Below are 288,358 nucleotides of genomic sequence, written 5' to 3' on the forward strand. Positions count from 1 at the left end.
CTTGTGTCGTCCCTAGAGCTCCAAGAAGCAATTACCATTTCTTCAGGCTTTGGCTCCAGACATTATGGATAGACTAAGCCTCAAATCCATGATTATCCATTTCAGTAAATGTCTTCATAACAATTCAAATATATCAGAGGCCAATTTCAGCTTTCTAACTGGAAGGTAATCAACTCTGGGAGACATGGTCAAATAAGCACAAAAGGAAATATCTTAATTTGTGAGCACATTAAAAAAAATCTCTAGGATAGTTCATTTAAAAAGAAAAGTTGTCTGTCTCAGCACACACCCTTGACAATAAAAAGGACTATGACTGCCATTTTTTTAACAATTTAAATTTCTTGATAGTCAACCTTAAAGTTGTGTAATTTCCCAGTAGTCATTATCTTTGTCTTCTTGATGTTCAGCTGTAATCCTACTTTGACACTTTCTGCTTTACCCTTCATCAGTAGTCATTACTTTAACAAACAATTCAATAAAAACATACAAACAGCTGAGCACACATAACACAATAAGGAATTTTAGCTGCGGGTGAAGACAAAAATAGAGGCAGACAGAGAAATCTCCATAGGGAAGAAGTTTTGGTCCCATGACTTAGAAGGCCCTTTCTCAAGTTGCCTCCCATCTAGCCTTGGGGAGGGTGAGGCAACCAGTTCAAGGCTGCCAAAGATGACTAGAGTGGATAGGTAGGTTCATATGAGTAGGTTCATAAGAAGGTGGTTCTTAAGGTATGCTGGCCCCAAGCCATTAGGGCTTGAATTGGGCCTCAAAGCAAAATGAGAGCCAGTATAGATGGACTGGAGTGATATGATCTGCTCCAGCCAATTTTCTGGTTACAGAATTCTGTACCAACTATAGCTTGCATACAGTCTTCAAGGACAGCCCCATGAAGGGCACACTGCAGTAATCTAATCTAGATGTTACCAGGGCATGCACCACAGTGGCAACATCTTTCCCACCTAGGAAAGACTTCAGCTGGTCCAGCAACCAAAACTGGGGAAAGGCACCCTGGCCACCACTGCCACCTGTTTATCCAACAGGAGGTCTGGGTCCAGCAGCAACCTCAACCTACAAACCTGCTCTTTAGGGGACTGCAACCCCATCCAGAACTGTAGATATCCCAGTTTCTGGATGAAACCTTCCCCTCCCCACACACATACACACCCCACCACCACCACAACCACCATTAACAACTCTACTTTGTAGGGACTAAGTTTCAGTTTGTTTGTCCTTGTCCATCCCAAAACTGCCACGAGGCACCTGTTCAGTTTCCATAGCACCCCCACCAGGAATCCGCTGGAGGTGTGAAACAGAGCTGTCATCCACATATTGGTGGCAACTCAGCCCAAATCTCCAGACGAACTCTACCAGCAACATTACATTTTTAAAAAACATTGGGGAGGAGGACAAGATAGAGTCTTGCAGAGCCCCACAGATCAGAGGCTAAGGGGTGGGACAGCACACCTCATTACCACACTCTGAAATCTACCTTCAAGGCAGAACCAGAACCACTGCAGAACACTGCCTCCCAGTCCCAACTCTGAAAGGGGGTCCAGAAGGATAACATGATTGATGGTATCAAAAGTCTCCAAGAGCTTCAGAAGAATTTACAGGGTTGCACTCCCCCTATCCATCTCCTGGCGCAGGTCATCAACCAAGGCGATCAAGGCTATTTCAGTGCCATAACCAGGTCTGAAAGCAAATTGGAAGGGATCCAGACATTCTGCTTCCATTCACCCTGCAAGGTCATAATTATACAACTAAGAACATAAGAAGAGCTCTGCTTGATCAGATTAGTCCAGCAGCCTGTTTTACTCAGTGGCCAGCCAGCAGCCTTGGGAGGCAAACAAACAGGGCAGAGAGGCCAAGCTCCTCTTCTGGTTTTGCCTCCTAGCACTGGTTTTCAGAGGTTTACTGTCTCTGAACATGAACATTCTCTTTTTTCACCATGGCTAGTAGCCGTTGATCCTCCATGAATCTGTCAAATCCTCTGTTACAACCATCTATGCTTGAGACCATCACTCTGTTTACTGACAGCGAGTACCACAATGCTCATTGCTGCATACAGAGGCATTACAATATTGGCTGTTTTATTCTCAGTCCCTTTCCTAATAATCCTCAGCATGGAGTTGCCCAATCCATACTGCTTTTTTCTTTATTTAATTCACAGACCAACAAGTAAACCTGAAATAATCGTGCAGACTTTGGCTGTCACTCCAGGTCCAGAGACCAAGGCCCAGACTGCAATAAGAAGGAAGTGATTGTTCATGTGGCATATGATGATTGGTAGGGTTGCCAGTGTCAAGCGTCCATAATAGCTGGAGATCTCCTGCTATTATGATCACCAGCCAATAGAGATCAGTTCACCTGGAGAAAATGGCCACTTTGGAAATTGGATTCTATGGCATTGAAGTCCCTCCCCTCCCCAAACCTCGCCCTCCTCAGGCCTTGCCCCAAAAATCTCCAGGTATTTCCCAATCCAGAGCTGGCAACCCTAATGATTGGCCCTGCCAGATATCTTGAAAAGTTTTTGATTTTTTAAAAAATTCCCGATATTCATCCATTGTACCTTGAATCATAGGAGAAAGACAGGCTATATTTGTAATAAAAATAATGCCCACACCTTCTGCATGGCTGTGACTTGGGTTTTTAAAGTTGTTAATACGGCAGCATAAAGAACCAGACAGGGTCTTCAATAACTCATTTTCACTCGCTCTCTACAGTCACTAAGGATTAACACTCATTAGATTTTAAAATGAAGAAGGCTGCAGGGAGTGCTGAAACAGGACTGTACAGAAATAGGATTATGTAGAAACGTTATTTTAAACCATCATTTGAGTTCCAAATTGTTGCTGACAGAGCTTTCAAAGGTGTTTAAGCAGTACCAACAGACATATTGCTTTACCTTTAAACCTTTAATGAATTAATTAAACCCCTTTACCTTTGTGTCCTTTATGATCAGTTGGTTGGGGGGGGGGATCTGTTAAAATCATTTTTCTCTATGCTTTCACAACCCCTTTTCCCCAGCAACTGAAAATTGTTCCCTTCTACACAATCCTCTGGGACTGTATGCAAGAATCCAGTAAATGATTACTCCAAAGGGCAACTACAGTTTTTTTTTTTTAAAGAACATATAGCCTTGCTACTGTTTGGCAATTTATATGGCAGATATTGCCATATAAGGGTTCCAGTAATAAAGTGGAACTGAAAAAGGCACTACCTGCAATGATAAAAAACAGTAAAATAAAATAAAATGATCCTGTCCCCATCCCTTAATGGTTCACAAAAGCCTGTACCCCTCACTGATGACATCAAATATCTCCAGGAAGTCCCTGTGACATTCACACCAGCACATTCCACGCAGCAAGCATAACAGCAATGAACAAGCCGAAGGAGCAATCACATTTGCCAAAGATTACTTTTTTGTATTTTTAAAATGTTATGTGACACAACTGTGGAATTTTGAAGGAAGGCATCTAGACTGCACACAACTAGTGAGGAACAAAAAGTGGAGATGATTGTAGTAGGCAGACTGACTGTGTGGAGCAAGTCCAAAGTCAGGTTCTGACTTTTACCCTCAACAAATGGTCTTAGGCAATTGTTTGGTCTAGTCTGGTTAAATCTAAATGGCTGTGAATCTGATCAGTGCCTGAATGGGAAACTACTAAGAATCACCTAAGGTGATTTGATCTCCCCAAAGAAGGTTATAGGTAAGTAGTAAAACTAACACTGGTGTCAATAAGGGAATGACTGCAGAATGAGTGTGACATGCATGTTCTACCTAGCGCCCAATTGTAACTGGGCGGCGACATTCTGTCAGCAGGTGAAAGCAGACTGGCCAGATTTTGGAGGGGGGGTTGTCATCACTGGGTGCTGTATCTGGTGGGACCTGGAATGCTGGGGCAATGCTCTAGCATTCACCCAAAAACTATAGAGTCTAGCCTCAAAGTAATCATAGCATGGGTCCAAGTGGTCAGATATGGCATGTCAAAGATATTTAATTTGAAGCCAAATAAGGCTAATATAGAACATTAAAAACCTTTATATACTGCTCATACCATTTGTATCACTGCTACTAAAACCTTTATCTTTAATTATATCCATTGCTATCTGTTGGGGGTGGATCAGAATATTTCACTTTGAAAATGCAAAGGAAAGAAAGAACAGAATAATATATATTATTATATATTATATTGTTATATTACCTGTACAATCCATCTAAATGGTTTTGGACATTATTGGGTAATTAAGAGAAAATGTCTGGTTTGGAATAATGTTGCTGTATCTAAATTATGCTAGGTATTTGTAATCTGCTCAGCATTCCAAGAAGGGAGGCAGCCTTTGGGCAAAAAGACATGCCTGACAGATGCGACCTGAACATTATTACTTCTCCTTTCCCTTCAGGGCAGGTCACCTTTTCAGTTCAACACCATAATATGCCACTAATTCCCAGGGCCTCATAACTCCTTCAGATTTAAGCATTTCATTGTTGCTGAAAAGCTACTATGTTCTCCTACTATGATGTGAAGTTAATTACTTTTCATCAGAGCTGAACCTGCTGAATAGAAGTCTGGCTTAGATAAGATTTACAGTTGTGTACACATGATTCCCTACAATTTTAATGAGACATCAATATTAAGTTTCCAATATTTTTCCTCTTAATATTTCTAGTTTGCCATAATTTCAGTCTTGGTCTCAAGGGCTTGAGATTTAAGCTCACTTTTAAACTGTGTAAAAAAATTCTAGTATACTTTTTAAATCATGGTACTTTTTAGATGGATCCCTGCCAGATCTCATGGGGGAGATCATAAAGGGATTACAGACCTTTTGGAATCACCCTGTCAAATATGGGAAAACATGAGATTGGTTTCACAAGATTATTAGAATCGCTTCCTGACAGTAATACTGTTGAAAGATCTAGTAGGATCAAAAGGCTGTAATTATAAGTATAGAATATCATCTATAACCACATAGATTTCCAGGTCTGTACCTCTAAATAGTTTATAACCCCATCAAGAGAATATGAGGGCAGAGATGCAATCAAATAAACAGCAGCATTTTTAGCATCTGCAATAATCACAACACTGGTTTTCATGCTAATGCAGAACTAACCCATAAAATGCCCTGTCATCTGTTTGATCAGTTAAGCCATACCTGACAATTTCTTTATAAAAGTGAACAAAGGAGAGGGAGGGGATTTGGTAAAAACAACAAACAAAAAACCTACAGAAAATGTTTCCCCCACCTAAGTTAGGGTTACCAAGTCTTCGCAACCGGCAGGAGATTTTGGGGGCGGAGCCTGAAGAGGGTGGGGTTTGGGGAGGGGAGGGACTTCAATGCCATAGAGTTCAGTTGCCAAAGCAGCCATTTTTCTCCAGGTGATCAGATCTCTATCGGCTGGAGATCAGTTGAATTAGCAGGAGATCTCCTGCTACTACCTGGCAGTTGGTAACCCTAACCTAAGTCCACTAACACATGGATAGCGCTTTCATGTGGCCTTGTGTTTACATGCAACAAATATAACTTTGTGCAATCTTTTGTTGACATGTAAGGATCTAAGCTTTCAGTCTGAAGAATTTCTACATTTAATGGTTTCAGACATAGCATGGAAATAGCATGATTAAAAAAAAATTAAAATGGCTCCTGCGGATATCTAAGTCCCCCAGCTGTCAGCACTTCTAAATATTAAGATACAAAGTTGTAGAATGGACAAAGCTGGCTAACACAATGTGTGCCAGCTTGAGCATTCTGGAGGAACTTATCACTGAACTACCAAAATATTTTTTGTGTGTGGAAAAAAAACCAAAATTTTATAACAATTGAAATATATGCTATATTTACTGTCCCATTAAACCTAAGCCAATTCTACTGCATAAAATGTATCATAACTTAGTATATACAACTGAAATATTTGACATACTTACAGAGGTTAACAGTTATAAGTGCCTTAGTTTTCTACAAGCAAAGTTGCAAATATAGCCAGTACTTGAAAAAAAACCCTGCAGAATGACGCATACTGTGCTACATTAGCTTGTTTGTCAAAGGCTTTCACAATCAGAGTTCATTGGTTCTTGTAGGTTATCCGGGCTGTGTAACCGTGGTCTTGGAATTTTCTTTCCTGACGTTTCGCCAGCAACTGTGGCAGGCATCTTCAGAGGATTAACACTGAAGGACAGTGTCTCTCAGTGTCAAGTGTGTAGGAAGAGTAATATATAGTCAGAAAGGGGTTGGGTTTGAGCTGAGTACTGTCCTGCAAAAGTAATGTGCTAATCATTGTCCTGTAAGTATCAAGATAATGTGCTAATGAGGGTATGGTATGTTAATATGGAACCATTGTATCCTGAAGTGATCTGTTAATGTGTGTAATCCAAGGCTAATCTGCATGGCTATTGTTGACTGTTGCCTTTGTTAGTCTGCAGGTTTTCAGAACAGGAAGCCAAGCCTTATTCATTCTTAAACTCTCCTCTTTTCTGTTAAAGTTGTGCTGATGTTTATGAATTTCAATGGCTTCTCTGTGCAATCTGACAAAATAGTTGGTAGAATTGTCCAGTCTTTCAGTGTCTTGGAATAAGACCCTGTTTGTGTCAGTCCATGTTCAGCCACTGTTGATTTCTCAGGTTGGCCAAGTCTTCAGTATCTTTCATGTTCTTTTATCCTTGTTTGTATGCTGCGTTTTGTGGTCCCGATGTAAACTTCTCCACAGCTGCAAGGTATACGATATACTCCTGCAGAGGTGAGGGGGTCTCTTTTGTCTTTTGCTGATCGTAGCATTTGTTGTATTTTCTTGGTGGGTTTAAACACTGTTTGTAGGTTATATTTTTTCAAAAGTTTCTCCATCCTATCAGTGACTCCTTTAATAAATGCCAGGAATACCTTTCCTATGGGAGACTGTTTTTCCTGAGTTTTCTGATTTTTGTTTGGTTTAATGGCCCTTCTGATTTCATTCTTGGAGTAGCCGTTTGCTAGCAGTGCGTGATTTAGATGATTAGTTTCTTCCTTGAGAAACTGTGGTTCACAGATCCGTCTTGCACGGTCCATTAATGTTTTGATTATTCCTCTTTTCTGTCGGGGGTGGTGGTTGGAGTTTTTGTGTAAGTAACGATCTGTGTGAGTTGGTTTCCGGTAGACCTTGCGACCTAACTGAAAGTTTGTTTTACGGATGACAAGGGTATCAAGGAATGGGAGTTTACCCTCAATTTCCTTTTCCATGGTAAACTGAATGTTTGGATGGATATTATTAAGATGGCTTAGAAAGTCCATTAATTTTTCTTCACCATGGCTCCAAATAGTAAATGTATCATCTACGAACCTGAACCAGACTGTAGGTTTGTCAGGTGCTGATTCTAATGCTGTCTTTTCAAAATATTCCATGTAAAAGTTTGCTATTACTGGACTGAGTGGACTTCCCATAGCTACTCCATCAATCTGTTCATAAAATTCTTGATCCCATAGGAAATAACTTGTTGTCAAACAATGGTGAAATAAGGCTGTTATATCTTCTGGAAACTTGAATAAATATCTTCCGGAAAAATCTGGTTAATCAATGAGATTGTGTCTTTTACTGGAACCTTGGTAAAGAGGGATACAACATCAAAACTGATTAATATATCCTGTGGATTGAGTCTCAACGGACTGATTTTGTTGATGAAGTGAGTTGAATCTTCCGTTCCACTCCGACCCATCGTGAGTGCCATTGGTTCCCCAACATATGAATTAGCTAGATATTTGACCACCCTCCTACAGGACCACATTGGAAAAACCACTTCTTACATCAAAGATTCAACTGAGGAGAGCAGAGTTTGGGGAGGGGAGGGACTTGATTGCCATAGAGTGCAATTGCCAAAGCAGCCATTTTCTCCAGGTGAACAGATCTCTATCAGCTGGAGATCAGTTGTAATAGCAGGAGATCATCCGCTACACTTATGGCGTAATCTACCTTTTAGCCAACTTCTTAGGCTTAAAAGAAATTCAATGCATTAATCAGATTTTCATCCAGCAGCATGAGAATTGTGTTATAAATTAAAACAAAGGGGATATGAAGATTCTGTTATTTCTTCGGCGCTCTCTAGAGTGGCTCTTAGAGACAGAAAGTCACTTTTGAATCCATCCTACAATCAGGATGAGAAATCTACTGGTATTTTTGCTTCCCTACAGTTTAACCATCTAACTCATGAAATTCAATGCATCATTCGACGCCATTGGCACATTCTGTACGATATTCCAGGCTGCTCAAAACCTCCTACATTTGGTCTGAGGAAAACCAAATCTCTTCGCAATTTCTTGGTTCGAACTGACAGCCTTGTGAGTAAACCGAGGATTAACAACTGGGGACATCACAAGTGTGGCACATGCGCAATGTGCCCATATAGTCTTCCTATTGAGAAGGTCAATTCATCTAGCTTTAATTTCAAATATACTTTACAACAATTTACTAATTGCTTATCTGAAAATGTTATGTACGCGGTCCTCTGCCCCGTTTAAAAAAATTATGTTGGCTCTACATCTCGCCAATTAAAAATACGTATTAGTGAGCATAGAGCCAGGATTCGCTCCAGGACATTGGAGGCGCCACTCACGGAACACTATCTTCAACATGGCCATTCGGAAAATATTTTGTTTTTTGCCCTTTGGCAGTATAGACCTCGTCCATATCAACAGGAAGACATAATTAAAATATTGCATCAGCAGGAGTTAAGATATATCCATTTATTTAAATCATTATCCCCTGCAGGACTCAATAATGAATTTTATCTGTCAAGTTTCCTTTAAGGCTCTGATTCCCTTCAGCTGTGCAGGCAGAACATTTTGCTTTTAACTAGGTATGAGAGTTATACTAATTACCAGATATCAGAGATAGTAAGAAGCCCTTCGGGTCGCTGGTCAGAAATCGGTAAGCTGCATTATATTGTTATATGGTTATACTAGTATTTGTGTAAATATAATGTTATAAAAGATGATTATCGGGCTTTTCATTTAATTTTTTATAGAGGTCTTTTGTACCGTATATAAACCACTACATGAATCAAATATGTGTGAATGAATTAATTTACAACTGAAGAAGCCATTGTGAAACGATCACAAGATCCGGAAGTGTCGTTTTGTCTTCTGTTCATTTTTTTGAAGCATCGGTGGAGTAACCGTATTGTGGAACTTACCTCACTTGGATTTTCACTTTTGTTTTCCTTGAAATGACGGTGTATTAACCACATTATGAGACTTACCTTATCTGGACTACCACGGTGAAGGAATCGGTATTTTTTTTCCTTTCAGCACAGACTTTATTACATTGGCTTGTGTTATGTTTGTCATATTTGCGTTATCACTTTAAGGCTATGTTTAGTGCTTGACATATACCTTGTTGATTTATGTTTGATTATTACTAAATAGTTTTCTATTTCTATTTATATTGAGCTGTGGTGCTGTTTATTATTCTCAACTAACGTTATTCAGCATAAGTACCTGGAGGTTGGCAACCCCAATGGTTGCCCATAGCAGCTGGGGTCTGATAAAAGACAATGAAGGAATGACTTTTTGTTTATGTAAATGACAGGCCAGTAAACAAGTCACAGCACAATTTATGTTTGGGTTAGGGTTGCCACAGTTGGTATCATCACCATAGATCTAGCTTATGGTGTCATTTTGTATAGTCAACTTCAAAAATGATTTGATCAAAGATGGCTGAGTTCACTTCTTCTAGATTTAGTATAAATGAGTAGTGTTGAGATACATATCATGCTTACATAAAAATTTTCATTTTCCATGATACATTGTTCATTTAGATAAGGAAGACTTGTGGGTTTATCTGCATTTCACGTTAATTCATTACAAGAAAGAGAATAGTGGGTAGTCAGGCTTCACACGAGCAAATTATATAGTACTTCACTTTTGTATCCTTACAGTTCTATCCTAAGCAGGCCTACTCAGAATGCTACTCAGGTCTATTTGAATAAGGCTTACTCTGAGTCCAAAGAAAGTATTCTTAGGATCATACTGTTGAAAATTCTTAAAATGACCACTGACTAAAAATATATGCAAACTCTCAATAAGAGATAATAATAAAATCAAAGGTATAAAGATTAAAGACGAGGAATTTAAATTAAGCCTATATGCGGATGATATAGCGCTTTTCCTAACTGAAGCAGATAAATCTGGATTAGTGATTAGAAAAGTGATCGCAGAATTCAGTAATATATTTGAATACAAGTTAAATGCAAATAAATCTGAAGCTCTTTTTTTAAATATCGATAACAAAAAAGAGAAACAATTATGGGCAGAAGATCTAAGAGAAGCTGATAATGTTAAATATTTAGGAATATGGTTAAGTAAAGATAGAACTAAATATTGTTGAAGGCTTTCACGGTCAGAGTTCATTGGTTCTTGTAGGTTATCCGGGCTGTGTGACCGTGGTACCGAGACCACGGTCACACAGCCCGGATAACCTACAAGAACCAATAGAACTAAATGTTTAAATTTAAACTGCGGAAAATAGCGAAAGAACTGAAGGATTATTTTCAGAAATGGCTGCCTTTGAATTTTTCTCTCTTAGGCCGAGTCAACCTAATTAAAATGATAATCTTGCCAAAATTGAATTTTATTTTTAATAACTTATTTGTAGACATACCGAAAAAAATGATTGAAGAATGGCAAAAGATCTGTAATAGATTCATCTGGCAAAATAAAAAGAATAGATTTAGAAACAATAACCTATATGAGATTAAAAGCAAAGGAGGGATAGGTATGCCAAATTTATTAACGTATTATCAGGTGGCTAGGATAAAGTGGTTAAAATCATGGGTAGTAAATGATGAAAAGGAACCATATATCATAACTGAGCAGGACTTTGTTAAATTCCTGCTAAATCGATGGCTTTGGTTAAAAAAACGTATAGGAAAAATTTCTACAACAAAGATAATAATTGCATTAATACCATTCTAAAGCAATGGGATGTGCTAAGAGAGAAACTAGCTCCAGATATTTCGCCGTCTTCCTTTTTATGGAATATCTTAGCTGAGAACCCAGAATTCCAATTACCACCTAGAATAAAGATAGATAAACAGAATGAATGTAATTATTGTATTAGAAATAATAATTTAGAACCTTTATGTAAAATTATGGTTAAAAAAAGAAATTAATATTACATTTTTAGAATATTTACAAATAAAAAACATTGGAATAACCTAAATGAAAATCGGAAATTAGAGATAAATCAGAGTTTGAGAAGCTGATGTTACAAGACAAAACTCCAACTTCAAAAATATATACAATTATACTTAAAGATAAATTAAATCAAACAACGGGATATGGGGATAAATGGAACACTTACTTAGACAGAACGTTAAGTGACCAAGAATGGGAACACATTTTCACAAAGGGATTAGATTTTACAGTCAGTATGCAAATGAGAGAAAATTTAATAAAGATGGTATATATGAGGTATATAACCACACTTAGACTAAGTAAAATCCATAAATCAGAAAACGACAGCTGTTGGTACTGTGATAGAAAACAAGCAAATTTTATACACGTGATGGAAATGTGAGAGAGCTATGTCATTTTGGTCTGAAATAGTGAAATGTCTAACGGTTGGAATGGAGGTTGATATTCCATGTAAACCCGAGATATTCTTGTTAAATCTGGTACCGAATCTAGCTAAAGATCAACTTTATATGGTGTTACATATGATAACTGTGGCTAGAACAACCTTTGCCAGTCACTGGAAACAAAAATCAACTCCAAAGATAGAGGAATGGCTGGTTAAAGTTAAAGAAATATATGTTTTAATTAAACTAACAGCATATCAGAAAAACAGAAATACAATAAGATTGGATGCGGTATGATCACATACAATAAGTAAAATAGGGAATTTCATAAATAAGGGCGGGAAAGAGGAATGCGTGGCGCTCAGTCAGGATGTAATGATGATATGAAGACATAGAAATAAGCTGTAGCATGGGAGACTTGATCTTATTTTATTGTGTGTGTGTGTGTGTGTGTGTGTATGTATATATAATATATATATATATATATACATATATACATATATGTATGTATGTATGTATGTAGTGTTTTAAATTACGAAGACTGTCAGTAATTCTGCTTTTAGTTGTTATTGTCATTGGGTTTTTTCTAATAAAATTTATTTATACACACACACACACACAAGCATTAGGAGATTATACACTGCACATATATTAATAGATTACATGTCACAGATCTTAAAGAAGAAACAGTACAGGATGAACTAAAAGGTTAATATAAAAAAAAAGTCTAATCATTTTCTCCATAGCAGCTGGCTCATAAACTGAAAATAATTGCACTAAAAAAAGTCTAAGTTCCCAAGTTTCTGCAGTAAACGATCTTCTGCTGGAATAGTATATTCATGGAACCAAACTATAAAATAAGGGTATAGCATCTTTAATAGGTTGCAGATATCATGCTCTGCTCAAATACAGGGACTTTGCTAGAGGCTATAATGACAGAATGAAATAACTTAGATACTATTGGGACCAATTTGCTGGCATGGTACATAGGACTCAGTGTTTTCCTCTTGCAATTAGTGAAAGGGGCATGCTTGCCATTTGCTTTACTTATTATAGTAATTCCAGATGCAGCCATCTCTCTGTTGACTAGTAAGATATATATCAAGTACCCTTGGCAAATTAGCCATTGCTTAGCATAAATTTATTTCTGAGTTGTAACAAAATAGTCAGTGTCAGTTACTTTAATATATATATATTTTAATCACAGCCTGTTCTTTGTTTGTTCCCCCCACCCCACCCCGGTTAAATATTACCTCCTAGTCTTTGCCCCAGAATGGATGGCTGCAGTATAGGCACACAACAACCAGGGTTTAACCAAATTAGAAAATGGAGGGGGGCATTGCTTTGGTTCTGCATTAATTTTTCATAGGTTAAACATGCCTTATCCTTGAAGAATACACTCTCTTGAAGTGAGCTACATTTGAAAAATAATTTATGTCCCATTTGGAATACTGTCAGGAAACAAGCTGTAGAAACATTGATTTTACTAGAGTAGTCTCTTTGTTCATTCCTGACCTTTAACTTCTATCCCAAGCGTGGTATAGTGGTTAAGAGCAGTGGTCTGGAGCGGTGGACTCTGATCTGGAAAATCGGGTTTGATTCCCCACTCCTCCACATGAGCATCGGATGCTAATCTGGTGAATTAGGTTGGTTTCCCCACTCCTACACTTGAAGCCAGCGGGGTGACCTTGAGCTAGTCACAGCTCTTTCGGCCTCACCTACCTTGCAGGTGTCTGTTGTGGGGAAGGGAAGGTGATTGTAAGCCGGTTTGAGTTTTCCTTAAGTGGTAGAGAAAGTCGGCATATAAACACCAACTCTTCTTCTGAATATACTTTGTATCACAATTGAAAAATAAAACCACTCAGGCTTTGGCAAACTATTGGCAGGGGCTTCAGGACTAGGAAATATCCATGAAGAATAGAGGTCAAGGACCCACGGTTTGTTCTTGACACATAAGAGGTTGCCTCCATTGTGTTAAGAGACTGCACTGCAACCTTCCTGGTTACTTCAGCTTTAGAGCTTCCACTTGTTCTATCACAGCACATAGACATTTTGCACCAAAATGGGCACTTACGTTGTTTGAGGACATGAAAGCAAACCATCGCATTTTAAATTACCTTGTAAAAGAGACGGGACCAATTGTTCGATCCTTAACAATGTCAGATTTTTTTCCTACCCTTTCTCTAAGAAAATTAGGGCTGCGTGCACGAGTCTAATTTATTTTCACATTTTCTGAAGGTTGGCCAAGTCAGTCTTTCAGCCCAAGGCCATACAATAAACTTCACAGCCAAGCAGTGAGTTCAATTTTCATATCCTAACATCTAACCTAAAAGGGATGCTGTTTATAATATCCTGATACAGTTTTTTGCTACTGTTATTCGAAGAGTCTCGTGTACTCCTTTTATTTATATTGTATGCCTACAGGCATACAATCTGCCTAACAGATTTCAGTTTTATTATAAAAATAAATAAATACGCTTCCTCTGCAATGTAGGAAGTTCTATGAGAAAAGCAATTTCCTATACAATTGGCCAATTTTGCTTATATGATCTCAGTTCAGAGGAGTGGTTTGTTCCTAAGGGATACAAAGGACTAGGAGGAAAACAGTCTTGTAAAGAATTCTCTTCCCATAGAAGGTTCCCTCTCTGGAATAACAGAAGAACTTACTTGATATACAAGTGGGGACTCGCAAGAAACTTGAGGGTAGGGGGCATTACCCCACTTTTATTTCACTTCTCCCATTTTTCTCTGCTTGTCACTCTCCATCCTGCCACCCCTTCTCTTATTCTTCTCTCTTTCTGCCACCCTACCCCAACTCTCTCTGCCTCCCAACCCCAGCTCTCTCCTCTCTTTCTGCTCCACTACTCCAGCAGTCTTTCTCTTTCTGCCCCCCATCCAATTACTCCTTTTCACACACCCTGCCCCAACACTCTCTTTCTCTTTCTGCCCCTACCCCAACTCTCTTTCTCTCTTCCACCCTCAGCCCCGCTCTCAGTGGCTTGCCCAGACTGCTTCGGGTGGGCACACTGAGGGTCCCCCTGAGACAGCCCCACTTGGATCGCCTCACCCAGCGCCGTGGCAGGTGCAGCGACGCTTGAGGCCTCCCCTGCCCTCTTACCAGGTGACTACCAGCAACAGCTGCCTCTGCAGCTGGGCCTGCAGTGTCTCCCGGGCTCCCCCATGCCTGTGGCCAGGCCCAGAGCAGCTCCCAATGACCATCCCTGCCTGTCTCCAGGGCTCTGCCACAGCAGCCACTGCCACTGGGACCCTCTCCAGTTGCCCAACGGTTAACAAAAAACAGTTTTTTAACTCCCCCATTTTTGTCTGTTTTCAGATTTTTCTGTGAACTTGGGGAGTACCCAAGTCTGAAGAAACATCTGCTTGGTGTGAGTGTGCCCCCTATCTGCGGAATTAAGTATCCGCAGGCAGGGATCTGCACAGGTGGGAATTACACATATAGATACTGTTCTCTGGCTTTTGATAGGAGCATACCATAGTCTCAGTTTCAAAGTCAGATTTTCATCTCTAATGTGGATATGATCTATACCTCTAGTTGCAGTAGTCTCCTTCTCTACTATTGTGTTTAAATGTGATTCCATAAAACCTTGGGCTAGCTCCAGCCATAAATAATACTTACAGCTCTTTATGCAACACATATTTGCTTTTCATTCCCCTATAGCTGTTACATAATGAACATTGGGGAGATTCAAGTTCCAAACACACATAAGATAAAATTACAAAGCAATTGTAACATATTACAGAGCTGTTCTGAACTCAGCCGCTTTCACCCCCAGTATCAAGAATAATGAGGCTGTAAGAGCCAGCAGTACACACATTTAATTGTCAGCAGCATAATGATTTAAATCTCATTCCCTTGGGACACTCCATCTTTTCTCAGCTGAAAGGGCAAGCATAGCCCATTACAACATTAAGCAGCTGATGAATGACCTTGTTGTTCTACTTGTGATTCACAAGTAGATCATGCCCAATTAAAGCCTAAGAGAAATCAATTGTTCATTCCTAGGCCATTAATAAGAAATTAATGCATTTACTAACATATATGAAATGCACACATAAGTATGTGTAGCATACCACTCCTCACCTCACTACATTTTACTGGAAGTACTGGCAACATTCCTCAGGCTATTATTACAGCAAATGGCTAAACGTGTGTTCAATGGAGTTTTACATATTTTATGGGAAGGAAATCAGAATTTTAGAGTATTTTATTGTAAACTTTATGTTGTGGGGGTTTAAGGTCCTTGTATTCTTCTTTTAATCCTGCATCTTGTAGCATAGCAAGGCTGACATGGTCTTTGGCTATTAGCAATACATAACTTGATGTAAGTCAGTCTTTCAGTTTAGTCCATAGTGGGCAGAGAGGAATGAAATAAGTGACGGCTGTATGAGGACAGGGATCCTGTTTTAACCTCAGTTCAGCACCTACAAGCACTGATGCAGGACATGGGCTATATGTTCAGTATCAGGCACAGTGCTGGTTATAATAGGAAGAAACTGTGTGTGTGTACCACAGTATCTATAATAAAGCAATGTGAATGCTTGTCTGTCTGTGGCAGGTAGAAAATACAGCTAAGAGTTTCAAAGCCAAGGAATAGAGAATAAGACTGCTTTTGTCATACTGCCCTTATACAAATCTATGGTGAGACCACACTTGGAATACTCTATACAGTTCTGGTCACCACACCTAAAAAAGGATATTGCAGAGCTTGAGAAGGTACAGAAAAACCAAAATGATCAGAGAGCTAGTTACTGTGTTATGAGCAGTTAAAATGCTTAAGGCTGTTTGTGTGTGTGTGTGTAAAGTGCCTTCAAGTCGCAGCCGACTTATGGCGACCCCTTTTGGGGTTTTCATGGCAAGAGACTAACAGAGGTGGTTTGCCAGTGCCTTCCTCTGCACAGCAACACTGGTATTCCTTGGTGGTCTCCCATCCAAATATTAACCAGGGCTGACCCTGCTTAGCTTCTGAGATCTGACAAGATCAGGCTAGCCTGGGCCATAGCTTAGAAAAAAGGTGTGTTAAGGGGAGACATGATAGAGGTCTATAAAATTATGTATGGTGTGGAACGGACAGGGAGCTTTTCTCCCTCTCATACTAGAATGTGGGGTGATATTCTGAAGCTGAAGGATGACAGATTCAAAATGGACAAACTGAAGTCTTTATTCACACAACGCATAAATTGTGGCTCTCCCTGCCCCAGGATGTGGTGATGGCTGCCAACTGGGAAGGCTTTAAGCGGGGAGTGGACATGTTCATGGAGGATAGGGCTATCTATGGCTGCTAGTCAAAATGAATACTAGTCATGATGCATACCTATTTACACAATATCAGAGGAACATGCCTATTGTATTAGGTGATAATTAGGCAGCATAATGCTGCTGCGGTCATCTTGTTTGTGGGCTTCCTAGAGGCACCTGGTTGGCCTTTGAACAAGACTGCTGGATTTAATGGTCCTTGGTCTGATCCAGCAGGGCTTTTCTTATGTTCTTATGTAAAACTGGCCACTAGCTTCAAGATGATTGTTGGAGTTGCAGTGTCAAAAATGAAGGAAATCAGAACATCCCTGGAGTATTTGCCATGGAACAGTTTACTCACTAGAAGGCAGGAAGGTGGAGGAAGCACAGTCAGGGAAGGTGGACAATATTTCCTCTTTACAAAAAAAAGGGGGTGTTAACAAGTTCTCTACCACTTCCTTTGTAACTGCATACACCCTTAATCATGGCCATCCTAGCAACCATTGAAACTTCTAGATGTTTACCTTTACAGACTTTTACCAAGTTCGAAGTCTTCCTGCAAGATAAAGTGAAGCCTCAGTCACAGCTACACAGAGAAAAACGTGTGCTCCTTAAATTCGGATGTTCTATCTGATTTCTTTTACAGAATAGTTATTTTTTGGCAAACAAAATGTACTGAAAATTCTTACCAATATCAGAGAATAACATGGCTAAATGCCGTTTTGGGGGTTAGCCTATGAAGTGCACAGAAACAGAGCCCCATAAAATAATATTGGAAGCACAGTGAACTATATGTTTGGTGAGCAGAGCCTGGCCAATAAATGGAACATATTCTTAATGCTTGTAGTATCCACCCACAGAATTGTGGCTAGTCAGAAGAGGTTTATTTAACCATCAGTATTGTTACTAAATATAACACTTTGAAAGCAAAGAAGGCAGGTAAAAAACATCCAGCAAGTTTGACATGTACTAAAATCAGATTATTCGTGCAGCCTAGTCCTATGCAGGTTTACTCAGAAGTTCCACAATGCTCAGTGCAAGCATGGATGGCAGCCTTAGGCGGTTACCGCACTTTGTATTCCCAGCGATGTATTAAGAGTTTGAAAATGTTATATAAAAAAAGGGTTTTTGGATACCACGGCTTATAAATGATTGGAAGACGTCTTCACAGCTATAGGGGCCAAAGTGCGAACAGTATTTTTTATAACGTTTTCAAACTCTTAATACATCGCTGGGAATACATAGAAAGTGCGAACAGTATTTTTTATAACATTTTCAAACTCTTAATACATCGCTGGGAATACAAGCGCAGTAACCCCCTTAAACTCATGTCACAATACTGCACAGCTTGCAATGAGCAGCTGCCTAAAATGACAAGAAAGCAAATAACAAATGTTTAGTTTCCTGGTGAGCTGGGAACTATCTCCTTAATATGAAATGCCACATCATGTACAGAGCAGAAGACTCACACTCATCACCTGAAGTTTTATAGACATCAGTTCTATACAGATTATGAATACAATGCATACACATATACAAGCTAGTGAAAATCCTTTGTCTTGCACCATATGTAAAGTTGGTCCTTTGTACTGGGGAAAAAACTCATCTCAATTTACTTTTTCTTTGTGACCATTTTCAGTAGCCAGCAACTTCATTTCTCTTTTAAGTTCTGAGTGAAATGAAGATAACAAATCATTAGGCCACCAGTAATCACAAATGCTACCATAATAGACAAGTAAGCTTATCTTCTGTGTCAGTTGGGTCATCTGCTTCCTTTCCCAAAGCCATATTTGTAAAAGGCTATAATTTTATGCTTACACAACATCATAGAGATAAAGCTATCATCCTATACATACAATACTCCTCAGGATGACTAGTACACAAGGCAAAGCAACGGAAGGATCTTGTTTCTCCCAATTCCATTGACTCCCAGAATCATTATAAATGCTACAGGCTTTGAACCACTCTATGAAGACGCTGCTGTGCATGTGACATGTGTACACAGGGCCACTGCTTCTCAAGATGCCAGTAAGGACCTGATTTGAGTGATAGGCTTTAAACTGAGGAAATATATGAAGAATGCAAACTTTTAAAGGTAGCTCTTTTTTGTTATTACTTATGGCCTGAAATAAAAAAGGGAAAACTGTCCATACAAAATGAGAAACGTTAAGACACTTGTATTATCCTTTTATTGGTAGAGATAACCTACAAGAACCAATCATATCTTATAGTTTTATAACTAATGAATTTATGGTATCATTCTTATGCTTAGATAATTCCTTTGTTCTTTTCATTAGTCAACCATGACAATGACAGGGAATTGATAAGTCAGCAGTGAATGGAAATATGAAGAGTGAAAGATACACTATCAGAATGAAAGATTGATACACATAAGGCACTTCCACATAGAAAAAGATCCCCCCACCAGAAAATTGCATGTAAATGAATTGTCAAATTTTACATTCTCTTTCTCTCTCACACACACCGCCACTCCTATTTTACTGCTGAAGCCATTGGCCATGGGTTCCCAGTATATAGTATGCTATTTAAATATCACTTGAATAAACAATAGACATACATGGTATGAATACTTTCTTTAAAATTATACAAAAATGTTTATGTAGGAAAGTTGTTCAAGATTAACTTGTAACAGATGTTTTAAATATACTGTATATTTTTATAAACAGGAGATTCCTCATTGATCTCACTAAAGAAAATGTAACTAAGATGCTGGTAACTTAGTGAGAAATACAAGCACTTATAGGGGAAAAACAACAACCACCTTTATCAACACCCAAATGTTGTAGCAAGAGATTTTTGGGGGATGCAGTTTAGTACCTAACTCCAAATGAAAACAAATAAACTAGGCCCAAATCTAGAAGGCAACTCTTGGTTCTTGAAAACTTAGCCATACGAACTCATATTCAGACATACTAATGGAATAGCTGGATCAAATCACTCCCTTCACTAACTTGTCCTCCACGAGATAAAAAGAAAAAGTCTCAGCAAAAGGAAATTAGATGTGCAGCAGAAGGGATTCATTTGTTCCATTGAATTGCACCCATTTGAATGCTGTTTCCAACACAGAATTTTTTAACAGTGGAAAGGCGCAAACAGATTTAATTACAAAGTTGCAGCTTTGCTTTTAACACTCTCGTTTGGGAAGGTGGACAACTGAAGGGACCTCGAGTGTAGAGCAAGCTAAGAAGCAACGCCGCTAGTGAAAAATTGGATTGACAATATGGCGCTTGTTCAACTTTTTACAAAAGTCCCTTGGATTATTAAAGTGGACGCTGTCACTGAACGCCCTGCAGTTCTGGAGTGGTGCCATTCGCTTTTAGGACCACAAAACCCCGAGTTGGCAAGGTACTTAGAAGGTTGCCGCTTTGCTTTTAACACTAGTTTGGGAAGGTGGACAACTGAAGGGACCTCGAGTGTTAAGCAAGCTAAAAAACAACGCCGCTAGTGAAAAATTGGATTGACAACATGGCGCTTGTTCAACTTTTTACACAAGTCCCTCGGATTATTAAAGAAATGGACGCTGTCACTGAACGCCCTGCAGTTCTGGAGTGGTGCCATTCGCTTTTAGGACCACAAAACCCCGAGTTGGTAAAAGAGTGGTAGGTTTTAATCTCTGGGCGTTTTTTCTTCTTCATCTTCTTTTTTTTAGTGTATTTGTTTTTTTTATTTTTATAATATAAAACAAAACAAACAAACACAGTAATAACAAAAAGAAAAAGTACAAGAGAGTATCAGTTCTCACGAGGCCCTCACAACAGACCACCTGCCACCCGAGGCCTCCGTCCCCACGTCCAGCAGGAGGTCTGTCCACACGCTCAAGCCCCGGACTTCGAAGTCCCCATCTCGGGCTTTCAGGCGCTTCAGCTGGGCCGCGGTGTCGCCGCGGAGAGGCTCCGGTCCCCGGAGGAGGCCGCCGACCAGCTCCCGCAACTCCCGCCAGGTGACCCGGTCCTCCCCCTCCCCCAGGCCGCCGTCCGTCCATCCGCCTCGGCGCCAGTCGTAACTCAAGCGGCTCCCCCAGGCGTCCAAGAGGCCGAAGCAGCGGGCGCGCAGCTCGGGGTGGCGGCCGCACAACGCGGCCACCCACGGGGCGGGCAGAAGGCGGCAGAAGGCCGGGAGGCGGGCCGGGTCCCCCCGCAGCAGCCAACGGAGCAGCAGCGGCGCCGCGGCCTGGGCCTCCCCGGACGGCTCCAGCAAGGCCGCCGCCGCCGCCCTGTACAGCACGGGGCCGCGGGGGAGGCGGTCCAGGAGGGCCGCGGGAGCCCCGCCGCCGCCGCCGCCTTCCTCTTCTTCTTCCTCCCGCAGCCGCGACAGCAGCAGCTGGGCCTGGGCGCGGAGCTGCGGCGTCCCCCGGTCCCCCGCCGAGGCCTCCTCGGTTGGAGGCGCCCAAGGCAGGCTGAGGAGCTGGGCGGCGGCCCTGCGCCGGGCCAGGAGCGGGACGAAGGGGTCGGCGTCCCGGCCCCCCGGGGACAGGAGGCCGCGCAGCAGGCGCTGGTAGGCGGCGGGGGGCAAGGCCCGGTTGCCCAGCAACGCCAGGCCCAGCAGCTCCGGGCAGCGCCTCAGGCTGAAGCGCCGGCCCAGGCGCCTCTCCAGGGCGGCCCTGAGGGCCGGCTGGCCGTGGAGCTGCTGGGAGAAGCGGCCCCAGGCCAGGGCCCGCTGCAGCGTCGCCGCGTCCCAGCCTCGCACCAGGCCCGAGCGGGACGCCGCTAAGAGGCCCGGCAGCTGCTCGGCTTGGGAGAGCAGCGTCTCCATGGCGACGGCCCTCGGAGCGCGCGGGCCTCTCCCGCCTGCCGTTGGCGCCGCCGGTTTGAACGGCGGCGAAGCCCGCCTTTCCTGGGGGCGACGCTCACCAATCGCGAGGGCGCTTCCTCTGGGACGCTATTGGGCAGAGGAAGTGCCACTCTTTATGCGATCGAGTAAAAAACAAAAACCCTCTTCTGATGGCAAAGGAAGACGGTCTTGCCACTGACGTCTGTCACGTTGCTGGTCGACGTTGCCTTTTTAGCAAGGATTGCGTAGCAGGTTTAGATTATCTGATTACCGGTTGCTTTTGTATAATGTCTGTAGTTAGCAGCCAGTGATCCTTTATTTATTTATTTATTTATTTATTTATTTATTTATTTATTTATTTATTTATTTATATAACATGACATAACACATAAATCAAAACACTTTTGCATAATGTCTGTAGTTAGCAGCCAGTGATCCTTTTTTTTATTTATTTATTTATTTATTTATTTATTTATTTTTATAACATAACATAACACATAAATCAAAACAAACAAATACTATAAAAATAAAAATAACAAAGAAAGTACAAAAGAGTATAGATTATATAATCTGGCTAATACATACAAAATGCAAAAATACCCTTTTGACCACCCACCTTTAAAATTTACTTTATTAACAATAAAATTAAATAATAAAAATAAAACTAGTTTCTATAACTCACTAACTCTTCTGATGGCAAAGGAAGACAGTCTTTCCACTGACATCTGTCACGTGGCTGGTCAACGTTGCCTTTTTAGCAAGGTTTGCGTAGCAGATTCAGATTATCTGGTTACCGGTTGCTTTTGTATGTCTGTAGTTAGCAGCCAGTGATCCTTTTTTAAAATTATATATATATATATATATATATATATATATATATATATATATATATATATATAAAAACAAATCAAAGCAAAAATACTATAAAAATAAAAAAGAAAGTACAAAACAGTATAGATTATATAATCTGGTTAATACATTCAAAATTGCAAAGTTACAAAATGCAAAAATACCCTTTTGACCCTCCACCCACCTTAAAAAGTGACCTATCACCAGACTTCCGAAGAAGTGTCTAAAAAGTTTAAAAATTACTTTATTAACAATAAAATTAAAGAATAAAAATAAAACGTTTCTATAACTCACTAACTCTTCTGATGGCAAAGGAAGACAGTCTTTCCACTGACATCTGTCACGTGGCTGGTCGACGTTGCCTTTTTAGCAAGGCTTGCGTAGCAGATTTAGATTATTTGATTACCGGTTGCTTTTGTATAATGTCGGTAGTTAGCAGCCAGTGATCCTGACACACTGGCATGCAGGTTGTTGGGTAGGTCGATAGGCAGGAGGCTAGGAGGGAAACTGAGGTTTTCCTCTCTGTATCTGCTCTATGAAGTTCTGATTTGCTGCTCTCTGGTCACTGCGAAATATTGTACTTTGAGTTTTGCTGGACTTGCATGATTCACTGGATGCAACAGCTGGATTAATAATAACAACAGCAGTACCTCTGGAGAGCAAAATCTCTACTTTAGGCAAGATGCCGCAGACCACTGTTCGTGTGTGGGGGGCCTTTTAACTATCCTGTTGTTCACATTTATCTATTAGTTTCTGATGAATTTAATATGTAGGACATACATGTTACATGTAGGATATGTGCTGTTACAATTAAGAATAACCAGCAATGAAGAGCAGCTACAGTTAAGAGTAACCAGTATCACCGCGTTGATGCCAATGTGGTGTAGTACAGTTTCCCAAACTTTTTTGAGTCATGGAGCACTTTTCAGGAGAGAAATTTGTCACCCAGCACTAATTTGCATCTTTCGCCTATGTACTAAACCAAATGACAGTAGTATTTTTCTTTCCAATCTTTTTGTGGGCAACTAGGAGATGTTTCGCGGAGCACCAAGTGCTCCTTGGAGCACAGTTTGGGAAGCTCTGGTGTAGTTGGTTCTTGTAGGTTATCCGAGCTGTGTAACCATGGTCTTGGTATTTTCTTTCCTGACGTTTCGCCAGCAGCTGTGGCAGGCATCTTCAGAGGAGTAACACTGAAGGACAGGGTCTCTCAGTGTCAAGTGTGTAGGAAGAGTAATATATAGTCAGAAAGGGGTTGGGTTGAGCTGAATCATTGTCCTGCAAAAAGTATCAAAGGTAATGTGCTAATCATTGTCCTGTATGTATCAGTATTAGCACATTGCCTTTGATACTTTTTGCAGGACAATGATTCAGCTCAACCCAACCCCTTTCTGACTATATATTACTCTTCCTACACACTTGACACTGAGAGACACTGTCCTTCAGTGTTACTCCTCTGAAGATGCCTGCCACAGCTGCTGGCGAAACGTCAGGAAAGAAAATACCAAGACCACGGTCACACAGCCCGGATAACCTACAAGAACCAATGAACTCTGACCGTGAAAGCCTTCGACAATACTCTGGTGTAGTGTTTACAATGTTGGACTAGAATCAGGGAACCAAGGTTCAGATCCCCACTCTGTCATGGAAGCTTTCTGTCTAACCTTGGCCAGTCCCATGCTTTCAGGCTAATATCCCTCACAGGGTTGTGAGGATAAAATGGCAGAGAGGAAAATGGTATAAGCTGTGTTGGGTCCCCATAGTGGAGAAAGTGAAGTCAATAAATAAGCTTTGGCCATTTCACATGTCCACCTAGTGCTCAAGCAGTCTGGCACAGAGAACCTGCAGTGCATCCCTTGTACAGCCCTAATTATGGCACAGTGATTAGGACAGCAACTAATACCTGCAGGCACAAGCTCCAGGGCTCCTCTCAGACATAGATCCACAGCCTTTGGCAGCCCAAATAAAACTAGCAGCAGCCTGCAAACAACCACCCCATTGCTTGGGGGAAAGCTAGGGCCACACAGCAAAGGAAGGAGTGCCATTAATAACATTAGAACAGTCCTGCTGAATTAGACCAGTGGTTGATCTAGTCCAGCATCCTCTCTCAAAACCAGTTACTCTAAAGGACCAACAATAGGACATAAAGGCCAAGGTCTTTCCCTGATATTGCCTTCTACAACTGATATTCAAAGGATAACTGCCTCTGAATGTGGAGGTTACCTTTAGTCACCATGGCTAGTAGCCACTGATAGATCTATCCTCCACGGATCTATCCAATCCCCCATTAAAGCCATCTATGCCCATGTCATCCCCCAGCAGTGAATTCCACATTTTAAGCACTCATTGAGTAAAGAAGTATTCCTTTTTGTTCATAATTAATCCACTTCCTGTCTACTGCTATTCCAATCTCAACATTCAGCCAGTTGTGTAGCATATGGGTAACTCTTCTGTGACCCCAATTCACAGATACTACTGCCCACCACAACCTCTGTCATACAGGTTCAGGGATACAGGTAGGTCAGGCCGTCACAGTTCACCAACTTTCTTGTCTCATTTTAATATACAGAGAGCCCTGTGCTTTCACAAACCAGGTCTCCTCTCTCATTCCCAGAGACACTGCCAGATAAGGCGGCCCAGTCCGCTTATCACTCAGCCATTTCATAGAGCTGTTGGGATTGGGACCCAAACATTGGTGCAATCTCATGCTGCCACCATTTATTCATGTGTGTGTGTGTGTGCGTGCGCGTTTGTATACACATATACATACAGAGAGGCAGAGACTGGCAGGTTTATGTATGTGTGTGTTTCCCTGAGACAGCATACATTCAGTCAGCAGGATTAACCAGAAAAGAGTTAACTTTTATTAAAAGCTTTAAACAATATTGGGGTGATTTATGTAAATAGATGTTTCTTAACACTTGAACTTTTGATCCCTAACTCAATTTACGCTTCCAAATCTATTTGTTAAGTATGCTTTCCAAGTCTAGCTTCCGTTTACTATTTTCTCACTTACTGGCTCAAGCTGTCATCTCCCTTCTACATAGCTCTCTTCAACTGCATTAATGACTCTAACTACCAGCTCTCCTCCCAATACTCCATCAGTTCCCACTGGCTGTTTGCAGTGTCGGAACTGGACCTGGGGAGGAAAAGCAGGTATGGTCTCCCTGCAGTTGGCAACGCCTGGTGAGGACTGAGAATGACTGGTCATTGCCATTCAAACAAGGTTTGATTGCTTCTCAAGTGTTGGAATATTATAGAAAGAAATGACAGGAGCTAAGGCAATACAGGAGGAATACAGGTTAGATGGCCAGTTGATATCAGCCATTAATTAGCTGCATGTAAGTAAGGGGTGGAGAGGACCTACAAAATGGGATTAGCAAACTTTCAGGCTATCCTGGAAAGGAATTCAGGGTGTGACAGGGAGCAGTCATTGTTCTGACTCCGGTCTTGGTCTTCAGGCAGATCTTGATAGAGAGGCCGAGTTTATGGCTATGCAAAACGTAGCAAAGTCCTTCCATTGTTCGAGGAGGCCTCATCCTTTCACAGCTCTGGGGGTGGCAAGGTGAAGAGAAGAGGTTCTTTTCTCCAGTGGCATGAAACTTCTAAGATGGAGTCCAAGTCACTTCCTGTCCTTGGCATCCAGCACTTGGCATCCAGCACCTTGGAAAAGTTCTGCTCCAGTCCTGCACACTTCCCTCTGTCCAGTTCTGTATGCCAGGAACTCTGGGTCCTTTTCCAGTGCAGTGTGCCTTATGGATGGTGCTGCTCCAGTCCGGCACAATGGTTCATGAGTGGCAGGAAAGCTGGGTATGCAGGGGTCATGCCGCACAAGTAGTTTGCAAGAAAGAGGCAGAGGCGCTTGGACAAAGACAGATACATCCTATGACAACAAGGTGGCATATTCCCTGCGAAAGAATTCTGTAACAGAGAGGTGGGCTTTGATTCTACTCTAGGGAAATCTGAATGCAAGTTTTACGAACCAAAGCATTTTGGGTGTCCCTCTGCCAATAATAATTTTGGATGAAAGTGAAGTCCATGAGTAGGGGTCACTGGGGGTGTGGGTGGGAGGTAGTTGTGAATTTCCTGCATTGTACAGGGGTTTGGACTAGATGACCCTGGTGGTCCCTTCCAACACTATGATTCTATGATGTGGTCTTTGTGGCTTCCCATGACATGTGCTCTTTTCTTCTCTCCCCCTCCTGTGTATGCAACAAGCCACATAACCCAGCATTGAAGAAGAAGACGAAGAGTTGGTTTTTATATGCTGACTTTCTCTACCACTTAAGGCAGAATCTAACTGGCTTACAATTAACTTCCCTCCCCCTCCCCACAACAGACACCTTGTGAGGTAGGTGGGGCTGAGAGAGCTCTATCAGAGCTGTGACTAGCCCAAGGTCGCCCAGCTGGCTTCATGTGTAGGAGTGGGAAAATAAATCCAGTTCACCAGATTAGCCTCCACCGCTCATGTGGAGGAGTGGGGAATCAAACCCGGTTCTCCAGATCAGAGTCCACCGCTCCAAACGGTGGAGGAGGAGGCCTAATTGGAACTGTAGGTAAATGTCGTACGTAGCACATAAAATTTGACTCCTGGGTACTACAGGGGGTATATGGGAACTGTCAGATTAACACCAGCGACTCCATGACTTTTAAACAGTATCTGTTTATTGTAGACATTAAACAAAAAAAACTTTCAACTTTAAGTTCCTTTCCTATTTGTTTTTTCTGTTTCCTTCTATGTTAGGGATACTGGCTCCTCCCCTCTACCTTGGGCCTAGTAGAGGATCACATTTCACTGTTTTTCCTCTCCTTTGAGTTTTGCTTGCTAATAGTCAGGGATGACCAGCTGATGATCTTTTAGTGGGAGCTAGGTTAAAAGATGTCTACCTGCAGTTTTTTGTTTGGAAAAGGCAAAGGAAGAAAGCGAAAAATGTTGAGTTGCAAGTGAAATGTAAATGGTCTGAAAGCAGCTTGAGTGGAGGAAGGGGCTACAGGGGTCCATACTGTTATGGAAATTTAATGCAAAATCAGAAATTTTGCTGCCTGCTGTAGGAATCATGTTGTTTCTCTTGTGCTCTACTTTGATATTTGTAAATTATGAACAATGTAGGCATCGTTTTTTGTTTCTATTGTAATACTATGTTCACTAGATTATTATCAGTTATCTGGGTAGTCCATCTCAACATATTTTCTTATACTTTCCTCACCTCAGTCCTACATTTTACCAGACTTTGTTTGACATGATTTATTGAAGTGCGTTTGTAGTACAACATAACATGGAATATTGTAGAGCTGTGTTTTTCTCCAGCCAGGAGGCGGGGGTTTCTTTCCATCATTACCTGATCTTTCACCTGGCTATACCTTTCCATCATTCGCTAACCAATATCTGACCACTCCACCATGGCTTCTGTCCCAGCTGTACTTATGTGAAATTCCTGCAATACCTTTTTTGCCATTATCTGGCCTTTTCCTATGGGTTTCAAAAAAAAATTTTTTTTTTGTAAAAATAAAATAGAAATTGTTGTTGTGCACCTCCAATAAAATGAAGAATTCCTGGTGTTATCTATTATTTTTTTTGCATCTTAGGTATATAAGTGGGCATGCAGTGCTTGTTTCCCTCACAAAATGAAAAGATGAAGGGTTAGTGTCACCCACTGTGACATCAGATACAGGTGATTCATAATGCACTTCCACTTTGTGTGTGTTAAGTGCTGTCAAGTCGCTTCCGACTCATGGCGAACCTATGAATCAAAGTCCTCCAAAATGTCCTACCTTTGACAGCTTTGCTGAGATCTTGCAAATTGAGGGCTGTGGCTTCCTTTCTTGAGTCAATCCATCTTTTCCTGCTGCCCTCAACTTTTCCTAGCATGACTGTCTTTTCCAGTGACTCTTGTCTTCTCATAATGTGACCAAAATATGATAGCCTTAGTTTACTCATGTTAGCTTCTAGGGTCAGTTCAGGCTTGATTTGATCTATAACCCACTGATTTGTTTTTTGTTTTTTTTGGCAGTCGAGGGTATCCGTAACACTCTCCTCCAACACCACATTTCAAAGGAATCTACTTTCTTCCTATCAGCTTTCTTCAAAGTCCAGCTTTCACACCCATACATAGTAATAGGCAATACAATGGCGTGAATTAATCTTGGTGGCCAGTGACACATCCTTACACTTCAGAATCTTTTCTAGCTTCTTCATGGCTGCCCTTCCCAGTCTCAATCTCCTTCTGATTTCTTGTCTGCAGTCTCCCGTTTGGTTGATGATGGAGCCAAGGAATAGAAAATCTTCAACAATTTCAATTTCCTCATTGTCAACCTTAAAGTTGAGTAATTCTCCTGTAGTCATTGTCTTCTTGATGTTCAGCTGTAGTCCTGCTTTGGCACATTCTCTTCACTTCCACTTTAGTGTGACAGAAATTGTCTGGTGTCAATGGGGATATAATCCAGTATCAGATGTGGTGTAGGATTATGGCAATATGCCCATTGTCACATGAAGGGGGGGAGACTAAACCCTCAGAAGCCCAAAGAGGTGCTTGCATCGATTGTTCCTAAATTATGAAGACATCATACATCTACAGTGCTGCTTCATCCCAAACTAAGCTCTGCTGCACTGCCGTTGAACTTCTTATTCCCCAGGAGAGTCAGCAGCACATGGCACAATTTGCAGGGTGTCCGGAGATTCTTATGGGATAAGTGACTCAGATTCTCAGGTTACTCATACCCTCTGAACATCTCGTAGGCTTCATGTCCTGATACCTCATGACTACCTTAATAACCTCAACAGCGTGTCTGTGCCAATGCGCTCCGACATACCACATCTACAGACACAAAAGACAGATTTTTACATTAATGTGTAATAAGTTTGTAAGTGTCTGTTGTTTCCATTTTCATTTCTCCGAAGCTTTTTATATGCATTCTTCCAGCACATTTCTCATTATTCCCTCAGTCTTTCCTCGGCTGGATAGCTAAGCTTTCCAGACATATAACCTGAAATGTCCTGGGAGAATTTACATAAAAACAATAAAACCAAGGAAATGGAAACCGCAGAATATATACATCAGGTTTTTTTCCCCAGTCTTTGCTACGGAGCTCATTGGTTCTTATTTGCTGGGGAATTCAACTTTCCATATTAACATCCATTTACTGTGGGGCAAATGTACAGAGCAAGGGATGGTAGAAATCATTTCAGTTGGCGTGTGTTTCATGACTTAAGCGAAAATTCTGAATTTGGTGGCAGGGTATGTATGTTAATCTCATTAACCATAAAAAGGGTATTATGTGCACAAATCCTTACACATCAAGAGGAGTGCTCTGTGCAAAATCATCCACAGGACTGGATCCAGCTAATACACCATTTGAAAAGGCTCCCCCCCCCCTTGAGGAAAGTTTAGACAAGTTTTTTATATGATTTGCAAGATCTTATGGCATATTTCATCACTCCAAACACCATATAATTGGAAGCAAACTAGACTATGTGAATCAATACGACACTATGGGGACAGGGAATGGCACAGAGAACCCCAGGCCCAAACAATATGTTTCAGAGGCAGACCTGTATGTTCAAATGCAAATCTGCTCTAATTACATCCAAACTGGGAGGGGTACTATTTAAATTGCCAAAAGGGTAGGAGGAGATGCTCATACTAATTTCCCACTCAGTCAAACTTCTGGCATTAAAGCCAGGGTGGGGTGGTAAACAGGCTCTGCAGCCCCACCTACAGGCCACATTGGAATTTTAACGCACTCCCACTTTGTCAGTGGGATTAGACTGAAGTACCTATCCATAGGATTGCATTGCACTGCCAGCCTCTAGAGAAAGTTGGGACAGACCCATATTCGATCATGCAAAGCTGCTTTATATTGCCTATGATCCATCAAGGTCAGTATTGTCTGCTCTGACTGGCAGTGCTTCTCCAGGATCTCAGGCAGAGGTCTGTCCCATCACCTCTGCACTCATCCTTTTTACTGGAGATTCCAGTGAGTGAACCTGGGACCTTCTGCATGCCAAGCAGATGCTCTTCTATCGGGCACAGCCCCCCCTCCCCTTAAGACACCAGTATGTAGCTATCACAAGTGATTTGGACTTTAATTGCTGGTCATACATGAACACATGAAGCTGCTTTATACTGAATCAGACCCTTGGTCCATCAAAGTCAGTATTGTCTACTCAGACTGGCAGAGGCTCTCCAGGGTCACAGACAGAGGGTCTTTCACATCACTTACTTGCCTAGTCCCTTTAATTGGAGATGCCGAAGACTGAACCTGAGACCTTCTGCATGCCAAGCAGATGCTCTACTACTGAGCCACAGCCCCTCATACTGGGGGATGTGGACTGGTATAGTATAGTTGGATCTCATCATTTCTTGGAAGATAAGCAGTCCTGGTACTTGGACGGGAGACCACCATGAAAACCCTATGTGGTTGCTATAAATCAGCTGTGACTTCACGACACTTCACACACACCACACACACACACACACACACACACACACGATTACTGGCTGTTACAAATAATGATAACTCTACTTCTGTTTCCATTCAGCCTCCTTCTGCTTCACCCTCTGAATAGCTGTTGTATCTTAACTGCCACGCATCCATTGTATACTCCATTCTATTCTAAGTCTTTATTAACAGTTCTTCCTTGTACCTGAAAATCTGTGCATATGAACATTTTGGCTTCTCATCCTCAAGGGGCGCTGCATAAATGTGCCTGATGTATACTTCTCTTCCACAAAGTGGAAGACATTGAGATCGTGATATGATGTCCTTGTGTCATTGAATTGTCACCTTCACCATCACAATTATGCATCTTTTGCTGACTCCAAAAATGGTCGACCTTTCCAGAGACCATTGTCTCTTAAAATAATAATGTTATTAATGTTATTTCAGTAATATTACTCTCATCCATGTTGTTCCTGTGTAGAGCTGATCAGAACAGATGATCAGGTTTGGTGTTCAGACTTCAGTAGTGATAGTTATCGGTGTCTGACGAAGGGAGCTTTGACTCATGCAAACTTATTCCCTGAAACTCTTGTTGGTCTTCACACCACACATAGTTCTTCACACAACACATAGTTAAATAGGTGAACTCCCTGTCCCAGGATGTGGTAATAGCTGCTAACTTGGAAGGCTTTAAGAGGGAAGTGGACATGTTCATGGAGGATAGGGCTATCTGTGGCTACTAGTCAAAATGAATACTAGTCATGATGCATACCTATTCTCTCTAGTATCAGAGGAGCATGCCTATTATATTAGGGGCTGTGGAACACAGGCAGGATAATGCTGCTGCTGTCGTCTTATTTGTGGGCTTCCTAGAGGCACTTGTGTGAACAGACTGCTGGACTTGATGGACCTTGTTCTGATCCAGCATGGTTCTTCTTATTTTCTTATGTCTCTAAGGTGCAACTAGACTCACAACTAACTGGTCTACTGCAGACCAACAAGGCTACCCTCTCAAATTATCTTTTCTTGTTTCATTATGTAAGGGCTGAAGAGAGGTTGGTGGTGACAGTCAAAAGCTAAAGTAATCTCCACTGTTCTAACTTATATCTGGAAGCATCCGAGGGAGGTGGGGAGAGAAACATCTGGAGAGCTTATTTGTAGCAGGACAATGGCTGGGAGAAGGGTTAATACCCTACCTGTACTTCTCTGCTCTAAATTCCCTTTTCCCAAAACTTGTTTTCATTTAAAAAAAATGTCAACCCATCTGAAGCTTACAATGAAATAATGACAAGTTTTAGTATTGGTTTATGGTAAATGTTAAGTTGATACTTAGTCCTGGCATTTGAGATTGGTTCTAGGCTTGATTGCTTGGAACATTGCATCAAATTAAGTTCTGGCTTCCCGTTAACTGTGATCTAATGAACAAAGCCTATCATGTGAACTTTTCTCTCTCTCTGTGATGAACAATGTTCACGTTGGGGGGGGGATCTTGAGTATTGTCATCAATCAAGTAAAAAGATTCATGCAGGACACAACCTAAAAAGAGATAAGAATTTTTCTGGGTTTTTTTTTTTGGGGGGGGGGGTGTAGAACATTATTTAACTTAATTAAGGTTACATAATAAATTAACAAAAATATAGTAAAATAACAGAAATATCTGAAATAACATTTGACTGCAATCTTTCTAATACACTTCATTATGTCAATTGAGCAACTCTTGGGGAAAAATTGTTGGAGGTAAGCATTTTCAAGCCCCAATGATTTAATTTGGAAAAAATTCTGCATAGGCTCAAATCTCACATTATAATCATGGGATTTTGGCTGGATCAGGCTCATAACATTTTGTTTGTCTGTTTATACTTAAAACACTTAGCCAAACTTTCAGTCATACAAATGGCATACAAGCTGACACAAAACAGGAAATTAAAACATTTATAAAACAGATTTTTAAAATTCCTACAGATGCAAAAGTAGCTAATAGCAGAATTATTATTTTTTTTAAAAACAGTCATCAAGACAGCAAGCAAAAAGAAGAGATAAAAAGCTAGAAATTATCAGTCTACCATACCGAATTAAGCAGCTTCCTGAAATTAAACCACAAGTGTTCTGTGAAATGAAAGTATCATTTTATGTTTCTGGAATGCCGAAAGGGAGGGGGCCTGAGAGACTTCCTGGGACAGGGAATTCCACAGCCTGGGGGTGGGGAGACTGAAAAAGCCTTTTCCTTCATACCTGTCAGTATCATCTCTGTTACTCAGGCACTCAGAACAGGGCACCAGATTTATATTACAAAACAATGGTGAAACATACTTGCATGGATGGAAGGAGACTTTCTAGTGTTCTGGTCCTAAGCTGTTTGCTGGAATCTGCATGGCTGTTTCTTGTTCTGATAATATTACAAGTTTTAGAACACAATTAATTCATAATGACTTTAAAAAGCAAACAGCCGTTTCATTTAGGGAGTTTAACCTAATGTTTCCTAAAATGACAACTTGCTTTCTCATCTTATGTTCAAATCCTCCCATGACATTGAAAATTTAAAGCAATAATTTGTTTTCTGGTTTGTTCTCATTAATGGATTGGCCATCTGTTTTGGGGGTAGGTCTGAAATCTGAACCTGCTACACTCAACAGCATATGGTATTAATGAACTACATTGGGTAACCAGTCTCTCTCCTTGTTTAAAAATCAGCATATGATTCAAAGGAAGACACAGTGAAGTCTCAGCCAGCTGCGAAAACATGCTTAAAGCGCAGGCCATAAAGATTTAGATAAGTAGCTCCATTCCACAGAATAGAGAGAGGATGAGAGAGAGTGTGTATTTGGCAAAGACGTTTTGCACTCGTGCCCGATAAGGGTCCAGCTGGAAAGAAATCTCAGCAGTTCCCATATCATCAGAATATCTCAGAGATGATTCACATGATTGTCAGAATCTGCTGTTCAAGGTACATTCTAATAGCCCACTTAAACTTTTGGAAGAAACACACAGTATTGTTCTCCCACATCAGTATGCTATAGAAATATAGTATGCTATATATGTATTGTATATAGAAAGCTAACAAGTCAGGGAGAAACTAGGTTGATGTGCGGTCTTTCACATTCTGGGAAATTTTGACATGTGGGCTCCTGCAGCTGGCCTTGCTAGTGGATAAGCAGGTTGGTGCTGTTGGCAAGAGCACCTTCTTTCACTCGTAAGCTACACTTCTAGAGATGCCAGGCCTCCCACTATAGTAGGGTTGCCAGGTCTCTCTTCGCCACGGGTGGAAGTTTTTTGGGCAGAGCCTGAGGAGGGCGGGGTTTGGGGAGGGGAGGGACTTCAATGCCATAGAGTCCAATCGCCAAAGTGATCATTTTCTACAGGTGAACTGATCTCTATCGGCTGGAGAACAGTTGTAACAGCAGGAGATCTCCAGCTAGTACCTGAAGGTTGGCAACACTATACTATAGTGGGAAAGGGAGGGGGAGGCCTTAAGAGAAAGGGAGGGGGAAGGCCTGGCTGGTTTTACCATAGAGTTTTTGCAAAATGCTAGAGCACCCGCCATGTCACTTGTGGTTTTTACTGGAAGTGAGGTAAGCATGCTGGCATGATGACAGCACATCAGGCCCTGCCCTGCATTTCCTCCTGAGGGTTGCTGTCTGAAGCTCGGCAACCCCTAGTCCAGTGATGGCGAACCTTTTAGAGACCGAGTGCCCAAACTGCAACCGAAAACCCACTTATTTATTGCCGATGTGGCAATTTAACCTGAATACCACCCCCAGAGGGGGCCAAGAGGGAGAGGCTAGGGTTGCCAAGTTCCTCTTCGCCATGAGTGGGAGGTTTTTGGGGTGGCGCCTGAGGAGGGCGGGGTTTGGGGAAGGACTTCAGTGCCATAGAGTCCAATTGCCAAAGTGGCAATTTTTTCCAGGGGAACGGATCTCTATTGGTTGGAGATCACCCGGGGCGGGGCAGAGCCAGAAAGGCCAGCGGCTTGGAGGAACCGCGCGTGCCGGCAGAGAGGGCTACGCGTGCCGGAAGTGGCACGCGTGCCATAGGTTCGCCAACACGGCCCTAGTCCCTTCTCTAGATACTGCTAGCCTGACTACACTGATCCATGCTACCATATGGGAGTACTGCTACACACTCCATACAAAATACAGTAGCAAGGCTCCTCTCTGGGGTCAGCCACTTGTAACATATTGCTGCATCTACTGCACTGGTTACCTGTTTATTTCCACCTGGACCCTTTCCAATTCAAAGTGCTGGTTATTACCTTCAAACCCCATCATGGCCTATTGCCCTCATAAGTACCAAGCCATAGGGAGCAAAATCTCCACAAGCCCTAGCATGAAGTAAAACTAGGGTTGCCAACCTCCAGGTACTAGCTGGCAATCTCCTGCTATTACAACTGATCTCCAGCCAATAGAGATCAGTTCTCCTGGAGAAAATGGCTGCTTTGGCAATTGGACTCCCTGGCATTGAAGTCCCTCCCCTCCCCAAACCCCACCCTCCTCAGACTCTGCCCCCAAAACCTCCCGCCGGTGGCAAAGAGGGACCTGACAACCCTAAACAAAACATTACATGAGTTGGGCCCTTCAAGGGGTGAGTTTGCATACCACTAGCATGGATCAAGGACAGAGAAAATGACTATGTGATGGCTTCAGCTTATACCGTGAATTCTGTTTTCATGATAAACCAAGAGGGGAATGGGCAGGGATGGAATTCAGGGTGCAAGGAATATACAGATATGCTCAGTGGGTTCATACAGAAAGAGGGGCACATGATAATTCATTTCAAAGAGACGGAGCAGAGCCCATGACATCTGACTGACTCCTGATGCTGCAAGTGGAGGAAATGCCTCTCAGTGATATTCAGTGTTACAGATGTTACATTGTTATATGTGAGACCTTAGTTGCCCTTTTATAGGAGCTGGAATTTCTCTGGGAGGCCACGGATGACTGGACACCCCACAAAGACTACAGTGAGAAGTGCTGGGGCCAGAGGAGAAAGACCTGCTAACACTTCTTTGAGCTCTGTAGTGTTTATATGGACAGCTACTCCATCTGGTAATAGAAATGGGATTCATACTTGGAATGGGGTCAAAAAGTTGGCTCACACAAGTGCAAGGCCAAAAAAACAAAAAGGAACGGCCTAAAATTGGAACCTGATGCTATCTCCAGTTGAAATTAATACATTTTTTCCCCACAGACTTCATTAGAAGCAGATTTTAAAGAAGCAACAACAGAACTTCAGATTACCGCAAGTGCAAGGTCAGTTTCACACAAGAGTTAGCAAACATTCAGAGTAACTATAGGGGAAGGAAATGGGCTTATGAGAAATTTAGATTTGTTTCCTACAAGGAAGAGTATGAGTAGTAAAACAAGAAGGCAGCGGTGTTGGATTGCGGCCAAGGGCAATGCCAGTGGACGGTCAAACTGGGCACTAGATTGGTTTCTAAACTGCCACATTGTACTTTCTTGACAAGCAATTTTTTCAAGCTTTCTTTTCGTTGTATCCTTTATATCTTTTTAAAGGAGGATTTCTTACTGTTAAGAAAAGCAACCGATCAGTGTTTGTGACTTTTTAAAAATCAAACGTTCAAGGCTATTTAAATAGAAACAATTCTTGCAGGAGGCCCATAAGGTAAGCCAGTACTGGTCCTGAGATATAGTTGGAACGCACACTCTGCCATAAGCTTGCTGAAGCTAAGCAGGTCTTGGACTGGTCAGTTCCTCGATGGGAAGCTCTGGGAAGCTCGCTTATGCTACCTGGAGCTCCATGATGGAAAACAGGGGTGTTATGCATGGAATAATTAATATGGGAAGGGGGAGGTTGAAAAAAAATGGATTGCCTAGGGTCACCTTTGGTTTAAGCTAAGATTCCATGGATCACACTCACATTTCTGAGCACCTTCCACGAAGCTTTATGTGTATAAGATTGGTTTTAAAGTTAACTTTATAATGAAAGGTTAGAAAAATAGGTGAAAAGAGTTTCTCATGAAAAAGGTGTGGAGCTTTGAGTGGACACCTAGAAAAACACCATTAAAATAAATGAACTGCTTTTAAAAGAGAGGCAGGCAAATTCGCCTTTGGGTTGCTCTCTGCATTTACAGATGTTTCCAAATGCATTTATTAATTTGTTCTTAACATTTGCATGTTACCTCTCCACCCAAATTGGGCCCCCAAGGTGCAAAACTGAACTATATAAAATGGAACTACTCCAGAGGCAGGTAATAGGGCGGCACTGTACAACATGGTTCACAGACTTACTTGGATAAGTGATTGGGACTGGGATCTATAGTGCTGTGTATAGCTTATTGTAAGTAGGATCCTATTATGTAATTTCTGTACTGCTTAATATGTCATGTTAATACTTATGCTATGCTTCAGTTGTTTCTGGTAGTTCCAGACTTCTAAAATCTTAATTCATTGCTAACTGAATGTCTCACTTTGTTGAGTGTACTAACTCACTATGTGTAATCTGTCTGGAGCCTCTGGGAGAAAGGCGGACTATAAATAATGTCAATAAAAACAACTAGTTTTGACACCTGCCATTTCAGTTTCTTTCCTAGAGGCAGGTACCTGAGTTTTGCCTTATAAATCTTTAGGTTAAGTGAAAATGTTTGTTGTCTGTCTGTTCTTGGCTTGTGGCTGCAAATTCATTTTCTTCTCTGAGATATTTTGATAGCACTGTTTTATTATTTATTGTCTTGTATTATTACTTGATTTTGTTTTCATTGTTGGTCAGCTAGTGACATGGGTGATGGATGCAGTGGATGTTGCATCAGAACCAGAAACCATGCTAATGTAGATAGATCATGATGGGTAGCTGTGTTAGTCTGTCTGTAGCAGTAGAAAAGAGCAAGGATCTTAAAGACTAACACAATTTCTGGCAAGGTATGAGCTTTTATGAGTCACAGCTCAATTCTTCAGATACGCTAATGTATTCCCAGGGTAAACAAGTCCACGTGCACAAAATATTTAAGATAGAAATTCCACACAGAAAAAAAGATGCAATCCAGTGCTACACTAAGAGCCCATTCCTAAAGGGGGGGACTCCTCTGCAGCTCGTGTGACCTTGCGCCGGCATAGGTGCCACCTAATCATGGAAGGGAAAGCCCGCACCAGTATGTGGGGAGGTGTTCTCAGGGGTGGAGCTGCCTTTAGGCAGCTTCCATAGCCCTTTTGCCCCAGGAACACCCCTTTGAGCAGTGGCGGGGCTGTGCCACCTTGTTCGGCGGCGCAGCCCCATTGTTGGCAATGGAGGATTTCCCCCCGTTTAAATTTTAAAAAAGAATTAGGTCTCTTTTTTACACTGCAGTCGCCAGAAGCCTTAGAGGAGGTTGCAGCGGAACTGCCCCCCCTTTCAGGATTGGGCTGCTTGGATGCATCCATATGGATATGGTTTGATAAAGAGCACCTGAAGCACTAAGTACTTCTGACCCCCTCAGTACACACAGGCAATGCACTTTTGCCTTCCACTCAGTTCAAATGGCTAAAAAATGGGGAAGAAATAATCTGAACCATACAGCCTCCATGGCTGGATTCTACCAGGTGTAGTTTGAAGAAATGGTACCTGACTTTTGCTAAGATATCATCTGTTCTCCCAGTTGTATTCTACAGAATTGAACTAGGCTTGTAACACCTTTCAGCCTTAATATCCTCAATATCCTCTTAATGTGGGACAGTGTATACTCTGACCCCCCCCCCTCATTTTAAAAAAATCTGTTGAAAAAATTAGAAGAAAACATGGCTGAAGAGCTTTGCAGTGCTAGGCCAAATGTTATCAGGTTCCTAGATCAATCCAGTAACATAATCTCTTGAAACCGTAAAGAATATAAAATGATGGAGTTGATCTTGAGGGACCCTGAAAACCTGAAGCACAATGTGAAAAAGCATTTTAACTAACATTTTTATGTTTCTTCTGCAAACCTTATTAAATGCTGTGCTTTGAAGAATCAGCCAAACTTGGAGACAAAATTCAATCACAAGTGTGAAATGTAAAAAAAAAAACAAAAAAACACCCAAACCCAGGACTTGTTTGAAGTGCAAATCCATCCATTATTTGTAGCTTCTAATGTAGATTTCAGCTGTATCTTTGGCAAATCAGGCCTAACCAGGCCTTCTTCCATAGAGTTTGCTGTAAATTGTATAGATTTACTAGCCTTTGATTATTGGTCTATAGTTTGCAGACTGCATTAGCACTTGATGGCTGTTAGCAAAAGCAAGAATAAAAGCTTGGTAAATGTATCACATGAAAAAAAGTGCAGAAGAACTATATATAGACAAACTGGCATGCTTCCTCCTAGCCATATGTCTTGGACTATTGTTTAAGGCACGCATTATCCTCCATTTGAAGGGGGAGAGTGCATGTGGCTGAATAGCCTTTCCAAAAGCTTTTATTTTTTAAATCCTCTGCCGAGAAAGGCACATATACATAACTGGCTACTTTTGCAATCTGGAATGAGTTCAAAGATTCCTTCCAAAGGCAGAATTTATTTTGAATAAAGTATGAAGTCATGTGTTTTCTGGAAAACTCAGGATGTTACTGATTCTGTGGATCAGCACTTCATCTCTGAAGTACACGGAATCTACTCTTAAGAGGCTTTCTTAACACAATTTCAAAGGAACAGTGCTGATATAACCCATCGTTTTGTCCCTTTAAGGGTCAGAATAGCTGAGATACTATCAATTTAGTTTTCCATAGAGCATTGGGGAATGGCTCCAGCCATTCTGGATATAGGAGCAGGTAGGTTATGGAGCACATGAAGGGAAAAAGCTGGTTCCCAATTATTCATTGCAAAGAGCAAACTTCTCAGTTGACCTAGCCATGAGCAGTGGAATGGAAATAACTTCATAGAAGGTTATTTATTTGTTAAACTATTTATTAAACTTAGTATAGAGGTTATTTATTTATTAAACTGCTAAGCACTGTCCAAAGAGCCCTTGCCAAAATAAACAGCTACTAGTAGGGTTGCCAACCTCCAGGTAGTAGCTGGAGATCTTCAGCTGTTGCAACTGATCTCCAGCCGATAGAGATCAGTTCACCTGGAGAAAATGGCCGCTTTGGCAATTGGTAGGGTTGCCAGGTCCCTCTTGGCAACCGGCGGGAGATTTTAGGGGTGGAGCCTGAGGAAGGTGGGGTTTGGGGAGGGGAGAGACTTCAGTGCCATAGAGTCCAATTGCCAAAGTGGCCATTTTCTCCAGGTGAACTGATCTCTATCGGCTGGAGATCAGTGGTAATAGCAGGAGATCTCCAGCTACTACCTGGAGGTTGGCAACCCTAGCAATTGGACTCTATGGCATTGAAGCCCCTCCCCTCTTCAAAGCCCACCCTCCTCAGGCTCCGCCCCAAAATCTCCAGGAATTTCCCAACCCGGAGCTGCCAACCCTATCTACTAGCCATGTCGCAGAGGGTGAGGGGGAATACAGAGGGAAGAGGAGAACAAGCATATTGCTGTGAATAGCAATTACATAATAGATGCGTAATGACTAGGTAGAATAATTGCTACTTAGGGAGGCTGTGCCAAGAGGGGAGGAGCTACATGCAGTTGTTCTAGTCAGGTAGGCAGAGGAGGCTTCTCTGTCTCACCTGAACTGCAATGCAGCCAGGTGAATCTGGTCTGGATTTTTCATTGGTACCAGGCTAGTATTCATTTGTTTCCAGGCCAAGGAAAGTGCGGCCTTAGCCTTAAAGCACTGCCTGGGGGAGCCAGATCTAGAAGTGAAACCACAATGAACACATACTCCAGGCCGAGTGTTTGTTCTGACCTTTGCATATGGTTGCCATAGTGTTATAGGTTTCTGTGTGACGTGCATACTCCTAGGGGATGCTGAAGAATTTCTATATTACTACATTGCACTGTATATAATATATACACAAGTAGGTAACTTGCAAGAAATCACAGGGGGGACTTTCCTCCCCCCCTTTTCTCCATCTCCCCCTTCTTTTGTCTCCTTCTCCCTTCCCCCTCCATTTTCCATCCCTCCATTTACCATCGTCATCCTCAGACCTCAGCATCAGGCAATGGCAACCCCAAATGGCTCCCGGAGTTTCACAAGACAACTTTGGGCATCATTTTGGGTTGGTCGACAGACACAAAGATGTGTGTCTCCCATAGTGCCTTAGGGTCTGTCTGCAGAGTATAGTGCCCTCAGTCAAAAATCAGGCATCCTACCAGACATCCAGTGCTTGGCCAAGGGCCCTGGAGTGTGCTGGGAAACTCCACAGTACAAAGGGAGCTGCGGGGGGTGGGGAGCACCCAAAGATTGTTTCATGTCCAAAACAGCTTTTCTGCTTACTGAAAGAAAACCGTAGGTGGTGAGTAACTGTGTGTGTGTTAAGTGCCGTCAAGTCACTTCCGACTCATGGCGATCCTCCAAAATGTCCTATCTTTGACAGCCTTGCTCAGGTCTTGCAAATTGAGGGCTGTGGCTTCCTTTATTGAGTCAATCTATCTCTTGTTGGGTCTTCCTCTTTTCCTGCTGCCATCAACTTTTCCTAGCATGACTGTCTTTTGAGTAACTGTACTCCCGGAAAATTGTTTACTAATATGCAGGTGACAATGTCCTAAAACAGGGGTGGGGAACCTTTTTTCTGCCAAGGGCCATTTGGATATTTATAACATCATTTGCGGGCCATACAAAATTATCAACTTAAAAATTAGCCTGCTATATTTGGTCAAACATTTAGCCAAGAGACGGAGACGGCTCTGAGTGTCTGCCACGTAGTTTCTCCACAGCCCGGGTGGGAAAGGGTTAACACAGTTTCTTGGGCGGTCCTAGCAGCTCCATAGCTAACAACTCTTCTGCAAGGGGGAAAAAAGGTTCCTTTTCTTGGCAAAACAAACTCACATCCACCTTGAATAGAGGGTATTCCTGTCTGCGGGAGGGGGCGGATCACCAGTCTTAGATCCTTCTGAGCTAGAGATCTGCCAGGACCCATGAAGGGCCAGAACAAATGATTTTGCGGGCCTTATATGGCCCCCGGGCCTGACGTTCCCCACCCCTGTCCTAAAAAGACAACATTATCGAGCCATTTCTTTGTATGCTTTGCTATAAAAAAAAAAGGAACAGGAGTGAATTTTTACCTTGAATTTCTTCCTGAGTTGTGGATTGTATTGTATGGCTACAACTGTTACTGCTTGTTTTTTGTTTTGTTTTTTTTAATTTAGAGACCCTGTGTGGTGTACTGGTTAGAGTACTGGTCTATGATCTGGGAGATCCAGTTTCAAATCATGGAAGCTGACTCAATAACCTTGGGCCAATCATATGCTGTCAGCATAACCTACTTCAAAGGGTTGCTATGAAGAAGAAGCAGCAGCAGCAGAAGACGATGATGAAGAAGAAAAAAAATGAAGAAGAGGCTTACAATCATCTTCCTTTCCCCTTCCCACAACAGACACCCTGTGAGGTAGGTGGGCTGAGAGAGCTCTAAGAGAACTGTGAGTAACCCAAGGTCACCCAGCTGGCTTCATGTGTAGGAGTGGGGAAACAAACCCAGTTCTCCAGATCAGAGTCCACCGCGCCAAACCAAAGATAAAATAGGGGAAAGGGCAACAATGTAAGCCACTTTAGGCCCCATTGAGGAGAAAGTATAAATGAAGAGAAGAAACAAATAGATGTCTTTTAAAGTTGTATGTGCTGCATTTCTGCCAAACCAGGGCATTTGGGTGGAAAGCTATGGAGACACACACTTAAAGGTCAAAGGCTCAGGTAAAAAAGAGAGATTTAACCTGGAACATGAATGATGATAAAGATGGTACCAACTGAAATTTTCAAAGGGCAATGCCACAGTTAGGGTGCAGTCACAGAAAAGACCATTAATCCAGCAGACACCTTCATAACTTCTGATGGTGGGGACATCTAAGGAAGGACCTTTGGTGACAATCTCAACAGATGAGCAGGCTCAAATGGGAGAATGTGATCTTTCAGACAACAACTCGTCGTCATCATCATCATTACCTTTATTGGGCATTGACAGCAACTCTGTAATCTTTGCGGCTTGAATTTGAAGCAAGCAGACACTTGAAGAGAGTGGTGGGCAGTCAATCAGAACCAGAACTTCTTTCTTTCTTTAAAAATAAAATAAAATCTATAGCCTGGCCTATCTGGAGCCCAAGAATTTGCTGGCTGAGAATGTTTATTTATTTATAAAATGCACATGCCTCCTCTCCAGAGACCTGCTGTAGGCAATTTACAACTCAAACAATAAAACAAAACTATTAAAACACAACATTAAGAACTAAATAAATCCAGTAAGTATAAGGTTGCCATCCATTGGCAGACAACAGTGGGAGAGGGAGGGGAAAGGGACAGAGGGAATGATATCACACTGATGGCACGACCCGCTTTGGGTGAATACCCAGAAGTTAAGTCACACTGCCAATGTGACACTTCAGGATTCAGACAAAACTCCATGGTATTTTGTTTGAAACCTAGAGCATCATGTTGGCATCACATCAGCGATGTGTTGTCACTTCCTGGTATTTTCTGGAAGTGACATTGGGCCATTGGCACAACACTGCCTTTGCAGGATTTTTTTTTCCTCCACTGACCCTCAGCAGGCAATGAAGAGGGAGGCCAGGAGGTGGGAGACTTGGGACTCTCTCTAATTAAGGACAAGCCATTAAAAACAAGCCTAAGCCATTAAAACAAGCTGCTGAAACACAAGCAAGGGCATAAAAACAACACGACACATCGAACAGCATAAAAGCATATAGATAAAACAGTCCTCCGGCCAGAAACAAACGATAAAACAGGAAAAATGGATAAAACCAATTAACGAAAAGTCTTTAGCCTGACATCGAAAGGAAAGGAAGGGGGTTACCGCACTTGTATTCCCAGCGATGTATTAAGAGTTTGAAAACGTTATAAAAAATACTGTTCGCACTTTGTTTGGCCCCTTTAGCTGTGAAGACGTCTTCCAACCATTTATAAGCCGTGGTATCCAAAAACCCTTTTAAAGCAATGTTTTTTTATAACATTTTCAAACTCTTAATACATCGCTGGGAATACAAAGTGCACGTCCCAGGTAAGTCTCACAAGGGAAGGCATTCTGAAGGCAAGGCACCACCACTGAAAAGGACCTGTCTCCAGTTATTACCCACCTCACCTCTATAGGCTGGGCCAAAGAGAGCAGCGCTTTAGAAGAGGATCTTAATTGGCAGGTTGAACAATCGGGGGTGGAGGTGGAATGATCATGTTATAGAATTGTATTTGTCATGGTTGTGATCTTTAACCAGTTATTACAGAGGATTCCAGTTAGATAGATTTAGGACTAATCAGCATGAACCACATTCCACTTTTAATAATTTCACGCCCATGATATTGTTCAGACTGCATTGGCTCCAGCTGGGAGAAAAAAACGCCTAGGCATTTCCAGTCTGATTTTTTTTGGGGGGGGGGGGCTGGAAGGGAAGTGACAGGATGATAATATTAGGAAACCCAAGCAGGCAATAATGTACATCCATGCAGCAGTTGAAACAGAGGCTGTAACATCTGTTTCCCCCTATTGAATAAGGAAAGGACTTCTTTGAACAATGACAAGCTGACTGTGTTAATAAGCCCTGATATTTAACCTTACCACTGGTATAGTAATCAGTTTATGTATGTGATAACAGACATGTGGATATATGGATTTTATTGGTTTCCAATGGATTATCCTCTTTGATACACATATCTGTCAAATGTGTAATTTTTACAAGGCCTGGGTAGCACATGCAGCAAACAGGCAGTAGAACGTGGGAAGTAAATAAAAACCGTAACGTTGAACTGATTTGTACCATTTCAAACTGAAAATGGGGAGTGTAATATTTAAATACTTCCGTGTGTGTGTGTGTGTGTGTGTGTGTGAAGTCCCGTCAAGTCGCAGCCGACTTATGGCGACCCCTTTTGGGGGGTTTTCATGGCAAGAGACTAACAGAGGTGGTTTAGCAGGGCCTTCCTCTGCACAGCAACCCTGGTATTCCTTGGTGGTCTCCCATCCAAATACTAACCAGGGCCGACCCTGCTTAGCTTCTGAGATATGACAAGATCAGGCTAGCCTGGGCCACCCAGGTCAGGGCAAATACTTCCCTATATAGAATGAAATTCATTTCAAAAAGAAGCCACCACACCATGAAGAAAACTGTAGCCCGGCCCATTCCTTGCTGTGCTGCTTTTCCACATACAAGTGCTCCCTCACAGCAGTAGCAACAACTTTTACACTCTGACGTCTCATTCTCACCTCAATTTGCTACAGTTGCATAACTGGAAATCAGTATGCGAGTAACATGGCGAAACGAGTGTAGAACCTCTTCACTAGTCACCAACAGCATCCCCCATTGCATTGACTCAGCCTTATTAGCTAAAAGTTGTTACCCCCATCCATTATTTGCTCTTGACTTCAATGTCTAGTGTTCTTTGGTATAAACTGTAACAACTAGAGCAAGGGATTTTCCACATGGTCCCCCCCCCATTGGATTCTGGTTCCAATCTGCTTTGGTTTATCCCCTGATTTCCACACATTTTTTTGCCTATTTTTCACATCAGAGTTTTTTGTTGTCTCCCCCCCACCATTTTCCCCCAGCCCTTTCGAGATTTACTGCTCTACCCACCATCTTTGCATGATGAAGGAGAAGTCCCCTTCTTGTGGGCAGGGGGGGTGCGCTGTGGGGTTGTATTACCAGCCCAATGCCTGCAAGCCAATAAGCCCTTCCAGTTTGGGGTGAAGGGAGGGGTGGGGGAAATAAAAAAGGTGGTGGGGGGGGGAGAGGAGATCCCACCAGTAGCAGTTTTCAGAGCCTTTCCACACCCATGACCTCTTTTGCACCCATGCCCGTCTTGTCAGTTTTGTTTTAGGAATTGAACCGCAGGGGCTTTTATTTTTTTAATAGGGCAGCCGGTGCCTCCAACTCTCTTCCTTTTGCTGGTGGGGCTTCTGAGAGAGTCTCTGAGAGGATTTTCAAACACCACCGGTATAGGAGGGCTGTTCATGAGAAACACGTTCCAGGAGCACAGTGCATTCCGACTTGCTGTACAGTTATACAACACAAACCAAAATTTCGCAGAAAAACCTTTCCGCTTGAACTATTTGTTGACTACCTGGATTCCTCCAACAGCTTGTCGGTCACCAACACATGCATTCAGTCCAGTCGCTTGGACAGAATCCTGCTCACGACCCACCTAAATGGACACATTTCTCAACTCAACCTTGACGTTGCCTGCTCCAGTTAGACTCGGGTGACTTTCAGGTCTTGTCTCTGCTGTCAACATCAGCTTCATCCGCAGCTCTAAGCCAGGCCAGGCCTCTCTCTTTGTACTGAGCTGAGTCTTGGTCCTAGGACCATTGTTATGGACCATAATCGCATACGATGTTGTGATTTTTGGAATTTGTAAATCGTGAATGCGATTATTGTTGGAAGCTGCCCTGGGCCCAACTTTTTGTTGAGGGAGTGTGGCGTATAAATTGAATAAAATTAAAAAATACAAAATAAATAAAACGGCCTGACTGCCTCCCTCCCAGTTGTGCGTGTATGCAAAAGGCAGACACGTAAGTGTATTAAATTAAATAAATTATGGCTGTGTGGAAAGGTGGGCTTTCGATGGCATTTTTGTTACTTTTGTTTCAACTTTCCTGTGTGTCAGTCCTTTGGAAACAGAAGAATTCTGTCTGAAGCTTAATCCTTTACTCTCGTTTCTTCATACTGTCAAGGTTTGGGGTTTTTTGCCTACACTTTACTCCCTTTCCCTACATAAGAAATATGTGAGCCCACAGCAGGCTTGCCAGCTCAGGCAGCGTCCCCCGCCCCAGTCCTGATCTGAGCTGGCAAGCCTGCTGTGGGCTCACCAGCCCAGGCCGCAACCGGCAATGCAAACTTTATAGAGAAGACACAGACAAAGCAATTAATTATATTGGTGGCTTATGTTGTTTCCCTCTCCTTTCCATGGCTATTTCCTGGGGAAAGTCTGCAAGAGGAAGAGAATGGGGAAAAGCTGAAGACCAGCAGAGAGCAGATAAAGGTAGCTGGGAAGGAGAGAGAGAAGGACACAGGAAAAGAGGAGAGGCTTAGGGGGCTGCCAGGGAAGGGAAAAAGGAAATAGTGCATGTCCCTGCTGCTTATATTAATTAATTTTTTTTATTTACTGCATTTACAATCTGCCTTTCTTCCCAGTGGGGCTCCAAGGCAGTGGGGCTCATTTCTCTTTCCTCCATTTTTATCATCACAACTGCCCTGTGAGTTTGGTTAGGCTGAGAATTTGTGACTGTTAAAAAGGTCACCGTCCTAGTGAGCTTCTGTGGAATACTGGGGATTTAAACCTGGGTCTCCTAGATCCAGTGTGGTGGAGTGAGAGCCAGCGTGGTGTAGTGGTTAAAAGCAGTGGTTTGGAGCGGTGGACTCTGATCTGGAGAACCGGGTTTGAGTCCCCACTCCTCCACATGAGCGGCGGACGCTAATCTGGTGAGCTGGATTTGTTTCCCCACTCCTCCACACGAAGCCAGCTAGGTGACCCTGGGCTAGTCACAGTTCTCTTAGCGCTCTCTCAGCCCCACCTACCTCACAGGGGGTCTGTTGTAGGGAGGGGAAGGGAAGGTGATTGTAAGCCAGTTTGACTCTTCCTTAAGTGGTAGAGAAAGTTGACATATAAAAACCAACTCTTCTTCTTCATCCTGATCCAGCCATCTTACCACACTGGTCACTTATTGCCCTATGTTGGTGCTACAGGTCTCGGACAATGGCAGCAAGTCTCCCTTGAAATCAAAAGGAGGCTTACTTGAAGGAACTGTAGAGGCAGCCCAATTTATAAGTTAAGGTAAAAATCTTAGGAAATGGTAAAAATCTTAGGAAATCTTAGGAAAAATCTTAGGAAATGCCATTAAAGGATCCCGGATGCCAAGTGGTATGATCCTCCATGGCATCATCTAGGAGACACAGCGGCACAAGGAGCTGTTATATATTGAGTAAGACCATTGGGCTATCAAGGTTGATATTGTCAACTCTGACTGGCAGCAGCTATCCATAGTTTTAAGCAGAGGCCTTTCCCATCAAGGACCATGTGAACCTTTTTTCCTGGAGATTAAACCTGAACCTTCTGCATGCAAAGCAGGCACTCTACTATTGAGACACAAGTATTATGTGTTTTTATTTACTTTACTTATATCCTGCCTCTCTTCCCAGTAGGGACCCAAAGCAGCTTATGTTCTTTTCCTCTCCTCTGTTGGTTAAAGTGTTGGACTAGGATCTGGAAAAACCAGGTTTGAATTCCTGCTGTCATTAACACTTGCTGGGTGACCTTGGGCCAGTCACACACTGTCAGTCTAAACTACCTCACAGGGTTGTTGTCAGGTTAAAACAACCCTGTGAGGTAGTTTAGGCTGACAGTGCGTCACTGGCCCAATGTCACCCAGCAAGTGTCAATGACAGCAGGAATTCGAACCTGGATTTTCCAGATCCTAGTCTGACACTTTAACCACTGCACCACATTGGCTCTATTAGAATATTCCGCTGTGTATACCAAAATGTCTTGGGCCGACTTGAAATGCTATATTTAGAAGGCTAACAGTGCAATCCAATGATGAGTTGCTCCATTGTGAGCCCACTGAGTGGATTTAGGCTGCAGTAGCTCTTCATAGGATTGTGCTGTTCGTGATTTACTTTGGCACGAATTTCCCAAGGCATTTGATCACTCCGGCATTTGCTTATGAAACACAACGCCACAATAAACCAGCACAACATTTTTCCTGCTTTAAAATCAATGGGGACTTGGCCGTGGACTTCAATGGGATATGAAGTGCACCCAATTATCTTTAAAGGGATGAAGCTAAAATCAGACGAGCGGAGTCCAAAAAACGAACCATTTAACAGCGGTATCATTAAACGCCCCAAATAAATCTCAGCCAGTGTTTTTAGGTCATCTTTCCCCCTCCCTGATCGGAGTATTGGAAACAGCATAAATATTATAAGAGCTGGATGGTTCTCAGCCCCAAGTCCTCGCCAATAGTTTGTAATTCAATATCTCTTGCGTTTCGAGGGGAAGCCGGTGTCAACGGTGCCTCTCCCCCACCCTTTTCGGAGGAAAAAAAAAAAAAGCCAGCCTTTAACTTCCGTTCAGTCTATGCGGACTGATGAAATGTAGGAAATCTGTTTCTGACGGGGGAGAGGGGAAAAAAAAAAAGGTTTCCCAAAGAGAGCACCGAGCACAGAGAGATCCGAAGTATGAAGAGTGGCAGTGGCGCGGCTGGACTGCTCAGAAGGGGAGAACCGGACGGGCTGCAGGCGGAGGAGAGCGCCAGGGCGTTGCGCGGCGAAAGTGAGTGGGGATCTCCGCGGAGAGGGAGGCGGGCGCGAAACGCCGGCTGGCTGCTAATAAAGAGCCCACGCTGGGGGGGAAGGAGGACTCTGGTGGCCGCATCGGAGAGCTATTAGCAAACATCCGACGGGCTTTTTTTTATTTTTTTATTTTGCAAGTGATCTAAACAAGAGGAGGGCGCGCCCGCCCGCTGTTGTTTGTTTCCCAGGAGTAAAGGGCGCGGAGGCCAAGGGGGCGACGTGTCCCCTCCCGCTCAGTCCCGTGGAGTTGATATCACCGGGCGCTTTCACACATGCTGAACGATGCCCTTTCGGTCCCCTTTGCAGCTGGATTTGACCGTGGCCCTTTACGCGCCGGAGGGTTCCCCTCGCCTTTGCTGCGCTCTGGATGCGCGCTTGCGAACGACCGTGAAACTGCATGGAAAGCGGATTGAAAGTGCGTTGTTCGGCACGGGTGAAAGGGCTGACATTGTCGTCCGCCTCTCCTTTGGCTAGGGCAAGCGAACCGCCCTCGCCTTGCAAAGAGTTTGCAAAGGGGAACGAGCGCGCGGCTGGCTGGGAGAGGGAGGACTGGGGCTTGCAAAGTTTGCAAACCAGCGTGCGGCTAGGGTCTGGGTTTCGGAATGCATTTTTAAATTTTTTTTTTTTTTTTTTTTTTTTGAGCAAACCAAGTTCGAAAGTGCAGGATAAGAAACGGGGGAGGAAGGTTTGGGTCTTGAAAAAGAACTTTCCACTTTCAGAAGCTTGATGGGACTGCGCGGCGAAGCCTTTGCGCATGACTGTGGGGTTGGAATACAGACCAAAAAAATCCACCTCCAGTCCTATACTGCACATTTGCCTTTGTCTTTCTGGAAATAGAGAACGGGGGTTAGCACGCGTATGCCAAAGTTGTCGGTGCAACCGGGCGAGCAACGTGCATGTGTGAGAGAGAGAGGGAAAGAGAGAGATGCCGATTGTATCTTTACTACTTGGATCACTATATATGCAGTCCGTGTTGTTTTGGGAGGTCAATTCAGAGCGCCCATTCATGAGAATGGCTACGTTACGCACCTAGGGATCTAGGTTCCATCCGAAGAGTTTCATCCTGGTTAGGACGGACTCTGTCGTTATCAGGATTTCAAGGTGCAGCGTGTGTGTTTGTTTTGTTTTTGCATGCACCTAAACAACCAAGCACCCCTTACCACAACCTAGATATGTGTGTGTGTATAGGGGTGCACTTCTCCGGAAACGCTTGGTGGCGTCTACCTAGAAATTGGGAGTGGGTGTTAGGAGGAGGGTGCTTCCCCCCTCCCACTCTTCAATCTGTCTATTAGAAGCGCATATTCTCAGATTCGAGTCCAGTAGCGCCCTTATTAGAGACGGACAGGTGCTACTGGACGCGAGCTACCCTCTGAAACTCATTTTATGCATGGGAGGTTTTGCCTTGGATTGGCCACTCTTTAGATGCACATTTTCCCATCCAAATTCTCAAAACTCATCAATGGCCATTTATGCATGGGAGGTTTTGCCTAGGATTTGCCATTCTCTAGAGGCACACTTTCCCCATCCAAATTCTCTAAAACTCAACAATAAGCCCCCGTGCAGAGTTTTGAGAATTCGGATGGGGGAAATGTGCATCTAGAGAGCGGCAAATACAAGGCAAAACCTCCCATGCAGAAATGGCCTCAGTAAGTCATCACCCTGATGATTCAAGGTGCAATGCTAAAACAGATTTAATTTTTTTTAAATTACAATCATAATAGTCGTAAATAATAAAGCAGCGTAGAATAAGGCTCCCTCCATAGCAGCTTAATTAACTCTTTGTTAATTATGCTCCAATAAGAAGGTCTGTAGTGGGGGTCTTTTAAAAATATCCACAACAGTATTCTCCCTCTAGAAACATCTGCAGCAAACACTGAAACAAGCATGGCCAGGAAAGGGGGTGGTAGTCTTAAATAATAGAGTGTTTTCCCTCGCTCAACTGCAGATCATTTAGATCAGTCCACCGACCCCAAGGGAAGGGTTTAATGCACAATTCTCCTTGCCTTTCTCCCTATAAGGTGGAGATGGATGCAGACAAGAGCGACAGACAGGCTTTCTATTATTATTTGCAGGGATCATGTAACTGCCTTGCTTTCTCCAGGCTGCTTCCCCCCCCCCTTCCAAGTGATCGAAGTGCACTCTCTTTTCTGGATTGGAGCCTAGTCTCTGGTCTGGGCTTGGATGGCTTTGTATTTGGAAGAGGAATGTGAGACGCAGAGATATTTTCCCCCTTTCTCCTTCGTCGCATTGCAGGTTTTCTCCACCACCCTGCCTTCTACTGAAAGAAAGTGTAGCTTTGTCATAACCACCACAAATTTAAAGGAGGAAGACTTAGGGGGGGGGCATACTTTGCTTGCAGTCTCTCCAAACCCATTAAATCTTGGATCAGGTCTTCATTGCCGAGCAGATGCCCTACCAATTATAATAGCTTTGTGAGGCGGACTTTGATTTAATAGGAGATTTGTAACTGAGATTCTGCAATGTGTTTGGTAGGGTGCAATAGGCCAGGGAACAGAATTAGAATTATAGAATCATAAGAGTTGGATGGGACTGCCAGGGTCATCTAGTCCAACCCCCTGCACAATGCAGGAGATTCACAACTACCTCCCCTACACACACCCAGTGACCCCTGCTACATGCCCAGAAGATGGCCAAGATGCCCTCCCTCTCATAAACTGCCTAAGGTCATAGAAGCAGCATTGCTGACAGATGGTCATCTGGGTGTGTAAAGTGCCTTCAAGTCGCAGCCGACTTATGGCGACCCCTTTTGAGGTTTTCATGGCAAGAGACTAACAGAGGTGGTTTGCCAGTGCCTTCCTCTGCATAGCAACCCTGGTATTCCTTGGTGGTCTCCCATCCAAATACTAACCAGGGCTGACCCTGCTTAGCTTCTGAGATCTGACGAGATCAGGTCATCTAGTCTCTGCTTAAAAACCTCCAGGGACGGCACACTTACCACCTCCCGAGGAAGCCTGTTCCACTGAGGAACCACTCTAACTGTTAGAAAATTCTTTCTAATGTCTAGATGGAAACCCTTTTGATTTAATTTCGACCTGTTGATTCTGGTCTGACCTTCTGGGCCAACAGAAAACAACTCGGCACCATCCTCTATATGACAGCCCTTCAAGTACTTGAAGATGGTTATCATGTCCCCTCTCAGTCTTCCCCTCTTCGGACTAAACATACCCAGCTCCTTCAACCTTTCCTCATAGGACTTGGTCTCCCAACCCCTCTCCATCTTTCTGTGCTCTTCTGGTAACATTAGAGATCTGAGGTTCATGGGAGGAACCCATGTTGCAGATCTCGTCTGTGCCAGCGTCACTCCTATCAATGGTTTTTCCTGGTCATGTTTTTGGCCATGTTGCTGATCTTCTCTCAAGTGGCCCTAGGCCAGCCACCTAATCGGAGCAGCACAGAAAGAAGACGTCCTGAAGCAGCTCTCTGCAAATAACACGAGAAAGGGCTCTCTCTCTTTTTTTTTTTTTATATATAAATTTTATTGGATTTTATACTAAAAAATTTCCATTGCATTAAACAACATCTATGACAATATAAAATTTCAATTCTAACCTAAAGTTGTTATAGTTCCATAACATATAATAAAGAAAAAAAAGAAAAAAAAAAGAAATGGAAAATTTTGACTTCCCCTTCACCTCTATCTTCCTCTTAATAAAAAGTTCATCTCGTCGTAGTTAATCTAATCTTAATAAACTATCAATATCCTGTATAAAAAAAACCATAATCTGTTAGTAAATATAATTATGCTTATTCATTATGAAAAAAACCAGAAATAATCCTCTGGATCAGATTAGAAAATATTCTTCCATTCTTCCCAATTTTAACTCATATTCACAATAATGCATCCACGCCCCCCATTCCCCCAGAAACCGAACGTCATTTTCTTCATTTAGAATAGCTGTGAGTTTTGCCATTTCTGCCACTTCAAACATTTTAACAATCCAGTCTTTTTTCTCAAGAATTTCTAGCCCTTTATTCCCAAAATGATGTCTTAATCTTAATTCCACTACATCATTAATAGCCATGCCACCCGTCCACACTATCAAAGCCTTTGGATCCAGCAATCATGTTTAAATCAATCCTTTAACCATGGTCTAATACTTCCTTCTGTAACTGAAATAGGCCAGTCAGGTATGGGAACAGGATTTCTTTGTTCTCTCTCATTTCCTCAGACAGGATACGTATCCAAAAATAACTCTTTCTGGGCTTCATCTCCATCGTGGCTTCAATCTGTATTCCGTGACCTGCTCTCTTCTTCCTTATATCCACACGTCGTTCCATGACTTTTTTAAATGAAAAGTCTATTTCTTGTATGTCTGATCTCTTTATCGCCGGCTGGTTGCTTTCTTGAACTTCTGTCTTCTTCTTTGTATCCTTGTATTCTTCCATGACTTTTTGGGCAGAAGAGTCCATTGCTTGTATGTCTGTATTTGTGGTCATCGTATGAATTTTCAAGACTTTTATGTCTTCTATAACCAGATCCAACTTCTGATTGCCTACCTGTGATGATTGGTCAAGAGTCGTCATCATTGAAATCAGTTGAGCCATCTGTGTTGAAATCTGTTTTAATTGTTTAATTGTCACCTCAGAATGTTTAGCAAGCATGTCCTGTATTTTTTTTCCATGTTTGAATTCTGTAAAATTCCCTTTGATTTCATAGGAGCGGGGCTATGTATTAAGTCAAAAAAAGCTGGTAAAATACATGTCCACAGACAGGGCCTTTAAAGTTCTAATTAAAAGATAATAATTCAAACATCAGCCTTATAATTTTTTCGGATTGAAAAGAGTCGAAATTGGCTCTAGAATTGCGTTTTAAAGTTTTGAAATACCAGTGAGTTTTTTTCGGTCGCTCTAGGTCGGGCTGATCAGGAAGTATACAGGAAGTTGCTAGTGCCGTGGACCTTCTACCGCCTCTTCTCGATGGTTGTTCCTTCAGGAATGATTTCCAAGTAACTAGAGTGCGACGCGTAATCGGTCCTACAACTACTTCCTGTTATTTTAGTTCCGATGATAGATAGGTTGTTATAGAGGGTCTTCCGTTCCAGGCGCTCCCTTACTGCAAACGTGGCAGGATATGCTTCGCCGGAAAATCAGGAAGAAAAATCACCCTCCCCTTCCCTTGGACCCATTGGTGATAGTTCTTGTCAATCAAAAGGTATCCTTCCGACTCTTTATTATGGTTTAGGCTGATCGGATTGATAAGGCTCCTGTCGCTAATCCCGATGGCTAACTCAGATCAAACTTTTTCAGTTCGGATTAAGGAGGAATGGGGGTCCCAGAAATATTCTTATCAGCCCCCCGTCTGTTCAAGTTTCCAGTAAGTAGACGAAAAGTTCTTTTGTACTCACTTGGGTGTCAAGAGGTGAGGTTCTTTTCTTTATGTAGTCCTTATGTTGGTATTAAGGTGGTGGAGGGTGGAGCTTGATGCCTAAGTTGCGTTTTGGCGATGTCCTTCCCTAGTGCCCTCGCAGGACCGGCGTCCAGGACTCCGAGGGGCTTAAAAAGCCCCCTCAGAGTACCTAGGAGGTCAAACCGCGTTTGCGGGCTGCAGGGAGTTCCTGCTTTCCAACCCACTTGCAAGGGTCGGATTGGGGTATCTATGTACCCCAGAAATAACGCAAACTTGGATTTCTCCCAGGACAGCCTGGGGAAATGGAGTGCTCTCCCCAGCAGCACCACCGGAAGTCAACACGAGAAAGGGCTCTCAAAGGACTCCCAACTAATTAGCAAGAGATGGCAATAAGATTGCCTTATGATTGGTCTGGGTATGCGATCAGATTGCTTCAGATATTATTGTAACATATAAATACTAACACCACATTACCACATGTAATGGCAGCGAAGGTTTTGGGTCAAATCACATAGCCTCTAGGTTGACTTAAGCCCCAAACTCCATTAAAAAAATAAATAAATTAAACCCTGAATCATGTTGTGTGTGTTAAATGCTGTCAAGTTGCTTCCGACTCATGGCGACCCTATGAATCAATGTCCTCCAAAATGTCCTATCTTTGACAGCCTTTCTCAGATCTTGCTAATTGAGGGCTGTGGCTTCCTTTATTGAGTCAATCCATCTCTTGTTGGGTCTTCCTCTTTTCCTGCTGCCCTCAACTTTTCCTAACATGATTGTCTTTTCCAGTGACTCTTGTTTTCTCATAATGTGACCAAAATACGATCACCTCAGTTTAGTCATTTTAGCTTCTAGGGTCAGTTCAGGCTTGATTTGATCTTTAACCCACTGATTTGTTTTTTTGGCAGTCCATGGTATCCGTAACACTCTCCTCCAACACCACATTTCAAAGGAATCTACTTTCTTCCTATCATGTTGTTTCCTTTTAAATAAACATTTCACTGAATATTTGAATCAGAGAAAATCTATGGCTCAGTTGCATGGTATGTGCCAATTTGTAAAATGACATGTGTGGTATGCACAAATTTGCAGGATCCAAACTGCAGACTAGTATGCTTATTGATGTGATTACTTTTCTAGTGCCTGGGTAGTGTTGGCAGATTATCTTTCACAACATTATTCCTGGACAATGTCAAAACATCCTTTCAGAGTTCATTAGCTTCACCATTGACTATCCTTTCAGAGCATGTAACACTCTTGAACCTGCCTTACACTGGGGAAAGAGGAGAGAATAATTTGCTGTGGCAGACGGAAATAACAGGGTTAAAAATGTGATGGTTCTCCCATCACAAACATTTGCAGCCCTTGGACTGGAGAGAGGTGATTTCCTATCGCAGCCGTGAATATATCTATGCTTGCAGAATACAAACTTATTTCCTGCCAGGTTGTAATAATCCCTACAGCAGCAAGATAACCCCCACACTAAGACCCAACAGGCTTTATTAGTCCAGGTCATTTATACAGTAGAAGTTTGTTTAAGAATCTTGTCTAGCAGAACAGGCTCTGAAAAGTCCCAATCCACATCGAGTCACCTACTCTCAAACCATCTTGTATTCTAATGGCGAAGTCGGCAAATCTTTGGACACTTAAATCTGATGACTGGAGCTGTGAATGAACAAAACAGATCTTTCTACAAATCTTAAAAGGGCCCCAGGTTCGCAGAAAAATCTGAAATCTAAAAAAGAAAAAAATACATTGAGGAGTTTAAAAAAGCCAAAAATGATAAAAGGAGTTCTTATAGCTTTAAGCAAGGGAGTCTCCCAGTGGCTGTTGCTAGGCAACCACAACATTCAGGCTTCAGTTTCTGCAAGTAAAAGGTAGGGGAAGGGGACAGAGCCCTTTCCAGGCCTATTGTGACTTTTGAAGGAGGACTGATTGGGGCCCTGCCTGGCTAGGGTTGCCAGCTCCAGGTTGGGAAATTTCTGGAGATTTTGTGGTGGAGTCTTAAGGAGGGAAGGGTTTGGGAAGGGGAGAGGCCCCAGCCGAATGTAATGCTATAGAGTCTACCTTCCAAAGCAGCCATTTTCTCCAGGGGAACCGATCTCTGTCATCTGGAGTTTGGCTGTAATTCTAGGAGATCTCCAGGTCCTACCTGGACATTGGCAACCCTAGGCCTGAGAGCAACATGGATGACTTGATACCACCCAACTTGCATGACTCAACTAGGCCTGGCTGCTTGCCAGCAGACCCTTTATGAAAGCCAGTGTGGTATAGCAGTTGGAGCTTCAAAGTAGGGTTGGGAGACCCAGGTTTGAATCCCCATCTTGCTGTGGAAGCTTACTGGCTTATTTTGGACCAATCACATCCTTTCAGCCTAACCTTCCTCACAGGGTTGTTGTGTAGATAAAAAAGAGGAAAGGAGACTTATGTAAACTGCTTTGGTCCCCACTGTGGAGAAAGACTATTTTTCCAAGGTAGAGGCTGAAAAGTGGGAGATGGAAAACTTAAGACAGAGGGGCAGATAACAGTAGGTTGGCTGTTGGGTGAGAAGGAGACAGGGCTACCAACTCTAGGCTGGGAAATTCCTGGAGATTTGAGGGATGGAGCCTGGGGAGGGTGGGATTTTCGGAGTGGAGAGACCTCAGATGGGTATGATGCCGTGGACTCCATCCTCCAAAGCAGCCATTTCCTCCACAGGAACTGGAGATCACTCAGAATTAGAACTGACCTCCAGATGACAAAGATCTGTCCCCCTGGAGAAAATGGCTGCTTTGGAAGGTGGACTCTGTGGCATTATACCCTGCTGAGATTGCTTCCCTCCCCAAACCTCAACCTCCCAAGGCATCACTCCCAAATCTCTAGGAATTTCCCAACCTGGAGCTGGCAATCCTAAGGGGAACTGATCTCTGTAGTTGGCAGATATGTTGTGACTTTGGAAGAGCCTCTGTTGCCACTGCTGCTGGGGGGTGGGGGGAGAGGAAGCTGGTGGGAGGCTGGGAGGGTGATGGGGGGCAGAAAGAGAGAGAAAGAGTGATGGGGTTGGGGGAAGAAATAGAAAGTGACAAGCATGGGGGGAGACTAAGAAAAGGGGTGGCAGGAGGGAGAAAGAGTGAGAGACTGGGAGAAGTAGTGGGAGAGGGGAGGGAGGAAAGGGAGGTGAATGGGACAGCTGCTCCGACAAGTTTCTTGTGGGTCCCCACTTGTTCTGTTCTAGTTTACTGATTGCAGTGTGACTGCTGAGGGAACCCTGATCTAGAAATCCTTGTGCTTTTAGTGCCCAGCTGCAAAAAGATAAATACATTTGCTAATTTTGTTTTGTGCTGGCTGCCAACCCACAAGGCTTACATAAGTATTAAGCATCAGTGTGCAGCCATGCGCCAGGTTCCTGTCCCGCTGCATTTTAAGCACACCATCCACTTTGTATCAGATGTATTCATAATACAAAGGCTGCTTGTGAATTAGAGTTTACTTTATCGGTATAGATCACATTTTGATGTAAGCTCTTAAAAATTCTAATTGATTAATGCGTTTCAGATGGTGGTTCCCCTCTCCCCATCCACTCCTCCTTTCTTTTAACATGTACAGTATGCTCCAAGCTAATCTGGGAGAGTTCCAGAAACTCTGGGCTAAATTGGTTGTGGTATGGTTTATATGGATAATAAAATAACTAAAAAAAAGAAGATTGAATTTCCTTACAAAAATATAACTGTTCTTGCTGCATATGAGTGAGCTTATGTTTTATCCAGTTATTTGTTGTTGTTAGAGGGAAAAATAACCATTAAGATTATAGATATGGTTACTTATAATGTAGTTAGTGATAATATATATTTTCTTATATTTTATTCTCTTAGCCTCAGATCTAAGAATATTAGTAAGTTAATAAGGACCACATTTATACCAGTGCTACAATGTATGCACTAGCTCCTTATCGCCTTCCAAACTCAAACTCAATTCAAGGTGATGATCTATAAAGACCTGAGAAGCCGGGGTCACATATACCTAAGATACTGCGTCCGTGACCTTTATATTTGATCCTCTCTTAAAAACACTATCTATGCACCAAATAAAAGTGTATGTAGAGGGGTCTCTTAGTGGCTGTCTATTATCTTTGGAAATCTGCTCCCCTAGAGGGTTACCAAAACCTGAGCTTGTACGTCTTCTGGAAGCTGCCAGATTGTTTTATTTGGATAGCTAAGTGAGATATGAGAAAATAATTAACATGCTGTTATCCATTACTAGTTCAGAGAATAAAGTATGCTAGAATTCAGATAAATAAATGGTCCAGGTGCATGTTTTAGTTAAACATGTTCAGGGAAGAAATAACACTCTTGACTGCCTTCTACTTAATCCCATATTACCATGTTTCAGGGAAACACATACCTTAGATGTACTAGGAGCTCACTTTTCAGTTCAACACCAAATCACAGTACGATAGCCTGAGAGTTAGAAAGAAAACCTTTTTTTACCCATCTGTCAGTCCTAGGAACTGTAACAATAATGGGATGGTTTGACAAAATAACAAGTCCTAACACAATTTTGAAAAGAAAAAAAGTATTGACATTGTTTGATAGAAGGGAAATATTAGCACATTGACTGTTCCCTTAAATAAAACCGAGTACTCTTTCAGGCAGTCCTGATGATACCAGAAGATGGATGTCCATGTTGAGATTGGAATATTCCAAATGTACACACATCCCATGCAACATGTATCAAGCAAGTGGAGGCAGGAGACCAAGGGTGATTTCACACACACTAAATAATGCACTTTCAAGCCATTTTCAGTGCATTTCAGCGATCATTGGCAAGTGGATTTTGCCATATGGCAGGCATGGTAAAATCCACTTGCAAAGTACATTGAAAGTAGATTAAAAGGGGGAGAAGGGGAAGCAGGTGCTTATAGCTCCCTGTCCAAGCAGGTTCCAGGCAATGGTCCAAGACCTGGGCAGGGGTCCCTAGTGGGCGGCCAATAATCCACAAAGGGAAAGCAGCAGAGCTATTCAAGTGCAGCAGGATGGGTACCCCAAAGCTTTTGAAACCCAGATGGTTTGAGGCCAGATGGAGCATACTTATAGGGCATAGAGACACATCCAAGGAAAGCACAGTAGAAGACAGGAATTGGAGGGCTGAGTATGCAAGATACTGCTCCTAAGTTACACATTAGGAGAAGCGCAGACAAATATCTGACTTCTGTTACAGGACCAAAAGATTGAGTTAATATTCCTCTCTTTTTGGGGGAAAGGGTTTGGAGGATGGTAAAGGGAATCCAGGGAGGTGAACAGGTATGCTCCTTGATTGACTGAAGCTAAGTGGGAGGGTGCTCCCAGGGTCCTGGAACACTGAAAATGAGAACCAGAAGCGATGGGGACGAGGTTTGTCAGTATGATTGCCAACCTCCAGTTACTAGCTGGAGATCTCCAGCTACTACAACTGATCTCCAGCTGATAGAGAGCAGTTCACCTGGAGAAAATGGCCACTTTGGCAATTGGACTCAATGGCATTGAAGTCCCTCCCCAAACCCCGCCCTCCTCAGGCTCTGCCCCTAAAACCTCCCACCAGTGGCGAAGAGAGACCTGGCAACCCTATTTGTTAGAGGAAATTTTTGTGGTGACCAATTCCATAGTCCAAATTAGATCACTGGACTAGAGACCCCTTCATGGGAAATACTAATGTAGGCTTTAGTTCTTTCTAAGGTTTGAGTGCCAAACCCACCAGGTCTTTTGTATGAAAGTACTCTTGATTAAGTACTGAGAGGTCCAGATTCATGGTCTGAAGGCTAGCAGAAGAGAGGGGATTATTTCTTTCTGAGGCTGCCATCATTACCAGTGAGCATGATGAGATTATGTGGAGTTACACTTCAGCCTGCCCTTTCCCTGCTGGATGTAAACCTTTGTATTGTAGATGGCCCGAAGCTCATTTTTGAGCCTCCTGCGACTGGCAAAGAAAAGATGACCTTGGAGCCAAGATGGAGGGGGAGAGACAAATTACAATAAAATAGAGGCTTGCTGGAACACCAGAATGCTCATCTATGTTATAAATACTAGGCAAATGCAACTTATTATTTTTATTTTTATTTTGGATCTCAGAGCACGTTCTCTCCTAGGACCCATCCTTCTCTACTGATTACTGTCCTCAAAGGAGAACTTTTTCTCTGCATGCTTTTTTGGAAAGAGCCATTGGAAGGAGCAAAAAAGGAGCCATAGGAAGAATCCATAACAGATTACTTTTCTCTCTGGTTTAGAAAATTAAAAGCCAAGTATCTATTTTATCAGGCTTTCAATGACTGATAGTTACATCTGATATTTTGTACATCTAGTATTAGTTTACTGGCATTTCTAGAATTATTTGTACTGTTTGTAGCTCTGTTCGTATGTACCGGTACATTCTTATGCAGCGTATTGTCTACTCTGCTCTTCCACCAAACATCAGCTCAAATATAATCTTTTGCTGTGCTTTAGATGTCTTTTTCTTAGAAAATTACTGTAACTGTTGAGATTAAATGAATGCATGATTCTCATTCTGATTGTTGCCTTAGTGGTCCAGTGGGAACATTAATAAAGGGTACCATCTTGAGAGTCTGTCCATTTCTTGCTCCCTGCCCCTCAGGGACTGGGACAACAGAACATAACATCAGGGACCTGGATGGCCCAGGCTAGCCTGATCTCGTCAGATCTCAGAAGCTAAGCAGGGTCACCCCTGGTTAGTATTTGGATGGGAGACCACCAAGGAATACCAGGGTTGCTGTGCGGAGGAAGGCAATGGCAAACCACCTCTGCTAGTCTCTTGCCATGAACCCCCCGCACTTTACACACACACACAAACTCTCATCAGGTAAACATTACCCATCTAGGCTAAAACTCTCTGTTCTGACAGGCAGGGCCTCAGGTAGTAGTCTTTATTATTTAAAATAGTTTCACCCCAACTTTGTTTTTAATTTCTGCCTGTTTTGTCCTCTAGCATGCCATCTTCCCTATCTGCCCTGCAGCCTTTCCGCATCCCTGCTCCCTTTCACTGAATTTCTAAGGTTAGGCTGACTGATCTGCAATTGACTCAGCTATGAGCTCTGTGAATAGGCCCCAGCATTCTACCCGAAGGACAGGAAAATTCCAGACTTAATAGATTTATTTTTGGCCACACCTTCAGGTTCCACCAGCTGGAGCTAGATACAAACAGGTATTCCTTGAGGGTACAATCAGTTCCAGAATGGCTTCCCGTAGAATATGTTACAATTACCACATAAACCTTACATGGGGGGAATCCACTTGTGCCAGTTCATATCCGAGTTAGTACCCATCAGGGATTCCAGTGTCAAATCCTAAAAGTGCTACACAAGACATGGCGACAGCCAATTTATCCTGTCTACGGTTGAGGAGCAGTGAGGCTGGTTGACCATCTTATTTGTACTTCTTAAACAACAGCGACTGATGCCAGTATTTTTATTTCTGAGAGGAGTGGCTACAGTGATACCAAGTAGACCTGTTGCTATGGCAATAGGTGTCAGTTATCACAGGGATGTCAGTTTTCTGGATATCAGCTGTGGGGCAAAGACCAGTCTCACCCTGTTAACCTTGGGAGCATATGACAATGAGGACTTCCTGTAGCTTCCAAGGCAGGAAGTGTAGGAGATGTTACAGTCACAAATGTGCACCCACTCTTAATGGAGATATGAATGTCCAGCTATATCACCATTTTTCGCATGGCAGTAGTAGGGTTGCCAACCTCCAAGTGGGAGGTTGGATCTTTCCTGGAATTAACACTACAGACTACAGACTACAGAGACCATGAATGGACTCTATGGCAGGACATACTGAGCTCCTTCCCCAAACCCCACTCTCTCCAGGCTCTACACCAAAATGTTCAGGAATTTCCCAGTCTGGAGTTGTCAACCCTAAGTAGTGGCTACATGCAGAGCCCTTTCTCAGAAGGGAATCTTGGACTGAGTCCAGGATTTATACATAGTTTAGAAGCAAAGTGCTTGTAAAAGTGAACTTCTAAAAAAAAAAAAAAAATTAGGAGCAGTTGGCAGTGTTAACCTGCACACATAAACCTCCACTTGGGTGTAGATCCACATCTGCTTACAATAATTACATTAGCTCAACTGTATATTTTGTGGGCACACTGTAAATCCTAATTTCTGAATATTTAAGCCCCCAAGTTTCTGTGATTTCCAGCAACCTACTTGGCAAGTTTTGGCATTCCTACTTAAAAATAAATCAGTGTTCTGAACAAAACCATGGGGGATGGAGAGAGAATGAGAGAAGAAGGAGAAGAGCCAGAGAAGTTCTGTTATTTTAAATGGCTTTTTATCCTAATGTGGAACAATGGGGATATCAGAAACTTATGTTAGCCTTTGTTAAATGCAACTTCAGCTTCTGATCCTTTACTAGTAATTTATTTCCCAAATGACTGATGTTCCTGTATCATTGTCTTGTCGCCGTGAAAACAGATGATTATCTGCAGCTGATGTCCTCTCTGCTTGCTTAGCTGTGTTGCTGCTTTTCTGCACTTTTTAGTCACACCATAAAAGCAATGTTCACTTGTTTCTAATCTGTCCCCCCAGTAGTATAATAAGGGCAGTAGATATGGGCATACAATATGATTAGGGTTGCCAACCTCCAGGTGGTTGGAGCAACCCAAAACAGCACTATAACACTATAAAGCAAATAAGTGAATTTTATAAAGTGCAAAGTGAATAAATATATACAGCATATACAAAGGGAGTACAAACAGATACAAAATTTACAATAACAATCCAATAAACATGACTTATCAAGAGGATGCCAAAGATCCTGATTCAACAGGTAAGTTCAAGTAATCAACCAATTAAGGTATCATTTGATATTAATTTTTTTTGAATCTTTCAAATTCTCTTTAGGTTGCAGTTATTGGAACAAAGCCACAGGAAAAAAGATGTCAGACGTGTTGTCTAGATCGGGACCACGTTTCGCATATGGCTTCTTCGGTGACCTGTATCAATAATAAATAATATATAAGTGCCTTAGTAGGTGTTGTCTCATAGGGACCGCAAAGATTTGTATCCAGGTCTCCAAAAGGACAGAATAGTCAAGGAAAGATAAGGATGGTATTTAAAAGTAAAAGGATTTGGCTCTTAAATGATCGCAGCTGTAGCAGACAGGCTCAGAAAAAACTCAGAAAAAAAGTTTAGTCTTCTAGAATTCGCTCCAGAAACCTTGAAGCCCCGCTCACGGCCCATTCCCTGGAAAAAGGACATGGAGATAGGGATAAAGGAGAAATCCCTATCTCCATGTCCTTTTTCCAGGGAATGGGCCGTGAGCGGGGCTTCAAGGTTTCTGGAGCGAATTCTTGAGCTTCTCTATCTAAGCAAATGATTCATAGATGGAGAAAGTTTGACAGATGCAACACTACTATACTGTGATGTGTGTTAAGTGCTGTCAAGTTGCCGATAGACACAAGCAGTTATGATTCATAGAAGGAGAAATTTTGACAGATCCAACACTACTACAGGGTGTGCCTTGTGTACCCTGATTGGGTGGGAAAGTAGCATTAAATGTTTTAGATACATAAAAAAATAGATACTATAATGGGTGTGGCAGGCTTACCAGCTACAAACTGCCTGGCAGGGCAGGACAAGCCTCTGGGCCCTTGGGCCCAGCATAGGGTTTGCCAGGTCCCTCTTTGCCACCAGTGGAAGGTTTGGGGGCGGAGCCTGAGGATGGTGGGGTTTGGGGAGGGACTTCAATGCCATAGAGTCCAATTGCCAAAGCAGCCATTTTCTCCAGGTGAACTGATCTTTATCGGCTGGAGATCAGTTGTAATAGCAAGAAACTCCATGCTCAGAGTTAGTATTAGCCATTGTGGCTAATAGCCCTTGATGGATTTCTCTACCAGGAATTTGTCAACTCCCCTATCAAAGCTTTCATCCATCCTTACATCTTGATCCATTCAGATATGCTTTCATAGCTTGTACATTCTGGATGGCCCAGGCTAGCCTGATCTTGTCAGCTCTCAGAAGCTAAGCAGGGCCGGTCCTGACTAGTACTTGTATGGGAGACCACCAAGGAATACCAGGGTTGCTATGCAGAGGAAGGCAGTGGCAAACCACCCCTGTTAGTCTCTTGCCTTGAAAACCCTACCAGGGGTTGCCATAAGTTGGCTGTGACTTAACAGCACTTTATGCACACACATTCTGAATAGTTTTGCAAACTTGGCCTGCCTTTGGTAGCACAAAAAAAGTTTGAGCAAGAGGTATTTACATAGCATTTGGGGGTGATTAAAACACCAAACCTCAGTCATTGCATACCTCACACTCAATTCTAAAAGCAGTTTGGAAAGTATTACTTGCTTTTACTTGGGGCAAATGAATCCCTTCCAACCATATGTGGCTTTAATCCACAGTTGATATTGTTTTTATTAATTAGTGCCAACCCAAAAAAAATCACAGATGAATGATAGAAAATGGTCATCTGACCTTCTTTGCTTACCCCTGGTGATCACTGACAAACATCAGCAGACAGTTTGAATTACTGGACTGGCAAACTACTGGGCGAAGCTACAATACACAGAAAACTAAATGCACTACTGTCTAGTAGCATAAAAACCTCACTGTTTGGTGGGAGTGAATGGGAAGGAATGTAACCTTCCAACTTGTTGAAAGTGTTACATGCCATTAGGTGTACTGTAAACTATCCTGCAATGGATTCTTTATGTAGACAATAAGGCTAAGAATCAGAGATGCCTCATTACTATCCTAGAGATGGGCGGGGGGAAGAGGCTGTGCTGCATAAATAAGAGGTGCAGTTTAACAGAGTGTAAACAAATTCCTGCCCCTAGTAAAGGTCCTTGGGAGGAACTGGTGGAGACAGTCTGTGGCTGAAGTGTAAGACATAGCGGTAAGTGCTCGAAGCATTTATAGCCATTTGCCAGACTCAGGGTTCATAGCACATGTAATTTATCTTGAAACTGATCCGTTTTAACTCAATATCTACCTGTGTATTTAAGCGTATGACAATGGTATTCATGATAAAATCCAAATGCAGAATCAAACGAAGGTACGGTGAAGTTTGATTTTGAAATTCTTCAGGTGAGAATTGAGTTCACAGGGAGTCCCGTCAGATGAAATACAAAAAGACTGAGCTTTGATAGTTAAAAATGAAGTGTTAGTAGATTTGGAGAGAGGCAGTGGATAGCGTGTGGGAGAGGAACTGGGAAGGGTAGAGTTCGAATCCCTAGTTATTGTGAATCTGATGACCTCTGGCTATTTGTCAGTCTTTTCAACTTCTTGGGAATATTGTGAGGGCAAATGTGGGGAAAGCCACTTGGACATGCCTTGAACTCTGTACATGATAGTAACATACACATATATAATAGTAAATTATAGAAATGATAGTAACTTACACATGTATGTACTTCAGTAAAATTAAACAGAATTCAATTTTGGAATTAGTCAAAAGGATGTAAGCCGAGCACAGCTGAGTGAGAGTCCTGTCAATTCAAGTATTGCCATGCTCAACTTTGGGTTATCGAGATGGTTGCTAGGACTGGGAATGGTTGATAATCTTTAATTTTTTAAAACTATCTATAAAGATTATCAACCATTCCCAGTCCTAGCAACAATCTCGTTCTGTCCAGTTCTGTCCAGTAAAAGTAGAACATTTGTTATTAAATCAGTTTGTCAATATTGTCCAAGTTGGTCCTGCTTCTCTTACTTCCATCTCATGTTGTTGGTTCTTTTTTTAATGTATCAGGGTGGGGGATAGTGTTTTTGGCGTTAAAGATAAAACTTTCCAAAGAAAGAAAAAGAATAAAGGGAACTTGCTTGGTATAAATAAAAGAATAGCAATTCTGTAACAGTATTCTGCAACATGATATGTCTTGGCGGATAACAAGGGGCTTTATTAACCATTCAGCATTAGTAATCACTTTTCCAACTCTGTATTGAATGATTAAAGCAGTGTGAGTGAACATCTGTGGTTATATGGCCTTATAATGTCCTGCTTTAGATCCACAGCTATTGTAAATGGTTGAAAATCTTATAATTTGCCAGGTGAAAAGGAAATGCTTAATGCTCCGTATTTTCAAAATGATGTGTGCACTGAGTATTTCTGCTGATGAGTGTCTGATGTATAGAAAATATTCCTCAGACAAAACAGTTACAGAAACTCAGCTTTGTACTAGTTCCCCCCAGAGAAGCGGGCTTACATCAACATTGTCGGGAGATCCATAGTTCTGGGAGGGCCAATAATAAAGTGCAATCCTAAGTAGAGTTATATCTGTCTAAGCACACTGATTTAGAATGGTGTAACTCAGTTTAGCATTGCACTGTAGCAGTGCAGTGTTACATGGAGTTACTCTAAGTTACTCTAAATCAATGGGTTTAGACTGGAGTAACTTAGCATAGGATTGCATGGTGCATATCCTAATTGTGCCGCTAGGTACTTAGTACTGTTAAAGTGATCCACTGGATTAATCTTAAAGAGCAAATGAAACATGGTAGGGGGAAAGCTGATTTTTCAGATATTGCTTGGCTAAAGTAGCATCACACTTTTTAGACAAAAATCAGTATGCTGTTGTCAGTGGGGTACAACAGCCCAGTGAAGGTTTAGTAACATTCATTATAAATAATTGTCAGTCAAATATGTGAAAATTTGTAGGTTTACATTTTTTGTCATTTTACAGCATGCAGCCCTATTTATGCTCTTCCTCTTTGCAAATTCAGCAACACCTCATTCACATAGGACTTTTTTTTTTTACTCGGGTCTACTATGATTATTCTGCTATTGAACTACTACTATTCTCTGCCTCTTTCCTCTACTGCTGCAGTTTCTGGATGCTCCTGTATTGTGGATGAAGTACAGTAAAAAAATTCTGATTCACTAATGTAACAGACATCATTCTAAGCAAGGAGTGCATAGACTGTGAATTAAATCTGGCCCCCTCCCAAAAACAACCATTCCCCTTGAATGACTGGTGTGAGAGAGAACTCAGACAACAACATAGACTTGAAGAGGGAACGGAGAGATCTTTGTAGGGTAAGCTATGACTTCAAGGCCTTCTGCTGCCCGGTCCTGCTATAAGCAGTTTTAAGAGTTGGTGTGAGTCATAATTATGTGTGTCATAATTATGTGCATTATTCAGTAGATTCAGGTTTGCAGATATGTCATTTTTAAAAAAGTTGTACCTTCTCTGTTCTTTCCAAGCATCACACTAGCACAGAAATAAAAAAGATGTTCTATATTTTACATGTTCTTGGACCGTAGAGGATGCTTCTTTCATGCTCTTCAATGTGCTCTGTTTTGAGACATTCGATCAAGCAACTGTATTTCTTTAAATAGGCTGCAATTAGCCTTACCAAGGATAAACACCATCTCAAGGATTGTAATCTTATACTGACCTTTGGGGGAGGGCATGCCAGGATTCAGTGGGGCTTTCTTATGAGTAAAATAGCTAGGATGTGGCTACACATATCACTGTAGTGGTTTCCTAGTGAGTATGGCAAGCAGCTTGCATTCAGATTGCTGGTGGAACAGAATGAATGGTTCAGCACAGAGCTATCTTTAAAAAAATTGATTTTTAAAACTTTGCTTTAAAATCTATAATTAAATCTTAAATCCTCCAAAACAGGTGCAGAACATTAGCATCCGTTTCTTTGCTGCGCTGAAACCACTCTGCTGTTCACATTTGCATTATCTACCAGGTTGGTGGGGGGAGGGAGCTTCAACTGAGTGGTGCTCTTGGCTCCCTGTTATCATTTGGCAGGCACACAGGCCATGCTGTTGCCTACAAAGAAGCCTGGAGAAATAGGCAGCTCCACCTCTTACTGGTCCTTTGAGAAAGGCTGTCAGCTGCCTGTGTAATGCCACTTGCTCCGAGTCATGTAACATGCTAGATTATCAGAATCTGATCATGATTCAAGCCGACAGATCATGGACCCTGCACACCAATTGGGAGAACATCCATGTCCTGGCTTGACCAATACTTTTGAATCCATCTCAACATTCTCATTTAATTCCATTCTCACCAGCCGGTGTGGTGTGGTGGTTAAGAGCAGTGGACTGGAGTGGTGATCTGGAGAACCGGGTTTGATTCCCCACTCCTCCACAGGAGCGGCGGGCACTAATCTGGTGAACTCGATTTGTTTTCCCACTTCTACACATAAAGCCAGCTGGATGATAGGTTTACTAGGTCCCTTCTCTCCTCCAGCGGGAGGTTTTTGGGGTGGACGGGAGGTGCGATCACGGCACTTCCGGTTTATACCCAGAAGTGCTGCATCGCAACAGAGCCTTTACCACTCAAACTGGGAATTTGAGTGGTAAAAGGCCCATTGCGATGCGTCACTTCCGGGTGTAAAACGCATCGCAAGGGGCTGTCTACTACTCAAACTCCCGGTTTGAGTGGTAAAAGGCCCCTTGCAATGCATTTACACCTGGAAGTGTCGCATCTCAATGGTTTTTTTACCACTCATACTGGGAGTTTGAGTGATAAACAGCCCCTTGTGATGCGGCGCTTCCAGTGTAAACCGGAAGTGACGTGGCACCTCGGGCAGGCGCGCATGCATGCGTTGCCCGCCGACCCTCAGCTTTATTTGTAGGTTGCGGTTGCCAATAATTGGTATGCCATTGTAGGCTAGTGGCAATCTCCAGCTCTGACTCTGGTTTCAGAGTTATGAGATTATAGGTGAGTTAAGCAGTGTAAGCACATTCTAGCCATATGCAGGTATACTTCACAAAGCAGGGCACTCACCGAGCCGGGAGAGGGGACATGAGCTCACTGGCTCTGCCCCCTGTCTCCATGCAGTTGCTGAGTGGTCTGCATGGGACAGACACGCAGAAGATGTACCTGCACAAACACCCTTTCCCCATGATCAGCAGTGTTCCAAAGCCAGCGTTGCTGATTGTGGGGACAGGAGACTTCCTATGCATCAGATTTTTGGAAACCCCAATCAGACAGAGAGTCTGCCCACATGGAAAGGCAAAGACAGAAACGCTTACCCATTTTTAAAATTCAGTTGTGATTTATATTCTTCTATGAGATCTTTGATTAATCCATTGATTTCACACTTTCCTGTATGTTCTCATCACTACCACTTAATCTATCTGCTATCTGGTAATGATAAGGCTGTTCCTCTATCAGTACTTTACTACTTAACAGCCGCTTTGAAGATATGCAGAAAGTTATAAGCAAGTTATGCCTAAATGCTCATTTGCATACAGGTGCTCTTTTTGCTCTGGAATTTCCTCTGCATGTTTGCCTTATGCAGACTCCTTGCGATTGCGTGGAGGCAGGGGGTAGGGCCATCACCTTCTTATCTGCTCTCCTGCTCCACACAGTGAGTGCCCACATGGTCAGGATGTCTGCAATGGGCTTATTTCTCCATAGGGAGGGAAAGCAGTAGACGGTGGCTTTCCAAAAGGGCTGTGATGTCAGACAACAGGTTGCCAGTGCAGCTTCAGGGGCTACCCAAAGAGCTGCTTGCCTCAATTTGACAAGGGCCAAGGAGGAAAAAGGCATACTGTGTGTCTACCACAGCCCAAGTTCTAGCAATGCTACTTGGACTCATCTTCTCCCAGTCAGTGCTCATGTGTGGGTAGAGTTGCCAGGTCCCACTTCACCACCGGTGAGAGATTTTGGGGCAGAGCCTGTGGAGGAAGGGGTTTGGGGAGGGAGGGACTTCAATGCCATAAAGTCCAATTGCCAAAGCAGCCATTTTCTTCAGGTAAACTGATCTCTATTGGCTGGAGATCAGTTGTAATAGCAGGAGATCTCTAGCTAGTACCTGGAGGTTAAGACAAAGATAATTAACAGCATGTAGGCTCCATGGAATCAGGGATGGAAAGGGCTAGAATAGCAGTCAGCTGGTAACTATTGGTGCAGTAAAATAATCAGTAAATGAAAAATCAAGGGTCAAGAAAGCCACCCTGCGTGCTATTAAGCACACCAAAGAATCAAATTAAATGGTATATTAGTTTTCATATACAATATTCCAAACAGTATAAAGATTGCCACACTGGACACAATAGACACAGAAACTGTTAATATGTATTTTAATAATCATATACAAAAAATCATGTACAAAGTAGATGTTCAAATGATATACAATATGCAAAAAAGGCACAAGCGAGGAAAAAACTGTTAGATTCACAGTTTAGCTTAATAATAAATGAGAACTGTTAGCTTCACAAACCAGTGATAAACAAGCTTACAACAAAATGTATAATTTTTCAAGATTTAACTACCAAAATGTTTTCAAATAATTTTTCAAGATTTAACCACCAAAAAGTTTTCAAAAATAAGTGATTGCCAAAAGGTTTTCAAGTTAGGGCATTGATATGAGTCTTAACTTCATAACACCGTCCAAGTGAAAAACCACGAGGACTGCGCAGTGTGGAGCGACCACTGAAGACCTGAAGAATAAGGAGGTTCTTGCGGAGGCCACAGAGCCGTCTCTACAGAATCGGATCAGTGGATCGGGGGTAGGAGAACATGGACCGGTCTGGACATGTTTCGATAACTTCGTCAGCTCCTAGAGTTAAGTCAACGGGGTGCCGGCTGATATGGTTTTATTTGCTTTTGCCAGCTATGGTTTCTAAAATAAAATTTAAAAAATATTTTTTGTAAGTCTATGTGTCATTATTGTTGGCCATGATGGTGCTCATGTTAAAATTATAATCAAGTATAAGGTGTGAAGCATCACTTACCCAGTCCGGGAATCGTGACTGGTCAATTTTGGCGAATTGCCTAACGACTGTGGGGCAGGCTGCCTCTCCGCAACAGTGAAGTCATGTTGCGGCTACAGTAACTTAAACCTAAGGGGATGTAGAGATTACGAACACCTGGCTGAGTTACAGCCAAGGAGAAACATGGAATTAAAGGGTTTGGTTCTTGGACATATACATGTACAGATCCTCCAATAATACTCTGGCCGTACGCCCCTATAAGAAACCCACAGACCGAGGAGGTGGGCTACATTTTAATTCCTTTCATCCCCTCCACCTCAAGAGAAATTTGCCCTACAGCCAGTTTCTACGGCTGAAACGAAATGCCACTACGCACTCAGACTTTCTCACAGCAGCTGACCAGCTTTCTCATTCTTTTCTCAACAGAGGTTATCCCACAGAAACTATCACACAAGCCTACATCAAAACACAGGAACGGGACCAGGGATCCCTCATCACAGGTTGATCTCATCCCCCCCACTCCACCTCACCACAGACACTAGTCAGTTCATTGCAACATTCACACCTTTCATTTGACATTAAAAGAATTCTTAGACGCCACTGGCATCTAGTCAAACACATCCCAGGCTGTCAGGACTATCCACTCCTGGGTCTTAGAAACCCAAAGACGCTTAGAAATTACCTGATCAAAACTGACCTTTGCACAACAAAAACACACACTAGCATCTCCGGCCATCATAAATGTGGCACATGTTCAATGTGCCCCTACAGTTTGCCCATTAAAAAGGTCAGTTCCACTTCCACAAAATTTACATACACCCTACAACAATTCATAAACTGTGCATCGGAAATGGTTATCTACTCTGTAATTTGCCCATGCAAATTAATGTACATTGGTTGTACATCAAAAGCATTGCGCCTCCGCACAGTCGAGCATCGCGCGCGCATACGCGCAAAAATAATAGACACGCCGCTAGTCTAACATTTCCACACACTTGGCCATTCTGACACTGATCTCCTCTTCTTCGCTTTATGGAAATACAAAGCCCACCCTTTCCAGATTCAAAATGCAAAGAAAACCATGCTACAACAGGAGGCACGCTTAATCTTCGCCTTCCAGACTTTGATGCCACACGGCTTGAATAATGAAATAGATCTCTCCTGTTTCTTGTAAGTTTCATACTTGTATAATTTCTACAATCGGAACCATACCCCTTTAATTCCATGTTTCTCCTTGGCTGTAACTCAGCCAGGTGTTTGTAAATCTCTACATCCCCTTAGGTTTAAGTTACTGTAGCCGCAACACGACTTCACTGTTGCGGAGAGGCAGCCTGCCCCACAGTCGTTAGGCAATTCGCCAAAATTGACCAGTCACGATTCCCGGACTGAGTAAGTGATGCTTCGCACCTTATACTTGATTATCATTTTAACATGAGCGCCATCATGGCCAACAATAATGACACATAGACTTACAAAAAATATTTTTTTATATTTTATTTTAGAAACCATAGCTGGCAAAAGCAAATAAAACCATATCAGCCGGCACCCCGTTGAATTAACTCTAGGAGCTGACGAAGTTATCGAAATGTGTCCAGACCGGCACCATGTTCTCCTACCCCCGATCCACTGATCCGATACTGTAGAGACGGCTCTGTGGCCTCCGCAAGAACCTCCTTATTCTTCAGGTCTTCAGTGGTCGCTCCACGCCGCACAGTCCTCGTGGTTTTTCACTTGGACGGTGTTATGAAGTTAAGACTCATATCAATGCCCTAACTTGAAAACTTTTTGGCAATCACTTATTTTTGAAAACTTTTTGGTGGTTAAATCTTGAAAAATTATTTGAAAACATTTTGGTAGTTAAATCTTGAAAAATTATACATTTTGTTGTAAGCTTGTTTATCACTGGTTTGTGAAGCTAACAGTTCTCGTTTATTATTAAGCTATACTGTAAATCTAACAATATAGTATCCTCGGTTGTGCCTTTTTTGCATATTGTATATCATTTGAACATCTACTTTGTACATGATTTTTTGTATATGATTATTAATATACATATTAACAGTTTCTGTGTCTAGTGTGTCCAGTGTGGCAATCTATACTGTTTGGAATATTGTATATGAAAACTAATATACCATTTAATTTGATTCTTTGGTGTGCTTAATAGCACGCAGGGTGGCTTCCTTGACCCTTGATTTTTCATTTACTGATTCTTTTACTGCACCAATAGTTACCAGCTGATTGCTATTCTAGCCCTTTCCATCCGTGATTCCATGAAGCCTACGTGCTGTTAATTATCTTAGTCTTCTACTTGATTCAGTACCTGGAGGATGGCAACCCTACGTGTGGGGGAAGTGATGCTCCTTGCCTTGCAGAGCTAACCTATTACGGTCCTCCCAAGGCCAACTTGAAGAACACTGGTAGCACCACTGGGGCGCATCTCCCAGCTGCTGGTGGAACAGGAGGAGGTGGGGAGTTTCCCAGTATTGTCCCACCACCAGTACATTGCAGGTTCTAGAGTTGCAGGCAGCACTGAAGAGGCTTACCCCAACCACCAGTGGCATGAAAGGAGTCTGTGGCAATGGCTAGCATCTTTCATTGCCTCCTTGACCTGCACCATAGTCACCCTGCTTGAGGCAGTGAAACTAGGGTTGCCAGCTCTGGAGACTTTTGGGGCGGAGCCTGAGGAGGGCGAGGTTTGGGGAGGGGAGGGACTTCAATGCCATAGAGTCCAATTGCCAAAGCGGCCATTTTCTCCAGGTGAACTGATCTCTATCAACTGGAGATTATTTGTAATAGCGGGAGATCTCCAGCAACTACCTGGAGGTTGGCAACCCTAAGTGAAATACCTTGAGCTGGTCCTATAGGTGGCTTTCTGATCAATGTATTTGTGCTGCCCTTGGGCTATGTTGGTTTTCTGTTTTCCTACAGAGAACCTTAACACAGCCATTCGGTCCTTCCTCTTAACCTCTTCAAAAGAAAGGTAATTAATACCTTTGTGGTGATTGGTAACCATTAGCATCTGTGCTATTAGAAGAATATTGGTAGTCTTGTCATTGTACTGTACCTGGAAGAAGAGGGGCTTCTTGTGCCTGAAGGGTACTAAGAAAATGACATGCTGGGTTTAGCAGAAGGAAAAAAAATGAGAAGGCATCAGCTTGGTTATTTTTTTTTCTTTTACAAAGGGTGATCGACAGAGCTCTCTACCCTTTCCCAGCTGCTGCCCCTTCCTATTGTTAGCCAGTGGATGCATCAGGCTCTCTGGAGGAGTGCTTCTGTCTGCTTCTTCCTTTCATTTCCTACCTGCAGGTCTTTGTTCCCTTACAAGTGATTATGGCCCTTGAGTTCAAGCACTTTTGAGGTCAATTTGGGTAAAGTTATTGAATGTGAAAAGAAACCCCATTTATAACCCAGTTGCTGAAGTTTTGGCAAATATCTGTGTGTATATGTACACACATACACACACATATAAATACATACATGCATACAACTGGTGGTTGCTTTCAGCGTGGCCCCAATGAGTCCTGTGTCAAAGGCCAAAACAGCCCTGGAAAAGCCCCCGCCCCTTCCCCCTGCCATTTACTAACAGAAACCAAGACTTGAAGGCTGTGTGGTTGTCTAGCAACAGCGGGCATATGTTTCTTAAATTTACAGGTGCTGCTTCTATTATTTTGGGGAGTTCTAACCATCTAATGTTTTTTTTTTTTCCTTTTTAAGATTTCAGTGTTTTCTGCAAACCTGGGACATTTTTTATGTTTGTAGAAAGATCTGTCTTGTCTATTCATGGCTTCAGTCTCTGAATTTAAGTATCCCAGATTTGGCCACATCGAGAATTAGATACATTGTAACCATCAGAACTCCAGCAGCAACTCAAGGAGTTATTTAAATATGCTACAACTGCTGCGAGGTTGGTCTTAACAAGGAAATGGAAGCAATCGCTCCTCCCAGATATAGAAGAATGGAAAGACAAACTAATAGAATATGCTATCTTGGCAAGAGTGACCAATATGATAAACGCAATCATGATATGATCTATGAGCAACATCATGAGAAATGGGAATTATTCTATAACAATGTTGAGGCTCATGATTAATAAACTCTAACTGAGAAATTAGACAGTACTTAGTGGTATAACATTGCAGTTTCAACTTTACATTTAGATTATGTGGTGGGAGGAGATACTAAATAGCTATCGATGATGATTACTTACTGATTATGTTAATCATATATCTTGGCCAACAATATAAATGCAAAGTAATGTTGATTGCTTGGTCTGCATTGTAACTGCTACTTTTTAGTTTGTTAATGGTATGACAGATATTTTCATTTTTCCCTTTCCCGTTTTCCTTCTGTACCCTTTTATTAAAATAAAATTAAAAAAAAAAGAAAAAGAAAATTGGAAACATTGTAGATACCTTGAGGTATAGGTATACACATCCGTCTGTCTGTGTATCCGTACATCTTTGTATGTATTATGTATGCATATATAGATACCTAGAAGACAAATCTTGAACTGACCATGCAGTGGGATGGCAAGTGGGTGGAAAGTGGTTTACCACTGTTTTATAAAGACTGTTGAAGAAGCAAGTGCCAACTTAATGGAGGGAAGGTATAGAGTTAACGCTCTAATGAACCAGGAAGATCTACTCTGCTCAATTCGATAATACTGAATTGTTTCAATAGTGGCCTGGGGTCATTTTTAAATATGACAATATCATGTCTCAAGATGTCAGTGAGCAACTATGTTAAGAGGACATCTGTCCCAGGTATCTCAATTTCAGTTCAATAACCCCTTAACCTAATCACTTTTTTTTGTATTTGTATTTTTAACCCCTGCTTGCAAAGATATTTGACAACATGTCCATCAGGGTGAGTACAAATACATTCACCAATTCCAGATCACCACTATCCAAATGCTCTATTGGAGAAATAAACTTGTGGAAACCATCATGAATGTTATTTTCATGAAACAGACATCTGTTTGTCTGGCATCTTGCATCCTATCCTTGTATGGAATTTGAACCATTTGCACCGAAAATCATACTATAAATGCCAACATTCATGCAGGATACTAACATGTTTTTTTCTTCTTCCACAAAACAGGAAGCACCAGTGGATAAAGGATGTGCACTGCCCTTAGCCCAAAGGCCCGAGGCCCGGGCCTCTCAGATATGCATCAGTATAGTCAGTGGCTGGCCAGCAGACACGAGGCAAATTTATTGCCAATGAAGGAGGATTTGGCATTGTGGCTGACAAACCTGCTGGGTAAGGTTATTTTTGTACACTGTTATTATTTCCAGAACTTCCTGGGTAACAGTAAAGAATTCAGGTTTTGTTTCCAAAACCAGAAACATAAAGGCGTGCTTCACATAAACAATTAATCTGCTGGGTTCTATCTTGTCTCCTTTCCTATTCAATATGTCTGCTAGATGAGATCATTGCAACGGCCTGCACATCTGTGTATTCATAGCAAAAGTAACAGGTGTTTTGGTGTGGTGGGATTGTGCATTCCCCCCCCCCTGGCTTTTTGTTGCAAGTTATTAAATGTTAATATTCTGTGAGCTGTGTGTCTATTCTGTGGTGGTGATAATGATCCAGTGGGCTCAATTCTCTGTCACCATTGTGCTCATGAGATTAGGGCTATTGAAAAAAATTCGGTAAAGTTTGGCTTCGGCAAAATTCGGCCCTTTTAAATTTGGGATGTGCTGAAGTCCGAACTCCCCCGCTTCAGATCCGCGAAATTCGGCACGAGATCCGGAGTTTAGGGGAAAATTCGGGGGGGGGGGAGGAAAGAGCCCCCCGCGCGCCTTCAGGGAAGCCCCGTGAAGGCGCACGGGGGGCTTTTTAAACAGATCTGTGCCTAACAGCTGTTAGGCACAGATCTGTTTTCCCCCCGCGCGCCTTCACAGGGCTTCCCTGAAGTTGCACGGGGGGCTCTTTAAACAGATCTGCGCCTAATGTTAGGCGCAGATCTGTTTAAAGGGCCCCCCGTGCGCCTTCAGGGAAGCCCTGTGAAGGCGCGCGGGGGGGTTATGCTGCTGCGCCGAACCCCGAATTTGACCAATTTATTTGCCGAACACCCCGAAGTCGGGGAATTCAGCTCCCCCATTTCCCACCTTTTTTAAAATTTGGTTTGTCCCGAACCGGAAACCGCCGAATCGGGGGAAATTCAGCAGTTTTTTAGTTCAGGACGAACCGAATCGACAGCTCTACATGAGATGCTATCTGGCGGAGTTTTCCTAGATTGTGAGGAGGTTTCCTGAGAATTTAGACCCAGATATACAGTTAATTATTCAAGTATATGTTGATAGCGGCAAGAGTAATATATGCAGCAAAATGAAAGGCTGAGAACTACCTAGACTTAACTGAATGGAAGAATAAGCTAAATGAATATGCTACCATGGCCAAATTAACTTCTTTGATACATAATAGACCAATATTAGAATTTCAAGAAAAACGGAATATTTTCTTTAATTATGTAGCTAATAATTAAGAATAGACCTAAAGCAAAAGTAGAATAAAAATGGCTAAAATTATGTATGGATTCACAATAAAAACATTACCGGGTATGGAAACACATGAGAAGATAGAGCGTTGCAATTTAAAGAGGCTGAATATTAAGATGTAATTTTAAAAGAAAAAAAGAAAGTAAGCTCCACGTAAACTATAGTATGATGATTGTGTATTTTGTTATGTAATGTTTGTTTGTAAAAGAAATCGCTTTTATAAAAGAAATGTGTGCACAAATCGCTTCCCCTGTCACTACAAGGAAGCTCCAGCTGGTGGTTAAGTGGGGACCTGGCAACCCTATGCATATGCATAACTTCAGACTACATGAAACTTATGTAGCACCAGCATGAGGTGCTGGCAGAAATGGATCTTTCTGCCTTTCCACAGCAGCTACCCACAATACCAAAGAAACAAGGTGAAAGATCAGGGCATCTGTGTGGCCTTAAGCCATGAAAAATGAGTGGCTGCAGTGAGGAGAAGGAAGCGGTTGAGACTGCCCATTCTGCATCTTGCATCAGTGAAGCCTCTAATGCCAGCAACAAAGCTTTATGCAAGTAGAAAGGAGGCACAGGATCAAACTCGGCACGTTTTATATTTTTTGCTGAAATACAAATATTTAAAATCTCTTTTAGTTTTCCATTTGATGTCATTGTCAAGGTCTGTGTATTTCACAATCTCCAAAATGGCATGTAATCCGGCAGACTTTAAGAGTGCAGCATGGTAAAGGTTTTTACTGTCTCAAGGTCAGATAGCGTTTTAAATGTGTGATGATGGCAATAGTGTTGTAAGTGCTGCTCTGCCACCTACAGTCTCTTGCTGCTCTGCTATCTGTAAGGAGACCAGGATATTATCAGCATTTCCTGCTTTTCTTCCTGGGCCATTTTTGGTAACCATCCACCTTATTTCAAATGCCGGGGGCACACAGGGAAGGGCCTCTCTTGAATATCTTGATTGAGAGGTGGGTATATATAAGGACAGAAAGTCTTTTACACCTGGTGGGATGTGATTCATTCTAATTTACTCCACCTTCAACAGAGATGTGAAAGCCCAGAACAAAACCCAGAAAAATTCAGCGGGGAAATCCATTCCCTCCCTTTCCCCCAAGAATCCCCCCCCACACAGTTTTTTCAAGTAAGTTTCAATTCTTCCAACTAAGTTTAGAATGGTGTATTTTATGATGATAGATAAGTAAAAGGGAAGCAAGTATTGTATATATTTTATATCCCTCTCTTCCATTTTTTTCTGGGGGAAATGGAGGAAATTTTGTTTTTTTTTCGTGGCTGCAAGATTTCTAGGAATAAACTTTCAGCAATTGAGATGCTTCATTTTGCACTTACTGAAACTTCCAAAACAGTCTTTCAGGGCTGGCCACCACATAAATCACACTGTAATAGTTAGATAAATGTGCTAAATGCCAACCTTCAGGTACTAGCTGAAGATCTCCCATTATTACAACTGATCTCCAGACAACAGAGATCAATTCGCCAGGAGAAAATGGCTGCTTTGGCAATTAGACTCTATGGCATTGAAGTCCCTCCCCTACCCAAACCCCGCCCTCCTCAGGCTCTGCCCCTAAAACCTCCCGCCAGTTGCCAAGAGGGACCTGGCAACCCTAGTAATAGTCTAGTCTGGATAGGTATGGGTAATCATGGCTATATTGCAAGGTTCATCCTCAACAGACAGTTGCTTTCAGCTGAAGCTATATTATCCTGAGATGGATAAGACATATGAAATTCCTACGAATTGAAACATAGGGTGAAATCCTGACCATTAATTTACTTTTTAAACTTCCTCCCTTTAAGGCACTCTTTAAGGCACCCTTTAAGGCGTGGTGTAGAGAGCCAGTGTGGTGTAGTGGTTAAGAGCGGTGGTTTGGAACAGTGGACTCTGATCTGGAGAACCAGGTTTGATTCCCCACTTCTCCACATGAGCAGCAGAGGCTAATCTGGTGAACTGGATTTGTTTCCCCCCCTCCTACACATGAAGCCAGCTGGGTGACCTTGGGCAAGTTACAGTTCTATTAAGAGTAGGGCTGTTGAAATTTTTTCTGGTAAAATTCGGATTCGGCAAAATTCGGTCTGTTTTGATTCGGGAAATGCTGAAGTCCGAACTCCCCCGATTCGGATCCATGGAATTTGACGCCAAATTCCGAGTTCGGGGAAAAATTCGGCCGAATAAAGCCATTAAAAACACATTTGCGCCTTTCCGCGGCTCCAGGGGGGCATGTTTGGAGGGCCCCATCACTTGGGACCCCCTGCCCCAATCGTCACCAAACCTGGGGGTTCTTGCAAGAATGGACACCTCAAGCTGCACTGAAAGTTTGGGGCCTCTACCTCCAAAAATGCCCCCCCCCCCGGAGCCGCAGAAAGTTGTGAATGTGTTTTAATGCCTTTATTCCTGTGGGCGATTTTGGGGGGAACCCCTTCCAGGCCCCATAACTCAGGACCCCCTGCCCCAATCATCACAAAATGTGGGGGTTCTTGCAAGAAGGGTCACCTCAAGCTACACTGAAAGTTTGGGACCTCTACCTCCAAACATGCCCCCCAGAGCCATGGAAAGGTGTGAATGTGTTTTTAATGCCTTTATGGTTATGCTGCTGATTCGAAGCCCCCGAATTTGCTGAATTTATTCGGCGATCACCCCAAACTTGCTGAATTCGGCTTGTTGTTTTCCCGCCTTTTTTTAATTCAGTTCCATCCGAACTAGAAACCGCCGAATTGGAGAAAATTTGGCTGTTTTTCGGTTCGGGATGAACCGAATCAACAACCCTAATTAAGAGCTCTCTCAGCCTCACCTACCTCAATGGGTGTCTGTTGTGGGGAGGGGAAGGGAAGGTGATTGTAAGCCGGTTTGAGTATCCCTTAAGTGGTAGGGAAAGTCACCATATAAAAACCAACTCCAACTCCTCCTCTTCTTCTCCTTCTTCTTCTCCTTCTCCTCCTCACATTGATTTGCTGTCTGAGAAAATCTCATGTCTTTGCCATGGAGCCTCTGCATGTTGCAGAGCACCTGGGACACTTTCTAGGTCTGAGTTTCAGTTGATGTGTGCTCTCAGCTGCTTTTCCTTGGCGACTGAGAGTGGCCTAGAAAACAGCCAACATTTCCCTGTGATTGCATTGCTGGGAACCAACGCTATGGGTGGACAAGTTATCTGTTGGTGAAGCTTCCATAGATTTCTCACCCCCCCCTTTGTGTCTGCACATGTGGAGTAGGGCATCTGCTTTTAGGCAATCTGGGATGGCGTGGGGAGGTTGCACCATCTGGGAAGGATCCATAGTGTCTGCTGGTTGGGGAAACATTTGTATCAAAGGCCTTTCCCTAAGTTTTGACTGAAAATTATCTAAATAGTGCTGCTAATAAAACATGTTCCCCATTAAATATAGGGGTTTACCAACCCTCCCCATACCTATCTCACCTGTGTGATCCCTCACAACGTAGAGTTATTTCTCTGGCTAGATTTAATGTTTTGCCATCTGCGCTACTTGAAGGCAGATTTCGGAAAATCCCTCTGTCTGCCAGGCTTTGCCCCTGAGATAACAATTGTATTGAAACAGTTGCTCATGTCTTATTTTATTGTAGTTTCTATATAGAATCTCGCAATGATCTATTAAGCCCCCTGTTGATTGATAGACAGAATGTCCCAGATTCTTGTAATGTTTATTGAATAACCATTCACCTCAAATATTGGAGACGGTGGCAGTTTTTTAAGTTTGTTTTAAAAGTCCGCCAAACAATTAATTAGATGGTATTATCAACAAACAATGTTATTTGATGTAACTGTCTACTATTTTTTTAAAGGGCACCTTTTAATATTTCCATTCCTTTCGTATCCTTTTGTATTGTGTCTTTTTATGCCAATAAAGGAATGATTGATTGATTGACTGAAAATTATTTCCTGAATTTGATCATGCTTGTGAGGAACCACAGGATATGTGGGAACATGAAAACTATTGTGTTACTGGGAGAAAACAATGGTTTTGCTTCCAGCTGGTAATAATGTGCTAAATGTGCAAGACACTGTTTTTTTTGTAAGTAGTTTTTATTCTCACTCTTCTACCTAATCCTTCTTCAAAATAAACACTCCCTTGTCAAGGCCCAAAAAATATCACTTTATGGGTGAGAAACTGAGACAAAGTAAGGCAACAATTTATTTGATACAACCAGGAACTCATATTAAATTCCAGGGTGGGTCCTCCAATTGTACAGAAAATTAAATTATAAGCCAAATATCCTCTTTCATAGGATATCCTCTTTCATAGCTCTTTCACATTATAGTTTAATGTAGAGGATGACTTATGGGGATGTGGACTGAAAAGAAGTGCAGATGTTTTGTTAGAAGAAGTAATGCGCACTGCTAGCAGTTCAAAGCCCTGGGACTATTTTAGGAGGTTTGTGAGACTAACTCTGTGTAGCGATTCATTGTGACACATTAGCTGGGCCTGGATCGTGACAAGGGAAAAAAAAGCACCCATGACTCTCAAAAGCCTTGACTGAGTCATAAACTAGTAATGTTTAAAGAAGCCCTTGTTTTCTCCCTTTTCTTTAGAATATAATGAACATTAGTTTCAGGAGTAACATCAGAGTTTTGTAGACTGAACATTGAATATGCAGTTTTAATATTAAATGAGGAACTTGTACTGATCACTGAGAGAGCAAGGCAAAGTCCCATTTGCCCTTTTGAAAGGTTTTGCCCTTTCGTATCTGAAGAAGTGAGCTGTGGCTCACGAAAGCTCATACCCTACCAGAAAATATTTTTGTTAGTCTTTAAGGTGCTACTGGACTCTTGCCCTTTTCTACTACTGCAGAGCTAAGGTGCTCACTCTTTTCTGAAAAAAGGGAGGGAGTCTGTTTCTGGTAACCTGCATGTTCAGTAGCTGTTTTTGACTCTGGGAACCTGAGGGTTCAGAGATGCCTGATCGCTTGTGAAACAACTCTTGTGGAGTGACAGGAAGAGATTGGGAGGAAAAGGACCCTTTCTCAGGTCACTGAAAGGGAATAGGCTCTGGGAAGGAGATATTCCAGATATGGGGTTTTGTTAAGGGATTACTGTCACAGAAGTGGGGTAGATCTATAGAGAAAACTGGGAGAGAGATTTGAGGAACAATCTCCATATTTCTTTGTTCCCTGTGGGCAGAGAGATTGTATAATCTCCATACTTCCCTGTTAGCTGGGCAGCAGGGTCTGAATAGGAACATCTATAGGAAGTTCTGTGAACTGAATTTGAGAACTTAATTTAAGAACTGTAATTCTGTACTAACTAAGCCATCTAAGATCTATGCCTTCTCTGTAGTAAAACCTTTAAACTAGCTTTGTTTCTATGCCTTCCCTACCTACCGTTTCCCCTCTGTTACTTGGTTGTTAACTTGAAAAAGCCTCTGGTGTCTCATTTCTACTGAGGTAAAATAAGTAAAGGGACCAAGAAGAAAAATTAAAACTCCAATCAAACATTTTGAAAAGCAAAATATTGTCGAAGGCTTTCATGGTCAGAGTTCATCGGCTCTTGTAGGCTATCCGGGCTGTGTGACCATGGTCTTGGTATTTTCTTTCCTGATGTTTCGCCAGCAGCTGTGGCAGGCATCTTCAGAGGAGTAACACTGAAGGACAGTGTCTCTCACTGTCTGCTTTTTGGAAAGCAGTCTCTCTCTCTCTCTCTCTCTCTCTCTCTCTCTCTCTCTCTCTCTCTCTCTCTCTCTCTCTCTCTCTCTCTCTCTCTCGGTGCGCACAGATCTTAATACCAGTGTTGTGCAGTGGTTAGAGTTTCAGCCTAGGATGTGACAGATCCAGGTTCAAATACCCAGTCTGCTGTGCAGGATCATGAATGACCTTGGCCAGTCCTATATCCTCAGCCTAATCTACCTCATAGCGTTGTTGTAAGGATACAGCGGAGGAGGGAGAATGATAGAAGCTTCTTTGAGGCCTCATTGTGGAGAAAGGTGGAGTATAAATGAAGTAAGTAAATAATAAATATAGCTGAAGATGGAGGGCAGATAAAAGGTAGGTTGGTCGGGGGTGTTAAGGACAAAAGGAAGCAGGTAAAGGGTGAGGATCTAGTGGTTGTCAGGAAGAGGAAAAGAGAAAATATGGGGAGTGAGTTGTCCTAGAATAGTCCTTGTGGGTTTCTCATGATGCAACTAGGCCTGGCTGGGCTGGCCCAGTGGCTGACAGTACACAACTTGACCAGGGAGAGGTTGCCAGGAATGGGGAAGGAACTGAAGATCTGGGAGAAATAAAGGTAGGTTGGCTGATTGGTAGGAAGGAGGCAGGAAAAAGGGAGAGATATGGGGGCTTTCAGCAAAGGGAAAAAGAAATTAGTGTGGGAAGGGAAAATAGGATACCTTGTGGGTTCCTTGCTTGTCAATATAGCTAATTCTTAACATAGCCAAATCTGTGGACACTTAATCTAGAGACTGGAGCCATATAAAGACAAGACAGATCTTTCTTCAAAACTGAAAAAGAAAGCCCCAGGTTTGCTGAAAAATCTGAAATCTAAAAAACAACAACCACAAACCTGGGGAGACTAACTCCCCTGCTCCCCCAAAATAAGCAGCACCTGTAGCTTTAAGAAACAAATGTCCTCTGTAGCTGCTACTAGGCCATTTTGTGACTTGAAAAGGTACCAGTGAGGGAAATGAGTGCCTCAGGCCACTATATTGTGGCCCTGATCAGGATTGTAACCTGCTGTATTTTAAATCACTTTAAAATAACAGGGCTATCCACAGGTCTGATCTGTGGATGTTATCATGTCTGGTTTGGCCTTTAGTTACTTCTCAGTGGCAGGAGCCAGTTAGTACCTGCTATATTACCTCCCTAGCTGCTGCCACTTTAAAAAGAAACATTAGTTCTGCTGTTCTCTGTGTGCATTCATGAGTGTGCTAGGTGTCCATTCTCGGATTTTCTAACAGAGGAATCTCAGCAGAGGAAGCCAATTTACAGTTCCTAGGATTCTAGGAAGCAATGACAGTTCAACTGGCATAAGACTCATACAAGGTTGTTGGGTAAGTATGTCCATAGATACCTGATCAAAAATGTAGGCAGATCTGTCGACAATACTTTTCTTCCTGTTCTTGTGTCCTAGAGCTAAATCAGATAGTTGCCTGGGGACTACAGAGGTAGAGAACACTTTGGATTCTGCTAGCTGCCAGAGGTCCAGGGAAGACACCACATGCAGGGAAGGCCATGGAAGGAGCAACTTTGCTTCCCTTTTCCCTGACAGAAAGCACACTGTGCTCAACTGCCAGTTGCTCTGAGACTGCAGAAGTGTGGTAAGGTTGTTCTAGTTTCTGCCGCCCACCTAGGTTTGCCAGCCTCCAGGTACTAGCTGGAGATCTCCTGCCATTACAACTGATCTCCAGCGACAGAGATCAGTTCACCTGGAGAAAATGGCTGCTTTGGCAATTGGACTCTATGGCACTGAAGTCCCTCCCTTCCCCAAACCCCGTCCTCAGGCTTCACCCCAAAAATCTCCAGGTATTTCCCAATCCAGAGCTGGCAACCCTACGCCCACCAGACATCCAAGTGATGCTGAGAAGGGGTTTGTTCCCATGCTTGAGCTGTATTGAATCTGTTTATTGTAAGCTGCCATGAAGACCATTTCAGCACATGCTGTGGTTCTCTAAATTTCAGACAAGTTTGCTTTCAAGTGACTGTGTTTGGGATTGCAGCCTAAAGTATTTCAAGGTGCTGTTTTAAGGGCAAAAAGAAATGCTGTTTTTTACAGCTAAAACCTGCATAATGAAGGATGATGTACATAACGGATGATGTACATAACATATTTTTCATTGGATACAGATGTTGAGTGAAAAATTCATTCACTCTGCATTAAGCACTTTGTCTTGATCTACAAAATGCAATTAGCAACTTGTTAATGTTTGTCAGCTTTGAAAATAATATAAGTGGTTCTTTGACGCTGTTGATAGAAGGATTTCTCTCTGCATCAAATTAAGTTGTTTTTTAAACATATTGCTCTGACGGTTAATACAAATCAGCCAATAAAGTCGAATAGGACCATAAATCATGAAACAGGATATTAATTTAAAATAATGACTACCTCACTCATGCTTGAAAGTGTTAAAAAAATGTGTGCTAAATTAAATTTCATTTGTGACTACTACACCAGAAAATGTTGCAATGTTATTTATGCATATTTAAAGCTGTGAGCAGATCTAGATTCAGTTAAAATATTAACGTCTGTTGGAAAAAAGAAACAACTCTTATAAAGGACACTTTTTAAAAAAAAACTGAGGAATGTTGAAAAGGCTCTTCCTGTGCTCTTAGTTTCGTGCTTGCACATCAAGTCTGAGAAACTGGCAAAGTGACTACCTTCAAAATGCACACACATTATCCCAATGCAATTCCTGCTATGCAGACCTTGTCCTGGTCAGAATCTGTGCTGTCATACATGAGCTGTATCACACAATCTCTGTTCTATAAATCCATATGTTCAGCCAATCATCGATTGTGCATGGACATTGTAACATGTGATACAGAAAGCAGGTGTCTACAGAACCAGATCTCATAACCTGTAGGCACATAACCTGATCTAATTATCCTTCTGTCTTAAAAAACAGATGGGAGGTGTTGTGTGTGTGTGTGTGTGTAAAGTGCCTTCAAGTCGCAGCCAACCTATGGCGACCCCTTTTGGGGTTTTCATGGCAAGAGACTAACAGAGGTGGTTTGCCAGTGCCTTCCTCTGCACAGCAACCCTGGTATTCCTTGGTGGTCTCCCATCCAAATACTAACCAGGGCTGACCCTGTTTAGCTTCTGAGATCTGATGAGATCAGGCTAGCCTCTCAGAACAGCACTGGACACAATGGGGGGGGGGCTACAATGGGAGGGAGTATTGGTGAAAATGATATAAAAATCAGTCTCCTGGCTGCCTCCACCCACACAAGGAACAAGTGCTTTTCTGTGATGTTGGATCCAGTCCCATGTCTATGAGCAGTGTGTTAAGCTCTATGGTGCAGTTGAGCAGTCATAGTTGGTGGTGGAGACCAATGTGTGAAAATGTTGCGGGGATTTGCGCACTACATGGAAGATGTACAATGGATGCAATATAGATGTTCCTTCAGAATTTCTGTCTGAGCCTGAACATATTAACCCCTTCTCATTATGAATAATTGTTTTTGATATGTGTGTGTGTGTGTGTGTGTGTGTGTGTGTGTGTGTGAAGTGCCGTCTAGTCGCAGCTGTCTTATAGTGACCCCTGGTGGGGTTTTCAAGGCAAGTGATTAAGCAGAGGTGGTTTGCCATTGCCTTCATCTGCAGAGTCTTCCCTGGAGGTCTCCCTTCCCTGCTTAGCTTCCGCGATGTGACAAGATCATGGCTATACCATGCTTCCTTCCCTCCCTTTTTTTATATAGTACCATGTCACTTCTTCGCAGAATGTAGTTAAAGACAAATTGCGACTGCTGTATGGAAAGTTTTTGTCTTATTTGGATAGCAAGCAGAGGCATTGCTATGTCCTGTGTAGACCTTGGCAGTAGAAGGTGTTTCAAGAAGGGGCCATTAGGATAGGTGGAACAAAGCAGCAATCTAAGTGTTAAATCTGAGGAGGCTGAAGCAAGCTATAAAATTTATTTAGGGAGGATCTCTGGAAAAAAAAATTATGCCTGATCTGCATTCTGTATGAATCCAAATTTATATTTATTGTGCAAGCAAGCACATATCTTTTCTGTCATGTTTCTTTATTTATGATGTTCACCATTCAACTGGTAAAAAACAAGCAGAACTTGTTTGGGTGGAAATGAAATGTCAAGTCTGTTACTTTTGGTAAATCTATTTTTGATCTGGAACAGCTCTGAAATGTTGGATGGCAGGTTAAAAGAATGTCTGCAATGTTATAGCACTCATTTACTTTTTGGGTATAGGCTTGGGGCAAGTTGCACTTTAGAAAGACACAAAATCACATCATAAAAATATTGTTGTCAAAATTAAAATAAAGAAAATACACAGGGAAATCATCATTCTTCATTGAAATGCGAATCTGGACCACTGGAACCCAGTACCAGTAGATCAAGAGGTACTGAAAACTTCCAAAAGTTGCCTAGGCACATGTTTGGGAGAATGATTAAGTAAAGGGGCTGTGGCTCAGTGGTAGAGCCTCTGCTTGACATGCAGAAGGTCCCAGGTTCAATCTCCGGCCTCTCCAGTTAAAGGGACTAGGCAAGTAGGTGATGTGAAAGACCTCTGCCTGGAGAGCTGCTGCTGGTCTGAGTAGACAATACTGACTTTGATGGACCTTGATGGTCTGATTCAGAATAAGGCAGCTTCATGTGTTCATGTGTTCATTGGCTATGAAGCACTCTTGAAAAATCTTTGATAACTGAACTTTATTCAGAGATTTATAGCTTGCTTTTCTTTCCAATGGGGATCCAAAGCAGCTTACAACCTCCCCCATCCATTTTATCTTCACAACAGCACTCAGAGAGCAACTGGCCAAGCTTCCACTGCAGAGTGGGGATATTAATCCCAGTCTCCCAGATTCTAGTCTGCCCACCACACCACACTGGCACCTTTTCCCACAGAGATTTCAATCTCACGCTTTCTGCATCCAGAAAGCAGATGAGAACCTCCTATGACTTATTGTAGCTAGGTTTGCCAGCTCTGAGTTGGGAAATACTTGGAGTTTTTGGGAGTGGAGCCTGAGGAGGCTGGGGTTTGGGGAGGGGAGGGCCCTCAGCAGGGTATAATGCCTTAGAGTCCACCCTCCAAAGCAGCTGTTTTATCCAAGGGAACTGATCTTGGCAATCTGGAGATCAATTGTAATAGCAGGAGATGTCCAGGTGCCACCTGGAGATTGGCAAGCCTAATTGGAGTCCTCTCTTCCCTCTCTATGTGAGCTTTTCTTGAGACCACCACAGCTACATGCCTGGCTGATCCTGACAAGCTGAAGTCCTCCACCCCTATCAGTTTGCCACTCTCTTTGTGTTTGCCACATGGCAAGAATAGGAATTGTCCTGCCAGTTGATGACTGGGAAGCCATAAGCTGCTGGGTATGTATAAATGAGGCGCAGGAAGAAGATCGATAGGCTACGGTATGTTGTGTGAGAATCCCATCTCCACGCTCTGCTCAAAGCATGTAGGCAGGGTTAGATCATTTTGATCTGGAAGGATTTAGAAGGCATTTGTAAAAATAAGGTACCATACTTAAATACAACTATATGTGAGACAGCAGCTAATGTGTGTTAGAAAAAATAGAGAGAGAGGTGAAAGTCACGACAAATTCATGGTTCCCTACTTTACCCACCACTGCCAAATACTATTTCAGTGCAGGCTATATATTGTTTGAACTTACGGTTGCCAACCTCTAGGTACTAGCTGGAGATCTCCTGCCATTACGACTGATCTCCAGCCAATAGAGATCAGTTCACCTGGAGAAAATGGCCACTTCGGCAATTGGACTCTATGGCATTGAAGTCCGTCCCCTCCCCCAAATCCCGCCCTCCCCAGGCTCTGCCCCAAAAACCTCCCACCGATGGCGAAGAGGGACCTGGCAACCCTATTTGAACTGCCTGCAGGTCTATGCTGTGGCTTTATATCACAACCCTATGCGCCATTTAGAAATGCAATTTTAATCTGTTAGGGCTGTTTTAACTATTGTTTTATGTCATGTTATAGTTTTATTGTAATTTTGTGGTTTATGTGAGCTGCTCTGAGCCCTCTGTACTGGGGTAGAGTGGGTTATAAGAATGCTAAATAAATAAATAAAAGAAAGAAAGAAAGCAGAATCACGCTCACATATGCTTTTTTGTTGTTGTTCCAAAAGTAATGGACTCAAGCAAAACGCTTGCCTCAGTTTATCCTTTTTGGCATATATGGCATTAGTTAGCTTAATCGCCGTGGCAACGTGCCATATAGTCGAAAGCATGCATCAGCGGAGGGAGCTGTGGTTTTTCTCCATTTTCAAGCAATCGATATATTTGGAGTAAAATGTTTAGAAGGCATGCTTGACAGATGTAAATGATCACAATGGGACGTCTGAGAAGCAGCAGGCCCTAAATAGTCGGTGCTGGCTCATTTTCATACTGTCTGCCATTGAAAATAATGAAGGGAACTGAGGCACCCTGCAAAGTGCTGAACTGGGAGCCACTTCTTGTCCCCAGTTAGCACTCCATTGCTTCACAGGAACACCAGTCCTTCAGTGAAGAGGCAATCACTTTTCTGCGATTAGACTGGAGGGAAGTCTTATAATCTCTTCTGGGCCATTGTCCTGTTCTTCCTTGTTAATTATGGGAAAGATTTTTTTCATGTTTACTTCAAAGCATATTCTGTGTTTAGCCTAGGGTTGCCAACCTCCAGGTACTAGCTGGAGATCTCCTGCTATTACAACTGATCTCCAGCCAATATAGTTCAGTTCACCTGGAGAAAATGGCCGCTTTAGCAATTGGACTCTATGGCATTGAAGTCCCTCCCCTCCCCAAACCCCACCCTCCTCAGGCTCCGCCCCCCAAACCTCCCGCCGATGGCAAAGAGGGACCTGGCAACCCTAGCTTAGCCGCTCATTTAATAAAAATTAACCTTCATAGGAATATTTTAATGGCTTTGCCATATTAATAAATCTGAATATTCTCCAACCATCTTAAGTTTCTTCTGCAAATGTTTATTTCTAGGCTTGCACAATCCTTCTTTTCAGTCCTATCAAAATGCTACTGGATATTGATGCTCCTGTTAAATTGTGTAGGTCAGGGGTTCTCAACAAGGGGGGGAATTCCCCCCCCGGGGGAATTTTAGGGTTCCAGGGAGGGAATTGGGACCACTATTCAGCAAAGTTTGTTGTCCTGTAGATTATATACAATCTGTAAAATTGTAGTTTGTTTTTTTAAATCTTGGGAATGGGGAAAATTATATTCTGAACGATGGTGAAAGGAGGAATGGAGCAAAAAAGGTTGAGAACCACTGGTGTAGGTTCTATTTCAAACTTTTATATTATGAAGGGTGTGAGCTTCATTTCTTTTCATTTATTGCAGTTGTGCTTCACTCTTCATCTGAAAAACTCAGGGTGGTTTTATTGCATGGTTTTAGTTGTGTAATGTGCTTTAAGTCTTGGGGAGAAAGGCAGACTATAAATGAAGGAAATAACTAACTCAATAGCACGATGTTGTCTTCCCAGACAGTTTAAAATGCTCTAGTGGAGACTTTACAAGATAAAACTTTAAAACACGATTGCAATGTCAGTTACTGATTTTTTTAAAAGCCTCAACACAAAGCTGCCTGCACTTGAGCTGTCTCTGATGTTCCTCCCACTTTGTGGATAGGGTTGTCAACCTCCAGGTGGTGGCTGAAGATCTCCCGCTATTACAACTGATCTCCAGGTGACAAAGATCAGATCCCCAGGAGAAAATGGCCACTTGGAAAGGTGGACTCTATGGCATTAAACTCCACTGAAGTCCCTCTCCTCCCCAAACCCCACCCTCCTCAGACTCTACCCCAAAAATCTTCAGATATTTACCAACTTGGAGTTGGCAACCCTATTTGGGGAATGGTCTACTTGAAGAGGCCAGGATCTGGTTACACTGCATAATTTGTTGCTTGTAGTACATTGTTCTTATTGACACTGTTTTTAATTATATTATAATGTACTTAAAATGCTCTAGTGGAGACTTGGCAAGATAAAATGTTAAAATGCTATACTGATATGTAGGGTTGCCAACTTCCTTTTCCTTTTATCCCTTAGAAGCTCCTTGATCAATTGATCTTGAGCAGCATATATCTAGTGTTGGAGGGATATAAGGACTGAAACAAATCTTGCCACTGACAATGTAGCCTTGGGGTCCCTATCACTTAGTAAAAAAGGCATTATGTCAGTCACAGAGGCATTGGATTTGTATATTAAAAGGGGGGAAATATAGTGCGATCGAAGTTCCTCGTAAAAGCGGCATTCCAAAAGGGCATGGGCTAATGAGTCAATAGAGCCAGAAGAGCAAGGACAGATCCTGTCTGAGTATGGTATATTCAGAATTCTGCCCTGCATTACCATAGAAGGGTTAGCATTCAATCTAGCCAAACAAAAAGCTCTACAGAGATGAGGAGTTGTTAGATAATATGTATAGGCAGGCAGACCACGTGGAGGGGGTATTCCGAAGAACTGGGATTAACAGCACGAAAAGTAGAGCTGTTAATTGCCAACTTCCAGGTACAAGCTGGAGATCTCCTTCTATTACAACTGATCTCCAGCCTACAGAGATCAGTTCATCTGGAGAAAATAGCCACTTTGGGAATTGGACTCTATGACATTGAAGTCCCTCCCCTCCCCAAATCCCGCCCTCCTTAGGCTCCACCCCAAAAAACTCCCACAGATGGCAAAGAGCGACCTGGCAACCCTACCGATATGTCATTTTTAAAAAGTACCCCCCCCCCCAAGAGCCCTCTGGTTATGCCAGGGGCAGGGGAGAATGGAATCTGTGGAGACTGAGGCAAAGAAAAGGCAGGGGGAAACTCAGACACTCCATTGCTTCTGTGACTGCCTCTGTAGCCCTACCTAGTAAAAGTTCAACTGTTTATTTTTAAGAATTGGCAGGTGAGTGCATTTGCAATGCAACACCAAATCAATATAACTAATTCTCAACGTGGCCAAATCTGTGCATATTTAAGTCCAGAGGCTAAAGCGATGAGCAATCAGGATAGCCCATTCTACAAACTTCACAAAGGCTCCAGGTTTGCAGAAAAATCTGAAATCTAAAACAAATAAACAAACCATGGGGAGTTTAAACTCCTCCAAATAATAGCAGCAGCGCCTGTAGCTTTAAGAAACAAATGTCCTGTGCGACTGTTGCTAGGCAACCATATAGTATTCAAGCCTTGAAGGCTTGGTTTCTTTCAGGAAAAGGCAAGCCTGTTTCTAGGGCTGTTTTGGCTTTTGAAGGAGATTTACGGGGCCAGGCCAGGCAACAACCACTGGATAATTTGCTACCACCCGACTTGCATTACTCACCCAGGCCTGCCTGCTCACAACTGTTCAACTACAGCCATCACATGAAAGCCAGTGTGGTATAGTAGTTGGAGTTTGAGTCTAGGATCAGGGAGACCCAGGTTCAAATCCCCATTCTACCATAGTGCACACTGAGTGGCCTTAGATCAGTCACGCAATCTCAGCCTAACCTACCTCCCAGGTAGGGTTGCCAGGTCACAATTGCCCACCAATCCAGTGCCAGGCTTGGAAGAGGGGATCGCATGCACACGCCGATGCGATTACATCACTTCCAGTTTACACCCGGGAGTGCCGCGTCGCAACAGGCACTTCTGGATGTAAACCAGAAGTGACGCGATTGCGTTGGTGTGGCTGCGCGCACACGATCCCTGCCTCAGCTCTGCCCCAAAAACCTCCCTCTGGAGCCGAGGGGGGACCTGGCAACCCTACTCCCAGGGTTGTTGTGAGGGTAAAATGGAGGAAAGAAGAACGATGTAAGCTGTTTTCAGTCCCCATTGTGGAGAAAAGTGGGTATGAATGAAGTAAATAAATAATATAGTGAAGATGAGGGGCGATAAAGGTAAGTTGGTGGGTGGCAAGAAGAGAAGGAAACGGGGAAAGGTGAATAAATGGGAGTTGCCAGGAGGAAGGAAGTAGGAAATTGTGTGGTGAGGTAGATACAGTGGTAAGTGAGGTACCCTCCACAAGTCCTTGCAACTGGGCCCATCCTAGCAGTGGGTGCTGCTCAACTGAGCCTGGCCTAGGGCCAGCACAACGCAGTGGCTGAAATCACTCAGAGTTTGCCCAGGGAGAGGTTGCCACTGCCAGGGAAAGGGAAGGAGGGAATGCTGAAGATGAGACAGATAATGATAAGTAGGCTAGTGGGTGGAAAGGTGAGCAAGAAGCAGGATAAGTGGAGAGAGTATGGTGGCCTTCATGGAAAGAGGAAAGAATAGTGAAGGGGGAAATGAGATGCCCCCCACAAGTCTTTTTGGGGGCCCCACTTGTCTATTAGTGTACAACTGCAGTTCTGCACAGACAACATTTCCAACAGAAATGCCCCTTTTGAGATAATGAGTATTAGTCAAAGCTGCTGCTGATTGCTATTCTTCTCATTGCATTTCAGGAAAGGAAATAACAGCTGAAACCTTTATGGAGAAGTTGGATAATGGTGCTTTGCTATGTAGGCTAGCAGAGACTTTACAAGATAAATTTAAAGAAAACTGCATTGAGGCCAACAAGCTTGGAAAGGTAAGTTTGGATAAACTGTGAGGCAACATGAATGATCAGCAGTCTGTTTCATAGAGTGGTATACTTCTGTTTCTTCAGGGTCAATGATTCACTTACAGTGTCATCCTAAGCATAGTTACCCCTTCTAAGTCCACTGAAGTCATTGGGTTTAAAAGGGTGTAGTTCTGTTTAGGATTGCAGCGTTAACACGTCACGTATGTGTGTCTGTGCATGTTTTACCGTTCCTCTCATTTCTCTTCTATTTGCCTTTCTCCTCCTTTTTCTTTTCTCCTCCTTTCTCTGTAGACAAATGTGTTTCTTTATACATTCCCAACAGGTGAAATAGTATTTCATGTCAGGACTCTTTCTAATCAGGAAAATCAGGGTATGGGGGAAGCTGAAGTTTCCTATCCACAAGTCCCACCATCACAATCTGAATTCAGCACCACATGCATGGGAAGTAAGGAGAGCCTACAACTAGGGTTGCCAACCTCCAGGTGGTGGCAGGAGATCTCCTTCTCTTACAACTGATCTCCAGCCGATAGAGATAAGTTCACTTGGAGAAAATGGCTGCTTTGGGAATTGGACTCTATGGCATTTAAGTCCTTCCCCTCCCCAAACCCCGCCCTCCTCAGGCTCCAATCCAAAAACCTCCTGCCGGTAATGAAGAGGAACCTGGCAACCCTACCTACAACTCACATGTGACTGTGACTTAGGACATGGGGGAGGGACCCCAGACCCTATCTTACGTGAAGATAGTTGAGGTATCATTGGAGTAATTAAGCGTAATTTAGATTACAACACAGTAAACTGTGTTGGACTGGTTAATAGAATCAGGCCTATTGTTCCTCCTAGTGTGAGACATCTTTTTTATTATATACCAGAGATAATGATAATAGCTGAGCAGAAACCCCTATCAATTTTTTCACATGCATATTCAGCAGCATCAAAACCTGACTCCCCTTTCTGGCGATATTTTGCTTCGTTTTGCAAAAAATGTTTGCCAAATCTGATTGGTTACGTAATCTTGGGACATTCCCCCATTTTCTGCACAGTCCGTAACCGGATGAGAGGTAAAGAGGCAGCTGTTAAGAAGGAAAAAGCAGTAGTGGTGTGGTGGTGGTGTTGAAATAACTTGAATCAACTATATAAGATAATGTGTCAGATGTGGTGAACATTCAAAAACCTAGACTATTTTTCATGAATAAACTTCTACCACACAGAAATTGCTAATATTTACTCCAAGATTAAAACTAGAAAATATTCAGTACACAGCTTAAATACAGACGACAAGGTCAGTTTGCTTTTGTGACAATATAATAAACCCTTTGATGATAGAAATTTGAAAATGAAGTGAGCTGATGTGTGATTCCGGGGTTAAACAGTGAAGTAGCCAAGTTTGCAGATGACACCAAATTATTTTGGGTGGTTAAAACAAAATCGGACTGTGAAGAGCTCCAGAAGGATCTCTGCATACTGGAAGAATGGGCATTAAAATGGCAAATGTGATTCAATGCGAGTACCGTATTTTTCGCTCCATAACACACACTTTTTTTCTCCTCAAAATGAGGGGAAATGTCTGTGCGTGTTATGGAGCGAATGTGCGCACAGAGCCGGCTGGGCGCAAGGGAACGACGCGAGCCGGCTCTGTGCGCCCCGTTCCAGTGCGCCCAGCCGGCTCTGTGCGCCCCGGGACGCAAAGAGCCGGCTGGGCATGCTGGAATGACGTGAGCTGCTTTACCCGCCCGCCTCCCAGCTGGGAGGCGGGCAGGACGCACAGAGAGGGCTCACGTCATTCCAGCGCGAGCCGGCTTTCCCCGCCCCGACGGCCAGCTGGGGGTGTGTGTGTTATGGTCAGGTGCGTGCTATGGAGCGAAAAATACGGTAAGTGTAAAGTTATGCATATTGGGGCAAAAAATCCCAACTTCACATATACACGGATGGGATCTGTGCTGGCAGCGACAGACCAAGAAAGGGATCTCGGGGGGTAGTGGATAGCTCAATGAAGATGTCAACCCAGTGTGCAGCTGCTGTAAAAAAGGCAAATTCCATGCTGGCCATCATTAGACGAGGAATAGAGAATAAAACTGCTGATATCATACTGCCCTTGTACAAATCTATGGTGAGACCACACTTGGAATACTGTGTACAGTTCTGGTCACCACACCTAAAAAAGGATATTACAGAGCTTGAGAAGGTGCAGAAAAGAGCAACCAGAATGATTAGGGGACTAGAGCAACTGTCCTATGGGGAGCGGTTAAGACGCTTAGGGCTGTTTAGCTTGGAAAGAAGGCGGCTGAGGGGAGACATGATAGAGGTCTATAAAATTATGCATGATTTGGAAAGAGTGGACAGAGAGAAGTTTTTCTCCCTCTCCCATAGTACTAGAACACGGGGTCATCTGCTAAAGCTGGAGGGTGAGAGATTCAAAACAGATACAAGAAAGTATTTTTTCACACAACGCATGGTTAAATTGTGGAACTCCCTGCCCCAGGATGTGGTGATGGCTGCCAGCTTGGAGGGCTTTAAGAGGGGAGTGGACATATTCATGGAGGAGAGGGGTATTCATGGCTATTAGTTAGAATGGATACTAGTCATGCTGCATACCTATTCTCTCTCGTATCAGAGGAGCATGCCTATTATTTTGGGTGCGGTGGAACACAGGCAGGATGGTGCTGCTGCAGTCGTCTTGTTTGTGGCTTCCTAGAGGCACCTGGTTGGCCACTGTGTGAACAGACTGCTGGACTAAATGGGCCTTGGTCTGATCCAGCAGGGCCTTTATGTTCTTATGGTATGCTTTGTGGCTTCATTTGTTTTCTTGAGCCTACCTATGTTACAATGTTACAAAAAACTTGAAGCTTTCCTGAATGAGGTGAATTGGTTATATCAGGGGTGTCGAACTCTACTGTTATGAGGGCCAGATATGACATAAATGTCACTTGGTAGGGCCGAGTCATGCCTTGCCAGTCCAGATTTAGAGTGTGGGGGGTGGCTGCCTCACGGGCCGGATGAGAGTCTCAGCGGGCCTGACCCGGCCCTTGGGCCTTATGTTTGACACCCCTGGGTTAGATCCTTTCCAATCTGGTTTTAGGCCTGGTTATGGGACAGAAACAGCCTTGGTCGCCCTGGTGGATGACCTGCACCAGGAGATGAACTGGGGAATGGGATTCTGTTGATTCTTCCAGCCTTCTCAGCAGTTTTTGATATCATTGATCATTGTATCTGAATGGACAAACTTTCTGGGCTGGGATTGGGAGGCACTATTCTGCAGTGGTTCTGGTCCTACCTGGAAGGTTGGCTTTGGAAGGTGGTCTGGGGAACTGCTGCTCACCCCTTTGGCCTGGGGACTGAGGGGTCCCACAAGGTACCTCCTTGTCCCCTATGTTCTTTAACATGGAAACTCTGGGTGAGATATCCTAATATTTGGGTTGGGTGGACTCCAATATGCACAAGACCCTCTGGCCACTGTTGGTGCATGGCCTGATTACATCTAGATTAGATTACTGCAATGCATTCTATGTGGGGCTGCCCTTGAGAAGTGTTTGGAAATTTCAATTGGTGCAGAATGCTGCAACCGGTTTGTTGATTGGAGTGGATTGTAGGGACCATATCACTCCAGTCTTGGCCTGTCTACTAGTTCCCAATCTGTTTCTGGGCATAGTTCAAGGTGCTGGTGCTGAACTTTAAAGCCCTATATGGTTTTGCACTAACATACCTGAAGGGCAGCCTGCTTGACCACTTCTGAGATTATGTGGGTGGCAAACCAGCAGAGGGCCTTCTCAACGTGGCACCAAAACTCTGGAACTCTCTCCCGAGGGAATCTGTACAGCCTGTGCAGGCATGGCAAGGGTGAAACAGGAGCTGGGAACAGGAATATCTACATAAACACAGCACTAGAGTAACTGAATAAGACAATTATTTTCTCCACAGCACCCTTTTGTTGTTATCTTCCACCAGAGGGTAAAGACTTTTTTTTTTTGTTTCATTTGGCATTCACTCTGTGATCCGTGCTTCCTGCCCAGTGTTGTTTGAAGCATTGTTTTTATGTATTTTATACATTTTAGCTCTGGTTTTAAATGCTTTAACGATGCATTTTTGTTGGTTTTAAAGGTTTGTAAGATGTCGTTTTGTTATGTATGGTATATTTTGTTAGCTGCTTTGGTGGCTCTTGTGAGGGCAGAAAGGTGGGGTACAGATTTTGTGAGGTAAACAATGTGCTGTATAGCACTGCATTTCCCTTTTAGTGGATTTACTTGGATTTCAAAAAGTCATTTTCATTTTTTCCCCCAGAGTACTGTGGGAGTCATGTGAATGAAATTAGAAAACCTCATTCAAAAGCTATGCGATGTGAATATATATTATTTCACATCCTGTAGCATCAGAATGCAAAGAAATGGCAGCATAATGACTGTCCGTTGCCAACTGTCATGGAGGCATTTTTCCTTTCCCGTTTTTAATTCCCTACATAGCAGTCTCGAGCAGTAGGCTCCCCAACTGGAAAATCAGGACGTTGGTGCCAAGGCAAATTATGAGAATTCTAGTGCATGAAATTTAGCCTAGTAAGAATTCCACAGTGCTTTCCCGAACCATTCCCGTCTAGCACATTCGTGAGATGTGTGCTATTCAGAAGCCGTGCCACTACGTCGGAATCGAAAAGCATAGTGTGGGTCTCTCCCAGCTGTTACCTTGAAGATGGCTTTTGGGGCGAGCGGCCGGGTCTCTCCGACACTTCAGCTGCTGTTTGCATAGATAAAGTATTCTCCGTTCGTGTATATATATGAGCTGGCCGATAAAAAAGCGAAACGGCTGCCAGAAGAGCTGTGTTACAGACAGTGGCCAGCCTGCAGTGAAATGAGAGGGAGGCAGACACTGTCGGAGGCCAGAGAGAAAGAAACAGAGAGACAGGGTGGGAGGGGGAGACCTATTAAAAACCTCTTCACAAAGTGATGGAGTATGGGCCGCTTCTGCATGCCTCCCCCCCCCCTGAGTTTCACACATATTGAATGTATATTACAAATGTATTTCACACACAATGAATCTCCAAAAGAATCTCCGCTTTACTGAAGACTGGGTTAAAGACCGAATCCACAGAGTGGTATCTTTAATTATAAAGTGTAAAACATACAGATTTAATATGGCAGTTGCATGGACTGAGCTTTAGGTTGAGAGTGTGGGAAGTAGAACCTGGAAAAGGTGGTACAAAATTGCCACTAGGGATTTTTCTTTTCTTTTCTTTTCTTTTTTCTTTTCTTTTCTTTTCTTCAACCACTCCTAACTCTCAGTGAACACACTGGTTCTTTTAATTTGCCTTTTCAGCTAGTTAGGATTAGCATATGATCAGCATAGTTTTCATGGGGCTAGAGATGTCCATTATGGTGAATCAGCATAGTTTTCATGGGGCTAGAGATGTCCATTATGGTGAATCAGGCAACAGTCCTAAAGGCACTTTTCTGAGGAGGAGAATATATGCCGACTTTCTCTACCACTTAAGGAAGAATCAATCAAGCTTACAATCACCTTCCCTTCCCCTCCCCACAACAGACACCCTGTGAGGTAGGTGGGGCTGCAAGAGCTCTAAGAGAACTGCAACTAGCCCTGGGTCACCCAGCTGGCTTCATGTGCAGGAGTGGGGAAACCAACCCAGTTCACCAGATTAGCATCCGCCGCTCATATGGAGGAGTGGGGAATCAAACCCGGTTCTCCAGTTTAGAGTGCACTGCTCCAAACCGCCACTCTAAACCACTACACCATGCTAACATGGGACTTTTCTCTTAGTAAGCTTGCTTAGTTACTCTCACGGGATACCTGAAACCCCCCAAAAATTCCATTGGAAAGCAATTCGGTTCCAATTAAAATGTTACCTAAGCAATACAACACATACCTCAATGACTCTTAAAAAAATCTTCAGTTGGTGCCACCTCAAGGCAGAGTGATATGGCTAAAGCCAGGTATCAGTTTTGTATGACTGGGGCACCAGACAGCTGTAGTACCACTTACACTTCCCTCCTACATAGATTGGTTGGATCATGTTGCAGGCACTTCTCTGGAGAGCTGACCACTGTTGCTGGTATGGGTATACTTACTATGCAAACTGGACAACTATTGGGAAGTTGATTCAATGGTTACCACACAAATAGATATCCATGACAACTAGGGGTGCCATGAATTACACAAAGAAAGAGTTTGACAGTTGAATATAATGTTTTTGACCGTATCACTCAGGCATGAACCCCTCACCAGGTCTATTTGATTTGGTACCAAACTATTCGAATGCTTGCCAAAAAGGTTCGCATCAGGTTTTCACCTAACTGAGCATGTGCGGAAATGCTGCCAATCCAAACCAATCAGAGGTCTTTAGTGTCCATAAGGGCTACTTAGACAGATATTGAAAGTGATAGTTGTTTTTTTTTTTTTTTTTAGAAAAACACAGTTTTTTTGTATGGCTAGTTTATATGGTTGGTGACTGATGTAACTGCCTATTTCAACAATTGCTTGCCAAGCAGAGCAGCAGCAAAACCAAAGGAGTGGAACTCTGCTGGGCTTTGTGAGAACACATGAAATGTTCATTGCTCTGTACTGTACTATTAAGACAGAATAGTTGAAGCAACCCACCAATTAGCCACAACTAGGGTCGACGAACAGATGAACAGTATGTTGAAAAATAAGCTGCTGTTTGCCGGTGGTGAATAGGATGCGAGCCGTACCAGTAGGTGTTTAAGATCCCTAGAAACAACCATACAGCAGAGATTGTATTTGAATTTCCCTTTTCTACACAACTTGAGATTCATGTCTTCAGAATAAAAAATAGATATAAATGTTAGAAAATTGGAGGGAGGAACATTAATAATTTGAGATATGCTGATGACACTACATTATTGGCAGAAAATAGTGAAGATTTGAAACAACTACTGCTGAAAGTTAAAAGAGAAAGTGCCAAAGCAGGACTACAGCTGAACATCAAGAAAACAAAAGTAATGACTACAGGAGAATTACACAACTTTAAGGTTGACTATGGGCAAAAACGCATGGTCGCTTTTTCCTCCTTTCATCCCTGTTTCAGCCAGGATTCAGCCTGGATCGAACGCATGTGTTTCGCCTAATGTGCGTTTGATCCTGGCTAAAACAGGGATTAAAGGAGGATAAAGCGACCATGCGTTTTCGCCCAATGAGGAAATTGAAATTGTTCAATTTCTATTCCTTGGCTCCACCATCAACCAAAAGGGAGACTACAGCCAAGAAATTAGAAGGAGATTGAGACTGGGAAGGGCAGCCATGAAGGAGCTAGAAAAGATTTTGAAGTGTAAGGATGTGACTCTGGCCACCAAGACTAGATTAATTCATGCCATCATATTCCCTATTACTATGTGTGGGTGTGAAAGCTGGACAATGAAGAAAGCTGATAGGAAGAAAATAGAGTCCTTTGAAATGTGGTGTTGGAGGAGAATGTTACAGATTCCATGGACTGCCAAAAAAACAAATCAGTGGGTTATAGATCAAATCAAGCCTGAACTGACCCTAGAAGCTAAAATGACTAAACTGAGGCTGTCGTATTTTGGTCACGTTATGAGACGACAAGAGTCACTGGAAAAGACTGTCATGATAGGAAAAGTTGAGGGCAGCAGGATAAGAGGAAGACCCAACAAGAGATGGATTGACTCAATAAAGGAAGCCACAGCCTTCAATTTGCAAGATCTGAGCAAGGCTGTCAAAGATAGGACATTTTGGAGGGTCACGATGAGTCGGAAGCGACTTGACGGCACTTAACACACACACACAACTAGGCTGATGTTTACCTAATCAATTCAGCAAACCAAAAAAGGAAAAAAGGCACAAGGTGACTGGTGACAGTTTTATTGTCATGTAAAGTTAATTCATGACATATTGTTCCCTGTTACTGTGAACAAACAAACACTTTATTACGGCCTTGCCAGAAAAATACATATGGCCTATTACTGTGTATGGCTGTGAAAGCTGGACAATGAAGAAAACTGACGGGGGGGGGGGGGAATGGTTCCTTTGAAATGTGGTGTTGGAAGAGAGTGTTATGGATACCGTGGACTGTCAAAAAGATGAATAAGTGGGTTCTAGATCAAATTTGCAAGATCTGAGCAAGGTTGTCAAAGATAGGACATTTTGGAGGACTTTCATTCATAGGGTCACCATGAGTCGGAAGCGACTTGACGGCTCACACACACACAGAGATCAAATGAAGCCTGAACTGTCCCTAGAAGTTAAAATGACTAAACTGAGGCTTTGGACACATTATGAGAAGACTAGAGTCACTGGAAAAGACAATCATGCTAGGAAAAGTTGAGGGCAGCAGGAAAAGAGGAGGACCCAACAAGAGATGGATTGACTCAATAAAGGAAGCCACAGCCCTCAATTTGCAAGATCTGAGCAAGGCTGTTAAAGATCAGAAGTTTTGGAGGACTTTGATTCATAGGGTCGCCATGAGTCAGAAGCAACTTTATGGCACTTAACACATACAAAAAGCCCCTACATGTTTAGCTGTATGAGCTTCATCGGGGGATCAGAGTTCTTTTTGCTGAATCTTTCCACAGCAATTGAGTTCTAACCGGTCACCTTGCATCCCCCCCCTTTTTTTGGTTTGCTGGCACATTGCTTGGTGTAGCCCTGTTTTTCTTTCTCTTGTACCTAACCAAGTCTGCAGTTTTCAGTACAAAGAAACCGGAATTGGGGCAAGTCATAGAAAGCAAATTAAGAAAGCTATGAAAAAGGGCATTTTATTGGAACTATTTTTTTTAAATGAAGACATCCACATCTCATCAAAGATTTAAAAAGAAAGTAAAATAGTGGTCATTATATAATCAAATCAAGAATTGATAGCTTTTCTCTTTATTTTCTGGCAGGGCTCATGGCCTTCAGCAGCACCATAGCAGGGAAAAATATAACAACTTGAATTTTCTTAAGGGACAGACTGGCCCTAAATCTATAAGGTGCCATTTGTTGTCAATAAGGTCACCATATGCCTCTTCACATGGCTCATGTTCTCCAAAGTATCTTTGCAACTTCCTTCTCTTGCTTACAAGCTTTCAGAGACCATAGGACAGCAAGGGTGAATTATTGGCCCCTTCTCACACTGGTGGAAAGGAAGCAGCTGTTATAACCCTGTCCACATAAATCTGAAGGTTACTCTCTCCGTCTTATAAATCATCACAGATGGATCCCAAAGAAGCAGGGAGACGTAGATTCATGTGACTATAATGGTCCTACTGTGAATGATCCAGAGTAGTAGTTCATAAGAGGGGGTAGGAAATTTGCACAAGACATGTGGCATGGGTTTGGTTTTTGCCTGGAGAACTGCTTGGAGCTGTTTCTCTAGATGCACAATAAAAAACCATTTAGGACTGCTTAAAAACAACACTGTTAGCTGGGTCATGCAAAGTTATGTTTCTTTATGGAAGTTCCGGTTTTTAAAATAATTATTCAAGCCCAACAAACAGTTTTTCCTTTATGGACCTATTGTTTGAACATTTCTTTATGGTATCACCCCCCCCCCCAAAAAAAAAATATATATAGTCCAGTTGAAACAACTAGAGGATCCCATTCTGGAAATGATTGCCATTCCTATGTTACCTTTGTATTTGGTCCTGTTGACACACAACATCTGCAATAGGGTATTTTTAAGTTGCTAAAGGTGGCTGCCATTATCACATGATAAATTCTTTGTCTACAGTTCTCCATGCAGTTTGGGAGATACATAGCATCCCCCCCCTTTGGACATTAGTGTGACTTGAACAAACTGTTAAGTCTTTCAGTCTTCAAGCCAGCTTTCAGTGGTATTGGGATAATTCAGAGCACAAATAATAGAGTACATTGTGAGCACTTTTTTATTCATCTTGGTGTACTAATTGTATATACAGTATTATGATCCATACTTACTGAATCACTGAAGTGGGGCTTCCATTTGAAATCTATTCCCCACCCACCCCACCGTCAAAAGTCTCCATGCTTGAGTTGGGTATTTTACATCCTTCTCTTCTAGTTTCATAGCAATCTAGTGGTAACCATTGGCCTACTTTACAACAGTAGCTTAATCAAAACAAGGCTGAACTCTGCAAAAGCTTATGCTGTAATACATGGCTTTTGGGTGTTGTAGGGTTCTTCTTATTGTTGACACAAACTAAACATGGCTATCCTACTGAAACCCATTAGTTTCGGTCCAGTTCATTTACATTGAGCTGAATCAGATGGTGGGTTTTTATTATACAGAACTGTCAATGTTTTATAGATGCTTTATAGAGCACAAGAAGGCAAGTCTGTCCGAAGGAGCTAACAATCTACAAGGAAGATGACAAAGAGGGGAGAGAAGATGGAGGTGGGGCAAAACAAGGGAAGAATATGTGTACAATCCAATGACATCTCCATAGGCTTAATTCCTGTAGGGGAGGGGAACTAAAGGGTTGTGTGAAAGTTTTCAAGTTTCTCCTGGCTTGTGCCTTTTCAGGAAAACATCTTCATATGCCCAAAACGTTTTGTACCCCATCTAAAAGAAGATGAGGAAGGAGAAACTCTGCACCTTATTCAGGAAGGCATTCCATAACTTTGGGCCATCAGCAGTAAAGGCCCTGCTTTTCACAACTAACTGATGTTCTTACCTCTTAGAGTAGGGCCTGATCTGTTGGATTTAGGGTTCCCAACTGGAGCGAAATGTCCTGTCCCTTTAATAGAGGCTTAAAAGGTGGAAACGGATTGTTGGAGAGCTTTTGTGGTATAAAAGTAAATAACATCACATGAGAGATGACATCCCATTGATCTTTGTTAAAGGGACAGGACATTTTGCTCCAGGCCACTTGGCAACCCCATTTATAATGAACAGGTAACATTAAACTTGCTAAATATGACAGAGAAAAATTGTATTTGATATACATGAGTGGAGGAATGGGGTGAACTATTAAAACAGCCCAGAAACAAGCTGAGCAAGCAGGCCTTGCAGCATGGGCTACTCAGCTCGGACAATTGGTATGGGAGCAAGCAAGAGGGAAGTCCGTGTCCATTGTTGTGCCTACTGGCCTGGTATGAGCTGAGCAGCACCAGCCATGCTGCCAGCAGCACTGGAGTCAGCTCAGCTCGCAGTTGACTGTCCAGGACAGTAGCCCACCAGGTATTTTTCCAGTAAATTAATTGGCCAGTCTGCCCCAATCACTTTCTGTCAGGGCGATCCTAAGCTGATTTACTCAGAATCCTACACAGATCTATTTAGTGGAGCTTACTCCCAGGAAAGTGTCCTGAGGTTTGCCCTGTTTGTTTATTCCGAGCTAGGCTTTTAACTCTCAAAAGGTCTACGAAATGGTTTCACCTAAAGATAAATTCAGAATACAAGGAGGAATGTCCCATGCTTAGGGATACTTTCAAAGAGGCTGAGTGATACTATTGCTTATGAATGTGGAGCTTTAAATAGCAAAAAGAAATATGCAAGCATTTAAAAGCATGAGGTCTTAAAAGCAGAGTGGGCACAGTGGAATACGGTGATCATTTCTGAAGGGTGTGATTCCATTTTTCTTCCTGAGAACCTACCTGTGGGATAGCATGTGGTATTTGCTTTACTGCTTAATTTATATACCAGCAGATTTAAGAGACAGGGAGATTCAGTGACAGTTATGTTAATAAATGCTGGGGATTTGTATAGTAGTAAATGGCTGGAACTATCCATGTTGCGGCTAATGACCTACTGGCCCCAGAACTGCAGGTTTATTATTACAGCAAGTGTGATTCTTTTTTTTAAAAAAGTGATTCATATTGCAGGAGTCCATTTTGTAATTTTCTCCCAGTGGCTTGGATTTCATCTCCTTGCTCTCCAGGCCATATTTTACTTCTTCTGACAGATAGTTAATTTGAGAATTTTGCAGCTGTACAAACAAATTTAAAGCACCGAGGCATGTATGGTATGTGCAGAGCCTACATTCGGTTGAAATTATTAAAGAAACTTTTGAGATTTAAAGTAAACTCAAACAACATGTGTGTTAATGGTTATCAGGATAATAGTCTGGGTATTATTCCAATTCCACCTGAAGATGGATTAGCTTTATGCGACTCGTATTAATGAATTCTACTGAGGCCATAAGAGTAGGCTCACAAATAAAAATATACAAAATAAGGAATGCTCAGTTTTTTGATAGAATGGTTCTGTTGCTCTCAAATGGGTATCTTTGTGGGCGTTCAGATGGATTGGTCATATCTAGGGTTGCCAGGTCCCTCTTCGCCATCGACAGGAGGTTTTTGGGGCGGAGCCTGAGGAGGGCGGGGTTTGGGGAGGGCGGGACTTGGATGCCATTGAGTCCAATGCCAAAGTGGCCATTTTCTCCAGGGGAACTAATCTCTGTCGACTGGAGATCAGTTGTAATAGCAGGAGATCTCCAGCGACTACCTGGAGGTTGGCAACCCTAGTCATATCAGTGACACTATCCTTTCAGAATGCTGGTGTGGTATTCAGTAGGGCAATAACTTTTCTGAACTTGTACTTGTTGGCAAAAGCAGTTTAAAACCAGCAGGAACGTTGCCTTGGTGTCCTGGCCCAATAAGCTCACCAGGGCGGGAGAAGGTTTAAAGAGTTATTATTCAGCTGAAAAACAGGCTCTAGTTAGGGTTACCAGCCTCCAGGTACCAGCTGGAGATCTCCTGCTATTACAACTTATCTCCAGCCAATAGAGATCAGTTTACCTGAAGAAAATGGCCACTTTGGCAATTGGACTCTATGGCATTGAAGTCTCTCCCAAACCCTGCCCTCCTCAGGCGCCACTCCAAAAACCTCCCATTGATGGTGAAGAGGGACCTGGCAACCCTAGCTCTAGTCCAAAGGCAGAAGCAACTATTTTTAGTCCAGCATAAGATTATATACTTGCCAAGATAATCATTACGGATATCATTTTCTTCCCACTTTATACATACAATGTCCTGTTACACTTACAACATGTTTCTTCCGGCGTCGCATGATCAGAAAACAGAGGCAATTTTCTCCTTAGGGTGGGCAATTTACTATGCTAATGAAGCAACGCCTCTATAGTTTGGCCTTGGCCAAACTAACTACCTCATAACAGGTCAATGAAACAATTGATGCTTAGAGCAAAGCATGGGGGAGACTGTGGACACATTGCTCCTTCTTATCTTTTGTCTTCTACAGCCACTTCTGAAGCCTGTGAATCTGAAGCTTCTTTCATCTACTTCAGAAGGCTGTTCTCATTATTTCCATTAACCCTTAGCTTGGGCCCACATACTGGAGGGGAAAGGTGTATAGTTTGGATTGTTTCCCAGGCACAGAAATGACTAATTTTGATAGAATAATATTTTTTAAATGCACCCCATACCAAAAAATCTCCCTTCATAGCCTACATAGTAGAGAACAACCTATACCAGCAGATTTGTGAGTGACATGTAACCTTGTGTATGGAAGGAGATTTTAATATGGGGCTGCTTTCCAACCGGCAACCTCCCATGTATCTTCTGACACAGTTTAATCACATGGCAAGACTCCAAGTTTGAATCAGAAGTCCATTCTTTGCTGGAATTCAGACTGTACTTAGAAATAGACCTGGATCATAAGTGCTTGACAGAAAGCCAAACTTTCATTAGGGAATTTTCAGTCATACATTTCATACATGCATACAGAGATATATAATTTCTAGATGAGAATTGCAGTCTCGTTTCAGGAGCCAAACACAGCTACTCTAAAATAAGTATATTTTATATGGATTTTGGAGTATGGTATTTATAAACTGTGACTGAGTCACCGGCCTGTCTTATCATCCCAAAGTGCTGGTTACCATTCTGCCAGAGTTGCATGTTAGCTAAGTATAGTGAAGGCCCTTGTGTTCCTTCAGCAGAGAAGTCAAAAGCACCATTATGGCACTAGAACACTGAGCTGACATACTAGTAATGACAGCAACTCCATTGCCACCTACCTGTCACAATGACATTCACTAATGACATCCTCATGTTGGCCATGTGTAGCAAGCACAAATCAGCAAGCTGCTGAAGCAACAATGTCTGGGTAAAATAAATAAATAAATTTTATTTGTGGCTAGTATGCCAGATAAAACAGGTAAAACAGAGGCAGAACAAGCAGAGTAGATGTTTACAACCAAGGCCAAGAAAATTAGGAATCACCCAATTTTACATTTCCACAGATTAAGGATGTACATTAAGGCGACGTAGCTTCATTGCTACTGCACAATATTTTGTGACCTGGGTGGTGATTGGTGAGCTGTCTCCCAGCAGAAACCTTTTGGTCCATTCACCCTCATCACCAGAGCCCATTTGCCTAATCAAAGGGTCAATAATATTGAAACGGGCTGACTTGTAGAGGGGACATCTAAAAAATACTTGCTCAATGGTTTCCAGCTCCCCTGTGTTACACGGGCAAAGTCTCTCCACCCTGGGGATCTTCTTAAATCTCCCTTCTAATATGGCAGATGGTAGGGCTGCACATCTGGCCAGTGTATAGGCCCTCCTATGTGTGTTCCTTTCCAGGGAGTATAAATATGCAGCTGGTGCTAGAATATACCTGGAATGTTGAGGTGCTATAAATGCAGGGGATATGAATGTCTGGGTATTATATACAGTAAGCTATACCACACATCCCCATGCACACATTGGACAAGTACAGTGCCAGGAGCAGTGCCCAACAGTTCTGGTCTCAGTTGTTATAAGGGTTGCACAGAGAACTCAGAACAAAAAGATTCCCTAGAAGGAGTCCCTCTGTGGTCCCACCACAGACAGTAATTAAAATGGCATTCATTCAGTACAGTTATAGGGGGGCTCTGTAATAGGGCAAGAATTTTTGTAAGGGAAAGGATGTGGAAGCACATGGACAAAGAAGACTGGAAAGCTTCAGACAAGAATGTGAGTTGGCTGGTAGCTCCGGGAGGGGCTGATGCAGTGGAAACAGGATATAGGGGTTCAAATATCGTTCTCCTGGGAGATGCTGAGATGATCTCCATAAGACAAAGCCTACTTTTTAGGCACTTTGCCAGTAACAGTAATTTTGGATGGAAAAGGGGAATAGCATCATGACAATAACCCAGCCCTCCCACTCCAGAGAGCAACCAACAGCTATAAAAGCCGACCGGTAAAGATTTATCATGGGGCCTTTGCAGTCTCCCAGATGCCTAGCCCTCCTTTCTTCCATATCCTTCCCTCCACTCAGCCCATGCAGTAGATACCAGCACCAAGAGGGTTTCCAGTTCTGCTACCATTTCCACTGCAAGAAATTATGCTTCAGAAGTAGTTGTTTAATAGTACCAATAGGATATGATGTGTTTGGCATTCACCACAAATTTGGTGGTGTTCCTCACTGCTTTCCCTAGAGCAGAATATTCAGGTCGTACTTTGGGTATGGGTCGCCTTCATAGTGAACCCCCTCCCTATGTGTGTCACCCGGTCCTTGCAGATCCAACTGCTACAATAGAGTTGATACTTCTCATAGATGATTGTGTCTGAACTTCAGAGGCAGAGTATACAAATGCTGACCCTATGCCCTTCTTTATTGTTGGGCTTAGATGTTTGTACAAAACTCTTCCTTTGGTAAAAGGACACTTTCCACAAGACCCCACATCTATTTAGTCTCTCTTCCTATTACACCCTTCCTCCATGAAGCTCAGGTCTCCCTTCCCCCAATTTATACAGTGCATAGTTCTCCATGCTTCCATTTTATTCTATAAAGTTAGTTGGCTAAGAAAGAGCATTGCTGGCCAAGGTTACCCACAGTGCCTTCCTAAGCAGAGTTATGCCCTTCTAAGTCTATTCAGTGAGTGCATTTAGAAGGGTATAACTCTGCTTAGGATAACACTTACTAGTAAATTTCATGGCTGAGTGGGATTTGAACCAAGATTGTCTTGTCCTTGTCCAATATGCTAATCACTATACCACATTTGCTCTCATTCATTCATTGTTCTAGAGAAATGTGCCATGTCTTAATATGTGATATGATCCCTTTGGGAGCTTATATACTCCTGATGCCGTGCTATGATTGGCTGCTGAGTTTGTCAGAATCTTATTTTTGGTGGTAAGGAATTTGCTGGGTATAGGCTAGCATCTTGAGCTCTCTGCTGATTTGCTGGGTATAGGCTAGCATCTTGAGCTCTCTGCTGATTCTAATAGTAGAGGGCATAATATAATGCCGACATCCTGGGACAGGGGATGGAATGACCCAACAGCGTATAGGAGAAAAGAATGGAATTGAGACCAGAGCAATTGATGTATCAGAGGAGGGAGCAGAGCAGTCAGCCTCTGTCTCTCCCATTGTTCTGCCAGCCATTTTTCTTCTCTGAGATGCCTATTGCTCTTCCCTGAACGCAGTGGCAGATCTACAATGAAACAAATGAAACTTAAGCTTCAGGGCCCCTGATCCTGGAGGGGCCCTGAAGCAAAATCAATGGAGTTTTTTTTAAAGTGTTTGTTATTAAAATAAGGCTATTTTGGTGATAGACTCATAAGCCAATGGATTTAAGTACTTAATAGTGACAGAATATGCTCTAACACCCATTTCATATGGCCTCAAAATGTCCCTGTAATTGGTCAAATTTCAGAATTTTCTTGGGGGCTTCCAGCGCCTGAATCCCCAGCTATATGGGCTCGCCGAGCTCACCATAATCTATTCATAGCCTACATTTTGGCAGCTGGATCCTTGAATCCTTCATTAGTGCACGACTTAATAGTGCTATAGCTCAGCCCTTAGGCTAGAGCCAATCAGAACCATAAAAAGACATCTGAATTCTCAATTCAGGCTGCACTCATCTCGCTTGTGCATTTTAACAACAAAACCCAGATTTTCACCTCTTTATCCTAATGAGCCCCCTCTGATGACCTTCTACCTCTCTATTAGAGAATGAACCAATACATCTGCCATAGAACAACCCCACTGAAGCAGAAGGGCCCCTCATGACAGTTCAAGTTTCAGGGTCTCAAAAATGTAGGTCAGCCACTGCCTGAACACTCTCCTTCCAATCTTCTGTTGGCTCAGCAATATCACTGTAATGGTATAAGTTCTCTTTGACAGCAGTCCTAACCATATCTACTCAGACATAAACCCCATTTTAGTCAATGGATCTTATTCCCAGGAAAGTGTTCTTAGGCTTGCAGCCTGTGACCTTAAAAAATAGGACCGCTCTTATAGTCATCATCAACCACAAGATCAAAATGACCAGGAAATGAACAGGAAACAATCCATTTAGTCATTTTGTTGCTGTCTTCATATTGAGAAAAATATTTCTTTTTAAAACTATGCTTACGTCTCATATTTCTTTTGGAAAGCCCAGAGCAACTTGCGTGGAATGTTTCCAGGCACCGATCAAGCTGAAAGCCATTTATTTTCCATTGCTTCTAGAATGGGACATTAGGGGCTGGAGAATGGGATGTAATATTACTAGACTTGAAGGTCGAAGCAGACGAGAGTAACAGAAAGCAGGATATCATTACAGTTTACAAACAGTGAATAGCTATTAGGCTCTCCTTTTATGCTATATTGGGGCGGGGGGGGGGAGTCCAGAGGTCGATATGATGTGGAAACTGCACTGGATAGCTTGATTGGGGATCAGTTTGTAGGGAATGCTTTTGGAAATAATCCTGTTCCTCCCCCCCCACCCCGAACTGCTAGTCTGTATTCAGATCTCACAAATAACCACAGATAGTTTAAACCCTTGCTTATTGAGCAAGAGATGGTCAAAAGTGTCTAGAGCCACTGTGGTGTAGTGGTTAAGAGCAGTGGTTTGGAGCGGTGGACTCTGATCTGGAGAACCGGGTTTGATTCCCCACTCCTCCACATGAAGCCATCTGGGTGACCTTGGACCAGTTACAGTTCTATTAAGAGCTCTCTCAGCCCCACCTACCTCACAAGGTGTCTGTTGTGGGGTGGGGGAGGGAAGGAGATTGTAAGCTGGTTTGAGTCTCTCTTAAGTGGTAGAGAAAGTTGGCATATAAAAAACAACAACTCTTCTTCTTGAGTCTGCCAAGAAATCCTGGTTTGTCCAGTGCTAGTGAGTGCCGACTGCATCCGGAGCAGCAGAGAAACCGGGATGTTACCATTCTGCAGCTCTGGCTGTGTGCCTAGGAAGCAGTACTGTAGCTGACTCTTGCCTTCAGATCTAGTGATTGACCAGAGGCACTGCAAACTTGAACGTAACTCTGGTGCAAAAATCTTGGTTTGTAGTCTTCTTACTAATCAAAGTTAATGGAGTATCCAGCATTTGAACATGACATCGAACCACAGTGGCATCTGAACGCAGGCTTAGACTGCATTTAGATGACCAATCCAATCATGACTGGGAATCTTTTTTTAAAAAAAGAAGTCTGGTTTCTTAGATTGCATTTTTAATGATCCCCAAAACCCTGTTAGTTTATTGTTCTCTTTTGAGAATGAACATCAGAGGACCATATCCTCTTTCCCCTTCGGCATGGCTAGCGTGGATCGACACAAACGTGGAAGCATTCAAACTGCAGTTTGCTTGTGACATCTCAATTGGATGAACTGACAAACTGAGCCTGGTTTATGAACCAAAATACCAAACCATATTTTAATCCTGGTTTGCATGCAAGGAACAATCTGCAATCTGAGATCATGACAAATTAGGGTTGCCAACCTCCAGGTACTAGCTGGAGATCTCCTGCAATTACAACTGATCTCCAGCCGATAGAGATCAGTTCACCTGGAGAAAATGGCCGCTTTGGCAATTGGACTCAATGGCATTGAAGTCCCCCCCTCCCTAAACCCCACCCACTTCAGGCTCTGCCCTAAAAACCTCCCACCGGTGGTGAAGAGAGACCTGGCAACCCTATGACAAATTATGATTTTGTTACAAATCATAGGGGAGGCATAACTACACACCACATTTTCCTCAAGGACATCCTCAGGTCAGGTAGAGAGGCATGTTCTGAAGTTCTGTGCTTTCCAGGTACACCTGGGCCAGACTCAGTTAAGGACTGTGGTGCACAGACAGAAGGGGCTTAGGCGTTCCCCACCACATTGGAGGCTGCACTTATACTGACTGCCAATGCATTATATTCCACAACAAGGAAAATAGCACCTTGGGGCCTTTCAGGTTGGGAAAATGGTATGGGTGGATTTAATCCCTCCCCTCTCTACACCCCATGTCCCCAATACACAGTATGGAAATACCTTGGAAGTGTGATACTTTAGGACATTCCTCTCTTGACTCAGGGACATCCCTGGGGCAATATAACTTGTAGTTAGGTCTTGAGGATTGTTCTTAGTTTCTGAATCTCATTTAATTTAAATTATCTAAAAATAGAGAAGAACAGTTGGTTTTTGTATCCTGACTTTCTCTACCACTTAAGGAAGAATCAAACCGGCTTACAATCTCCTTCCCTTCTCCTCCCCACAACAGACACCCTGTGAGGTAGGTGAGACTGAGAGAGCGTGAGTAGTCCAAGGTCACCCAGCTGGCTTCATGTGTAGGAGTGGGGAAACAAATCCAGCTCACCAGATTAGCCTCTGCCCCTCATGTGGAGGAGGAGTGGGGAATCAAACTCGGTTCTCCAGATTGGAGTCCACTGCTCCTAACCACCACTGTTAAACACTAGGAAAAGTTGAAGGCAGCAGGAAAAGAAGAAGACCCAAACCACCGCTCTTAACCACTACACAACTGTGGCTCTCCAAGTCATGTTTGCTTTTAACTGATACTAAAATGAGGGAACAAAAAGATATGATAAATACATTAAAGCTGAGTTCAATCATGATGTTGAGGAGTATCAATTACATATAAACCTTGAGTATCTTCATATTGTACAAATGCTATAAAGAAAGGCAGCACAGACTAACACATGGATACAGTTTTGTTCTGTTGAGAATAAAATTACAGAAATAAGGACAATGAAAGCTGGGTTAATGATGGGTTAATGATGGGTTAATGATGGGTTAATTTTAAAGTCTAAGCATGTAAATCCTAAATGGTGCAAGTATATTTACACTGACTACTGAAATAGGGAGAAAATTACAGTGATCAGTATGAGGTAACATCAAAAAGCAATCAACACACATGTAGGTACATGACTCAGAATAAATGCAGTTGAAATCGGTGGAGTTTATGTTGATGTAATTGCTGACAGTCTAGCAAGGGAGAGCTGTGAATTGAGAGCTGATGCAGTTGCACATCTGGATATGGATATGCACTGTGAACCTCATCTGTTTCCCATTGAACTTGATAAATTCATCTGATGTGGCTGTGTGTGTGTATCCCTGTGCAGATCTACTATTTGTAGGAAACAAAGAGTGACTAGAGTTGGATTGGGAACAGTGACTTGGATTCTTCTGCTTGTACAACGCAGTCCTCCTTTACAGAGGAGGTCTTCTGTTGCAGAGGGCATTCTTCCTGTGCTAGGTGATTTCTGCTTATGCCAGTTCATCATGTTGCATGAGCAGAAAGGATCTGCCACCAGAGCAAACTGTTTGAAACAGAAGGCAGCACTGCGTGAGTGTAAGGACAGTATAGTACCTATGCCCATGAGTTTTACATATGGTTTCACTGCATTTCCTCCAGTAATGCACTATTGTAGCTGGAGAGTGCCTGAAGATGGGCCCTGGGGATCAAGCCAGGATGTTTTACTCAGACATAATGCAAAATCATGGTTTAATTAAGCTAATTCAGCTTTGTGTGATTGTCTGAATGCAGACTGTTCCACTGCTAGTTAAGGGTCTATCAAACCAGCATCTGAACAATGAAGTTGATTTATTAATCACCTTTAGTCTTAACTAGGGTTTTGTGTGACTATGAATACAGACTTCCTGACTTCCTCCTAGCTTGTTCCCCCGTACCACCCTCCCCTGCTACAAAGCAAAGGTGATGAAATAAGCATTTGCTGATGCAAATCAGGATAGAATGATCATCTGCAAGCTGAATTCTGATTTCAGAAACTTGCCACAGTTAAAATAAACCATGGTTTCTTGTTATGCCTGGACCCAACCAAGGAGTTGTTTGTCTAACAATATGGTTATAATATTTTTGCCTATACCCGATATTGAAGAATGGAAAGACAAAATGCTTGACTATGCAAACTTGGCTAAAATGACTTTTATGACGAATTTTACTACAAATGAGTCAATAGAACAGTTTAATGAAAAATGGCAACCGTTTTATAATTATATATCATTAAATCAATAGTCAAACATAACATAACATAAGAAAACATATATTTAGTTTATAAAATTAACCACACGAAAATGTATCTCTATAGTAATGCATATCTACTATAATGAATGCTTATTGTTGCAGATGTTTACCTACTGTAGTATGGCTTTTTAAATGTTTTTTTTTAATTTATCAAACTGATAAGACTATATTTCACATCTATTGCAGACGGACTACCCTTGCCCCCCCTTCTTTCCTTTTGTATCCCATATATTCAAAATAAAATTTATTAAAAAAATATGGTTATAATATTTTTTTTCCAAAAATAAAGCATACAGTGTAACTTGGATTTGCCATTGCCAACTCTGGGTTTGGAAGTTATTTGCAATTTGAGGTGAAGCTGGAGAAGGCAGGGTTTGGGGAGGGGCCTCAGAGAGATATAATGCCATAGAATCCACCCTCCAAAATGGCCATTTTCTGGAGGGGATCTGATCTCTGTTGTCTGAAGATCAGCTGCAATTCTTGGAGAGCTCCAGGCCCTGTTGCCTGGCAACCCTGTTTGGGCCTTACATCTTGTTTCCGCTTTCACTCTTCTTCATTTACTGCAGTGGAAGTCATTCACTGTAGAGCATGTTCCTCTCTCAATAGTAACTTTTTGGCTCCTTGAAAGAACGGATCTTGTGAGAGTGGAACCCGAGCACCCAAGGAACGGGCACTCTGCAGTGGAGGGCCGCCTCTACAATAGACACAGAGGAGTCCTGGTGGAAGTCAGGTATAGAATCTGAGTCATTAATAGGGTTGCCAACCTCCAGGTGGTAGCAGATCTCCTGCTATTACAAATGATCTCCAGCTGATAAAGATCAGTTCAGCTGGAGAAAATGGCCACTCTGGCAATTGGATTCTATGGCATTGAAGTCCCTCCCCTCCCCAAACCCCGCCCTCCTCAGCCTCCACCCCAAAAACCTCCCGCCGGTGGCTAAGAGGGAGCTGGCAACTTTAGCCATTGGCAAAATGTAGCAGCCGAATAATTTCTGAACATGTTAATGGCTATTGCTTTAGAGTTCGCAGGCCTTACTTCCTTCATCTTTCTCAAAATCATGCAGTATCGACCAAACATGGTAGACCTTATACTTAAAAGAAAAACACACACACAATTTATTATTGTATTACTTTGGGCCGAGATGTTGATCATGTGTGGTTTGAACTGGGAAGATGTAACCTTGTAAAACGTACATCTGTTGATCCATCTGGACAGAATTATTTTCACAAGACTGTAAAGCTGCTTGTCAGAGGAGCGCTTGTATCTTTGTCTGAGTTGTCAGCAATGTTTTACGCCGATATTCAGAGTCTCCACAAACCCAGCATCTAGTTCAGAGGTGGAAAATTAGGCCCTAGCCAATAGAGCTTGAGCTCTGTCCGCTCGGTTTGGTGCCCCTTGCAGCTATGTGGAGGGCTGCAGACAATCAAGAAGAAGAAGAAAAAGACGTTCGTAAGAAAGATTTGGGGAGATGGATCATTTCATACCCAGTTTGGGTTTTTGATTCCATCTGCAAAGTCAGTTTGCGAGAATTCTGATCTAAATGTTAGTTCAAGGGAACAGAGTTCACTGGACTGTGCAACGCTTGTCATTAAAAAAAGAAAACAGAGCAGTCGCTCCTACGTACTTCCCAAGTGCCAGAAGTATGGAGGAGCCTCATGCAAATGTGTTCATATAGGTGGTTCGTACAATTCTGTGTTCATGAGAGATCTATCCCTGTGCCTGTAATGACCTGTAGCTCTGACAGCTACTACTGACAGACACATTTGGAGAGTTCATGTTCCACCACTTGCTTTCCCCCCTGCTGTTGCTGCCATGCCCACCCATCCTTGCAGCAACGTCTTACTTTTAGTGCCAGGAAAAACAGCAACAAAGAAATGGCCACGCCAGCTGCTTTCATCCCTCTCAGGTAGTGAATGTTCTTCTGCGAAACCCAAGTCGAGGGGTGTGTGTGTGTGTGTGTGTTTTTTTAATGAACTACCAGAGGGTTATATATATATGCCCTGACCTGGATGGCCCAGGCTAGCCTGATCTCGTCAGATCTCAGAAGCTAAGCAGGGTCAGCCCTGGTTAGTATTTGGATGGGAGACCACCAAGGAATACCAGGGTTGCGGTGCAGAGGAAGGCACTGGCAAACCACCTCTGTTGGTCTCTTGCCATGAAAACCCCAAAAGGGGTCGCCATAAGTTGGCTGCAGCTTGACGGCACTACACACACACACACACACACACACACACACACACACACACACATTAGAAGTGCTAAGTAAAGGTTAAAAATATTTAAAAACATTAAAATAGCACAATGGCATTTCCTAGGGTTGATCTCTGTAACCACATACCAAAACGTGTTTCGGCCTATTGGGCCTTCATCAGTGGTTAATTAAAACACATGTTAAGCCTGCACACATTTACAGAAATAAATAAATACATACATATACAAACAGTTCAAACCCAACCAGGCATGTGTATAGGTTGTAAAATCTATTACCAGTTACTCAAACATCTGGTCAGATTGATTCTAGTTGTAATACTGGTTAGTATATGTCTCTCATATACTATGTGTGCAGGTATCAACCTAGTAGAGCACATGTAATCACTACCACCACCTCAAATATAACAATTAATACACTTCTTTCTGCCCTTGACGTGTTCAGGGGGTGTCTCAGTTCTTCTTACATAAGCACCAAAGACATTTGAACATAACAGAATGTCCAATTACAGGCAGGTACAGAAAGTTTAAATACTGAGGCAGATTAGTGCAAAAAGCAAAAATAGGCTTATTGATTAAGAGGACGGAAAGTATTTTGGGATCTGGCTAAAAAAAAAGAAAAGCAGAAAACACCTTAGAACAGTGAATGTGAAATTAGAATGGTTGTTCCGTGTCTGAAGTTCTCCAATTAAGAAATTCCAAGACCATCCTGAAATCTGAACCTCTCAAGCACTAGAGTTCCTTCCTGTGTAAAACAAAAAAAACCACGCATTTTAAAATTGTAATTTTAAGGGGAAAGCGTGGGGGAAATTGTCTGGAAAGTTTATGTTAGAAGAATATTATTATCATGGATAATGAAGGGTAACATACAAGGTTAGTCTGTCATTTTGCCCAACATTGACTAGAGCAGGGGTCGCAAAACTGCGGCTCCAGAGCCGCATGCGGCTCTTTGGCCCGTTGAGTGCGGCTCTCCGAACTTGGTTCGGAGCCCCTGCTCTTGCGCCCACTCGTGCCGGCAGCCAGGCTGCGGAGCCAGCGCGCCTGAGAAAAAGAGAGAGTGGGCGAGCGGGCACTCTGTCTCTCCCCTTCCCCGCCGTGGAGAATGGCCGGGTCCCCCTTTCCCTTTCCCTCAATGGTTGGGAGGCTAAAGCCTCCCCTCCCCTCTAGCCGCGCGGCTTGGCGGTTCCTGCCCCCCCGCCTATCAGCTGTTGGGCAGGGCGGGCTTCCTTTGGTAGACCTAGCCTCCAGCTGAGTCCCATTGGGAGGCCACGTCTACCCACTGGCTTTCTTGGTGGTAGACCTGGACTCCAAGGAGGGGAAAAAGTTCCCCTTCAGAGGCCAGGTCTACCAATTGGCTTCTATGGGCCTCTGGAAGCCAGGTCTACTGCCAAGAAAGCCAATGGGTAGATTTGGCCTCCCAATGGGACTCAGCCGGAGGCCAGGTCCACCAATAGGCTTTTATGGCGGTAGACCAGTCCTCCAGACGAGGACTCTGGACGGGGAGGGGGAAATGGCAGGGACTTACAATTTATTTTTTATCAATAAATAAGATCACTATTAAGTATGATATCAAGTTTTATTCAGTGTACCTATAGTTTAATTAAGACTTAAAACATTAATTAAAGTTTATTAAGTTAATAAACAGTGTACCTACCTATATAGTTTAAGTTTAAGAAATTTGGCTCTCAAAAGAAATCTCAATCGTTGTACTGTTGATATTTGGCTCTTTTGACTAATGAGTTTGCCGACCCCTGGACTAGAACAATACAGCTCTTGCCTGTAACTAGGAAGAAGAAGAACAGCGTGCTTAACTTCTTGAAAGACAAATTGTAGAGGAAATTGACAGGATTTCCAAGGCAATTCAGTGTGTTAGCTGCTTTAGACAGTCATAACGTGGCATACCTGGTATAACTTAGGAATTCATAGGTCCTTCTTGCCTTAGATCTCATTTGCTCTCCATGCTTGCACATCAGTTTCCTTGTACTTCGTCCTACATATTTGATGTTCTTAGTATTTTCTCCTGCACCAACCTATCTTTATGTCTTCTCAGTCAACAGTTCCAATCACTCGTTGCTCTGGTGAAACTGGCTGCTTATTAGATTTTTAAGCAACAGTAGACTTGTCCCACATATTTTGAGATGTGTGAAAAAAATAATGATGGAATGTTGACAGGTATCTGTTTTGAACTCTGAAACAACTTCCATGACATTGGCCCATGTACTGAGTCTTGTCATCAAAACGGATCTACGTATTTGAGTCTGAAATGACACTCATTAATCCAAAGGTACTGTGGAAGTTCCTAAAAGCATACCTTCAGAGCTCATGGGTAAATAATAGCATTAAAACTTACCAAAAGAGCTGGTGCGGGAAATATGGTCATCACTTTAAATCACTCTGTTTAGATGCTGTCTCCATATAGTCTTTCATGTGCAATGACTTAGCATACAGATCAGGTAGCATTCACTTTGAAAACAGAACAATCATTCACAGTGATAAGGAGCAGAATGCTATCATGCCTAGGATTCCATTATAAGTTTATTGCAGGATGACCACTGCTAAGTAGAACAATTTAATATTGGGAGGGGCTGTGGCTCAGTTTGTAGAGAATCTGCTTAGCATGCAGAAGGTCCCAGGTTCAATCCCTGGCATCTCCAGTTAAAGGGACTAGGCAAGTAGGTGATGTGAAAGACCTCTACCTGAAACCCTGGAGAGCTTATGTCAGTCTGAGTAGACAATAACGACTTTGAGGGACCAAGGCTCTGATTCAGTATAAGGCAGCTTCATGTGTTCAATAAGGATGTTTTATAGTGACTATACAGTGGTAACAGTCCTTTGGACCAATTCAAACTTACTAGAAGCAGCTTCTCTGTGGCCACTTTCCATGCAGCTTGGGAAGCAGCTTGAGAAGGAACCAAGGCCCATGCTAAGGGACCATGGCTATTCTATCCCCAGTATTTCAAATTAAATCTCTATAATGTATCAGATGCTGAGACCCTGGAGAGCAGACCAAACTGAGTTGGATGGACTAATGTTCTGTCTCCATCTATACTGGCTTCATATATTAAGCTCCCATAACATCCCAATGTCTATGAACTGGCTTTAAGTTAGCCTGTGATAGGCAACATGTCTCCTGGCCACAATCTGTACCTTTTACCAATTCTCGGGGTTAATTATTTCCAGGCTTCCATGACTCTTCTGTAGATGCATAAATGATATTGTTCTATGAAATAAAAGAATCACTGAGATCTTGACATGATTTATCACCACCCTATCCAAGAAACCTATGAAGCAGAATGAACTAGTGTATGTTGTGATGGAAAGGGAGATGTATTGTTTAAATTGTTGACAGAAGCAGGTTGTGTTCCCATTTGTATCAGAGACATCATAATACATCACTGTCATATTATTTCTTAAGTACTATGAAATCATTGAGAAGGTTTTATAACTGCTTAGTGCATTGTAATGTGAGAGGGTATGTGAGCACAGGGAGGTCACATTATTGGATGATGTTACAGCTTCTGGGTGTAAATGCAGAAGCATGGTTTGGCTTATGGAAAAACAGAGAAAAACATTTTTTAAAAAAAAGTAAACAATTAAAAAGTCTGAGATTGTGATGCATGCTCATTGTGTCAGTTCTGATAAGTTAGCAGTGGTTTTAGTTTTAATCAGAGCAACTGGATATTGGGGAAGGACTTGGTTAGAAGTCTTGGAAATTTTCTTTTGGTGGGGGCTAACTGTCTTGCTTTCAGTGGTGGGGTCCAGAAAGGATATTGCTCATGCCAAATTTTGTTGTTGCTCTGAAGAAGTGCAAGCTTCCTTTCTTGCCCAAACCTTATAGCAGGGGTCTCAAACTCATTTGTTACGAGGGCCAGATATGACATAAATGTCACTTGGTCGGGCTGGGCCATGTGTACCATAAAATTTTAATGCCAGGTATACAAACTTTATAGAAGACATAGGCAAAACCAATTTATGATATTATTTTTACTTTGCTTTTTACTTAAAATACAAACATGTTTAAAACAATAACACTCTTACAGTATTTTCTTTCATTTAACAGTCTTTGATGAATTACATCTCAGGACGGGGTTGGGGGGTTGGGTTGCCACGTCCCTTTTCACCACCAGTGGGATGTTTTTGGGGCAGAGCCTGAGGAGGATGGGCTTTGGGAAGGGGAGGGACTTCAATGCCATAGAGTCCAATTGCCAAAGCGGCCATTTTATCCAGGGGAACTGATCTCTGTCGGCTGGAGATCAGTTGTAATAGCAGGAGATCTCCAGCTAGTACCTGGAGGTTGGCAACCCGGGGGATGGCTGCCTCGTCCGTTGAGCCCACAGCAGGCTGGCCAACCCAGTTTGGGAGCGGGGGGTGGGGGGCTGCCTTGGCTGGTTCATGGGCTGGATAAGAGCCCTCAAGGGGCCAGATGTTTGACACCCATGCTTTATGGTTTTATCTGCTTTTAAAGTATATACACCATTCTGTGCAATACATTTCTGTAGGGTTACATCAATTCTGTTAGACATCTCCAGAATTCTTTGGTTGTTGTGCCAGCCAGAGGGGAACTGAGCCTGAGATACAGAAGTTTGCTATGGTAAAAGACAGGCAATGTATGACCATGCACTGATCAAGAGCAACATATTCAGCTACTGGATCTTTTCCAAACTAGCACTGTGCAGTTGTTCACAGTCCATTATAATTGGAATGATATTAGGAGTTTTGGGGCATGGAAGATCTGTTGTGTTGCATTGAAAATTGAACTATATGGCCGCCAGGGTACTGCCTAAAGTCCTTGTGAATTTCTGGCATTCTGCAATTGTTGAAAAATGTTTTTTTTCCCCTGTGAGGGTAGAACTGACAATCAATATTTTTTGTAGTTTGGCCTAAGGAAGAATGGATAGTCTGCATGGTTAAAATCATGTTTATTTTAAATACACAGGGCATGGCCCAGCTAAAGTTCATTGCAAAGCAATGGAGTGGGACTTATGCTCATTTTACACTTTATCTTAGTTGGTATAGTTGCTGTTTCAGTATTTTCCCATACTGTTTTATGTGCAAAACTATGTTCATGACAGTCTCATTGAATTTGGCTAGTGTCATGGATATGGTGCACAGCTATGGGTTGGATCCCAAACATACCAATTCTAGGGACTTATTAATGCAGATATTTCCTGCCTTTCCCCAGCAAATCTTGAGACCTCTAAAGATCTGGTACTGGAGGTCCACATTGCCAGAGGCTACTGAGGAGGGGAAGCTGGGTGAAATCAGTGGCATCTTGCTGTTGTGGCAACAGAACATCTCTGATAAAGGGAAGCATAGTTAATGAAAGAAGAGGATGGGAACAATTTAACCCAGTTCCCCATCCTCACTACAGTCCCTAAGACCACATTTGTTTTCTTTCATGTGGGTCTTGGGATCTCCAGTATCAGCTTTTGGGGGGCTCCCAGGAGGGTATTGGGGGAAGGAGGAAAGTATGAAAGATTTGCATCAATGACTCTCATGTTTCATTGGATAAAATTCCCAGGGGGTAGCCATTTTACACATTGCTGGAGTAAGGGACCGAGACCATCATGACACCAAGGTCATGTGAAAATTAAGTCTTTGCCGCAACTAATATGTGATTTAGGTTGAATTGAGGGTGATTTTGGATGTTACAAACAAAGGGAAAAGCTATTTATTAAATAAGAAAGTAGCTCAGATTGTATGTGCATCTACAGCCTTCCTAATTTTCATGTGAAACCTCCTTTCAGAAATTACAGCCTCATCAGTGTGGTCTTACATTATTTACTTATTTTGTAAACAATTGGAAGCCCAAACATGCAGTCCTCGAAAACTTTAGCTGTGGAAACATTTAACGATGCCAGGATAGGAGCTGTGGCTCAGTTTGTAGAGCATCTGCTTGGCATGCAGAAGGTCCCAGGTTCAATACCTGGCCTCTCCAGTTTAAGGGACTGGGTGAGTAGATGATGTGAAAGACCCCTGCTTGAGACCCTGGAGAGCCGCTGTTGGTCTGAGTAGACAATACTGACTTTTATGGACCAAGGGTCTGATTCAGTATGTACTGAACAGAGGAGGGAATGAGGAAAACAATAGCATATATAATTGTGCATATATTTGTTTTTACGAAATCAGTTTTTTAATATAAATCAGGATACACATAAAAATTGTGCTTCAGGATTTCAGACAGTGAGTTAAGGCTGGTTTAGAGATTTGGCTGTATCAGTTAACATTCCAACATGTTTTTCAAATCATGAAGTCTTTTTTAGCTATACAGCTCTGAATTCCCCAAATCTCAGCAGCTTCTTTGTGGTTTCTGATTTCAAGAGTCACAGAAAATTAGAGGCTTTATCACAAAGGCAAAAAAAAAATGAAACATTTTTTGAGGAGTGTCAAACTAAACTTCAGAAAAGTCATGAATGAAATCCCTTGTGCACATTTTGGGTGACAGCATCAACATTGTTGAGTATCCATCAGTCTGAAAAAATGACAGCAAAGGCAACTTTCTTTTTTTTTAAAGGAAATTCTTCCTTTATATTATTGAGATTGCTATCCTGGGGTATTTCCTTGACGTTTGGCTAATAAAAAGTATAGCACCATTTGGAACTAATTTTGCAGAATAGTTAGGAGGGGCAAAACAGTACATTGCGAGAACTCAATAGCATGAGACAGTGTATTAAGAAACAGTGAGAAACAAAAGGAGATAAGTTGAATATGACAACAAATTCCATGTGGTCCCAGCTGCTTCTTGGAATTTGCATGGATTTTTACATTTATTGCTCATATTGCAGTGTGGGGCTGTCTGTGGTTTCAGAAACAGTTGACAAATGTTAGTTCTCAGAAAGAATGGTCCTAAGTTATGAGATCAGGGAAAGCTGCCTTGCCAGTAGCAATCCTCTGTACATTGGGATAAAGCACTGGTCTTTCAACCAGCGTGGTATAGTGGTTAAGAGCAAGGGACTCTAATCTGGAGAACCAGCTTTGATTCCCCACTCCTCCACATGAAACCAGCTGGGTGACCTTGGTCTAGTCACAGTTCTCTTAGAGCTCTCTCAGCCTCACCTACCTCACAAGGTGTCTGTCGTGGGGAGAGGAAGGGATGGAGATTGTGAACCAGTTTGATTCTCCTTTAAAAAGGTAGAGAAAATTGGCATATAAAAACCAATTCCTCCTCCTCCTCCTTCTTCTCAGAGAAGATCTGCCTTTAATTCCACTTTCAGTCCACTATTTTTTTTTTACCATATCTCTCTCCATAGTCTCTCTTTTGTCCTGCTTGTTAAAAAAAATCCTAACAAAAGTAACAACAACTGTGGCGATTTCATCCATCATAGGCCAGGGAATAACCCAATTGTAGGCCGTTGACCTACCAGGTGAAAACAACATCCTACTATAACTGCTTTACATATTCTAGACCTTTGCACCAAATATGTTTACACTTCACTGAAAATACTTCCTTGTTTGACATAGAACAGCATTTGGGTTGAATAAAAGATGAACCATATGTCTTAATTTTTAGTATGGTTTTGAACTCTATTAGAACAAAATAGAAGATTTTCACTGCCTTACTGAATAATTTGAGTGTGTTGGGGGGCAGTTCTCTAGTCTTTTTATGTGCAATAACCATGAGAATAGTCCCCTTCCTACCTTACAACTGTAGTTAATGTTTTTGGAAAGTTTCCTCAGGCTTTCTACTAGCTACAGGACCTAGCCCCTATCTGTTCTCCCACTGCATTTTTGTGTGTGAGGAGGAATGAGCTTCTACCTACTTTTTACTGTGCTCCAGTGCCAGAACCACAGGCAGAGGGTAGTGCTGTGACAACCAATTTATCAGGGATCAAGTAACACAGAGAACCAGAATGGCTGTAACAATGTTATCCTGGTTGCATAGCCTTGAGTAATTCATTGCTTAAATAAAGTCTTGAACATTCCTGCTCTGTTCACCCATCTGCCTCCTACGGTGCTGATAATGTTTGTTCTATGCATGTTCTTAATTTTTTGGGGGAGGGTATGTGTGCTAGTTTGCTCCTGCTTCCCTTTAGTGAAGCCCACGTCTAGCTGGATTTTTTTTTAAGGTAAACAGCAGCATGGGTAGCAGCTAGATTCCAGTCCAGTAGCACCATAGAGACCAACAACATTATTTGGGTTATGAGCTTTCAAGAGTCAAAGCTCCTTTCATCAGATACAAGTATAATGGAGATCCATAAGTCCTTACATCCCAGTCTGAGGATGGGAGTGGTGTTGCAAAGAAAGGAGTCAGGAGGAATATAATGGAAGATTAAAATGTTCTCTTTTAGGTTTTTGAATGTTGTGATTTTTTTAAATATCAGATTTATGTCCATTTATTCTTTTGCTTAGAGACTGACCAGTTTGTAGCTGTCCAGTCAGTGCTTCTCAAGTGAGCTCAGGTGACATGTTCCTGAGTACATAAAGTCCTCCTCCTTTACCATTTGTATTGTAATTATGTAAGTACTATTACTAATTAACCCTTGGGTTGCCAGCCATTAGATGGTAACTGGAGGGGTGGAGAAATGGGGGAGGCGCCTTTTGCGTGATGGTATTGCATTGCTTTTGGGGAAAACCATAGAGTTTCTGGTGAGACCTAGAATGGACTGACATCTCTTCTTGATTTCCTGGAAGCCCAGAAGTGATGAAATGCCATCATTTTTTGTCAGCTACCAGTTGCAGTGGTAGCAGGAAACCGGACCTGGGGTAGGTTTGCCAACATCCAGGTGGGTCCTGGGGATCTCCTGGAATTACAGCTGATCTCCAGACTACAGAGATCAGCTCCCCTGCAGAAAATAACTACTTTGGAGAATAGACTCTGTAGTGTTATACCCTCCTTAGGTCCGTCCCCAAACCCCACTATTCCCAGTCTCCATCCGCCCAAATGTCCAGAGCTGGCAACCTTCTCTCCAGACTACAGAGAACAGCTTCCCTGGAACAAATGGCTGTGATGGAGGGTGGATTCCATGGCACTGTAACCTGCTGAGGTCTCTCCCCTCCCCAAACCCCATCTTCCCCAGGCTGCACCCTCTAAATCTCCAGGAATATCCCAACCCAGAGCTGACAAGGGGGGGGCAAGAGATCCCCCGACCCCGTTGGGAACCTGGCATCCCTAAGTTAACTCCATTTTCTTCTATATGGCTTCTTCTAAGTCTTTTACGCTTTCCTACTGGTGATAGCTGCTGCACATGCAAACAGGATATGGGTCTTAATAATCTTGCACTAATGTGTGTGTAAAGTACTGTCAAGTTGCAGCCGATTTATGGCAACCCAATATGGTTTTCAAGGCAAGAGACTAACAGTGCTGGTTTGCCATGGCCTTCCTCTGCATAGCAACCCTGGTATTAATTGGTGGTCTCCCATCTCATACTAACCAGCTTAGCTTCTGAGATCTGACGAGATCAGGGTCTTGCACTAATATCTGAGCTATATTTTAATTTTAGCACATAGTTAATTCCAATAATATGTTTTCTCTTTTAGTTTGGTAAATAGCCCATTTCTTTAAAGCCTCATGACTGTGACAATGCACACATACTACATGGTACGTACCTAGTGATAAGTGGAAGAACTACTATTAGAACAACTATTCAATGTGATGTCACTACTATTAGAACAACTATTCAATGTGATATCAATGTGATATCACCCATGACATCATCAGACCCTGCCCAATGAGTTTCGGGGTTTGGGATGATGGGAACCCAGAGACCCTAGTGCCCCTTCCATGTCCTCATAACATTTTTTACTACAGGCCAAAACCTCTAGGTAGAGGTTCTCTGGGTGAATAGAAAGGCAGACCAGGTTGAGATTTCTTCTGTGTTGGATGGGGTTATACCCTCTTGAAAAGCCAGCTTCGCACACAGCAGTCACTTTAGAATACCAGGTGGCTGAGGTGGCTCGGAGTGCTTTTCCCCAGCTTCAGCTTGGTTCATTCTGATCTAGCCACAGTGATCCAAGCCTCAGTTACATTTAGACTGGACTATTGCAATGTGCTCTACATGGGGCTTCCTATGAAGAGTGTTCAGAAGCTGAATCTAGTGCAGAATGCTGTTTGATATTCATCTTGATACTTTGGCAATTACCTGCTACTGATCTGCTCCCGAGTCCAATTCAAGGTGTTGGTGTGTCTTTTAAAGCCCTACATGACTTGGGACTGGGGTATCTGAAGGACCATCTTCTCCCATGTGTTCCTGCCTGGGTATTAAGATCACAGGGGGAGGCTCTCCCAACTGTCCTTCCAATCAAGGAAGCTCATCTGGTGGGCCCACAAGAGAGGGCCTTTTTGGTAGCAGCCCCACAATTATGGAACAACCTCCCCAGGGAGGGACACCTGGCCATCTCACTTTCAGTCTTCAGGAGCAGTTGAAGATTGGTTTATTTAGGACTGCATTTGACTAATTTAGGTTTGATTTATTGCCACTCCTAATTGAGATTTTAAAATGTATTTTAGGTTTTTTTTTAATTGTCATTTTATTTATATTGTAAGCCTTTTTGAGCTCCACAGGATAGAAAGGTGGCTAATAGATGTGTAGCAGATGTTTTAGATGTTTTAAATGAATAAAGTGGGTTTATGTAGTAAAGCCAGATTCATGGTGTCCATTGGAATCATGGGGCAGAGCATGGGGCAGATGTCTGAATAAGAGAACGGCCTTGTTTTTAAAAGGATGATTGACTACCGTATAAGCAGGAGAATCATTTGTTTTGCTTGGAGCATATATGGCTTCCATCAGTTGGATGCACTGAATTAGGAAACCTGTGTATATGACAGATGGTGTGGGAAATTCCATTGTTTTTCACAGTAAACACATAATAAAGTGTGGCTGTTCTATGTACATGTATGTGCATCTTTCAACATGCCTGAATATATGTCTGGAAACCTGGCATTATCAAAGTGAATCATGATCTCAATCTGTCCCTTTACCATTAATAAAATATTGGCTTTTTGTCACATTCATAATCTATAAGACAAGTAATGTACTACAGCTGAGATGATTTTTTTCTACTGTCTTTTGGAATAGGTCAGACATTCTTGTGGCTTCTAGATAGGCTTTTGGAAAGGTTGCTTAGAAATATTTTTAGTGAATACACAAGCTGAGCTTGGTTTGCTCTATCACCATAGTTCTTTTAAAAATGCGCACAGCTTGCTTTGGTTGGGGGAAGAATTGTGCATGTGTGCCATGGGTGTATTTTGCTGTATTCCACTCACTTAAAACTGTCTTCTGTACATGGCTTAGGGCTTCCAGGTCTGCTAAAATGGCTTCCTGGCAACTGTGAACAACTTCAGCTCTCTTTAGAAAATCACATTCTTTCTAACTTGAAGCAGTGGTATATGCCAATCATCTTATTTTGCGAAAGGTACTAGCAGACTTGTGACGACAAGAGGCATATGGAGCAATTCTTCCTCATAAATATGCCATGACCATAAATATGCCATAAATTCCCAACTTGCTTTTTTTAAAAAAAATTTTTTATGGATATATAAAGAAAATGTGCAGGTATTTTTTGTCCACATTGGCTGGGAATGATTGGAGAAGGGAAACCCTCAAGACAGCTGAAGGCGAGTCAGTTGACCCCTTACTGACATAATTCTTTCCTGTTTGCTGTATTCCATAGACTTATGCATCAGTGGTTACTGTATATCTAAAAAAGTGAATTTCGGAAAAAGAAATCCGTTTCCCTATAACCACACTAGCAGGGAGATGATTTTTCACCAAATACTGAGGCTGTTCATGAACTGTTTGATCCTGTTCATCAGATTACTTTTCTTACATTCAAACAATACAGTACAGTACAATAAGCAGTATTTCACATATGCACTGGAGTCCTAGTTTTCCCTCTTCCCAATAGACCTATTGCTGCTTATCAATCAGCAGCTAATCATATAGATAAAGAGTGAACAAATTAATCAGTCAATCATTGATGACAAATCTATCTATCTATCTATCTATCTATCTATCTATCTATCATCTATCTATCATCTATCTATCATCTATCTATCATCTTACCATTTGCTGTTAAAGTATGTGTTATTGAGATTTTTTGATGCATGCACATTTGCAGACAGCCTTATGGGAACTGTAGTACCTTCCCAAGTCTTTTAACTGCCCTAACCATCCATAATCCTGTGGCATAAGAACATAAGAAAAGTCCTGCTGGATCAGACCAAGGCCCATCAAGTCTAGCAGTCTGTTCACACAGTGGCCAACCGGGTGCCTCTAGGAAGGCCACAAACAAGACGAGTGCAGCAGCACCATCCTGCCTGTGTTCCACAGCACCCAAGATAATAGGCATGCTCCTCTGATCCTGGAGAGAATAGGTATGCATCATGACCAGCAGAATCAGCTTCACTTACTGTGCAGATGAAAAGAAAGTTTGCAAGGCTGAAGGAAATGAAATCGAAACACCACAGATACTGTGTAGCTGCAAAGCTGTTTAGCAATTATTTGATGTGGATGTGGGAGACAATGAAAGCCAACACTCAGCTCACAAGTAATCACTGTCTGCTGTGAAATTCACAACATACCTAATGTGAAGATCATAAAGGGCTTGGTATGAGGAAGAAATTAACAGAATGCAAAATGATGCATTTCCAAGACACAGAAAGCAAAATTCAAACAAGAACAACAACAACAAAAGAGATAATTGGAACTGTTTATATTGTAGAAGAGCTGAACAATATTTAGATAAAAATGTTTTTTTTTCAATACTGAGATTAACGATTCTGTTTTGATAACCTAGGTGATTCTGACACATAAGGGTCATTTTCCCTTCAGCTGTTTGGCTGAGCACCCCTTCCACACACACTCACATACACACACACTGTTTTAGGCCTTATTAGGCATTTGTGCAGAAATAAAGAAAGGATAATTCCATATTTCAGGAGATTTAAAAATATGCTTTGAGTCTCCCCAAAGCAAACAATTTTTAAAACAAAATTATGGAACTTCTTTTGGAAAAATTATATGAATATATTTCTTTTTTCCATATGATTTCATAGTACCACAGTCCCCCTTGGGGTGCAGAAGCGAACCTGACCACATTTTTCCAGGCTTACATCATCTGTTTCACTCACACTTTCACATCCTGCATTAAACCTCCTGCATGCACATCAACAAGACAGGATTGTAAAAGGAGTGTAACTGGGGAACTGTTTTTTTGCGATATTTGATAGGAGCAATTGTGAGCACTGCTGTTTTAGAGTAACCGTGGCTCTACTCTGCAATGTCAACAAAAGTCACTTTTGCCATATGGAAATTTAATTATGTCAGGATGATCTGTTCCAAAACACTTTGGAGAAATTCAAGCCATTTAAAGAAGTCTGGGGTTTTTTGTTTTTTGTTTTTTAAAAGCATTTGAGAATCAAACTTTTCTTAAATAGCAGTGTTCATATTTCAGAGTTAGAACTTAACAGATTTGAGAATAATAAAAAAGGAGCTTTTAGTTGTTTTTAGGTGGTTGGAAATTTATTAGGTGAGAAGAAAACATAGATATTTCCCTGCAGTCCTTCGGTTTAAATTTAATCTTGCTTTCCTTTAAGGTACTGAGTAAAATCCCGGCTCTGCCAAAATGCAAGACAAAACATCCCTTTCTTTCCTTCAGCACACACAAGCATTGTTGAGGGGAACGATGCTGATGCATTCAGACATCATAACAAACTCTGGTTAAGCAATGGTCTTTTGGCCTCGGGCATGAACACAGCTTGTTTTCTGTGCTCGCATTCTCTCCTTGCTCCTTCAGCTTCCTCAGTCTCATCGAACTCTCCCTGATTTGGTCAGCCTCTCTACGACATGTGCCTTCAGACACCTCAGAAGACTGGGGCTTCATCAAACTGGGAAGTTTGCAGTCAAGCTCCGAGTGCAAAGAAAGGAGGGAGGAGCGTACACAACCACGTCGAAGAAGCTGTGGTGGTGCCCAGTAAACCTCCGTTTTGTCACGGTCATAATTAGGGTTGCCAACCTCCAGGTAATAGCTGGAGATCTGCTCTTACAGCTGATCCCCAGCCGATAGAGATAGGAGATAGTTCACCTGGAGAAAATGGCCACTTTGGCAATTGAACTGTATGGCATCGAAATCCCTCCCCTCCCTATACCCCACCCTTCTCAGGCTCCATCCCAAAAACCTCCCACCGGTGGTGAAGAGGGACCTGGCAACCTTAGTCATAATATCTGAATAAAGCCTGTATCACAACTGCATTTGGTGATTTGGCACATGCTGAGCAACCATAATAGGATGCCCTCTGGTACAAAGAAGATTCATAAAATCTTCGCCCATTGATGGTATTTCCTTGTGAATTATACCTGTTGTATTGGATCCTATGACTTTTTGCAAAGTCACGGGCCTTCCTGCATTGAAGGATGCTTTCTCCATTGGATGAAGGCTTCCTTGCTTAGTGGAAAGAAGTTAGAAAATCCAACCCATATGTGCTGTTTCTCTGAAGATTAAGTTCATTTTAATCTGGAGAGATGCCACACATAACAAAGTGGAAAGGGATAACAGAGGAACAAAGGGAACATCTGGCCTGTACAAATCTTCCCTCCTAGGGCTACTTTTCATGGTATGAGTGTAATCTGTTATTCATGTCTTCTGCATGGTGTCCATTACTTTGCAGCTTTGCTCCGACCATGTGTTTTGGTTATAGACTGTCACCGGGAACATTTGGCAGAGGGGCATGAAGACCAGCTGTATGGGTAGAGGATCAGTGCTGTATGACAATCTAGTACACAAGCAGTGGCTCACTATGGTTTGTGAGTAATGTGGCCTGATTGTAATTTGCTTTGCTTCATCAATATTTCTACTTTTCAACATGGCCAAAATCTATGGGTACTTAAATCCAGAGACTGGAGCCATGGAGAGATGAGAGAAATCTTTCTACAAAACTCAAAAAAGCCCCATGTATGCACAAAAATTTGAAATCTATACAAAAATAAATTGGAGGGGGGTTTAATCCCCCAAATTATAGAAGCAGCACCTGTAGCTTTAAGAAGTGAATGACCTCAGTGGCTGTTGCTAGGAAACCATAACAGAATTGCCAATCTTTCACCCTTAGTTTCTGTCAGTACAAGTGGAGAGGCAGGGCCCTTTCCCGGGCTTTTAGTCTTTGAGGGAGGACTTATTAGGACCAGGCCCACGAGCAACCACCAGGTGTCTTGATACAGTGTGATCTGCATGACTCAGCCTGCCTGTCTGTTTGCTACTGTTCAACAGCAGCCACCACCTCATGAAAGCCAGTGCAATGTAGTGGTTAGAGTTTCAGGCTAGGATCTAGAAGACCCAGGTTCAAATTCCCTCTTTGCTGTGAAAGCTTACTGGGTAATCTTGGGCTAGTTACACAGTCTCCATCTGAATTACTTCACAGGGTTGTTGTAAGGGATATAATGGAGGAGAGGAGAAAGCTGCTTTGGATTCCCATTGTGGAGAATGGTGAGGAATAAATGAAGTAATCAATTGATAAACGTAGTTGTAGATGGGGAAGCAAATACAAAGTAGATCGGTAGGTAGATAGGTAGGTAGGTAGGTAGGTAGGTGGGAGGGAAGGAAGGAAGGAGAGAAGGGAATCATAAGGATAAGGGAGTTGCCTGGTGAAGAGAAAGAGGAAAGTGTGAGGAAGATACAGGAGAAAGTGAGGTGCCCTTGCAAGTCTTTGTGGATTCCCCACTGAGCTGCTAGGCCTGGCCCAGCAGCTGGGCTGTGCAACTGGGCCATAGATTTCCTGTGTAGAGGCAGCCAGGGAGATGGAAGGAGGGAAAGCAGAAGCCAGTAACGTTATGTTATCTGATGGGTGGGAAGGAGAGAAGGAAGCAGGAGAAGGAGAGAGGCTAAGGGGGTGCCAGGGAACGGAAGAGCCAGGCTGGAGTAGTGGTTAAAATGTTGGACTAGGATCTGGGAAACCCAGGTTTGAATCCCCTCTCTGCCAGGAAACTTGCTGGGTGACCTTGGACTAGTCACACACTTTCAGCCACGACCCTGGCAAGTATTCGGATGGGAGACCTCCAAGGAAACATAATTAGGGTTGCCAGGCCCCTCTTCGACACCGGCGGGAGGTTTTGGGGGCACAACCTGAGGAGGATGGAGTTTGGGGAGGGAGGGACTTCAATGCCATAGAGTCCAATTGCCAAAGCAGCCATTTTCTCCCGAGGAACTGATCTCTATCGGCTGGAGATCAGTTGTAATAGCAGGAGATCTCCAGCTAGTATCTGGAGGTTGGCAACCCTAAAGATAATCCAAGGAATACCAAGGGTGTTATACGGAGGCAGGCAATGGCAAAACATCGCCAAAAGTCTCTCGCCTTGAAAACCCTATCAGGTCACCATAAGTCAGCTGTTACTTGATGGCAAAAAATAGGGGGGAGGGAAAGAGGAAATAGTGGGTGAGGGGGAAATGAGATGCTCCCTGCAAGTCCCCTGCTTGTAATATTCTTTTAAAGGAAATAGACCACTTGTGCTGTATCCCGTAAGTGCAGGAAATAAACAGCACAAAGGCTCACAATAAATGACAATACACTGTAATATAGCACAATGTGTGTGTGTGTAAGTGCCATCAAGTCGCTTCCGACTCATGGCGACCCTATGAATGAAAGTCCTCCAAAATGTCCTATCTTTGACAGCCTTGCTAAGATCTTGCAAATTTAAGGCTGTGGCATCCTTTATTGAGTCAATCCATCTCTTGTTGGGTCTTCCTCTTTTCCAGCTGCCCTCAACTTTTCCTAGCATGACTGTCTTTTCTAGTGACTCTTGTCACTGGAAAATATAGCACAATGGATACTCTTATTATTCTTAATTCTCATCACTATTATTTACATTGTTATTTACAGCATTTAGAAGTATATGCACAGAGGCATTCAAAAGTCCTTTTATAGCACTGAAGCAAAAGAGACCAAGATATTTGCAGTTCCCAATAGATGGTGAACAAATGTTAGTGCTGTGGCTTATCCGGATACGTTTTCGCCAGTAAGCTTCATCAGCCAATTTCTCAACGAATATAGCTTGTTTCAATTGACCAATATTCTGGTTCTCTAGCAGGATTCACAAGCTGGTGATAAGAATTAAGAATAATAAGAATTATCCATTGTGATATATTACAGTGCATTGCCATTTATTGTGAGCCTTTGTGCTGTAATATTCTATTAGCTATCTATAGCTATTCCTCAAACTATTGCAACTGCTACAGATTGGATTTTCCCCCAGCTGGAATAGAACATCAGCTGTAATTAGTTTGCCAGTAGATGGGAATCAGCTGTAACTTGTTCAGCCCCATGTTGTTTGTGGGGGTTTCTCTCTTCAGCGTGTTGCGATACTTCCAAGAATTATTTGGGGCTGCTTTTGAGGCCCCCCACATGCAATCACTGTCTGGACAAGGAGGTGGAAGTTTTGCAGACATCATTTGTGCTTTCCCAGTGCTTGGTTTACAGAAAATCTTGAATTTAATAACCAGCTCCAGAACAGAAGCAGATACTCCATAAATCACTTTAATAGCCAAGCTGCCTATTATAACCATTTATTTTTGGTCAGAGTCGCTCAGGGACAAAAAGACTTTGAATATTTACAGCATCAACCCCCCCCCCCCATCTGTTTATATGACTCTAGCAGATTTTTGTTCCTCTACCTTAGAAGTCCGTGCCATACAAAAACTGAACAATTTGGCCACTAATTTAGTTTTTGGAGTAAGAGTAAAATTGCTTTGTAATCTCTAATTCCTTTTTTTTTAAAAAAAACCCTCTAAGCATTCACAAGTAAGTTATGGGGACTATGAGGAGTTGCGGTGACAAGATAGCCCATAAAAGACCCAGTGCATGAGTTGAAGACCTTTGGATCCTAGTCAATCTATTTTAAAAATTAAACTGGGTTTAACTTGCTGTTAAGAGCCCCGTGGCACAGAGTGGTAAACTGTAGTACTGCAGTCCAAGATGACTGGGGAAGGCACCCCCATGGAGTGACGTCACATCCCGACGTTTCCAAGGCAGACTTTGTTTGCGGGGTGGTTTGCCAGTGCCTTCCCCAGTCATCTTCCCTTTACCCCCAGCAAGCTGGGTATGCATTTCACCGACCTCGGAAGGATGGAAGGCTGAGTCAACCTTGAGCCGGCTACCTGAAACTGACTTCCACTGGGATCGAACTCACGTTGTGAGCAGAGCTTTTGACTACAGTACTGCAGCTTAACACTCTGCGCCACAGGGCTCCCAAGTAGATACTCTCTACTTGTATATTTATAAAATAAGCAAATATTACAAACGCACCGTCCAGCTCAGGTGTTCTATTATGCAAAGGAAGCTAAACACAACTTCTCACCACCCCAGTAAAGGGAAATAGTATAACAATATTATTGTTTGCATGGCCCTGTTCCTTTTGTTATCCTCTTCTTTCCCCATCGTTTTTGTTTGGTGCTTTCATTTTCAACTCTGAGCTGGTTGGGGAAGGAACATTTTGTTTTCAAAGTGATTTTAGGAATAACGACACTTGCAGGAGGCATACTGGATGACATCGCATCTGTGGCTCATGCAGAAGGTCTGAGGTTGAATCCCTGCCATCCCTGCTAAAAGAGTTTTATGCAGCAGGTCCAAGAAAGACTTGTGCCTAATACCTTAGCAAGTTCCTACCAGCTGAAGTAGACAGCTCAATGCTACATGGATCAATGGTATAACACCATTTCATATGAGTGTGTAATAGCAGGCAACAACAGTACCTTACTGTCCAACTAATTAAACATTTTTCTACAATGTTTACAATGCTAAGGGTTTTATATTTGCCTTATAGATAATGCCAGTGAGGAAAATTCCATGCAAATCCAATGCACCTTCTGGATCATTTTTTGCACGGGACAACACAGCAAATTTCTTATCCTGGTGCAGAGACGTAGGAGTGGATGATACTTGTCTATTTGAATCTGAAGGTTTAGGTATGTAAGCACTTAATCACCACCATTTTCATTCTCTTATAATGTGATGTAATTTGTACTTATCAAGTTTCGTCTGTTCTTTCAATCATTTACATGGGAGCATAATCAAGTCTTTGACAATAACAAGTTTTTTTTAAATGAAAAAAAAACATAATTGTGTTTGGAATGGGCACTGGACAATTTGACTTGTTAAAGACTGCCTCAATTCATAGCTGTGGCTTTCATAGCTTGTGCTGTTCTTCTTGTTTGAACCTCCAGGTACTAGCTGGAGATCTTCTGCTATTACAACAGATATCCAGCCAATAGAGGAAATGGCTGCTTTGGCAATTGGACTCTATGGCATTGAAGTCCTTCCCCTCCCCAAACCCCGCCCTCCTCAGGCTCTGCCCCAAAAATATCCAGGTATTTCCCAACCCAGAGCTGGCAACCCTACTTGGTTCAGACATAATACAAACCGTGGTTGATTTTAAAGATGGTTAGTTTGTGAAACCAGGATTCAGCTCATGGACATTCAAATCCTGATTTGGCTCAACAAATTCTGACACGCACACATACCTCAGAACTTGGGTCATATCCCAGCCTGCAGTGTGTCGAGGGTGGCATCATGGGACAAACAAGAAAATCTGCCTTTATATATGATGTGAAACAATTGTTGACTGTGGTTGATTAGCCATATTGTCAGATCCTGGTTTGATGTCTCCTCATTTACCTATAGCTAGTGAAGTGACTTGCACTTGGACAATCATTATTAGCCATAATTCTTTTCTGAACCCTTGTTTTGAAGCAAATAAGAATGAAGGACTTGTTTGAACACACATCTAGACAAAAAGACTTGACTCTCTTTTGACATAATTTTGACTGCTGTCAGGGCCAGTCCTACACAGTCAGAAATTCATAGTTCCTAGGTATAGAATGCAACCGTCCAATATGAAGGTGATAGCTATCACCTTGAGTCATCTCTGGTTTAGACAGCACATGAAAAAAATTCAAAAATGAATGACACAGGATCTTTGAATCCTCTGGAATACATGGTTCTTGAGAAGTTGAAATACTAGAGTCTACAGCAGTTTCTTCCATAAATCCATCTGGTACTGATGATTAGTGCATATGGATATGCTTGCAAAGAACTTAAAAATCTGCTACTTTTTTTCATTTTTACCAATTAAAGGTAAGAAAAAGGGCCAGGTGTTGACATCCCCAGTAAACTAATTTTGGCTTGTAATTTAATACAAACAACTGAGGGGAAATAATGATTAAGCAGCAGAACGAACATTACTGCAGCTTGTTTGCTGTTTTGGAATCGGCAGTAATATCAGTTCAACAGAAATAGAGTTGCTATTACAGGCTTTAGACAATTACTACAAGATATTGTTCCTTTGGATGGCATTCAAGGCTGATTAGCTCTTAAATCACGTAGCTTTATCTGTTGTTTTTTAAAGCGGGCTCAAACTGGTAGATCTTATTATGTATGGTGCTCTGCAATGCTGCGCAATTGTGAAAGTTTTGAAGTCCTGTGCTTTACTGTAAGAATCACCTCTCCTGTAGTTCCTTTTATGTAATGTTGGGGATTGAATGCTCAGATGGGTAATGGGGCTGCAAAAAGCAAACAAAGAGGGCCTGATATGAGTTGGGGCCACGGTGGTGGAAAAGAGGGCATTTAACTCTGCCTTCCAACCATTTCTCCAATTATAAGTGGCCATTCTGTATTGCTGTTTGTCCCAGGAGAGGGGAAAGATGTTATGGTCCCCTGTCTCCCCGCCCCCCACAATGTTGCTTCAAGCAGCTTGGGAGGGAGGCATTTTTAGGGCCAAATTAGATGTTACATCTGACATGAGTCGGTTCTTCCTTCCTTCAAAGCCAAATCTGTAGAGCTGCCAACCTCCAGGTACTAGCTGGAGAGCTCCTGCTGTTACAACTGATCTCTAGCCGACAGAGGTCAGTTCACCTGGCTGCTTTGGCAATTGGACTCTATGGCATTGAGGTCTTTCCCCTCCCCAAACTCCGCCCTCTTCAGGCTCCGCCCAAAAATCTCCCGCCAAGGCTGAAGAGGGACCTGGCAACCCTAAAAATCAGGCCCTGGAATGCTTCTGAGCATTAGTTCCCTGATATCACATCTGTCTTTAAAACTGGTCGGGGGATCCTGACCCAACACGTGGCAGTTTGGCTCTCAGCTGGGGAAATGGCTCACTGTAGAGGGGAAGAGTTAAATTTCCTTTTTCTGCAGTACCACAGTGCCCGTCTATGTTGCCTCCCTCCATGACAGCTCAGTTTCACATCTGGAAATGTGAATGTGGTCTGGCCCTCAGTCTCTAGGGGAAAGCCCAGTAGTTCTCATATCTTGGAACTGAGGCACTCAGCATTAGGCACAGGTTTAAAGAAATCATTCTGAAAATGTGAGACTGCTGCAGTGACTCCCCCGACCTTTATCCAGCTGATTCATCCTGAGAACCGAGGCAAAGAATAAAAACGGCAATATTTGTATCTTGAACAGCTCTTCATCAGGAAGCAGCGATTTCAGCAAAGTCACCATCTTGATAATATAACCCCCTCCCCCTTCGCGCTTCTGTCAAATCTCTTTTGCTACAAAATCTAGGACAACCTTTTGCCTCAAGATTGCATTTCAGCTGAAGATGAAGAGAATCGATTGTTTGGTTAGGATTGGAATTGAGATAAAACTGGGAGGGAAAAACTGTTGTGATGGAAGACAAGTCTGTTTGTGTAGTGGACTAAATGAACCCACTGTACTGTCTCATCAAGAGGTCTCTGTTTTCAGCTGCTTAAAAGGTTTTTGAATCTGTGCAGCTCTTATCTTGGTGGCAACTGATCTGTTGGTCTTTAGTTTCTGCGTTCTGTTCCTTGCTACCCCTGTTCTGTCCTTTCCTTCAGCTACTTCTCATCATTTAATTTTTACATAACAGTAATAATAGTTGATTTGTTTATAATGGCAGGCAGCATAAGGAAACATCTCAGTAAAAGTGGACTGTGCTGTTGCCAATACACAAATATTATGTTGGCAATCTGAAACCCTCTTTCTGATCCTCCACTGAGGAAGCAAATTATTTTGGGGAATGGCGGAAATGGTGTAAAGTGAAACACCCCAAATGACATTGAAGATCCAGAGTAATCTACATACATACAGAGCATGCAGAAGAAATGGACATCTGTAACATAATATTGGAATATGTCTTGTTGCATCTTACATGCCTACCATGCTGTAGTCTCCTGATTTGCTCAAACTCTGCTCCCAGGAGCTAGGAACTGTACCACATAAAGAAGCAATACAGTCATTATTTTCCAACAAACTTGTACTGTAAAAAAATATCAACAGCAGTGCCCTTTTCTGCATCTTCTGCCTGACCTTCTACAAGACAGGCTGCTGCAGATGATACTGTAGAAGTAGAGGTAAGCAACAGGAAGGGATCACCGGGTTGGATTCTGTTGAACAGATCTATGAGTGCAAGGGGGACATTTTTTCCTGAATCCATCCTCCTGTGGCAGCCCTCCAACTCCCCTGCCATGCTTTTCCTGGGAGTCCTCATCCCCCAGGAGAAACATTTTGGGACATTATGGACTGCAATGGAAGGGCATGGCAAGAAAGTTGCACTGGGGTAAATTTTGATGGGATCCAAGCCAATGTGCTGTCCTTTTTCCTACTGTCTGGAGCATGAATTCCCTGCATAGGCTGTAACCATGATTAACCTTTATGTGTCAGTAGGAGCTAACAGGGGTTCACATTGTGTCCCCCTATGTTTCTGATCAGTTGTTGTGGCCAGAAGGAGACAGCAGAGGCTAGAAGAGCCCTCACCTACAATGGGCTGGGGAGAATTGTAACAGTAGCATGTTGGTCCTGGCAGAAACAGGGTGTGCTGGCCACAGGAGAGCCGGCCAAGTGTGTCCCAGCTGTGGAGGTGCAGGATCAGTGGTGGCAGTTTTGCTGGCTCAGGGCTCCATCTGGGGGTGGAGCTGGCAGCAATGGACTGCAGCCATCCTGGAGTAAGCATGGCTGTGGTGGGGCAAGACAAGGAAGGGAAGAACAAGGCTCAGAGAAGGGAGAGTTGGAGCTGGGCCTGGCTTGCGTGGGTGGAGCCCAGGGATAAAAAAGGAGATGTGAGGGGATGAGGAGGAGGAAGACGGAGGCAAACTGGCTTGGAGAGGCCAAAGAAATGCAGGCAAGGGAGGAAGGGAAACCAAAAGAAGGAGCTGTGGCCCTGGGCAGGACAAGAGGACTGGAGCTGGTCAGACCTAGGTAGGGTTGCCAGCCTCCTAGTGATGGCTGGAGATCTACTGCTATTACAACTGATCTCCAGGCGACAGTTCCCCTGGAGAAAATGGCCGTTTTGAGGGGTGAACTCTATGGCATTATACCCCATTAAAATCCCTCCCCTCCCCAAACCACGTCATCATCAAGCTCCCCCCCCCCAAAAAAAAATCTCCAGATATTTCCCAATGCAGAGCTGGCAACCCTAGACCTAGCTGAACCAACCCACAATAGAGGTGCACCTCAGCCCCCTAAGGCTGAAATTGGGCAGGTGAAAGAAACTGGGAAACCTGTTTAAAAAAGAAGTCAGACGGGTGTGAAAATCTGTTTGGAAGTGTTTAATGGCAATGAAGCAAAAGCGAACAAGCACCATTGAGTCCTGGTCAGTCTCTACCTAGCATGGAAAACACTTATGATATCCCATTGCCTCCTAGTGGGGCTATAGTTGTGTGTCAGTGATAGGTTTAGAAGTGGCAGCAGCAATGGGATAAATGGTTATATGTAGCCACACACTGCATGGCTGTGGTAGCGTAAGGGCAGGTAAGGTAAGGGCAGGATTTTTCCTTTGGTGGGGGTGAATCCTCCTTTGGAGGCAGCATGGCAGTGCTGCCTCCAGACACCAGTGCAGCCCCTTCCCTTAGGAATGAGCTGCCAATCTGGAATTAGTCTAAAATACCATTTTAGTAGGATTTCCAAGTGGCTTGGTTGTAGGAACACAACCACTCCAGTGCAGTGATTTTATCTGGAGCAGAATATCCTAATGCCAGGCATATTCTACTGTACTAATAACTATGGGTGTTGTATATGCAACTCTGCAGAGACCACAGAGTCCTGCTGCTCTTCCTCTCCATACAACCAGATCTTCCTGTTCTGATGTCCAATTTGCTTCCCCAAGGAATAGAGGATGGGTCAGGAAAAGGGATCTTTACACAACATTCTTGAGTTTGGGGTCAAAAAAAATTAAACCCTTTATAGCTTTTGGGGTTGGTGCAGCCCTGTAATACATCCCTGCAGAACCGCACAAAATCACTTGCTGTCAAGATGTTCTCTGAATGAGATGGTCACGCACAGCCTTTGTCTCCTGATTCAGTACCTTGTGCAGCAGTCCATTACAGATTTCTTTGTTTTGCCTGTAAAAACGAATCATAATAAAGCTGTCTAGAGATTCAGGGTGGTGGCTTTTCGTGTTTGTTTTGAGAACAAAAGAATATTCAGGTTGAATAGATGAATCACAAATCAGTTGGTTCTGCCCAGAGGAGTAATGCCTTGCGGATCAGGTATCTTTGATGAAATACAAAAAATACATTTTCAAACAAAATGTGAAAAAGCAGAGTTAATCCATAACTTTCCTATGGCTTGTCCTCATATATTCTGGTACTGCAGCTTTGCTGCTGAGGTCCAGACTTGCTTCAGCTGCCACCCTGTAAGCAGCTTTGGACATAAGCTGGTTTTTAGAACGTTTTCTGCTGTGACACTGAGTGTTAGGAAGCCCTCTTCCCTCACAGTAGAGTTTTAGGAAGGCTCTTTTCCACATAGTTCGAATTCTGGTGCTACTAAAAAGCAGACTATTTTAAAAGGGCCCTTCTAAGTCAATAGTAGCTCAGAGATGTATGTGATTTAGAGGTGTTCATTGAGATGTTAAAATGTATTGTTCCTGAGATTTTTTTTTTTATAATACTGTAACCTACCAGGTCTGTTCATCCCTCATTAACTTACTTACTCTTGGAAGAGTGGTCATAGCTCCGTGGTTGAATATCTGCCTTGCATGCAGAAGGCCCCAGGTTCTATCACTGGCATCTCCAGTTAAAAAGATAAGGACGTGAACAATCTGATCGCCTGTAGAGCCCCTGCCAGTCAGAGTACTGATCTAGATTAATGGTCTGACTCAGAAAAAGGCAGCTTCATATATGTTTGTGTATGTATTCACTGTTACCTACTGCATATTTAAAAAGACACTTTTCTTCTTTCTTCATTCTCATACCAGTGCTTCAGAGTAATGGCTGTTGGTGCCCAGTTTAGAGGTCAGGTTCTTCTTACTATTATAGTAAGGGAACTCCTTTTGTTCTGCACTGGGATGGAAGCCTTGTTGACTAACCCTGGCTTCTGCTATGTGAAGCCTCAGTGATATCATTTTATATCTTTGCTGTACTGATAATGTCAGACGTTAGCTGGACAACTGGCGAGGCTCTTTGAAGCTTGTCTTGAAGACACATATATCAGACTTTGTGTATGTGTGTGTGTGCTAAGTGGCATCAAGTCGCTTCTGACTCATGGCGACCCTATGAATCAGTCTCCTCCAAAACGTCCTATCTTTAACAGCCTTACTCAGATCTTGTAAATTGAGGGCTGTGGCTTCTTTTATAGAGCCAATCCATCTCTTCCATCTTTTCCTGCTGCCCTCAACTTCGCCATCCATCTTTTCCTGCTGCCCTCAACTTTTCCTAGCATGATTGTCTTTTCTAGTGACTATTGTCTTCTTATAATGTAACCAAAATACGATAGGCTAAGTTTAGTCATTTTAGCTTCTGGGGTCAGTTCAGGCTTGATTTGATCTATAACCCACTTGTTTGTTTTTTTGGACAGTCCATGGTATCCGTAACACTCTCCTCCAACACCACATTTCAAAGGAATCTACTTTCTTCCCATCAGCTTTCTTCATTGTCCAGCGTTCATATCCATACATAGTACTAGGGAATACGATGGCATGAATTAACTTGATCTTAGTAGCCAGTGACACATCCTTACACTTCAGAATCTTTTCTAGCTCTTTCATGGCTGCCCTTCCCACTCTCAATCTTCTTCTGATTTCTTGGCTGCAGTCTCCCTTTTGGTTGATGATGGGGCCAAGAAATAGAAAGTCTTGAACAATTTCAGTTTCCTCATTGTCATCCATAAAGTTGAGTAAATCTCGTGTAGTCATTACTTTTGTCTTCTTGATGTTCACCTGTAGTCCTGCTTTGGTATGTGTATTCCTGTGAGGGGAAGGTGATATGGTGGTGAGTCTTCTCAGAAGTACAGTCCCATCTCTTAGTGTTGTGTAGGTCTTCAGTCTACATATGCAGCAAAACAATGTGGTAGAATGTTGAGATGATGGAACAGACAGTTCCATGTCCATCTGCAAATAAGGTGATATCTTTAAATACCCCTCCCCTTAAAAACGCCCTACAAAGAGTAAACTAGCAGGAAAAGGGCTGGGTCGTAACTTTTCACCAATTGATAGGTTGGGGAGGTTATTTTAAAAAATCAAGGTTCTTTTTCTCAGTGGAGCATTCAAAAATAATCTCCTAGCTGTAATACAGGTTGAGCATCCCACATCCGGGCAGCTTGGGACTAGAAGTGGTCCGTATTTTGGATCTGTCCGTGTTTTGGATCTAAAGATTGACTGTGGTGGGGAGGGAAGCTAAGCTGAAGTCTGGGCATGTTGTGAGCGAGCCAGTTTGGCTTCCCTCCCCTCTGCAGTCAAAATTTGATCTGACTCGCAGCCATGCCTCCAAGCCTTTCCGGACTTTGGAAAGGCCAAGTGGCATGGCTGCAAGTAAGATCTGTGCCGTCCAGCCTCTCGGAAGTCAGGAGAGGCTGGGCCATGCAGATCTGCCTGCATGCCGGTCCAGTTTTTGGGTCCGTCCGGATATAGGATAACTGGATAAGAGATACTCAATTTGTATATTCTGCCATCTCAATTTACCTCTTGTTCTGCTGCTGTGACTAGGTCAGAGGTAAAGCTTTTAGAGCTCTTTTGCACATCTCTGGAAGTAATGGAAGAGGCATTTCAGTCACTCATGCTTCCTGTTTTTGCACTTCTACTGTAATGTTCCTGGGAGACATTCATGTATTTATCCACCAGCTCCAACTTTGGGAAATTCATAATATATTTCTCCACTTGGAGCTTAAGTATTCTAAACCCTTCTATACATTCCCTGGTCCTGCAGGAAGCAGCTTTCTTTTGGGTCTTTGGGGCTTCTCAGTTGGGAACTAATACAGCAATGACAGCATGATCTACTATGGAGGATATCAAACACTGTTTTTCATTTGGGAATTTTGTAGCAAAAGGTCATCTGGATTGTATTCCGGTATGGCAATCTGTCTGCAAAATGTAAATGTCAAGATGGGACCTAGAATTAATATCCTTTGCAATGGTGTTTGGTCTTTCACACAGCAAAAGTGGAGAAAAGACACTTCAAACAGTGACACTATAAATTTATACAATTGGTTAGCAAGGCAGAGCAGGGGTGCAATGGGAAAATAACTAAGGCCAAACATGCATGGCCGTTTTGTCACTCTATTCTCCTGCGAATGTAGCAAATCGGTGAAGTTGAAACGCACGCCCTTCTCCGACGCGCGTGATCAACCCACCTCCTATCACTACATTTCCGGGCTATCCAGGTCCTGGCTTATCCTGACTTTAATGGAAAATGTGCGACATTTCCAGGAGTTCACCGGTGCACTTTTGGTACCCTGGTTGACTCCCCACTGGGAGACTGCCTGGCCTTGACAACAGCAGCGGCAGCTCCTTCCCCCCCACCTACGCCTCTCTCTCCCCCTCTCCTGTGCTCTCCTCCTCCTCCCCCTAGCACCAGCCAGCGTTTAAGCCCACCTCACAGCCTGCAGACTTCAGCCCGGAGCCCCCACAGTCAGAGCCGAAGCGGCGTCTTCTTCCAGCGCCAATGCCACATGCTTCCAGCCACCACTGCCTCCTTCCATCTAGCTAACCCTGTATGCAGCAGCTGGAAGCGTGTGACATTGGCGCCAGAAGGAGCCGCCACTTCTCCGCTTCAGCTCTGACTGTGGGGGCTCCAGGCTGAAGGCTGCAGGCTGTGAGATGGGCTTCAGTCTGTGATAGGGAGAGAGGGGGAGAGAGGTGCGGGTCCCGGGGGGCTGCTGTTGCCCCTTCTTTTGTTTGTCCCTGTCCCCTCTCCCCATACATTCAATTTTTTGAACTCGAGATTCGAAGGAACGAGATAGGATGGGGACAAACTAAAGCGAAATCAGCCATGCATTATCGGCCTCAGATTATCCTTGTAGAGAGACAATTTCAAGAGTTAGCAGGTCCCTTTCAACTTCCCACTGAACGTTTGTTAGAAAATTTGTTCTCTTTTGCATGCTAGTGCAATTTAAATGGTAATAAATAACCATTATGGCCATTAGAAACTGTTCTATCCACTTTGGCTAGGAGAAAATATATGCTTTTCACTTTCATGGGGCGAGGGGGAGCCAGTGAAGGACAAAAATTATGAAAGACTCTATTCAATAGTACTAGGAAATATGTCGACACACAACATACTTGAAAAGCTAGTGTTTGCAGTGCTTTATGAAAGACCTCTGTATCTTCGTGACTACACATTTCTGGTAACCTGGAGGTTGCCAAGGCAACTCAGCTTTTTCATGAATAGTAAGACAAACAGGTGTGAAAAAAATCTGTGTAAATTGTCAGGGCCACAGAAAATGTTTGTTTTCTTCCTTTAGATCCTGTATTTGTTAATAACCTTGGCGTGTCTTAATTTTCTATCTGTGTTTTCCTTATAGTTTTATTTTTCGTCTTACTTTATGCAATATCCTGTCCTTGGTTCCTTTGGAAGCAACTAGCCTCTAATATTCCTTCTCTTTTGCACCTCCATTGTCTATTTGATCTCTATCTTTTTTTCTGTTCAGATTTTTGCTTTTGTTTTTTCCCCTAACTTTACTGAAGATGGATTTCAGCCTTGTTCTCTGTTTGGTATTTGCTGCCCAAACCAACAGACTTGGATTTAGGGGGTGTACCACTGAAACAGTACCACAGTAGATGACAGTAGGGGTGTGCAGCAAAAAAAAAAGTTGGTATTTTTTGGATTTGGCTATATTAAACTCCAAAATTTTCAATATTTCTGAAAAAAATCTAAATCCCCATACCGGTATGGGGTTTGTTTGTTTTGTGTGTGTGTGTGTGTGTGTGTGTGTGTGTGTGTGGGGTATATCTGAAAATGTTTGGCTCCATTATACTCGATGAGGAATCTTTGTGGGGCTCTGGGGCATTTTTTTTAAAGATAGAGGCACCAAATTTGCAGCATTAGAACCACCACGTTTGGTGGTAAGAACCACCAAGTTTGGTAGAGTTTGGGTCAGGGTGTCTAGTTTTATGGGCTCCCAAACAGGGTGGCTCCATCCATTTTCCATTGTTTCTAATGGAGGGGAAATGAGAGCCTATAAAATTGGATCTCCTGACCCAATCTTAACCAAACTTGGGGGTTCTTGTAAGGTGCCTCTTCCTTAAAAAACAGCGTTCCCAGAGCCCCATTTAATATTTTAATGCCAGAGTTCAATGTTGTTGGCCCCCAATTTTTCCTCCATTTGGGGGCCAATAAAATTGGATCCCCTGACCCAGTCTTTACCAAACTTGGGTGTTCTTGTAAGGAGAGCCTCTAGCAACCATGCTGCAAATGTGGTGCCTCTATTTTTAACCCACCCACCCCCCGAGCCTTGCAAAAAAAAAAATCTCCATAGGCTTCAATGCCTATGTGGCATCCCCAAAAGCCCCCACCCCACCCCGATTTACCCCTGGCTTTTTCAGATTTGGCTTTTGTGGCTGCTGTCAAAGGGTGCCTTTTTTTGTCCGAAAAAAGCTGGAAGTGCAGAAGAAGTATTTTTTGGCTTTTTTCAGGTTTACAAAGTTGAATGCGCACCCCTGGATGGTAGTGTGGCAGTGGTCACTGCCGTTGAAGATAGTGGCAGAAGTAGTTGTTCCTTCCCCTGTGTCCATTGTAATACAAATGGCAATATGGGATTTCCTGAGCAAAGATGCCAACTTATGATAGCACAAGTCACTAGTTGTACTAGGGTTGCCATTTTACCACTGGGGCAAGGGATCTCCCCTACCCAAAGGACCCTTACCGCTGCTGTTCAGCTGAGCAGTGGAAGAATAATAGGGGTGAAATGCCTCTGTCCCAGTGTGCTGCCATCACTGCTGGCATGACTGAAAGAGGTATCAGCATGTTCCCAGGGCCGTAATAACATCACTGCAAACACCTCATCCCCATGCGCTACGTGCCATCCTTGTCTTGGTAACCCTAAGTGGTGTCCAGGATCACGCTGCTTGATGGTTTTATGAAATATTTTAAAAAAACCACAGTCAAATGTGTTTGTATAGCATGTCCAAGAACAAATAATTGTGTTAAGAATAGTAACAAAAAATAGTCCATGTGTGTGTATTTCATGTGAACAGAAAGTAATAGCTAGGGATTACCTGTTAGTGCGGACTATCCAAATGAAGGGTAGTGCTGTCAGAAAATGTTATCTGTTGTTTAGCTGCACATCCCCCAGCTGGGTCTGCGAACTTCCATATAACTTCTATACCAGAAAGAGCTGCTAAAGAACCTCTCTTCCGAGGAAATGCTAGACTTGCTCACAAATTCTAGACTTGCTTTCCTAGTTGTTTCTTTGAAGGTTTTTTTCCCTGACAGGGCTCTTTCAGATGCACTCCTTCGCTCAGTACATGGGGTTACTGTCAGGTCATTCTAGGAAACTGGTCCAAGTCCGCCTGTTCAGAGATGAATCAGATATGAAGCAGGAGGTCCTTGTTATCCAGGGCATTTTCTTAAATTTGACTTGCACCTAAAGTGAATTTAAAAAGTCAAGGTCGAAGCAAGTTCGAAAGTTACCGTGGGAATAGTGATTACATAAAGAAGCTCTGCTAGCCAGCCATTTTTTTTCTTATGGGTGTAATAAATGAATTGCTTCAGGCCTCCATCTTGAAGGGGCCACACAATACTCAATTCTCATTATGCAGAAAATTCTTTAGTTCCCAGTACTTTTAATCATCATGGCATGCTCCGTGGGACTTCAAACTTTGTTTTCTGATTTGAACTACCCTCGGTGAGATCATGAACTCTGAAATTCCTCTCAATTTTCAAAGAGATCTATGCACAGTATAGAAAGCTGTTCTTTGAGAAATAAAAAACTTCAGCATAGGGAAATAGTTGCATGGTCCTGTGAGGTAAAAATAAGTGACAGTTGTCTGTTGATTTATTCCATACATGAATAAAAGTGTTATTTAAAATAATATATTGTAAGGGGGCCCCTTCCACTTCATACATGAGATTAGGCCAGACTTGACAATAATTTTTTTATTATTATATTGTCACAAAGATGTATATTTTAGATTGACTTTGATTTAGGTTTATATCAACAGTGTTTTTGTATACATTGAAACCAGTATCAACAAAAAATGTAGGCCCACATAATTTCTTGATCTAATTTTCAAGCCCCATGATGGAGGACAAAGGTGTCAACATACTAGGTATGCAACAGTGGATTAATTATTAATGCATTATGGCACTTGACTTTCTTCCTTCATGGATCTCCGGGCAGCATACACAAAGTTCCTAGGAGGTCTGCTATCCAAGCACTGAATGGATCCAGACACACTCATGTTCAGCAATAAGGTTGCCAACCTCCAGGTGATGGCTGGAGATCTCCCACTATTACAACTGATCTCCAGGCAACAGAGATCAGTTCCCCTGGAGAAAATGGCTGCTTTGGCAATTCGACTCTATGTAGGGTTGCCAAGCTCCAGTTTACTAGCTGGAGATCTCCTGCTATTACAACTGATCTCCAGCTGATAGAGGTGAGTTCACCTGGAGAAAATGGCTGCTCTGGCAATTGGACTCTATGGCATTGAAGTCCCTCCCCTCTCCAAACCCCACCCTCCTCAGGCTCCACCCCAAAATCTCCAGGTATTTCCCAGCCTGGAGCTGGCAACCCTATTCAGCAAGGTGGACTGCATCATATGTCTTCTAACTATTCCATTAGCCTGGATACGATAGCAGTTATTTGCATTACACTAACATTAATACGAGTTCCTATATGTCAAGCACTCAGTATCTGAGTCCTTGACGGGACTAGCAGCCAAGAATTCAGCTGGCTTGAGCAGAGGTCACGGGCAGGTGCTAAGTTTGCAATACAGACAAAGGTAAGGCCTCTGTGCATAAGGTTCAGGAAAAAGCAGAAAGGCCTAGGTTGGACAAGGAAGAGAACTAACAAAGAAAATGGGTATCAGGGAAGCATAGCAATGAGGAACAACCTAGTATCTTCCCTCAGCAAATAATTGCCTGGATAGCCCCAAGTGTTGATGTTACTCTGCAGCAAGTAGAGTAGGATTTGGGTTTTTTTCCCTTTACCAGACTCACAGACTCAGAAGGGTTGATGGTAGCTTCTATCTGGCCTGCTCTCCTTTAGCAGTAACCCCTATGATGCAGGCAACAGGGAGTCAGTGCTCAGATTTCAAGCTTTCAGTTGAAGCATGGGCACCATGTATGTACAAATGACAGTCTGGAGTCTCCCATTCTTTGCAGTGGTATGCAACATCTTATAGGAGAACCACATGAGTTGCAGAATAAATTAACTGCCCACTAATGAAGGGCATTTTGGTCTCTGGACATGTGCTTTCTCCTTTCTGGGGCATGCATGCCAGGACTATGCATGCACTGAGTACAAAGTCTGTCCCGCTCGAAGAGGCAAAGTGATATTGGGTTACGCTGGCAAAATGCAACCTGTCCTTGCATGTGCAAGGACAGGTATATAGAGAGACAAGGGATCTGCTGTGACATTGCATTGGGTAGATGGTTATGCAGCTCTAGGAGTGCTGTAGAGAGAGGTACATTTTTTCCCTTTTAAAAATGTGTATTCTTCCAAGTAGTTCAGGGCATGATCTTCACAACAATCCTGTGAGGGAGGTTAGGCTGGGATGGAGAAAGAGTGACTGGCCCAAAGTCACCCAGGAAGCTTAATGACCTAGGAGGGATTTCAACCCAGATCTCATGAGTCCTAGATCAACACTCTAACCATTAGAATACATTGGCTTTTTAAAATTGGTGATGTTGGTCTGTTGGAACACACACACCAGGAGGCAAGAATCAATGGAAACCCTATATGACCAAAGGACAGAAAATGAGAACTGGATTTTTTTGAGGGGTGGGGTTGTTATTGCCCAAGATAGTGCAAATCCCAAATCCTGTTATCTCTAGTGAAAAATATTCCTTTTTCAATATGTGTGTCTTGATCTGTTTGTTAACATATAGCTCTGTTAGTTCTGCACCTGCTGAACAGAACTCTCCCAAATGTAACTAGATTAGGGCTTTTGCAATTTTAAATAATGCCAAATTCTAACAGAGGTCTGTATTTGGGGGAGATCTGATCTTAATATAGTTCCCACGGGATTGCTGCATTCAGCTAACAACTCCTGTTAACCTCAGGGGGAGTTTTGACAGGGAATAAATGGGTCTTCGGCTTGCTTGCTCCATAAGATTGTTCTGAGCTCTCTCCTTTCAGTGACTCTGACTGTGCTATGGTTATAGGATCTGGATGCAATGAACAGTCTTCAGGTCTTTCTTCAAGGAATCTTCTCTGCAAGAAAAGGGTTTGCCTTCAGTTATGCTAGCATGCTCTTTTGTGTGATTGATTGTTGGACTGATTCACAGTATTGTTTTTGTTCACCCTTGGTGCTTGTGGCTCTAATGTAAACGTATGCATCTGTATTGTGTACATGTGTGTGACATTGATTTATTTTGATGCAACATGTATAAATGCTATGTTTTATTTTAAGCAAAGTTGGTTCAGTTGTTCTATTTTAAGCAAAGAGCCAGCGTGGTGTAGTGGTTAAGAGTGGTGGACTCTAATCTGAAGAACCGGGTTTGATTCCTCACTCCTCCACATGAGCTGCGGACGCTAATCTGGTGAACTGGGTTGGTTTCCCCACTCCTCCACATGAAGCCAGCTGAGTGACCTTGAGCTAGTTGCAGTTCTCTCTGAACTCTCTCAGCCCCACCTACCTCACAAGGTGTCTGTTGTGGGGAGAGGAAGGGAAGGCAATTGTAAGCTGCTTTGATTCTCCTTAAAAAGGTAGAGAAAGTCGGAAGAGAAAGTCTTCTTCCACAAACAATGATCTGCTTTGTTGTTGTTTGTTTTTAAATAACACTGAGACACCAGCGTCTTTCATTCACCTTTTCCATACTTCATGATTGCATTATAGTGCAAGAAAAATACCTTTAACTTTTATATATAATAAAAGTCTTGCACAATTTGTGACCCTTTAAGCTCCATTGCATGTAGCCCTCCAACCATATATGGCAGTCGTTGGGGAACTTAAAATGTCAACCTAAGCGAAGTTATACCCTTCTAAGCCTATTGAACTAAGTGGGCCTAGAAGGGTATAGCTGCTTAGTATCTGTTAATATCTGCACTGTTAATATCCTTTCCTTGTTTATGGCACACACACACATACACGCACACGCACACACACACAAAGGGAAGTGGAAGGTTTCCAAGTACCTGGCTAGTAATCTGCATCTATCTTGGGGGTGTTACATTTTTCCTTATCTATATATCCTGAAACATACTGCACCTCTAATTTAGTGATTGATGCCATTAAAAACATCCATAGTTATTATGATTGTATTATTTCAAATCTAAAGAGGCAAAGGCCCCAGCCCAGCTCAGATTGGCGTTGTGATCCATTGAACACAATGGGGCTTTTTTCCAAGTATATATGCATAGGATCAGACTGTACATCCCATTAGACTAGTGGAACAAGTTAGTCTTAAGTGCCATTGGTATCATGACTCAGTTGTATGGAGACCCATATAAAAGAATCCAGGAGCAGGCTATACAGCATTTACTGCTACTCTGCTGCATCAGAAAAAGTTATATTATTTTCTGCCTGTCTTTCCACATAGTTTGCTTAAACAATCCACCTTTGTGTGTTCATCTGACTTGTCACTTTGAGGACCATAAAAGCATTGTGGACCATTCGATTACCAAATCTATAATTGCAACTAATTGCAACTAACATATGCAACTAATTGTTTAAATGACCTCTGATTTTTACTATGATATTTCTAGAGATTTTTACTATGCTATTTCTAGAGAAAGCAGGAGATGAATATCTGATATCAAGCCTTGCTATATCTCACCAGATAAATTGAGACTCGTGGTAATTCTGAAATTAAAAAAGTGTAGTGAAATACTGCTTCCCAGGACCCAACCGATCTTAAGAGTGAAATGAAGTGATAAAACTGCAAGATGCAAAATGAAATGCAGTCAAAGAAGTGAGAGGTTGTCAAGGCAATGACAGTGGAAATAGTTATGAAGCTTTGGACAGAATAAAAGGTTCAGTGAATTGATGGAATCTGGACGCAAGGAACTGTAGCATGTTGAGTAACATTAATTCCCTGTGAATAATGTGGGTCATATGTGAGGGTTTTTATCCTTGCGTATCCATAAAGATTGGAGAATACAAACTTTACAAATTATTTTGCAATAGAAAATCAACATATGTTTGAAATCCAGAGTAAAACCTTGTCATGGCCTACCCATTATCCAAGCTCTTCACTTGTTTGTTTGTTTTTAAATTACTTCTCTGTCAAGTACCTAAGGGTGAATTAGGGTGCCACACCATCCCTTTATAATTTCCAGGCCTCTCTGATGTGGAATGAAGATGTCTTCTTTGCACCTCCTGCAAACAGAGGTCATGAAAGGGGCCTTTCCATGTTCTGCTGGTGCCCATCACACCCATGAAATGTTGCCCCTGTGTTGAAACTCCAGGACCAGCACAGTTCTGAAGTAGGGGTTTAAAGCTGGAGAATTGGTAGAAATCACCCTTCCTCCTTCACTGGCAGAAATGTCTTTCCAACAGCGGAACACAGTAATTGGATACAAACCATTACATCATAGTAAGATGTGAACAGACATATGTTTTATCTTAGTATTAGTCTACGTGTATATGTAAAGAGCCACTTTATCAGTAATTAGCCTAGCTTATTTGTTTAAGCTTCATAGGGGGAACAGGAAAATGAGGGGACTATTATTATTTCAAAGATATTTGGCATAAATCAATCTGATTTTTACTATAAACTCTCCCTGTGTTTAATTGGGTGATTCAGTAGTCAATAACTTTTGGGTTATTCATTGAATTTCCAAAGGAAAACAGTACTGTAAAGCATGAGGGAATAATTGTTTCCAATATTATAATTTTTAAAAGGAGTTAATCCCAGTATACTATGCTTGATGTTTGGTTAGAAACTATTCTGGTGTGATTCACTTGCACTATTGCGTATACTGGTTTTGGGGTATCCTCTGTGTGTATACCCCAGAGATCGGCAAAGGCTCCATATTACTTTATCTATTACATTTATAACCAGTCTTTACGCCAAGGGACTGTATCAACTTTGGCCTAGTTTGGGTAGAAATAGTAATCCTTTTCCCACAAAGTAGTAGTGTGTTGTTTATTCTTATAGCAAAGAGGGGTTTTTTCCCCTCCTGATGTTCAAACTATGCATGACATTGCTGGTGTAGTCCTCAGGAATGCTAGCGCTTTCAGTTTTAAATGTATCACCACCCTTATCACATCACCAGCTGCTTGGTGGGGGTGGGGGGTTGGCTAATGCTTGCACTGCTTGTCATTCTTGAACAATGATTTCACTGTTTTACATTGTTCATCATGAAATGCATAAAATATGTGTGGAATATCATGAGCCAGATGCACTGAAGTATATTTGTTTGATCTGAGAAGCAGCGCTCTGACAGAAACTTTCCCTTACTTGATCAAATCATTTTCTTATCATTTCACAGGGTGTCATCCACTGGAAGTCTGCCTCACTGTAAAAATGAATGCAACATGTCTTAATATCCCACAAGATACCTCAGAACTGCTTTAGCTAAACTGATGTATAAGAGTTTTTCAGTATTCAGATTAATTTACCCACATGAGCATAACGGCTACATTTAAGTAAGATTTGAATGCTGGCAGTACTGTTGTGGCTGTGTAGTAATGACCAGTGAAGGCATTCATTTCTTAAAGCTACAGGCGCTGCTTCCATCATTTAGTGGAGCAGGTTAACACACAATTATTATTTTTTTAGATTTTGGATTTTTCTGCAAACCTGGAGCTTTTCTTGGGTTTGTAGAAAAGTCTGTCTTGTCTGTCGATGGCCCCAGTGTCCACATTTAAGTGTCCACAGATGGGGGCATGTTGAGAATTCGATATATTGATCATTACCTTAATATCTGAACTTGGTGGTTAATGTGACCTGTTTTAAATAGTTACAAACTTTTCATAGGAATTTTGGTTCCTTTGATTCCCCCACCCCCCATGGGCTAGAAAAACAAATAAGAAATTGAAATATTGGCTTACACAAATTGCCTTATACAACTTCCACACGTTGTTGGTTTAAACATCCAACACTAATATTTTCCTGGGGGTAAGCCCCTTTGGATAGACCCCAGTAACGCGGCCATTTTCTCCAGGTGATTTGATCTCTATTGGCTGGAGATCAGTTGTAATAGCAGGAGATTTCCAGCTAGTACCTGGAGGTTGGCAACCCTACTTCTTTGTGATACACACGTGTCACTTCAGGTGCCATCCTAGGCATTCCTTCTCATGAATATAAAATGGTGCCTTAACTTGCCCTCTGTGGATTGGCTTATGTGAATGGAGTGAGGTGATAGAAACAATTTTACTGCCTTCCCTCTTCATGTACCACCCCCCCCCCCAGTCAGGGATCTTCCAGAACAATATGCCATGTATAGGGTTGCCAACCTCCAGGTACTAGCTGGAGACATCCTGCTATTACAACTGATCTCCAGCCAATACAGATCAGTTCCCCTGGAGAAAATGGCTGCTTTGGTAATTGGACTCTATGGCATTGAAGTCCCTCCCCAAATCCTGCCCTCGGCAGGCTCTGCCCCAAAAACCTCCCACCAGTGGCGAAGAGGGACCTGGCAACCCTAGCCATGAAGCATGGGAGACTGCAGCAAGAAAAAAAACCTTCCACAGTCTTGTGTGAACAGAGTAATCTATGGAAACAGCAGAAGCTCAGAAAGGCATAAAGATAGAGTGCTTATATCTGACTGTTGCAGCTGCTGTTCCATGACACATTGTTCTGGAGGATTCTCTGAAACACATCACTGGCTTTTCTGGAGGTTGCTGTGGAAAGGAGAAGGCATTAAAAATTGTTTCTTGCTCAATTCAAGGAAATCTTGGATGTATTCCTATGGTTTTTCTTTTCTCCCCCCCCCCCCTTATTATTATATAGAACATTAATACAAACGCAGAACATAAGAATTAAATCCTTGGCAAAAAAAAAAAAAAAAGCATGATAGTCAAGCAAACCATCTGTTTTACTGTAAATGCATCTACATAAAAACCAAATCCTACATTTATTATGACCAAAGGAATTAGAAAACTTTAATCTACCCAGCATAGGAAAGGACACCATAATAAGTCTTTTTTTTTTTCATTTCATTCTTCTGACAGATACATCTCCTTAATTTTCTCAAACCAGTTGAATTGTTGGCCAGATAACTAATTTCCAGTGTCTAGCAAAAACCATTCTTGCTGCAGTAATTAAGTTCAGAATAATAATTCTAAATATTAATATGTTTTTGTAAGTACTTATATTATTTTTTAAAAAAACACATCTTTATGCCTGATTAATCTTCAGCAACTTTTTAATCACTAACTGTTGCAACTGTGTGCCAGTGTCAAGAGTTCAACGCTGTAGTGTGAAGGTTTCAGACCTGGCAAGTTGAGCTTCATATATCCTTCAAATGCTTAAAATACTTTGTTGTAAATATTGTCTGTCTTCATTTTGCTTTTGCAGTCCTCCACAAGCAGCCCAGAGAAGTGTGCCTCTGTTTGCTCGAGCTTGGAAGGATTGCTGCCAGGTAGGCAAAAATATTTCAAGAACAGAGAAATATTTGCTCTCTTGACAGCAGCAGCTATTGAGTGCAGGGCGTTCAGTGCATCTTCAGGCTAACATTTACATTAGCCGGGGTCAAGGCCAATACTCTCAACAGTGGCCTCAGATGAACATATTGTGGGCAGTTGTTCAAACACAAACAATCAAGCTTCCTTTCAGACAGTGATGGAGCTTGTCTGCCATCTTCATATGGACAGGGGGAAACCAACATGAAAACAAGTTAAACCAGAATAGGCTTTTCTAAGCTAGATTTATGGATTTCAAATATTTACATCAATAACCGAGGGCCCCTTTCTCCCTAGAATGGTGCTAGGCCCAGCTCTAATTCCGTTGGGGTCAATTGGCCATGGACATCATTCTTGGCCAAGAAATCAGAAGGAGATTGAGACTAGGAAGGGCAGCCATGAAGGAGCTAGAAAAGATTTTGAAGTGTAAGGATGTGTCACTGGCCACCAAGACTAGATTAATTCATGCCATCATATTTCCTATTACTATGTATGGGTGTGAAAGCTGGATGGTGAAGAAAGCTGATAGGAAGAAAATAGAGTCCTTTGAAATGTGGTGTTGCAGGAGAGTGTTATGGATACCGTGGACTGCCAAAAAAACAAAACCCATCAGTGGGTTATAGATCAAATCAAGCCTGAACTGACCCTAGAAGCTAAAATGACTAAACTGAGGCTATTGTATTTTGGTCACATCATGAGATGACAAGAGTCACAGAAAAAGACAGTCATGCTAGGAAAAGTTGAGGGCAGCAGGAAAAGAGGAAGACCCAACAAGAGATGGACTGACTCAATAAAGGAAGCCACAGTCCTCAATTTGCAAGATCTGAGCAAGGCTGTCAAAGATAGGACATTTTGGAGGACTTTCGTTCATAGGGTCACCATGAGTCAGAAGTGACTTGATGGCACTTAACACACACACACAATTGGCCATGGACATAAATAATGACTGGAGTGGCATTTACACATATTTAAACATCCTTCAATGGCTGGCATTGGTAATAATCTCCTTGGTCTCAAGGAAATGGCTCTATCTTTAATCCAATGCAAGAAAGATAAAGAACTGTGATTGTATTAATACCTGTAATGTCAGATATTTATGCCCATTCATGATCTGTAAGTAGAAAAGGAAAGATCGCTACTACTCACAGGCAGGTTACAGGATCATCTGGTGTGCAAGCCCCATTGGTACTTCACGGGCGCATATCTGTAACTCTTGGCTGTCGCATAAGAAGTGGTATTCAGTGGATTGTGCACATAGTCAGAATGCCAGAATGACTTTAGTAATGTATTTATATTGGTTCAAACTAAATTAAAGCAATACCTATCGTGCTTCTTTGTTTCCATTTAACCACAGTTTATAATGTCATAATCTCTTCTCTTTGCAAAGTTGGCTTTAAATATGCTTACTGTATATATATTAACATGAAACAGAGTCGCAACATATTTGGGAAATCGGAAGAGAGTGTTTGACCTACTCAAGCAACTCATAAAAACTATTAGATTTTACATAATGGTGTTACAATACTTTTTTTTTTTAATAATTACAACATTGCTGTGAAAGAAGGGGATTCAGAATGAAAAAGTAGCAGGGAGGAGAGGAAGTGTGTCACTGTTTCCCTGCCTATTCTTTCTCTCCCCAGATGGTTTCCCCAGATGATTTTCCCTTTCAAGATCCAAAGGCATTTGGTTGTTTAAAATATCAAGCTACGGTTTAAATACCAAGGGACAGATATGCACCCCTTGCAGAGGACATAGAATTATGCAACAGTGGCTGTTAGCTTTTCCTCTCTGCTCTGATTTTTTAAAAACTCTTGTGCCCTATTTCATGGATACTGTGAAACATCTAGTTATCCCCTTGGTTGTCCAATTCTTTTGGTTTTGTTTCAGTAGAAAAGAGCAAGATTCCAGTAGCACCTTAAAGACTAACAAAATTTCTGTTAGGGTATGAGCTTTCATGAGTCACAGCTCACTTCTTCAGTGTTTTTTTTAAGTGGGTTTGTTTGTTAAGGTACTTCTTTGTTATAGACACCATGCAGGTGGTGGTTCAAAGCCTTCCAAATTGAGAACGTAAGAAGAGACAATTGGTTCATCTAGTCTTGCAAACTGTTTCACACAGCAGTAAACCCAAAGGGCATAAAGGCCAAAGCCATCCCCTGTTCTTGCCTTCTAGCACTATCATTCAGAGGTTTGCTGCTTCTGCAAATGGTGATTCCCTTTACTCACCATAGCTAGTAGCCATTGATTTACTTACCCTTCCTGAATTTGTCTAACCCCCTTTTAAAGCCATCCATGCTGACTGCCATCATTACATCCACTGGCAGTGAATTCCACAATGTGATTACTCATTGACTAAAAATGTGTTTCCTTTGTTGGTCCCTATTGCCCATTGACTTGGGTGCCCCTGAGTTCTAGTTTTCTGGGAGAGGTAAAAAAAAAAAAGTCCCCTTTAGCTACTTTCTAATCCATTCATCATGTCTCCCCCACCCCCATTCTACTTTTTTCTAAATTGAAAAGTTCCAGGAAAAGTTCCAAAAGTTCTTCTTAGGAAAGGTGCACCAATCCCTTAAACTCAAATACATCTCAATTCTGTACTGAATGGGTAACACACAACCCCAATTTACGCCAAATGGAGTAAGGGAAGGATCAGCTATGTATGAGTATGTGCAAGTATTACAAGGAGGCAGTGGTCCACTTTACTACCATTTTTACCTGACTAGATCTTCTTCATCAAGAAGTATAGAGTAGTCCCCCCCTCACTGAAGTCATGTGGTTGTGTTGGCATGAGAAGTGATGCTCAGTATTGTCAGACTGATGTAGAAGCTTTTGTGAAGTGAAAATGCTAAGGAATGGCCATTGTTTATGGCCAGCCATAAATCTGTGGTTCCCAATGAATCCAGCCCTCCTTTGAACCTTCTAGCGCCTTCTAGAACCTCCTGTACTTCAGGCAGTGACAACGTTGCTTATTTTAAATGTCTTCATAGCCTATGAGAAAGAGGCACAGTCTCTATCCCATTTATCACAAAGTTAAAGACTTCCTGTCATACACAGCAAACTAGAGAATGACAAGGAATTCATGCTGGGTATCCAGGATCAAGTGGTGACCTGGGGAAAAATTGTCTGCTGCTGCCTACCTGGCAAGTGCATTTGATGCTCTCTGACTATTGATTACAGCTGGCTACTGATTGATGGAGCAGAAAGGTATTTTTACTACGATTCTAAAGTATCAATAGGAATCTTGCTGAGTTTTCCCCCCCCTGTCCTCACAGTGTACCCGAAGAGATTTATTAATGGAAGTTCAGTGCTCAATGTACTTGGTTGTTATTATATTGCTGCACCATGCAAGTAGGCATTTCTTGTATTAGGTACAGACTCAGGCATATAAGAGAGAGGCAGGATAAAGCACCCATTAATCCTGTGGGTAGGGGGATCCTTAAGACTTCTTGGAGGCTTGTAACATCTGAACCATTCCTAGTAATAGCACAGTGCTGCTGAATAGCTTGAAGACAGCACACAAGTACCTGAAAAACTGGAAGGTCTGAGGACTAGGAAAATAGTACTGCTAAATGTATTGGATAAAACAAACAAGACATGCACAAATGCTACAAGACAACAAAGCATGTATATGTCAGCTCCAGCTATTTGCTTGAAAATGGTATCATTCATACTAGGGTTGCCAGGTGCCCGGTGGTGGCGGGCAAACCCCTGATAATTTGCCCCTCTGCCTATCGACCACCTGAGGGTCGGGGGGCAAACGTGCACATGCACGTGCCAGTGCGCACGTGCGGCACTTCCGGTTTACACCTGGAAGTGCCGCATCGCAAGCGACCCTTTACGACTCAAACTAAGGCTCCTCGCGAGGCTGCGCTTCCAGTTGCAAACCGGAAGTGCTGCACGTGCGCACATGTGTGCGGGCGCCGCTCTCCTGTCCCAAAAGCTCTTGCCGGAGGAGAAGGGGGACCTGGCAGCCTTAGTTCATACAGATGACCAGGCTAGATTAGTATGAATACTCTGCCTGGGTCACCTGTATCATTATGCTAAGTGGTAACGGAAATTTAATCATACATCAATGTGGATAGGTGATTAGGTAGGTATATGTATCCTGGTGGTTCAAGTCAATGAGCTGTTTGAACAGGTTCAGTGTTTTTCTTTGAATTAGGTAAATGGTAATTTTTGTTCCGTTTCTAGCTAAGAATAATAATCTAGTGTGGAATCATAGAAGAGATACAAATTAGGCAATGTTTTATATTGGACCTCCTTTACCTGATATAAGAGCATATTTGAATTTATTGATAAAGAGATTTTTCACGTAATGCTGATAATATTATCTAGAGTAATATTATCTAGATTATCTTGTGTGAAAAGGTTTGCATACCAGCTGTCTAACTCACTTTTTAGTTCTGTATCAAGATTTAACCAGTGTGGTTTTAATTACCACTGAGCATAAAGGGGCTGGAATTTTTAGCTTTGTTCATTTGAACCAGTAAAGATTACAACTAGACAGGGAAAAATATTTAAATCAAGGGGCTCTGAAGACAGAAAATTGTGGTAGGTTAAGATGTGAGAAGCTGCATTCCTTAGACGAGCCGGGGAGCTACATCTGATGAGTAAAGTTGCATGCAGGTGTATAGCCAGGGCCCAGTGGGAACTGAATGATCTACAGCCTGTCAGCAACTGCAGACAGACAGGAAGTCAGTGGATTATATATAGGTGTTTGCTCCAGCCTTGGCTGATATTTCATTAAACAGAAGGGACCAGCTAGCAGCTACTGAAACCACAAGCCTCACTTTTAGTTTTCTATGCACTGATTTATTCTTAAGCAATTGTAGCATTTTGTTTGTAAAGAAAGACAATCTAGGGGTCAAATTACACATCTAGAAACTCGAATCCGTAGTGATTACATTCCTTGCATACTGTATGTAACATTTTTCTCTTTTCTGAAGCCTCTTATGTAACACCTGTAAAGGCACCTTTCTGTAGTGTTCTGAGGTGATGTATGTTATACTGCCTCCTTTGGCAATTGGACTCTATGGCATTGAAGTCCTTCCCCTCCCCAAACCCCACCCTCCTCAGACTCTGCCCCAAATATCTCCAGGTATTTCCCAACCTGGAGCTGGCAATCCTATGGAGGAGGCATTTTGGGGAGAGATTTCACCTAGAATCTGTGCCATTCTATAGTGTATGCCCTCTGAAGCTGCCATTTTTTCCAGGGAAATGGAACACTGTAGGCTGGAGATCATTTGCAATTCTGGGAGAGCTCTAGGCTCCTGGAGATTGACCTGGATTCATTGTGCTTGTGAAAATGGATCTTTTTTTCCAAATTGACCTTTGTGAGCCCTGAAGAATCTTCTGGACCACATGACACAAGGGAAGCTGCAGTAAATGAGGCAAAATCAACTTTCTTCTTCATGGACTAAACAAAAGCTTAGCTGTGCTTCCTGTATCACCAGCAGAAATTGATGTTAATTTTCCTCTATCGTCCCTCCTTATTTCAATCTCCTATGTCTCTTGGCATTTTGCCCATGAGGCTCCCCTGCCCCCCCCCTCCAGGATTTTTGGGGAGGTCTTAGGAGGCTGCTGAGGAATGAAAAAGACAGAGAAAGATCTACCACCTTGAGAGCCTTCTGCTTGCTGTTCATATAATCTTGCAGTTCATATAAACTTGCCTAGTATTTTTGTTTCTGATTTTCGTATATGAGGAAACTTAACTCTAATTATCCTGTTGGAACATCTGTGTATATATTTATGAACTACTTTGCTTACAAAGTTACCAGTGAACTTTATGCCTTCAAAAGGTTTGGTGTGGAGCCTCCTGGATTAATAAAGCTGGAGAAAGAGATTGAACAAGAAGAAACACTTTCAACTCCTCTTCCATCCCCTTCACCTACTCCATCAAAGTCACCTGGAAAAAAGAGCACAGGCAAACTCCTGGATGATGCGGTAAGGCAGACCTCAAGGGGCGATCTTTTGACAACACATCTGTCTCAGTGGCTCCTCTCATATTGTTGTTATGGTGTCCTGCTGCACAGGATTAACCATCATCCTTTTGCCACAAGATCCAAAGATCCAGAAGACAGACGACTGCATCTGTTAGGGAGTGAATCATTAATGATTAGATGGCCCCAGGCTTTGCTAGCTAGGTTTATTTACAATTAGTGGCCAGAATTCAAATTCTGTTTCAAGCAAATTTGAGTTTTGCACTAAGAAAGTTATACATAATTGTAGAAAATTGCGCAAAGAAAGTTACACATAACTTTCTGTATAATTGTAGACGTTACACTTTTGTGATTTTGCATAACATTGGTCAATATTTGTTTTTTTTGCAGATTTGTGATTTGTTTGAGGCAAGGGAATATATATCTTAAATTGGACTGAGGGGATATGAGATGAGGGACAAGTAGTAAGTGGAAAATCGATTTGAAAAATAGCTCAGTGGTAGGGTTCCCAGGTCCCTCTTCACCACCAGTGGGAGGTTTGGGGGGCAGAGCCTGAGGAGGGCGGGGTTTGGGGAGGGGAGGGACTTCAGTGCCATAGAATTCAATTGCCAAAGCAGCCATTTTCTCCAGGTGAACTGATCTCTATCGGCTGGAGATCAGTTATAATAGCAAATCTCCAGCTATTACCTGGAGGTTGGCAACCCTACTCAGTGGTCTAGGAGAATCTGATGCTACTAGAGATGTAAAATTTCCTGAAATTCTGAAGCCTTAGGGGATTTTTTTTTTTTTTTGTGGGGTACTTGGGTTTTTGTTTTGTTTTGTTTTAGAGGGGAACCAGAAATCCTGGGGAAAATTAAAACAATCTGAAATACTTGCTGTCCTATCAAATCTAATTTTACATCTTTAACAATGTAAAATGCATCATTTATAACTTCTCTATAAATACCTCATTTATAATTGCATCATTTATAACTATAAAATTGCAATATTTGACATGCTTATAGAATTTAAAAACAAATCCTTTAGTTTTCTACAAGCAATATTGCAAATATACCCAACACTTGAGAGAAACCTGTAAGCCGATTCACCCTATGCAACCTTAACAGATATACCTCAGTTCCAGCTAGATGTTGTCTTCTTCCTTCTGTAGATACTTGTTAGAGACAGGTCAGTTCTCAATTAAACTTCCAGAGTTTTCCTCTGAGTCTTTGGTATAGTTTCTGCCCCACTTCATTTTGATCTTTTTTCACTCCAACAAGGTAGGGCAATAAGCTACTTCTTACCCATTTTGTGAGTCTGTGTGTCACAGTGGTGTGTGAGAGAGGTGAAAAGATCAGACACAAGGGAAGAGTAAAATCAAAATGACAACAGAAGGCATGCAACAGCTGAGAACCATGGAAGTCCAGCATGCTCCCCTCATGAAGGTTAGGTAGCCTTCTAGGTGCAGAAATGCATCTTGGATTTAAGAGCTGTATATGTCTGCAGAGGAGAGTGAGTGTGATGAGGATAAGAGTGGTGGACTCTAATCTGGAGAACTGGGTTTGGTTCCCCACTCCTCGACATGAAGCCTGTTGGGTGACCTTGGGCCAATCACAGATCTCTCAGAACTAGGGTTGCCAGGTCCCTCTTTGCCACCGGCAGGAGGCTTTTGGGGCAGAGCCTGAGGAGGGAAGGGTTTGGAGAGGGACTTCAATACCATAGTCCAATTTCCAAAGCGGCTGTTTTCTCCAGGGGATCTGATCTCTATTGGCTGGAGGGTCAGTTGTAATAGCAGGAGATCTCCAGCTAGTACCTGGAGGTTGGCAACCCTACTCAGAAGTCTCTCAGCCCACGTGGAGGCAGGCAGTGGCAAACCACCTCTGAACATCCCTTGCCTTGAAAACCCTACCGGGCTGCCATAAGTCAACTGTGACTTGACAGCACATGTGCACATGTCTACGGCATGCCCACCTTGTCTTTAAAAGCATTTCACTCAGTCTAAAAGAAATAATATTTCATGGGATATATGATATTTCAAAATATTTCATAGGATGTAAATATTTTTAGTGCTCCTTCAAAGTTCCAATTTTTTCATGAAAAAATCCTAAGAAAAGGCCTCAGAATAACAGCAGAAAATCTACCTCACAAGATTGTTCTGAGGATAAAATGCAGAAGGGTAGAATTTTGGAAGCCTTTGGGTTGTCATTGGGAAGAAAAGTGGGATATAAATGAAATAAGTAAATAAATTAATGAATAAAATGTCAGTGGGTTGACTACTTTATTTGGTGTCAGCTTTGAGAATGGTGATGGAGTCTGAACAATATGAAACTGTTATGTACTGAGTCATACTAAAGGTTCATCTATTACAGTGGTTTCCAAACTTTCTGGCCCACTCTGCTCTTGGTTCCACAAACTCAACCCGATGCCCCCAACCTTATCCAACAACACATAGTAAGGGGCCCACCTCTAGCGCCCCCTTCTGCCCCCTTGCCTCTTAGAGCCCTCCTAGGTAATCCCCCCCCCAGGGAGTGGTACTGCCCATTTTGGGAACCACTGATCTATAATGTTGAGCTACATATGGTAGCAGCTCCCTAGGACCTAATGAGGTCGCGTTCACAATTTAATCATATAATCTACTTTAGAGGAAATCAGACTATTGGTGCACTAATAGGGACAAGAAGTATTTTCTTGTCTTGCTACCTGAGATGTTTTTAATTGAAGAAACCCGGAATTAAACTAGGGACCTTCTGTATGCAGTTCATTTTAAAAACGGAGTCCTGAGCAACTAAATGGTTAAACAGCAAAATGGAAAAAAAATCTACAAAAAAGAACCTGTTACTATGGCAACTCTTATACCACATGGTAGATGGGCCACCTGGGAGTTACAATGCACTCCTTGAAAATCCCCTTGCCGCTCTTGAGCTACGGCGAACAGATGGAATTTGGTGTATTTAACAGTGCTCATGAAATATAATTTATTGAAATGCAAATTGGGTTAGGCTTAGTTTTTTTTTTTCTCCTGGCTATATCTCTCACTTTTCAAACTCTGTCAACTCAGCTGTCAAAAAAAAAAAAAAAAGATGGAGGAGAAGTTTATAGGTTACAGAGGAAAGACAACTGTATTTACCAGGGGCAAGGGAAAGGGGAGGGAAAAAAAATATGAAGAATGACTTGATGACCTCCCTTAATTTACTGACTAGCAGCAAAAGAACAAAGATTAAATTCATTCAGAGAGATACCTGACCTTCCCCATCCTTCAGCTCTTTGACTGTAAACAAATATCAGTTTGCACATGGTCCAGACATAAATAAGACTCAATCCTGACCTAGAAAATGCTTAGATTCTCTACATACACACGTGCACGCGTGCGCACACACACACACAATTATAGGTATTGCTTCTGCAAAGCATCATTGACAAGATCAGTTTGGAGGTCTTTTTTATTTGTTGGTTTATATTAGTGAGACCATTGTCTGCTGCTGTTCTGAGACAAAATAGCAGTATATAGGTTTAAGAATTCTTCAAGAATCATGAGCTACGTTCAGCTCAATTGTGCAGTAGCAGTGTGCAGAAGCAACATGAATATTTTTCTTCTGGTGTACAGGTCAGCTCCAGTACTTCCATTTGAAAGGCTGATTGTGCAGAAACTTGTCTCATGTCATTGTTGCCCAGTTTGTTCAGGTTCAGAATTAAGGGAGCTGGGGCTCCATTAGATCGTGCTTTGTACACATGAACACATGAAGCTGCCATATACTGAATCAGACCCTTGGTCCATCAAAGTCAGTATTGTCTGCTCAGACCAGCAGTGGCTCTTCAGGGTCTTAGGCGGAGGTCTTTCACATCACCTGCTTGCCTAGTCCCTTTACTGGAGATGCCGGGGATTGAACCTGGGAACTTCTGCATGCCAAGCAGATGCTCTACCACTGAGCCACAGCCCCTCCCCTAAACATTGTACTGGAGGGTACTTGTAGGTTGGAGGAGAGGAACTCCACCACATACTGCAGCTCTGGTCCAGCTGAACACTGAAAGGGAGCTTAGTCATACAGTTGTTAAAATGGTTTCTGAACAACTCATTTCTTTTAAGGTTCTCTGATAGAAGCACTTCTAGGAACCATTAATTGGTTTATCATTGGAGTAAGTGAAAGAGGAAGAAGGAGGAGCCTACTGATCTTGCTTCTTTATAAACATAAATTATCCCAATAAAGCAAAATAATATGGTTGCCAGGCTGCAGCCAGCAACCCCTGAGAGCATTTATGGAGTGGGGAATGGTGTATTGGCATTGCCTCCAGTGAAAACAGGAAGTGACATCATGGAATGTTCTAGTTAAAACCACAGAGTTTTAGCAAACCCTAGATCATCACATGATGTCATATCCAGTTTTTACCAGAAGTGATGTCAGCTGGTGTTATGCCAGTTTTTACCAGAAGTGATGTCAGCTGGTGTTATGCAAGTATGCCCCCCCTGTCTTCCCTGTTTTTTCCTGTCAGTGCTTCAGGCTACAGCAGGCAACAAACAGGGTTTCTGGGAGGTTGCTCACTATAGTGGGAGACCTGGCAACCCTATAACATAGGTCTTTTATGTCCGGGGAGGCAAATGTGAGTCAAAGTATCCATGCATAAAGGACCATAATGACATTTCAAGAACCCTGGATTAAAAACTGGGCAGGTTATGAATGGAATAATTCAGCAGAGCTCAGTTATCAAACTTCTGCTTGGGAACAACATTTTTTTTATCATTTAATGTAATATATACACATATCTAACAAAATGGACTTTGGCTTCCAAAGTGGAGTTCAGGAATTGAAAAATGGGAGAAGCCATGCTAGAAAACTGATAACCATCACGTTTCCTCTGTAAACATAATGGGAAAGATTTTCTTTTATTCTTTCCATTGGAAATCTCTTCCTGATTGTCAGTGAACTAAAACAGATAACCAAACATCAGAATATGATCTGTTTTCTCTTCATTCTCTGATTGTAGGCACCTGACTAACTACTTTTGGGAGCCGAAATAAGATGGGTCCTTGGTCTGATCAAGCATGGCTCTTATAGCTGTATTTTTTTCCTAAGAAACGATAAAAGTCAAATGTGGGTCAGCGTTTATTTTTAAAATGTTTTTACCCCTCTTGCAGTCTCTCGGCAAAGGCCTTTACTTTATGAGCTAGATCTTCAAACCTTCAAAGATCTCCGGAGTATTAACTGAAGTGGATGAAATCTTTAGAAAGGGTTCCTTGCATTTTGTTTCCTTTGACATCAACACATTGGGTCACCTTTCCTCCTACAGGACTACATTGTGCAGAAATTATCGTCTTCATGCCATTGTCGGTGAAATTATTGTCTTCATGCCCTTGTCGGCGTTGCCTTTCCCTCCTAACAGCAGTAGTACCTGAATGTCAAATTAGAGTTCGTTCAGCCAGATCAGCTCTTTGGCAGTGATGTCTCTGCTCCTTTCAGATCACTGACAAGTTCAAGATACACTAAATATTAATGCAATTCAGCATATCTCACATAGCAGTGATTCCCAAAATGGTAGACCTTAACCCAGCAGGGGGTTGGGTGGCTCAACAGGGCACCAGTGGCAGGAACAATAAAACAAAGGGAAAATGTAAGCACTGATGGATTCTGTAAACTGGCAGCTTTCATTCTAGCCACAATTTAGGAAAAATGACTGGGTTTGTGATCAGATTTCAGTTATTTCATATTCTACCACAGCTTTTGTTCGTTAGAATTAGAGTCAATTAAAAAATTAAAATGGTTATATGAACAGCACTTTAGTAAGATTCGTTCCATCTGCCTAGCTTCTTTTTCAAATTGATGTGTTGGTCCTCCCATTTTCATTATTAGCTCATCAGTGCGGCTTTCTTCTGTTCCATGAATGCCCAGTGTTCTAGTGTATAATGTATAAGGAACAGTGAGTGACTTGATTTAAACAGGAAGAAAAAAATATTTGTTTGTTTATTAGATTTATATCCTGCTCTTCAACTTAAATGTACTTGGGTTGGCTTACAAAGAGAACAAAATCAAATTGTGTAATTCGTTTAAAAAAAAACCCTAAAATAAGACAAAAATAAGACCACAAAATGAGCAAAACAGCAGTAAAACATCAGCATATTAAAAACCTCATATGGCACATCCAAACTTATCTTTAAAACTCTGGAACCATAGTAAAATGATAAAAACAATGGTGGTAGAACGTGCCGTCCAGTCGCAGCCTATCCATGGCAACCCCTTAGGGTTTTCAAGTCAAAAACAAACAGAGGTGGTTTGCCATTGCCTGCCTCTGTGTAGCAACCCTGGACTTCCTTGGTGATCTCCCCTCCATGTATTAACGAGGGCTTTCCCAGGTTTGCTTCCAAGACCTGACAAGCCTGGGCCATCTGGAAACAACAGCATCATTTGTTAAATAAATAACTTGTATAAAAACAATCACCTCTGGGGAGATTAGTCACTTAATTCTCCCCCAAGCCTTCCTGAAAAGAACTGTCTTAACCAGTCTCCAGAAGGCTATCAGTGGGCAGGGGGCATTTGAGTCCCCAAAGGAAGGGATTTGGAACTTACCATTTGCTACCCGTCATAAGTGCTTTTCGTGTGAGTCCTGAAGTGAAGCCCCTATGTTGCATTCCCAGTCATCTCAGAGTGGAGGTGGTGGTACAGGAAAAATATGAATGTAGGAGATGGAGGGTGAGAAGTAGTGAGGTGGTAATCAAGACTGCAGGGGGTTAGAAGTTGGATGAGTATGCTGAAAGGGGATTTCTATTTATTTTGTTTGTTCTCTATCAATCCCTTTGTAAGGGGATCTTCTATAGAAATTTGTCAGCTCCTACCTTGAACATTTGAAACACTTTCTATAGAAGATCCAATGCAAATTGGAAAACATGCAGGGATCTAGAGAAGCTAAATAAACTCTCAACCTTGCACCTTGCTCTCCTTTGTCTTTTCATTTCCCCCCAGAGGAAAGGCCAGTTACACTGGAGGAAAGCTTTTTCTGAGTGGAGTGGTCGGATGCATGCCACTGTTATCAAATACGTACTGATATATGTACTTCTGCTTAGGATCGTAAAAACTCCATTGAACTGATATACTTACAAGTGGTAATTGTATTGGTTTGGACCCCTTGTTTTAGGTCAAACATATTTCAGAAGATCCTCCTTGTAAATGCCCTAGTAAATTTTGTGTGGAGCGTCTTTCGCAAGGAAGATACAGAGTTGGGGAGAAGATCCTTTTCATCAGGGTAAGAAAAGCTTACTAGTTCTTTTGCAGAATGTCGCATATATTTAAGAGCAATGAATGATAATTCCTGTGTCCCTGACACTGTTGGATACAGTCTTGCAGGGACACTTCTGGCATGCTCACAATGCCATCCTAAGCATTTGCTTGGAATTGCACCGTCACATTTTATTGAACGTCAGTATGGAGGGAGATAACTTCCTGAAAGCTGAATAGTTTGATTAGTAAAATGCCGTTGATATCTTTGCTTCTATAGGTTTTTCAGGGTTTTTTTGTTTAACAAGAGAACTGATTTTTGTCAGTTGCCATTTCTGTTATGGGCATTGTATTTATTATTTAATTCTTTGAAGGATTATTTGTTTTTGGTTTGTTTATTGAAATATTTATAACTGCCTTTCCTCAAAAGGCCTGGGGTAGTTTGCATAAAGCTGCTGCAGAGCAAACACAAATCCAGCAACATCAATTATAACTATTCACTAAGGTCAAATAAAATCAGTAAAATGAAAAATTCACCAAAACCCTCTCCCAAACACCCTTCTTTTGACAATCAATAAAGAAGGCACACTTCTAACGTTTGATGACAACCCAATCCTAGGGCATAAGAACATTTGCTGAAAATGCCCAAATCATGCCATATTGCTTGAACCTTTCCATGGGAAGGAATCATCAGAAGGAACTGATAATTAGGAGGAGGGCAGTTGAGCCACAGGCAGGTCATAGGAGAGATTGTCCTTTAGATGTGTGAGTCCCAGGCCACCAAGGGCTTTATGGGTTCATCCTCTCCAGAACTGTCCTAATGACACTGTTCCTACTACAAATCTACCATATTCTGTTAACGTTGGTCAGTGCTGGATTGGTACTGCTGGATTGGTATTTGTGAAATACTAAATTGAATTTGGAGAGAAGGTTTGACTGATCATTAGGATAAGCCCTCTTCTTCTTTCTCTGACTTCAGGTTCATTGTGTTGTTGTTTTTAAAGAGAGGTATAGCAGTTTAAACCTGCTGCATGCTACACTCTGTAATTTGGAAATTCTGTCCCAAAGTAACAATACATAGTATTTATACTATGCTTTCAATGTTCAAAATGTTTCATGTAAGTTAGCAGTGATCCTTAATAGAGCCCTGTAAAATGGACCAATATTGTGTTATCCGTTATTATGAGATTTGCATAAGGCTACTTATGAGTTCATAGAAGGTTGACAGATCCTAAGAATCTGAAATCCTGAGACCTGCGATGTCACATTGAAAAGCAGTGATCGAATGTGTATTACTGTAGTTACTCAAAAGACATGTAAGATGACTCCCTTAAAAATGTGATATATACATGCAAAATAACTGTAACTTGTATGCAAATGGAACATGACCTCCTCTCTTTTTTTGATGGAATGCCTGTGAAAAAACCTAGTCTTGCATCTTATATACTGTTCTTCCACACAGCACTAGAAATGGTACCACTTAATATCTATGAATGTGTGTAGTCACAATCTAGTATTCTTAAAGAAATGGACTCTTTGCAACATACACACAAAAATAAAAAATGGAATTATACACTAACAGTGCAATCCTATGGAGACTTACTCAAGTATGAATCCATTGACTTAAGTGTAACCTGGTGTGGTGTAACTCTGCATACTATTGCACCATAAATGGCCAAAGTAATTGCATTCTTTTTTTTAAGCTCAATATAGATACAAAAAATGATTTCTTCAGCTTTCCCATACACATAGCTTTCATTTCAGAGATGAACATATTTAATATTCTTCTCCACCCATAACACTAAAGTAGCTATATAGATGCTAACTCAAGTGCAAACTTTATTAATGAAAGGCAATGCAGTTGCTACGGAAACAGAGCCAGGACTCTGTTTTGGGATTTAAGATGAAATAGGGCTTGCCTTCTTATTTTTCTTTCTGTCTCTCCAAGAAGATCTGTATGTATCGTGAAGTCTGGCAGCATCTAAATCCACTAATGAAAATATTAAATTTGCAACCAGAAGATTAATAATGTTGAAGTGTTCCCTAACAGAGGTAAAGGAAGACATTAAGATATAATAAAAACATGATGTATTTATCACTATCATCCTTGTTTATTAGTTGTTTAGTACCATCAGTATACATCACTAGGGTTGCCAACCTCCATGTACTAGCTGGAGATCTCCTGCTATTACAACTGATCTCCAGCTGATAATCAGTTCACCTGGAGAAAATGGCTGCTTTGGCAATTGGATTCTATGGCTTTGAAGTCCCTCCCCTCCCCAAATGCTGCCCTCCTCAGGCTCCACCCAAAAAACTTCAGGTATTTCCTAACCTGGAGCTGGCAAGCCTCAACATTACACCATACCGAGTGACATAGAAGAGGTAGGTCACATCCTTGAGGAGTTTCTAATCTCAGGCTGGGGCGAATGTGAGATTCTGAAAGAGGAAAAATGGGGGGAATGTAACAAAGGGTGCAGATAACCTGCAAGAATTAAACATGCCCAGCCTTGATTTCAGAACCTTTTGAAAATGTTAGGGGTTTGGAAACTGAGCACTCTCTAGAAAGGCTTCTAAATTTTGGCAAGTATGCCATCCCAGTTGTCCAAAAATTTCAGAAATTCTGATTATTACATTGAAGAATACATAAGCTGAGTATCTCACTCTGTCAAGATGGGTCCTTGTATCACATGCTTTCAATATTCTTGAGAAATAATGGTTCCCTAGGGAAAGTCTAACTGTGAATGTCCTGTGTTACTTAGGAGGTCTGCTATCATTCTTTAGATATACATTTAGGACTCTGTTTTACATGGGAATCAAAACCTTTCTCTGAAAATCTTCCTTCTCTGGGCTCCCCTGCCTTCAGAGGTTAAGCAGGCAGTTACTAGATAGGAAGCCTTTTCTGTGGTCCTATCCCTGGGAGATTTGTTTGGCATCAACATTACTACCTTTTAGGTGGGAGGTTAAGCCTGTTTGGATGGTGTGGCATAGAGGATTAGAGTGTTGGATTAGAAACCTGGGAGACCCAGGTTTGAGTTGTCATGTCTACGATGGAAGCTTGCTGGGTGACCTTGTGCCAGTCTAGGGTTGCCAGGGCCCTCTTCGCCACTGGCAGGAAGTTTTTGGGGCATAGGGTTGCCAACCTCTAGGGTTGCCAACCTCCAGGTACTAAGCAATTAGCAAAACAAGAAAAGAGCACCTCCGTGCTACTACCGTCAGGTTTGGAAACTGGCACGGGAAGAAATCAGTACAATAATACAAAATGTGTATATTGTGTTTCAAAACATTTCAACAAGTACAATGGACTACAACCTCCAGGTACTAGCTGGAGATCTCCTGCTATTACAACTGATCTCCAGCCGATAGAGATTGGATCACCTGGAGAAAATGGCCAGTTTGGCCATTAGATTCTATGACATTGAAGTCCCTCCCCAAACCTCATCCTCCTCAGGCTCAGCCCCAAAACCTCCTGCTGGTGGCGAAGGGGGACCTGACAACCCTATTGGGGCGAAGCCTGAGTAGGGCGGGGTTGGGGAGGGGAGGGACTTCAATGACATAGAGTCCAATTCCAAAGCAGCCATTTTCTCTAGGTGAACTGCTCTCTATCAGCTGGAGATCAGTTGTAATAGCAGGAGATCTCCAGCTAGCACCTGGAGGTTGGCAACCCTAAGCAAGTCACTTGTCAGTCTAACCTATCTCGAAGAGCTGTTTTTGTGAGAAAAGAAGGGAGAATGATGTTCTAAGCCAGTGATGGCGAACCTTTTAGAGACGGAGCACCCAAACTGCAACCCAAAACCCACACATTTATCGCAAAGTGTCAACATGGCAATTTAACCTGAATACTGAGGGTTTAGTTCAGAAAAAACAACTAGCGCTCGCTGCACCACCAGGCACTAAACGCTGGGGGCGATGGAGATCCCGGCTCAGCTGGAAAGCAGGGGGGAGGTTTGCCAGTTTTCATCCCTCGCCCCCACCGCAAGTCTCCTTGGAAGAGGCTGGAACAAAATCGGGAGGGGGGAGGAGGATAGGGAAGCCGGGGGGTTTCAGTGCCCCCCCCCCAATTAACAAGGGCCTTTCCCGAGCCCTCAGCTGGAAACCGCGAAGTTTGGAGGAAAGTTTCCCTGGCTGTCGGCGGCCGCATCGGGATTGAGCAGCACACGTGGCGAGCAGAAAAGAAGGAGTCGAACTTACAGCACCGGCTTGGCTCGCTCCCGGAGAAGGAACCAGATGGGGGGGATCACCTCCCTACTCTGGCCACGACAGGAGCCGCAACAACAGGTCCCACTGCATGCACCCGAATCGGGCTCCCCCCAAAACGCCCCAAACCCCGCAGCCTGCGGGGAGGAACAATAGGCTGCGGGGAGGAACAATAGGCGCCCCGTCCTCCTCTCACAGTCCCGGCTTTGTCAGCCCCCAGGAGCCGCTGATCGGGAGAATGAGAAGCTGCTCTTCCAACTCTGGGCCAGGAAGGAGAAGGTGCCACATCTAGCCCAGAGACAGCCGTGCTGCGCTCCTGTGCCGGCTTCTCCGCCTTGCACCTTTGGAGCACAGCACCAGCACCAGCATCCTTCCTTCCCTCGCTCCAGCAGCCAGTGCCCAAGGCAAGCCGTCCTCTCCACGCAGCGCCGAACTCAGGCGAACTCTGTGCTGGGGTGACGGTGCATGTGCCCACAGAGAGGGCTCTCAGTGCGCCCTCTGGCACATGTGCCATAGGTTCGCCACCACTGTTCTAAGCTGCTTTGAGTCCACATGGGCTAGAAAAGCAGGGTATAAATACATACTATTATTAACATCTGTTTTCTGTACTGCTGCTAGATTTGCATTGCTAATTTGTTTTGCCAAGGTTGTTACTTGTAATTAGTGATTGTTAGTGGAAAGATGCTATTACAGTCCCTAACATGAATCTGAATCACAGATATACATGAGTCTGAACCACAGATATAATATACATTTAAAATAATTTTAAACAAAATAAATGAAATACAGCTAACCAGAACTAAGCTCCACTGAATGCAGTGAGATTTCTTAGTTGCAAATAACTTATTCTATAGGTTTCAGTTGTATGCAGCCTACAATCTTATTTATATTCCCTGATGATACCACTTATCATTTAATGTTAATGCTTATTGTAAATTTTCACAAAGTCACAAACTTGTAACCTTAGTGAAAGAACCACCCGGCCTCATGAACCTTGCAACACTGTATGCAAGCACAATAGTTAAAACTATTGACTAACAGAGTCAGCCCAAGAACTTCAAATAGACCCATTGCAGAAGCATGACAATTAGGGTTGCCAATTCTGGGTTGGGAAATTCTTGAAGATTTTGGAGGTGGAGTCTGGGGAAGGCAGGGTTTGGGGAAGGGAGGGACCTCAGTGGGGTACATTGCCATAGTGTCCTTCCCCCTCAGCAGCCATTTTCTCCAGGGGGACTGGAGATCAGTTGTAATTCTGGGATCTCCAGGTCCCACCTGGAGGCTGGCAACCCTAAATGGGCAACCCAGTGCGTTGGCACACCGGTGCTTTCCCCCTTATCTCCTGTACTGTACAGGAAGAACCATCAGGATTGCATTGTTAAAAATTGTTGGATTTGTGAGAAGAAGGCTGCAATTCTAAAATGCATAAATAAAATCAGTTTTGATCAACTGTGTCTGGCACTGGTTTCAGGGATTTTACTGGCCAGGGGGACATGGTTGTTAGCTCCAAAGTTGTCAGGTGAAGTAGCTACACTGTTTTATAAAAGGTAAAAGTAAAGGTCCCCTGTGCAAGCACCGGGTCATTCCTGACCCATGGGGTGACGTCACATCCCGACGTTTCCTAGGCAGACTTTGTTTAGGGGGTGGTTTGCCAGTGCCTTCCCCAGTCATCTTCCCTTTACCCCCAGCAAGCTGGGTCCTCATTTTACCGACCTCGGAAGGATGGAAGGCTGAGTCAACCTTGAGCCGGCTACCTGAAACCAACTTCTTTTGGGATCGAACTCAGGTCGTGAGAAGAAGCTTGGACTGCAATACTGCAGCTTACCACTCTGCACCACAGGGCTCCTACACTGTTTTACCCATGGTAAAATTTTGGTATTTTTGTAAATTCTCTCCTTCCCCCCCCCCCTTTTCTTTATTAGTTCCATGTCTACCTTATGGATAGTAAATATCTTTAAATGAATTCAGACATTATCTTTGAGAACACTGACCCCGTTTTTCTTAATTTTAGTCTGTCTTTAAATTTACATAGGGCTTGCCATCTCTTTATCTGACAGAGCACTGGAAAAAAATGGATTTCTTTTAAAGAAGACATTAGTTTTCAGCCTTACACACGTACAGGATCTCCTGGGCTTTGAGTGTCATGTTTTCCCCAGTGAAATTGGCAAGGGATGTGATTAAGTGATTAACCCCACGCACTGGGTGAATTCTGTGGGTTTTGAATAGACAGGAAAAGGAGCAATTAATGAATTTTATTTCTATTTAATTGTAAATGTGTATCCTGTTTTTCCACCTTCAAGACCGTGAAAGCAGCTTGCAGCAGAAACAACGCAAGCAGCACAATACAATTAATCAAAGAAAGGTACAATGCTAAAGCATCTAGTACCCACTAAAACACCTGCAATGTACTAAAAAATCAATACACTTCAAGGCTATAGAAATTACAGTGCGCCATATCCTTGAAACAAGAATGACTCTGTTCAAAGTTTGAGTTTTTCCTCATGTGAAATATCATTGTATTGTTGAAGTTCTATTCTAGTGTACAAGAAGCTTACAGATGTTTAGTTTGGGAATATAACACTGTAAGTAGTGGGCCTGCAAGGTCTTTTGAGGGGCATTTTCCCCATATCTCCTTCTCCCACGATTTCCTCTTTCCTCTCCCCAAAGCCTCTCTCAATTTTCCTGCTCCCTTTTTTCCTTCTCACCCACCAGCCAACCTACCTTTAGCTGTCTTCAGCTTTCCCTTCTTCCCTACCCCTGCAGCCTCTCCCTGGGAAAAGCCTGGCCGAGTTGATCAGGGGCCCCCAGCACAAACCTGGGCCCAGTTGCAAGATGGCCTGCAGTGCTAGACTAGTTCCAATTAAGAGCCAGGGTGGTGTAGTGGTTAATAGCAGTGGTTTGGAGCGGTGAACTCTAATCTGGAGAACCAGGTTTGATTCCCCATTCCTCCACATGAGCAGTGGGTGCTAATCTGGTGAACAGGGTTAGTTTCCCCACTCCTCCACATGAAGCCAGCTGGGTGACCTTGGGCTAGTCACAACTCTCTTAGAGCTCTCTCAACCCCATCTACATCACAGGGAGGGAAGGGAAGGAGATTGCAAGTCAGTTTGATTCTTCCTTAAGTGGTAGAAAAAGTCAGCATATAAAAACCAACTCTTCTTCTTCATCTTGTTCAGTAGCCACCTTGCCACCAGTGAGGGCCAGGCAAGGTCCATTTACATGGTGGCTGCTGCTAACCACCACTGGCATGCTGGGCCCACTGGCATGGTGGTTGCTGCTGGGCTGGGGCTAGAGATGTGGGGGCTCCTGCTAGGCCAGGCCCAGTGGCACAGTGTTCACCACTGGGCTGAGCTGGGTGCAGTGGCCGTTCCAGGGCCACACCCAGTAGCATAGTGGCCACCTTGGGCTGGAATAAGTTGTGTGAGTAGCGAGTTACAGGTAGGAATGCCAGCCTCCAGGTGGGACCTGGAGATCTCCCAGAATGACACCTGATCTTAAGTCTACAGAGATCAGTTCCTCTGGTGAAAACAGATGCTTTGGAAGCTGGACTTTATGGCATTGTACCCCACTGAGGCAGCTGTCCTTCCCAGGCTCCATCCCCAAATCTCCAAGAGTTTCCCAACCTGGATCTAGCAACCCTATCCCCTATCTCTGTGGCTGGGGTGGGTACGTGGGCTGGCAACCCTAGTTTCAGGTAGTCACTGTGGGACCTGTCCCTGGTGAGTCCTTCAGATATATTGACAAAGGCATCTTTCTGAACTTATGTTTCAGTCTGAGAAGCATGCGGTTTATTTTATGCTTGAACAAATTATTAAAGTCTGTTTACTTTTCCTACTTAAGAACATAAGAGCATAAGAACATAAGAAAGGCCCTGCTGGATCAAACCAAGGCCCATCAAGTCCAGCAGTCTGTTCACACAGTGGCCAACCAGGTGCCTCTAGGAAGCCACAAACAAGACAAGTGCAGCAGCACCATCCTGCCTGTGTTCCACCGCACCCAAAATAATAGGCATGCTCCTCTGATACTAGAGAGAATAGGTATGCAGCATGACTAACTAACAGCCATTCTAACTAACAGCCATGAATACCCCTCTCCTCCATGAATATGTCCACTCCCCTCTTAAAGCCCTCCAAGCTGGCAGCCATCACCACATCCTGGGGCAGGGAGTTCCACAATTTAACTATGCGTTGTGTGAAAAAATACTTCCTTTTATCTGTTTTGAATCTCTCACCCTCCAGCTTTAACTTGATTCAAATGCAGCTTGCAGTGCAGCTTGGGTGGGTGAGCAGGATTGCCGATAGGGAAAAGCAGGGGGACAAGATTCTTGGAGTCTTGTTTGCTGCTTATTTATTTAAACATTTATACCCTACTTTTCATTGCAAGAGGAATCCAAAGCATCATTCTCCCAACAACTTCATTCTGACAAGAGGACTGTGATGTTGTTTAGGCCAAGAGAGTGTGGCTGGACGAAGCTCACCCAACAAACTTCCTTAACAGAGTGGATTTGAACCTGAGTGTCCCAGATTCTAGTCTGGCAGTCTAATGACTGCACCACATTGGCACTCTATGAGGGTCCAGATATTAAAGTAGTACATCCTCCCCTATTTGTCCTCATGTGAGAGCAAGTGAAATGTGGAAAAGGTGAACAAAAAAAATTGGAAGAAGAAGGGGGAAAGAAGAAGAGTTGGTTTTTATATGCTGACTTTCTCTACCACTTAAAGAAGAATCAAACTGGCTTACAAACACCTTCCCCTCCCCATGGAAAGTCCCATGGTGCATCCGTGCACATACACACACATTCTGTCACATGAATAAAATGATTCACCAGAAATCAGGCATTATTTGTGATACCATATTACTTTACAAGTATTGAAGATTGCACTGTCATACTACACACAAATGAGAAGCTTTTGTTTCCATGATATGCAACAGGGATTAAAGTTTATATCACCGTAGGCACGTTACATCAGTTTAAATCGTTTTGGCAATCCCGTGATCATTGCCTCAGCATCAAAACACTTGCATCAGTGGAGCCAACATGGCTTTTATTGAGTCTCACTCATATATAGGCTTGGCAGACTGGAGCCATTTTTATGACTTGCATTATTATGAATGATAGGATGATGGTATAAAGCTGTATTGTTCAATGTTATGGATAAAGAACCTCAATAACCTAATGTGAAATTTGACCAAAGCATGTTGACCTGCTTTCATAAACAAGAGCAAATGCTCATTTATTATACATATGTTGACCCTTATCTGTTGTTTCTAATACACACACTGGAGATTTTGGCTAATCTGAAAGATTTTCAGTAGATTCTTTAAGGTCTTGTTGAAGTTAATGTTCATTTTTTTAAAAAATGCAAAAAAATGTAGCTAGAAATAGCTCACTTTGAATCATTTTAAATCATCAAACAAATCTGATATCTCTGCTTAACCCAGAATTAAAACCATCACACAAATCAGATCTCCCTGTATAATACAGGATTATGTAGAAGAAGAAGAGTTGGTTTTTATATGCCAACTTTCTCTACCACTTAAGGAAGAATCAGACTGGTTTACAATCACCTTCCCCTCCCCACAACAGACACCCTGTGAGGTAGGTGGGGCTGAGAGAGCTCTAAGAGAGCTGTGGCCAGCCCAAGGTCACCCAGCTGGTTTCATGTTCATGAGTAGGAAAACCAACCCAGTTCACCAGATTATAGTCTGCCGCTTCTGTGGAAGAGTGGAGAACCAAACCCGGTTCTCCAGATTAGAGTCCACTGCTCCTAACCACCACTATTAAACACTAGGAAAAGTTGAAGGCAGCAGGAAAAGAAGACCCAACATGTGATGGATTGTCTCTATAAAGGAAGCCATGCCCCTCAGTTTGCAAGACCTGAGCAAGACTTTTAATGATAGGACGTTTTGACGGTTGTTAATTCATAGGGTCACCGTAAGTCAGTAGCAACTTGACGGCACTTAACACATATGCATACACAGAGATACTATATATGGATGTGTGATCCTGGTTCAACAGGGATGTTTTATCTACAACAGGCATTTGTACTTTAATCCTTAGGATGAAAATTTAGATGAATAATTCATCCTATCAGATAATGTACATCTATATAGCAGTCTTCAGTTATGGCGTCACACTTGATGCCTGCTTGTGTATTGTAACACATCCATAGTGAAGAGCATGACTAGTAAAGTCAAGCATGTTGTTTTTTTAATTCCTTAGAACCATTTTGCTTCTGCCTGACCTTTTTCTCTAGCTGTCCTGGAGCCAGCCTAGATCAGCCACAATCGTAACAGAATGATGTACTTGGGGAACACTTTCTAAACTGTCTTCCCTGTGTGCAGTGAGTTGAGCGGCCCAACACAGACTAAAATAGATTTAAAGACATAGTCTGAAAATCCCCAAAGAAGGTTCCATAGCCCCCGGTCTCAGTTGATCTTTCATTGTCTACCTGCAAAATACAAAGTGATAGCAATACACAGTTGTCCTGCAATACCAGCCTTTTTAGACGGTTATTTTTTTCCGGCAAAGCTACTCCTGGCATCTGGCTTCAATTTCAAAGCAGTCCCATAGATCAATTACTTGAACTCTATAATTGTTATGATACCTACCTTGCTACACCCAAGGGACATCCTTCCACTCTGGGGCCTGTCAATCTAGTTTCAGAACACTTCTGCTACTCCCAAGGGCTTTCATTCCACTCTGTGGGCTCTCATTCCAGGCCACACTCATGCTACTGCAAGGACCCTCATTCCGCTCTGTGGGCCATCATTCAATCTGGGCCTATAGATCTTCATCCAAAATCCATTCCGCATTTTCATTGCCATTTTTTTTGGTGCTGTGGTGTATTTCAATGCAGCCCATTGAAGTCATTTGGAATTCCTGTTTACCATTTTAATCAATGGACCTTCAAGTTTTCCCCTTTGTTCCCAGTGGGCAATCCTGTCCTTCGTTTTAGTATATCCCGTAGCAAATACACCAAATCACCCCAAGTGCACAGGAGCAAATGCTGTGAGCAGACTAGACTGCAAGGGGAACAGTGGGAAGAGAGGAGGGAAGAGTGGAGGGGAGCTGGGAAGGATGTGGCCCCTCCCCTGCCTTCAGCTGATACCTCCAGACTCCCTCCTTCATTACCAAGAAGCTACTTGTGATACTGGCTGTGTCTTGGAGGTTCAGGATTTCTCCCCGCCCCCCCCCCTTGAGATCTGATATGAAGTAGTGGAATATGTTGCCCCATATGAATGCCTCTGTGATCATATAAATAGTACAAAGCCATTGTAATTCTTTAGTGCCTTCTCCTTGAAAAGGAACCAATCCAAGTAGTGGATTCCCCACTCCCTACCACATGAGCAGCTGAGGCTAAGCTGGTGAACTGGGTTGGTTTCCCCACTCCTACACACAAAGCCAGCTGGGTGACCTTGGGCAAGTCATACTCTCTCAGCCTCACCCACCTCACAGGGTGTCTGTTGTGCGGAGGGGAAGGTAAGGTGATTGTAAGCCGGTTTGATTCTCCCTTAAGTGGAAGAGAAAGTTGGCATATAAAAACCTCCTCCTCCTCCTCCTCCTCCTCCTCCTTCTTCTGGTGTGGTGACCCCTGGAACTTCTCATGGCTGGAAGAAAGAGAGAGTTTTATAACTATACATCGAATTGGAACATAAAACTGTGGAATTCTCTAGCTTCTGAGAGAGACTATGCTTGAAATTTGCAAATAAGGCCATGGGGTTTAATCTTCAATTGGTCAGCCTAAAAAGTGTGCACGGAAGGAGAAATGAGTCTAAATGGCGACATGGCTATAGGAATGTGTGAGAGTGGATGCAGTGGGAAGTACATGATTTTGCTGGGGATTTAGCAGGAAGAGCTTCCAAAGTTCAGGCTTCTAGCACTGAAGCTTTACTGCAGCAGGAGTCAAACTAGAGTGGTTTGAGTATCTCTTTGCCACTTAACAAGTGGAAAAAATTGTTCAAAATTTTAAACATTTGTAGGGATATTCAAATACTAGTAGTATTTATGCAAGTTCAGTAATGTTTTGCTTTCTCTTTTTATAACCCGCAGAGGTCTCAAAGCAATAATAAAATAGCCCCGTGCTGCACGGTGGTATATTCACCCATAAATCACAAAATAATGCCTATCTGAATCACATGCTACAGGCTAACTATGAGTTAAGAAAAGCAGTGAAACTCGACGTTTGATGAAGGAAATGATGACATTTTTGGAAGTTCTCTGATTATGCAATTAAATATTTACTAGATAATTGGGCATTGTCCTGTTTTCTTCATGTATTCATCTTACGCATGATGGGCTGATTTGCATGATGCCCTTTAAACAAACAAACATAGGATCTCCTTGATGTACTGATTTATGGAGCAAGAATAATCCTTCAGAATTTCACCTAATTTTCGTGAACCAATCCAGAGCAACTACTCATACTTCAGAACATGAGAAGTAGCCCAGCTGAATCAATCAAATATTCTTTGCTGGCATTCTAGCAACTACAAGGCACTTGACATTTCATAGGGAATTAGCTAGTGGTTCACCACTGGACGCTGATCTGCATTCTACCTACCCCTCATCTAAAGAGCTAATTAAAGTTATGTTTTATTTTTAGAAAAGCTTGTTAATAGTATGATTGTGGCAACCAGCATTTTTCTCCTTAATTTGTTTTCTAGTCCTTGGGTGAAATACTGAACCTTTCTAGTGTCGTTGTTCATTCTCGCCCTTGGTAAAAAAAAGTCATAATAATAATTAAGTACCCTCAAGTAAGAGCCCTGTGGCACAGAGTGGTAAGCTGCAGTACTTCAGTCCAAGCTCTGATCACGACCTGAGTTTGATCCCAACAGAAGTTGGTTTCAGGTAGCCGGCTCAAGGTTGACTAAGCCTTCAGAGGTCAGTAAAATGAGTACCCAGCTTGCTGGGGGTAAAGGGAAGATGACTGGGGAAGACACTGGCAAGCCACCCCGCAAACAAAGTCTGCCTGGTAAACGTCGGGATGTGATGTCACCCCATGGGTCAGTAATGACCGGTGCTTGCACAGGGGACCTTTACCTTTACTTGCCCTCAAGTAATAACCAACTCGTGGTGGTCCCTGGACCCTGGGGTTTTCAAGGTAAGAGATAAGCAGATAAGCAAAAGTGTGGTTTGCCATTGCCCTTCTCTCCCTGGTGGTCTCCTATCCAAATACTAACCAGGACTGACCCTGCCTAGCTTCTGAGCTCCGACAAGCTTGAAATTGATCTAGCTATAACATTATGGAAAATGCCTTTCTGGTTTTAAAAAAACATCATCTGTGTAAGCTTTATAGCCAGTCCATAGGTGGTAGAATTTTGTGCTACCAATATGAATTATGTAATAAAACTTTTGGTGGTGAATATTCTTGTGTATGGGTTTAATAAAGAATTTTACACGGTGATTCAACTCACCAACATGTTTTTCTCCCCTTTGAAGCAGAACAAATCCTTGAGCTATGATGACATCATAACACTGTTGGCAATTTGGCTTTTTTATTATTTATGTTTTCTGTGGGGATGTTCTAACTCATAATTATATGCATCAGAAGTTTCAAACAGTGGGGCATTCATAAGGAAATGGGCCTGCTCTTTTCAAAATGCATAGCTTTAAGGGATCCTTGATTTATAGGATTGTTCATAACAGAAACAGTTGAACATATAAACAAGAATACATGTCTCTGAAAGGACATAATTACATGACCATCTTCTGAAAGCAATCCTATAGGAATACTCTCCCCCCCCCCTCATGTGTGGTCGTTCATCATAAGGCAACGAGGAAGGAGATTTCCCCGTTAAAGCATGAAAGCTTCAAGGAAAGCTGATGTCTCAAAGCTCCCCAAAGCAACAGTTTCATTATTAAATGACTGGTTCCAGGGCCCCCCAAGGCTTATAGAGACAGAAATACAGTGCAACATGCTGCTGATAATGGGTTGGATCCAGCAATCTGTCAGCGGAAGGCATGGATGGTTGTGGATCTAACGTATGTCCCCCACTCCACACAGCCATTTCTGACCTCAGGAAACTATTTCCAGGGCCATGGGACCCATATGGACTCAGAAGGATGCAGCGGGGAGCAGTGAGGGAATGAAATTACTCTTCCGGACTCTTCTGTTGTCAGAACTGTGCTGATGGAAGAGGAAGAAGGGAGCCATTTCCATCCTTCCCTGTCCTCACTGCACTCCGTCAACCCATGTGGCTCTTACCACTTGTGGGTTCTGCAACTCCTGGGATGCATTTTCCTGATGTTGGAAATGGGTTGCTGGGGGAGGGGAGAGCAGGGGGAAGATCCACGATCCTTGCACTGGATTCAATCCACTACATGTCATTTTGAGAAGCAGAGGGAAATAGCACATACTAACAGTTTTTTCAAGACATCAACACTATATTGATTTTTGATATAAAACGGCTTCCTAGAACCAATATACATATTAAATCCTCAGGTTGTCCAGGCACTTTCTCTTCTCAGTTACTCTCAGGATTTCTGACTGATTATGTATTACTGTTTTAAGAGTAGGGTTGCCAACCTCCAGGTAATGCTGTGCAAACAAACTTCTTGTGCTGAAATTAGTAACTTAGTTAACCTCCAGGTAATAGCCGGAGATCTCCTGCTATTGCAACTGATCTCCAGCCAATAGAGATCAGTTCTCCTAGAGAAAGTGGCCGCTTTGGAATTTGGACACTGGCATTGAAGTCCCTCCCCTCCCCAAACCCCGCCCTCCTCAGGTTCCGCCCCTAAAACCTCCCACTGGTGGTGAAGAGGGACCTGGCAACCCTATTAAAGAGAGATTTGTTTCTTTCTTTAGTTGATTTTGATTTTTTTACAATGTTAGTTGTTTTTGCAATTCAGCGGTGTTATTGTGGATCCGATTTTTGCATTGAGAAGTAAACCTTGTGAACAGATGACAGACCACTGCTCTGTCAAAGTGGGTATTGTCTACTCTACTCAGACACGTGGTGGCTCTCCAAGGTCACAGCTACAGTTGGTTTCTTTTTAAACATCACCTGCTGCCTGATCCCTTTAACAGGAAATGCTAGGGATAGAAGCTGGGACCTTCTGTAAGTCAAGCTGATGCTTGACTATTGAGCCTCAGCAACTCCCTGATGCTCCTTCATGGTCAGCAGCAAAGTTCTTTCTTTGTGCTTCATATTTATTTAAAAAGAATGAACTGGGCTTTTTCATTTTAATTGCATTCATTTGCTGTATCCATTGCAATGTGGAATACATACAGTTAGAACCCAGATATGCAAGAGGGGAATAATGAATGTCATTTAGCCTTTATAAGAAAAATTCTGCCCAAGTACTTACATGAGAAATTAATATGATGTTCTGATAGTTGCTGCAGTCTTTGACAGTCTCCTTTTCTCAGAATTGGAATGTAAATTGTGTGTTTTCAGTCTATGGACCATTGTTTTGTTTTCCATATTTGTTGGCATATTTTTGATAAGATTTTGATGGACTTGAAATAGCTCTATTGATATCCCATTTACTCCTGGTGATTTGTTTCTCCCAATTGCTTTAATTGGAGCTTTCACTTCACCTTCTAAAACTGTAGGTTCTTCTTCAAAAGATTTTTCTTGGAAGGAATCTGTCATCCTATCATCTCTTCTGTATAGTTCTTCAGTGTATTGTTCCCATCTTTTCTTTATTTTGTCCTGTTCAACTAATGTATTTCCATGTTGATCTGTCAGCATGCCTAACTGTGCTTTAAATTTCTCCTTGTTTTCTTGGATCTTGTGGAATAGATCTCTTTTTGTTTCTTTTTTGTTGTTCTCTTTATTTCTTTATGCTATATTTTCTTAGTGTAGGCACAGGGCTTTGTTTGGTACCCTAAGAAATGCATGCAAGGTTATGACAGGGAACATGGAAGCATTTGGTACCCCAGAGAAGACAAGTAGGACAGGCTGGGGAGCATAGGCTTACAATTTGAGAGCTACAGATTCTGACAGATTTCCCTGCTGTCCCTTGATGCTTCCAAAGGTCCTACACCTTCAGTATACCCTCACTTTGAGGAAGGTTAGTCTGAGAGAGAATATATGGTTTAATATCACCCAGTGAGCCTCAGGGCAGAGTCATGATTTAAAACTGTATCTCCCTGTTCTAATCTAATCAGTACCCACACTGTATATGATCACAGAGGAGTGGGATCAAAAATACTAATGGCTGGCATATGTCATAGTTTCCAGTTGCATTTAGGTTCATTTTTCTACATCTGTATGACTTGTTTGGTATAAATTTTTAGACACTTTAAAATGAACTGCCAGCCTGTGGCTCATTGAATCAAAGACTATAAATGGGTGGGATGTCAAATTAACTTTTGGAGATGAATTTAGAGACACACTTTATATCTGACGTTAAAGATCACATGGGGCTTTTGTTCTAGGTATGACTTCCGCTTTATCCAGACATCGTGGAGAAAAAAAAGAAATGATTTTGGTTAAGCTTGTTTTTAAGAAATACCCAGGGTTGGTGGTGGTGGTGGTGGGGGGGGTTTAGCTAATTTTTTGGTTCTTATTTCTGAGCAGTTGCTTGTTATGTCATGTTGCTCGCTATGGTTTACTAAGAGCAAAGGAGGAGAGTCATATAACAGTTTGAGACTTGTACAAAGAGCCCTTTAATTTTCCCTTCCCGCCTCCTTTTTCCCTCCTCCTTCCTGAGGTATATGGCTGTAGCAAGCCAACAGAGTGATGTCATGCCCTTCCATCCTGAAAGTATACATTGTTCCTCAGAACTGCTTCTCTCTGGAACATATTTTGTCATGAATTTTTTTTCCTGCTGGTTGTTTAGTAAATGAAAACTCTCCACATACATTTCTGAACACAAAGTCCTCCAGAAAGCAAACAGGGACACAGGCATAATTTTTCAGTTGATGGAAACATGAAGATTTCCATTGCTTCTTTCTGTATACCACATGCACATATCCATAGAAACATAGAGTTGGAAGGGGCCATACAGGCCATATGGTCCACCCCCCCCTGCGCAATGCCGGATCAGCCTAGAGCATTCATGACAAGTGTCCATCCAGCCACTGCTTGAAGACTGCCAGAGAGGAGGAGCTCACCACCTCCCTAGGCAGCTGCTTCCCCTTCTGAACTACTCTCACAGTTTTAAAAAGTCCAGCCAATACCTTTCCACCTGTAATTTACACCCATTATTGTGAGTCCTATCCTCTGCTGCCAACAGGAACAGCTCCTTGCCCTTCTCTAAGTGACAGCCTTTCAAATACTTAAAGAGAGCAATCATGTCCCCCCGCCCAACCTCCTCTTTTCCATACTAAACATTCCCAAGTCCCTCAGCCTTTCCTTAAAGGGCTTGGTCTCCAGGCCCTGGTCATTCTCGTCACTCTCCTCTGTACCTGCTCCATTTCTGCCCACATTCTTTTAGAAGTGAGGCCTTCAGAACTGCACACAGTAGTCCAGGTGCAGCCTGACCAATGTGGTGTGTAGTGGGACTATGATATCTTGTGATTTGGATGTTATGCCCCTGTTGATATATCCCAAGATTGCATTAGCCTTTTTTTGTCACTGCATCACACCGACTGCTCATATTCAGCTTACAATCCACCTGTACTGCTAGATCTTGTTCAAACACAGTTACCCAGAAGTATATTCCCCATCTAGTATGCATGCTTCTCATTTTTGTTATTTAGATGTTGAACTCTGCACTTGTCCTTGTTGAATTGCATCTTGTTCACATCTGCCCACTTTTTCAGTGCTTTCATATCTCATGAATTCTATCTTTATCTTCCCAGGTGTTTGCTACTCCTCCCAATTTGGTGTCATCTGCAGATTTAATTAGTAGTCCCGCCACCCCCTCATCCAGGTCATTTATTAAAATATTGAAAAGTACCAGGTCCAGAACCGAGCTCTGTGGCACCTTACTTGGCACCTTCCTCAGATGAAATGCCAACTACTCTGAGTGCAATTCTGCAACCAGTTCCCTATCTGCCTAACTATCCTAGCTTACCTATCAGAACATTAACTGGGAACATTATGCTCCAGCTTACCTATCAGAACATTATGTGGGACCCTGTCAGAAGCTTTACTGAAATCAAGGTCATCAACATTGACAGTGTTCCCATGATCCAGTAAGCTCATCACTCAATCAAAGAAGGAAACAAGGTTGGTCTGGCTGGACCTGTTAGGAACAAATCCATGCTGGCTTCCCCGGATCACCAAGTTTGAATTTGGCTGCACGATCAGATGAGCAAGATTAGTACAAAAGAAAAAAAAGACCCCTGTAAATGTTGTATATGCCTTCTCTCTCTCTCAGGAGTCACTGTATCCTGTGGCTAGTAGTAGGCTGTTATATCCCAGGACTTTAAAATGTACATATAGCTAGACCTGATTTAGGGGACCCCTTCCCTAGGGCATTTAGTACTCATGAAAAATGGGTGAAATTGACCTGGTGATTATATTTTCTTTTAACCCCCTCAAACCCCCATACATCTGAAAGAACCATGTGCATCTTCCATTATCATTACCAATTTGAAGAGGTCCATTTGTGCATAAGGCAAGAAATCTAAAGTTCATTTTTGTTGTTGCGGTATAGTCATACTGGGGGTGTTGCTATGGAATGTCATAGAGTGGTCACGCACCTCAAAATTTAATACTGCAACACTGCAAATAAACCAACACTTAATTTGTAAACACTCCCTGACATGTTTTGATTTAGTGGTCGGATAAACATTCAATAAACAAATAAAAGGAGGAAAGTGCAGGGAACAATTACCTTGGACAAAAATTAGTATGAAAATAAATATAATAGGCAATGTGCACTCACTCCTACTTGGGCTGAAAGCGGATTGTCTCATTAAAGCAAGATCACAAAACATAAAGCTTTGCACTTTAAACCTTCGGATTGCAGTTCAGTTTATTGTTGATTCTTGGCGGTGTGTCATTAATTTTAATGAAAAATGTTATCGTCAAAGGCTTTCACGGTCAGAGTTGATTGGTTCTTGTAGGTTATCCGGGCTGTGTGACCGTGGTCTTGGTATTTTGTTTCCTGACGTTTCACCAGCAGCTGTGGCAGGCATTTTCAGAGGAGTAACACTGAAGGACAGTGTCTCTCAGTGTCAAGTGTGTAGGAAGAGTAATATATAGTCAGAAAGGGGTTGGGTTTGAGGATCAGGGGACGCCGAACCTGCCAATTTTTTTCTGCAATCCCCCCGAACTTGCGGTTGTGCTGTTCATATGACAGGCTCTTAGAATGTATCACTTACTGAGAAATGAAGGTATCTTATTCAGCCAATCATCGAGTAAGCAGGACTTAACAACTTTACTTACTTTTAAAAAGCAAGCCTTTTTATTGATATACTTCTAGTAAAATATGTATAAATGCAGATTATCAAGTCTTTAACACTTCTATAAAAACTTTTGTAAAATACAATGTATGTATGTACAATGTATGCAGTAAAAGCAAGCAAGTCTTACATACTATTCATTTTCAAAATCCAACTTTTAAAATATAACAGTCAAATTATTCTGATTCAGTTCAAAGTATCTAATTCACAAAGTCTAGAGTAAAGTATTTAAGCCATACATACCATTCAGCCTTTTCTGAGAGCCTTTTGGAAGGTTCTAAATCTCTGGGCTAACTGTAGCTGTATTTATACTGTTTCTAGACTCATTAGGAGAAAAGAGAGATTCTTTTTTCCCCACCTTAAGACAGCTTTTTCATCCAACAGGAGGAATACTTGTTATACCTTTTATTCCCTCTATCAGATATCATGAGCAGTGCAGTAATGTTTTAATAGCAGCTGCTCAGCTCCCTATGACCATATATGGGCTTCCTTTCCTTTCAGTCTATTTTGCTTAAAGTATAAACACTCATTTCTGAGTTTCATGATCACATTATATACTTATTTTTTATACCATCCTCTTCATTAGGACACTACGCATTAAATGAGACTACTTAGAAATCTGTAGCACAATATTTAACTATATAACTAATAAAACACAATTATTGCTTACATTGTCACTTTGTGACCATCTGTTAGTAATACATAGCCTTGAGCAAGGTTACAGAAAGCAAGGAAGCATATTATTCATATCCTTGATAGGACTGCTGGAATCTTTAATGCCTTTAGTTATAAAAAGCAAAGTTTAAGCTATTAATACACTCTTAGTACATTCAGTAGACTTTGAGGAGGGCAAAGCTGTTTTGCCTTCAAGATTCAGCTGGCAGCTGACATTTAACATTTAGCAGATAGCGAAAGTTAGTTAGCTCTGGAAGAGCTGACCTTGAGAGAATTCTGTCAGCCTGTTCTAAGGACATTTAATTTTCACAGGCTTTTCATTACACAAACCTCTATAGTTTTATAGTTCAGTTTGTATGATATGTTCAAGCTTTACATGGAATTAATTCTGCACATGTTCACAAAAGATCATAATTATGTCAGAGACCTTGACAGCAGAGTTCGGGATCGCGTTTTCCCGCCTATTTTTTGTTCGGCTCCATCTGAACCGGAAACCGCCGAAACAGGGGAAATTCGGCGGTTTTCCAGTTCGGATGGAACCGAATCGACAGCCCTACTAAAATAGCACAATGTAAATGGGGCAGGTGCATCTCAATCAATTGCATGTTAGTTTTAGTATCCTTCCAACAGTATTTTCCCATTGTGTTCCAAGAATGGGTCCAGCAGAGCCCTCTCCTACTGCCAGACTGCATTCAGATGTCATAACAAACAAAAGTTTGTCTGTTATGATCAATGTTTTTTTTTTTCCTGTGCTCTTCCTTCTCCTTTATTCTCCAATGTTTGGAAAGGAGAAGACGTGAACAAGCCTGAGAATATGTTAACAAGTGGGATTTGTGCCTGTAATGGACAAGCGTCTGTTTGAATGCACTTACTGCAGTGACACTATAGAAAGAATTCAGAGGAGGATTAGGAGGAACAAAAGTTCTAGGAAACATATTGCTTGAAGGAAGAATAAGTGTTCACTATGTTCTCTGAAGACAGAGAAACAAAGAAATAATCTAACATTGAAGAAACCTTGAACAGGTATCAGAAAAAAACATTTCCAATTATGCGAAGTGAATAGTTCAGCAGTGAAAAGGCTTCCTGAATAGATGATGAATCATCATCCTTGGAAGTTTTGATCTTTGGACAGACATCTTTAATGAGTGTCTTATGTAAATCTTTTTATCACTCTTCCCAATTTGCCACCATCTTGATGGAAAGGGGAAACTAAAAAGTGAACCTATTACTCCAACTGAAGCGTTATCTGAATTGAATCAAGGACTATTATTATTTCCTGAGTATTGAGCATGAAAGAGTATCTCTGCAGGCATAGAGGTTGAAACCTACAGCATCTTCAAAACTAGCGCATTTATTGCAGCACAAGAGTTTGTATACAACAGCCATGTCTACTGCATGCATCAGATGAATAAACCCTTTCCTATGAAAACTCATGCAACAATATGTTTGTATGACACATTGATGAACATGCATTTTTTAAGTATTTAAAACCAAAAATAGTAGTTAAGAACATAGCAAGAGCCCTGCTGTGTCAGACCAGTGGTCCATCTAATCCAGCAACTTGTTTCATACAGCAGCCAGCCAGTTACCGTGGAGAACCAACAGGACACAGAGGCCAAGCATTCACCTGAGGCTACCTCCTAGCACTGATGGAACTATTCTCCATGCATTTGTCTAGCCCCATTTTAAAGCCATTTATGCTTGGATCCATCACTATGTCCTCTGGCAGCAGATTCCTGTGTTTAATTCCTGGGACCAGCTTGGTGCAGTGGTTAAGAGCGGTGGTTTTGAGTTGTGGATTCTGATCTGGAGAACTGGGTTTATTTCCCCACTCCTCCAAATGGGGGCCCTGTAGGATTTTCAAGGCAAGAAATGTTCAGAGGTAGTTTGCCATTGCAAACTACTACTACTACTACTACTACTACTACTTCTTCTTCTTCCCTATTGTCCATCAGTCCTGACAGCCCAGGCAAGCCTGATCTCGTCAGATCTCAGAAGCTAAGCAGGCTTGACCCTGGCTAGAATTTGGATAGAAGACCTCCAAGGAATACCAGGGTCATGATACAAAGGCATGCAATGGCAAACTACCTCTGAACATCTCTTGCCTTGAAAACCCTACAGGGCCTCCATAGGTCAGCTGTGAAAACCCTACAGGGTCACCATAAGTCAGCTATAACTTGGCGGCAAAAAACAAACAAACACTGCCCATCAACTTCATTGGGTTCCCCCAAGTTACAGTATTATAGCAGAGGGAGAAAAGGCTACCTCTATCCACTTTCTTTACCCTATGCATAATATTTAAACCTCTACCATGTCCCCATTTGGCCATCTTTTTCTAGTCTGAAAAGTCCTTCAGCCTTTCCTCATAGCAAATGTGCTGCAACCCTTAATCATTCTGGTTGCCCTCTTCTGTAGCTCTTCCTAGCTCTACAATATCCCTTTTGAGACAAAGAATCCAGAACTGTACTCAGTATTACAAATGAAGCCACACCATAGCTTTATATAAATATATTTCAATATCAGCTGTTGGATTTTCAGCCCCATTCTTAATAGTGTCCTACAGCCCCAAGATCTCTTTCCTTCTGAGTCTTGCCTAATTCAGACTCCCATCAGCATATATTTAAAGCTAGTATTTTTGTTCCAATGTGCATCACCTTACACTTTGCAATATTGAACTTAATTTGCCATGTTGTTGCCCATTCACCCAATTTAGAGATGTCCTCGTGTAGCTTTTCATAATCTACTTTGGTTTTCACCATTCTGAATTATTTGGTATAATCTGCAAACTTGGCTAGTACACTGCTTACCTCCCAATTCCAAATCAATTATGAACATATTAAATAGCACCAGTCCCAATATCAATCCTTATGAGATCCTTCTGCTTTCTTCCTTCAGTTACAAGAACTGTCAATTTATTCCTGTTCTCTGCTTCCTGACATTTAACCTGTTTTAAGTCCATAAGAGGACCTGTTCTCTTATCCCATGACTGCTAAGCTTACTCGTGAGTCTTTGTTGGGGTACCTTGTCAAAAAGTCTTTTGGGAATCCAAGTAGATAATGGCGAACAGATTACCCTTATCCATATACAACCTGCTCACAGAACTACAATAGGTTGGTGTGGCAGGGCTTCTCTTTGCAGAAGCTATGATGACTTTCCCTCAGCAGGCTCTGTTCCTTAATGTACTTAGTAATTCTGTCTTTAATAGTAGTTGCCTTCAATTGTTCTGCTCCTAATCTACTTGCTACCAAGTAGATTGGGACATCCAAATCAGTGATTCCTGTCATGGTGACCCTGAGTGCCATGGTGCCTACTCATGTTTCCTTATTCTCATTTGCTTCTTTCATAAAGTAACTCTTCCCCAAAGGAAAGGGCCAATCCTGGATTTCCTCCTCCTCACTGGAACATAAATATCTTCAGAAGAACCCAAAGAGGAACACCTTTGTGCCTGCAGGGAACACCCATTTGGGAACAGCTGCCTCCATCACAGGAAGATGTTTGATTGCAACCTGCCAACAATTTGTGATTGGTTTTGGCACTGATTACTTTTTGTGCATGCCCCAGTGGCAGCCATTTTATGGTGGTGTCCACTGCCTTCCTCAAAGTTTCAAAAGTGCCCAAAGCTTTAATAATGTTACAGATCCATGTCCTGAATATTGCTAACATTTTCTGAAGCCTGACCAGCAATAATGATGGTAAGGTTCTTCTTCTTTAAGAACAGAGGACACATTATCCAATGAAAGTGTTTGCTGCCTGCACAGCTCCAGGGCACATCTCCTTCAACACCTCTGCCATATCCAATCCACCTTTGAATTGATTGCTTTGAATTCCAATCCACCCCATAGTGACAAAAGAATGGATGAAATTGCCAGGCTCTCTAGCAAGAAAGCTACTCATGACTTTTTGTGAGGAAATGCCTTCAGTCACAAGGCCAATTTCTACACCAGAATCCAGTTGTTCCAGGAAATAGGATAAAAGCTCCCGGATACTCTGTTACAACAATCAGTATTTTCTTGGCATTTAGACCATTTTCCTACTCCAGTCCCTTTGCCAGAGCCTATAAAGGTGGTTTTTTCTGTCTTCTTGTGCAAAGGGAAAGATATAAAACTGATGAATGCAAAGACATCCAACACACTCAAATTTCTTACATTAGGGGATTTTAGGAGGGCTATGTCTAAGTGTCTCCATGTTGCATTTGGCAGTGAACAGCATTCTGGATGGCTAAATGCTAAACTCAGATCGTTAATCTTCATATCACACACAAATGTTATCAGAGCTATAAGGTTATCAAGTACCTCCGTAGTTACTGTAGGAAATGTGGTGCTTTGGGAATACACTGAATCTCCCTTAAAACCTAAGGTTTTGATATAGTAAAAAAAAATCTGTCCATGAAAAGTGTCATCTGCTTACCAATCACATCCATTGGGTGAATTTCAGAAATAAATGCCTTGCTGCTTAGTCATCAGGTATCACAAGGATTAAATATGGTAAGACTCCATCTCATCACTAACATTACCCTGAACAAAAAATCAGAAATCCACATAACAAAGGAGATAATTATATAGGTGGTTTCTCCCTCCCCCCTTCCTCTTCGAGGATCATGGGGAAAAGGGTGAGTTGCAAAGTTGTATCAGGCTTCTAGGAAAACCAGAATTTTTTTTTTTGCTAAAATGCCAAAATAATAGTTCATTCATTTCCTGTGCTTTATTATGGTGTCACCACTTCATACCCGTTCACCTTGACCCTCTTTCTACCTTTTCCCAGCTTTCTGTTCACACTGACAAATGCTCTACATTTTGTACTGAAATTGTACACAAAATGCTTGTGTGTCTTGTCAATTCTGAAGAGTGTGCATGGAGAATTTACTATGTGTCACTTTAAGGTACTCAGAACTGGGCTGTCCTTCTGAGTATTTTGATGAGGTGAACAATTAATATTATTTGAGAAAAAGATCAAGGAGTTTGGGAGTGATGTCAAATCTGGCCTCTGGAATGTGCTCTAGGCTTTAGGAGACTGTCTTCAGATACGACATGAATAAGTTTAAACAGGCATAAATTTTATTAATCCATATATTCAAATAACGAGGGGTCCTATTTTTCCCAGTCTGGCAACCTTGGCTTGAATACTGCACTTTCTTTCTACTTGGACAGTGTGGACTTCCATTGTAGAGGTGGTCCTTTGTTGCAGAGCGCAGTCCACTTACACTAGGTATTTTCCACTCACATAAGACCAGCATTTTTGATGAGCAAAATGGGCCTTGTGTCAGGGGACTGTATTCTGCAGTGGATAATAGTGCTATGAAAGTGAAAGTAAGCATAGGATCTAAGCTAGGGTTGCCAGGTTCCTCTTTGCCACCAGCGGGAGGTTTTTGGGGCGGAGCCTGAGGAGGGCGGGGTTTGAGAAAGGGAGGGACTTCTTTGCCACAGAGTCCAATTGCCAAAGTGGCCATTTTCTCCAGGTGAACTGATCTCTATCAGCTGGAGATCAGTTGTAATAGCGGGAGATCTTCAGCTACTACCTGGAGGTTGGCAACCCTAATCTAAGCCCTTATTTCCTATGAAAAAGATTTCTGTGGCAATATAAAATTGTACACGAACCAAAAGGAATGGAAGCATAATCCACTTTCCAGCATACTGGCGTACTTGCCTTTCATATCGCTTTTAAGTCTCTTGACTTCTGTACAAATAGTTTATGGGCTGACGTGATGTAACTTTAATGTAAACATGCCTTTAGTTTTGAATAGGTAACCGGTGCTCTTTTGTACCACCGGATTCATGGCTACATGAAAATTAGGTTTATGAATCTGTGGGCTCATCTCCTCCTATGTGGCTGGAATTAATTCTACAGGCAACACTGGAAAAAATGCATCTGAACAAAAAGTCTCCTAACACCCCCCCCCCCCCGAAAGTATGGAAAGAGTAGCACTGTGTTTTTCTCATTACCATTTGACTTTTCAAGGATTTTCAATGTGAGGAGCTTTAGTGATTTACCAAAATGCTAAAGACAAGCACGACATAACCCTCAGCAAGACAAGGTAGCACAATGGTCCAATGGGATCCCCCCCCCCATTATTCTAGCATTGCTAAGCAACCAAGGACATATTGCTTTGTATTGCTTTGTATTGTATGCAGTATAAAGCTGCCCCCCCCCCCAAGCCATGTCATTATTTGGGACCAGAATAAATGGATTCCAAGAATATTATGACTGTTCTCAAATTGTTTCTGCTTTCTGGCACCTCATCTCTATTGGGTCAGAGCAATCTTACAGCTGAGGCTCAGCTAGCTTCAGACTTCTCACTTACAGGTTTAATTAAAATTTGCAGCCAGTTCAATCTGTCATTCGTGTTTTCAAAGCTGCTCTTACTGCAGAGAGGGGTTTTAGGGCACATCTGCAATTCTGAATTATATCTCCTTCCTCATTTCCTTGAAATGTGTAACCCCATGTGACAGCACATGTACATGTCTGTAGAATGTTTGGGCCAGTTGGCTTAATTGGAAAGTATTTGGTAGAAAAGAATAATTATTTCCGTGGGCTTGTTTATCCTGCTATTGCAGTTTTGAAAATCTGCTGTGGACATGGGGCTTAAGGCATATTTGTTACAGACAAATTGCATGACCATAGGGCTCTGGATCAAAGCATATGTTCACCGAGGTATCAATATATCTAATTCTCAACATGGACCCATCTGTGTATACCTAAATCCAGAGATTGGATCCAGGAACAGACAAACCTGAGAAAAGCTCCAGCTTTGCAGAAGAAAACCTGAAATCTTAAAAATAATACATTGGGGATTTTTAGGGTTGCCAACCTTCTGGTACTAGCTGGAGATCTCCTGCTACTACAACTGATCTCCAGCCGATATAGATCAGTTCACCTGGAGAAAATGGCCTCTTTGGCAATTGGACTTTATGGCATTGAAGTCCCTCCCCTCCCCAAACCCTGCCCTCCTTCCCAAACCCCGCCCCCGCTCCACCCCAAATATATCCCATCAGTGGCAAAGAGGGACCTGGCAACCCTAGGAATTAAACACCCCCCCCCCCAAATAATAAAAAGAACAATCATATGTACCTTTAAGAAATGGATGTCCCCTGAGATCCCAGGGGCCATTGTGGGGGTTGTTAGGCTACCACAATAATATTGCCAACCTTCAAACCTTGGTTTCTGCCAGTCAAAGGCAGGGGGGAGAAGGCAGAGCCCTTTCCTGGGCTGCTTTGGTTGGCCTTTGAGGGAAGACTCAGCGGGGCCAGGCCCAACAGCAACCACTGAGAAATGTATGCTCATACAATTTGTGCAACTCACCCAGCTGTGGTGGTGGCTGTGACTCAATGCCACCCAACTCACCAGGGCTCAGCAGCGACTTCCTCACAACTTGCGCAACTTGGCTGGGTCTGGCAGTGGCCATCACACAACTCACCTGAGTAACTTGGTACCATGTGACTTTTGTATCTTGGCCAGACTTTCCCCAGGGAATTCTGCCAAATGGGGGGAAGGAGAGGAAACTGAGAGCCACTGTGGTGTGATAGTTGGAGGGTCAGACTAGGATCTGGGAAACTCAGGTTTGAATCCCTATTCTGCCATGGTAGCTTGCTGGGTGACCTTGGGCCAGTGATACTCTCTCAGGCTACCCCACAGGGTTGTTGTGAGGATAAAATGAAGAAGAATGATGTAAGCTGCTTTGGGTTCCCATTGAGGAGAAAAGTGGGATATAAATTAAGTAAATAAATAAATATAAAGACTGGGGGGGGCAGATAAAGAAAGGTTGATGGGAAGGAGAGAAGGAAGCTGGGAAAGGGAAGATAATATGGGGGTTGCCAGGAGGAGATAAAGTGGAGAGAATGTGGGGCAGGGAAAAATTCAAGTTCATGTGTGTTCCCTGCTTGTATGTATATAATAATGAATTATCCCTTCCTGAAGTATCTTGGCAAATATTGAGAAAATGCACTCAGAAGATACCGGAGTCTTCCTTTTCCAATCCCAAAGGTGTCGTGGTCAAAGAGTTGGGATTTGGATGTGGATAGTCCCAGTTCAAATCTTCACCACTTTTAAGCAACTTGAAAGGTCTTGGACACATCTGTCTAATCTTCAACCTGAACTCTCCAGAAGAGTGATCCCCAACATGGGATCTGTGGGCACCATGGTGCACACCAGTGTGTTTTCTGGGGCACAATTTGCTTCTTCCCACAGAGACAACCCTGACTTTTCTTCATCCCACTAGAGCAGAGGATGCTTCAAAAGATGCCAGAAGGTGTCACTTTTGGGGCTGCAGAAAGTGACCATTCAGAAACAATTGCCTCTATATCATAAGAAGTAGTTTGGCTTGGGACTTCCCAAGTAGTTTGGCTTGGGACGTCTTGCAGTTGCCTGACATGGCTTCCATTTTGTGACTCATTCCACCTCCCATTACAGTTATTTTGTGGCAGTGCCTACTATCCTTTCTTAAAGTACCAAATACCCACTGGTTGTACTCTGCTTAGGATCCCATCCTTAGAAGAGCAGGATAAAAATATAACATGCTCACAAATCATCATGAGAAAGTAAGCATTGGCTCATTGTATCAGCATCTTTGCCAGTGGCCATTAACTGGAATTCTACATGAAACCCTCCCAGTTGTTTTCCCTTGGTGCTTCTGGTGCTTAGAGATATACCACCTTGTGGGCATGGTTTTCCATTCATGCATTATGATTAATAGCCATCAACAGACCTGTCTACTCAGAATGTGTCTAAAAGTAATCTAAACTAGTTGATTTCACCATATCTTTTGAACATGGCGGTTCAGTCATGACTAAGTCATCAGAACTAGTAAATGAAGTTTACCTGAACTTCTTTAGAACATATTTACAGAATGTTGAGAAGAGACATTACCACGATCTTCATTGTTCCCTGTGGCAGTGAATTCCAAAATTAAGGTCCATGTGAAGGAGTGCTCACTGTTCTAAATCTGCTCTACATGGGTTTCACTGGGTGACAATGGTCTAGTATAATGGGAAAGAGAGAAAAATTATCTCTTCTCAAGGAAATGTTCAGCTACATCCAAGTAACTGACCTCTACATTTTTCTTTAGAAAGCTTGCAATGCCTTATGGGATATGAAACCATCAAGGCAGGGAAATCTGTCACCATGGGAAATCCTTTATGCTGTGCAATACAGAGTAACATTGGTTATCTGTCATTACTTGAGGCAAATACACTAAACATCATGTCACCAAATGTGGCAAGTTGTTTTTGTTTAGATCAGTCTTCTCTGGACAGTTTGGCAACCCTAACTTAGAGGCCTGATTCTGAGTTGTCTCATCTTTTGCTCTGTTGGAGTGTATATTGAAGGAAGGAAAATAGAAAGACCCTTTCACTTTATTATGGTTTCTCCTTTGAGTACCGAAGATACTGGGGACATATTTTGAGGCCTGTGCTTCTAGAGGAACCTTTGGAGATTGCCAGCTCAGTTATCAGAAGTTTCAGTGATATTAGATAATAAGAAAATATATGCTTTGTTTTCTTAAACTGCCTGAAATACCATCCTACCCCTATAGAGCTTGCTGGTTTGAAATTGTCTTGCAGTTTCTCTCGCCTATATAATCAATACACAGGACATGTCTGCCATCCAGTGGCTGCTATTCACATTTGCAAGTCCTTTGTCAGTTATGAAAACACCTCCTTTCCCTCCTAGAAAATACAATGTTATTTTTATGAAGGTTTTTTTTTCAGGAATAGGAAGGGGCTGAATCACTTAATCTCCATCTTGCAACTTTTGTTAAAGGACTGGGGGATTTGCATTGTACCTTGTCATTATTAATCTCATCTTTGGCAAGGCACTGACAGAGAACAGAACAGTTTTATCATCTTATTGTGGAATGGCTTCATAACACCGCAAATCAGCAGGCCAGACTGCAAGAGCTTTAATCTGACAATGTAACGTCTGCTTTCCATATTACCTGTTATTCCATTGTTGACATGAGTAGGGGTTTTTTTTTTTTTTTTTTTTGCTGTCGAAGTTATCACAGTGATGGAATATCATAGCTTTTCAGCAGTAAAAACACTTTTGCTCAGCAGTTAAAAAACTCCCAAATGCCTGGCCTTTATTTCTTCGGCACAAAAGGTCTTGTAAGCTTTTATAAAAGTTCTCAGAGCATACCAAGCAGAACTAGCTCACCTGGCAAAAAGTAGCCCTATATTTCTGAGAGCAAAGGAAGAGGAAAAGACTAAGACAACTGATTTAGGGCAACCCCGTAGAGCAGGGGTGTCGAACTCATTTGTTAGGGGGGCCAGATATGACATAAATGTCACTTGGTCGGCCAGGCCATGTGCACATCAATAAATACGAGAGGAAGGGAGGGAGGGAGGGAGGGAGGGAGGAAGAGAAAGAAAGAAAGAAAGAAAGAAAGAAAGAAAGAAAGAAAGAAAGAAAGAAAGAAAGAAAGAAAGAAAGAAAGAAAGAAAGAAAGAAAGAAAGAGGGACAGAGGGACAGAGGGACAGAGGGACAGAAAAAGAGGAAGAAAGAGAGGGAGAGAAAGAAAAGGAGAGAGGGTGACAGAAAAAGAGGAAGAAAAGATAAAAGCCTCCCACCCCACCCCTGGCTGCGCTAGTAGCCCCACGGCCCAGCGTGACCAGGGCAAAACCTCCCTCCCACCCCCAGTCGCGCCAGCAGCCCCACGCCCCAGTGCGACCATGGCAAAGCCTTCCACCCCCGGTCACGCCAGCGGCCCCACAGCCCAGTGTGACCGGGAAAGCTTTCCACCCCACCCCCTGGTTACACCAGCCTTCCCCACTCCCTCCTCGGCCACGCATGGGCCCCAGTCCCCAGGAAGCCCAGAAAAGGCCAGGGGAGGGGGGAAAGGGGGTGCCTCGGCTCCGTGGGCCAGATTTAGCCCTCCGGGGCCCGGATCTGGCCCACGGGCTGCATGTTTGACACCCCTGCCATAGGGTTTTCAAGGAAAGAGGCGTCCAGAGGTGGTTTGCCACTGCCTGCCTCCATGTCATGACCTGGTAGTTTTTGAAGGTCTCCCATCCAAATACTAGCCAGGGTCAGGGCTGAGAGTGTGTGACTGGCCCAAGGTCACCCAGCAAGCTTCCATGGCACAAGTGGGGATTTGAACCTGGATTTCCCAGGTCCTAGTCTGACACTTTAACCACTACACCATGCTGGCTTTCTGTTTCCTTATGTTCATTCAAATATTCCACTTTACAACTGATCTATTGAATTCCTGTGGTTATATTCTTCAACATTAAACAACAGTAAAAAAAAAATCCCTCAATTATCAGCAAAGTTACATTGATAAGTTGCTATCTTAAAACAACGATTACATATAAAACAGCATAGAAATAAAATATCTATAAAGAAGCAGTCTCATCAGAAGCCTAAGGGAAGAAGTAGGGTATCATTCCCTTTAGGGATAAATAGCCTGCAAAGATATCTTGCAAATGGAAAGTATAAGTAAGTGTTTGAAAACATAGTGCAGGGTTTCCCAGGAGGCAGAAGTGTTTCAAATTCTAGATCCAATTTCTTTAAATCCCTGTTGTTAAACTGACTTTGTCATACATGAGACTTCCTTTGCTGACTATAGCCATTTACTATTTGCAAAATGGCTGGTAATTTGAATCTGGTGGGAAAGCATAAGCGATCTAAAACCAAATACCCTGTAATAACAATTACATTCGTGTAGGTAGTTGAAATGCTTCAGTTAATTCATTTTATTTCATTCTCCTGCCCATCTCATACTTAGGAACAGATTTAGTAGATACTATGGTGACCATAATAATGGTAAAAACAGGTTGATCGATAGTATGAATGCTTTGCCTCCTTTTTCTCAGGAAAAATATATAGGTTGATAAGGTGCTAGCATTAACAGTCCTTTTAAATTGATTAGAGAAATTAATAGAGGAAAGATTTATTTACAGGCCATGATGGGTAAAACTAACACTTCCTTATTCAAGGCTTGTATGTAGGGTTGCCTACCTCCAGATATTAGTTGGAGGTCTCCTGCTATTTCAACTGATCTCCAGCCGATAGAGATCAGTTCACCTGGACAAAATGGCTGCTTTGGCAATTGGACTCTATGGCATTGAAGTCCTTCCCCTCCCCAAACCCCACCCTCCTCAGGCTCCGTCCCAAAAACCTCTCACCGGTTGCGAAGAGGGACCTGGCAACCCTACTTATCTGGTTAGTAAATTAGTAACAGCAAAGAGTGACTCCACTTACTGTCCTTTGCTGGGGACAGAATACTGAGTGAAATGGATTTTCAGCTGCTCAAGCAATGATTTTATGGGTATTTTGGGCTTTCCTTGATTTATTGATGGGAAGAAGGAAAGTAGAGTAAGAAGTAAGGCATCTAGCCAAATGTCCTACTATTTAAAAGAAAGGGGAAAGGAATCCTTTACTGACCTTGAAAATTCACTGAAGACTAAAACTATGGTAATTAACAGGTTTTCTGCTGACTTTTCAAGCTAGCTTCCTGATTTGGTGTTTGTCTGTGAATGGAGGGGAGGGCGGGTTCTAACACAACATAAATATTTCCATTTCCTTTCTAGCAGAAAATCAGAGAAGAGGCTTTCATCTCTGAAATAACAACAGCTTGCCTTTGGTAAAGAATTCTTGAATATCCAAGCATAAGCTGCTGACACTTTGCAAATAATTGTATGAATCTCAGTGTTATTCAGATCTGCTCCTATAGCTGAAATGAGTGACAACAAGGAAGGGGGAACGCCTTGAGTGTATTGTTGATCAAATTTCAGAAGTCCAAACATTTCTTCCCCGGGTAGAAGGGTGACCTCTAAAGGTTTGTGTTGATTGATCCACTCCAGAGTTTATGAATCTTTCATTGAGTCCTAACTTAGCAGGAGGGAAAGGGCATTTCCTTCAGGCTAGGGATCTTCTTTGAAGTCAAGAAGTCATCTTCTGTTGTTGTGCTTGTAGCCATGTCTAATTATTATGTTTATGACTCTATTTTATTTTAGTATTCTTTTTGTTAGACTGAAGATTAAAGGCACAGCAGAAACTAGTAAAGAGCGCTTTATCTGTTTCTGAATTCAGTATGCCTTTGGCTGTGATTATGCACAGAGGCTTCCCAGCTTTCACTGACTTTGGTCAGATTTCAGCAGCATGACTGGGTGCCTCTTATCTGTTCTGTTTTCTTGTGAGGTTTCTCCATTGCTGCTGCAGCTGTAGATACAGTGCAGCAACGGTGAGGCTTCCACATGGCAATGTTTCCCCACAGTTCCCCTGTCCTAGTCCCCTGGCAGCTGCCATTCTCCACCCTGTACTTTCAAGAGCTTTTCTGCTGTTGTTGTTTTAATCAGCAATTATATGTCATTATAACAAGGATCACTGAATTTAGAATCATAGAGTTGGAAGGGACCACCAGGGTCATCTAGTCCAACCCCCTGCACAATGCAGGAAATTCACAACTACCTCCCCCCACACCCCCAGTGACCCCTACTCCATGCCCAGAAGATGGCCAAGATGCCCTCCCTCTCATAATCTGCCTTAGGTCATAGAATCAGCATTGCTGACAGATGACCATCTAGCCCAGGGGTCTGCAAATTGCGGCTCTCGAGCCGCATGCGGCTCTTTGGCCTGTTGAGTGTGGCTCTCCAAACTTGGTTTGGAGCCCTTGCTCTCACGCCCACTCGCGCTGGCAGCCGGGCTGCGGAGCCAGCGTGCCTGAGAGAGAGAAAGAGAGAGCGCGAGAGAGCAGGCGAGCGGGCGCGCTGTCTCTCTCCCTGCCCCCCCGCCGTGGAGAATGGCCAGGTCCCCTTTCCCTTGACCTCAATGGTTGGGAGGCTAAAGCCTCTCCTCCCCTCTAGCCGCGCGATTGCTGGGGGCAGTTCCTGCCCCCCCCCCGCCTATCAGCTGTTGGGTGGGGCGGGCTTCCTTTGGTAGACCTGGCCTCCGGCTGAGGCCGTGTCTACCCACTGGCTTTCTTGGCGGTAGACCTGGACTCCGAGGAGGGGAAAAATTCCCCCTTCAGAGGCCAGGTCTACCCATTGGCTTCTATGGGAGGCCAGGTCTACTGCCAAGAAAGCCAATGGGTAGACCTGGCCTCCCAATGGGACTCAGTCGGAGGCCAGGTCTATCAATAGGCTTTTATGGCGGTAGACCAGGCCTCCAGACGAGGACTCCGGACGGGGAGGGGGAAATGGCAGGGACTTACAATTTAATTTTTATCAATAAATAAGATCACTATTAAGTATGATATCCAGTTTTATTCAGTGTACCTATAGTTTAATTAAGACTTAAAACTTTAATTAAAGTTTATTAAGTTAATAAACAGTGTACCTACCTATATAGTTTAAGTTTAAGAAATTTGGCTCTCAAAAGAAATCTCAATCGTTGTACTGTTGATATTTGGCTCTTTTGACTAATGAGTTTGCCAACCCCTGATCTAGCCTCTGCTTAAAAACTTCCAGGGAAGGAGCGCTTACCACTTCCCGAGGAAGCTTGTTCCACTGAGGAACCGCTCTGTTTGAAAATTCTTCCTAATGTCTAGATGGAAACATCTTTTGATTTAATTTCAACCCGTTGGTTCTGGTCCAACCTTCTGGGGCAACATAAAACAATTCAGCACCATCCTCTATATGACAGCCCTTCAAGTACTTGAAGATGGTTATCATATCACCTCTCAGTCTTCTCTTCAGGCTAAACATACCCAGCTCCTTCAACCTTTCCTCATAGGACTTGATCTCCAGACCCCTCACCATCTTTGTTGCCCTCCTCTGGACATGTTCCAGCTTGTCTACATTCTTTCTACATTTCTTTCTTTTTAAGTCTAACTTGTGAGATATAAGGGGGAAAGCACATTAGGGGAGGGGCTGTGGCTCAGTTTGTAGAGCATCTGCTTGGCATGCAGAAGGTCCCAGGTTCAATCCCTGGCATCTCCAGTTAAAGGGACTAGGCAAATAGGTGATGTGAAAGACCTCTACCTGAGACCCTGGAGAGCTGCCGCCGGTCTGAGTAGACCAAACTGACTATGATGGACCAAGTGTCTGATTCAGTGTAAGGGCAGTTTCATGTGTTCATGTGTTCACATTATCTTCACGAAATGTGGCTGGAGACTTACTTTTTTGAAATGAAAGCTGTTATAACATTATACCACTATAAGGATAGTCATTTGCAGATTAAAATTTTTTTTAAAGCCTTCTGATGGTGGGGAGGAAATGGCCACTGTGGAGGGGGGGGCAGGGAAATGGCACCGGTGTGGGTGGGACCAGGAAGATCTGTACTTTCGCTTTTACCTGTGTACCACCCCAGTTAGGTTGTGATGTTCTCAGTAAAGCAGCTTTGAGATCCCAGGAAAGATGAGGGAAAGCTGGATGCCAGGCAGGGTGGACATGTGGGAGCTGCTGCTGCCCCCCCTCCATCACCACCTTGAGCCAGGAAGCCTGTTAGGTGAGCTGTGTTGCCTCCCCCTCTCCACTGCCAGCCCTGCGGGGCTGGCAGCTGGAAGAGGAGAAGGGCAGGGGATAGGGTTGCCAGGTCCCTCTTCACCACTGGCAGGAGGTTTTTGGGGCGGAGCCTGAGGAGGGCGGGATTTAGGGAGGGGAGGAACTTCAGTGCCATGGAGTGCAATTGCCAAAGCGGCCAATTTCTCCAGGTGAACTGATCTTTATCAGCTGGAGATCAGTTGTAATAGCAGAAGATCTCCAGCTAGTACCTGGAGGTTGGCAACCCTAGCAGGGGACAAGGAGACCCCACATAAGCCAACTGGGCAGAGGCGGTGGCGCTTCAATCTGGAAGGGGGTGAGGGAGGGGAATGGAAGCCACCATCTCAGATTACCCCCAAGGCCAGGCAGGTAGGCCAGGCAGGTGAAAGCCGCAATGCTGCAGGCAGGTAGGCTGGCCATCATGTGGCTGGCCCAGCAAGTGAGCCAGCGAGTGTATGGGGGTGAGTCTCACAGATCCACCACTTGTATATTTTAAAAAACAATTACCACAAAAGATTATCATAACAACAGGCCCCAAAAGTCTTTAGCTCTCCGTAATGGCCACTCGCCCTTGATCTGAATAGCCCCTGGATAGCCTGATATCGTCAGATCTTAGAAGCTAAGCAGGGTCAGCCCTGCTCAGTATTTGGATGGGAGACCGCCAAGGAATACCGGGGTGTGTGACGCCGAGGCAGGCAATGGCAAACCACATTGGAATGTCTCTTGCCTTGAAAACCTACAGGGTCACCATAAGTCTGCTGTGACTTGACAAATGTTCGTTACAAACATCCTGATTTTCTCAATATGGAGATTCTTTTCTAAAAGCTTTACTGTGTATATAATATGCCATCAAGTTGGAGCTGAGTTGTGGCAACCTGTCATGGGGGTTTTCAAAGCAAGAGATGGACAAAGGCTGTTTGCTAGCCTGCCTCTGCATAGCAACCCAGGATTTCCTGGGGAAGGAGTGTCTCCCATCCATGTCCTGCCCTGCTTAACTTCTGAGAGCTGACGAGATTGGCCTAGCCTGGGCCATCCAGTTCAGGGTTTACTACAGGACAATATTAATTATATCTGGATTGTAAAGGAATGAGATTTACAAATGCAAATACAATATTGCAGTTTATACAACCACGATTTTTTTCCAGCACCCTTTCTGTCTGTTGGATAGAAATCACTCAGTACTGGGTTTTCTGGCATAGCATGAGGTATTTATTAAAGAAGTTGTTTACTTTACAGTAAAACAACATCTTGTTTCACAAATGCACTTGCTAATCCCCTATAAGGAAATATGCCCCCTAAGTGTATGTGAGCCCTCACCTGGATGGCCCAGGCTAGTCCAATCTCGTCAGATCACAGAAACTGAGCAGGGTCGGCCCTGGTTAGTATTTGTATGGGAGACCACCAAGGAAGTCCAGGGTTGCTACACAGAGGCAGGCAATGGCAAACCACCAATGAATGTCTCTTGCCTTGAAAACCCTACAGGGTTGCCATAAGTCAGTTGTGATTTGACGGCACCACCACCAAATATATGCAAAGGGACAGTGATTAATTTTAGTGACACTCTATTCCATAGCCTGTAGCATTGAAATATATGTGGAAATGAGTTCTTCGTATGTTCATTTCTATCCTTGGGATGGTAAGGGATCCACTCTAGGTTGTATTATGTTATTAAACCATGGTTTGTGGATGGGAAACAAACTGATTGGTTAGATCACCTGTGTTTGGATATCACAACAAATTGTGGTTTTATTTGTTTTGTTTATTTATACCCTGCCTTTCTCTGGGGACTCAAAGCAGCTTATATCATTCTTATCCTCACAACAACTTTGTGAGGTAGACTAGGCTGAGAGTGTGTGATTGGCCCGAGGTCACCCAATACGGTTGCCACGTCCCTCTTTGCCACTGGTGTGAGGTTTTTGAGGCTGAGCCTTAGGAGGCAGGGTTTGGGGAGGGACTTCAATGTCATAGAGTCCAATTGCCAAAGCAGCCATTTTCTCAGGTGAACTGATCTCTATCGGCTGGAGATCAGTTGTAATAGCAGGAGATCTTCAGCTACCACCTGGAGGTTGGCAACCTATCACTCAATTAGCTTTCATGACAGAGTGGAAATGGGACCTTGGTCTCCTAGGTCCTAGTTTGACACTCTAACCTGGCTGGATCAAAAATACAGGTAGATCACAGGGTTCCCAAAGTAGGGAGGCCACAATCTTGGATCCATGCATGAGGGCCGAAAAGAGGGAAGGATTTGAGCCTGTTATAAGGTCAACAGACCTTTAAGATACAGTGATGCAAATTTAGTAGGTCAATTTTACTATAATTTTATTTTCCTCATTTTGGCTAGTATCTCTTCATTTTCAGCATCCTGCAAATCCCTTATACAAATTCAAGCATATTTCTTGAAGGAAAGAGCCCTCTTGTGGAAGCTTTCCTTCAGAGGAAACAAGCATAATAAAGATTGATGTGCTTCATAATCACAAACATCTCCTGAAATGATTACATTGTTAGATATTTGCTCCCTTTGATTTTTAATGTGCTCAGTAGCAATATCAGATTTGTGCATGCCTGGAACGTATTTCATAATACGAGACAAACTACTAAGCTATGAAGTTGCAAAATCCTTGCCCTATTCATTCTTTGACTTTTCAATTTCTCCTCTAGGAGAGTTCATAAAGCCAGTCAACAATAGCATTGCAAAAAGCACATTAATAAGACCTATTGTTGAAATGTTTTAGGGAAAGCATATTGTTTTCCAATTAGAGGAGTACAGCGTGCATGCAGTTTGTTTTTTTATTGTTTTCTCAAATTGCCATTTAAAATATTATAAATCTAGAACAACAATGAAAACCCTCCATTGGTGCAAATAAGTTTACAAGGACAATATTACTAAACCTTTTCCATTGCACAGCCGGCGCAAACTGCTTCTTTTTTAGTAGAGTGGTTAAATATTATAGAAATCTTGTTGGCAAATGGAAGAGGGAAAACTAAGGAAGAAACAGCACAGAGTCATTAACTTTTATAGCCCTTGGGAGTCTCTCAGAAGAAATGGGGGTGGTGATGTATCATATTTAAAAACTTTTTTAGTGGTCTTTTTCAAACTCAAGGATTGCTTTATGTCCTGTGGCTTTATGGCTTGTTTTAATATTGGCCATTTTATGTCTGCTCTTATCATTTTATTGATTTTCTTTTAACCTTGTCAGCCACTTCGAGCAGCTCTCTGGAGAGGTGGCATATAAATTTCCTAAATAAAAAAAAAATAAAACACTGGATTTGAAAACATTCCTGTCTTCGCCAACAGTTTCCAAAGAATGGAAGTCTCTTTCAGAGACACTCAGATACTTGCTAGAAAGAAAAATTAGGGGGGAAGTCGTCTCTTCTCTGACCCATTTCCATATGCGACATCCTGTTTGTTGCTCATGTGCATTGCCAGTACTGAGTGTGAAAGGGATTAATGTTCCTGGCTGCTTGAGCTATCTTATGGCTTTTGCTCATTCTACTTTTCTTTTCCGTAAGGCAAAAACAAGTATAAATTATGTTAGATTAACTGTTTTCTATTTAACAAGGGGGTTTGCAACAGTTTTTCATTTGTTTTCCCCTTGGAAGCCCAACAGGCAAAATCTGAATATTCACAATGTAATATTATTATTTTTTAAATGAAATTATAATCCTAGTTTGGTATGATGTAGCTGTATGGTCTCAGACTCACGGTTGTCAGGGGAGCACATTGAAGCCTTCTGCCACCTCCATCTGTGCTGGAGCATTCTTTAACAACATTATGAACTTCAGTGACAAAAAGAAGACACAAGAGAGAGAAATGTTGTACTTCATATTCAACTGCCAGTAGTTATTTGGGTTGTCAGCCAGAATGCATTTCAATATTGTACCACAATCATTATCCTCAGTCATAAACATTTTTAGAATCACTTCCCATATTACGATTTTGAGGTATACACCTAATTTTTTTAAGTGTACCTCTAAAAATGTGACGCATGAATGAGACACGTGTATTTGGAAACAGATAAAGCAACCAGGACCGATTATGGCTTTCTGTTACCTGTACACTCAGTGGCAGACCTGGTTTATCTGCCACGTAATGGAAGAGCATTCTTTGTTTTAGGATTGTGCTCACAGTCCCAGTAATTTCAATGAGATTTAATTGGATTAAATTGGTTTTAAGCAACTTCGGGAATAGTTACCAATTGCAAACATAAATGCTGCTTTTTTAAAGTCTTTCAGGATTTTTTCCCTTTTCTTTTTTACAAATCCAGATGCTCCACAACAAACACGTGATGGTTCGTGTAGGAGGAGGCTGGGAGACATTTGCAGGGTATTTGCTGAAACATGACCCGTGCCGGATGCTGCAGATCTCTCGGGTGGATGGGAAAACATCGCCAATCCAGAACAAGTCTCCAACCATCAAGGACATGAATCCAGACAGCTACTTGGTTGTTTCTGCCCATTACAAAACCAAAAAGGAGATTAAATGAAATTACTTGCTCAATTCATTGGGGACTGTGTATATGTAGGTCCACACTATCTTCTTGAGTGTAGTCAAATTAGTTGGCGCTTTAAAAAGAGTTGTGAAAATCACACACAGACTGGAAATAGCAACCCATTTTGTGGATTGTTGAACTGTAGAACTATTTATTTCTAGTACTGTACCTTTTTATAGCAAGTTACCCTTGATAGGTTAATTACTAAAATCAAATACAGAATAGACATATATTTTTAGCCAAATTATTACTCTATGAATGTATTCTTAGAATGACTTAAACAATATGATTCATGTTAAAGAAATAAAATGTGGTATATATTTGTATGAAAAAAAATCTACAATCTCAACCTTTTGCTCCTATCCCATTTTCTTGTGCCTTAGCACAGTGAGATCCTGTACTTGCAGGAACTAGAGTTGCCAGTCTCCAGGTAATATTCAAAAACACAGATGTAGGCTAATAATTCACTTATATCTATATTTTATACATATATAATCTTATAAGGTTGCACTATTACCTCATAGTGCCATTTCAACCAGCAAAATTAAATATACAGAATTGTATATACAACAAGGATATATTTTTATGAAATTAATAAAGTTAATAAAGTTCAACAGAAATCAGCAATTAGCTTGTAGTGTCTTTCTTTCATGAATTATGTATATACTGTCCATAAATGTCCTTAATTCCAGTTGGGTAGAACAGGATTCCGGTATCTTTGCCTGTTTCAGTATTTCTTCAGCTACCCTGAAGGACATATATTTATGACGTCTGGATCCTCTCTCAGAACGTCCTTTGTATCATCAGCATTTGTCTGCAATTTCAGAACGCTGCTCTGTTGATACATTTTTCAAGTAGGACTATGATTAACATTCTTAGTCTTGAAACATTAATTATTTTATACATGTGTAATATAATTACATTTATACTCACAATCATGAACAAATTTTCACCTGGGATCGGTCCTAATGAGAATAGTAGCAAGCATTTAAGTATATTGCCCATATGGAATTACTTAACTGGAAACAAGAAAGGATTCTTGTCGGGTTGACACCACACAAGTTACTGTGTATGAAAATTTGAAACAGGCAATATTGAAAATATTGAAACAGGCAAAGATACCGGAATCCTGTTCTACCCAACTGGAATTAAGGACATTTATGGACAGTATATACATAATTCATGAAAGAAAGACACTACAAGCTAATTGCTGATTTCTGTTGAACTTTATTAACTTTATTAATTTCATAAGAATATTGTCTTGTTGTATATACAATTCTGTACATTTAATTTTGCTGGTTGAAATGGCACTGTGAAGTAATAGTGCAACCTTATAAGATTATGTATGTATAAAATATAGATATAAGTGAATTATTAGCCTACATCTGTGTTTTTGAATACTACCAATTTACAGCCTCCAGATAATAGCAGAAGATCTCCTGCTATTACGACTGATCTCCAGCCGATAGAGATCAGATCACCTGGAGAAAATGGCTGCTTTGGCAATTGGACTCTATGGCATTGAAGTCCCTCCCCTCCCCAAACCCTGCCCTCCTCAGGCTCTGCCCCAAAAACCTCCCGCTGGTGATGAAGAGGGACCTGGCAACCCTAGCAGGAACCCTCATTCACAGAAGGGGCCTGCTGTGTCCAGGCATTCTGTTCCTTTGTGTTCTGAGTCCTTCCACTGAAATTGTTTTGGGTACCTTTTACTGGCAAAGCAATTCCACGCCTGTGTTAATGTCCTATGGTTGTAAGCAACTGATGGAACAGGGTGCCAAAGTCTTTGCAATACAAAATGAAAACAGCTGTAGATTACGCACCAACTGGTGGAAAATATCAGCTCTTCTGTGTGTGTTAAGTACTGTCAAGTTGCTTCCGACTCATGGCGACCCTATAAATCAAAGTCCTCCAAAATGTCGTATCTTTGACAGCCTTGCTCAGATCTTGCAAACTGAGGACTGTGGCTTCCTTTATTGAGTCAATCCATCTCTTGTTGGGTCTTCCTCTTTTCCTGCTGCCCTCAACTTTTCCTAGCATGACTGTCTTTTCTAGTGACTCTTGCCTTCTGATAATGTGACCAAAATACAATAGCCTCAGTTTAGTCATTTTAACTTCAGCTCTTTTATCGCCTGTATATTAATATCAGAATTCTTGATTTATGGACTGCAGCCTTTTCCAATCTATGAAGAAACAATCACGTGTTAGCTATTTTTTTTTTCAAATTTCCACCAAAGAATGAATGCCTGCGTGCCACTAAAAGCTACATGAAATGATTTTTTAACTGATAACATCTCATATTTACATGTTAATGCAGTAATAGGAAGATTTGAAAGAGTTTTAAAGAAGCTCGGGGCTTGCTCCCACCCACACAGCATGTTTCAACATGTCCAGTCTGTCATGGATACATACAAACATGTGCTTGGCTGATATAATGGCTTGGGTAGCCACTTGGCTTTGGAAAAGAACAGAGTAAAGCTAGCCACACAAAGAAGGAATTTCAAGGCTCGGCTCGACTAGCAGTTTTTGATGCAATTTAAGAGAACACAAATTTTGTAATGACAGCAAAGATGTCCAAAATTTACTTCCCTTTACATCTCTCAGAAGTACGTGTCACCTGAAATGTCCAGTCCGGTGGCTCCAAGATAGCACTGATCTGTGCTGAAGTTTCTCTAAGATGACACCTTTGGTGAAGCTGCCTTCCCTGCACCACCATGGGTGTCCTTTTAGTGGTAACCTTGTGGTTGCTCATCATCAATCAGCCCAACTCTCCCTGCACTGCTGCAACCAGTGACACTCTGAAAGGTCATCAGGTACCAGAACAAGGCCAGACACTGGCTTCTGACCCACCTAAAGCAGGTATAAGCTACATGTCCACCAGGGCAGTACAATGTGTGATAATGTTGGCTGAGTGTAATGCAACAGAGGTGCACAAACTGATCTGTAGAAAAAGCTTCATTCAGGAATTAACGTACTTGACAGAGAAGAGTAGAAATAGGGACAGGTTTCTAGCTACATCACTAGCTGAGAAAGAGAGGTGGAGAGTTGTGGATCTTCTGAGAAGCAGCAGAATACTGCCGTAAGCATAGCACTCTGGAGACAGACAGGGAATTACACTCATCAGGAAAGAAGGTGCTGATCTCACTATCCTATCTAACTGGCCTTTTCCCTTGCTGCCCCCTGCAGGGTGTTCTCTTCCTTTTGTACATCAGACATTGCTTCCTCCAACAGATAAAAGGATATTTTGTTAGTGCCTGACAAATTGGAAACACTTAAGGATTTTCCCAATCTCATAATTTAGCTTTTATAGCCTTCTATAATCATAAATTCCCACTTGCGGATGTTTTTCATATTAAGTTTTAAAAACACAGATTCAAACATCCCATTGTCCCAAAAGAGGTGCGATCACATTGTCAGATCTCTTGCTAGACTTGTGAATTGCTGTGCTACTTGTGCAGTACAAGTATTCACAGCCCACAATGGAATCAACCGCAAAACATCTGTACATCGTTTTAGACACAGGAATGATCCTTCAGTCACTTTATGCTTTCCAAACTTTACCTGATAATGTAGTCAGTTGTAGCAATAACTCATGTGCCTGCTCTTTGGAGTTTTGCTATTTGCCTTTAGGTTGGCCTTTCCAATCTGTTGTGACTGAAGGGTACAATTGCAGCTGTAGGCATATATAAAGTATGTCCTCATACAATCCCAGATCAATCAGGATTTTATATAATCATCTGGGATAGAGTTTTGTTCTTTTTGTCAAGTGATGGCATCACTTGCCCTATCAATTCAGCTGTTTTTTCAATGACATTGAGTAAATATGAAAATATTGTTTGCATTCTCTGTAGATAAATGCCTTTTGTGGAGCGGTGGGTTAGATCACTCATCTCAGTGATGTAGAATAATGCTGGAATTTGGTTTATAGGTTTTGCGGATATTCTTTGCCTATGTTTGATAACTTTTGTGCCTTGCTAGGATAATAATTGTTCAAGGATTATTTGAATGATGACTGTATAGAATGGAGCAGAAATCATTTGGTGCATTAGTAATAAACAGATACTTTCTAAAAATGTTTTCATTAACTCTTATTTGTTCTCAGCAATTTGGCATTCTCTCAAACAAATAAAGACATACTCCAGTTTTGCAGCTGTTTTTCAACTGAGCTTTGATCAGCCTTATCTTTTGTTGACATATAGTCAGTGCCCATTGTATTAAGTAGCTAATGGTAGGGCTTTTTTAAACTATTGGTCGGAACCACCCAGCAGTCCTATTCAGCTAGATGTTGCACAAGCAGGGGTGCCTTACAGTCTTCAAGATTTAAGGAATACTTTGTGTGTACAAGATGGGTAATCAGTATAGAAAACACAGAATCTTCCTTACGCCATAGGAGGCAAGAAGACAAGTTCTTTCTGTTTACAGCATCTTGAACATACAGCATCTTGAACATATAGGAGTATTCAGGCTTCAGACTAAAACTAAGATCACTTGGACACTGCAGTACATATCTGGAGTGAAACTTTGATCCTAAAGAGTTTGTATATCTTAGAACCTCCAACATCAACATCAACTGTGACACCCTTTCTCCATTCACACAAAGTGCCTGCCACCCTCAGCAACCTCTCTCTCTCTCTCAGGTTCAGGGTACACGTAGGTCAGGACATCTCACTCAGCACCCTTCTCATCTCTTTTAAAATATATACAGAGACATGACCTTTTCACACCTCAGGACCTCTCCCACTCCCAAAGAAATCAGCAGACAGGGTAGCCCAGCCATTTAATAACAAACCCTCACTCACAGTTATTGGGGTTGGTTCTTATACACTGTTCCATTCATATACTACCACCATTTATTCATTTTATTTATTTGCTTGTTTATCTATTAATGTCTTTCTATATATATATAGAACTCCAAGGAAATAGGACACCTAGGTGGGGAAAGGGCCTTCGGTTTAGCAAGGGAACTTTTTATTTGGACTTGCATGAAAAGAGACATTGAACATCATATCACACGCATTTGCAGCTGTGTCAAACGAAAGCCTTGCCAGTTGACTAGAGATCCACTTAGCAACATAATCACCACAAAACCTTTTGTACTTGTGTCCACTGATTTCTCACATTTAGGTAGGAGCAAGGGAGGATATGAATATATCTTAGTCATGGCTGATCATTTTTTCAAGGCTTGTCCAGGCTTATCCTACAACCAAAGTCTGGAAAGACAGCAGCAGACTACATCATGATCAAGATGAAGATTTTGAAAACCATGTTTTCAAAAGACGTCCGCAATACTGCAATGTTAGCCCTTCCCAGACAACTCCATATCATCCTGAAGGTAATGGCCAAGTTGAGACAATGAACTGGATACTGCTGGATAACTTTGCCAGAAAAACTAAAAGCCAATTGTAAGGACTCCATTAGCAAGGTGATTCAAGCATACAACTGTACGCAGAATGAAACCACAGGGTTTTGTTGTTTGGAAGATCACATTTACCCATAAACATGGCATTTGGGCTTTCAACAGGCCCAGCATCTTCACCAGGGGACTATAATTCATATGTAAAGAGATGGAAAGATGAAAGAAACATATGTACTAGCATCAAAATGTTCTTTGTCATCTGCTTTAAGGGAAAAGCGAAATTATGATTGCAGAGTGCATGGTGATTTCATTCTGACACCCCACCTTTTTAAAACATTGGCAAACATAATAAAAGTATGGAAAATACACAATTTAATTCCCAAATAGGCACTTTAATTAATTAAATTAGCACTATCACAATGATAGATGCCGTGCATTACTGGGAAAGCTCCTGCTACCCCAGGTTACCAACTGTACATTAGTTATTACATTAGCTAAAAGCAGTAAGACAGGTGTGATGCAAATGTAGTCAGTCAGGAGCACAAATGCCCAGAATTATATAGTTTTGAGGTATCAGTATTTTACAAGGCCACAAACGTTTACACTGAATTATTTAAGTACATTTCAGTGAACAAAGATAAAAGGAGGAACTGGACTCTCTTAGAAGACAAATGAATGTTACTAATGCAGGGGTCCTCAAACTACGGCCCGTGGGCCGGATCCGGCCCCTCAGGCCGGGCCCAAAACCAGCGCCACACCTCCCCGCTGGGAACTACGAGCCCCATGATGCAGAGTGGCCCGCCTCTGGATGGAAACAGGAGGGGGAGAAAGCCCGTTCCCCCTCCCGCTGCATGCCAGGAGCGGTAGTTCGAAGCGGCCCTCTGCGGCCTCCGCATGGGGATGGCCTCCGACCGGCTCCGCTTGGACACCATCTTGTGACCTGAGGCGGCCGTCACCATCTCCTCCTCCTTTCCCCTCCCTCCCTGCCTGCCTGCCTTCGTCCAGCCCTCCAAAAGAGGGAGCTGAGGAGACTGCCGCCAATTGCAGCCGCCGCCGGTGGTTTGGGAAGAAGCCGGAGGCAGCCGACCCGGACCTCAAGCTGGTAAGGGGGGCAACGGCTCGCCTCTGGGGCAACCGGCCTTCCTCTCTTTCCCTCCCACCCCTTCCCCTCCGTCTAGCCTCCTCCCTCCTTCACCTGGTCCCGAGTGCGCCTACTCAGGAGTAAACCGCATTGACTCCCGGTAGAGCTTAGCCCGCCGCCTCCTGTCCGTAGTTGCTCCCGTCTAAGCCGAATTCGGCCAATTATGCACGGGAGGTTTTGCCTTGGATTTGCCACTCTCTAGAGGCACATTTTCCCCATCTTGAATTCTCAAAACTCTGCATGGGGGGGAGCTTATTGTTGAGCTTTGAGCATTCAGATGGGAAAAATGTGCCTCTAGAGAGGGGCAAATCCAAGGCAAAACCTCCCGTGCATAATTGACCAAAAATAAGCCCCCATGCAGAGTTTTGAGAATTCAGATAGGGGAAAGGTGCATCTAGGGAGCGGCAAATCCAAGGCAAAACCTTCCACGCATAAACATTTTCCCCCATCTGAATTCTCAAAAACTCTGCATAGGGGCTTATTTTTTTACTTTTGAGGATTTGGCTGGGGAAAATGTGCATCAAGAGAGCGGCCCTAGGATTGCACTGAGATAGAAATTTTTTAAAATAAATAAGCCCCATATAGCAGCATGCCCAGGAAGCATCAAGCCGACCTCCTGCAAGACTGGCGACCCGCCCTGCAGCCCTCTCCTTCAAACTGACCTTTCCCACTTCCCCTCCTAAATTTACCTCTATTTTTATCCTTATTTATCCTTATTTTCCCTCTCCCTTTTAAAATTTAGCCAAAAGCAAGCCCATACTTCCCATTGAAATATTATCAGTTTATGTTGATTAAAATCGTTCTTCATTTTAAATATTGCATTGTTTTATTTTTTGTGCACTACAAATAAAATATGTGCAGCGTGAATAGGAATTTGTTCATATTTTTTTTCAAACTATAGTCCGGCCCCCAACAGTTTTTGAGGGACAGTGAACTGGCCCCCTGTTTAAAAAGTTTGAGGACCCCTGTACTAATGCATGAAAGAAAGGTTAGAATATGCCAAAAGCATTCCTGATACATTGTGGCCACCTCTGCTAGCTGAAACTGGTATAGTTTATTAACTTTAAAGCACAGTTTGAACGTTAAGGAAAGGCATTTCAAGACAAGCATTATATTCTGTAAACCAGAAAATTGATGGGGAGGTTTTAAACTATTCTAGTTGCAACTGATTTTTACTGTTTGAATGGGATAGTTAATTGTGGGGATTTTGTTTTTTAAATTATCACTAACCTGTTTAAAGTAAAAGCAATGGAGACAACATCACCTCCCAAAAACTCAGCTTTAATTTGCATGCTGAGGTTTTTTGGGGGGTGCAGGGGGTATATTTTCCACTGAACTTATTCATTTCAGAAGCAAATATCTGCTACTCTGGAGGATGATAAAGAACCAACAACACACATGCATTCACAAAACTATCTGGTTCAAGTAAAGTAAAATTGTCTATCCATTTTTGGAGTGTAAACTGATAGCCCTTCTCCCATTATTTCCAAGAACTAGGCCGTGTGAACAGTCCATATAATTGTTCTGAAATACTAATTAAAAAGACAGATTACCAAATGTATTGATCAATGGATAAGCCATCACACACTTGAAATAGCTATCCCATTTGCATTAGAAAATGAGACACACGCAGGGAGAATTGCATTCAGATGAGTCCTTATTAGCTTAGTTGTATTTTTAATGAACAACTATGAAGCCCCAAATATCATAAATAGGAAAATCCAAATGATGAGAGAATAAACCATATAAATGTATTTATCTTGGCATAAGTACATATGGATCATAATGCTTTGAAGAAATTTTTAATAACTCTGTGTATTTGCAGAAACCCAACAATCCCCCAGGATTTATCAGATTAAGTTTACATGTTCAGTTTTAGAGAGAAATCTCACCACAAAGTAGCAAATGCTTTCCATACTTCTTTATTCTTACAAATACAGCCTTGCGTGATAAATCAGACCCATGGCTGTGGATTAGTTTATATTGAACAATTAACAGTCCCTTTCACTTGGCTGTATTTTAATTCCCCCACAGAGGTGGTATTTAAAGGAATAACCAAGGACAGGCATTTCTCACCTCATGGTGAAAATCCTCTTAAACATGGACATTCACCCTTGAAGGCACAAAAACTTCCATCTTCAAAATGTTTACTCTTCGGAAAGCCTACTGACTTCAGCCCAGTTAGTTCACAGTAAGGGGGATGAGGACTGTGGCTTCAATTTTATAAGCACGGCACAGACAAAAGTACACAGTTGAGTATCTAGAGAAGTTATTAAAACAGGATTATTTCCAGAACAATCAACGTACGAACTTTTCATTTATCACCGTTAAGTGCCTCTTCCACAACATCTGCCCCTCCAATGTGTTAAGACATGCAATGTTATACAATATGGCAGCATAACTAGCAAACAACTGGTTTTGGCCATCTCTGCTGTACATTGTGAGGTTTTGGTTTGAAAAAAGGAACGTTAGTGCACATTTTCCATCTGCCCTGCCACGACGGCAAAGTACTGCTGAGTCTCCAGAGGCAAACGACAGCAAAAGCCAAACACACTGAACAAGTGTCATTCAGCCGCAGGAACTGGCAAGTTATTGGCAGTAGAATAATCATCCTGTCCTTCCCATCCGGAGCTGCACCAGAGTTATCCAACTTGCCACTAGGAACAAAAAGGTCAGAGGTGAAACATTCACAGTAATATTTTACAGATCAAGACTTCCTCTAACAATCTTTATAAGAGACACTGATGTGGAACACCATCCCATCTGACTCAACATCTGAAAGAGCTACTTCCACATTGTACAAGATCTCCCCAAACACAAGCTACATAAAACACAAGACCATGCATTTCTTACAGACCTATATACAGCAACATTCAAAAACCTGTGCCCCTTGGTTGCTAGCCTGAAAGTGAGCATTCTCCAGCTAAGGAACTTCAACGGAAGACTCTACGGGGACATTTCTGAACCAGAATTCATCAGTCTTTACAGGAGCCAAATTGCATATCGTTTATTGTTGTTACAGCCAATGGCCAGCATAACCAAATTGCAGATCAAAGTGAATGAGTTTTTGTTATCACTAATTGTAGTTGCTGGGAGTGATCGATATGATTTTCAGTTCTGCATGGTAGTGTAAGAGTGATCTATATGATTTTCAGTTCTGCATGGTAAGCCTTTTAACCTAATGTTCACAACATTAATTTTTCCTCAATCCGTGAACAAAGAAAAATATTACTAATTGAGGATTCAATTCACTGTATATGCTAAAAATAAATGTTAGCATCCAGGTTGTTAGGGAGTTCTGGAGACCTTAAAAGGTTATGCTTCACTGTGTTGTCTTGTTTGTACTTAATAAAAAGTATTACCTTTCATTCTTCAATTATACGATAAATGCTAGAGCCAGCGTGGTATAGTGATTAAGAACGGTGGTTTGGAGCGGTGGAGTCTGATCTGGAGAAGCGGGTTTGATTCCCCACTCCTCCACACGAGCGGCGGAGGCTAATCTGGTGAACTGGATTTGTTTCCCCGCTCCTACACACAAAGCCAGCTGGGTGACCTTAAGCAAGTCATTCTCTCTCAGCCTCACCTACCTCACAGGGTATCTGTTGTGGGGAGGGGAAGGGAAGGTGATTGTAAGCCGGTTTGATTCTCCCTTAAGAGGCAGAGAAAGTCGGCATATAAAAACCAACTCTTCTTCTTCTTTAAGGTGCCACAGGACTCTTCTTTTGTTTTTGGTGTATATTCCACGATGTTACAAAAATCATGTCAGTTTTTCAGGTTACACAGAATAAGTAGTAATTGCCTTTTGATCCACAGGTCACATAAAGTGTACAGTACCAACACTTGCTTATCTGACGACTTATAACCCTTGACTGAGAGGAGTGAGATGGATTCAGATAGCCACTTAAAAATGGGGTTCAGTAGTCTGAACTGCCAGTGCAAGGCGTTTACAGAACAATGTCTTCTTCCATCCACCCATGACACCTCTGAAAAGCCAAATGCGGAAGGCTGGGGATTGGATTGGGAAAAAATGCCACATGGAGCAGGGGCTAAAGGGAGGAGAGGGGATCAGGTGACATCTCACCACCGCCACTACCATTGGTGCTAGCAGACATAATATTCTCCTCTAATGAATCTCTCTCTTCACTGCAGGCTCTGTTTTGCATAGTACATTGTCCATAATGATCCTCTGATAGTCAGCATCAAGCTTTTTGGGAGCACCAGGGGCTGATGGCAAGACCCACCTTTGCAAATTACTTGTGCTCAAAGTTCATAGGATTCAACCACATTTTTTCTTCTTAAACTGACCACATGAATTCATTCTATTCCTCTGGTTCGCAATCTGAGTATTCAGATTTTAAATGCATGAAATCTGACAAATGGCTACAATCCGCATAGTTTTATACAGTATTTTTCTAAAACAAAAAGCCAAATGGCAGACAGTAAGTCAGCAGAGCTATAGGAGATGCTAAGATTGTAAGAATAAGGAGAACATATGTTTTTTATCTTACTCTAAGCCCGCCTCCTTCTGGTCCAGGAGCTGCCGATTCAAGACGTTTGCCCATTTCCTCCTGTTTCCTTTTCTTTTGCTCCACAGAAGATGGATTCTTAATACCCCGAGAGGAGGCCTTTGGGGAAAAAATAGGCATAATGAGCAAATTACAATGCAGATGCCCCTTTTCAAAAAAAGTGCAGCTAGGCATGAGACTGTTTTCATAAGCTTCACAGCTTGCATTGAATTCAATAATTATAAATATTATAGAAGTTGTATACGTTTATGTATATATGTGTGTGTGTGAAAACACTGGAATGTAACCAGCATGCTTCTCATCACCATGAAGGGTATGGCCTGGAATACACTGAGGAGGAAGCCTATAAAAACAGTACCTTGTGATTTAATACTCTGATGTTCAATTCCCCTCACAGCTCACCAATATAGCCCCAAGACATCAAGCAAGTGGTGATTAGAATATGATACAGTGGACCAGGATACTCAAGTCTATAGTGGTAACATTTGCATCTTCACCTCCTATCATGATAGAATAGCCCTCATGATACAGGTCATTTAGAAAATAACAAAAAATGGGTTAAAATGTCTAATTAAATTATAACCCACTTTCTAACATGTTTGCTACCTTCACTGTTAAATATTTCAAGGTGGAAGATAACAATTAGGTCAACAAATTATTTCAGCAACTCCTGATTAACATTTAGGTTTTCTTTGTTGGGAAGGCACATCATCTTAAAATTGCTTTCTTATACTTTGCCTCATGATTTTTTCCCATACATGCATTATAGCGGCTCAGCAATGTGGCTGAACCTGGCTCTTCTATTCTCTTCAGCTCAAACCAAATAAAATAACAACAATAAAAAACCTCTCTAAAGAGGCATCACTACAAAGACCCACTGGAAATACCACTTGTCAACTGAACAACATGGCAGGAAGGTGGCACCCAGATTTGGTCCTTAGCAGAAGGGCATAGTGTAGCTGTTATCAGCTGAATATCTAGGTGCACAGTCTCCAGTTTCTATGCGCTCCTGCAGCAAAAACCCCATTTACAACCATTTAAAAAGCCTTTTACACAATTGCGACCTCTACTTCAGGGCTGCTCCCCCCAGCCAGAAGTATATTGAGAAACTCTTACTCATTGATGCAAGTTTGGTGCCAAACTCCATCAACCTTAGCTAGAAAGCTCAATGTTGAAAAAGTCAACTGTGATGCCATAATGATGCCCACTTTTCCACATTCTTAAGTGATCTGACTTCCAGCAAAGAGGCATTCATTATGCAAGGTGTGTCTGAGTAACTGCCATCTCTTTGTGCCAAACGTGTGATTTCATTACCTCCATCTGCCTTTTTTCTGCAGCTTCTGCAAGTTGTCTTCTTTTAATTTCCTATATGAAATATGGAAGAGAACAATAAGAAAGTTTATTTTAGATCCATTTCATTGGGGAAAAAATAGGGTTGGCACACTGGCCAATCAGTCAAATATTGTTAATTGACCACTTACTATTTGATCATGTCAAACATTTCATGAAGGAAAGGATTTCTCTGTGAAGTTTGCCACTTACCTTTTCATTTCAATATGGCATCATCTGCTATTTGTTACAGGAAGAAAACTGATTCATTTAAAATGTGGCGTTGGAGGAGTTTTACCGATACCATGAACTGCCAAAAAGAGAAATAAGTGGGTTCTAGCTCAAATCAAGCCTGAACTCTCTCTAGCTAAAATGACCAAACCAGGGCTATTGAACTTTGGTCACATTATGAGAAGGCAAGACTCACTGGAAAAGACAATAATGCTAGGAAAAGAGGCAGCAGGAAAAGAGGAAGACCCAACAGGAGATCAATTGACTCAACCAAGGAAGCCACAGCCTCCTAGCCCTACTACATCAGTCAGGGGAAGATCTAGCAGCATCAGCAAAGTATCTCCCACTGGCCACTTGCTATAATGGCAAGCCATCTCCAGAGAGGAAGAATGAGCTCACTACCTACTCAGAACTTCTACTCCCCCCCACCATCATTGCCAGTACTTAGCTTTACTTCTGTTTTAGTTTCGCATTCTGTTTTGAAAGGTTGATATTGTCAACTGATTCTGGTGTTTTTTGGCGACAGTTTAGTGAACAAAACATTTTTATAGAAACATCACCCAGCACTGTTAAAGTTACAATGATTCATTATACTTTTTTAAAAATTTAATTGTATTGTTTCACAATCACTTGTTTGTATAATTAGCATAAATATCAAGCATGCTGCTCAGTGAAGTTAATGATTTAAATTGCTTGCACCAATATTTGACCAAATCTTTTGAGACAGGCCAAATAGCCAACTGTAGGGGAAAAAATCCTTCAAATTATTAGGAACTGGAACCACATTTTCTATCAGTTTTACCTACAGCTGGATACATTTTTCAGATCAGGTATATAAGCTTTTTCCATCTCTAGATTTTCCTAAATGCATAAAAGCAATAAGAGATGCTCTCTATTTCATCAAATCACTTTGTTTATTTCATTTCATTTATACCCAGCTTTTCTCCCCAATGGCAACCCAAAGCAGCTTTTTATCATTCTCCTCTCCTTGTTTATTTATGCAACAACTACCCTGTCAGGTAGGTTAAGCTGAGAGAGTGACTGGTCCAAGACCACCCAGCAAGCTTCCATGGCAGAGTGAAGATTTGAACTTTGGTCTCCCGGATCCTCGTGTGACATTCTAAGCACTATACCACACAGGCGCAGTGAACTACACATATTAAAGGCTTGGTACAGTGCTATAGGGAGGGAAAGCAGCATGGTATAGCCCAATCTCGTCAGATCTCGGAGGCTAAGCAGGGTCAGACCTAGTTTGTATTTGGATGGGAGACCACCAAGGATTACCAGGGTTGCTATACAGAGGAAGGTACTGGCAAACCACCTCTGTTAGTCTCTTGCCTTGAAAACCCCATAAGGGGTTGCCTTAAGTCAACTGCGACTTGACGGCTCTTTACACACATATAGAGCTGCAAGAGTTACAAAAAGATGAGATAGGCAATGGCTGAAAAGGATCTTTCACCCATGGTCTCATGCCCAGCCTGATAAGAACACACCATGGGGTCCTGCAAGCCAAGTTCAACATTTGTGTCATCTTGGATTCATTCAAACATGTGGAGCCTTTAACATGCTCAGAAAATGATGAGCATTTTGCTTGGCTTATTGACGTCACGGTTACCCTCATCGAGTTCTTGTCAAATATAGCTACTTAGCGCATCTATGAAATTGAACTTCGAATCATTCCTTTTCCTGTATGGACTGTGTGAACTGCCCCCCCCCCCAAAAAAAAGCCTTTAGGTGGTGCAGGATACCCTGCAGCTTGCAGAAATCAAATGTCCTGGATTACTGCACTGAGACCTATCACAATAGACACATATATTATGCCAAGAATGGCTGAATCTGAAAATGGTACATACTCGATGGCTTGGGCATCAAGCCTGGAGTCAAGTAAGTTGATGATTTTTGGAACGCTGTGCACATGAAACAGTCTTAGTGTCCTGAAGTAAAAGAACGATCATGCTGCAAGGCTAGTAACTAAGTCAGTAGGAACGAAAAGTAATCTAATGTTTGATTCAAATTTAGAAAACTGTGTTACGTGAGTCAATAAAACAATTTTCTGCAGAGAATATATCCTTTACCTAATCCACATTGAAATTCGATTTCTTCTCTGTATTTTCCTACTAGAAACACAGAAACATTTTTACTCACTATAAAGAAATTTATTTTTATCCAATTGCTGACTAGCCTGCTTATCTTTCTTTAAAAAAAAAAATCAGTACCAAAAATCCCGTTCAGACAGCAGCAGCATATCCTGGGAATTGAGGGCTAAGCAATCAAAATGGCGGGACTGTCACTTCTCAATTAAAGTGATCCCTTCAAGATGCTTTTAAAAGATACCAAAGTCAAGACAAATTCACAGGAAGAAGGGTGGAATTATTCCAGTTACATCTATAGGTTAAAAGGTAAATGTAAAGGTCCCCTGTGCAAGCACCGGGACATTCCTGACCCATGGGGTGACGTCACATCCCGACGTTTCCTAGGCAGACTTTGTTTACGGGGTGGTTTGCCAGTGCCTTCCCCAGTCATCTTCCCTTTACCCCCAGCAAGCTGGGTACTCATTTTACCGACCTCGGAAGGATGGAAGGCTGAGTCAACCTTGAGCCGGCTACCTGAAACCGACTTCTGTTGGGATCGAACTCAGGTCGTGAGCAGAGCTTGGACTGCAGTGCTGAAGCTTATAGGTATCATCCCCTTTTTCTTTCATTCTCCCCTTGCACATAACGCAAAACCAGGACCAGACCCTGAACATGATATACTACACACAAGATGCTGCTGTCACCAAAATACCAACAAATTGATTGGGCACGATGTAATCCCAGCAATTCCTACTATGTAAGAACTGTCTATAGGAATACGCGTCTGAACACAATTTCTGCAAACTGTCCAAAACTGAATTGTTCAAGAGAGCTTTTCTACGCAGGCAATAGAGCTGCACTGTACCAAATGATACACAAAGTTACTTAAGAAAAAATATTAGGGACTGTGGTCTTTACTGCCATGTTTGGCTTACTGAAACGAGGATCCTACTATGTAATTTTTGATTCATTTTAATATGTCATATTAAGACTTAAGCTTTGCTTCAGTTCTGTTTTTAGATTTGTGTCTGGTTCTACAACCCTAATTCCATTGTATTGTTTACTGAATATCCCACTTGTTCAGTTGTATGGACTCACTCTCACGTAATCCGCCTCGACTCCAAGTGAGAAAGGCAGACTACAATTGACGTAAATAAAAATAATAAATACAATAGAGATATTATAAGTAGAGATATTAAAAGGAGCTTGTTTGTTTTCTTTTTAAAAAAATTCCTATTCCTTATTTTTCCCCAAAAGCTGTACTCGTGCTGCAAGCATATAGAAATGAATATGCAAGGTGAGGGTTCTGACTTTACCAGGAAAACAAATTAGACTGATTAAGGGGTTTTGGATTGGATCACTATCCAACAGTACCATCCAATATGCAATAGAACACAGAGGTGTACACTCCAATGGTAGTTTCTGGGTGCGATCAGATGTTATTTTATTAATCATGAAAAGAGAAATTGTGACAAGGAGGGACAAAGAGTTCCCTTCTGAATAAGGCAAGCTTATTCCTAGGTTCAAGCTCCGTCTATAAACTCACTATAAAGTCTCTACTCCCACTAACCAGGAGAAGCTGCATTAACCCCAGTTCATATTCTCTACCAGGGTGAGTGTGCGTGACGAAAGAAGCCTGTGTCCTTCCTTTCTACTTCAAAGATAACAACCAGCATGAACCAGGCCTGCCACAACAACTGCTGGTAATGCATAGAGGCCCATGTAATTCAAACCACCACCACCACCCCTTAACAGGAAAAGACAAGTCTTCTCACTTGTCCACTATTCCAGCACTGCCCCCCGCTAAAAACAAGCAAAATTACTGAATTAAATCTAATTTGTTGCAGCAACAGGACAATGGGTTCGGGGGCATCTTAAAGACCAACCAAATATAGCAGTAGTCAAAAAGGGCAAGAGTCCAGTAGCACCTTAAAGACTAACAAAAATATTTTCTGGTAGGGTATGAGCTTTCGTGAGCCACAGCTCACTTCTTCAGATACAGCTAGAATGACTGAAGAAGTGAGCTGTGGTTCACGAAAGCTCATACCCTACCAGAAAATATTTTTGTTAGTCTTTAAGGTGCTACTGGACTCTTGCCCTTTTTGACTACTGCAAACAGACTAACACGGCTACCCACTGCAAATATAGCAGGTACTTCTGCAAGCTGCTGAATCAAGAGCTAAGATTTAAAACAATCACAGAGAAACATGCATTATTATTAAGCACATTATTGGGAGCCAGCATAGTGTAGTGGGTAAGAGTGGTGGTTTGGAACGGTGGGCTCTGATCTGGAGAACCAGGTTTGATTCCCCACTCCTCCACATGAGCGGCGGAGGCTAATCTTGCGAACTGGATTTGTTTCCCCACTGCTACACACGAAGCCAGCTGGGTGACCTTGGGCTAGTCACACTCTCTCAGCCCCACCTACCTCACGAGGTGTCTGTTGAGGGAAGGGAAGGTGACTGTAAGCCGCTTTGATTCTTCCTTAAGTGGTAGAGAAAGTCGACATACAAAAACCAACTCTTCTTCTTCTAACGTGACATGAGATTAACACATTAATCAGTGGTCTTAGGCTGGAGCAGCTCTGCACAGGACTGCCCTTTAAGTCCTGAGACTAAAATCTAAGAAGCAGTTCAGTATAAATGGAGGAAAAGATATTTTTCTCCATTAATTCTCAAGTCTTGTTCTTAATACATATGATACAGACAATATTGGGAACAGCTATGCTGGTCTATGGCTGTTTTTTAATAAAGACTGAGACACAGACAACATATTGTTTTTTAAATGCTCAATAATTAATGTAGCTCTCTCACAAGCATGCAGTCATACCAAAAAATGGTGCCATAGAACCACAGGTAGCTTAAAAGCAATTATACAGTCTTCCTTCTGCTTTTTATACACGACTCTCCCCCAACGACTACTTTATGTGCTAGAGAGCTACGCATCTGACCCAGCAGCTCTCAGATCCCTATCATTTTTTTAAAAGGGGGGGCCTTCTCCAATGAGGGCTTATGAATCACAGACTTTTACTCTTCTTCTGACAAATCGTAGCCATCTCTTTCCGTGCATATGCCTGACAACAAGTATACGAAGTCTTTCACCTTACAGCACAATTATGTTTGTTTTCGCATTCTTCTAGTGCAGTGGTTCCCAAACTTTTCGGGGCGCCGCCCCCTTGGGTCCACAAATTTAACCCCAGAGCCCCCTTACCCTATCCAACAACACAGTTGAAGGGGGCCCCCTCTAGCAGCCCTCTTGCCTTAGTGCGACCTAGGTAATTCCACCCCTCCCCAGGGGATGGTTCTGCCCACTTTGGGAACCGCTGTTCTAGAGCCTGAACAAAGCCAGACGAGAACACAGCAGCAGGACAGCGCGCTTACCTGGAAATGAGTCCCATACCATTTCTGCATGGGAGGTTTGGCCTTGGACCAGCTGCTCTGTAGATGCACATTTTCCCCATCTGAATGCTCAAAACTCAACAATAAGCCCCCCATGCAGAGTTGTGAGAATTCAGACGGGGGAAAACGTGCACCTAGAAAGCGGCAAATCCAAGGCAAAACCTCCCATGCGTAACCACGCATAAATAGCCCCAAGAAACACCACGGGATTAACTTCCAAGTAAAAGGACATGGAGATCAGGCTGCTAAGCACCGATGGGTTCTCCTGAGCCTTTTTTACTACTTACAGTGCATTCCTAAGGAGGTTTTACTCCAGTCTAAGCCCATTCATTTCAAGGGTCTTAGATTGGAGTAACTCTCCTTAGGAAGATAATTCCCAGTGGGTCGCCGTGTTAGTCTGTCTGCAATAGTAGAAAAGGGCAAGAGTCCAGGAGCACCTTAAAGCCTAACAAGAATATTTTCTGGTAGGGTATGAGTTTTTGTATCTGAAGAAGTGAGCTGTGGCTCACGAAAGCTCATACCCTACCAGGAAATATTCTTGTTAGTCTTTAAGGTGCTCCTGGACTCTTGCCCTTTTCTCCTGTAAGTCTATCTTGCTGGTTATTGTTATAGCCAGATTTTAGGAGCTGGATTTCTAACACAAAGACTGAAAGCCAGTTTCTGGAACAACATTTTTTTTTTAATGACTCAAACAGCTGTTTGAAATAAAATAAACTGGCTTTCAGTCTTTAAAGGCCATTTATTCATGGAAGGTTTTGCATTGGATCTGCCACTCTTTAGATGCACTTTCCCCCCATCCATATTCTCAAAACTCAACATGAAGAGTTTTGAGAATTCAGATGGGGAAAACGTGCATCTATAGAATGACAAATCCAATGCAAAACCTTCCATAAATAAATGGCCAAATTTGTGTTTGAAATCCAGCTCCCAAAATCTGGCTATAACACCATAAGGACTATAACCATCTTACACGTTGCCTCGCATATTTTCGAATTTCAGGCAACAGGCAATCGGGAGAAGGGCGGAAAAGGGAGGTCTCAAAGGCTGCCTGAGAAACTAAGGCAAATAGGTCGCCTGTATAAAAAGAGAACAAATTGAAATGGGGGTCCGCCAAATGTAAGCCTCTTTTCGCAGCGGGGCAGCCAGCCACCAGGCGGCCGGGCGTCTTTAGGCGCAGACCCCTCGCGGTGGCCCAAATGCAAAAGGCGAGCAGGGGGGCCGCTCGGACTCACCGGGTCCGGCGTCTCCACGACGTCATCGGCCGCTCCCCCCATGCACGGCAAGCACAGCCCCATCCCGGCCCCGGCCGGCCCTGCAAGGGCAGCGCCCGTAAGCAAGCGCCGCCGCCGCCCTCGCCGCCGTGCACTTTGACCACGCCGCCGCCGGCGCCGCCCTTCCGCAGCAGGGCTCGGCGCAGAGGCGGCGCCACCTAGCGCTCTGGAGCGGGAAGCGGCGGGGAGGAGGGGGGAGAGGGCGCGGAAGGGAGCGTAGCGGAGCTACAGCGCGGCGCCGGGCTGCCCTTTGAGTCCCGTGCACAGGGGAATGAGATGGTGTTTCTTTTCATGACCCATAATACAAAAGTTGCAAATGTAGTAGAGATTAAAAATTGGTATCGCTCGATTAGAACAGCACTCCTTTTCTTTCTTTCTTTCTTTCTTTGTTTTAATAAATATTTTTATTGGTTTTTAATAGAAAATGGGATACAGAAGGAAAAAGGGGCGGGGGAATAAAATTAAAAAAAAGAATATAGATAGAGAGAGAGAGAGAGAGAGAGAGAGAGAGATAAATACATGTTTTGATATTATACAACGTTGGTATATCTAATACCGCCCCCTGATAGGTTGTAATAATACATTAACTTGTTGATAGGTTATATTCGATCTCCATTATGAATCTGCTGTTTAAAACTGTTTAAAAAGCACTTCTTTTCGTGCTCGTCGCGTCTGTTCATCCCAGTTCTTCGGAATGCCCCCTCCACGTGGTCTGCCTGCCTATATGTGTTATCTGACAACTCCTCGACTCTGTAGAGCTTTTTGCCTGGCTAGATTGAATGCTAACCCTTCTATGGTAATGCAGGACAGAATTCTGAATATACCATACTCAGGATCTGCCCTTGCTCTTCTGGCTCTATTGACTGTTAGCCGAATTGCTCCTTTAAATGGGGAAATTAGCTGAGCAATCGGTGACTATATATTTATATAGTGGGGTCGCACTCAGCTATACCAGAATCCGTTTAATGAGACCTTGAATAAAGACAGACAAAGGATTCCGAATTAAATAGTGTTTATGTCTTTTTTCATTCAATGATGCGTACACACAGAGAATCTAGGAAATAAAAGAGAGGAGTACAGAGATATTTGCCGTAAGGCAGGTAGGAATATTTTTACAGAATATACGATACCTTCCTGTAGTCCAGAGTTCCATAGGATCAAGATGAATAAATGGGGGGGGGGGGCATGGGGAATAAATAGAGGGCAGGGGTAGCCCCCTGCATACTCTAGCATGGCTGCTCACTCCGGCAGAGTGGCAGGCTGTATGAAATGGGAAGCCCTAAGGGTCAGGTTATGGGTGTGGGCTACCCATGCCCTTTTGGAATGCCGCTTTTACGAGGCACTTCGATCTCACTATATTTCTCCCCTTTTAACATACAAATCCAATGCCTCTGTGACTGACATAATGCCTTTTTTTACTAAGCGATAGGGACCCCAAGGCTACATTGTCAGTGGCAAGATTTGTTTCAATCCTTATATCCCTCCAACACTAGATATATGCTGCTCAAGATCAATTGATCAAGGAGCTTCTAAGGGATAAAAGGAAAAGGAAAAACTGGTATAAAGGGATAAAATCACTTCATGAGACGACAAGAGTCACTGGGAAAGACAGTCATGCTAGGAAAAGTTGAGGGCAGCAGGAAAAGAGGAAGACCCAACAAGAGATGGACTGACTCAATAAAGGAAGCCACAGCCTTCAATTTGCAAGATCTGAGCAAGGCTGTCAATGATAGGACATTTTGGAGGACTTTCATTCATAGGGTCGCCATGAGTCGGAAGCGACTTGACGGCATTTAACACGCACACACACATAAAGGGATAAAATCCTCCAAAATATGCATAAAACATTAAAGGTTCTAGTCACAGATTGGTTATTCCAGAGCCTTAAGTGCATTTTGTCTTATTTTAGTTGCCAGCCAGGCAAATCTAGCCATGGGTGTGTGTAAAGTGCCCTCAAGTCACAGCCAACTTGTGGCAGCCCCTTTTGGGGGGTTTTCATGGCAAGAGACTAACAGAGATGGTTTGCCAGTGCCTTCCTCTGCACAACAATCCTGGTATTCCTTGGTGGTCTCCCATCCAAATGCTAACCAGGGCTGATCCTGCTTCTGAGATCTGACAAGATCAGGCTAGCCTGGGCCATCCAAGTCAGGGCAAATCTAGCCATACTAACAGATAAATTAGTTAACAGAGATGGTATTATGCTGCTTCCAATTACAGGTGGTAGATTCCAGCTTTGAATTTTCTTTTGCTTAAAAGCTCCGTGTAAAAATATAGGGGGCTGTTCTGTTTCGGGCAGGGGCTGTGGCTCAGTGGTAGAGCATTGCTTGGCCTGCCGAAGGGCCCAAGTTCATTCCCCGGCATCTCTAGTTAAAGGGACTACGCAAGTAGGTGATGTGAAAGACCTCTGCCTGATACCCTGGAGAGCTGCTGCCAGTCTGAGTAGACAATACTGACTTTGATGGACCAAGGGCCTGATTCAGTAGAAGGCAGTTTCATGTGTACATGTGATCCATTGAGCTACTTCCCCTCCCAATATTCCTCTGTGTTCTGTAAACTGGGGTGGGGTTTTATTCCATTCCCATCAATATTTGTCATCTTAAACTAGGTGCATCTCTTAAGTGACTAGATGAGCATCATGAATTATGTAAAACAGAATTGTACAGGTTGGCATTTTTATAAAGGGCATAAAACATGGTTCAGGAGGGTCCTTTCTTAAAAAAAGGAAAGGGACTATGGGCTTGACTTGACCATTGTGTAGGGTATGCGTTTTCTGTTTATTGTAAGTATTATGCTGCTTTTACTGCATTGTTTTCTACTTTTGTAATACTGTTTTCTGCATTGTTTGATATATCATATCTGATACTTTTGGGGGGATTGTTTCTAATTGTAACCCTAGTCCTGCTAGATGTCGTGCTATTTGATTGCATTGACTGACATCCATATAATCTGCCTTGAGTCTTAGTCAGAAAGGCACACTATAAATAAAGTAAAAAAAATGAACTAGCTTATTTCAGTGGAGTTTGTGGCTGACATTTTTCAATTAAAAAAGGATGGAGGAGAGGTTCTCTGCCTTTGGTAGAGATCTTCTTACTTTTGTGTAAAACTATGGGGGTTGGGATGACCCCATTCGTCCCTCAAAACTAGTGAGAGTTAACGCTGTGCATGTGTGCTGCTCTCATGTTGCCAGGCAGAAGAAGAAGAGTTGGTTTTTATATGCTGACTTTCTCTACCTTTTAAGGAGAATCCAACTGGCTTACAATCTCCTTCCCTTCCTCTCCCTACAACAAACACCTTGTGAGGTAGGTGAGGCTGAGAGAGCCCTAAAAGAGCTGTGACTAGCCCAAGGTCACCCAGCAGGCTCCATGTGGAGAAGTAGGGAATCAAACCTGGTTCTTCAGATAAGAGTACACCACTCCTAACCACTACATCACACTCGTTACACAGAACAGCACACAGGTGTGAGCTGGTCAGGCCTGCAAGTTAGGCTGAAGGGAAGCAAATAGCCTATCACTTACTTCCCTACTACCTAAGGCAAGCTGATATTGCAGACCTGAGGCTGATAGAATAGGAGTTTGGAGTTATTGCAGAAATGAGATGCACTGGGGGATTCCAAGTCAGACCTTTTGCCACTCCACCTCTCAGTTTCAGTAATGCACATGAGAAAGCAAGGGCTTGCGTGGGTTGCTGTTGATGTGGTACATCCTATCTGATCCTTAATGGTCATAATGAAAAACATAGCTAGCCAGTTAAGACCACCATGCTTGCTATTGCAGCCAAACTGCAGCCTCTTTACAAGATCTGTTTCCTTGTAATAAAGCATCTCTGAAAAACATGGTATCTTTGTAACACCTGTTTATTTGCAATATACGAACAAAGCATTTGGGCTGTAAGCAGACTTTTCCAATAGGTATCACAACAATTGACCCTTCACCAAACTCTCCGTAGGAGCAACAGTTGCTTTCGGCTGCAGTTGTTGAAACCTCCCTGGTTTCTGTCTCTAATGTCAACTGTAACTGCTGTTACCCTTCTGTTCCTTCTCGTGGAAGTCTGAGACATTCCAATAAACTAGCGAGAGATGTCTAGCCATTAAGGAATGCTAAGCCCTTTTGTTGTCAATTACCAGGCAATAGTAGGCCTATTTGCAATCTATGAAAGAGCCTAAAACCATAATATTGTTATAATCATATCTTATTTCTATAGTGCTTGATATGACTTTAGAATCGATTTTTTAAAAGAATTACAATCCCTGCTCACAGACATAAAATCTAATAAAGGCAAATGTAAAATAAATGGGGAGAAAGAATAAGAAAAGGCCGGGCCAATGTCATTAATTCATCTCTGTACTCCTTATTACAAGAATTGGTTCCCATGGCCATATACTGGCACTAGGTAACCCTTTGAATAGCACCTAAAGAGGCATCAATTTGAACTGTTTTGGCAATTTCTACAGTTTAAAATGACAACAGTGATAGACAAAGAGCACGGGAACAATACATGTGTGAAAAGTAGTATTCTGCACCCAACAATAATTTATCAAAATCTTTGGGCTGCTAGAAAATAATATTGATACCTTTCACCTTTAGGGTCTCCTCCAACCATCAACTAAGTTTTTTTTTTTTTTTTACCGATATAAAAACAATAACACTAGATGAGAAAAGGCACAGATAACAGAGGAGCTGCCAAAAACCAGTCACTGGGGGCCCATCGATGAAAAGTGCCCTAAAAGAGATTAGTGTTTTCTCTTGAGATAATACCACAGGGTTATAACCTGTGCTGTTTCCAAGGAATTGGACTTGAAGAACAGAAAAGCCTCTCCCTGCCTAGGCTTCTTGATGTGAGATAATAACAATTACTTAGATAGAAAAACGACTGAGTGCCTTAATGCTTTATTCAATTTCCTCCACGATGAAGGTAAAAAGATCGCTTTCCCCTTGATGTGTTTTTCAAATTGCAATTTGAGCTGCCTTAGAACAAACCTGGAGTTGAGCAAACGACTCCCTATAAATAATAGCCAATCGACTCTGACAAGCTTAAGGACTGATAGATGCCTTTAGTATCCACTGTAGAGCCAGGAAGAAGATAGTTCGGTTCAAGGAGTCCTTTAATGTATCACGCTTGGCCTGTAATATCAAGCTATCTAGAAGCTAACTTTTTTTGGGGGGCCTGGAAAATAAATATAGTAGCAGTAGAACATAAACTGGGAAAGGGAGAGAATGAATAGATAACTGTTCAGATTTCTTTCCAGTTCGCTCTGTTACAAGCAACCCTCATGTTCAGATTCTGCATTCATATAGTTACATCTGTAATTAGCTGTTCACAGAGCCCGTTCCCATTTCTCTTGAGTAATGCTTGGAATCTGCTGGTGCCAAGAAGCACTAATTATTTGCATTACTTTCACATATTATTAAACGAAGAGCTAGCTGAATCCATTGAGATAAATGCTCATTCTTTCTAATGAATAGCTATTAAACTGAATTGCCATTCTGAGATCTGTGTTGGGAGAGTATCCAAAAATAACTTGCTTGAGATGCCCCTCTCTTCTGAATTCCTTGAAGCCATATTGGAAAACAAGTATATATCCACACCTTTAAAATTTGCTCAACCCATACAGTATTTAGTTACAGCACCCTACAAACCCCTAGAGTACTACTGTGGAGTTGGCTGGTATGCACAAGGCAGGGCTAGTGGAGGGACTGTACAGGCACATTGACCAGTGGTTTGTAGTGCCTAAAGAATATGTTAAATATGTCAAAAGCAGGAAGGCAGGGTTGCTTAGGCTCTCGCTGGATTCACTACTACTTGTAGGGTTGCCAGGTCCCTCTTCGCCACCGGCAGGAGGTTTTTGGGGCAGAGCCTGAGGAGGGTAGGGTTTGGGGAGGGGAGGGACTTCAATGCCATAGAGTCCAATTGCCAAAGCAGCCATTTTCTTCAGGGGAACTAAACTCTATGGGATGGAGATCAGTTGTAATAGCATGAGATCTCCTGCTACTACCTGGAGGCTGGCAACCCAACGACTTGCAATTTTGGTTCAGTCTTCTGAGACCTTAGATTCTGCTATTGTTACTTAAAACAGCAATAAAAAAATCTCAAAACAGTTAAACACCATAGCATATAGACACACTGTATAAAAGCACAGCCACTAATATTCACAACGGAATGTGTTTAAGCGAGAATGCCTTGTCTTCTTTTGAAAAAGCTGTAATATGAGAGTCTTCAGGCCTTTGGTTTTTTGAGAAGGAGGGGAGTTGCATAACTGAAAAAAAGCGTGATCTGCATCCCACTAGATTTTACTGCTGTTGTAAAAAAGAATCCACAAGTACGGGGAAGGGCCGTGGTTCAGTGGTAGAGCATCTGCTTGACATGCAGAAGGTCCCAGGTTCAATCCCCGGCATCTCCAGCTAAAGGGACTAGGCAGGTAGGCGATGTGAAAGACCCCTGCCCTGAGGCCCTGGCGAGCCACTGCCGGTCTGAGTAGACAATACTGACTTTGATGGCCCAAAGGTCTGATTCAGTATAAGGCAGCTTCATGTGTTCATGTCCTCATGTGTGTTCCCCTGAAAATCATGATGTAGGGTTGGATCCAGTGCAGTGCTTTGTGCGTGGAACTGTTTCGTCCTGCAGAGCATGCAGTGCTGCTCTTGGGGGACAGAGAACTCCCAGGAGCAGCATTGGGGGCATTTCAGGAAGGAAAAGATTAAAAGTAATGCTTTGCAAGTAGAAATCCTGTCCATAGAAATACTCTCCTGGATCCAAGGTGTTTAGAGGGCAGTAGGGTGGGTGCCATTTGCAAGGAAATGATCATCAAGATATTCTAATGTCAAAAATCATAGGATGTTATAAATGTCAACCATTATCTTGGATTATGTATGGAAGCCAGTACAAATAATAAAACACTTACCATGTGTGCTGCTGGTACCAGAGTATCCAAGATTGTGGCTAACCCCTGTATGGATGACAAAACAAGAGGAGCTGGCCACCTGCAGATGTGTGCCTCTGTATACTCAGAAACTGCCCTGGGTATGAAGGGGGAAAAGTACCTTGTAAATTAACAGAAATTTTAAAACCCTGAAAATACTCTGAGGAGGACTAACAGCCCATTCCTGAGCTGTAGGGCCAAAAGAGCTCAGGAGATGCGTAAGTGGCTGTGCCAGCGTCCGGGCCGCTTGCACCGGTGCCTGGGCCACTTGCACGATCAAGAGAGGTGCAGACACTGGTGTTGGGCTGCTCATGCTGGCCTCGCCGTGCTGGTGTGGCGGCGCGGCCCTGGCATGCCGGCTTGGCTTCCCGCCAGCGTCCCAATGGTGCAGAGCTCTGCACCGTTGTCCCAGGGAGCGTTCCCAGGGTGTTCCAGGGGGCGGAGCTGGAAATAGGCAGTTTTCTGACCCCGTTTGGGCTGAGGACACCTCCCTCCAAAACAGCATTGTTGCCCCAACTTTTTGCTGGTGCAGCCTCACTGTTTTCAATGGGGCCAAATTCCCCATTTTCCAAGAAAAAAAAATTAAAAGGCTTTTTAAAGCTTTAAGCGGCCAGGGAAGAGCTTTGGAGGTGCTGTGGCGGCGCCTCAGCTACACCGTCCCTGGCCGCCGAAAAGCTCAGGAATGGGCTATAAATATGGAATGCTGAGGCAGCTCACGGTCAGTTAAATGAAGGAAAAGTTGTAGGAAGAAGTTTATAAAGGAAAACAATCTTGAAAACCACTTATAGTCACCAAACTCTGTCCGTGGACTACTCTAGTTGGCTTGTTAACGATTAGTAAATGCACATTTCGCACCCTTGTGAATGAGCTCATGCTTATAACTATTTTTACCACACATTTTGTCGCTAGGCAGTATGAGACATACAGACAACCAAGGGGGGAGAGAGTGACCTCACCCAGAGTTCTTTTGTTCATCTATTTGGGTTTAATGTTTCTTTTCAATCTCAGGTATTCATTGCTTCCAGGGAATCATTATTTTCTTTGAATCAGATCCTTTCAGTCCCAGTTCTCAAGAATACCAGTCTTCCACTTTCGAGGGACATCCATCAATCAAATATAAAGTCCACCATCAGGCTTCCAGGTGATTGTCAAAGATAAATTTAAGAATTTTCTCTATGACCTTGGTGATTTTGATAAACAGTTCTTAATAGGCTAATGGTTTACTAGGAAAATATGTCATCACACAAACAGCACATCCAAATTGTGAGAAATGACTGGGAAGAATATTCCTGACATAAATTCACTTTAATCAGACCTTCTCTTATTAAAATATGCTCAATTAAAATATACTCAATTAGAATCAATCAAATGCTCCTAACGTTCTTGGAAACATTCACTGTCGCCATTCTCTTGGATTTGTACCACTGCCATCCTTAGCAGAGTTATACCCTTCTAAGCCCATTCATGTCAATGGATTTACAGGGGTATAAGGCTGCTTGGGATGGCACTGTAAAAGTGCTGCTTACTCATCTTTTACTGCTGTTATTAGGATTTTTAAAAATGAAACTTAAGGTATTTTTTCTGAAGTTTATAACTGAACTGGTTATAAAGAGCAGCACATGGAACATTGCTAATTAACCAGTGTGTTGGTTAAATAATTCCAATCTACTGGTGGAGCTAGGAAGTGGAGGTGGTAATAAGAGCCTTCTGGTCATCAAATGAGACCTCACACCACTTGTTATATTTCCTTCATACCCCATGAAGTATCATATAGGTATTTTGTGTGACTTTGCCCAACTAGTCCAAAACGGTGGCACATAAATTAAAAAAATAAATAATAGGACTGTAGTATCCTGTAAAAAACAAATAGATTTCAGTTCTTAAATGTCTTCTAAGTAGGATGGAATCCTACTGACTTGAGGGGAAAATGTGTAGTGCACTCTTGAGTAGATGAGTTTAATGGATAGAAGGGCGTAACTATGCTTAGGATTGGACTGCTACACTCCACAATACCCCACCACTTCTTTTGCAAAAATAACCATACCAAATATAGATTAAAATGGTGAAAGCAACTGGCTTCCAAAATAATTCCAATTCCTTGTGTGGAATTGGTCTTGGCTTGTCATGCATCGAGGAATAAGCTTTTATACAAAACAGGGATCTTCAGTTTTGCCTTGATGTAGTATTTGCAATCAATTTAATACAAATGTAGCCAAGCATGTGTCTGTTGAAAGCAGAACAGTCCAAAAATCCATTAGCTACTTTATATAAACTTTCATTAAGTCACTTTATATGGGCATTTATTTAATGCTGAGAACTCGTTCTCCAAGGGGCATTTATTGAAAACGTTTAGGAATTTATTATGGGTGACTTGACAGCAGTAGTATTCCCATGATGTCTGAAAACTTGCTGCCAGGGCTCTGAACAGTGGTTTGTTCAAATAAACAAAGTTAGAACACCTCAGCCTGTGAGTTTGGTGTAGGGGTTAGGGAGTTGGACTAGAATCTGGGAGACCCAGGTTTGAATCCCTACTCTGCTATGGGAGCTTGCTGGGTGACCTTGCACCAATCACATGCTCTCAGCCTAGCCTACATCAGAGGTTTGTTGTGAGGGTACAATGGAGGAGAGGAGAAAGGTGGGATATAAATGAAGTGGGGGAAAAATAAATCATGAGATTTTCTCATCCTTCATTAAGAAAAGTATTAATGTGTACAATATGTACAATCTGGGCCTTCTTTGAGAGTTAATGGCCAACCAGCAAGAAGTTTTTCTACATCATTCTTTTGTTTGCCTTTGTTGGACGTATTTGAATTTTCCTTCGGTGATTGTACTCTAAATGATCAAGCATGCTTGCTTAAACTACATTTAGCTAATAAAAAACAAGTTGGGAAGAAGAAGCCTTAAAAGTATTTAAATAGAGGTACTATGCTTGCTGGGGGTAAAGTGCAGTCGAATGGGGAAGGCAATGGCAAACCACCCCGTAAGCATAGTCTGCCTAGTAAACTCCAGGATGTGTCATCACCTCATGGGTCAGTAATGACCCGGTGCTTGCGCAGGGGACTACCTTTACCTTTTACTATATTATAAAACTGATATACCAATCCTAAACACACGGAGACATGTTACTGCAAAGCAAGCAAGTTCTGGTCTGTAGCCTTAGGAAAATCTTTAGACAAATGCTTTCCTGCTAATGCTGTTTAATAGCAGTAGAATGGGTGGTTAACAGAATCACATAACTGATTGATCTGATCAACAATCAGAAGAGGAAGTAAACATAGACTTGATTAGTTGACTTGAACTTGTCACGTAATATTCAGAACGGAAACCCGTTGATGAATGAGACTAAAATGTCATCATTGTCTATGTATACTATAGTAGGTTTTGTTTCTCCTAATATACATTACTTTGCAATTCTTTATGGTCATGGTATAAGTCATCCTTTTGAATGGCTTCCCAATTTGTTTCGATGGAGAAAGCAGACCTTTGTGTGCATAACTAGGCCTCCAGGATTTGGCTTCCTCAATTAACAAGGCATTATGCAAAATTACTCCAGTCTAAATCCACTGATTTCAATGGGCAGACTGGATTAATTCTGCACAGGATTGCACAATAACAGTAATAGTGTCCATCGGGGAGCAAATGGTACTCTTTTTTTGGAGTAGGCCGCTTTTATAGTAGGGATTTTGGCTTCTAGGCAAACTTAACTTTTGACATCACAAAGATAAATATTTATTGTGTCATATTTGATTAAGGACCAACTTCTCTCATGGGAACCTACCTGTCCACTCCAGTCATCTTTGGATGCCCAGGTGCCCCTGCCATAGGAGTCTAGATAGATGTCAGCCTAAGAAAGGGCCTTCTCGGTCATGGCACCAAAACTTTGGAACTCCCTCCCCAGAGAGATTCATCTGTCTCCCTCTATTGTTGTCTTCTGCCAGTGGGTGAAGACGTGTTTCGTTTTGTTTGGCATACCCTCAGTAACTGGTTTTGGTGTTATGTGTTTATATGTTTTTATTGAATTATTTTATATATTATTTTAAATGCTGTTTTAATGTTCAAAAGTTTTTATGTTCCCTGCCTTGGGTACCCAATTTGGCTGGTAAGATGACATCAATATGTTTTAAAGAAATAAATGTAAGTCTTTTAAAAATCTCAACACATAGATCCTAAAATGAAGAGAGAGAAAAAACAAATGCATACTCAAACCATTATTGATACATGACTCTACATGATGTATAAGTATGCAGATCTTTGGAAGACTGAAGGTATAGCAGAGGAAAAGCACTGCTTATGTTTAGAACATTTGGGTGATTTTGATCTAATCAAGCTCTTGAAAGTTGTGAAGGTATTGTTTGAACATGATGGTGTGTATTGATCTTTTATATTGTTGAGAGCTAACCCAATATTTATATAAGAGTCTGGATGACAATTCAAATAAAATAACATGCAGCTGAAGCATAAAGGAAGTCTTTGACACAAATGGTCAACAAACTGTGCTAAATTTGGGTTTATTTTCAAATAAAACTGGGACAAAGTATACATACTCTATTGAAATATTTTGAAGTCAGAACTTTATTGTTTCCATTAAAATTTTAATGTGTTTTTAACATTACAATTGAGTGAATTTCTGTAATTCTGTTTTTGAGTTCTGCGTTGAAAATATTTACCAAAAAAAAGATTGACTCCATCCTAATTACTTCTGTTTCCTGAATATAAAATCAAAACTCAGGGTGGCTGTCTTAAAACAACAAACAGAAATAACAGGAAAGAGACTACAATGCATATTGCCATCATGATAATATATACAAAACTTTTATTTGTCTTTCCTTGAATACAGTATGTTGAAATAAATGCATCCCAAAAGACTGTTTTCACAAATATGCTTCTTTAACAGACTTTCTGAAATACTTTTCCAGTTTTTAAAAAAATAGCAGTTCCTTACATTCTTCAGTGAAATCAGTGGCCCTAGACTGGTCATAAGACTTCACTGTTGGAGATACATTCAACTTCTTAGTTAACTTTCACGTTGAAGTCTCCTTTGGAAGTTTTTGTTTTTGTTGTTGGAGAATTGTAACTGTTATATCAGCAACATCGTGTCCTGGAAGCTTGAAATGTCCTCCTATTTTTTTCAGAATATTGCCATTTAAAATGTCAGATTTGTATTTATTTATCCTGTTTGTCCTTTGTAAAGAGCAGAGGGTCATGATTGACAGTGATGTACAATGGCATATTATAACAGTGGAAGATGAGCAGGTGGATGAATGCAAGGTGGGTTGGCTAATGTTGTTATGCTTTTAATAGGATTGCCAGAGCAGGTTCAGGGGATAGAGGGGCAATTAGGTTTGTTCCAGAACTGTGGGTCTGTTGTGTGGACCAATACTGCTGTTAGGAAATTGTTTTTAGATTGGGGTGGGGCTATCTATCATAATAATGCTTACAGAAGCCCTTCAATGTACACTAGAATTATTGCATTACGGCTAAGACCATCTAGTGTGTTTTTGGCTTAGACAAGGTCAGAACCAGTGTCCTCCTTTCTAACAGCCCACTTTCTTGGCCACTGCACTACATTGGTCCACCAGTTCATAGTGAAGAGAAGTATATAGTTAAGTCCTCTGCTCAAATCCATGCCATAGTTGTGAAATGGAATGACCCTAAACCACATTCACTTCAGTGATGCAAACAGGGACCACAAGGTAATGATTTCCCTGTTGAGACAATACATTTTTTTAGTCATACAACTAGGGTTGCCAACCTCCAGGTATTAGCTGGAGATCTCCTCCTATTACAACTGATCTCCAGCTGATAAAGATCAGTTCACCTGGAGAAAATGGCCGCTTTGGCAATTGGACACTATGGCATTGAAGTCCCTCCCTTCCCCAAACCCCATTCTCCTCAGGCTCCACCCCAAAAACCTCCTGCCGGTTGCGAAGAGGGACCTGGCAACCCTACGTACAGCTTAGATTTTAAAGTGGACATCTAAAATGTAAAGTGTGAATGTGACAAATGGATTTAGAAATATGTATCAATACAGGGGAGATAGCCAGAGTTCTTTGAGACTCCCTGTCAAGTATGCATTTCATAGTTTCATCATCATCATCCCTTTATTGGCATAAAAACATAATACACAAAGGGTACAAAAGGAATGGAGATATTAAAAAGTGCCCTTTATGGCATAGTTAAAAGACAGTTACATCGAATAGCACTGTTTGTTGATACTGCCATCTAATTAATAGTTTGGCGGGCTTTTAAAACAAACTTTAAAAACTGTGCCACCATCTCCAATGTATGGGGTGAACGATTGTTCAATAAATAGGAAAGGTTGAAAGAATCTGAGACTTTCTGTCTATTAACCAACAGGGGGCTTAAAAGTTCGTTGCAAGATTCTGTGTAGAAACTACAATAAAATAAGACACGAGCAACCGCTTCAATACAATTGTTGCCACAAGGGCAAAGCCTGTCAGACAGAGGAATTTTCTGAAATCTGCCTTCTAGTAGCGCAGATGGCAAAACATTAAATCTGGCCAGAGAAATGGCTCTGCGTTGAGAAGGGTCACATAGGTGAGTATGGGGAGGGCTGATAAACATCAAAAGGTACCCCTAAATTTGACGGGGAGCATGTTTTATTAGCAGCGCTGTTTAGGTCTTGAAGTCCTATATCTAAGAGTCTGCATTTTATCCTTTGAAAGCATTTCATAGTTGTGTAATTGGAAACAACACGTTATTATCAAAATAGAAGCCAGAGGTTTCACTGAAGAGTCAACAAAGAAAATGCCGTACTGTAGATTTGCTGCTCAGAGGGTTTCATCCGCCACATTGGGCAAATACTTGAAATTTCAAAGCTTCAGACAGCTTTGTGAAAAGTGAAATTTGACAGCGATGCTTTTCTTTTCATAAAGGAACGCAAAGGTCATCACAGCAAGGGGAAAGGCATAGTGAAGAAGAATAACTTTCCTTAAAATAAAATAAAATAAAAGGAATTGTGGGAATCTTTTTTTGTTTTCGTGGTGTAAATCAGCATGCCTTTCCCCACAGCAGAAGAGCGGTGTTGGGCAACAGTCAGCAACAGCTGTGAGAGGTGCCTAATAAACTGATTTGGTTGCCCTCTGTCTCCTTGAGATGTATGGCCAGGACACTGGGAAAAAATATATCATTGGTGTCAAGGGATGAGAGAGTATGACCCTGCATTTAGTTCACGTCCTCAGCTGGATGGAGGACTGTGCCTTTCAATATATTGCCTTTATTCCTGAACAGTTGGCATGGAATATCCTCATGTATGTGTTTTCTGTTACTTTTTAAAGTGACTGACAGTGTAATCCTGAGGAGAGTTACTCCAGTCTAAGCTCATTGATTTCTGAAGGCTTAGAGTTGAGTAATTCTGCACAGGATGGCACTGTGAATGCCTGTATCAAATTGTAAATTTCTAAAAACACACTAGACACAATAAGAGCAGATGGAGTTTGGCAATATTTGAAGACAACAACTTCCAGTGTTCCTTATCATTTCCATCTATACATAGGAGCAGGATATGTGCTTTTATGCTCCACTCAGATGGCCATTTTATGGTGCTTGTCTTCTGGTCTCCGTTCTACTGGGTCTTTCTTAGTGATGGGTACAGGTTCTGTTGGCTGGAGCTTCACACATGGATTTTGTTCATTTATTTCTAAAAATTGTCTCATGTTTCTCTCAAGGTAACTCAATCGAATCAGAAATTAAAATATCAATCAATAGAATCAATAGAATAGACCAAAGGAACCCAGAAAGCAAGGAGAAGTCATGTTGCGGAACTCAGCAGGGAGAAAAAAAAAGCCTCTATCAGGTGTCTCTATGAAGAAGGTACAGTGGAAAGGAAGGTGGGCTCAAATGAACACTCAACCCTCTCAGGTAGGGTTGCCAAACTCCCGGTAGTAGCTGTAGATCTCCTGCTGCTACAACTGATCTGCGGCCGATAGAGATAATTTCATCTGGAGAAAATGGCTGCTTTGGCAATTGGACTCTGTGGCGTTGAAGTCCCTCCCCTCCCCAAACCCTGCCCTCCTCAGGCTCCACCCCAAAATTCTCCAGATAATTCCCAACCCGGAGCTGACAACCCTACTCTCAGGATCTTTAAGAAGAGCTTGAGCTACCACCTGTCCATTGAGTTCCTTTGTACATGACCTCGATAAAGGCAACTAAGCGACCCCTGTCACAGCTGCCATTTCGTAGGCAACCAACGTATTGAGACGCTTTACCAAAGCTGTCCATATTTAATTGCAAGCTTACAAGCTTCTTTTCCCATAAGGATTATTGGCACACGGAAACATTTGTAGCTTGAAAAAAGAATATGAAATGGGGACTTTACTGGAAGCCCATTGCGGTTTATAACTACTCCGTTGCCTGTGCATACTTACCAGTTGGATGTTTGGACTTTTGGCCTATTATACCTCGACTTACCTTTTAGAGAAATTGTATACTTATACTTACCTTTGGGATACTGTAACTGTGAATTTTGTTTGATTTTTGTCTTTTGCTCTTTGAGCACGTATTTATTCTTAAAATTAAGGTTGTTCCTTTGAATAGACCTAATTGCATTTCAGTTTGAGTCTGAGCTTTTATTGTTAGCTATACAAGTGCATTATTTTGATTCCTTGCCTTCCTTGTGTACTTGGAGCCAGTTTTTGATTACTCAACCTCCAGGTACAGGCTGGAGAGCTCCTGCTATTACAACTAATCTTCAGCCGATAGAGATCAGTTCACCTGGAGAAAAGGGCCGCTTTGGCAATTGGACTCTATGCCATTGAAGTCCCTCCTCTCCCCAAACCCCACCCTTTTCAGGCTCTGCTCCCAAACCTCCCGCTGGTGGCAAAGAGGGACCTGGCAACCCTAGCCACTACTGTTGCAACTTCTGATCTATCGCTTGGAGATGCTTTGCCTATCTCAGTTCATTACACACACACCCTTCATTCAGTGATCATACTCTGGATTTTGTACTAAGACAATAAATAAGAGAGACCTGCAAGCGTCTTGCATAATGTTTTGGGTCTTCAGCTTCAATTAAGAAAGAAAATTGTCTTCGGTTATTAATAGCAATGATAATTTAAGCTTATCTGGGTGGAATGTGGCTTCCTCAATTACTCAGGGTGCTAGTTTTCAGTAATAGCGTACCAAGTACAGTTTGACATGGAAGTCAAATAAGGTTAATGTCGTTCAGTGCATGATAATGACTTTTTCCGTAATCTGGGAACTGGGTAATTGCATTAGCCAATTTTGTGAAATCTTCCTTCACAGTGAAGGTGAATAGTTTTCATCAAGTTACATTATCAAAACAGGTACTTCAAAATTCCTTGTAAAGAACTCTGTATTTGCTTATATACAAAGCTAATTTGGTATTTTTTTAAATAACATGTAGTGTAAATCATATCTTTCCACTTCTCTGGAAATTCTTACAAGAATTTAGCATAACTGATAAACTGTTATCACATAATTCAGGTTGTGTTCCTTTTAAGTGATATAATATTTAAGTTCCTGGGACTCATCAACTACTGTTTATTTCTATTTCCACCAGATGGGGCTATTTAACAAGGTTTTTATCTTTATGTAAGTTCCTTCCCACAAATATTGTCAATCTATGTATCAGGTTTTTTAAGGCCTGTCCAAACTGCAGTTTAGAAATTGTGAGGATGTAAATAATCTCCTGTAAACAAAAGGTAAATGGAAGCTTCACAGGTCCTTGGACACTGCTTGCTGCTTGCAATAAAGGTTCTTCCATTTGTTTAGTGCTGGGGCTCCTTCAGCATCCCTCTCAGGTCTGCAATACTTGGCGCAATGAGAACAGTCTGCATCACATAAAACCACTGAACGGAACAGATTTTATTCCTTGTGAAAACTGATTTAGTGTAGGTGTCCCCAACCTTTTTGAAGGTGTTGGCCACCTGAGGGTCGGTGGGCAGAAGGATGGATTGGCGAGGGTTTGCCCACCACCACTGGGCACTTGGCGACTCTAGTGACGATCCTTGTGCTGTGGGGGCAGCTGCCGCCAAAACAATGTTGTTTTTTTTAAAAAAAATTTAAATCTCCAGTGGCCAATCAGAAACCTTGCTGGACGAAAGCCCCACATGGGCCCACCTACATTCTAAAAACACTTGGTGGGCACCAGGAAAGGTGCTGGCAGGCAACATGGTGCCCATAGGCACCACGCTGGGGACCCCGGTTTAGTGTATTCCCAAACTTTGCAGATGTTATACAGATTGGTGCTTGTATTGCTAACTAGCACATACATGCTGTTTGCCCCCAAATACAGAATTTTTGAACTCACTATCACAGTTTAGAAATGGGGATGAAAAGAAGACTATCTATTTTGTCAGCTAGATGAGGAGATTCCTAAAGGCATATTTATTTCTTAGGTGCAATTTTGGCATATAACTGTAGCCAGTAGGGAAAAATAGAGAATGGGAAGAAATGAAAAACTAAATTGGACGTTTAAGTGATAAGCCACAGGTATCTTCAAGTAGACCACTTAAAACAAGCAGTATCATAGAGTGTGTCACTAAGTGTAATGGGGCTTATTTCTAGGCTAGTGTACACAGGGTGGTGCCATGGTACACTAGCAAACTGAGGGGACTTCTAATATGCCATAAGAATTAACTTTACAGCCACTTGTGAGTATACCTGCTTGACCTCTGTATGCCTCAAGGCTCTGGTTCAAAAACGTAGCAAAATTAACTGCCCTCAGAAGAGTGACTCATTCTTATTTGTACACAGTCTGAATATAAACTTTTTTTGCATGTAAGAATAACAAATACCCCCCCCATTTTAACTGAGGGAAAAAGGGTGCCAAAGGACACAACTAGACATAAAGTTCTATGATTGTTTCTCTTACTTTGGAATGCTTTCTTTTGCCAGCTAGCACAGACTGAATGGGAGGATAACTCAGAAACAGTGGGCTAAGGGGAGATATGTTAAACTGAAATATGTAATCTCATAACAACAAATATAAAATGGCCTAGATAATTAGAAACAAAAGAACCAGGTAAAACACGATGTAGGATGTTACAGTATGTGAAAAGTCACGATGAGCCACTGAGCGAAAGAGAAATCAACAGATAAAATAAGATCAAAAGGCTTCTGCACAGATTGTCATGTGCCCAGGGTTACACGCATGGCAATGAGTTGATCTCTACGATAGGATGATTAGTGGGTGCATAGCAGGTGAATCACCACTGAAGAATTCATCTTTTTTGCACAGTCTGTGTGTTTGTGCAGCCGACTTATGGCAACCCCTTTTGGGGTTTTCATGGCAAGAGACTAACAGAGGTGGCTTGCCAGTGCCTTCCTCTGCACAGCAACCCTGGTATTCCTTGGTGGTCTCCCATCCAAATACTTACCAGGGCTGACCCTGCTTAGCTTCTGAGATCTGACGATAATAATTAGATGACTGCTGCAATGCAAAATCAGTGCTCAGTTTGTGCCCACTGAACAACATGAATGACCTTTAACAGAACAACATGCTCTGGTCGTATGATAACTTGACTAAAACTGAGAAAAGGGACAGGTCATGGGTCTTCAGAGGTCATTGAAATTTGGGTGTGATTTCCTGAGTAGTGTTGGCTCACTGTTGCTGAAATGCTTCAGCTGTTAAGAGACTACTTTTATTAAGCTTGAAATGAATACCAGTGTTTCCATTCCCATTATCCCTGAGGGAATTCAGGCACAGAAGAAACACAGCTGTTGTTATTGATAAGCTAAAAGGAAGACATGGTAATATCAATGTGTTGTGAACGTGAGAACAATGGTGCAATACGTCTGTGAAAATCTTTTGTGAGTGGATGTTGTCTTACTGGTGACATGTTAAGGTAGCCAGTTACATATCTATTCCAAACTTGACTCCAGCATGTGGACCAAAAACTGCTTTACTGCAGTTTTAAAGCCATCATTGAGGGCACACTTCTTTGTTGTCTTACTGTCAGACCTCAGCAACACGTTGTGTTTCTTGTAAAGGGACTTCCCTCCAGACGTTGCAGCGAGTTAAAAGTTTTATTCAGAAAGTCAGCGAGTTCAGCAAGTCATAGAAACTTAAGGCTAGAATACAGGCATGGGGAAAACCCGGTACATATATAGGGTAAATACAATGGGATTGATTAGGTTTTAGAAACAAAGAAACAATATAGAAGTTAACTGCCGGTAATGACTTAAGACAACGCATACAGGAAATTAACGTGTGCAATAACGTTGATCTTCCCGGACTCCCGGCATTGTTCCGTGGGACCCGGTATCAGATCAGCGATTACTTGGGCGGGTCTCCATTGAGGTGCAGATGTCGGGCGGGAGACCGAGTGCAAAACGGGGGGGGGGCAGAGTGCACCAAAAACTCCATTTTGTCTGTGCGGGGAAGCATCTTGTTTTTTTACCCAGGGCCGATAGAGAGCCTAGCTGACACTTACCATGTGGTACTCATGTTATTGTTAATTTAATAGTCATATAGTCATACCAAAGGAAGTATTTCTGCAGTTCTACATGACTTTGGTGCATACATGCTGCTTTCAACTTTACCATCACTTACACACATAGAGAGGAGGTGATTCTCATTCTAGTCTTCCTTCCCTATATCCTACCTTTGAGATATATGTATGTGCAGTACAGATACTCAACAGCCTGATTCAAATGCAATGACAAACCATAGTATGGGAAAGGGTCATAGAACTTTTCACACTCTTTTCCTTCCTTCCTTCCTTCCTTCCTTCCTTCCTTCCTTCCTTCCTTCCTTCCTTCCTTCCTTCCTTCCTTCCTTCCTTCCTTCCTTCCTTCCTTCCTTCCTTCCTTCCTTCCTTCCTTCCTTCCTTCCTTCCTTCCTTCCTTCCTTCCTCTTATCTTCTTATTAATAATTTCTACTTACATAGCAAACTATAGTTTGTTATTACATGTGAACCACAACTAGGTGGTGATGGTAGGGTTATGAGGCTTCAAAAGGTGGGGCCAACAACCTCCAGGAAGCAGAGTCTTGTCACTATAAACCTAAGAGCATAAGAAAGGTCATGCTGGATCAGACCAAGGTCCATCAAGTCCAGCAGTCTGTTCACACAGTGGCCAACCAGGTGCCTCTAAGAAGCCCACAAAGAAGTCAACTGCAGCAGCAGCCTGTCTGTGTTCCACAGCACCTAATAGGCAGGCTCTTCTGATCCTGGAGAGAATAGGTATGCATCATGACTAGTATCCATTTTGACTAGTAGCCATGAATAGCCCTTTCCTCCATGAACATGTCCACTGCCCTCTTAAAGCCCTCCAAGCTGGCAGCCATCACCACATCCTGGGGCAGGGAGTTCCACAATTCAACTATGCCTTGTGTGAAGAAATACTTCATTTTATCCATTTTGAATCTCTCAGCCTCCAGCTTCAGCAGATGACCCTCCATTCTAGTATTATGAGAGAGGGAGTATGAGAGAGGGAGAAAAGCTTCTTGCTGTGCTCTCCAACCTCTATTTCTTCTCAGTGTGGGCCTGAATTTTTTTAAGTAGGGTTCTGTTGTCTAGAAGCACAAGGCAGGCAGGCCCATGTCCTGTTCTTTACTTGGACTCTGCATCTCACCTGTTCTCAGGCTCCAGCTGGTTGATCTTCTGGCTGTACAATTAATGCATTAGTGAGATCAACGGTGGATGATTTTTCTGTGCTCTCAAGTCTTCTGTAGGCCAGGGAGCTAGTTGGGTTTGACCAGGAACTCAGGAAATTCTGTCCCGATAACACCAGCAGCCCCCCTCCCCCAATACCTTATAGTTGCTGTATTTTCACAGAGTCTTTGGGGATCTTCATCCTGTTTCTGTTGTGGCTGACCTGATTTCATGACCTAATTGCCCATGTTTACTTTTGAACAATCCACTTGTGCCATGGCTTGGGGTGAGACCCAACATGTTCCCTTTTCTCCAGATCAGGATTCCAAGCCTGGATCAAGACTCAAAAGTGGGAGTGAAGAAAGACAGCATGAGCCTAAGGATTTCCAATTCTTACTCATGAAATGATCATTCATGGTTTCCTGTTGCGTATGAATGTAGCAATGACAGATGGATGGAGCTGCTATATTCCTTATGCACTATTTCCTTACAGTAGATGGGGCACCTGAAACAGTTGTACAGATAGTTGCAGTGAAGCCAGCAATTCATGTCAGGAAGGTCATATTCTGACCTTCTGTTATAATTGTGATCCAAAATAAAAGACCGTTACTATGGAACTTTAATGGCAAAATACATTTAGAGTGCTTATTGCTGGTCTGACCTTTTCAAAATTCTGCATCTTGAGGGTAACATTCTGACATTCTCTTCTGGTTTGCAAGTCCTTTTTTCCCCAAGGCCGCTCTTTAACATGACTTGGCACACACTGCCTTCTTTCTTAAGCATCTGGTATGTAAGCAACAAGCTCAATCACTACCCAGTAATGTCAAAATACTTGGACTGAAAGGTGCCTTCACAGGCAGCATTTGCATTTGCTTCTTACTAAAACTGCTACTTACATGCTAGTGAATAACATTGTCACCCAGTTTCATGCCAGAAATGTTCCTCTGCGGTTCCCGTGAAAGTTTCTGTCTATTTAACTATCCAATTACAACTAGTATCTGGAAGTGCATTTATGTCTGAAAAAATTGTGCTTGCTCTCACAGAAATTATAACACTAGTACACATGAGCACATGAAGCTGCCTTATATTGAATCAGACCCCTGGTCCATCAAAGTCAGTATTGTCTACTCAGACTGGCAGCAGCTCTCCAGGGTCTCAGGCAGAGGTCTTTCACACCACCTACTTGCCCAGTCCCATTAACTGGAGCTTCAGGTAGCTCAATGAAATCTGAACATATCCCTGACTGGTAGTGCTGAACAAGGTAATTTTGACTACCGAACAAGTCCACAAGTTCAAGAAATGAATGGCATACCTATTTGATAAACATATATTTAAAAAAACAACAACACAGAATGCTCAATCTATGCAACAGTGTAGGACAAATCTTGCAGTGACCAGATCTAGTGTTGCTATCCATGTTACTCTCTCATAGACTTAGGGTCAAACAACATGGTATGTTTTTCTCTTATTTTCTTTGGAGGGGTTCATGTGTAGCTCATCACTACATGTGGAACCTTCGATCAGGGCAAATAAGATCCTTCTGGGGCCATTTCAAGTTGGAAAAATGGTACAGCAGGAAAGGCTGAAGCTCCTTCTGTCCATGTGCCATGGTCTCAATATAAATCTGGGCCCTGTATACAAGGGAAATGAGTTCCCATCAGGTAACTCACAGTTGATGTGCCTGATTTAAAGACACATTGGGGAACGCAGGCACAGCACTTTAAAAACCATAACATGTAATTTGGCCCCTACTTCCTTTTTCTACAATTATGGATTCTGCCATTTTTGCACTGTTTTTGTTATCTACAGGCTAGCAAACATTAAGTGTAGACCAAAGTCAATGACCTTTATCAACCTTATTCTGGCTTTGTTGGTGAGAGACATTTGCACAAGTGGTTCTTAATGAACACAGAGCTCTACCCTATAGCAGAGGGCCGGTAACAGGTTTTTGTAAGGACTTCCACAGGATAATGTCGAAAGCTCTAATGTTCTAAAGGATTTATATTAGAACTAAGCATTACTTACAGCCCATTCCTAAGGGGGGAGGGAGAGAAATGCAGTGGCCAGGAGTGGTGCACCCGCACCACCTCCACAGAGGCTTCCCGGCCAGAATAAAGGTGAAAAACACTAGTTAAAAATAAAAAATTGAAAAATAGCCTTTAGCAAGGCTGTGCCAGCAAAATAGCTGGCGTAGCAATGCTGCAGTGTGAGGGGGCATTCCCAGGGTGAAAGGGGTTAGGAAGCTGCCTAAAGGCAGCTCTGACCTCCAGAAATGCCCCAGGAATGCCTCCCAGGACGCCAGCGGGGGAAGATGTGCTGGGACAAGGCCAGCAGGGAGGCTTTGTTGCCATCCTAGCACTGCACTGCTGTGTCACTCTGCTGGGTCGGTGTAAGGGCCTGTTAGCATTGCATAAAGGGGCACTGAAACCGGCGTGGGGTTATGCCCGCTCCTAAGGGCATTTGCCCCCCCCTTTCAGGATTGCATGGTTATCCAATTTTTAAAAAATGTCGTGTTGGGAGAGACTCACCTGTAGACAATATAATTGGCATAGTTGGGGATCACTGACGAAGAGAAGGATGAGGGAGATTATTTGCAACAGCTTTCTTTGCCTGTGTTTGAGCACTGTTTTGTGTCCACTTTGGGCGATTATTCTGACAAACATGCCTCTTGGCAGGAAGACTTGCACATCGAAAGCCAACACTAGGATATTAATGAGAAGTTAATTTTTCATTTCTAAACAAAATGATAGGCTCTGACAAACTGGTGGTGAAGCCTGTGTGGTCTGTTTTCTGACAAGCACGGGCATGCTGTTTTTCAGCCTTTCCACATTCTGTGCAGTTAGTTAAATTGTGCAACATGTGAAACGAGCCATCACTTTTTTGGATGTGGCTGTGATAACTAACTGAGAGTTATAGGGTAGTGTATTGGCTGAAAGAGAGAATGGTGAACCAGGGGGTCCCATTCAAGTTCTCTGTGCCATCAATTCAGCAGGTGGCCCTAGAGTTGCCCCCCCTCTCTCAAACGAGGGTTGCCAACCTTCAGGTACTGGCTCCTGCTATTACAACTGATCTCCAGCTGACAGAGATCAGTTCACCTGGAGAAAATGGCCGCTTTGGCAATTGGACTCTATGGCATTGAAGTCCCTTCTCTCTCCAAACCCCACCCTCCTCAGGCTCTCCCCCCCCAAAAAAAAAATCTCCAGGTATTTCCCAACCCAGAGCTAGCAACCCTATTGCAAACCGAGACTGGCAGTTCTCAGGACTGCTTGGCCAGTGTGGTATAGTGGTTAGATTAGGACCTGGGAGACCTTGGTTCAAATGAACCATGAAGCTCTCCAGGTAGTCTTGGAGCAGTCGCTCTCTTTCAGTCTGACAGGGCTGTTGTGAGGACAAACTTGGGAAACAGTGAGGGAAGCAGGTACAGTGCCCTGAGTGTCTGAGGAAGTCGAGTCTAAAAATGGATGGATGGATGGATTGATTGATAGGTTTGAGTCTTCCTGCACCCCCTCAATCCATGGGCGAAAACACATGGTCACTTTATCCTCCTTTAATCCCTGTTTTAGCCAGGATTGAACACACATTAGGCAAAATGCATGTGTTCAATCCTGGCTGAATCCTGGCTGAAACAGGGATTAAAGGAGGATAAAGCGACCATGCATTTTCGCCCTATCTGTCTGTAATTGCCTGAAGATTTTGTATACTTTAGTGTGGCTACGTTTATAGTCATCATGATTTAGTTACTTCAAGTTGCATAAGTTGTACTGTTTATATTAAATGTTTGCTACCTTATAATTTTGAAGCAATTTCACATTTGTTCAGTGATTCACAAGGAGTGCTGGCATTTTATTGAATTTTGAAAAAAAAAAACCCTTATCCTCTAATAGGGATTTATGTAACTAGGATTGTGCTGGGTTACAAACGGATGATGATAGATCTGCTGTTAGTGCTCAAAAGCATAGTCTTGTTTCGCATTAGGAATGGATTTTCATGAAACAAATGCCATATGTAGACAGCCAGAACATTATGTGTGGTATTCAACTGTTGCATATTAGAACAAGTGGTCCTGACACCACATTGCTTCATAGGGCTCCTCCTTTGCAGCAAAGCAAAGCAAAATCCCATCGAGGAAAATGAGGATCTCTTTGGGCATCTATGGGTGAGGTCACGGGGCAAGTCAAGAAGCACAGTCTGTTGGCAATGATGGGGAAACAACCCAGCCTCAAAGCACAGGAACAACAACAAATATAAGTATGAAAACAGATGACTCCAGCAGCAAGGCAGCAACGTGTACAATATGCGTCTTATATTGCTTGAATATCATTTAGAGATAATGGGTGGCATTTTGCAGCTGGTGGACAAGGAAACGTAGCAACGTCACCAGCCCAAGATCAGTTAGGGGATTCATGGCCCAGAATGTTTAAGCAGGGATAACAGTGAAACCATAGTAAGCTGTTATGCTTAACATGCAATTATTATGAGAGTTAGCTTCTAATAATAGTTAAAAGTGATCTCTAAGGAGATGCGGTTTTCTTTTGTCTCACCAGTGAACAATTACAGGTTTCCCTGTATGCACACACAGAATTAAGAAGCCGAGTGATGTGTGATGGCAAACCCCACACACAGACTGAAGCCCTAGTACTTCTCTGTTTAAAAATGAAGTACCGACTCCACCGAACTATAGTCAGAGAATGCAAACATTTAGTTTGCATCTAAAAACAATCTATTCCTTGCTTTCCTCTTTGTACAAATCCTACACAGAAAAGGTTATCCCCCCCCCAACTCTCCTCCTGCTCTTCCCTTTCTTTACATTATTCTTCCCCACCTACCTGGGTTGTTATGGGTCAAGATCTCACCAGATTTAGCCTAGGCATCTGTTTTCAATACCAAAGTAGAATTTGGAATATTGAAACAATGGTACCTCTCTGAGAATGGTACCTTCAAAGAGTTGGCATAAGGTGAAGAGTAGGGTTGCCAGGTCCCTCTTCACCATCGGTGGGAGGTTTCGCCACCGGTGGAGCCTGAGGAGGACAGGGTTTGGGGAGGGGAGGGACTTCAATGCCATAGAGTCCAATTGCCAATGCAGCCATTTTCTCCAGGTGAACTGATCTCTATCGACTGGAGATCAGTTGTAATAGCAGGAGATCTCCTGCTACTACCTGGAGGTTGGCAAACCTAACCATCCTGGAGTTGGCAATCCTAGTTTTTCTGTCATTAGCAAGTATAGTTCATGCAAATAAAGGGACGGGGTGGGTGGGGGGATGAAGCTATTGCTTTGAAATTGAGATGATTTGAGGTGTGGTTTTCCCTGAGTCCAGACTCTAGAAAACAAGGCTGTCCCCACGAAGACATTTGCATGATATGTTTAAGCGTCTTCTTAAATTCCATTGAACTTCAGAGTTAAGGCTAAGTAACACACTTGGGAAGGGGATATAATCGAACCATTCAATTTTTTAAAGTTTGTATGCTATTCATGTATATATTTTGCTCAGTGTATGTGTGATACAATTTGCAAGACCTGAGCAAGGCTGCTAAGGATAGGACACTTTGGAGGCCATTAATTCATAGGGTCGCAACTAGGGCTGTCAATTCGGTTCGGCCCGAACTGAAAATCAGCCGAATTTCCCTTGATTCGGCGGTTTTTAGTTCGGGAGGAACCGAACTCAAAACTGGCGGGCAACCGGGGGGGCCGAATTCAGCGAGTTTGGGAGTTCGCGAATAAATTCGGCCAATTCGGGGCCGTCAGTAAGCAGCATAACCTTCAGTAAGCAGCATTCTCCTCCCCCGGCCAATCGGTGGCCAAGCTGGGTCTTCTTCTGGCCAATCAGTCAGGATTGAGTACTGGAGGAATCAGCTGATGTGCGGCCGGCCGGGGAAAGAGATATAGAGAGGGAAATCCTCATGTGTGTGTGAGGGGGTGCTTGTGCACATTCGCTTCTTTCCGTGGCTGCAGAGGGTGCATTTTTGGGTGTGCTGACCCCAAACTTTCAGCGGAGCATCAGACAAGGCTTCTTAAGATACCCCCCAAGTTTTGTAAACATTGGGTCAGGGGGTCCCGAGATATGGGCTCCACCCCTTTTTCCTCTCCCCCCCTTTTCCATTTTCGTGGCTGCAGGGGGCGCTTTTTTGGGAGTGCAGCCCCCAAACTTTTATCATAGCTTCAGACAATCCCTCTTAAGAGACCACCCAAGTTTTGTAAAGATAGGTTCAGTGGGGGCTGAAATATCGGCTCCCCCCTTTTCTCTTTCCGTGGCTGCAGGGGGCGCATTTTTGGGTGTGCCGACCCCAAACTTTCAGCGGAGCTTCAGACAAGGCTTTTTAAAAGACCACCCAAGTTTTGTAAACATTGGGTCAGGGCCCCCCGAGATATGGGCTTTCCCCTTTTCCCTATTGGGATGAATGGATCACCCTCGAGAGATGCATACATATGGATCTTATATTGGATACAAATGGAATCATATTGGATTACCCAGCCTCCCAGCCCCTCCTCCTGGAACAGAAGACAGCCACAGTAAGACCCCTTTGGGGGCTTTAATCTATAATTTTTCTTTTCTGTGTGTGTGTGTGGGGGAAAGCAGAGTCTCTCTGTGTGTGTGTGGGGAGGGAGCAGTTTCTGTGGGTGGGGGGGGAAGCCAAAGGGGGCTTTTGCAGGTTCTGCCTGGGGTGTGTGTTCCCCCTCCAGTCTCTCTCTCCCTGGTTTGAGGGGGGGCTTCATTTTTATTCTTCAGGTTTTTCCTCATTCATAAGATCAGTTAGGTTATTTTGATGCTTGCTCAAAACTGGTTTTCAAATGGTGACTTAAAGAATGCATCTTCCTGGTCCCAAGTCCAATGCAAAAGGAGAAATTCCACCCCCTCCTGCTCATTATGCATAGCTAGCTGCCTCTGTCCCTTTCCATGGTATGCAAACTCCCAGGTGTCAGGTGTTGCTTTGCACTGTTGCAAAGGTGTTGCATTGCGTGCTTGTGTTGCTTTGCAGTTGTATTGTTTTGCAAAATTCTTCACACCTGCCCCACCCTTTGCATGTTTGCAAAGGTGTTGCTTTTCAGTTGTGTTGCTTTGCAAAGTTCTTAGCACCTGCCCCACCCTTGCTCTCATCAGCTGTTTGTCGGAGCTGGGAGCTTTGTGCGTGGGCGGCAAGCTCTGCTGAGAGATGCACATTCAGGGTGGGGGGGACCCCTTTCAGGGCCCATATCTCAGCCCCCCCTAACCCAATCTTTACAAAACTTGGGGAGTCTTTCAATATACGTCCTTTGAAGCTCTGCTGAAAGTTTGGGACCTCTAAGCCCAAAAATGCCCCCCCAGAGCCGCGGAAAGGCGCGATTGTGTTTTTAATGGCTTTATTCGGCCGAATTTTTTTTCCAAACTTTGAATTCCCGCCGAATTGATGTTGGAACATGAGACTGCACATGGCAAGCAGATGTAAAAGATCTATGTGACAGCCAGGTGATTGGTGGTGTCACATGACAGCTCAATGACTGAGCAGAAAAACTGGCTTGTACTGGACTGAGCTAGATAGTCCTGGAGACAAGGCAGCCAACAGGTGATTGGCTGAGAGACTATGCCAGATATGTATATAGGTGTGTTATATATGTATTGGGTTGTGGGTTGTGGAGAGTTGATGACCAAGCGGAGCATTCTGTCACTGTGAATAAAAGAGCACTTTTGTACTACGTGCTGAGTCTTCTGTGCTTACTCGCCTGTAGAGCTGCAACGCTTTCTAACATACGCTGACAGGGCTATGGGCCCAGAACAGCTCAACTGCGCTACATCCTGGAGGTTCTGAGCAGAGGTACTATCTGTGGAACAAGGGCTGTAGTGAGCAGAAGGCGAGTGAATGTCTGAGGTTGAGTCAGACGGAGCAGAGGAGGTGCCCAGCAGGTCTGTCAGCAGCAGTGCGTCTGAGGCGGAGGAGGAGAGTGACACGGAGCAGGAGCAGCAGGGAGCGGGAGAAATTATGGCTCAAGCTGCAATGTCCTTGCTTGTGGAGAAGCTCACTTCTACCAACTACAATGTGTGGGCGTTACGAATGCAACACTACCTTAAAAGAGAGGCACTGTGGATTTATGTCTCCAACCCCCCGGATCCTGAGACGCCGCAGGACGTGGTGAAAGATGAGAAGGCACTGGCAATCATAGTGCTGAGCGTGGCTGACGACTAGCTTGTCCATGTGACGGGAGCTTTAAAAGCGAAAGCAGCCTGGAACTCATTATCTCAGGTCTACGTACAAAAAACAGCTGGCTCTTTGATAGCCATATCGAGACGTTTGTACAGAACTTTTCTTTTGCCATCAGTTCCTGTGAGAAACCATATAAATGAACTGACTGAATGTTTCCAAATGCTGGAGCAGAGGGGGAAGACTCTACAGGAGGATGATAAAGTTTATATACTCCTGAGCTCTCTGTCTGAGCAGTATAATATGTTAGTTACTGCTCTGGAGTCGGTTGAAATTGATAAACTGACTCTACAATATGTTGTTGGAAGAATTTTGGACCATGAGAAGAGATTGCTTGCAACAAATCCTGAGAAGCCTGCCAAGCCGGAGGGAAACCTGCCAAGCCGGGAGACGCGGAGGTTTGCCGGCGGAGAGAGGAATGCGGAGCAGAGAAAGCCGGGTGATTTACAGCAGCACGTGGCTCTGAGGGTCAGACGTTGCTACATCTGCAAGGCTACAAATCACTTAAAGCGCGACTGCCCAGAAGCAAGGAAGAAAAGCCGAAGGGACCAGTCGTCACGTGAGTTTGTGAGCGGTCAGAAGGCATCATTGGTGCTGACTGAGCACAGTGACACAGCCGGTGTCTGGATTTTAGACTCTGGTGCGTCACAGACCATTTGCCGGCATCAGGAACTTTTAAAAGACACACAGGACTCAAGTTTGCCGCATGTAAGCCTCGCTGATGGAAGGAATTCTGAGGTGACACGTGAGGGGAGTGTGTGGTTCCCAGCTTTGAACTATACATTTAAAAAGGTGCTATGTGTCCCTGAACTAGAGAACAATCTGTTAAGTGTAAGTGCCCTTGACAGGGCTGGATATACTGTAACATTTACAGACAAGGCTTGTAAGATATCCAAAGGTGGGAAAGTGCTTCTTACAGGGAAAATGTGTAATAATGTGTATGTGGTAGAAAATAGGCATGTGGAGGCAAAAATGATAACTAATAAGAGCCCCCATGACAATTGCATACATCTGCTACATAGAAGATTGGCTCATGCAAATTATGAGACCATAAAGAAAACGCTAGCCTTACTGGGGAAGGAAAAAGTTAAAGAGTGTGGGAACTACCTGGATTGTGAGGTATGCAAAAGTTCCAAATCTAAGGCTTACCCAGTGGCTAAGCATAGTGAGAGACTCTCAGACACTGCACTAAAGGTAGTGCATGCAGATGTAATAGGCCCCTACAGGGAGAGTCACTCAGGTAACCATTACGCGTTGATTCTGGTGGATGATTGCACCAGATTCTCATGGGTGTATCCTTTGAAAAAGAAGTCACAGGTGTTTGAAACATTTAAGTATTGGGCCAAAAGAGTGCAGAAACAACTTAAATGTACCTTGGATTCTCTCCAAACAGATTTTGGGGGAGAATTCATGTCAAATGAGTTTAAGAAATGGTTACAGGTGCAAGGTGTGAGGCACAGAGTTGCCAACGTGGCGGTGCCAGCAGAAAATGGTGTTGCTGAGCGACATGGGGGAATGCTACAAACAAAAATGTATTCCATGTTGCAGGATGCAGGGTTGCCAATGACATACTGGGCAGAGGCAATCAAGGCCGCCGCTTATGTTTCCAACAGGATCTGGACCAGGTCCATACAAGACATACCTTATAGGGTTTTGTACCAGAGGGATCCTAGCTTAGGTTACCTCAGAGTGTTTGGTACAAAAGCCTGGGTTGATGTGCCAATATCCAAGAGAAGGAAAGGAGGAGCGAGAGCTAAAAAACTAACCTTCCTTGGGTATCAGTCTGGCATGAAATCATACAGGTTTGCTGATGAGCATAATTCTCTCAGCTACAGCAGAGCTGCGAATTTTTGTGAGGGAAATAACTGGGCCAGAATTCATGGACAGGAGGAGCCAAAAGAAATTGGGCTACCATTGACAGATCTCTCACAGGATGCAGATGGGGTGAAGCAGGAGGGATCTCCTCAGAGGGCTTCATCACCAAGGGCTGAAGAGGGGAGGCAGATTCCTAGGGTGTCAAGCAGGAGCACTAAAGGAATTCCCCCAGAGAGGTATGGTTTTGAGACTACTGATGTAAATCATGTACAGGTCAAAGAACCAAAGAGTTTTCAGGAGGTAATGGCTTTGGAAAGCAGGGAAAAGGAGGCCTGGCTAGAAGCCATGCAAACTGAGTTTGATTCCCTGAAAGAGAATAAGGTATTCTCTGTAACAAAACTGCCAGCTCAGAGAAAAGCCATAGGGTGCAGATGGCTTTACAAAGTCAAACAGTGTCCAGAAGGGAAGATACTCCGTAAGGCCAGGCTTGTGGCTAAGGGTTATTCCCAAGTTGAAGGGCAAGACTTTGATGAATTATTTGCTCCCACTGTGAAGGCTGATACTATAAGAGCTGCATTGTGTAAAGCTGTCAGAGATAATATGTTAGTGCACCATTTTGATTTCACCACTGCATATCTGAATGCAACAATAAGTGAAGAGATATATATGGAGCAGATCCCTGGGTTTGAATGCAAGGGTAAACAAGGAGTATTAAAATTGCATAAGGCTCTGTATGGATTAAAGCAGAGTGCACGTGCATGGTCCCAATGCATTAGTGAAGCATTGGCAAATCTTGGGTTTAAGCAAGGTGTTGCTGATCCTTGTATGTTTACCAAATGTGTAAAGGGCTCTGACTGTGTTGTATTTTTATATGTTGATGATCTTTGTTTGTTGTGTCATACAAAGGAACAACTAAACTGGTTTAAGGAGGCAACTGGAAAACTGTTTAAAATGAAGCATCTTGGTGACATTCAAAATTATCTGGGGGTAGAAATTACCAGGAACCCAGAAGGATATTTTGAATTGTGCCAGGAGAAAAAGATTGAACAGCTCCTAGAAAAATTTAAAATGACAGAGGCAAAAAGCACTGAGACTCCCATGACAACAGGGTATGTGAAAGAGGTGGATGATAAGGTATTCCATAACAAAAATCAATACCAATCGTTGGTGGGTTCATTGTTATATCTGTCATGTTGGACAAGACCAGACATTTGTATGGCAGTACATTTGCTTTGCCAGAAATGTGCATGTCCATACATGAAAGACTGGAATGCAGCAAAAAGGGTGCTGCGATACTTAAAAGGCTCAGCTTCAGCCAGGTTGTGTTTAAAGGCTGATGCAGAGGAAACAATCACAGTGTATAGTGACTCCAGTTGGGGAGAGAGAGAAGAAGGAAAGTCTACCACTGGGTATGTGTTATTTTTACATGGGGCACTGGTTATGTGGAAGTCTTTAAAACAGACTCATGTAGCTACCAGCACATGTGAGGCAGAATATTCTGCATTAAGCGACAGTGAGATTCAGCTGGAATGGCTGTGTCAACTGGCTAAAGACCTAAATCTTGAATGTGAAATGCCTGTAAGTGTTTACTGTGATAATACTGCAGCACAGCAATTGGCTGGATATCAAGGTATTAGAACAAGAAGTAAACACATCACAATAAGATACCAAAATGTCAGGGAAGCGGTAAACAATGGTTTAATGGTTCTGAAACATTGTGCTTCAAATGTAAATATTGCTGACGTTTTTACCAAGTGTTTGCCTACAGAAAAGTTTGAAGTGTTTAGAAGCAAATTGGGGCTTGCTATGTCAGTCTAGGAGGAGTGTTGGAACATGAGACTGCACATGGCAAGCAGATGTAAAAGATCTATGTGACAGCCAGGTGATTGGTGGTGTCACATGACAGCTCAATGACTGAGCAGAAAAACTGGCTTGTACTGGACTGAGCTAGATAGTCCTGGAGACAAGGCAGCCAACAGGTGATTGGCTGAGAGACTATGCCAGATATGTATATAGGTGTGTTATATATGTATTGGGTTGTGGGTTGTGGAGAGTTGATGACCAAGCGGAGCATTCTGTCACTGTGAATAAAAGAGCACTTTTGTACTACGTGCTGAGTCTTCTGTGCTTACTCGCCTGTAGAGCTGCAACGCTTTCTAACATACGCTGACAATTGAATGGATCTGAAGTGGGGGAGTTCGGACTTCGGCACGTACCGAACCCACAAGGGCCAAATTCGGCCGAATCCGAACTGTACCGATTTTTTTTTTTGACAGCCCTAGTCGCAACAAGATGGAAGTGACTTAAAGGCACTTAACACACACATATGTGTGATACATCCCTGCATTGTTGAGAGTCACAGAGCTGTTTTAATTACTGTGCTTTCCGAGGAAAATGGCTCTTGCTGAGAAAAAGAATGCCTGGGTGGTAGGGTAAATAATACCGAGCCTTTGTAATCTCTGCTCCGTGCCCAGCATGCACGCTTTTCCTCCTGTGAACACAGGGGAGCATGCTGGGATTGTAAGAGCAGATTTACATAAATCTGGGTGGAGGAGTCACTGCTGATTGGCTTGCCTGTTTATTTCAGTGCTACATATTCCGATGTCTTCTTATGAAAACAGATGCAGAAAACACATCAGACACACACACCCAAATGTAATGATGAACTACTGAAAGGCATAATTCAAATAAAGCCCCATGGTTATGGAACACCCTCCACAGGGTGGTGCACCTGGGCCCCCTCAGCCTTGATCTTTAGGAGGCAGCTGAAGATAGCTTTATTTCTGATGGCCCTTGATTATTTCTTCTGCCTATCAGTTGTTTTAAATTATTGATTTTACCTTGTAGTTTTTAGGTATTTTATTGTTTTTCATAATTAGAGGGGGAACCCGCAAGGACTTGAGAGGTATCTTATTTCACAGGAAGCTGCCTTATACTGAATCAGACCCTTAGTCCATCAAAGTCAGTATTGTCTACTCAGACCTGCAGTGGCTCTCCAGGGTCTCAGGAAGAAGTCTTTCACATCACCTACTTGCCTAGTCCCTTTAACGGGAAATGCCGGGGATTGAACCTAGGACCTTCTGCATGCCAAGCAGAGGCTCTACCACTGAGCCACAGCCCCTTCCAATCCCTTGCTATTTCCTCTTTACCATTTGTGAAAGCCCCCATGGCCTCTCCTCTTTTTCTTCTTTTCTCCTTCCCACCCAATACCAGATTGGACAGGGATCCTGGAGGCTTTTTTTTGGGCCATCTTCTGGGCATGGAGTAGGAGTCACTGGTGGTGTTTGTGCGTCTGGGGGAGGTAGTTGTGAATTTCCTGCATTGTGCAGAGGGTTGGACTAGATGACCCTGGTGGTCCCTTCAATTCTATGATTCTACTTTTATCTGCCCCTCTGTCTTCAGCTTTCCCACTTCCCCGTAACAGCCTCTACCTAGGAAAACTGTGGCCCAGTTGTGTGGTGCCATCCACTGGGCCAGACCCACTTTTGCAGCATCCCTAAATATAGTTAATTAAAATCTGTTGTTGACACTGCAAATTGTATAACGTTGGGTGTAGAAACAGTAGTAGATAATTTTCAGCATCCTCATTATGATGTGTTGGTAGGATTTTCAAGTAATAATTTGTGAAGAGAGCCAGCGTGGTGTAGTGGTTAGGAGCAGTGGACTCTAACCTGGAGAACTAGGTTTGATTCCCCACTCCTCAACATGAGCAGCAGACTCTAATCTGGTGAACCGGGTTTGATTCCCCACTCCTCCACATGAAGCCTGCTGGGTGACTTTGGGCTAGTCACAGTTCTCTCAGAACTCTCTCAGCCCCACCTACCTCGCAAGGTGTCTGTTGTGGGGAGAGGAAGGGAAGGTGATTGTAAGCCGATTTGAGGCTTCTTAAAGGTAGAGAAAATTGGAGTACAAAAACCAACTCTTCTTCGTCTTCTTGAATCACCTTGCAGTACTCATGTCAGACTTTGCTTTTGCATCAAAATCAGGAGGATTCTTCCCAAATAAGCACATTTCAGAAGTCACTTGTTAATTTTTTTTTAAAAAAGACAGACAATCCTAGACAGGCCAACAGTGAAACATTCCTCCAGCAAACATTCCACCAAGCTTCTATTTACCCTCTAGCTAACCTTTGACAGGAACCACCTTTTGAATTGAATAAAGTCTCCATGGCCAGTGACTTTGGCTCTGTACTCTGAGTCATTTTCAGGTGAGCCAGAGCACAGACAAAGGGCTCATTAACCTCTTTCTTCCACAGTGAGCTCAGCAACCGACACTGGCATAGCCTTTGCATTATTATCCACCTCAACAACTCTGTTCCATCTGCCTGTGGCATGTTTCATGTACAGGAGTCAGAGCTGAGAGATATATGGGGAGACAGTGAAATGAACCCACTGCCCTTCCCTAAGCTTAGAAGAAAACAGCTGCCGTTCACTTAGGTGAGGATCCTTGGCATCAGGGCCCCATGCTGGGGTCCAGATGTAAAGACCGGAGGACAGAAAAGGGCCTTTGGTCCCCGGGCTGCCCATCCCTAATTGATAGTTGTGTTAACTGCTCACATAACAAACCTTTTTTTAAAATACGAACATTGATCCTGTCTTCTAATCTGAGGGCCATTTCAGTGAACTGTGTTGAAAGTTTCTCCGTCTCTCTGATTCACCATTCTGTCTAGTCCTTTGTGGGGAAAGGCAATCAATGCATTATGCCATGTTGTATTTCCATTATCTCATATTTCCAAACTCTCTTTTTTGTACTAGATAAATTGTTGAATGCAGCAGAACATGATTAGGCATCTCTCCTTAATTAGATCAGTTGTACTCCTTCTAGATGATGTGGTTTCAATTCTCTTTTCCTTATGAATAACAATAAGTGATTTCCATGTTAATCGAAGTTCCAGTACTCTCCCCTGTTCCTGCACCATCCTGTGATTTATGTCAAACAAAATCATAAAAATAATTATCTGGAGATTACATCAGCATTTATATGCTTTCATTGTTTTGGGTTATTTCTGAATCTTTGCAAATAGACTCTAGGTGGAGGTTCAGCATATAAAACAGAGATTTTTAGTTCTTATATTTCCCTGTGTTTAACCGTGTAATTGCAGCAAGTTAGTGAACTTTAGTGGGTGAGTTGTGTTTCAAGAGAATTGTTCATGGGTGAAATCCATGAAGTACGGCTCTTGCATAATTGCCATTCAGTCCAGCAGGTTTTGCCTGAAATAACAAAGTCGTAACAGTCTTCTGCAATCTTTTCGAGACATCTCATTGGTGCATAGTTGAAACATACCCCGGAATCAGAGGGCTACACCAATTGCCAGCGTTCCCCCAGCATGTCCAGGCCATAATATCTTAGTCCAAAATGCACACCATATCTCCAGGACCCCCTCACCCAATATACGCCACAAAGACTGTTGTAAGTGGCGGACTGGCCATTGTGTTAGTTTGCCTGATGGCAAGTGGGCCCTGTGGGTCCCTGATGAAGTGCCCCCCCTAAAAATTAGACAATATGTTAAAAATAAAAATTAATAAAAATTAAATGATAGCCTTATAGTTGTGGGTCCTGGCAACCAATATTTTTTAGAGCCAGACCGCCACTGACTGTTGCGCTCAGCTGGTAACAACTTACTGGTAATCCCTGGCCCCCAAAGTATTCGGCTGTCCTCGACCAGAGCCAGAGCCTTCTCAGCTCTGGCCCCAGCTTGGTGGAACTCTCTATCAAATGAGACCTGGGCCCTGTGGGCCCTGGCTCAGTTCTGCAAAGGCCTGTAAGACTGAGATTTTCTGCCAGGCCTATGTCTGAGGACAGTGACGGTTCCACTTTAGCTAGCTTCTCTGCCCCTCTCCTTCCTCTTTTCTTTTCCTTCTTCCTCCCTTTTCCCTTTTCCCTTTTCTCCTTCCCCCTTCCTTGATTTATTTATCCCCATTATTATTATTATAGGGGTGCCGCCTGGAATGTTCTAATCCATATAGTTGTATAATGTATCTTATTTAACTGTATCTTATTTTATTGGTTGTTAGCCACCATGAGCTTGACCTCGGTTGGGATAGGGCAGGGTAAAAACAAACAAACAAAAAAAGTATACAAAAGGAGGATACATTTATTCTTCTGTAAAAATAGGATTTATTCATCAGGTAGCCACTATCACAGTGGGCAACACTGGTGCCTAAAGGAAGTTTGACGTGCCTTAAATTATGCACAGGAGGATTGATAGAATTGCCAGCAACATCAGGACATGTGTGGACACCAGGAAAGCTGAAGGGAACAGTCTGGCCAATGTAACTATCACCTTGCACATCCATAAATCCAAAACTGGGGATTCCCCCAAGTTTGCAGGAAAATCAGTTTAGTATTGGTGTGCCCCTGATGTGTGGATTTGGATACCTGCAAATGGGGGCCACTCATCTCTATTAGATATATCGATCTGCATTCTGCCATATTGGCAGACACAAACAGTAGATCGAGTGAGGGATATCCCTTGGCTTAACACATCAGTGTGTCTTAGGGTTGCCAGGTAGGACCTGTCAACCAGCAGGAGATGGCGTCGTTGTTGGTGATGGTGTGGTATTACTTTCAGGAAAACCTAGAAGTGAGATCTCACCGCTCTAGTAAGTGTCAGAAACTTTATGGTAAAACTGGGTAAAACCAAGGAAAACCTTGTAGTAATGGCAATCATCTCTAGAAATTGCCAGAAACTGTAGGGTTTTTCCAAAAGTGATGTCATGCTGTGGATCTGACAGCCATTTTTTTTTAAATGTTTGCTAATGCAGCAGGAAACAGGAGCTGTGGGGATGGGATATCCTGCTCCCACTGGGGGGCTGGCAACCTTGGTGTGTTTGTAGTATTATATCTCCCTCAACAACTGAGATGCCAGAATGAAATCTCTAACCCAGTACTCCAACCCCGATTACCTTCTAAGACCTTCAGCAGCCAACATTCAACTAAGAGTCTGGGTCTTTAGGTGTGATGCCCTGTCTGACAGGGTGTTAATTCAGAAAGCAGAATGAAATCTAGTGTACTCTATCAGGACACAATTTTACCATTAGGTTCAAATATGAAAGGAAGGAGGTGAAGCACACAATATAAAATAGTAACTGCCTTGAAGAGAGAGCTATCAGAATGAAATTAAATGTGCATGTTGAGCACACAATTCTACATTTCAAACACCAGCTTGACCCTTGCCTTTAGTTCCATTGGGCTACCGAAGACATGAAATACACTAGAATGTGAAGTTTCTTGTGGGTTTGAGAGATCCCAATAAAGCATGGTTTGTAATGTTTGTAAGCACCAGCTCAATCGTCACATCATAGTTTAATGTGGCCGTGTATTGTAAACCAAGACCGCTCAAACATGATTTAGAGATGATGGAAAATACGGAAATCTTGAGTTCTGCGGGGAATTTAGCTGTCTCAGTTGATTACATGATGTCCCATTTCTTGTATAGAGTTGCTTATTCATACTTCTCCCCATCTCTATGATGCCACATTAACTTTTGTAAATATAACAAAACTAATGGAGAAGAATTATTAATTTTGATGCCAGGTAGTTTGAGGAAAGTAGGTTTAATCTTGTGTACCTTTCCCTTTACTCTGAGAATGCTCAACCATAGCTACACTGTGTATCTGATTATCAGGATAATAGCTAAAATGGTTTCCATGGAAACATATTTCTCCCTTTATTTGTTTAAAATAATATAAAATCCTTTCTACCACACAGCTAGTAAAACAAGAACATTAGCAATGTTGGTTTCTCTGCATTATTCTGCCAACGTTTACTTGTTTTAGTAGGTTGTGATTTCTTTCTCTTTCTCAATGATTGTTACCCACCTTCTTACACCAAGATAGAAACTCCAGTCAGTTTTCTTATATAAGGATAGTGAAAAATACTGCACTGAGTATGTCTTGCCTCTGGATTCTTCTATGACTGAAAGCAAAATCAAGGACCAGAAAGTTTCTCTTCATGATGTATTTTTTCCTCAGCAAAGAACAGTTTTAATGTAGAAATAATGCATTTGCTTTCTCTGGAATTGTCAATGCAACATCATATCATCCGAGCAGTAAGTCTCTAGCCCTTTTCCTTGTGGATGTAAGCTTTTCCCTTTATATCTCTGCAACAAAAGGAGCTACAGAGTTACTTTTTAAAAAAACAAATAAAAGCTGGGGATTCAGAGGGTCTAGTAAATAGTTCATTATAACATTATAATACTACAGTACATGAATTATACTTTAAAAAGTGATGCAAGAGAGGAATGACAGCAGCAGAGGGCTGAGGCAAGGAAAGTGCATAGAAAACTGCTGTGTGGTTGCTCTGTTGCTAATGTGAATGCCTCTGCTACACACATTAAAGCAGCCTTAGATTAAGAGTGCAATCCTAAGGGGGAGGGGCGAAACCCCTTAGGAGTCGGTGTGACCCTGTGCCGACATACGTGCCACTTTAACCTGGAATAAGGGGTACTTACGGCATCCTGGGGCAAACACGCTGGCATCGTGGAGCCGCGGAGATGCACCAGTCCCTGCTGCCAGCGCAGCTACGCCGGCAAGAAATTCCTGGACGGGAAAGCCTAAACTGGTGTGGGGAGGGCATTCCCAGGGCATTCCTGGGGGTGGAGCTGCCTTTAAGCAGCTTCCTAATCCCTTTCGCCCCGGGAACTGCAAAGGTTGGAAGGCAAAGCCCGGCAGGGAGCTGTTGAAGAAAGGAATACCCAGCAAAAACACACGCAGTCCCTTTAAGAGCTGGCCCGCCCCCTCCAAGTTAAGTGCAACATGGTTACGTTTTCAGGGGGAGGGACTCAGAAACTCCGTGATTCACTGGGGATGCAAAATTAATCACAAAATACTCCTGGAATTGGGGGGGGGGAGCTCTCATGCATATGATGTTTGAGAATTCGAAGCAGAATACTGTGCAGCAAAACAAACACAAATTTCCCCTGCATAAATGACCTGTGACTTGTGATTTCATTTATCCACGTTTTTTTCCATGGCCTGGCCACGTGATACAGCTACCCTGAGCACACAACCTCTGCACACACTGGTGGGAAGGGGAGACTGAGCATGAGAGCTCTTGTCCCACCCCTGTCTCCTCACCATTTCTGCCTCATTGGTACTGTCCCTATGCATGAAGGCAGTGTCTGCGCACAAAGGGTTGCAGGATGGCCACTGCTCTGACCCAGCCGGCTGGACAACTGGCACAGTAGCCATGCTACACTGGCCCAGCCAGTGTCAGTACCCACTGCGGCATTGCTATGTGACTTGGCCAAGCTTGGAAAGCAATGTGGTGGCTGCTGCATGATTTGCTCGGCAATACTACAGTCAAGCTGGTGCCACATACAACTCACCAGAACTAGGGTTGCCAGGTCCCTCTTTGCCTTTGGTGGGAGGTTTTGGGGGTGGAGCCTGAGGAGGGTGGGGAGGGGCTTCAATGCCATAGAGTCCAATGGCCAAAGTGGCCATTTTCTCCAGGTGAACTGATCTCTATCGGCGGGAGATCATTTGAAATAGCGGGAGATCTCCAGCTACGACCTGGAGGTTCGCGACCCTAACCAGAACCAACCCTCTCTCCATGAGAGGGACATGGTGTGGGGAGAAAACAGGGCTTTTACAGGGTCATTTTGGCCTCCAAGTCTGCCCCACCTCTCAGTATTCTCACACTGCACTATTTCCTATGAATGGCAAGTTTCTACCATATTGTTGGACACAGTCCACTTACCTGCTATATCATGAAAGCCCTGTGGAAGGGGATTCCAATGGCCAGCTTGTTTTGGATTTGGAAAAATGTTTCAGCAAGGCTGATCTCTTTATATTTAAAAGATTTTTTCCCCAGATTGTGTTTCAGTGGTATTTGATAGGCATACAAGAATTCACAAGCTCTAACCAGATAACTGTTGGAGATATCAATCTTCACAAAATCTAATACAAATATTTTGTTTTTGTCCTCTTGTTCAAATGTTTTGGTGGGAGGTATTTAATCTAATTTGGCCGATGTCATGACCCACAGAGGTAAGACACTTTGAAGCTCAACAGGCAGTCCCAAGACTCTGGGAGTGTATCACTTTCCCAGGGAAAAGGGCCATAAAATGCACAAAATGTCAGCAAGAGCAGAGATGCATTCCCACAAAGAGATAACCATTTGCTCTAACTGCCCTGAAGGGCAAGATGGATGGCTATAGTTAAAACATGAGCTGGGTGTTGAGGCATGTGGGACTTGAGCCCTCTAATGATTGGAGGTGGGGATTTAAGGTCCAATGAGGGAGAAGACTTTCTAATTCTGGATTGGGTAAGGAACTTCGAGCTAGCTAGGGCAGGAAGGGTTAAAAGGTTTGAACAACCCATTAACATTGTTCAAATGCCAGGGATTGGGTTCTAATGCATGGAGCAGGTGGATAGCCAGGATCAGTGTTTGCTCCACAAAGCATCCAAGGAAAGAGACGCTGAGTTAGACATTAAGGGTAGCTGAGAGATATTGTTTTTCCTTTCCTTTCCCTCGATCTGCTGTCAATAGTGTGCATGACAGTTATTTTCCTTTGTCTTGTGTTCTAGTTTTTTGTTTGTGTGTGTGTAAAGTGCCTTCAAGTCACAGCCGACTTATGGCGACCCCTTTTGGGGTTTTCATGGCAAGAGACTAACAGAGGTGGTTTGCCAGTGCCTTCCTCTGCACAGCAACCCTGGTATTCCTTGGTGGTCTCCCATCCAAATACTAACCAGGGCTGACCCTGCTTAGCTTCTGAGATCTGATGAGATCAGGTTAGCCTGGCCCATCCAGGTCAGGATGTTAAGCTGTAGTAAATAAGTACTTCCTGTTTAAGCAAGCAGACTGTGTTCAAATACCACCCCTTGTGCCTAGCCCTCAACACATACACACACACACACACACACACACACACAGAGAGAGAGAGAGAGAGAGAGAGAGAGAGAGAGAGAGAGAGAGAGAGAGAGAGAGAGAGAGAGAGAGAGAGAGAAAAGAAGAAGAAGAAGAAGAAGAAGAAGAAGAAGAAGTTGGGAAACTCTGACCTTCACAAATGCTCAGGGACAGCCCTTACTGGTGCTCCCCAGACTGCCAGTAAATGCAGAAGGCAGGATTTAGTTTGGGATAATGGCACCAAAGAACAGATATCCATTCACACACACGAACCAGAACCAGTTTGTCAGCAAATCCCATAAAGATTTTGTTATTTCATCTGAAAGTTGCAGTTGACGGCATAAATATAGAATTAATTGTGAGCCTTCTGGTAGCAGCCCAAATGAGTATTGCTGCTGGTTGGAAACAGACTGATGCTCCAGCTGTCTCTGGTTTGCTCAAATCTGAAGAATAGCTTCTCTGTCAATGCCAACATAGAGAATCATAGAGATGGAAGGGACCACGAGGGTCATCTAGTCCAACCCCCCTGCACAATGCAGGAAACTCACAACTACCTCCCCCACATTTTGTAGAAATTGGAGAAACACAAAAACTAATGCAGACAAATTTATTGAGAAATTGACTGTTTTTAGTTCTAGAATGATGTGTCAAGATTGTATCTCACTGTATAATGGCCAAGTACAGATGTCACAATCCACGGATTGGCCCCACACTGAAAGAAAAAGATTGTTCTGCAAACCCTCTGGGTTAGTAAGTTAATGGACCTAAGAGTCACATCCTGGGAACTGCAAGATTGTGGTCGGATAATATGGAAAATACATTCTGAGGAAGCCTATGAAACTAGATAAAACTGGAGTCTTGTCAAATTGGGGCATTTGCCCAGGTTATTATCAAATCAGGGTGTTTGCCCGAGCCATTATTATAAGGAATATTGCAATAGTTTTGGAAACACGGAGCTGGAAAGCGAAGATTTCAAAGAGCTGTAGTTTGATTGGCTAAGGCTAATCAGCTGACGCAGAAGCAAGTGCATCTTCTTCGCGGCGCGTAGTATCCACGCAGCTGTAGTGAGTCTACTGTTTGGAACACTTTGACAAGTTTTCTTACAATATAGTTGAAACCAATTATGGGACATTTTGTTCCACTGGACAAGACGGGACTGTAAGAGTATAATCTATCACTGGAGTAAATTTTCCGTGTGTTTGCATTATCCTGTAATTGTGTACAACGTTTTTTTCATAATGTTGTTTGACATACATTATAAGAATGTTTCTTACACAATTGTATGGTGGTTTACCTTGTACCTTGTGTATATATTAAGGTTTTCCCTCAAAAGTAGTAAAGTATATTTGAATTAAGTGTATTGGTGGCTGCATACTGAATAATTCCTTAACCGGTGTTGCATAACCACCTGGAGGTTGGCAACCCTATCCAGGAGCCACACTGGGCCTGGCAGTAGTAGCTGAGTCCAGGAGCCTTTCTGGGTGCATCAGCATCTAAAAGTTGCCCCGGGCCTGTCCATGGTGGCGTCAGCATCCTGGAACCGTTCCAGGCTCAGAGCGGCTCCTAGACATTGCAGCCAATGTGGCTGGTCCCAGAGGCCTAGATCTGTGCCTGCCTTGGTGACGGAAGAGCTGCTTTGGGCCCAGAGCAGCTCCCAGACATTGAACCCACTGCCTCTGGGCCTGGAGTTCTGGAGCTGCACCTGGCTCAGGAAGTGGGGAGCTGCTCCATAGCCATCATGGCCAGGCCCAGAGGTGGCTGCGGAGACCTGGAGCCATGGCAGACTAAATGATGGAGGGGGGAAGAAGGGATTCCCCCTGTGAGTTTCATGGACTCCCACAAGCAAGAGCACCCCCAGTGGTGCAAGAGGAGATCAAGATAAGGAGGGGGGATAAGGAGAGATGGGGGGTATTGACAAGAAAAGGTGGTTGAACCAAGTGGGGAGTTGTCAGAGAAGGGGAGGGGGAGAAATAGAGGGGGGAAGATTGAAAGAAAAGGGGAGGGTGCAAAAGAGAGATGAGGAAGGTTTACAGATAACAGGAGGGGGAGAAAGAGAGGGGGAGATTGTCAGAAAAGCAGAGGCAGAAAAAGAGGGGGAAAGATTGTTAGAGAAGGGGGGAATGGTAAGGAAGCAAAGGAAGAGGGATGGAATGCACCTTCCCTGCAAGTTTCTTGTAGGTCTCAAATTACATGTGTGTATAGATACAGACATACATACCTACATACCTACCTACCTACCTACATACATACATACATGCATACATACATATATTGAGAGAGACAGAGACAGAGGGAGGGAGGGAGGGAGGGAGGGAGGGAGGAGAATGCATTAGTCTTGACTGGACCTGAGGGCCTAGTAATATGATATTAAGTGTTATTAACCCTATTGGGAACAATGACGCACTGAAGAATTACAAAGGTGCTCCAGAAGTCCAAACATAGTCACATTTTAATTCAAAAGATTTAAAAGGTTATACTTCTTTAAAATCAGGGATTACTCAGAGAGAGAATAAAGAGGATCAGACCACTTCAGGATGCTTATAACCACCATAACTATTGCTCAAATTGAATGCATATCACATAATGGGAAAGTACCATTAAATCTAAGAGGACACCAGCATGGTTAATGAATAGTGTGGAGAAATACCTTTTTACTTCAGGGTTTGGGCTTCACAAACCTTTCCACATTTATTTTTAAGGTTTTTCTGTCTCCCAGCAGAATAAAGGGGAGGAGTGGGGAAGTAAATTGCTCTCAAGTATCACCAAATACCAGCCATCACAGTATAGGGAACTAATTGCCACCCTAGGTGGAGAAAATAAAATGGCCAGTCCACACCTTAGTTGGCATCTGACACCTAGAAGTTGACACAGAGATTTGGAGTGTGAGTGGCTTCCTGAAGGCCTCAGGAAAGGATTCTTTGACCCACAGGTGGGTATATTGACTTGCTGTTGTTACCTTGCAAAGTGATTTTTGTTGGTTTGAGCATACAATATCGGCTACCAGCAAAATTGTTTACAGTTTCTCTAGCCACTTATGCAGTTGCTTATGTTACGTTGGTTTCATTCAGCATTGATCTCCTTTTTTGATAATCTGTTGGGATGGGCAACATTTTTGTACATGCACAGGTTTTTTTTTTGGGGGGGGGGTTGGGGAACAGATGCAAGCTTGTTGGACAGGCGTCAAGTGGTTCAGTGCAGGCTGAACAGTCCGGGTGATTAGCTCATGCCTGATCATCACAGCTGAACACAGTCAACTGGTGGACACAACTGTAGCAAAATTCATGGCGTCCCAATTATGAATGCAGTCCTATTTCCTGCATGTGTATACTTTTTAACCTTACTCTGAACCAAACACTTGCAGTGAGAGTGACAAAATTATTCAAGTAAGCATCCTATCAGCACAAAACTTCTATCATTCCATTTCTAGAGTGCATTAGATTTAAATGCCTTATTGTTTCCAGAGTTCCACACTTCCATCCTTGCTATTGAATGCCACAGATTTTAATTACTTTGCATGTAGAAACTGGGATCCCTGCTGAGATGCATTACAAACAACCCATAATTTCCTTGCAGAAAGACAACTGATTCATAACTACACAGTTTTATTTTGAAGTTAGTGTGCTTCCCATAAATGATTGTAGCATCTGCTCTTGTGAATATCTTGAGGTATCCCTGGGAATGTCTCCTGTTAATAAATCTACACCAAGGCAATTTTATTAGAGTGCAGCAGTTGCCTGCTGAGTACCTGGTGGGTAAATTTTGTTGTTCTCCTTCTGTCAGGCATCAAAAAGCTGTAAATATAAATGCAAACAGCATGGCTTTTAAAGCATTCTAGTTCATTGGCAACAGGAGTGATTTTATTTTTTAATCGGAAGTATTTCAAGAGCAATGGAAGGACAGTCAGAAGGATCTAGATTAACTTCTTTCTCTAATACAGTATATTCTATATCTAAAGCATATCTTCTGAAATTTGGTTTTAGAAGTTGGAAGACTGAGGAGACTCTTTGGTCTTCCATTCACATCTTCTCCTTAACACAGAAAATAGGTTCTACAACTTGTTAGATAGGGCAGAAGGTAGGTGTCTTATTGTGACATCTGAATACACATAAGAATGTAAAAACATAAAAATGTAAGAATGTAAGAAGATAAAAAGAATGTAGACATAAAAAGAACACATAAAAAGAACACATAAGAATGTAAGAATACAAGCACTGTATCATTACTGACCCATGGGGTGACATCACATTCTGACGTTTACTAGGCAGACTGTTTACGGGGTGGTTTGCCATTGCCTTCCCCAGTCATCTACACTTTACCCCCAACAAGCTGGGTACTCATTTTACCAACCTCGGAAGGATGGAAGGCTGAGTCAACCTTGAGCTACTTGAAACCGATGGGATAGATCTCAGGTTGTGAGCAGAGCTTTTGACTGCAGTACTGCAGTTTATCCCTCTGCACCACGGGGCTCTTAAGCTGTCTTTTTGGGGGCTAATAACTGGTTGGAAAGGCCCATTTCTGATGGGAAAATGGTATGGGGAGAATGAATTAACCCCTGCAGTCCAAACACAGGAACACATAAATACATAAAGCAAACAGGGTTGCCAGGTCCCTCTTCACCACTGGCGGGAGGTTTTTGGGGTGGAGCCTGAGGAGGGTTGAGTTTGGGGAGGGGAGGGACTTCAATGTCATAGAGTCCAATGGCAAAGAGGCCATCTTCTCCAGGTGAACTGATCTCTATCTGTATTATCAGTTGTAATAGCAGGAGATCTCCAGCTAGTGCTTGGAGGTTGGCAAACCTATGTAGCAACCCTTCATCCAGTTATATGATCAAGCAAGAAAGGTTTACATTATTTATTTATTTGTTTGTTTTGTTTTTGTTTTGTTTGTTTGTTAGATTTGTATCCCACCCTCTATCCCGGCCCAGGCCAGGCTCAAGGTAGGTAACAACACAATGTATTACAAATAATAATAAAAAAAACATTGATATATACAACTGATTAAAATTAACAATCTAAGATTAAATAATTTAAAACAAGAACAGATGGTGCTTAAAATTATATATATAACTGGATGAAGGTTGCTGCATATGGTTGCCAACCTTCTGGTAGTAGCGGGAGATCTCCTGCTGTTACAATTGATCTCCAGCTGATAGAGATCAGTTCATCTGGAGAAAATGGCTGCTTTGGCAATTAGACTCTATGGCATTGAAGTCCCTTCCCCCCAAACCCTACCCTCCTTAGGCTCCACCCCTAAAATTTCCCATCCCTGGCAACCCTACCTGTGCAAGCACAAGGTCATTACTGACCCATGGGGTGACATCACATCTCAACGTTTACTAGGCAGACTATGTTTACGGGGTGGTTTGCCATTGCCTTCCCCAGTTGCTGGCTACCTGAAACCAACTTCCATCTGGATCGAACTCATGAGTAGAGCTTTGACTGTAATACTGCAGCTTACCCTTCTGCACCATGGGACAAGGCACCAAAAATGGTTGTTTGGACGGCTGACCATAGGATTCAAACAGAAGGATTTAAAAAGTTGGTATAGTAGACCTTTCACAGTGCAGAACTTCCCCCCGTCCCCTGGCATGGACTTATAATTGAAGATACAGGAAATAAAGGAATTGCACTATTAACCATCTCTGAAAAGGTTTCTTGAAGACAATAATGGAAAGAAAGGTAGAGCCTTGGCAGCTGTCAGAATTATAATGGGGAAGTGGTTCTTTGTGACAGTCACACATTGTCACTGATCAAAATGACCAAGATAGAAACCTCACATTCAGCATATTTGTCAGACTTTGCTGTAGTTGTCTGTCCTGGATACACTCAACAACCATACAGAATTCAATCGATATCTAATTCTTTGTTATTAGGCCACACCACAGCAAGAAACATGGAGTTCAGATATTACTTTTTCACACCTACAACACGTTATATAGAAAACTCAAACTTAGTTCTTAGGTGAGGAACACAACTTATAACGTGGGAGTTCATAAATACATTTGCACATTGCATTATCACCTATGCTGATGCGTTAAACCTTGAATTCATTGATACTGCAATACCCAAAACTCACAAGATCCCATCCCATATTTTTGGGATGGGTTTGCAAGTATACATTGACAAGCAGCCTGCTGTAATCCAGTCCTCAGAGACTGATCAATGGGATCGTGTCCTGGAGATCTCATAGCCTCCCAACCTGCCTGAATCATCATCCTAGGAGGAATAATCCACAGACCACTTTGATGAAGATGTTGTGTTGCCAAGCACTAGCCTATGGCTAGTGAATCACACCTTTCTAATGGGAAGTCTGAACTCCAGTGGGGAGTCAGAATCAACACTCTCATCATCTAAGGCTGCTCATACCCTTTTAAGTTCTTGAATGAGAAACCCTGATGTGCAATTTGTGATGAAAGAATTTACCTCAACTTAATGGGTAATGATGGGAGAACTGCCCTTATCTCAGTTCAGAATAAGATCAACTCTTTTGAGTGTCTAACCCTCCTCATTCTAAATTCACTCATAATATAAAACCTGATTTTATGCCTCTCTTTTTTATCCAAGTAATGCTCAGACAGAAACAAATGCCCCCCTCCCCAAACATAATCTTTTTTCAAAAGGTAGGAAACACTCAGGTAACATCTGAAGTTTTGGGAACAAGAAGCTGTATAATCCATAAATGTGTATGACCAATCTCAGGAAACTTCCCAACTCAGCTAGCCTATAGCTTTGTTAAGATTTATTATTATGTATTCTTGTTATTTCTCTCTTTCCTTGCCTTTGTTTGTTGCTGGATTTACTTATGGTGAGAAGGCAAAAAACTGGACCTCCCTCAAGTCTTAATGCTATTGGCAGTTTCTACCTGCTGATAGTCTCATTTACAGCCTCACATTGTAAAGCCTTGATAAATCTTTCTGCACCCACCTGAAACACTGAAGATGACCCATATAAGCAGGGTTGCCAGGTCCCTCTTCGCCATCGGTGGGAGGTTTTTGGGGTGGAGCCTGATAAGGGTGGGGTTTAGGGAGGGGAGGGACTTCAATGCCAAAGAGCCCAATTGCCACAGCGGCCATTTTCTCCAGGTAAACTGATCTCTATCAGCTGGAGATCAGTTGTAATGGCAGGAGATCTCCAGCTAGTATCTAGAGGTTGGCAACCCTACATATAAGTGAAAAAAATCACATCTACCAACTCTTAGAGTTCGGTAAAACCCATTTATGGTAATTTAAATTTGAAAACAAACAAACTCATGTGTCATTAAGGATTCTGTAATTTTCCATTCACCTACAACTCTGTGACAGTATTCAGTCAAACTACAGTTTGCCATTTGGGGAACAAGGATCAAACTACATGTTACATTTACCTTGTGATCATTGTGGGGACTCTTAGTAAGACATCAGTTGCAAATTCCCCATTAGAACTCAATTCAGAAATACTTCAGGGGTCTGATTTAGATCAGGACCACACTGGGAGGGAAGGTTCTCCTTCCTTCCTCTGTTCACCATTTTCTGGCTCCACAATGGCCCTGGGGGATAGTTCCCCAATGCGGAGAGCTGTTCTTATTACTAAGATGTACAGCTCATTCCTGACTTCTGAGACAAAAGTACTCAGGATGTCAGGAAGGGGCTGCGCCAGTGTTGGCTCCCCCCGTGCTAGCGCCCAGGCTACTTAAGCCATCATGAGTGGCCCCAACACTGGTGTGGAGGCCCGGACGCCGGTCTCATGGCACTACCATGGCAACGCTGCCCTGGGATGCCAGCTGGGCCTTCAGCTGGTGTCCCACCAGCATTAAGGCCTGTGCTGGCATTCTGGGGGGCATCCTGGTGTCCCGTGGGCGTTCCCAGGGCGTGCTGGGGGTGGAGCTGCCTGTAGACAGCTTTCTGCCCCCGTTCAGCCCAGAATGCCGGTGGTGAGAACGGTGTTGATGCGACTGCTTTTTAGCAGGCACAGTATCGCTGTTCTCTAGAGGTTGTAAAGCCCAATTTTTACAAAAGAAAGCCTCTAAAATGCTTTTTCTTTTGTCTTTTGGCAGCCGTGAAACAGCTTTGGAGGTGCCGCAGTGGCGCCTCAGCCATGCCGCCTCCAGCCGCCAAAAACTCAGGAATGGGCTGTTAGACTTTTATGTGAGTAGACTAGTTTATCCTTTTCACAGAACACTGATAAGTAATTGGATAATTTGGTATGCTTGTTTTATTTAGGGTGAGAACTTGAACATCAATTAGAGAATTATCAGTGATAACTTTTAGTGAAGTATTTACCCAACAACTTTTCAGGTTAGCTTGATGCCCTTTCTTTTACCAAGTATTTATTTGGGCTGCATACTTCCAAAAATTCATGTCTGAATAATATTTAATATTCCCTTTAAAATGAATGTGTGTAAACTTTTAATGAAAATATTAATTTTCTTTCTTGGACATGCAGCATTTTTCAAATAAACCTGACCACCTGCAATTACCTTTTCTTTCATGCTCCATCGGTCATGTTTTCTGTTCTTCACAGATTTGTGTTAATCTAACAGCTAATATGGTATTGAATAAAATTTGTTGGAGCTATATATGTTGATGTTTGAGATTGGGAGTATTTTTCAGGTCAACAGATATATTAAATCGTCACTATGGGAGACTTACACTAAATGGATTTCTTACATGAATGACAGAAATGTGAAGTTTTCATGACTTTTGGGTTCCAAAATCCCCCTGTTCATTAAGAATATGTCACCAGTAATTTCTCAAAAACACGTAGTATTGACATTTAAAGGTCTTAGAATAGGAAACTTAAAATATTTATTAAATAACAGCCCATTTATATTACACACTACCAGAATAGCTAGATCCAAGTTGTGATGAGTACGGACGTATGAATATTGTTCTTTACCCCCCTCCCCATTTTCACGTAAAATGAAGACTATTTTTATCTCATCTATTTTGTTTGACAAAGTGACCAATTTTGTTTCCTTGGTTGCTTTACAGCATTTTATAGAATTTGTACATGATATGACATTTTATGCTATCTATCATGTTGGGTCCATGCAAGGACCCCCAATCTTCTTCACTCATCGCTCCCCAGCATCCACCTGCAACCCCAAGAAAGCTTATTTCCATGAACACAGGATCCAAATGGAGTAATAGACATGCAGGTCAGAAGACTGCAGTGTGAAGATGTGTGTGTGTTTGTGTGTGTGTGTGAAATCATATTAAGAATAAGAAACCAACTCTTTTGAGCAGGAAGTGTGGCAACGCTATTTGAGAAATCTCATGCATTGGTGACTTGCCATTCATGGAACTTTCGCTTCTCAGAAAATATATGTTTGAAGTCCAAATAAGTTAGAAGTCAAAATATTGGCTCTTATTGTGTTTTAAAGTCAGAACAGCCCACAGGATAAACTGCGGTGTCTCCTATAGCTTCCTGAACAGATGCCAAGTGCCTATTCGGCTTTCTGAGATGGGCCAGGAGAAGACTCAGGATTAAAATGTAGGGAATAATGTTATATGAGTACGGGAAGTGAATCATTCTATAGATGTGCTGGAAAGTTATAAGGATGGGTCCTTGGCTGATATAAGATAGTAAATGTTCTTTGCATGATGCTTCTCCCTTTTCAAAAACAATGGATTTCCCTTAAATATGTCTGCATTGACTTTTCACTAACAATGGTGATGAGCAATCCTATAATAGAGACACCTGAAAGCTTTCAATCAAGTACACTTAAAACACCCATTAATAAGCTATTTGCCATGCAGGAGAGTGATTATATGTCCAGGATCGAGCATATGTGTTAACTTGTACGAATTACTGGGACTGCTTCTTTCAGTTGAATTATGCATCTTGGGCTATTTTGGATGTTTCTTGTCTTGTGCCCCTCTTTAAATGGAATGCATTAGGGTCTATTCATGCTAAAATAGATCCTGTTCCTCCTGCAATTTTTGCAGTTAGAGAATTATGGTGTTTAATGTCACAACAATATCAATTTGGCCCATTTTCACATGCTAAATTAATACTATGGACCAATCTCTAATTTAAATGTTTGGGAAGAAATTTTTTTTTTTTTAATGGATGACTTGGACAGATAGGGCAATATTTACTTTGGACCAATTAATAGACTTTAATGTAATTTTCTCAGCTGAGGTCTAGACATGATCTGTCAACCTCTTTTGAATAACAGTATTTACAACTGCAACATCTGTTGGTATCTAAACACCAACACTAACCGTGCAATCCTCAAGGGGAGGCAAAGCTCTTTGGAGCCGGCGTGATCCCCGCCGGTGTAGGTTCCACCTTGTCATGGAATAAAGTGGCACCTACACCGCCGCAGGGGCAAACTCTCTGGCACCAGGAAGCCACATCGCTACACGGGGCTCTGCTGCCAGTGCTGCTATGTTGACAGCAAAATCCAGGAAATGGGAGCTTGTGCTGGCATGGGGGGTATTCCCAGGGCATTCCTGTGGGCTTCCTAACCCCTTTGTATCCAGGAACGCCCCCTGGAGCTGTGGTATGGCTATGCTACTTTTTTTGGTGGTGTAACCTTGCTGTTTTCAATGGGGGCATTTCCCCTTCCTGCGCATTTCCTGGCCACTGCCTAACTGCCCCCCCCTTCAGGAATGGGCTGTGTTTCAGAATCTCCCTTACGCTTGGAAATGCTAATCGATTCAATGTGAAAAATGAAACATACATTATTTGTTTATAAATATTTGGTGTAGATTAATAAATACAATATGCAAATCCTCAGAAATGAATGGAATAAGGAGCTAGATTGCCCTATTTTGCCAGAGCAATGGGATATTGTAAATATTATAGCTGTTGTTTCTACGGACCTTCAACTGTGACTTATTCAGCAAAACAATTATGTTTAGGATATACTGAACACTACAGTGCCTTTTTAGTAAAGGACTATCTAATTGCTGGCATCTCTTAAACATATGCTTTGGGCCTGCCCAGTTATTTATTTATTTATTTATTTATTTATTTTGAAAGAGCAAGTAATGACTCGTATCAATTTTGTATTAGAATATTAATTGATCTTTGAGGATGCTTATGTATTTTTAAACTATTTGCCTGTCTCCTGACTAACTGGTGGTCAGTGAAAATGGACCCTCTGTGCCCTAACTGTTGCTAAACAACTTATATTACAACAATGGATGCATAAATGCCCACCTCCAGTAATCCAACGAACTGAGGACCTTACAAACTTATCAACATTTGAACATTTATACAGCATATAGACATATTTTTAGATATGGACATATTTTTAGATATTCGGAAACTTTTTAGAGATGCTTTATCTTTATACTTGCCACTTTTGTTGCCGTGTTTTGATATTTTTTACTTCTTTCTGTTTGGAATTTGCAATTATTATTATTATTATTATTATTATTATTATTATTATTATTATTATTATTATTATTTTAAATATCCAGGATCATGCTGGTTACCTCCCCATTACTAGCAATGACACAACTCACTTGGGGGTCCATGAAGCGGCCTGAGTCACTCCAGACTGGCAGCTCCAGCCCCATGGCCCAGCTGGTCACTGGGGACCCACCTGACAGACATGGCAAGTCAGAATCCATCCCTGTTGACCAGTGGGCTGGTGAGAACATGCCTAATGGGCACAACAAGGCAGGCTCTCCTGACTGAGCAGCTGGCTATCAGGGACACACTCAACAGCTATGGCTCCCCCCTTTACCTCGGCAGGCCTGTGTACACATGGCTGGGGGGGGGGGCATCTGGCCACACCCTCTAGTGCAGGACAGTGGCCCAGGGAGGCCAAGCAGGGAAGCAGCAGCTCAGAGGCTGGGCCTCTGGGAGGAGCAACAGGGACACAGTACAAATGGGTAAAAGGTGGGGATAGGGTTGCCAGGTCCCTCTTCGCCACCAGTGGGAAGTTTTTTGGGTGGAGCATGAGATGGGTGGGGTTTGGAGAAGGGAAAGACTTCAATGCCATAGAGTCCAATTGCCAAAGCGGCCATTTTCTCCAGGTGATCTGATTTCTATCGGCTGGAGATCAGTTGTAATAGCAGGAGATCTCCAGCTATTACCTGGAGGCTGACAACCCTAGGTGGGGAACATTGAAGGAGGCCAACAGAAAATGGGGTGGGAACATGTATTCAAACTCTTGCAGCCTCCGGCCAAGGAAGAGGCAGTTGAGGCCGAGCCCCTTCCCTGGACAACTGAGGCCAAGGGTACTGGAAGCCAAGACCCTCCTCCTGGCTGGGGAACAGGAAGAGGCTCCAACTGCTGCACCAGTCCCCTCCTTGGTCCCAGCCCTACCCCTGGTGGTCACATCAAGCCACACTTCTTCAGTCACCCTTCTCTGCATCAGGCCAGCGCCTCAGGTCCTCCCCATATCGCATACGTTGTATTATGCATTATGGCTGATTTGTTTTATATATTAAATGTACTGTGTATCAGCTCTCCAGGCAGGTATGCATTTCATGTGCACAAAACAATTTGCATATATTTCTCATAGGTGATCCGTGCAAAACCATTCTGGATGATTTTATGAATAGCAACACATTAAAGAACCAATTTTAAAAGTTGGAACAGTGCATTGAATTGAATCATTTCCTCATCTACACTTCCAAATGAATTGTATATGAATTTACATGTATAATTAACCTGTGGAACTTGAGCAGCTGAAAGGGCCAAAGAGCCAACAAATGTATTTGTTTTGTTTATTTCCCAAAGGCTCTGGGCAGACAACAATAAAAGCAATAAAATACATATAGACTAAACACATATTAAAATTATGGCCCTGCCCTTTGAGGAGGTTGACTCCAACCTCAGCCCCTTGTGGAGAGGTGCTGTAAGGGGGGATGGGCTGTTACTTAATGCTAGAGCATCTGTGTGGCATGCAGAAGGTCCCAGGTTCAATCCCTGTCATCTCCAGTGAAAAGGAACATGTAGGTGATGTGAAAGACCTTTGCCAGAGATCCTGGAGAGTAGGGCTGTTGAAAACAAAAACATATGGTTTAATTCGGTTTCGGGTTTAAATAGCCTTTTTTAATTCGGGAAAACCCAAATGCTGAATCCCCCTATACTGGTATAGGTGGGAATTCGGCTATAAATTTGGGATTCCCAAATAATTCGACTATTTAAACACATTAAATGCATTTCACGGCTTTTTGCGGCTCCTGCGGGGGCATTTTTGCAGGTAGAGGTCCCACATTTTCTAAGCCAGAATGATACCAAGAGATAACCTGCTACAAGATAGGCTCGAACAAAACAACAACAGAAAACGATTGGTGGTCACATACAGCTGTCAGCTCATAGCGGTTCAATGCATCATAAATGACCTACAACCAATGCTGGACAATGATACACCCCTCTCAGAGGCATTGGGGGACAAACCTTTTCTTGCCCACAGACAGTCTCCTATCCTTAAACAACTTCTCTCCCACAGCAATGCCCTTCCTAATGTGGACCCAGACTCTGGGACCAGGGCCTGCAACAAACCAAGATGCCAACTCTGTCCCCATATTCACTCTGACAACACAATCACTGGACCTAGCAACACCTGCCATCCCATCTCAGGTCCATTCACTTGTTCATCTTCCAAGGTTATATATGCCATCAAATTTCAACAATGCCCTTCCACTCTTTGCATTGGACAAACAGGTCAGTCCCTACACAAAAGAATAAATGGACATAAATCTAACATTAAAAACCACAACACTCAAAAACCAGTGGGAGAACATTTTAAGCTTCCAGGTCATTCCATTGCTAACCTAAGAGTGGCAGTCCTCCGACAAAGAAATTTCAAGGGGAGATTACAATGCGAGATTGCTGAATGCATTCAGGTTCAAAACAATGGACCCCCTAGGGCTGAATAGGGACATAGGATTCTCATCTCACTACTAGCGTTGCCAACCTCCAGGTTGAGGCTGGAGATCTCCTGCTATTACATCTGATTTCCAGGTGACAGAGATCAGTTCACCTGGAGAAAATGGCTGCTTTGGAAGGTGGACTCCATGACATTGTACCCCACTGAAGTTCCTCCCCTCCCCAAGCCCTGCCCACCTCAGGCTCCATCCCCAAAATCTCCAGGTATTTCCCAACCTGGAGCTGGCAACCCTAATCATTACAGATGCTAATTTGATGCCCCAATTATTTCCCCATTGTTGAAATTTGATGGCATATATAACGTTGGAAGATGAATTAATTAATCAAGTTTTTTTCTTATTTTTTTTTTTTTACATAGGGTTGCCAGTCCTGGGTTGGGAAAGGGCTGGAGATTTTTGGAGTCTGAGGAGGGCGGGGTTTGGAGAGGGGAGGGACTTCAATGCCATAGAGTTCAATTGCCAAGTGGCCATTTTCTCCAGGTGAACTGATCTCTATCAGCTGGAAATCAGTTGTAATAGTGGGAGTTCTCCAGCTAGTACCTGGAGGTTGACACCCTTATTTTTACAATATGCATTGTACCATATATACTAAGATCCTTCTTTACCACACTACTCCCACTTTCTGACTGGGATATAAAGACTCAAAGATCTCCATTCCAACTCGTATCTGACGAAGGGAGCTTTGACTCTTGAAAGCTTATACCCCCAAAATCTTGTTGGTCTCTAAGGGGCTACTGGATTTAAATCTAACAGTTCTACTGCAGACCAATACAGTTATCCTCTGAAACAGAAGAATAGTGATACAGTTTTCTTTCAAAGAAAACAACCTTGAAGGGATTAACTTTTATACAGAGCTGTGGCCAGGTGTGCTCTTTCCTTACGCACAATTTCTCCACTACAAAGTGTGCTACATGTGCCTCTACACTAGGGTTTAAAATATGTTTACTCATGAAGGAACTGCTGGGGGTGTATGAATTGGAACTGATAAACAGCTGGCATGCAGCAATTTCCGTCCTAGGTTGGAGATACTGCCACTATAGTTATTACTGTAGTAATGTAGTTTCCAATGTCTTAGGTCTTTTGTGCATGGGCTGGATCTCCCTGCTTGGACCTGGGTTCATTGCACATTAAAGTAACCCGGGTTGGGGGAAACTGTATGCATTGGCTGGAATGATCAGGGCCGAAACTGTGTGCTAATCGAACCATGAATACAGAAAAGCAGTCTCCCAAGCTCAAATCAAGTCCCACCCCTTTAAATGCTGCTCTGTAATTGGCTTACCATGAGAGAAGATTTCCTTCCCCCCAAACCCAAGATTTCCTTCCCCCACAAGCCGCATAAAAAACATTTTAAGAACAAAAAACAGAGCAATCTGAAAGAAGGGGCGGGGGAGAAATCCAAGCCTTGTTTTTTAAAAAGCCTTTCTTTTGCTCAGAAAGAGCTCCAAGGTAGCAGGAAGCACTTGAATACCTGCCTCTTTACACACTGCTTCGTGATTGGCTGAGAGAGAAGCCAGTTTTCTGTGTTTCCCCCTAATGCAGTATGCACGCTCTGTGACTCCGGAATGAGCCAGGATGAATGGTTTAATTCGGGCCAGAAGAGGAATGGGAAAAGCCAAGTTCATTTTGCATTGAAACAGCGTTGAGCTTCCAAGGAATGAGATAGTGTGCATACTGAAAAATTTGATCCTAGCTGAAACAGGGAATAAAGGATGTTAAAGCAACGATTCATAAATGACCTTCATGTGATGTTGCCTTTGTTTCATATAGGGTTGGAGATTGGAGCATGATTAGCATTCTGTTTTTCTCTCTCTTTCTTCCCCATACACACATGCATATCTTGCTAGGAGCTCAGAGAGACCTACAAGCTTGTCCACTTCTCCATTTTATCCTTATAGTAAACCTGTGGGGTTGGTTCGGCTAAGAGATAGTGACTGGCCCAAAGTCAACCAGGGGCCTTCAAACAGGGTGGGGATTTTAAACCTTGGTTCTCATCTGTCATTTTAACCTCTATGTTGATTTCGTAGCCAAGCCTACTGGGCTCCCAGTTCATGTCTAGGGCTGCCAATGACTCCTGCTGCCTGTGTCATTTGATAGGGGTTGCCCAACTGTGATTTAAGAACTTTTATGGAAATAGAATATTTTTTCTAGGACATAAAGAGAAAATACAAGGCTTTAAACATCTATAATGTGGCACTCATGTTTTGTAAAACAGGTGCCAGCCTAGGCTCACACTTCATCAGCAAAAGGGATAAACCACCTGCTTATGAACCATTCAGTACATTCTCCTGAGCCAATTGTCAAACCAAGTAGTGGAACTGGGAGCTGCACTGAGCCATAGTCCTAGGAAAATAAGAAGAGTCCTGCTGGATCATTTTGCACCAAAGGGTCCATCTAGTCCGGGATTCTGTTTCTAGTAATGGCAGCCAGATGCTTCAGGTCTGTTGCCAAATAGCAGGGAGCAGGCAAAACATTTTTTCTGTCTCTGTGTATGTGAGAGGGTGAGTGGCCACCTTGTCCCCTTGTTGTCCCTACCAGAATAACAAGGAATTGTATATACAGCTTCATGTTGTAGAGCAAAGAACAGAGGGAAGATGTAGCACTGCAAGAACAGAAAGGAACATATTAAATACATTTTTAAAAGTCAAAAAGTAGAGTCATCAAGGCACCACTGCAACAGAATTAGGTTTGCTAGGCATGTGCCAGGCATGGACTAGCAACCAACAGGAATCTGAGGGGTGGGGACATGGTGGGGTGCTGCTGCCAATTGCCTGATATCACTTCCAGGGAAACCTGGAAGTGACATCATGCATCTCTAGGATTTGCCAAAAACTCTATGGAAAAAACATAGCTTTCCAGTGATTCCTAGAGAGGACTGACCCAGAAAAACCCAGAAGTGATATCATGCTGTTGGCCCAACAGCAATCCTTTGTTTTATTTTTCTCCTGCCACTGCTCCATGAGTGAGTTGCCTGGCAACCCTATCTTTCCTGCCAAGGCTTTCTCAGTTTTCTGAACATTGTGCAAAAAGCTGCTCATATGTTTCTGAAATGTCTTTCACAACCAGGAATTCTAGAAAGGTTTAGGTGTTTTTCTTCACATTCTTAATTTGTAGGGTGATGGATGTTTTACACAATAGAACTGATAAACATGCAGATTATACATAGGACCTACTCCAGGCCTTATAAACTAGCCACAATAGAGTATTTACTCAAATGTATTCCAGAAGTTGTACAATATTACGTTGCTCTGGGAGGTGGAGAACCATAGGTCTTATTACAGTAACTATTATTAGCATCTGAATACAAATATATGGGGAGAACTTTGAATGTTTGTATTGAATTATGCCAGAATAAGTACTCCATAGATCCCATTTAAAAATGCCATAGCATCATACTATTGAAGTATAATAAATTCAGTCTTGTACTAAAAAGTGGAACCATCTATATTCATTAATCCCTCAGAGGTGAACAGGAGGGGGGCAGTCTAGATCTCAGAGGTGCCTATGTCATGTCCTGGACAAAGCCCTATAGTCTTCTCCTTTCCTCTCCTGACAGAAATCTGCTAAAACCTTTTTTTTTGAAACTGTCAAGCATTGGTTCTTGTAGGTTATCCGGGCTGTGTAACCGTTACCGTGGTTACACAGCCCGGATAACCTACAAGAACCAATGAACTCTGACCGTGAAAGCCTTTGACAATATGTCAAGCATTATTGACAAGTTTCAAAATGAAGTATCAACATATTTGACAGTCAGTCAAAGGGCAGCCAACACACTCATAGTTTCCCCCCTGTAAGTTCTGCATTAGGAAATGCAAATTCTGCTCATGAAGTGGACTGGTTCCCTAGGCAGTACTTGCAAATAGATTAACAATAAGTCAACAGATCCATGGGAAGGAGGCTGGGACCAATGATCTACATGTAAAAAAAACTTTTCCTCATCAAAACTTCACTGCATTAGATGAATAAATACATGCGTGTGTACGGAAGTGACTATGCATAACTGGCAACCTGACAGAGGGCCTTCTTGGTCATGCCACCAACACTGTAGAACTTCTTCACTAAAGATATCTGTTTGTCCAAGGGTTGCCAGCTCCAGGTTGGGAAATACCTGGAGATTTTGGGGGTGGAGCCTGAAGAGGGTAGGGTTTGGAGAGGGAAGGACTTCAATGCCATAGAGTCTAATTACCAAAGCAGCCATTTTCTTCAGGGGAAATGATCTCTGTTGCCTGGAGATCGGTTGTAATAGCAGGAGATCTCCTGCTACCACCTGGAGGTTAAACCTGAATCAACTGGTACGTGTGCTGAACAAATACTAGTTAAGGAGAAATACAGCACCCAGCTCAATTAGTAATGTTTTATAAATGTAAATAACCGGAAAAAAGGTTAGCGGAACATTCAAAATTGAGGAAGACTAAGGAGAGTATACAACTATCAAAGTATGCCAATTAAAGCTACGTATTGGCTAACACAGAGCAAGGATGTGCCCAAGGACACTGGAGGCACCGCTTACTAGCCATTTTTTACAGAAGGGACATTCGGACTCGGATTTACTTTTCTTTGCGCTTTGGCAGTACAAGCCACGCAGATTTCATCATGAAGATATTGCTAAAATCCTACACAGACATGAAATGAAGTTCATACATCTATTTAAAAC

The 288,358-nt window shown here is 42.5% G+C and overlaps 3 protein-coding genes across 3 annotated transcripts; 1 reads left to right on the forward strand and 2 right to left on the reverse strand.

The window, feature by feature from the left end:
- Positions 1-20,553: 20,553 nt before the first annotated feature.
- FANCF (FA complementation group F) lies at positions 20,554-21,567 on the reverse strand. The gene has a single exon (XM_056851930.1). The coding sequence runs from the start codon at positions 21,565-21,567 to the stop codon at positions 20,554-20,556; it is 1,014 nt and encodes a 337-aa protein (XP_056707908.1).
- Positions 21,568-49,003: 27,436 nt separating this feature from the next.
- Positions 49,004-209,553, forward strand: GAS2 (growth arrest specific 2). The gene is made up of 8 exons (XM_056851518.1): positions 49,004-49,136; positions 76,274-76,435; positions 93,713-93,837; positions 135,909-136,050; positions 155,935-155,998; positions 161,831-161,975; positions 169,073-169,180; positions 209,000-209,553. The coding sequence occupies exons 2-8, from the start codon at positions 76,294-76,296 to the stop codon at positions 209,216-209,218; spliced, it is 945 nt and encodes a 314-aa protein (XP_056707496.1). The 5' UTR covers positions 49,004-49,136; positions 76,274-76,293; the 3' UTR covers positions 209,219-209,553.
- An 8,518-nt stretch (positions 209,554-218,071) lies between these two features.
- SVIP (small VCP interacting protein) lies at positions 218,072-228,573 on the reverse strand. Its single transcript, XM_056851725.1, has 4 exons — positions 228,507-228,573; positions 221,559-221,609; positions 220,227-220,343; positions 218,072-218,375 (listed from the first exon to the last, which is right to left on the reverse strand). The coding sequence occupies exons 1-4, from the start codon at positions 228,567-228,569 to the stop codon at positions 218,361-218,363; spliced, it is 246 nt and encodes an 81-aa protein (XP_056707703.1). The 5' UTR covers positions 228,570-228,573; the 3' UTR covers positions 218,072-218,360.
- Between the last annotated feature and the right edge of the window lie 59,785 nt (positions 228,574-288,358).

Source organism: Euleptes europaea, chromosome 6 (assembly GCF_029931775.1).
Source record: "Euleptes europaea isolate rEulEur1 chromosome 6, rEulEur1.hap1, whole genome shotgun sequence".
Taxonomy (NCBI): Eukaryota; Metazoa; Chordata; class Lepidosauria; order Squamata; family Sphaerodactylidae; genus Euleptes; species Euleptes europaea.

Excerpts from the sequence above, each read along its gene's own strand:
- GAS2 (XM_056851518.1), top strand. The coding sequence starts at position 76,294 with ATGTGCACTGCCCTTAGCCCAAAGGCCCGAGGCCCGGGCCTCTCAGAT. Across the intron at positions 93,838-135,908 it reads AGGCCAACAAGCTTGGAAAG|ATAATGCCAGTGAGGAAAAT; the intron begins GTAAGTTTGGAT and ends TTTGCCTTATAG. Across the intron at positions 161,976-169,072 it reads GCAAACTCCTGGATGATGCG|GTCAAACATATTTCAGAAGA; the intron begins GTAAGGCAGACC and ends CCCTTGTTTTAG.
- FANCF (XM_056851930.1), bottom strand. The coding sequence starts at position 21,567 with ATGGAGACGCTGCTCTCCCAAGCCGAGCAGCTGCCGGGCCTCTTAGCG.
- SVIP (XM_056851725.1), bottom strand. The coding sequence starts at position 228,569 with ATGGGGCTGTGCTTGCCGTGCATGGGGGGAGCGGCCGATGACGTCGTG. Across the intron at positions 221,610-228,506 it reads TCGTGGAGACGCCGGACCCG|GAAATTAAAAGAAGACAACT; the intron begins GTGAGTCCGAGC and ends TATTTCATATAG. Across the intron at positions 220,344-221,558 it reads CAGAAAAAAGGCAGATGGAG|GCCTCCTCTCGGGGTATTAA; the intron begins GTAATGAAATCA and ends TTTTCCCCAAAG.